Source organism: Coenobita brevimanus, chromosome 55 (assembly GCF_032717465.1).
Source record: "Coenobita brevimanus isolate Jiangsu-jjx chromosome 55, ASM3271746v2, whole genome shotgun sequence".
Taxonomy (NCBI): Eukaryota; Metazoa; Arthropoda; class Malacostraca; order Decapoda; family Coenobitidae; genus Coenobita; species Coenobita brevimanus.
In genome coordinates, this window is record NC_137008.1 from 41,526,380 (window position 1) to 41,787,044 (window position 260,665).

At 42.1% G+C, this 260,665-nt stretch overlaps 1 protein-coding gene, 2 non-coding genes and 1 pseudogene across 3 annotated transcripts; 3 read left to right on the forward strand and 1 right to left on the reverse strand.

The window, feature by feature from the left end:
• Window positions 1-43,212: 43,212 nt before the first annotated feature.
• Cen (cerebellar degeneration-related protein 2-like) lies at window positions 43,213-211,502 on the forward strand. The gene is made up of 8 exons (XM_080273633.1): window positions 43,213-43,411; window positions 151,110-151,222; window positions 181,050-181,198; window positions 188,952-189,138; window positions 196,885-197,025; window positions 200,312-200,434; window positions 207,558-207,704; window positions 209,874-211,502. The coding sequence occupies exons 1-8, from the start codon at window positions 43,213-43,215 to the stop codon at window positions 211,488-211,490; spliced, it is 2,676 nt and encodes an 891-aa protein (XP_080129759.1). The 3' UTR covers window positions 211,491-211,502.
• LOC145401504 (5S ribosomal RNA) lies at window positions 195,742-195,858 on the forward strand (annotated as a pseudogene).
• Window positions 202,126-202,244, forward strand: LOC145401542 (5S ribosomal RNA). Its single transcript, XR_013897632.1, has one exon. It is a non-coding gene; the product is annotated as a 5S ribosomal RNA (ribosomal RNA).
• On the reverse strand, window positions 203,312-203,430 carry LOC145401554 (5S ribosomal RNA). Its single transcript, XR_013897642.1, has one exon. It is a non-coding gene; the product is annotated as a 5S ribosomal RNA (ribosomal RNA).
• Window positions 211,503-260,665: the final 49,163 nt, after the last annotated feature.

Below are 260,665 nucleotides of genomic sequence, written 5' to 3' on the forward strand. Positions count from 1 at the left end.
ATTCATCATTAACCCATTTATTAGTAGAGGTCTCTTCCCAACCTTAATAAACCTGGTAGCCTGAGTAGAACGAAAAATACACCACCAAATCAAAGCGGTTACAGCGGAGGTTACACGTGTTACAATTTGAATCGCGAGAGGAAATGCAAGCCCTAATTTTTGACTAATTTCTTAAACGCGTGAAGAATACAGTCTGGCTCACTACATCGTTGTTGACTGCCCTCCTTGATGTGGGATGCAGGCTGATCAGTTCTAATAACAATAATAAACGTTTTACAAATGCCCATCTATACCTGCGGATTGCTTTCTTCTTTTAAGTCTATGCTGCATGTGGCTGCTATACTCCGTCCACTTTATCATAGCCTAAAACTACAGTCTGATGATCTTGGAAATGTATAGTTGGGAAAAATTCTGGTACCGTACTCAAACCTGGAATGTAACTAGATTAATCCTTCAGCCAGGAGACGCCAAATTTATTATATTCTTGCCACCACCCTGCGATCTTATTCAGGTTATGAAGAGGCGTGTGTTTCTGGAGGAGTAAGGGTGTACGAATTATGCTATACTATACTGCAGGTGCCCCACGTGGTGCTGGTGGTGGCCAGGTTCCACAACAGCAGCACTTGTGCGGCTTGTAGGGCTTTCTTGCCGCCTTAAGGAGTATGCAGGTCGTTCACTTACATAATGGATATACACCTCGCTCACTTGCCCTCTTAAGAAAAGCAACCTCTCTCATACTCTTAAGGAATACACAGTACGTCTCACTCACTCACTCACACTCTTACGGAATCAACATCTCGCTACTTACAATCTTGGGAAGCAACAGCTTGCTCGTTCACACTGTTAAACATTATACATCTCGCTCACTTACACATTTAGGAAATACACATCTTGCTTACTTTCATTCCCAACTCCTTGGCTGCGGTTCATTTACTTGGATGTTATGTTCTGACTAACAATAGAAAATTTTATCTAACCAGCAAAGGGTTCAAAATTAATGTAAAATAACCCTTTCTGTACAGCTGGTACACCTTTGAATTTTACCACGGCTAACACTACACAACTTTATTTAGTCAGGAGAAATCCTAGAGGTCAAAGGGTTAAAAATATGCAGATTGCTTACTTGCACTTTTGCTAGGTTCTACTGTATGTTAGCCTTCAGTGCCGGAGGTCTTTTTGAGTTTGGTGGATGAACTATGCATGAGATGCATATGTCAAGAGTTGCAGCCTTTGTTTTTCCGCTCTTCATTTTTTTATGTAGAACGTTAGGCGTGTGAGGTTGAGCTGAGAATTTTTTGTGTGCACTCGATTCATAGTTTCTATACTGTTGTGGTTTTCTTTTTCCTTTACTGAATTCCCCTCACCTCACGTATTAGTGAAAATTGAGTCTGAATGTCGATCATGTACAATCTTTTCTTTCTTTTTTTTTTTTTAATTCCACCTGCAATAGAACATCTGTCCGCAAAAGTGGAATGACAGCCTTCGGATTTTATGTCATAGATATAGTGTACTCTCTCATGGTCGGGAGAAGTATAGCATTTTGCTGCAACTAACACGATTTTGTTCATCTAAGAGGTTTCAGGAGACTCACAATGCTATTGTTGTCGCCATTATCCATTTTATGGAAGGGACAACGCAAGTATTCCAGGTACATCTAGAGAATTAAATTTATTTGGAGGTGAGTATAGGAGCCTAAGAGTATCAACACGAATTGAATAAAACGGAGAGAGTGCAGACAGTTGAGGATGATGGGAGGATGCGACGAGATAGAGCGAGAACAAGGTGCAGGTTTAGAGACAAGAAGTGCAAGGAATAGGGTGACTTGGATGGACGAGAGAAAGTGCAGATGACATGCAAGAGAGATGCTTGGAGGTGTATTTCTCCTGACCACCCCGAATTATTTATAGCGTTTGGCAGTAAATATACAGACGAAGATACAGAGAAAAACAGATCAACAGAGACAGAAAATAGTTAGATAGAGGGATCAATAAAGAATGTCAGATATTCATGCATGCAATCAGAATTTGCACAGACTGAGAGGTGAAATGAAAATTATTACAAGCAATAGCACTTTTACAAGAGAAGGAAGACCCATGATGAATTTTCTTAACAGATTTACTGCGGTGACGTTTAGTCCTGCCTGTTTTACATTTGCTACGTCCAAAAATTTATATTCAGCTAAACGGAGGATATTCGAATTTGAGAGATTAGATACAACCTTCAAAACCAGGGTGCCCTCCTAAGCCGACCACAATTATCACAGTGGCAATAATTGAATTAAAGTGCGCCGCGGGACTTAAAGGTCATGAAAAGTGAACTGATGCTCGAGCTGGCTTAAAATTCACGGTGATTCTGTGAAACGGTAGGAAACTGCAAGGTAATCGATGAAAATGACTGTGACCAATTCAGAATAGATCAGTGTGTACTGTTTCCGGGAACTCTTTCGAACTTTAGAGTCATTACAGCTGCGCTCCCACTCCCTCTCCCTCCCTCCCTCTCTCTCTCTCTCTCTCTCTCTCTCTCTCTCTCTCTCTCTCATTTGCGAACAGTTCATCCTTCAAAGGGAAACCCCAGAAGTTCTCTCTCTCTCTCTCTCTCTCTCTCTCTCTCTCTCTCTCTCTCTCTCTCTCTCTCTCTCTCTCTCTCTCTCTCTCTCTCTCTCTCTCTCTCTCTCTCTCTCTCTCTCTCTCTCTCTCTCTCTCTCTCTCTCTCTCTCTCTCTCTCTCTCTCTCTCTCTCTCTCTCTCTCTCTCTCTCTCTCTCATCCAATTATGCAAGCCTGATCTCTCCCTTCCCCTCTTTTTCCTCGACAACTTCTCTTTCCCCCTTCTCTTTCCCTCTCCCTCTCCCCCTCCCCCCTTCTCTCTCACTGTAACTACCTGTATACCCTTTCTTCCTCTCCTCCTCCTCCTCTCTTTCCCTCCCTCCCTTCCCCCTTTTCCCTCCCTCCCGTTCCCTCCCTTTCCTATCATCTCCTCCCTGTTTCTATCCTCCTTCCCCTCCCCTCTCTTTCCCTCCCTCATTTTTGTCTCTACTTTCCTCCCCTCCACCTGCCTCTTCCCTACCCAGCTCCCCTTCTCTCTCTCTCTCTCTCTCTCTCTCTCTCTCTCTCTCTCTCTCTCTCTCTCTCTCTCTCTCTCTCTCTCTCTCTCTCTCTCTCTCTCTCTCTCTCTCTCTCTCTCTCTCTCATGACTCACGTTTCACAAACTGATTCCGTATGAAAGCAGCAGGAACAACAACAATAAGAAAAATGCAACAGTAATTACAACAAATTATCTGCAATAATAATAATAATAATAATAATAATAATAATAATAATATTATTATTATTATTATTATTATTATTATTATTATTATTATTATTATTATGGGAACAAGGAGAAGATGATGATGATAATGAAGATGAAGAAAAACAATAATGATGATTATATTAATCATCTTGCCGCTAGCAGAGCTGTCTCGTTAGCACTCGCTTAATAATAGTAATAATAATGATAATAATAATAATAATAATAATAATAATAATAATAATAATAATAATGATAATAATAATAACAATCATAAATATGATAAAGATAATAATGATCTTAATGTAGTGGAAGGTCCATTCTTCACTCGATCCTTCAAAATTCTCAGACTGAGAAGGAAAATTACACTGATGGTGAAAAATATAATTATGCATTTTGTATAAGCTCAACAGAGCTAAGCGTTAGTTCATTTATAACAGCTCCAGCCCTCCGATTTTTTTTTCTTTAATTGAGCCACCGTGAAATGACTGTATGGGACGTGGGAAATATCTCTAGCGCCACATCCGACCCTTCCAATTCGAAATTCCATCCTCGTGTACAGAAAATCGCCTGGAGATACCAAAAATTAAATGTAATCTACGCCTCGAGATGGATGGGGTTTGTGTACGAGTCCTAGAAATACACAGCTATAGACCTGTCTAGGATAGTAGGTATGCTGTATTATTTCATGGAGTACACAGTGGTGAGTCAGAGAGTCTGCTCTCCCTCAGGCTGAAAGGAAGTCACGGGCAGGGTTTCACACTGTTGTTGGTAAGTCGAAGCATTTTCACCCAGTGGTAGTAATAGTAGTTGCCTTATGTTCCACTGAAATGTGAACTCAGTTGACTGCAAGCTAAGCTGTTCTTCTCCGGTAGTCCACCATGCACCTTCTGAGGGATAGGAAAGTACGAGTAATTGAGTGACATTTGTAAAACCGGTCAGCACACCTGTCCGGCTATACTGGTGCCATCACATAAAGGCACCCTTCTTTCGCACCCACTGCACGAGTAACAGTGTCATCTAAAACTGCTCCTCGTACAGTCTAATGAAGCCGTCATCTTCAACCTTAACACCGAAAAATATGCATTCGTTCCGTATATATCCCCGGCTGCGATATCCCTCCAGGCAGGGGTAAAATTATAGAGAGTAAGCAGAAAGTCTGACTCACAACAAAACATGTAAAAACTTTAGCGTATAAATGCAAGCCTGGCTGATTTTACCAAGTGTGACAAGCCATATGGTTACTTGTAACCCAGGACACCGTTTACCACGTTGAGTGGCCCTAAACAGCCCGCACAATGTCGCTCAGGGAAGAGTGGTAGGTCACTCTCCTCTTATATGTCTGGACAAAGTCGCCTACCGCAGGATCCTGTATTCCTGATGTGACAAAAATAATAATAGTAATAATAATAATAATAATAATAATAATAATAATAATAATAATAATAATAATAATAATAATAATAATAATAATAATAATAATAATAATAATACCGCTAATAATATTTCACTGGCAGGGTGGTACAACTCTTGACTCGGAGACGGAAAGCAATGGCATCTAAAATGTGGTCCCCAGAGATACAGGGTGCTCTCCTATACGACTTACATGATACTACAGCATGGTAGCCTAGTCTCAGGCCTCCTACGCCGCGTCTGTTTCTGAGGTAGAAAGTGGTAATACTTGTAGGTGATCCAAGTCTGGCCGAAACTTTTAGTCTTCCAGGTAACATAAATTCATAATGTGTGTATAATTTTTCACTGGGATTGGCTATAATCAGTAATATTTTGTACTTCAATATCTGACTATTAAAGATACCTGGAATGACTATGAATTACCTTAAGCGGTACTTTTATATAAAAAGGGAGTAATTATGATTAATTTACGTAACTGTTAACCCTTTGACGTAGAGAACAGCTCCCTCTTCCATTCCAACTAATGCTAGACGAAGACTATAATATTAAGTTAAGAGTGAACTAGAGCAGCGCGAAAGTTAGGAATTTTGCAGATATAAATAATAACTTCGGATCACGTAACGCAGCATCTACGATTACTACGAGAATACCTGTGCTTAATTTATGTGGCCTTTAATGTTTAAGATAACACATGTTATTAGAATTTATGAGTTGCCGAGAGTGGCGTTACATTATTTATTAACCCTTGCACCGCTACTTGAGCATTTAGGTACTTCATTCAGACCATAGTGCGTTTCTTCTAATCCGACAAAGATTCCTAACCCCCCCTTTCATCTCAGTTGAAGGCAAAGTGCAGTTTGAAGGTTTGATTTGTCTGATAACCAAGGAGACACATTCGTACCTCATAACCAAGGCTCATTGAATTGCAAGTGATCGCGGCTTAGTATGCAAGTTGTGCAAATTACTAAGTTCCCCCACATATAAGCACCACCTCTCCTCCTCTAAACCTCACCTACTCTTTCTTACTGAGACTCAGCTGTCTGAGGCAACTGACAGCAAACCCTTTTTTGTATCCTCCTACTTTTTCTAATCTCATTTCAAAGCCAAAGGTGGATATTGCGTATATGTACGCAACAACCTATTTTGATCTCGTGTTCCTGAACTTGATTCTTCTGAATTCTGTTCTCTCTGGCTTCGGCTCTCCTGTCATTCTCTGACTAAATATATCTGCGCTCTTTACTTATCTCCTAATTCTACTGATTATCAAAAATTCTTTGACTATCTTACTTCTACGATGGAACACATTCTATCCATTTCTCCTTTCTCTGAAATCTCCATTCTAGGATATTTCAATGTTCACCACCACCTTTGGCTCTCTTCTCCTGTCACTGATCCACCTGGTGAACAAGCCTCCATCTTTTCTATCCATAATGACCTAGAGCAGCTTGTACAGCACCTTACCCGTATCCCTGACCGCCCTGGAGAGAGCTCCAACATACTTGACCTCTTCCTTGCAACTAATCCTTCTCCTTACACTGTTAATCTTTTCTCTCCATTGGGCTCCTCCGATCATAACCTTGTTACTTTAACCTGTCCTATCGCTTTGGTACAGCCTGTGGAACCTCCAAAGAAACGTCGTCTGTGGCACTTTGGAGCTGTGGATTGGGAGGCCCTCAGGCAGTACTTCTTTGATTTTCCCTGGAACGATTATTGCTTCCGTGGCTGGGAGCCATCTGAGTGTGCCTTGCGCATTACGGAGGTTATTCTCTCGGGCATGGAGGCATACATTCCTCTCTCATATCCTCTGACTAATGCAAGAAAGCCTTGGTTTAATCACGCTTGTTCTAATGCTGTCCGCAACAAGGAGAGGACCTATAAAAGGTACCGGAGCCAACCCACCACCGAATCACATCTTTTTTATGTTTCTGCCTGGAATCATGCTAAGCCTGTTCTTCACTCCGCAAAAAATAATTTCATCCGTTCTAAATGCTCTCAACTCTCCAACTCGAATTCTTCTCGCGCCTTCTGGCACCTTGCCAAAAACCTTTCTAACAACTTTACCTCATCATCCTTCCCTCCCCTTTTCTACTCTGATGGCTCTGTAGCTATTTCTTCTACTGATAAAGCAGATCTGTTTGCTCAGACTTTCTCCTCCAGTTCCACCTTAGACAATTCCGGTGCTGTTCCTCCCTCACTTCCCCCCTCTGACTTCCTCATGGCTGACATTAAAATTTCTTTAGCTGATGTATTTTCTGTCATCACTGGCCTCAGTACTAACAAGGCATATGGGCCTGATGGGGTCCTTCCTGTTGTCTTCAAGAACTGTACTTCTGTGCTTACACCCTGCCTAGGTAAACTCTTTCGCCTTTGTCTTTCTACTTGTACCTTTCCTTTTTGCTGGAAGTTTGCTTTCATTCAGCCGGTCCCAAAGAAGGGTGACCGTTCCCAACTCTCTAACCATCGTCCAGTTGCTTTAACATCCTGTGTTTCAAAAGTTTTTGAGTCCATTCTTAACAGAAAAATTTTAAAGCATCTTTCCTGTTACAATCTTCTTTCTGATCGTCAGTATGGGTCCCGTCAGGGATGCTCCACTGGCGATCATCTCACCTACCTTTCAGATTCCTGCTCATCCTCCTTTCGGGACTTTGAAGAAAGCTTTGCCATTGCACTTGACATCTCAAAGGCTTTCGATCGAGTCTGGCATAATCTTTAATTTCCAAACTGCCCTCTTACGGTTTCTATCCTTCTATCTGTGCCTTCATTTATAGCTTCCTTTCCGGTCGTTCTATAGCTGCTGTTGTAGATGGCAATCGTGCTTCTCCTAGATCTATTAACAGTGGTGTTCCTCAGGGCTCTGTCCTAACACCAACTCACTTCCGTTTATTCATCAATGATCTTCTAATCTGTACATCTAACCCTATCCGCTCGTACGCTAATGATTCCACCTTTCACCTTTCCATTCGGTTCCTGCAACGCCCATCTCAGCAGTTACTTCAACAAACAAGGGATGAGGCTATGGCACACCTAATGTCTGACTTGGCTCGTATCTCTGACTGGGGTAAAAATAATCGTGTTTTTAATGCATCAAAGACTCAGTTTTTACACCTATCAACCTGTCAAAATCTTCCACAGGAATACCCACTAATGTTTAATAATATCCAGCTCAATCCTGCATCACCCTTGAACATGCTTGGAGTTTCATTCATACGGGACTTATCTTGGGAAGATCATATTGCATCTCTTGTAAAATCTGCTTCCAAGAGATTGGGTGTGCTAAGCCGACTCCGTGCCTTCTTTACTCCTGCACAGTTGTTGGCTTTATACAGGTGTTTTATTCGCCCCTGTTTAGAGTTCAACTCTCATGTGTGGGGAGGCTCCCCACATACAGCTCTTCTCAATAGGGTGGAGTCAAAGGCTAATCGTCTCATCAACTCTCCTCCTCACACTGGCTCCTTTCAACCTTTGTCTCTTCGCAGCGCTGGTGCCTCTTTATCTCTTTCCTATCGCTACTTCAATGGTCACTGCTCCTCTGAACTGTCTGCTTGCATCCCTCCACCTCTACGACGGGCGTGTAGCACCCGTCTATCAACAAACTCTAATCCCATTGCTGTCCAACACTCTAATGCAAGAGTTAACCGTTACTCTCAGTCCTTCATTTATGTAACAGGTCAACTCTGGAACTGTCTCCCTCTGTCTGTATTTCCTACTTCCTATGATCTCCCGTCTTTCAAACGCAGTGTGTCCAGGCATCTCGAAATGAATGGATCTTGAATTTGGCTCTCTTTTTTTTTTTTTTTTTTTTTTTTTTTTTTGAAAGAACGTTAATGCGGGCCCAGCCTTTGGTTCCATCTTCCTCGCATAAAAAAGTATATATATATATATATATATATATATATATATATATATATATATATATATATATATATATATATATATCAGATTGTCTCAATTGATCTTGGAACGGCTATGGACATAAGTAAAGGCATTTTATTCAGGCTAGCACAAGACGATTTTGTTTGGCTGTGAGAAATCCTAGCAAAAAATGGTTAAATAGATTGTTTACTCTTTACAATAACTCATGTAGTCTCTCTCTCTCTCTCTCTCTCTCTCTCTCTCTCATTCACTCACTCACCTTCTTTTCCTACTTTTCATCTTAGCACAGTTTTTCTTCAGTAAGCGGATCCCTTAGAAGTGAAGGTTAGGTAATTGTACCCCTTCCTCTCTCTCTCTCTCTCTCTCTCTCTCTCTCTCTCTGAGTCTTTACCTAATTGAAGTCGTCTCTCTCTCTCTCTCTCTGACTACCTAATTGAAATGGTCTCTCTCTCTCTCTCTCTCTCTCTCTCTCTCTCTCTCTCTCTGCCTAATTGAAGTGGTCTCTCTCTCTCTCTCTCTCTCTCTCTCTCTCTCTCTCTCTCTCTCTCTCTCTCTCTCTCTCTCTCTCTGTGTGCTCGCGCATCCGTGCATGCACGCGTTTGTGCGTTTGTGTGTGCCCGTTAGCATGTGAATATATGTATGTATGTATGTATATATGTGTGTACGTGCGTGTGTGCGTATAGAGAGAGAGAGAGAGAGAGCCTCTGTGGTACAGTGGTAGAGTGTGCGTTTCGTACACGGGTGAACCAGGGTTCGCGCCCCGCCAGGGTAATAAACTTTGGGAGTGTTCACCCGGCCACGTACTGCATTGGCGGACACAAGGGGTGCTGTGGTTGAACCAGTGTCGCTTACTATAAAGTATGCTTGCACCCAATCGGCTTGCGCGGGCTGATTACAGTTGGTTCACAGACTACACACACATCCAAAGCCACTCCAACACTACAATTACACTTACAAGCACTTCTCACCCTACATACAATCTCTACCAGACAGCCTAAGCCACTTGGTAGAGATACATTGGCTGTATCGTCCCGATTTCAGGCGGGATAGGCCGGTCTTGCAGTGGATACTCAAACGGCTGATGATGATATATATATATATATATATATATATATATATATATATATATATATATATTCATCGTCAGCCTGTGACATTCCACTGCAGGACGTAGGCCTCTCCTAAATGTTAACATAAAAACATACTGTAAGAGGAGAGGATAACTTCAGTAGGCCGGTTGGCCCATGCTAGGCAGCTCCTACAAGAGCAGGAGCTGCCTAGAATGAGAGGACATCCAATATACCCCTCCATGCTGGCTTATGACTTACGTGGGGGAGTCATAGTATGACTGATGCTAACAGGCCCTAAGTATAGTTGCACTCATCTAATTTAGTCCTGCAAGGTCGAAGCAATATTCAAGCCTGGCCGCCAGTGTAAGGTAGCATTCCACAAACAGACTTGTCTCCACCCCTGAAGGGCCACCACCCCATTTTCCAGCTGGGGCATTACTCAAGGGAGTCTCAGCAGAGGCTGGGGATGAGGTAGCCTGGCCAACCTCATCCGCCTCTCTCGGGAGGTCACCACCACCTTTTCCGGCTGGGATTCTGGCTCAAGAGGGTCTCGAGGGAGATGGGAGATGAGGTGGCTTTGACATCCTCCTCCTTTTGCCCCCTCCCTGTCCCTGCTCCCGAAGACACATCACCGCTTTCAGCTGGGGCTCTGACTCAAGAGTAGTCTCACTACTATATTAGTCTCACCAATCTAAAACCAAGGTTTGGGTGGAGTCCAGCCGGGGATTTCCCGGCGTACAGCGCTGCCTTGTTTCCTATACTCTGATTGGCTAGTGGCTGACCTGACACCGTTAGAGTTCGTCCTCTCACATCTCGCCACCTGGCCTGACATGACTTCACCCACTTCTGTGTGTGTGTGTGTGTGTAAAGACAAACTAATTTAAGTCATAAATATAGTTTAAGTTATATATATAACAGAAAGTGAACAGTGGAAGCACGTGACAGAAGCTTAAATCTCCCTCTAATGGGTCAATTCCCAGTATGGGCCTGGATGTTGCCGCTCGTGAGTGTTTTAACTTATTTATTTCTATTAAGAAAATAGCGTATGTTCTACTGATTCCTTCAAATTATATTATAAACGTAATTGTTACATTACTTACCCAGCTTAGAACTACCGTGAAAGTCGGTAAAAGTAACCACATTTTTTTCAGCAACACTGTAAAATATGTATGCCACGTTTCTTTATTGATGTACAAGAGCCATATGCATTACAAGTTTACCTTCCTTTGATATGCTAGAATACTTACGTTTATATTGTACTAGTATGTGTGTACCTATCTGTGATGCCTATTACATATATAACAGAATCTACTCATCGTTCGTTTAGGAAGTATGGCATGGCTGCACCCAGCGCCAGACCCCACCCAAACCTTGGTTTTAGATTGGTGAGACTATACTGTTCTCTGTTTTATTGATCTGTGCACCTGAGATGTCTGGGGCGAATAGGTGTGTTTGATTCGCGGCTGCTGAATGGCCGCTGATGATGTAAATCTGCAGCTCTTCTTATTTTAAAACATATATTTGTATTTGTAAATTGCTTGCAGTATAAGCAGCCACTTTAAATTTGGAATAAATTCCGAAGATAAAGAGGTCAAAATTATCTTGAAAGTTTTCTATTATCAGAGAAAATTAAAGCTGATAAAAGTTTTATAGAACGATAAGTGGCCTTTTAAGTAAATTATTTACACACGGTGTACACTTACATCCGCATGTTGCATTAAAATACATGCCTGCATTCACTTCAGTTACATCATCGGCGGCCAATCAGCAGCAGCGAATTAAACACACCCTGCTCACCACATACATTTGAGGTGCATAGGTCAATCAAATAAGGTATAATAGGCCCCTTTAGTGTGGCTGTACCAGTCTAGTCCGAAGTAGTACTCACGCCTGCTCACCACTGTGTGTGTGTGTGTGTGTGTGTGTGTGTGTCAGGGTTGGAGCAATTACACTTCAAAAACGTAATTACAGTTACAAATATTTTCACTTTTTTTAAATTACATTTATAATTACAATTACATTTGGGAATAGCAATTACATTATAAATACAATTACTTCAAAACAAAATTAGTTATAATTACAACTATAGTTACAAATTCCAGAATCCGACAAAAATTGTTTTGGTTAAGAAAAGCACTAATTTTGCATTGTATGGTTGTCCTTTATTTACAGTGACACTATCTAATTTGAAAATATATATATATATATATATATATATATATATATATATATATATATATATATATTTCATTTGTGTTGAATTTGCAGATAGTAACTAAAAAGCTATTTTTTTTTATAGTTGTTTTATTTAAACAATTCACTATTGCACTAAAAAAACATTAAATTGAAAGAAGTAACACTAAGTTGAGCTCTGTTTGCAGTGAAATAATTTCCGGCAATGCTGAAAACTCGCTCTGATGGAGCACATGTTAGCAATACACCCAATTACCTCTCTTGCAAGGTTCTTCAGTGGATGCAAAACTTGTGACACTTCTTTCCAGTATAACACTGGATCACTGGAAAATGGCAGAGTTCCTTCCTCTACATATTGCTTCAACAAAAGACTATGACACTGTGCTTCCCTCGGATCCCCGTTGATTTCGGAGCTTTTATGAACATTTTGCTATGGATCTTTTTTATTCTGGTAATCCTTCTGCTAGATCTTTCCCGTTACTTTCTTTATCCATTGTTGACCCCTCGTGAACCACCTCCAATTCTTCAAGTATTTCCTTGACATAAGCCAGCAATTGGTCCTTCTGCTCTTGTAATGAAAGCCAGTCCAGTTTGAACCTAGGATCCAAAAAAGCCGCCACTTGAACATCTCTCATATTCATGTACTGTATGGATCCAATCTTTTCTTCACAGAGTCCAATAGCATTTTTGCCAGTTGTTCACAGTTGTAACTGGGTATTATGAGTTAGATTCTCCAGTGAGTGTTTAAGTCCCTGAGTCACTGGTCCAACAGCAGTTATAGTCACCTTGTTCTGTCCCCCCACAACTTCCAAGGCCTCGTGAAAATGGTCGAGGACAATCACAAGCTCCTTTATGGCAGAAATCTCCACTGGCATGGTTTTCTTACTCCTCTGCTCTCTCTGGGACAGAAGATCAATTGCATTATATCACCACTACAGGGTTCTTGAGTACAGGTTTCACCATTTTCAACTGTGAAATCCATTTTGTCATATTTTGTGTCTGGAGAACAGTCCCTTTAGATCGAAGGTAGGAAGCAGCTACTGTTGATTTCCTAATGGAGTTGATCAAGGATAGAGTTTTCTGAATTGTTGATGAGAGTGGTGATTTTTTTACATTTGGGTGAGTAAACCCATATCTCACACACAGTTGCTGAGTATGTGCAAAACATCCCATTCTTTGAGGAAGGAAAGTCAGAGCATCTAAGCAATTATCCTCATCAACGATATTGGGGGTCACATGAATTTCCAGCCGTCTCTTCTTCCTGATCTGTGTAGAAACTTGGCAAGGAAATGTCAAATTCTTTCACCATTGATGATACATTATCATCTACAACTTTCTTTCCTTTCCTTTGAATACTGAACTGACTGACAATTTCCTCATAGGCAAATGCAATGTTAAATTCTATATGTAGGCCTTCAAAAATTATTACAGCCAAGGACACAAGATTCCTGGGTCTCGGGGTTTCCGATCAAAGGGGGACAAGGAGTTGGGTCAGGTCCCATGAGAGAAAAGAAGTTCAGGACAAAGGCAGGAGAACTGTCAAAACGCGGCTTAGGTGGGCTAATCCCGGGGCATCTTAATCCCATCATGACAGCTTGGTTACCAGTACTGCACCACTGTCCACCCCTTTCACAATTACAATTAGATTACAGTTAACTTATCGCTTAATTAATTTACAAATGCAGTTAATTACTTCAATTTTATTTTCAAATACAATTATAATTACAATTACATTATTTCTGTAATTAATTACATTCCAATTAAATTGCAGTTACAGTTACTCCAACCCTGGTGTGTGTGTGTGTGTGTGTGTGTGTGTGTGTGTGTGTGTGTGTGTGTGTGTGTTCCTTTATTCTTAATCCTCTGGAATTAAAAAAATATTACTGCTATTAATAGAGCCTCAACACCTGTTAAAATTGTCTCTGTCCACTTTCTGTTCATGTAGGCTAACTCTTTAATTTTCTCTATAACTGTAACTCTCTCTCTCTCTCTCTCTCTCTCTCTCTCTCTCTCTCTCTCTCTCTCTCTCTCATTCGGTATCCTAAATTTTCTTTGAGTATAGTACCATTCATATTACAATTCCGCCTCCGAGACGAGGACGACTTCGTATTAAATTCTTGCTATTTTCGGGCGATTTTATGCTGTTTACAAAAGAATTTCGGAGGTAAAAGAATTAACTACAGCCTTCATTAACTCGATCAGTGAGAGAAGTCTTTCTTGAGTTGAATCCGGAAGCAGCATGGATAGGCATATAGCTGACTGAATGAATGGTCGAAAGTAGGATATCTGGTTAAGACAGATGGAGGCATCCAAGTGAAATGATGTACAGATGAGTTGATTACACGAGGAAGAAATTTATGTGTAGTTAAATGAACAAACACTGGGAGGATCTGTGTCCGTCCTTATTAGGTCCACTGCAGGACTTTGAGCCTTTGTTCCGTTGCGAGAGACGATAACTAGATTTTAACCCTTCCCGTCCTAGTGAAACTCAAATGGGGCAGTGATGAGTGTGGGAGGAGCGATGCATATAAAAGTCGAAGGGTTGCAGTGGTTATGGTTATGTGTCACTCTGTAAATGTCATCAGCAGAACTGACAAGGTGTGAAGAAGGTGGAAATACATGACAGGACATACCACCAGCATCCACTCTAAAATGTTCATCACCGTTGGGGTTTCATGACTTATACACGGGACTGCTAATATAGTACAAGGAAAAAAAAAAAAAAGATGAGATGGAACACACGTAAATGAACAGGTAGATAAATTGATGGCCATGATGGGTGTACAGATGAAATAAATATTAAAAACAAACTGAAAGCAAGATGGACAAAACGGACAGAACAATTTTCGTGCCCTGCGGTGTGTGGAGCAGGGAGGGAGACAAGGAGGAAGGGTGGAAGGAAATTATGACAAGGACAAGGTAGCCACTGAGGGGAGGGAGGGAGAGGAAGGGGATGGAGAATAAGTAAGGACAGATGAGAAGGGAGGGAGGGACTAATGAAGAAGCTAAGGAAAATAAGTGGAACCGAAGAATAGAGGAGAATGAGACGGGAGAGAGGTGGAAAGCTAAGGAGGGAAGGATATGGAAAGAAGAGGCAAGAGGGACAAAGAGAAGGATAATCTTTGGAGATGGAATGATACTTAGAAGAGGAGGAGGAATGGAGGAGTTGATGGGACACGTTCCCAGAGGGGATGGAGGGGGAAGGGGGAGAGAAAAGAGGGACAGCTGTATACGTCATCACAGGCCAGCCACTCAGCCAGCTGAAACGTCAGTGTGCGTCTGGTCGTGGAAGGGGGAGGAGTGTTCTGCTGCTGCTGATTCTGTAAAAATCCACCTTTTTTCATTCATTGTGTTTAGTTTGCTCATGAAATATTGTAAAGAAATACGTATTTATCTGAAGATACGAAAAACTTTCAAGAAAAACGAGTGTTGAATATCGCTGTTTATTGTAATATTTTATAAACATTCCAGCTTGCACAGTGTTATGGACTGAGAGATTCGTCTCGAAGGGTATAATTTCGTCTTTGTTTTGATATGTGAAGGAAATTATGGTTTGAGGTGATAAAGAAAGGTAACTGTGGTTGTGGTGGTGAGTACGGTGGTGTGATATGGTAGTGATGGTGATCGCGATCTCTATGGTGACTGTGATAATTTGTGATTGTGATATTAGGGAATGGTTATATAATAATGCGATATGTTTGGTGGTAGAGGATGAGGAAAATTGTGTTGGTGGTAGTGGTGCAACGGATCCACAATCAATACTTCAGTTGCTTCTCTCTCGGCTCGTTTTCCTTTACTCTCTCTCTCTCTCTCTCTCTCTCTCTCTCTCTCTCTCTCTCTCACACACACACACACACACACACACACACACACACACACACACACACACACACACACACACACACAGTTTCCATAATGCAGACTATAGCAAGATCGTTACGAATATTTTAACACTTGCAACAAGGGTATAATCAGTTTAAATGCGCCAAATTTACCCCTCCTTCCCAATATATTTTTACGCCTCTACATATAGGCTGTACGTATTTCTCATGTTCTTGTTGCTTTAAGGATTCGTATCCATGGTAAAATATTGCGGACTCAAAATTATTGATCAAGAAGTTCTGATAAATAGTGGGAAATTATGGTTTAATGGTACTATATTGTGCTCATTGTTCTTACCATTATATGGAGGGGTCATGGCGCTAAGGGAAATTCTTGTATTGATCTCGGCATAAATCGCAAGGCCGCTCAGTACGAAAACCTCCTTTCAAGCTATATGCAATCGTCATGTGGTAGCAAGACTAAGATGGAATAGGCGACATGGAGGTGCTTTTAATGAGGGGTGCAAGCTTGTAACCCTATTGCTGTGAGGGATCTCTGCTAATCCAAATAAAAGTTCCTGGTGGTTGTACAGTCAAGGAGTTAACGCTGCCATAATGGGCCGACTTGGCAACTATGTGTGACGTCACAGTAAATACAGTGAGTCAAGAGTGCGGTCTCACATGTGCGCCGTCTCCCACACTCGACACTTTCCTGACGGTAGTATTGTAGGTGGCAGAGAATCCTTCGTAGCACCCATTCCTTTGCTATTTGTTTTGCCTACATCATGTCACCACTATTTCGTGTGGCATGTAGGCTATGTCACTTTGGTGCAGATGAAGAGCACGTTAGTGAAATACAAGAGAATAATATGATACCCTACACTGGGTAAAATAATCGCTGAGGAAGAGGTTTTACCCAAGCTCACAAAAACCAGCGAGAATTCGACCCAGTCGCATTTTCTCGTCCGCTGTGTCCCTATTGCTATCTACGTCTTGTTGATACGGAATTAGTCTGTGTATTAGAGATGAAAATCGTAACGTGCCGTATGCAGGAACAAACTGGTGGGGGAGAGGTGGTGGGAAACCTTCCTAACGCTTCGGTTTTTATGGCAAATTTGTCTGTTTTATTGATATTTCGAGACGTTTATAGAGCTTTGGGTAATAGAACTTCACAGTACTGAAGGGATTGGTGGATGATTAACAAACCTCTTCAGTGCGTACAGCCTCTCCAAAGGTAAAAGGTAGCAAGAATCATAATTATGTAAAATACGTCCTCCCAAGGCATTTCTGACAGGTTATCATCTTTATCATCATCTATACTATGACGACTGTATGTTAATTTTGTCAAGGCTTGATGATTTTGAACAGCCTGTGGTGGACGTCTCATGGTAAATGGGTTCAAGTCACCATTAACCCCTTCACATTCACCACACGAACATTCATACCACCCTCTCTGTAATCACTAGATGTTTCTTTATATTGTTCTTTCTGACAATTTTATTCATTATTTGGAAGCCGTCCAAAAATATGAAAAAAATCATTAATCTCTTCAGCCCGAGTACGTAATTTGTATTTTATTATGGCTATCTCCATTCGATGTTATTCACAGTTTCACACTAGGAGGGACCTGTCGGGGTGAATGGTTAGAAACAATGCCCACTGTCACTTAATCCAGGCGACGTCCTTGTTAGTTTTTTTCTTGCTGCTATCAGGCGAGCCTACTTACCGGCGCATAAAAATTCCGAATCGGAGCGAGATTACCGAACCGGAGCGAGATTTCCGAATCGGAGCGAGATTTCCGAATCGGAGCGAGATTTCCGAATCGGAGCTAGATGTTGAAACGGGTGGGGCTGTAACTACATGTATTTAGGTCTATCTATCTATCTATCTATAGCCCGACGCCCTAATCCCGCAAAGGGTGGCCGCAGACAAAACGCCTCCAAGTGGCTGTGTCACCCACCATTTGACTACCCTCCCCCCAACTCCCCCCTCCCTCATATACCTCTCAAATCCATCCCTCCACCTCATCCTCGGTCTGCCCCTCCCTCTCCCTCCCTCCACCTCACCTACATATACCCTCTTAGTCTTTCATTCTCCATTCTCTCCACATGTCCAAACCACCTCAGTGTATTTCTCCTAATCTTCTCAACCACATCCACATCCACCCCACAACGTTCCTTCACTTCTTCATTCGTCAACCTGTCCCTCCATGTCACTCCACATGCTCCTCTCAAGTAACTCATTTCCACTGCTCTCACTCGACTTGTTCCCCTCTGGAAGGTCCTATGTGTTATTTAACTTATGTGTGTACTCGTTTGCAGTGGGATTCATTTCCCGTTATTTATTTGTCATGCGTTGTATTCATTCAACAAATAAAATACTTTTCTCAATTGCATATGAAATATATATACTGCACAAACGGTACGTTGTTCATTCTATAATTTGTTTCTTTAAGTCGTCGTCGTGCGCTCTGTACTGTACGTTTTCTTTTAGCCTGATGGGGTTTCTTCCCAGCCGACGGGGTTTTGGGTACGGTGAGAAGTCCATCGCTGGATGTCACTTACAAGGCTTTTTATGGGCCTTGGTCACTTGGCTCCAATTCGTTCGGCCAGTGCTGCGTATAAATTTTTTAAACAACTTCTGGCGATCTTCTGTTGTCTTGGTGGCATAGACAGTCGTCTTAAAACGATAACGTTCATATCCTGGAGTCAGTCTATTCATCTACTCTCACCATGGCTCTCTGAAGGTCTTTATACTGTGATTTGATAAGCTTGATCAATATATATATATATATATATATATATATATATATATATATATATATATATATAAAATGTGTGTGTGTGTGTGTGTGTGTGTGTGTGTGTGTGTGTGTGTTTTATATTTATCTTCAAATCTCATTGATCAGTGGTCACTGATGAAAAACTCCAAATTTCAAACTTACGTATATCCCAGACTCCGTGACAAAGTGAAAGACCAACCATGCGACGAAATGAGTAAAATCCAACCAGAATATTTCATAACAAAAAACAGACAACAAATGGCACTAGTAACTCCGATTCGGATATCTCAAGTTCCGATTCGAAATTCTCGCTCTGATTTGAAATTCTTATGTACCCTTTACTTACCTAGGTCTCGTACTGAAAGGGTTTATTAATCTATCCCCTCCGATTCGAAAACCCATGCTAAGCTGAATAAAGTCGTCAGGGAATGGCAAGATTAAATTGCAAAAAACATTCCCGGGCTCAAATAGCGAACATATTCACCACGATGACGTATTATTATACTTTTTCTTGCTTCCTTCTGGCATTTACTTAAACTTGGGAAGGATCTACCTAACAATGAAAATGTTGATGGAGGCATATCTAACCTCCAGTTCGAAGTCGCTCGTATTCTAAATAAATCGTGTTGACAGGAGCAACAACCTACCAGTAATTGGAGCGAAGGGGTTATTCATTTTCTTACGACTCAGACTGCTGTATTTTCTCTGACATTTTCCTGCAGCTTTAGGAAGAATCTCCCTTATTGAAGTTGTATTATCCTTCCCTGTGAACCATACCATTACCACTCTCCTTCAACTGTTTACCAAACGTGTCTTCCTCTTGCTTTGCTGATGTCTCTTCATTTATTTATTTTCCATCTTTCTTTCTTCCTTTACTAAACCTCCGTCTCTTATCCCTTCCCGAACCTTCCATCTCTATCTATTCCTTTTGCTGTTATCCTCATCTTTTCTCCTGTTTTTGTTAGACGTCTAACTCCATCTTTTCATTTCATTCACATCTTGTACCGGTAATGCTTGTCTGCTAACCATCCATCCTTCTCGTTGTTGTGAGCCTTCCCTCCTTCGCCAACCATCTTTCCTTCTCTTTCACAAATAGAGATCACCTTTGTCTCGCCCACCCTCTCCCTTAAATTTACTAATCGCTCCTACTTTGTTTTCCGTTGCTTAGTCCGATGAATACGGCGACGACTCTCTCAATTTCGTTTTGTTGCTTCTAGACGATTTATATTTAATCGCGGATAGATCTCTAGTACTGAAGCGAATAATGGGGGCTGAGTCTAACTCCCTCAGTTGGCAAAGCCACTCTTATGCTGAATAAAATTGTTCGATGGTTGAAAGAATAAATTTTAAATGACCGCCGCATTCATAGAGTTAACGCATCTGTGATCTTTGTTTTCTAACCATCCCTCCCTTCCTTTTCATTCCCCTCCCTTCTCACTAATCTCCCGCTTTCCCTTCCTCTCTTCCTCCCTCTTCCTAACTCCACCTTTCTTCCCGCATGTGTTTCCTAACCTCCCACCGTACTTCCCCCTTTCCTTTCCACAACTTCCCATCATTCTTTTCTTCCGCTTCCAAACCTCTCACCTTCCCTTCCTTCCTCCTCCCTAACCTCCCACTTTCCTCCTCCTTTCTTCTAACCCTCCACATTTCCATCCATTCTTTCCCTTCGAAACCATCCACCTTTCCTTTCTTTCTTCCTAACCTCACGTTTTTCTTCTTCCTAACCTCACACCTTTCCTTCCTTTCTCTTCCTAATATTCTGTCTTCACATTTCATAGTATTGTTTTATTTTAATCTTCACGGCAATCCTCTAATAATGAAACCACACACACACACACACACACACACACACACACACACACACACACACACACACACACACACACACACACACACACACACACGAATCAAGGTAAAACAAGTGTAGCTTCCTGCTGCAGTGTTTTTGTGGGTAATCTTCGCCGTTTCTTCCTGGATCTACTGTACTGTAGAGCTAATTCCTAGATTATAGACTACTGCTGTGATTGCTGGCTTATTTGTCATTTTATATCCTCTTACAGTGCTGCAATTAGTTTATATTTGTTGAATATTGCTACCATTTGTAAAATTTTCATGGGTGTATTAATGTACTAGTTTGTCCGTTCTGGAACATACTGAAAAAGCAACAGTGTTTGGTTTTAGTAAACTGCTCAGGTCAGGCTAGAACTGTGAGCAGTAGGGTGGGCTTCATTAACAGCTGCGAGTACATGTCAGAGTGGGACGAGGTGAACTACCAGAGGAATCTGACAACGCAGGAAGTTGCGTTGCTGAGGACACTACGGGTGTCTCAGGAAGCAGTTTTTTGTAATGAGGACCGTCAAGCATTTCCAGGTAGTTCAGTGTAAATTTATAGACTAGCGTGCCTTAAAGCAGGGATCTGTAACCGATGTGCTGCGAATAATCCCTCCACAAGCAGAAAAAAAAATCCTGGTTTTTATATCCACATTTTTTTTTTTCTTAGTCCAATACCTACCACACACATTCTGCATATACCGGTAACCCAGCCAGGAGACAGAGGAAATCAGTTCCTTCCTAAATAATTATTTCGTCTCAGTATTTACCAAGGAAAAACTGTACCTTATCCCTCAGGCAACAGTTATTCACGATGGTAATGAGGGTAATATTCTTATAAAAATATTAATAAGTTCTCTTGTAGGAGCTGTCTTGCATGAACGATGATTCTGCACGGCACCATATTACTTATCGAGAGAGAGAGAGAGAGAGAGCATAAGAACAAGATAACTGCAGTAGGCCGGTTGGCCCATGCTAGGCAGCTCCAAGAAGAGTAACTGAACTAAAAGAATAAGGAGCAGCAAAGAAGGCTGATCTCCCCCGCCCCCCAAACCCTTCATCTGAAGCCGGCAGGGAAAGTCAGAAAGAACACCACGCAGCATAGAAAAACTGGCGTGGACATTTTATAGGAGAGTGTGAAATGAGAATAGAGACTTATCATAGTGGAACCTGAAGAGGAAAAAGAATGAATTAGTATTGGTTATAAGATTTTATTTTTGTTTTCTATACCCAACCACGAATAGGATGGATGGACAGTGTGAAGAGAGCGCTGGATGCGAGAGGGATGTCTGTTGAGCAAGGAAGAGTGGCTGTGCGTGACAGAAATAAATGGAGAGAAATTGTGAATAAATAAGTGATGATGCAGCCCTGAGGGGATATTCTCCCGCAATTGGTCTGATCAGTTAGTCAGGTCAGGTGCGGGTAAGGGGATGGGTATGTTTTGATGTGGCAGGGGTAAACCAGTTCTGCTGTCGGGCCCTGCTGCGGATGTCACTGATTGCATTGCGCAGTTGACCCTTGTGCGGTGTGGTGCGGTGAGGATCTGTCCGTTCTCCCCTTTGGGGCTAAGATGTGAATGAATGTGTTTAAATGGATGAGTAAATGGAGAGTGTGTCGTCCTGTCTCGGCTACCTCCCTTTCCTTGGGGGAAGCAGCCTAGGTATATAGATAGATAGACAGATACCCAACCCCTTATTTGTCATATGCTTATCTAGCCTATATATGCTTGAAACTCTCAGTGGATGAGGCAGCAACTACTTTACCAGGTAGCTTATTCCATTCGTCTACTACTTTATTACCAAACCAATTTCTACCTATTTCCTTACTGAAACGGAATTTTTCTAGTTTGGAATCATTACTTGTAGTTCTATCCTGTATGCTTACTTTAAGTACCTTGCTAATATCTCTTATTTATTTATTTCATCCACTTAAACACCTTAGTTGTCTCCCCTTACTCTACGCCTCTAGTGAGTGCAGACTTAGTCTTTTTAGTCTGTTTTCATATGACAGGTTCCGAACATCATGTACGGTATCATTTTTGTCATTTTTCTCTGTTCATTTTCTAACTAGTTAATATCCATTCTATAATAAGGACACCAAAATTGCCTTACTAATGCTAAAGTTGTAGTATTACTTTTGACGACCTATTGCTCACGCTTCTCGAAATAAATCCTAGGACCCTATTTGCTTTATTTCTTGCATTAATACCATTAGCTTGCCAGTATTCATGATTTTAAGCTTGATTTTTTTCTTTTCTTAAAGAGTATTGTACGGTCTTAGGCTATATTTCTTTTTAACTGTACAGGCTACGGTATGCTTGTGCCCTGGTTATGTAAATGTAAATATTACTTCATTTGCATCCGTATTAGAACTGTAATATTTCATGACATCGTATATCGAAACCTGGCGCAGTGAGGGTACAGACGTAGGTGATGCAGGCCAGCAGGTGTTCACTCAAGGCCAGGGGAGCTTTTACTGTTTCTTGAATAGCTGTACCGGTAGTTACTTAAAAACCGATTAGAGATATAAATAGGGCAGATAAAGTCTTTATAAAAGGGTGCACACGGCAAGCAGATATTTTGTGAGCAGCATAAGCCAGTTTTCTGGTAGTCCTGTACCGGATGTGATTTTCAGTCTTCATGACTTGTTGACTGATGATGGTGATGCTTGCATTCATGGCGGTAGGCTAGGCAGGGACGGATGTTCGTATGTTATTCCAGTGCATGTACTTTACAGTTAGTGCATTTCTATCACTTTTCTCCATGACGCCTCATATTTAAAAGACTCATCAATGGGCAGAGGACAGCTAGAAGCGCATACAATTATGATGTGAACTTTTGAATCAATGCAGTAATCACGGTGTAAACACAAATGATAATGCCGTTAGGCCTTATTTGTTCAGGTGACTAACAATACGGTAGTCGACATTGCTTTTATGTACAACATATACTACAATCCTTCAGATTCACCTGAGGCGGGATTACTTCTGTTCCATACGTCATACGCTTCGTGTATTTCATAGCCACTAAATAAAAACTTAATCAAAGCAGCCCTTTTTAACCTCAGCAAATCGTTCACAACCTAAAGAAACTGAGTTAAATACTACATCTACGCACGACGTATTTTAATCCTTTCACTCCGATGACATACAGTATATGTATCTTGAATTTATTCTTGCGATGTTTATTCGATTTTGCTCGTCCTAAGAGAGTAACCTGGTTGTGAAATAGCTATGAAGGCTGTATTTAATCTCGCTCTTTGGAAATGTCAGTCCTAAGGTGAAGAAAATCGAATGAAGATTACAATAATTGAATAAAATGAACACCATCGATTGAAGAGGTTCAGTATATTTCGAAGTGACGAGGTTAGATACAACCTTCATCAGCCCTTTACCAGGATATTCAAGCTTGATAAAATCGTCCGGATACAGCAAGAATAAAGGGGGAAATTGAGTCCTGCCTGTATATCCTAGGCACACAATCGCTCCAGTGTGAATATATGACGATTATTTGTTGTCATCTTGAGAATTATCACTCAGGCTCCTAGGACGCAACCTTAGCTAAGTAAAATCGTCTGGTATTAGCTGGAATAGAATACTAGAGCTGTCCCAACCATGAAAGAGTTGAAATAAAATTACAAATGTCAGTAGCAGGGCATACATCACCGGTGTACCGTATATATGATAGTGAATATATATCTTTATCATAAGAACATAAGAAGAGAGGATAACTGCAGTAGGCCGGTTGGCCCATGCTAGGCAGCTCCTAGAAGAGTAACTGAACTACTAGAATGAGATAAGGATAGCAAAGAAGAAGGCTCTCCCCCGCCCTCCAAACCCTCCAGCCGAAGCCGGCAGGAAAAAGTCAGAAAGAACACCACGCCGTATAGAAAAACTGGCGTGGACATTTTACAGGAAAGTGTGAAAGGAGAATAGAGACTATCATAGTGTAACCTGAAAAGAAAATTTATTTTTTAATTAGTATTGGTTATAATATTTTCTTTATTCTATATCCACCCCTTATTTGTCATATGCTTATCTAGCCTATGCTTGAAACTCTCAATGGAAGAGGCAGCAACTACTTTACTAGGTAGCTTATTCCATTCGTCTACTACTCTATTACCAAACCAATTTCTACCGATTTCCTTACTGAAACGGAATTTTTCTAGTTTGAAACCATTATTTCTAGTTCTATCCTGTATGCTCACTTTAAGTACCTTGCTAATATCTCCCTTATTTATACCATTCATCCACTTAAAAACCTCAATTAAGTCTCCCTTACTCTACGCCTCTCTAGCGAATGCAGACTTAGTCTTTTCAGTCTGTCTTCATATGACAGGTTCCGGACGTCATGTATCATTTTAGTCATTCTTCTCTGTACATTTTCTAACGAATTAATATCCATTCTATAGTAAGGACACCAAAATTGTACTGCGTAGTCTAAATGTGGCCTTACTAATGCTAGATAAAGTTTCAGTATTACTTTAGATGATCTATTGCTCACGCTTCTCGAAATAAATCCTAGGACCCTATTTGCTTTATTTCTCGCATTAATGCACTGTTGCCTAGGTTTAAGGTCGTTACTAATCATAACTCCTAGATCTCTCTCGCATTCCGATTTGCTAATTTCTTTGTTATCTAAGCTGTATTTAGTATCTCCAATGGTCTTGCCTACGTTAAGTACTTTACATTTTTCAACGTTAAATTCCATTTGCCAAGTTTTAGACCATTTGGACAATGTATCGAGGTCTTTTTGTAAGTAATGGCAATCGTCAGTCGAGTTAATGATACGCCCTATTTTTGTATCGTCGGCAAATTTGCTGATTCTGCTATTGACTCCTAAGTCTAGATCATTTATATATATGATAAATAATAAGGGACCGAGTACTGAACCCTGTGGTACACCGCTAGTTACTAATCCCCAGTCCGACTTAGTTCCATTTAGTAATACTCTGCTTTCGTCCTTTCAGCCAGGATTCTATCCATTTTAAGATATCGCCGTCTATACCGTGTGCTCGAACCTTTCTAACTAACCTTTCGTGTGGGACTCTATCAAAAGCTTTACTAAAGTCCAGATAAATAACATCGTAAGCTTTATCGCTATCTACTGCCTCATAGACCTCCGAGTAGAATGACAACAAATTTGTGAGGCAGGATCGTCCTTGCCTGAATCCGTGCTGACTTTCGTTTATAAGATTAAATCTTTCTAAGTGTTCTCTAATCTTATTTGCCAAAATTGACTCTAACATTTTTCCTACTATTGACGTTAGACTTATCGGACGATAATTCGACGCAGCTGATTTATCACCCTTTTAAAGATGGGCACTACGTTTGCGGTTTTCCACGCCTCTGGAACTTCTCCTGAACTTAAAGAGTCATTAAATAACGTTAAAAGTGGCTGACATAATTCTTCTTTGGTTTCTTTTATAATTTTTGCATATATATCGTCCGGACCTGGCGATTTTTGAGGTTTTAACTTGTTAATTTCTTTCAATACGTCCTCCTTACTAATGGTTATTTTACTAAGAATATTTTCCGTATTCTCATGGTAAATATTTGCTGCTTGTGGGACCAGGCTTAGATTTTCCTTGGTGAATACTGATATGAAATAATTATTTAGGATGGAGCACATTTCTTTATCTTCACTGGTAATGTCACCTGATTCTGTTCTGAGTGGTCCTATCCTATCTTTTTTTTTCGTTCGGTACATTTGATAAAAACCCTTGGGGTTTACTTTTGATTCACTTGCAACCTTAATTTCATAACTTCTCTTTGCTTTTCTTATCTCCCTCTTTACTTCTCTATTTACAATTGTGTACCGGTTACGTAAGTGTTCCTCTCCACGTTTTATTTTTCTATATATTCCTTTCCTTTGGCCTATGAGAGATTTTAATCTGTTGTTTAACCATCTTGGTTCTGAATTGTTAGTTCTAAACGGTTTTGAAGGAATATATCTATCTTGGCCTCCGTATATTATATTTATTAACTCGTTATACTTCTCACTGGTCGAACGTCTGTTTGGTACTGGAGCTGAGTTAATTTCCGTCACCTGGACTACATTCCTATCTACCACCTCCCCCTCACAGACACCTGACGGACGTCCCCACGTGCTTCCTGCGCCTGACCTATGACCTGGGGATCCCCACTAACCTGACATTCCCTCAAATAGCTAATCTCCCTGTGGAATACCGTTCGAAAATAAGCTCTTAAGCCATCGAAATCTCCTAGACGAAAATTAGGAACGGTGGAGGTATTTTCAGTGGAACAGACATCCCAAATAAATTTGAACTTAATTTCTTCATGATCGCTATTACCAAGTCGTCCACCAACCTCTATATCGCTAATGATATTTTCTTTATTAGCTAAAACCAAATCTAGTATATTATTACCTCTGGTGGGCTCTCTGATATACTGATAAAGGAAATTATCCTGTACTACCTCTAGAAATTCCTCTGACTCTGCATCTCCTGTCTGATTTCTCCAATCTATCCTTGGCAGATTAAGGTCCCCAACAATTATTACTAAGCTGGACTGTGATGCTTTCCTAATTTCCTCCCAGAGGTATTTACTATCAGCTCTACTTAATTTTGGAGATCTGTAAATTGCTCCTAAGACTAATTTCTCCCTATTGTTACTAATTTCAACCCAGACACTTTCTGTGTCCCTATTTACTTTAATGTCTGCTTTATTGTAACAGTTTAATGAATCCTTTACATAAATAGCTACCCCTCCCCCCTTTCTTCCCTGACGGTTTGACACAAAAATATTATAGCCTTTTATCTGATATTCTGCTAAAAATTCTCGAGTGTCTGTATTCATCCAAGTTTCACTAATAACGGCAATGTCTATTTTCTCTGTACAAATTAAAGCCCTCAGTTCATCCATTTTATTACGTAAACTCCGGCTGTTTGTGTAGTACACTTTCAGATTATTACGAGTAGTTATGCCTTTACCTTGGCATTTACTGTTATTTATTTTATTACTAACTGGGAAACTCTTTACTTTACTAATATAACAATTTTTTGTACTATCGCTTATCGCCCTTCTATCATCGCTTGTTCTATCATCTATCATCGCCTGCTCAATTTGAGGTGCCTGAGTGGATGTATCTACACTATTGGTTGAACTTTTGTTCTTAATTTTGCAAGTATCGATGCATCTATCCAAACATGGTAATAATGATTTCTGACTGTAGTTGCTGCATCTTCCTGTACACCTACTTCTCAATCTCGAAAAATCCCTCCAACTCCCTATCTATCATTCCAGCTAAAACAGTAACTCCTTGCCTGCTAAGATGAGTCCCATCCCAACTATACAAGGCACTTCGTCCATAAACCGGTCCCAGTTGTCTATGAAAGATATTGCATTATCTTTGCAATACCTTTCAAGGCGGCAATTAAACCCTATTGCCCTGCTCAACCATTCCCTTCCAACCCGCCACCTTGGTAAAACACCAAGCACTACAGGGGGTTCCTCCTCTCCCTAACCTTTTCTAACATCAACTTGTACCTTTTCCACAGTACCTCACTCTTACGGCTACTAATATCATTGCCTCCTACACTGAGGCACACAGTGGGTTTGTCACCACTTTCCTTTACGATATTTGAAATTTTATCTACCACATTAGCCACCCTGGCCCCTGGAAGACACACATGTTTAGCGAGTGGAGTATACATGGCCCTGTTCAGATATCTCACCTGGGAGTCTCCAACAACAACAACATTTTTCTTACCTTTCTTGTTCTGTTTATACTTACCTGTACTGGAAGTTCTCTCACCGTCCTTCTCTACTTCCCTCTCTGCCTTCCCTTCACATTCGTCCCGTAGTGTGTCGAATGTATTAGTTGTCTTAATTTCCGTTTGCTTTTTAAGAGTGAACTTCGTTGCACCCTTGTTAACAAGTGTCCAACCTTCAGCCTTTTTCTCTTTCTCCTCCAACATCTTCTCCAACAATTCCCTCATTTGTGCCTTCTCCTGCCTGAGAATTTGTACCTCCCGCTTCAGTTCGAGAAGTTCCTCCTTTAATTCAAGGTAGTCCTTTTCAGTACCTGCAGTGGGGACACAGCTCTCTGCCGAGGAAGCCATTACGCACTAGTTCACACAAGGTAGCACACACTATCACGGGTCACTACGGGTCACCACAACACACACACTCACGGATCACTAGCACAGCCCTATCGCTGATCACTACAACACACTAACACAACCACTATCACAGATCACTAAAGCACACTAGCACAACACTACCACAGGTCTCTAGCACGTCTGAGCTGACTGGCCTCACGAGAGCGACTCGTATACCGTATATATTTAGCCCCTTCACTACGAGGACGTCAGTTTGGATTTGTCTTTGACTACGAGACGATTTTCTTGAGTTTAGGCGAGAAATTGTGGTGAAGAGATTAGTATCCCCTTCAGGACGAGAGGCCATTCCTGAGCTGAGTAAAAGTGTCTGGTGATAGCATCAAACAGAAAGCGTAATAATAGTGAACAGATTATGGCGTCATAGAATGTGGCATCAGTATGGCTATGACGAGCTGAATGGTGGGGAGAGTAGCTATCATTGTGACGATAGGCGAACCCACCAGAGCAAATGGCATTTAGGAATTATAATTATTATAATTTTTATTTTTATTATTATTATTACTACTACTACTGTTGTTATTTTTCTAAAATTAATGCCGCCCTTGTGGCCAGTTAACCGTCCACAATGTGAACATGCACCGTATTCTGTTCAGCAATCGCCGGATGATTTTATTCATTTTAGAGCGAGAAATGGATGCCGCGGAGAGTTTAAACACTTGCCTCTGAAATTTTCCTGCTTTTTCCCCACTTTCGCCACTTTCTGTTCTGTCTGCTACTTTATACTACGAAAGACCGGTATTTGAAATAATACCGACTCTGGCTCTTGCGCGCTAGAGAGAGAGAGAGAGAGAGAGAGAGAGAGAGAATGTTCTTGTTTCTACATTCTAACTGGAGCTGCCAATTTATTCATTTACCCTGTCTCGTCTTCTTGTATCTGTTTCGTTTTTGCTTATACCTTTCCTAGGACTAGGAGGCCTATATAGTACTGAAGGATGATCAGTAACGTTAACCCATTCATGGTTGCTAATGTTTTAATATTCCACTGCACCTAACGCCACACGAGTTCATTCTCCTGAGTGTAAGTTACAGGAGCTTGATTTAATACTGTAACCACTGACCCTGTTTTGGTAAGGACAAGTCTAGCACTGTATTTTGTTCAGCCGAGAGTGAGTCAGAGGATCCTGAGTTAACCCTATCTTTATTAACCCAGTTCATCAGTAACAGTGTCATTAGCTTAGTCGCAGGGTACATTAACGTGCAATTAGTGAACTGCTGGTGTTTACAGCATAGAGAACCCTGAAAAAAGAGTGATAAAAAAGTAAACTTGCCATCATTTGGAGTTAGGCTGAGGTCATTGAAGTCTAGTAGTTTCTCCTCTCTCTCTCTCTCTCTCTCTCTCTCTCTCTCTCTCTCTCTCTCTCTCTCTCTCTCTCACACACACACACACACACACACACACACACACACACACACACACACACACACACACACACACACACACACACACACACACACACACACACACACACGTTAAAGGTCATGACCTTTTCTTGTGACCCCGACTGAGAGCGATGGGCGTGACAAGGTTGAGAGGCCTTAGGGACATTTTCATTTTTACCTCTCCTCTTCCCACATAACTTACTGCTGCGTAAAAGCGTTAAGATTAGTATCGCTCAGATTTTTAGTCGAACATGTACAAAATTCTTATACAATAATTTGATATTTCATGAGTTTCGAAGGCCGTATCACACTGTTTCGGTCATTGCCCCCTGTCTCGTTATTTATTGTTGTGAAGTGTAGCTATCAGTATTTATGTCCGAGGTTGTGCTTCAGTAGAGTTGTTGGCGTTTTAATGATGTCAGTATTTCGGCCGTACTAGCGACGTCACATATTTAGCAGTGATTTCCGTAGATATTAGTGATGTGTGTATTAAGCCATGACCAAGGGGAGAACGCTACTGCTTGAAGGTACTGTGTATTAGGTGCCGCACGCCAGTTTATCATAATCATTACCTTTGTCTAACTTAAGATGGGGTATGGAATAATAATAATAATAAATTATTATTATTATTATTATTATTATTATTATTATTATTTTCATCATCACCATCATCATCGCAGCACCACCTTCATCACAGTAACGTTCCTGCTATAACATTTATCCATCTATGAGGAAGAAGCACAGTTAGTTATAACAGACAACGGATCTCACTACTCATTTGGAACGTAGACAACAGTGCCAGGATACACAGTGATTCGTTGCAAGTAACTCTGTGCCCTGTGGGCTACAGGCAAAACAGAGAGGAATGCAGGCAGGTCGAGTCAGGTTAGAGATGGCAGGCTGGCAGAAAGTCAGCCAGTCAGATTAAAGGATGAAGTACTGTATAGGGGGGTTAGGAGGAGGCACAGACGGTGACACAAAAGAAACAATTTCTTTAGAGCCCTTCAGTGCGATGACGTTCATTCATTATATTATTTTTACCTCCTGGTTATTTTACTTTCCGTTGGAAGAACTTTCATAATGTAGTTTAATGGAGGTTGCTTCTGCTCCCTTCACTGTGACATATATCAGATGAAAATCGTTTGGACATTATGACTAATACCGTACATACTGTACATACACTTTGTCAGTCTTCGATAAAGCCATAATGTACAGTATGTCGGACATCTCCATTCAGCTAATTTTAAACCAGACTGCTAGGCTTGTTGAAAGGTCATGCAGTCACTCAGCTAAAATATATAACTGCCCAACACCGTGCGTGGGATAGCCTCAAAGGTGCACAAAGCTTTCTCAGGGTACCGGTACCAGTGTTTACACTCATCACTACCAGAGTTTCTTCGATGTACCAAAGCATCCGGCAATTGTAAGATCAAACTAAGAGAGTCAGTACGGATTGTATTAACCCTATCACTATTAAGGCTGTGTATAGTCGCCTAGCGTAAGCAACAGTAGTAAAAAAGTACGATGGGGTTAAGCCTAAGCTTTTTGCAAGGCGAATGGCGATACATTCAGACACTCTGAAGTCAGTCCATGATTAAGCATTCGACTACATTGAGTATATTGCAGCGCTAGTAAAGTAGAAGTGATATCTAGTAAAGCTAATATTGTGCTACATAGGCTACGGGTATTGTGAAAGACCTAGAAATATACTTTAATGATTTCTAGGCTGGCCATGATACTAGGGTAATGTCCTTCGTACCTCACCCAATTCGTATCGTATTTAGAACTGAAAGCGACTTGGATAGTGATTAGACGGTTGGACGTCGTAGTCTGAGGGAAGGTTGGGACTACTGAATAATTGTCAGGTGTATTCGATAGGCAATAATCCTAGTCCTTCCTCCATTACATTTCGTATCACGTATATCTTTATTTCCCAGATCACTATTTCTGTCTACTGGAACGGGTATTCATTCCCACCTAGCTTACCTATTCCCCAACTCAGCCTTTACCTCTTCCCTTTACAGTCTGGATCTATGCTCAGACATGGACACCCCGGCTGACGATATGCCTTTCCTTAGTAACTAATTACCACGACACTTTATGATCTGTATTTTCATAAACTTTGGAGGCTAGAAGCCCCTCTTCCTTAGTGGTTTATTTTGTATGGTCTCATCCGTGTTATTTGTGTGTTCGATATCGCCATGTATTGCTTGAATAACATACAAATGAACATTAATGTCTTGTATACTGAAATAAACGGGCGAGGAAAAGGTGCTATGGAATCTCGTTAACCAACCAGAATACGTCCTTATGACTCTACAATACCAGTACTGTAGCCTATGAGGGCCGTGATTAACAAGCTACATTGCACGGAGCCACCAAACACACGATAACCTACTCGTATGTGACTGTAACACTAAACTAGGAAAAAACATATACACAATCGTAGCCTAGGCCGGAAGAAAGTAATAGAAATCACTTAGTCACCTACAGTTTTGGCAAAGATAGACCTCGGTGTACTGTAAATCGGTGCTCACCACAGAAAACAGAAGATAGCAGACTGAAAAGCGAAAATTATTGTAGCTGGTTCGCCATTACCCCAATTAGGTTCGTGACATCTCTATTCTTTTCATGCTAATGGTATGGTTCATTCATCTGAGTGAACCAGAACCTGAAACTGGTACCATCAACCGTTTCATGTTCGGGTCATTTCAAGTATTATTTTCCAGAGAGTGAGCTATATGAGTCACTGTTAATGATTAAATACTTGTGGCGAGTATGTCATTACTAAATTAAGTCTGAAAAGATAAAACTGCAGAATATACAAATGCCATTGCATGATAACCTGTGTGATCTGTGACGAAACTAGTACCATAACATACTTGCCGAAGATCTACCTATACATGGCAGCTATTGAAAGAAAAATTGCTTTAGGCTGGCTGCACAAGTATCAAATTACCTACGTATATAAAACGTAGACAGTCGAACAACAGAGATATTGGTCGATCAATACTTTCATGATAATAAGTATCCTAGCTAATGTACTGGATGAACAATACCGGTAACTACGACTGAGAACGTAGGTCTGTTTAGGGTGACAGACCACACAGTATTTTGGTTACGTATTTTCCATCCCATACACATAATGTAAATGCTCATGTTTAGTAGGCTAATATCGACAATCCATGCAGTTCACTTAACAATGACGATAAAGCTAGTGATTACACAACGAAAAAAAAAAATCTTGTTCAGCCATGTCCGTTTCGTAAGGAATTTCTTTTTCAATTGCCATCATTGGATGTAACTGTTACCCAGGGGGAAAACAAGTTCCTAAGAATTCCCATTAAAAATGCCTAGATCCTAAGATTAAGAATAAAACTGAAACATCTTAAGGGAAATCACAAAAAAGTGGTAATACTGGCATGTGGAAAAAGTCCCATGATGGGGAATGACATGTGACGCTCCAAGGACGCCGGGTCTCTGATGTTAATTTATTGTGCTGTAACATAATTCCTGGATTTGTCTCCAACATAACGACATTTTGTTCGTCCCATTACAATAGAGATAAACCAAAAGTATTGGTAAGTATCGGTAACTCGCGCTGGTTGGCTACATAGCCTATAGCTAGGTTAATATACGTGGTCGAATATGCGTCTTTATTTGTATAATGTTTATTACAGGTCTACGTAATTTATGTTTACTTATTACCGTATGTACAGTAGTTCTGGTTCCAGTCCTCAGTGGCTGTTGCTTTAGGCAGCTCTTTGTGTAGGTAAATTTAAACAAGACAAAAATAAACCCGAAGAGTAACTCAGATATAGGGAACTCTTCCATGCGATTAGAGCCTAAACCATACTAACGTAAACCGACGTACCATACCGTACGAGTCTGTAATTTACAGCTGGTACTACAGCTCTGCGTAGCAGATCGTGTACATTAGGCCTGTGTTCAGCAGTCTTAAGTTTATACAGTAATTGTATTAGTTTGATGTAGGTTGAATCTATAAAAATGTCCATAGAAGCAAGTGTTACCATACGTATTATTCTGTTGTAACTTATTAAGGAACGTTGATTCATATTCGTTGGGTGGACGACTATGTATGTGTATATGTGTAGATAACTTCTTTGTTTTGTTTTGTTTTGTTTTTTTGTAATTTCTGAATTCCTACGGAAAAATTCATAAAGTCACACAAGATACCTCAGTAAGTAAAAATCTGAATCTCATGTCAAACGTTGACAGCTGTTAAAGAAGTCAACCTCACATTTACTTGCATTATAACAATTACTGCCGCCAAACAGTTTATAAACATTAAAGATAATTAGAGTACAAATACTTAAATGGGATACCGGAACTACATAGCCTCTGACAAAAACTGCAAATACTCGGTACCACTCTGCATCACGCTTGGATAATTTGCAGTATCGACTGTTATCTGTAATGAGACCATTATTATCATACCGTATATATACTGTTCTTTTGACTATAATTAGAAACAGCTGATAAGCCAAGTTTTGTTTTGATAGGTGCCCTGAACGCAGAAGACCAAGTCATCTGTAATCTCCTTTGGTCCCTCGCTTCTTCCTTATCATCCTCCCCTCATGTCCCTCCTTTTCGTCCAATTCTCTCTCTCTCTCTCTCTCTCTCTCTCTCTCTCTCTCTCTCTCTCTCTCTCTCTCTCTCTCTCTCTCTTTGACCATAAACTCCTGTTTCTCCTGCCATTCTTACCAACCTTCACTCCTCTTTCGTTCCCACCATTCTAAAAACCATCCAACTAACCTAGCATACTATCTCCCATCCCCAGTTCTGCCGTTCTACTTTCTCCTTACCCCATGTCTCCATCGCTCTACTCAATCTCTTCCTCTCCCTTCTCCATCTTTCTCGATCATATTCCCAATCTCCATCAGTTCTCCCTTCCTCATACTCATCATCTAGCAAGTTTCCTCTGCTTGGTCTCCCCCACCCTGCCGCCCCCCTCCTTCATTCGTTCCAATTATGTGTCCATCCTGTGCAGGTCGTTTATTCGTGTCTTTTACCTTATTTTCCACCTGCATTCCTCACCTCCTTTTTTATTTATTTACATCTTTCTTTCTCTGTTTCTCTCTCGTTGTTCCTTAACCCCTCTTACCTTACCACTCCTCTTGCCTTACCTCTTTCACCTCTTTCCTTGCCACTTCCTACCCCTTCATTCCCCGTTTCCTCTTATTTCTTACATCTTCTCTTTCTTTACCTTTCTCTCCATCGTCTGATCTTTCTCTTCCTCTTTTCCTTTACTTTTTGCCACACTGGTTTTAAGCCAGCATTTCCCCCCCTCCCCCCCGTCCTTTGAAGGCCGCACAACCTCAGTAGAATTTACTGACCTTGCGGTATTTGTTTACGTCTCTCTCTCTCTCTCTCTCTCTCTCTCTCTCTCTCTCTCTCTCTCTCAAGACCCCTGATACTAGAGAGATAAGTCAGGTCAAGGCGACTCTCATCTGAGGGAGCGAGATAACGAAATGTAGGTAGAGACTGTAAACGAAGAAGCGACAGACAGTAGCAAACAACAAAGGAGTGTGAGCGACTGTAAATGAAAAAACGATGTACAACTAAAAGGAAAGTGTAAATGAAGCAGCAACTGATAGCGTAATATACCGCAGCAAGACATTTTCCGTAAGTGAAGAAGCTGTGGATAGCTACATAAAGCAAGAAATTGTAAATGAAGTGATAAACAGCGTAATAAAACAAGAAACTAAATGAAGTGATAGCCAGTGAATCACGACGGCAGAGAATGTACATGATGGAATTATAGTAAGGGAGACAGGGATACCATAATAAACGAAGGAACGATGGATAATCAATAATGTCCATCGTTCACTATCTATCCTTCCTTCCGGTTTCGAGAAGCATAGGAGTACGAAATGAAGCAGAAAGACATAGTTAGAGGGAGGCAAACAGTGACTATGTGAATGAGGGAGGTAGAGAATGAGGAGTAAGGCGGTAATAAGTTGAAATCTAAGGCATATAAAAGAGAAAAACGAATGCAAGTTAAGACTAAGAATGAGCAGGGATTATTGTAGAGATGGTAAATCACAGAAAATAAGTGGAATGTAGCAGGGTGATTGAGGGGAAAAATACTGAATAAACGAAAGATAGACAAGGGAGAGAGGAGGGATGAGTTACAAAGACTGGAAAGTGTGATATAGACAGAAAAAAAAAAAAAAAGGCCGAGAGCAAGTGACTGTGAGAAAGTAGAGAGATAGAGTCGGAATGAAGGAGGGTGGGAAATTTGTGTGTGTGACAAGGAGAGGTTGAAGGGAAAGGTAGGACTACATGGAAACGAGAGAGAGAGAGAGAGAGAGAGAGAGAGAGAGAGAGAGAATTGGAACGTATGAGGAAGGATGAAGGGTGAAAACGAAGGAAGATGGGAAGGACAGGGAATGTTTGATAAGGAAGAGAAGAAAGGCGAGGGGAGGAGGAGGATGCCTAAGAGAACGAAGAAGGGCGAAAGAGGCAAGGGAGAACATAGAGTGTGATATGAAGTTTGGGATAGAGGGGGAGGAGTGCAGGGGAAGAGAGGATGAAATTAAGGGAAGAAGAAAGAATGAGAGAAGGAAGGGGACAACAGATGCGAGAGAGAACGTGGAAGGAGGGAGACACTGCGGAACAAGTAGCTAGGGAGGGAGACGGTGCAGAAGTGGGGAGGGAGGGAGTGCTAGTGCAGGAGGGAGGGAAGCAGTGTGAGGGGAGGGAGAGAGTCTGGGAGCGGAACTGCAGATGGTTGTCGTTGCGGTGGTGGTGGTAGCGATGATTATTATGGTGACGGTGGTGATGGCGATGATGATCATGGTGACGGTTGTAGTGGAGGCGGTAGGTTAGATGCACATGTGGTACCATAGTCAGCTATACATGTTGTTGCAGAAAGCCTACCATATTTATTAAGCTGTAGTGGTGATTGGTACCGGTAACTGCGATATTGGCAATGTGCAATGACGATGAAGGTTTGATTAATCTTGCTCAGGAACACGTGGGTCTGGCAGACCCAGTCGATCGTGTCCGTGCTCTACTTCAGTAACTTCTAGATGCCTGGGATCCCTATCCTTCTCAATGGCTTCTTCACTTTTTGAATCATGCAAGGTGTTGGGGGGTTACTTTCGGCTCTTTGTTTTTGCTTTATATCACTCAGAAGTTGCATTCGGGTCTGTGAGACCCACGTGTACCTGAGGAGGTACATCATATTTGTTCTCCTCGTTTGCAGGTTGTTTCTATGCTATGTGGGATTCACTCTTCCCATCATGAAGAACCTCCATTCCTCGAGTTGTGACAGAAGTGCTAAGCTCATAGTGTTCTTTGCTTTCCTGTGTGGCTACTGTCCTAAAAAAAGAAGTGTATTATTTGTCAATTTTTTTTCATAATTTTTTATAAATATATAGAGTTAAGTGAATCAAAACTTAATTTCATACAGTAATTTTTTAGTTGATAAAACCTTAAAAATTGTAAGATATTCAGGAATTCACTAAATGAAACAAGTGTGCAAATACAGTATTTAATATGCCTGGGTCTGACATACCCAGGTGTTCCTGAGGTGTACACAGCCCAACAGGAGTTTCTGAGCTGGGTTAAGTACAGTGGCTGTGATATATATATATATATATTTTTTTTTGGGGGGGAGGGGGTTACTTCGGTACAGGTTGCTTTGTTGACGATGCTCCTCGAAAATACTAACGATGGTGGTTGTGATACCGATGATGTTAGAGGTACTGGTGTGTTTTTTTCAGTGACGTTGGTACTTTCTGCGATATTTGTTGTAGCCCTGATAGGTTGATTGTAATAACAGTAGTGGTGGTAGATTTGTCCGGATAGTTCTTGCATAATTTTCGTAGTAGCTAGTTGTCGCACTGTAGTATTGGTCACTGGATTATGACACCGGTATTGATATTTATACTGAACGTTATCGTGGCAGTGGTAGTAAGAGTTTGTTATTAGTATTGTGGGAATGGTACAGTAAGTTTATTGTGTGTGTGTGTGTGTGTGTGTGTGTGTGTGTGTGTGTGTGTGTGTGTGTGTGTGTGTGTGTGTGTGTGTGTGTGTGTGTGACAGTAATGATAGATACAATTAGCAGTAGTTGTTGTTGCGGCCGACTTAGCTGACATAGTTTAGTGGTCTTTTATATACTAAGGTGCAAGTGGTAGTACCGGTAAGCCTATTAGTGACAACAATTGAGGCACAGTAGTAGTAGTGATGTAGTAATGGTGGTGGTGGTGATGGTGGTGGCGGCGGCGTTGGCGATGGTGGCGATTTTGTTGATGCAGTAGTGGTGGTCGTAATGACGACACTGCTATTCCATACTGGTGTTTGTTAATGTTCCAGCATGCTGGTAGCTGTGGCAATGATGCTGGCGTTGGTAGTCAACACAGGGATGGGCCTGTTGATAATGCTGTCGAGTCATGTTGATTTTTGGTGTTAACAGTGTTTTATGTTGGCAGGTCATGTTTTTCTCTTAATGATTGTCATGATATTGGCAGTTCTTAATGTTAGTGGTTGTGGAACAGTTGGTATGTGTTTTTATTGGGAACAGTTGTGACACTGTGTTAGCAGGCCATGATGGTGGTAGTTATGTTGTTTGTAGTGATGGGAAGAATATTAGTGAATGGTGGCCGTTCCTGATGTCGACAAGTGGTGGAAGCAGGAATGTTGAGTATTGTGATGTTTGTTGCTCATGATGTTGGTACAGTACCGTTGTTGTGGTAGTGATGATTGTCCAGTTCCTGGTGTTAATAGGTATCTCAGTGTTGGTAGTTGTGGTAGTGGTGATAATGAATATGATAGTGTAATACCCAATGCTGATAGTGGTGGATGTAGTTGGCTTACGTTAGTTGTGCTTTGTGCTTTGTGTTGGTATGTCTCGGTATAGGAAATCTGAGATGGTGATGTTGGAAGTGATACCGGTGGTTGTGGTGGAGGTAATGTTGGTACGTCTGGCAGTGACCGGCGAGTGGTGGAGGTGGTTACGATAAGCAAAGGGTCTTCGTTAGGCGGTTGACCTTCCTGTTTAGATACAAGTACATATTTACTCTTCAGGAAGCCACTAAAGCAACAAAATTAACCCCTCTAGCATAACTAGCTGTTTGTAAGCTGAATGAAATAGTCTGAAGATATTCATAATAGAAATGATGGTCCTCTTAGTGAAAAGGTTAATGGTCGCCCCAAAACGGCTGCGTTACAAGATTATTAATTTTCTAACTTAAGAAATAATCGTCCTCTTAGTGAAGGGGTTAACAGTCTCCCAAAAACAGCGTACTTGCAAGATTATTAACTTTCTAGCTTAAAAGATCATGAATCATTCGTGTTTTGTCGTTTAGTTTTTCTTATACCTTGGTAGTGTTTTTGTCGGATACTCGTCTTTTGTCAGCTACGGTAGCCTTGGGTGGTGCAGGTAAGGGTGGGTGGGAGGGGAAGTACCTTACCGTATGGGAGGGAGGGGTGTGTGGTTCATAGGGGGTAGCAGTGAGAGTCGTTGCTAAGGGGTAAGTGGGTGGGTGGTTGTTAGGGGGATGGTGGTGGTGAGTGTGGTTGCTAGGGGCGTAGGTGGAGGAGTATGGTTTCTAGAGCATAAGTGGGTGGTTGGTAGAGGAATGGAGATAACTGTGGTTGCAAAGGAAGTATAGCCTAGGTGGTACGGGAGGAAGGCTGGTTGCAAGAGGAGTGGTTAGTTGGCAAAGGGGGGAGTGGGTGGATGGAATGTAGCCTAGTAGAGGGGGTGGGTGAGTGGCGAGAGTGAGTGGTGAAAGTGGATGTGGTTGATAGGGGAGGGAGTGGGTGTGAAGGTGAATGTGGACAGTAGGCTTAGAGGAGAAAGGCTGGTTGGAGTTGTGGTTGGTAGAGAAATGAATAGAAATAGAGAGAGGGAGAGAGAGAGGCTGCAATAAATGGAAAAAATAAGATAACAAAGAAAAGAGACAGGGGGATAGGCTATGCCCGAGAAGAGAGTGCAAGGGAGGGAGGGAGAAGGGAGAAGAAAGGCGTTTCATTGAATGTAGAGAGTAAAAACATGTGGGCGGGAGGCGAGAGAAATAGGAGAATGGTGAGAAGATGGAATGAATGAGAAGAGAAGGAAAATGGTGAAGTGAGACAAAAATATAGAAAAAGAGACGAAGTGGGACAGGAGTACATAGGAGTACAGGTACAGATAACAGGAGACCTGTTGCCCCATGACGAGGTTGTCTGTTGAAAAAAAAAAAAAAAAAAGGACCTTCTGCTATGATATAACCAACATGAAAGACAAAAAGGATAAACAAGAGGAAGGAAAAGGATGAACAAGGAGAGAGAGAAAACAAGGGAGAAAGAAGGTGTAATGAATGAGAAGAACGAGAAGAGAGTGAAAGGGAGATATAAAGTGTGCCCAGCTGACTGCACCCTTGTTAAACCTGTTCCCCACATTGAGGCGGGGAGGAGGAGGAGGAAGAGGAGGAGAACAAAGGCGAGCAAACCGCAATAGATCTACTGGTCCTTTTGAAACTATTTGTTAAAAGAAAGACTATGCCTATATCTAATTTTATGAGCTGAAGATAAGGACCGCTAATCAAGAAGGCCTCATCCGCCCACCAAACCCTCAAGCTGATACCGGGAGGTAAAAATAAGAAAGACCACCATGCGGCATACCGTAGAAAAACTGCCATGGAAGTTTCTTAGGAAAGAATAAAAGGGGAAATATATATATATATATATATATATATATATATATATATATATATATATCCATGACCTGCAAGAGAGGAAGTCAGTCAGTCAGATTAATTTTTCATCTGTGAATGTGTTTAACTGAAGATTCGAGACCAGATTCGTATCCAGTCGACTTAAACGTTCTCACTGTATTAGAGTCTGCCACATTTCTAGGATGAGGGTGAGGAGGAGTCTACTATCACTATACCGTACTGTATTCTGTGTGTCTGTCTGTGCCTTGTATCTACAGTATACGGCTAACCTACCCTCTTACTATCATTTTATCCTACAATTATTCTTACCGTCTGTGTCTTGTATCTGTCCTCTCTTTCTAACCTTCCTATGATCTTACCCAGGGAAAGAAAACAGGTACCGTAGAAGAGATGGAGGAGAGTGAGGTAGAGAAACTGGAGTAAGGATAAGAGAATAAGTGGAGAAGAAGGCAGGAAAAGACAAGAGGAACGGCAAAAAAGAGATGGGAGACAGTCAAGGAAGAATGAAAAGGGAAAGAAGAAGACAGGGAAAGAAATGAGAGAGTAAATGTATAGGAGTGGAGAAGAAAGATGAGGCCGAGAAGTTTGAATGAGAAGAGAATACATAGGAAAGGAAGGAGGGGAATAGCAGAGGTACAGTAAAGAAGAAACGAGAAGTACAGAAAGAGAAGTGAGAAGAGAATGAGTATATGACGAGAAAGAAGGGAAAGAGAAGGCTACTGGAGTAGAAAGAGTGGGAGAAAAGAGGGAAAGTGAAGAAATACCAGTAGCTTACTGGAGTGGGAAGAGGATGAAGAGTAGCCTATTGGAGAGGGAGGAGGGAGGTGGAGAGAAAAGGAGGAAGAGAGAAGAAGTCCTTGTTGTTTTTGTTGCTGGAACCTTGCTTTTTGCATCTGCACCTGACCCATTCACCCAGTGGACGCATTTTATATTTTGCTCTTTCTGTGGATGCATGATTTTCTGGGCGGCCCCACTGTCGGTTATACAAGCGTCCCTCACCTCCATTCCTGTCCCCCAAAAGGAGGATGATGGGGTTGAGGAGAAGACATTTCTGCCTGAAGTCAACTGGGTTCACGTTTCAGATGAGCCCCGAGCCTCAGCAACATTTTTTTTTTTTTTTTTTTTTTTTTTTTTTTTTTTTGAGGGGGGCACTAGACGCTCTAGTCTAAATATCAGGAAAGGCCTTTCATTGTGAAATGGTCTGCAGCCTTACCCGGTATTTATGAACTCCTTCACAATGAAGAAGCATTCCTACGCCGAATCATATAGGGTAACAAGAATAAAATATGAAAGACGTCCTTATGGTGGTGTGGATAGAGGACACAGTTTAAACTATCTCGTAATTATAATATCAGTAAGACAGGCTACTAATACTACAACGGAGAAACACTGTCGTCAATGTATCGATCTCAGCACGGGTGTATAATATTTCATTGAGACATCAAAACCAGTCCATTAGATAACCCATTGTGGTTGTGCTGAATAAATCGGTGTCATGTATACTGTTCTTGTGATGAAAAATAAATAAAATGGTACTATTTTGAGCAGAAGTTCACTGACAGTTTCATTCCAGCACTGTGTCCTGACTTCCATATTTCACAATCCTCCCTGAAAATCAGACAGTATCGTTCCTTCACCTTATTCCTTTGTTGCCTGCCTCATATCCCTTTTACATACAGTATATTTCACGTAACACATCCATCGCCACAGCAAACATGGAATGTCGGGGAACTTCTGATCGCGATAGTACAAGTAACCTATCTTCAAATTTATCGGTTAATTTATCTTCGGTTTCATTACTTTTCTAATTTCACTTTTACAGGGAAACATGTGAACTAAATTAGCCTACCTGCTGAGTGACTGATAATGAGAGGGAGGTGTGTCCATCCATCTATTCACCAGACCCAGAACAGTTTCTATCTAGTGTGCCATCCAACCCGTACTAAGCGAGAATTATATAGACCGTCTATCTAGTGAAAAAGGAAACCAAGACAGGTAACCGTGGCTCGTGAAAAGGGTCTCTCCATCCAGCCATCCATCCATTCATTTCTTCGGATTATGCGACCCAGAATATCCTAACAAGCCTAGCCTATCCATCTAGTTTTCCGTATTAAAGAACAGTGAATTGTGTGATGAAATGAAATAACAGAAACAAAATTAACAATACCAAGACAATATTCAGTCTTTCTAATTTACGTAGAAAAAGTAGGCTAGAAGAGAAGTGCGGTAGCTAACTATCCAGAGTCAGAAATAATTATGTGTAATTTTAAGTCTAGACGCTACTCACTGCCTACATGTCTATCTTGACCTCTTCAGAAAGCAGAAGAAAATCTTTTATCTTGACAAAAGAGGATCAGCTGAACTCTTCTTCGAACATTCAGTCACCAGAACTTTAAATATCCGTAAAAATAAAATTAAAAAATATTACCAACCGACTATAACAGAATGAACTAAGCCTTCTGTCCCAACGTTCATCCGTAAGTTTGACCTGAACGAGATAAAAAAAAAAAAATGGCCCTTTAGTCATCTTGCTCTTTATCGACAAATACTCCTGTCACAGTTTATCAAGACACCTGCACCTGACGAAAATATAATGAGCCAAGTCCTCTAGCCATCTGCCCATCTGTATAACAAAAGACAGCAAGACCTGAACGATACAGCATGAACCACCAAGCCCTCTAGCCAAACTCAAGATCTACATTCATCCTTCCACGCACTGAAACCCTCCAGCGCCATGATGAACGGGGTGGACAGTGGCTGTGGGGGGCCTTGCAGGGGGGGCAGCGCTGGGTCCCATGCCTCCCAACTAGCCAAAATGAGGGTCGCCGCCCCCCACTTGGCGTCCCCCGGGCCCTCCCCCTCCACCCCCATCACTCCCGTCGCAGCAACACCCTCCTACCTCATCGGACTGGGCGAGGAGAACGTAATGGAAGGTGAGTATATGAGAGTAGAGTAAGGTAGACAGTAGAACGGAATATAGAGATGAAAACTGTAGTGTAATACTGGATAATAATATAGTGACATAAGAAAGCATATGCACCGTTTGTTAGGGTGTGGGAGAACTGCTAGGCCTCAAGAAACACCGTGGAGAGAGAGAGAGAGAGAGAGAGAGAGAGAGAGCAGTAGACTTGATAAACAAATGATAATTTCGTAGAAATAGGTCTTTGGTACGAAAGTTTACGCAAGGGCAGAATCAGAGGGAGAAAAATGTTGACTACCGGTAACTAAATTGGATATTCAAAATGGTTAAAGATTAATATAACTGTGTGGCAGAGCTGGACAGTAAAGTGGAAAAAACTTTCATATGTGAGAAGACATGGTAAACTAAAAATACTGTAGAATGAAATACTAATGTCTGAAAGAATTATGTGGTATGATCTAGAGTGGGGTGTGCGGCAGGTAGTATACTGGAAAACTTACTTGGTGTGAAAACGCTGAATGATATAGAGGAAGAATTTGAGTATGAGTCAGACGGCGAATAAGTTACCGGTATTTAAAAAAAGTTGAAAATGAACAGGAAAAACTGATAGGCTAATGGCAGATGAAGAATAATTTTGAAGTCAGTTAGAAGGTTGTTTCGCAGAACCAGGAAAAACTTAGGTAGGGTTAGAAGTAATTAGGAAGTTTTTAGAGAATTTAAAACAAAAAAAGTGCATTAGAATTTTACGCGCTATAAGGCCTGAGGTTGAACGATACTATGATCAGGCTGTTGCTGGTGATGATTTTTAGATAAACTGGTAAATTAAGCTAAATATTAGATAATGGAACATGAATCGCTCTGACGAATAAAATAGGCTTACTGGTAGACGAAATGAAAGAAGTCACTGGGAGGAGTAAACTAGGAGATGGATTAATAATGAAATGTTGGTAGTTGGTTCACGTGGTCATGAACTTAAATATACATGCAGGCTATCCAGACATTAGTGCTCCTGGGAAGAAAGATAGGCAGGCCAATAAGATAACCTGATAGAAAGGTATGTCAGTCGATAGAATAAGTAGGTAGGCTGGCAAGTACTGCAACCTGGATAAGCTAGTTAAGTTACATACTACAGATGGTTAGTTAAACTATGTACCGTAACATAAACAGAAAAGTAAGTAGGTAAGCCAGGTAGATAAAAAGATACGGTATGTAAGCTAGGTAGATTAAGATAGGTAAATAAACTATATAGATAAAAGATAGGAGATAAACAAGGTATAAATATAAACTAAGTAGATAAGCTAAGTACGATAGATAAACAGACAGTTAGGTAAACTAGACAAAAAGATAAGTAGAAAGGAAAACTGTAACTAGTTAACCTGAATAAACTACGATGATGTACCCAAATGCGTTCTTTTTAGTGATGATGGTTAATTGTGATAATTCTGAACCATTTCTGCTAGGATTTCTTTCTGCGGAAATTGCCGGATTTTATCCTAAATTAAGCGAGTGCCAAGTGTGCTATAAACAGAGAATACTGTGTAAAGGTTTGCTTTATAAAGAAATGAAATTCATTAGATTAGACGTTGTTGTCTTTGAAGTGAGAGTGACACAGCATAAAGACACAAAGGTGAGTGAGTCGCGGTACAGGTTGTGAATTGTGTCTTTGTTGTTCAGGCTCCTTATTTGGTTATGTGAGATTTTTGTTTCGTAGTTTAAACTATCGTATAGTGATTATGGACTTGTTACTATGCTTATAATATCTGAGCAAGTCTGTGGCTTGTATATTGCCCTCATCCAACATAATTAGTGTAATATGTACACATGCATTCATTATATACAGTGCCAGTATCAAAGAAATCATATTAACTAACAGTTTCAGTCCAGCTATAGAAAATTTTCAGCTCGGAGTAGCATAGGCTATGATTGTAACGCAAACACGGAAGTCTGTGTTAAGCAAAGGAAAGGGAACGTATTACCTGTTCACTCCAGTGTGAGACCTTGGACTGCATTCTTATTGGAAAAGAAGACTTTGTATCAACTCCTATAGTAGGACTCGCGTAAATTTGCGCCTGTGGTGTGGCCCCGCACCTGTGTACAATGGTGCCACGTTTCCCCACCTTGCGATGTGAAACGGAAGCTATTTATGTACAAGGCATCACAAATACGATAAATTCAGATGAATAAAACTTACACTTGTGTATTTTGATGGATGAATCAACATTAATCTTATTATGCTTAAAATATTTTTACAGTAACACAGAAACATGGCATACATATTGTACAGTGTGCTAACAGAAATTGTAGTCACTTTTAATGATTTTTAGCGTAGTTTTAGGGTGGGTAATAATATCACAGTTATGTTTATAAGATAATGAGCCTGAAAAAAGAAGAAATATGCCAATATCCAAAGTAAAAGAAATAATTCAAATAATTCTTGTGAGTGGTAACACTGAAACACCCAGTCTGGCCTAAGGTATAGTACGTACCCCTCCATAGACCCAAGCATAGCTTGTACAGGTGTTGCTAGGGAAAAATGCTCACATTTACTGGCTTTTACCGTAATTTTAAGGGCGAGGAATAATCACATTTATAATCATAAGCTAATATGTAGGACAAAATAGTAGGCATATGCCAATACCGAAGTAAAAAAAAAAAAAACATTATTCACTCGCGAGCGGCAACACTTCCACACCCAGTCGGTGGCCTTGACCTCAAGGGTGGTGTGGAAATGATGTCAAATTTACAATATATACAATATTATGTAAAAGAAAATATCCAAAATGTCTCTTGCAATAACAGAGAGAGAGAGAGAGAGAGAGAGGCAGGCAGGAGAGGGGCAAGGTTGAATGCATTGTCGGCATGACGGGGGGTGGTTGTGGTGGAGGCATTATCGGGCTGAGAGAGAGATGGAGGAAGGGGAAAGAGAATGAATGACTGAAAATCAATCATGGCACTGCAACAACAGGTCATCTGTCGCCGTATACAAAAAATGATAAATATCACTAAATATAACAAAACCAAATTAACAAATGAAAGCACAATTATAAATAACTTATAAAAGAATCAAAAGTACTCAGGGTGGCTCATCTCCCGCCAAGAGAGAGAGAGAGAGAGAGAGAGAGAGAGAGATAACGGTATAGAAAACTTGGCAACACTGTACACAGGTGCGGGCCACACCACAGGCGCAAATTTACGCGAGTTCTACTATAGTGAATTATGTTAAGAACTTTGAAGAGGGTATATTGCAGTAGACCAGTTGGCCCATGCTAGGCAGCTCCTAAATATGTAACTAAACTACCGTACCACAATAAGACAAGGATAACAAAGAAGAAGACTCTCTACTATACTTGTCGTATTCTAGTAGCTTAATTACTCTTTTAAGAGCTGCCTAGCATGGGTCAACTGGCCTACTGCAGTATCCTATCTTCTTATGTTCGTAACATACCGTAACTCACTGAAGAAAGAGTGATACGAAGTCTGCCAACGAGAATACAGTCCAAGGTCTCATTACACCTCCGCATTCTTTTGCATGGTACGAATATTATTTTATTATCGACATAGTTTGCACTAGTAACAAGCAAGAGACAAAATAGATAATTAAAGAAAAGGTGTTGCTAAAGCTTCTAAGTTAACGAGAACAGAAATCCTTGGGCTGAAATGTGTGACCTGAGGCTGGATTACAGATTCGTAGCTGACGGAGCTGAAAATTTTTGTCAGATGCAGTCATGCTGTTGTGTGTGTCATTGTTTCACTGACTGCACCCGTCGTCAAAGTTCACTTCTTACCAAATGAGGTTGGTGTTACTAGATTGGTTACAAGTAATGCATCAGCATGGGTATATGAAAAGATCACCGTTATTGGTAACCGAACTTTAGCTGTTCTTGGGGTGTAGCCTAGATCGTATGTGAGCAGGCTGGAGAAAGGGGCATGGGTGGAGCCTAATGAGACTATTCTGACACCAGATGTGTAGTTAGGGTACATATAGTTGCTGTTTTTTTTTCTTCGTAGCTGTTGGAATTAATAATAGCCCTGCTGTTATAAATAAACTACCTCCCGTAGAAGTAAGAAGGAATGTTGTGTCCCTTGCATTATTTTACAGATATTTTTAAGGCAAATGCCCAGACGAAATTGAGTCCATTGTGCCACCTCTCCATGCTTTCCCTCGTGGTACACGGGCATCTGGTAGCGCTCATGACTGGAGTGTCACACATCCATATTGCAGAACTGCCTATCAGAATTCTTTTATTCCCCGAAGTGCATCTATCTGGAACTCGCTTCCCTGGAGTTGTTTCCTCCCAAACTTCAACCTACAGCTGTTCAAGTCCAGCTGTTACATTTATTCCATGAATGGAGGACGCAAGTAATCTGGTGTATGGATTATTTTTTTTATTCATTTGTTTTTCCTTCCTCTGTTCTGTTATTTAAAAAAAAAAAATTGTTTCTATGTAATAAGATAGTAGCCAATTGTTGCATGCGTCTGAGATTATTACAATGGCGAGATAAATAGTAGCGTCAACTTAGACTCCAGTGATGACTTGATGCATTTTATCTCCCTGTTAAATGCCATTCGATATTGTTCAGCCTATGGGAAACCCCCTCGTAGAGATTTGCTCCTGTGTCCAGAAATAAGATGAGGTCAGGCCGAATATTTTACTGATTTAGGCTGGTTGTAGATCCTATGCATATAGATGGGATTTATTGACAGAATTATGTATGGGTTTCCTTGCCTTCATATGGGTTTCCTATGGTTTCTTATAGGACCAAATACTGACTGATGTTAATACACATACCGCAGCCTAAGGCAGCTTGCAGAAGGATAAGGAATAAGGACTACTGTAGTACAATAACTGATATGCGAGAGCTACGGGATTGCAATAAAGGTAGGCCTTGTGTTCAGTCTGGTTTTCTCTCTCTCTCTCTCTCTCTCTCTCTCTCTCTTTCATTCTTTTAGAAAGGTTGTTAGCTATACTGGTTGAGTTGCTGATTTTATTGTGGTTTATTATTTAGGTTACATATCCGCTACTGTTCTTGGGTCAGTATTCTAGGCAGCATAGCAGGCTGTATAGCACATTTTCAGCGTTTTTTGTTTTGCTTATTGCACATTGACGATCAGTATTATAGTATTTATATCAACTTGGACTGGTGTGGATCAGTAGCATAGATGAGCTTGCCAACGGGTAATGTGTGTGTGTGTGTGTGTGTGTGTGTGTGTGTGTGTGTGTGTGTGTGTGTGTGTGTGTGTGTCTGTGTCTGTGTGTGTGTGTGTGTGTGTGTGTGATGTTATTTATTTCCAGATAATGAGGTGGACGGTTCCATCACTGGTGTATACTCCACATTTAGCCTAACCTCTTCAGTCCGATGACGTCATTTTAACTTCAGTCTTGCTGTCTTCAGTTTTATTTAGCCTAGCTCTGGAGAGGCTTTTCGAACTAGAGAAGCAAGAGATAAAACCAAAGTTGAAGAAAATTGTCCGGAGATATCAAGATAAATAAATCATGTCGCTGGATTGAAGGGACTGTGTACATAGTCAAGGCCGGTAATTGCTACTTCTGTAGCCTATGTAGTTACGATACCGTACTGAGTGCATATATATATATATATATATATATATATATATATATATATATATATATATATATATATATATATATATATATATATTCCCTTTATATATTCCTTGACGGGTGTCTAAGCAATGCAGCCATGAATTGTTTTGAGACCTTGATGGCTTTGTCAATAGTGTTGTTCAGTGTGTCCAATTCTGTTTCAGGTGTTGTTGGTGTGAGGGTGTGGTGTTTACTATTGTTTCTTTCATGTGCTGTGTATATTTTGGTTAGGAACTATTTACGTGGCCACAAATGTTACCCTTAGTGATAGGCAGAGGTAACGCAGATATGTTTAAAATTTGAGATACAGTGAATAGTGTAGATTGGTGGGGAGACGAACCATATATATTATGTGTTGTAGTTACAGACTAGGTTGGTAGGAAAACGTAAGTAGATCTGTTGGTAAGCTGAACTGCTTCTAAGCTCATACCAGTTGTTCTTGGTGATATTCTTGCCTTCTTTCCTGTTTTCCTTGCCTTATGACTGAAAACTCAGGTTCCCATAACTCACTGGTAAATAAAATCGCCTGGTGTGAGCTGCAATAGCTAGTAGCCTATTAGTAGAAATATCCTAACCAAGAGAGGGTTAACTGTGACAGTATTAACACTCAGGCTACTATTCTTACTCCCAGATGAAGAAAATCGTCTGGTATTAGCTAAAATGAAATACTTTCGAAGACGTGACGAAATTAACAGTTCCCTGTAGCCTATGGTACTTTTTTTTTTCCATCATTTTGTCCAGCTTTTTGCTTTCATACTCTCAGGCTACCTGTCCTCTGTCCAGTGCCCACAGACTACCCTATTGCCTCAACCCTTTCAGTCCTTTGACGTATTTTTCATAGAATACTTGCTTGTACCAAACTATTTTTTTCAGCCTAGGAGAGATTCCCTGAGCTAATGAGGTTACTTAGCCTATAACCTTCATTACGCCCCTTCAGTTTGAGAGGTGTTTCTCAAGTTGAATAGAATTGCTCAGAGGCAGCTACGATGAACTGAAATAATTTGGTATGGCTTCATGCTGAACGGGTTAAACGACATGATGCCCAGAGTAGTAGAGCTTGTATTGAATGTTAGCCTACTAGTATATAGAGAACATAGCCTACGTCTGGCTAAACATTGAAACTGGTTGATACGAAGAGAAACTGGAAAATAAAACGGTCGAGGGAAGCTGAGTGGTACCAGAAGATAACCTAACCTAAAGCAGAATGTTGGGGAGAATGGATAAGTGGTGGTTCAGAGCCAAGCAGATTGGTAGGCATGCTCTGTCCACTCTAACTTGGCCATATATAGCCACCTCTCCATGATGAATGCTGAGTTATATATGATAATGTTTGTAGTCACGAAAAAGTGCTTTAGAAAGGGGGTAGATCCGACTTTTGTTCTGTTACTGAACTACGGTACGTGGAATATGATGAAAAAGGGTGAATATCTCCACCAATTTAAGGTGGACAAACTATACTACGTAGCCTGCGAATACTCTGAGATAGACTGGATGATAGAAAGATCTGTATTGATGCACAGGTTCAGTAGACCGAGAGACAACAACGGCTACCGGTAAATTAATGAAGGTTACATCTGAAAGACATGATAACTATAGTACCGTAGTATCTTGTAAGGTGTACCGGTCTAGCATCTCAGTATTATATAGTATTGCTGAAACGAGAGAGAGAGAGAGAGAGAGAGAGAGAGAGAGAGAGAGAGAGAGAGAGAGAGAGAGAGAGAGAGAGAGAGAGAGAGAGAGAGAGAGAGAGAGAGAGAGAGAGAGAGAGAGAGAGAGAGAGAGAGAGAGAGAGAGAGAGTCATTCTTTTGTACAAGGACGAATTGTTGTGTTTTTACATAAATGTGAGTGAGATTACGTGACTAAGCGTTTTGTTGCAGTACAGTAGACGTATGTGAGAGTTGGTGAAGGTTGTACTAAGAGCTGTGTGTGTGTGTGTGTGTGTGTGTGTGTGTGAGAGAGAGAGAGAGAGAGAGAGAGAGAGAGAGAGAGAGAGAGAGAGAGAGAGAGAGAGAGAGAGACAGACAGACAGACAGAGGGAGGGAGAGAGACCGACAGAGACGAGAGAGAAGGAGGGGGGGGGGGTGGAGGTGAAAGTGATACGGCCAAGGTGTTGCTAGTCTAGTCAGTTCCTCATAGCGTGTCTTGTGTCGCAGCTATTCTAGGCACTGAGTTAAGACAGCATAAAGCAGGTAGACTAAACAGGTAGCCAGGGAGATAGGGTAGGCAGACGGGTACCTGTGTCGTGCCCAGGGTAGGAAGGTGGATAATTGTAAGCAGGGGTACTGAGGACCTCGTCACACTGGGATCGGAGCTGGAAAATGGCTATTCTGATGCATAATTCTACGATCGTGTGGGTTGGGGTAAAAGTTTGAAGCACAACTTCCCATTTCATAAGGTCATGTTCTAGATATCCTCTTACTGTCGCCTGCATTACCGATGACTCGTACTGAAAAACTGAATGTTTTGTCTGAAACGTGGCACAGTTAAACGGAGTGTTATTCCAACTTTTACCCCGACCCACGTGATCACAAATTGCGTTATATTACGTCTGATTTGACAGTATTTAAGGAGGCAGGCTTGTAGATTTCATATAAAGCTGGCAGGCATGTGGGTGAGTTGTGGTGGAATGTAAGTAACTGGAAGGCACGTAAGTAGAAACGTAGGTAGGTTAGTAAGCAGAAAGGCAGGTAAATTAATAAGAGGGTTTGTCGGTAAACAAGTGGGAGGAAGATAAGAATGAATGCACAGTCCAGGACAAAAGTTGACCTAGCGGTATTATATTGCACTACATTTACTTAACACTTGAGCATTTTAGTCACTTATCTCCCACACGAACCATACCATAGAAGAGAGAATCATCAGTGGGCAGAGAAGCATGCCAAGCCTGTCTCATCGGAGGAATATTAGCAAGCAGGGTAAATTGAGAAGTAAAAGTGGTGAAATATTAGGAGAAATTTTGTGTCCCTCATTGTACCGGCATCGCATTTTGTGTAGGAAGCTAAGTATTATATAGGCAGGAAGACTAAGAAGGTAAGCAGGTTGATTTCCTGAGTGGCCAAATAGACTGACTGATAAGTAAGCACACAGGCAGGCAGGTGAATTTGTTGACCATGTCATGATTGGAATAACTCTGGAAGTCTGTGGCAGCTAACGCCAAATGACTATATTTAGCTGAGATTTATATAAGTCTGATACTGTTACTACTGGTACCATTATTTCTCTCATGGTCGGGATAACTCTCTTTTTCTATCCCAGCTAACGTTAGACGAGTTTACTCAGCCGAAAGTGATTTATAGGGGCCTGGGAGTGTTAATCTAGGTGCGAGAGCCGAAATGGGATAATGTAAAAACAGAGTGGCTAAGGAGGAAGCAGTACAGTTGCGGTCAGCAGTTCCTTTACACCGTCTGAAAGCTGCGTCAGAACCTGCCTAGATCTTGCTGCTTATCCGATCAGCAGTAAACATTTGGTCTGGAATCTAGCATCATTACTTAGGGCCGATAATACCTTCACCCCTGTGACGTATTATTAACATTATTTTTAAATATTCTTGTTATCTCCAAACAGTTTTATTTAGCGTAGGAGAGACTTTTCGAACCGTCTTAATTAAAGCCTTCACTTCAAGAAATCCTTCATAATCTGAGTAAGAATCGTCTTGTGGTATGAGGAAATCGAATGAGAAATACGTCACCGAACTGAGGGATTTAAAGACATCGTCTGCAAGGGTTGTACCTGCTGGTAGCGTATGTCAGTGGTTGGTACGCAAGCAGTTCGAGTAGCGTAGATCCAATGAATCAACCAGTATAAACTGATTCTTCTACAGGTATCGAATCTTGAGCCGTGACGAACATATAAAATTGGATCTGGGAGTATGTCCTTCCATATGCCTGTAAATGTTCGCGCTCTGTTGCTTCATTAGCTGCCGATGACTTTCAGTCGGCCTATTGAATTATGCTCGGTTGCAGAATTCGACATACATATAATTATTAACACTACAACATTTTACACGCGCCATTCTTTCCTCAGACCCCTTCTCCATTCGTACGCCGCCAGCATGGTAGGGGTTAATACTGACTACCAATGTCTTAGAGAAGATCCGGTCCTGTGATAGACCTAATATGGATTGTTACAGTTATGTCTGCGTTCGTTGAGTACCTTCCGAGAAAAACAAATAGGCCTACCTTGCGCAAGTAGGCAGAATAATATTCATAGGTAGACAGGTTGGTCAAAAGACAAGTATTACACTGGTAGGTAAGTAGAAAGATAAGTTGGTAGACGGTCTAAGTATGTACTGGCAAACAGAGAGATAAATAAGTTTATCGAGTGATAATGTGCAAGGAGCTACCAGTATACTGTAGGCAGCCTAAGCAGCTTGAAAGATAGGCTCATAAGTAGCTTAGGCACCTCGTAACGGTACATAGACAGGTAGACACATCTGTAGGTAGCTGGCTGGACAGGTATATTAATAAGTTGCGAGAAAGGTAAGTGGATGGATAGGGAGGCAGTTAATTATCAAGTTGTATTGTTATATACGGTATGCGTGTGGATAGGTACGTTAAAAAATATATACCGGTAGGTATACTTAGGTAGAAACTTAAAATAGGTAAGATCAACAGCTAAATATACAGGGTTGTAGGTAAGTTAACATTAAAGGTAGGCCGGGTGCATGAGTAAGTAGTTGGAGAGAGACATAGGTGGTGAGAGGGAGATAGGTAGGTAGATAGTCTTCTCTTGTCTTGCGTCTGTATTGCTAAGGTTTCTAGCCGATATTTTCTCCAGCCGCTGTTCAAGGACTTTTCTCTCCCTCCCTCCATTTCTCCGTCATTACTCTTCCCCCCCCCCCCCTCACTTACTCAGGCTACTAAATCGCTCACTTGCTTGCTTATTTACTGACTTAGTCATTTGTTTCCTCTTCCCTTTTCCCTCTCTCTATCCTTACTTCTGCTCTCAGTCTTCATTCCGTCTGTTCTTACACCCTCCTTATTTCCTTCTTCCTTCTTTCTTCCTTCCCTCCCTCCCTCTCTGGTCCGTCTCGTCATACATTCTCCCAATTTTACCTTCTCCCACTAATCTTACAGACACCTTCTTTCTCATTTATACCTCAACCAACTTCTTCCCTCCCTTCACATGTCCTTTCTTTGTCCACGTCCCTCCCTTCTACCTCGCACATTCCTCTCTCCTCCCCTTCCCCCTCACACATTCTTCCTCCACACATTCCTCCCTTGTCCTCTTCCCTGCCCACACATTCCTCCCTCCTCCCCCACACGTTTTCACTCCTCCACGTTTATTTTTCCACCTTCTCACCCTCACGTTCCTCCCATATTTCATTCTTGCTTCCCCCCCCCCTCCCATCTTCATTTTTTCCTTCTTCCTTTTCTTCATTATCTCCCTTCTCTTTCTTTTTTCATCAGTATCTCCATTCCTCTTCGTCATCATTTTCGTTACTTCTTTCCTTCTCTCCCGTCCTTTGTTACATTCTTTCATCTCCACTTTCTGCTGTACTTTTTTTTCCCTTTCACATTTCCTCATCTTTCTTTTTCGTTTCCTTCTATTTCCACTCTTATTCTTCTTTCTTTACTCTCTTCTCTTTCTTCCCTCCTCCGTTTTCTCTCAAATCTTTCCAAGTGTCTAACTCCCTGTTTTATTATTCTTCCTAAATTTTCCCTCCCTCCTCCTCTCCATTTCTCCCATTTTCCCAGTTTCCCTTTTTTCTTCCCTACTTTTTCCCCCCATTTTCCGTCCTTTCACTCCTCCCTCTTTCATCTTTCCACCTCCCTAAATTACTCGTACTCCCTATATAACAACCTTCCCACGTTTATCACACTTCCTTGCCCTACAGTCTACAGTCTCTCTCCTGTTATGGGCACTCCGGCCGTTGTATTAATTTATTGAGGTTCTTAGGCTGGTATTTATAACAGATCCTAACCAGCTTTCTAGATAAACAAGTCTCCATAAAAGTGGACCTTTATCATGAATCGTTCTGTTCCGATTATGAAATACTTGGTTGCTGTATAAGTGATGACATATTTCTATGCAATTCGTTTTATGAATAACTTTGGTTTAGGTGAGTTTAAAAATATTACCCATCGTCCCTTCCATGGGATGATTTTTTTTTTTTTTTCACTTTAATCTGGCTACTCCAGACGCTTTTGTTAACCTTGGATAAACCGTCTGTACTCACAGGGTGGCAAATAGTGTCCAGTAACCCCTTCACAACACGATTTCTGCCCCTTAAGCTGAATGAAATCGACCGTGAATAGAAAAAATAACCTAAAGATAAATAAATAAGGAAATAAATTGATAAGTAACCGGATTCAAGGAGTTAACCGGTTCTTACGAGAAGCTACCGGTAGTCTCCATTGCAGAGAGTTACTGAAAGGAACAATTTATTTGCATTTTTCACTGTAACGTTCACTCTCGTCTTATTGTGCAGAGTCTGGTAGAACAAGCAGTCGCATAATGTACAAATAATATGAACACCAGTGCTACTCCATACCTCTCTTCATAGATACAGTAACCCCTTCAGTCCGATAACGTTGATTTTTGTATATTCTTACTATCTCCAGACGCTTTTCCTTAGCATAGGAAACTTTCTATCTGTAGGGATTAGATATAGCCTTCACTGACTCCTTCAGTACGAGTAGTTTATCCCAAGTACAATAAGATCGTCTGGAGATGGCAATAATAAAATGAAAAAACGTCATCGAGCTGAAACAGTTGAAAGTCATCGAGCGGAAGGAGTTGAGAGAGAGAGAGAGAGAGAGAGAGACGCCCATATTTCTAAACCTTTGCTTCCCTCTTAGATGCATGGTACTGAAAAAAAAAAAAAAAAAATCCTTCTCTTTTTGAGCTGCTCGAACGGCAAGGTCTGCCTTCGAGCAGCTGAAATTATTGAACTGTTCGGAATCATTTGAGCTGACCCGTCTCTTCAAAAATCCCTTAGCAGTTTTTGTGCGTTATTTTGTTGTTTATTGTCTTAAATATATTTGAAATGTCGATGAAAGGTACTGTACAATTTTATTAATACGATCTACAACAATATAATGATTTTTAAGTGCTATTTGTATCTAAATGTGTTACCCATGTCGGCTGTCAGTGTCTAGCCTGACATAAACAGAGCAGACGACGTAGCTACTACCTCCGATATTCATGCAATTTAATATGACCTGACATTGACAAATCTTATACATTATGACCAGGGTCACACGAGGATTTTTTTTCAAAAAACACACTGCTTGTTAATTTGCTCAGAAAAGGAAAAATCTGCCATCAAGGTCACACGAGTGGCCCGGCTCATGTCTTCCAGCTGGAGAAACACAAGTGAGTGCCGGCATGCGAGTACGTGAGACGGACGTTACGGTAACAAGTGATTGTTGTACCTACGAATAACATCATTAAAGATAATATTACTCGGATATAATTTATTAAAATATTGTCTTGAGGAATGAATACCGGTGTGGTGTTGGCCAGAATGGCATTTATGGCAGAATACAAACCAACAGTATGGATGTAGTGACGACCTCCCACATATCAAATGTGTTGTGCTTTCATTTATCCAGCACTAGATATGCGTGTTTTAGTTTTTTGATGTATTAGTTTATAAATCTAACGGTCCACCATAACGTAGGCTATCAGCAGGATGGATCGTTTTAGTTTAGCAGGGCTACCATCCTGAACATTTTCCCTTCCCTTCCAAGGGAATCTGATCTAATACCGATGAAAAAGAACACTCCTTCGACGGGAAGGGGAAGTTTAGGAATGGAATTAATTTTAAGAATACGGTCGAGAGTTTCTTGCGTGACTCTGAACACAGATTTACCAGCCCGTTCCGTGAGGCCAAGCAGTTCTGTGCATATACTGTACACCTTCAAAAATCACCAGCAGTACAGGAAATACCGTAAATACGTATTCGTACCTTGGGATTCAATATAACGAAACCCGATTGTTGTCATGCGTTTGACAGTTCCCACAATTCCCCCTTGGTTAGCTGTTTCCCTCCCTCCCACAGAGACACCCCCTTCCCTCCGACACACACAGCCTCTCTCTCCACGCACATCCTCTCCCAACGCGCTCACCCTCCCTCTACACGCATACCCTCATCCCACACGCCCTTCCCTATATACATCCTCTCCCACACACACCCTCCTCTCCGCACACACTCCAGCCCACACATCCCCCCCAAAACTCCCCTTCCCACACACCCTCTGCCCCTCCCACACATACCCTCTCTACCCGTTGCCTTCTACTGTACCTCCCCTTTAAATCAACACTTTTTCCTATCTCCTACCCACACCCTCTTCCCAATCCCTTTCTGTTTCTCTTTTGTTTTCTCTGGACCCTACATTTAGTCTCTCTCTCTCTCTCTCTCTCTCTCTCTCTCTCTCTCTCTCTCTCTCTCTCTCTCTCAGTACATTATCTCCTCCCTTCCTGCCTCCCTCCCTTCCTTCCTGTCCTTTATTTCCTTCATAATCATTACGGTACCTCTCTTGCTCTTCTCTCACATTATTAATTTTCTCTCACTTTATTAATTCCTTCTTACTTTACTTCTTCCCTTCTTTCTTCCTCTCTTCCTTCCTTCTTTTCTCCTCAGTTACTAATTCTCTCCCATTTTCATTCCTCATTTGCTTAATTTCCTCCCACTCCATCCTGTCTTTCTAACCTTTTCTTCATTTCCTCTCCTGTCACTCTCTCTCTCTCTCTCTCTCTCTCTCTTTATTTTCGGTCGCAAGATCCGGAAAAAGAGAACAACGCGAGCTCTTCCTGTTGTTGGAGAAAACTTTGAAATGCTGTGACACCTGCTTTCCACTCAGTTCAGTAATGTTACAGCGCTTCTTTTTAACTTCCCATAGTCCCTCCCTTACCCTCAGCCACAGGTCTGCCTCATTTCACCCTTTTCTTTACTCTCCCCCCCCCAACCCCACCCCACCCACCTTTTTTTTTTTTTTTATCTCTTCCTCCCAGCGCTTTCATTCTTGGAGATTTTATAATAAACCTTCACTGCACGGAGATCACTACACCTACAACACTCATTTTCACAGGGTATATTTTTCCTGCTCCAGCACCACCGCCTACCGAGTTTTCAGCATATCCCGCCTCTTTCTTTGCTCGCCATGCCATATCCCTATTCCCTCTTTGATGGTTTCACGGCGTAACACTGGCCACGCCATCAACGAAGGCTGTTGTTTTTTTCTCTTGTCTTATATCCTTTCTCCTCTCCCTTCCTACATACCTCTGTTTTCCTTCCCTCCTTCCTTCCTCGTTTTCACTCTATCTTAACTACTTACATCCCTCATTCACTTGTATCTTATCCTATTTCTTTTCTTCCCAATTTCTTCCTTATCTAAATTTGCTTCCTTCTTCCCCTTCCTCTTCCCCTCTACTTCCCTTCCTCCGTCCCTCCTGTCTCCCTTCCTCTATTCAGTAATTATCATTCTCCTCCCTCTGCTTCTTTTCCTACTTCCTTCTCTTCCTGTGTTTTCATACTTGGCTCTCTTCATTGTCTTTGTTTCTTTCTCGAATGAGTTTCTTACCCTTTTCATTTTCTTTCCCTCCTTGCACTCTTCCCTCCCTCCTTTCTTGCCGCCTTTCAATTATTCCTCCCTCTTTCCTTCAATTTCCTTCACTCCTTCCTATTTCTCCATCCCGCCTTCCTCTCCCCCAGCTTCCTCCCCTACTCTCCACTTCTCTCGTGTCCTTCCCACCCTCTGTTTCCTCTCCTTCTTCCCACTCCTTTTTCCTCTCCTTCCCTCCCCACATTTCTTTTCTTTCTCTTTCCGTATCGTCTTTTTCTCCCTGTCACTTTTCCCTCCTTTCTTCCATCGCTTCCTTCATTTCCTCTCCTCACTCCTTCTCTCCCTCCATTTCCTCTTCATCTTTTCCTTCATTGATTTTCCTCTCTCTCTCTCTCTCTCTCTCTCTCTCTCTAACACACACACACACACACACACACACACACACACACACACACACACACACACACACACACACACACACACACACACACACACACACACACACACACACACACACACACACACACACACACACACACACACACACACACACACACACACACACACACACACACACACACGGTACAGGGGTGAAAGCAATGAAGGTGGGCAAGTCAGGGGTCATTATAGCCGTGCCTTCATTTGCCTCAGTCGGGTCTCCTCTTACCTAGGCCACGCTCTATTGTAGCTGCGTTTTTCACTTTTTTTTTTATATGGGTTATTTCGTCAATCCACCTCTTTTTCTTGGGTCACCATCCACCTACTCTGTTTTGGTTTAATTCTGTGCTTAGCTTTTTTTTTTTATGACTTTTCTATTTATATGACATATTCTAATTGTATCATGCATTTGCACGGTAGGCTACTGCACGACTCGACATTATAGGTAACTACCAGTGTTTAATCTGTATACGTTAGCCACAGCATATTCTGAATATCATGTTAAACCATTATTGTCTTTGCTTGCTTCGGTGTAGTTTTCGGTTTGTTTTTATACTGCGCTCTTGTGATACATCATGTCATTCATACGGTAGCGTAAGCAACCGTACCGTTGTACAGGGAGGCCAGGACTCTTTTGAAGTTTCTCTCTTGCCTAGTACTGCTATATATATCTAGTCTATAGTGTTGTTACTGTGTTATTGTTGCGCATCATTAAAGTAATAATCCTTTCACACCCTTAGGGCCTCGAACCAGTGAAGCAAGGTTACAGCCCCTCCAACCCACTTCAGCATTACTGGTTGGTTTAGTGGCATCTCAGTGGGTTTTAACAAGGCCGTGTAAATGAACCACTGACCGCAGCTGTACCTGTCGATGGTCTCAAAATAAATGAACCCCTTCACTCCGGTTATTTTTTATTTTATTTTTTTAATTATTTATTTATTTATTTATTTGTTTTGTGTTCCGCATCTTCAGACATTTGTATTTACATCAGGAGAGGTTTTCTGAATTAAAGGGATTTGATGGAGTCTTCATTAACCCTTTTACTAATAGGGCACTGTCCCAGTTTGATTGCAATCGCCTGAAAATTGAGAAAAATAAAATAAATAAATAAAATAAAAACGCTATCGGCCTGAAAGTGTTGTATTTCCCATTTTCCTTGGCAAAGTTCCACTTCTTCATTCACCAGCCTGTCTCAGAATACTTCGATTTTCTTTTCCCTTTCCATACACAGGGAAAAGTCCTGTAGTGTTGCCAGCTGTTCGTACCCTGACACGCAAGAGGGCTGGTAACACTGCTCTTGTCACGTGGAGAGTATGGCTGTGGCAAGCGCTGTGTTTGTTCCTGTTCGTTGTTGTTGTTACTCAGAAATGTTTACCGGTACCTCTTGGCTGTAAAACAGTCTCTCTCTCTATTTTTTTTTTTTTTTTAATCTAGCATCAGACGATTTTATTTAGCTCAGTCCAGCGATCGCAGCAAAAAGGTAAAAAAAAAAAAAAATCTATTAAGGTTTTGACCAGGAACTAAGAGGTTTGTATTGTATTCCAGCTAACGCAGACGACTTTGTTCACCTCGGTTAAACCTGACCATTCAAAGGGTTAATACTATGATGTGAATACCGCGATTTTTTTTTTTTTTTTTTTTGGGGGGGGGAAGGGTCATTCGGCTATTTCTGGTTTATTATCTAACCAAGTTTTGTGCTAATAAAACTGAAGATTTTTTTCATTGCTTAAACTGTTGTCCCTTAAGTGTAAGTATATATTGCTTTGCATGTTTGTGTATTTTGAGTGGAGGACATTTCCCTCCCTCCCGTCCTGTTTGTTTCTTTCTTCCCTTCCTCTTTATTCCCTCTATTGGCACTCACTCTTTCCCTACATCATTCATTTTCCTTTCCTCTCTCCTTATTTCCTTCTTGCTTACTCCCTTCCTTCATACATACTCACTTCTTCCCTCCTATTTACTGGTACTGTACGTGAGTGCGGGTGTGTGTTGAGAGTAACTGGGTGTTGTGAGTGAAAGGGTAATGAGCGATTTATAAATGAGCTGAGAATTACCTGAGTGAATGTATTGTGTGAGTGAGTGTCTTAAATATGTGTACGTGTCTTATGGGCTCTTTGATGACTAATAGAGGACTGAGTTTGTTCTGTGTTAACCCTTATAACCCAAGGGCATCTTTTTCATTGTGTTTTCCTTGGGTGAATGAGCTGGCAGTCTAGTGATTAAACAGTGCCTCCGTCGGAGTATGGATTCAGTCCCCCAAGAGGTGACGGGAGGTTTTTCGATCGTGTATTGCCACCAAGGACAGGTAATCTCCTTTTAAATGTACGGTACTTTACTACGGCAGCCTAGCCTCGGGCCCAGCACCTCGATGGAGTGAAGTAGGACTGGCCGTTAGCGGTACCTTTATTAGGTTGCATGGCTGAGTAGGATCAAGATTCACGTAACAAAATTATAGTCCTTTCCCCCCTGGAACTCCGATTTGAGTTTTGCAAGAAGAATAAGAGACATGGAAAGTTTCTACACTCTTCTTTCACTGTCCTTCCTGAAGAAACAGTGAAGATAATACGCGTTCACACACGTGTGGAACATGTCCAAGCGTGCAAGGCTGTGTTTTGGCATTTTTCGCCTACATTCGGTTCTTTCTTGGAAAATGACCAGTAGCCACTACTGCAAGGCAAGCTATGCGCAGTTTCAAAGATATACAACTTGCCATGACTGGCCTAATAAAAAAAAAAAAAAATGCTCTGTTCGTGGCTGGCTGAAGTGATTTTTGCATTTTTCGGCGACATTTATTTTTTTTTTTTTTGGCAAAAAGTCTGGTACCACTACAGGCAAATTTCATGATAGTTTCAAAATGCTGTAACATGCCACGATTGGTTCAACTGCTGAGAAAACAAAGTTGATGCTCCTCATGCAGGGAAATGTTGCAAGCCATAGTCCTGTGGATCATGAAGTTTACACACCACATCTTGGCTGAAGTATTGTCTTGTTCACATTGTTCGCCCGAACTAAAAATAGCTCAGAATAATATTTCCCTTAAATAAGTGCTGTTTTTCAAGAAAGAAAAAGAAACGTGGATAAACTCTACACTCATTGGCTTTCATTAGGGAAAAATACAGTTACACCAAGCAGTTGATTGTAGGGTTATTTATGAATCCGAACCTTATCTGTTACTCTGTTCACTACAATGACATATTTTCTCATGTTACTTATGATGCTACCTGTTGGGAATCTTTAGAAGTGAACAGGTTCATGGAAGTTTGTTTGGCTTCTTCAATCCGAAGTTTTTCTCAAAAGCTGAACACAATTGCCTTGGAAGCGTCAAATTAATAATACTTTTCAGGATTGGACGGATGAACATCTTTACTATGAGGTAGCCTTAGCAATACCGTGTAGCTGTAGTAAGAAGTGAATAAAACAGACCCCATCGTTTTGAAGGCGTTAATGGACACTGCCAGAACCCATATACATATATGGGTCCTGGGACACTGCATCTAGCCCCATTACTACGCGAAACCTCTCCAGCTAAATACGGTATAATAACTAAACTATAACCACTATAAGCTAAATACACACTAAGAAATATGTCATCGCAGAGAAGAGGTTAAGGCTGCGAAAGAAATGGGGTAGTCGAATGGTAGTTTGTGTAGAGCTACGGATACCTTGTCTTCGTTATGCTTGTTTTGCAGTTTTTTTCCTCTAATTATTTTTCTTGTGAATAACTGAACAGTAAATTACAGAAATGCCTATTCCAGTGACATTCTTAATGATGAAGCAGATTTGCCAGTTTTCTCACAATGGATGGTGTATGGAGAAAGTTGTGATACTGTGAATAGAATCAGTCTTATAATGAAGACTGCGTTTAGCCTGTATATATATATATATATATATATATATATATATATATATATATATATATATATATATATATATATATATATATATATATATATATATATATATATATACACACATACATATACACATATATATATATATATATATATATATATATATATATATATATATAAATACACACACACACACACACACACACACACACACACACACACACACGAGTGTATACGTCCGTGCGCGGGCGCCCTTCCTGTTTTTCTAATCGACCTTGTTCTCGTGGGAGAGTTTGTGTGATTGCAGGTGGCGTGCTCTAGGATGTGGTTGTGCCCTGGATTCGTGTTTTTAATCATTATAGTGCCAAAGCTGTACATATTACTGCTTGTTTATACTTTTAGTGTCACTTATACGAGTGCCAAACTCCAAACACTTCACAGCCAGAGTAGAGTGATTTAAAATAATAATAAGCCAAACAATTTTGATAGCAGTTCACGTATATGCAGACTTATCATGAAAATTAACAGAGACCCTTTATGAATACTTAACCTGTTGTTGTCAGGCTTTGTTAGTTGCTCTTTGAGGTATGAATGCCGATGCTTGCTGATGTTTGAGTAATTGTTGATGTTGTGAAAGTGAGTTGTTTGTACGAGTGCTGTGTGTGTGTGTGTGTGTGTGTGTGTCTCCACGTGGTGTCCGACTCAGCTAACCTTTGTGAAGGTGGTAGTTGTGGTTGCTGTAAGGAAGTGTTGAAGCCATGATGGTGGTTGTGCGCAGTGAAATAAAATCTGGTCCTTGTGGTGGCGGTGGTGTTGAGGGAGGTTGTGGTGGTGGTTGTAGTGGTTGTCAGACTTGGTAATAAGGGTAGGGCTTATGACGATAGTTGTAATGGTGGTAATGAGTGTGGATTTAACGGTAATGATGATGGGGGCGGTGGTGGTGGCGGTAATGGTGAGGTTGACACTGACAATGGTGGTGTTAGTTGTTGTGAGAGCGAATGTAGGGGGAGTGGCAGTAGTAATGGTGTGGATGGTGATGATAGCAGTGGTGAGAGCGGTGGTGGTAGTAGCTATAGTGATGGTAGAGGTGATGGGGTGATGTAACTTAGGTGGTAATAACAACAATCGTGGTAGCTAGTGGTGTTGGTGACGTTTCGGATAGTATGAGATAACGCTGGTATAGTTTTGGTTGTCCTGAGAATGTTGCATATGGTGGCAGCTTAGGGAGAGAACAGGGTGGTTGTAGTGATGGGTAATGTGAAAAATGTTTGTTGCGGGGTAGAAAGTGAAGAAAACTACTGGCCTAATTGTGGTTGTCGTGAGAATGTTGGTTAGGGTGGCTGGTTTAGAGAGTGAGAAGAATGGTTGTAGTTATGGTTACCTTTAAAGTGGTGGTGGTGGTGGATTTTTGAAGATGTAGGTAGACTGGTGGTGGTAGCGTACACTGATTAGAATAAAATGTGGGGAGAGTGATGGTGATGTGTTGATACAGTGCGGGTGATTAATTTTGTGTAGTGATGATGATGGTGGTAGTCGCAATGATGGTATCGAGTGTGGTGATTGTTTTGTGGTGGTTGTAGTGGTAGTGATGGCAATGGTGATGAGGTGGTGTGATGATGCTGATTGTGGAAATGACGATGGTGCTGATAGCAGTAATAATGTTGTAATGTTGTTGGCTGATGATGATGGTGTAGGTGGTGATGGTGATGGTGGGGCAGTGGGTTGACAGTGATGTGATGGATACTTGAGAACCCCAGGTCATAGATGAGGAGCAGGACATGTAGCCTATGGGAATGTGCGCCAGGTAACTGAGGAAGCTCAGGTCATAGGTGAGGGACAGGATATAGGTGGGAGTGTAGTTCAGGTTACGGAGATTAATTCAGGTCCGGTACCAAGCAACCGTTCGGCCAATGAGAAATATGAGCTAGTAAATATAATACACAGAGGCCAAGATAGATATATCCCTTCAAAACCGTTTGAACGAATAATTAGAACCAAGATGGTTAAACAACAAATTAAAATCTCTCATAGGCCAAAGGAAAGGAATGTATAGAAAAATAACAAGTAGAGAGGAACACTTACGTAACTGGTACGCGATTTTGAACAAAGCAATAGAGAGGGAGATACGGAAAGCAAAGCGAGGTTATGAAATTAAGGTTGCTAGTGAATCGAAAGAAAATCCCAAATGCTTTTATCAAATGTACCGTACGAAAAACAAAGATACAATAGGATCCCTCAGAAAAGAATCCGGTAAAAATACCAGTGAAGATAATGAAATGTGCTCCATCCCAAATAATTATTTCGTTTCAGTATTTATCAAGGAAAATCTAGATCTGGTTCCGCAAGCAGCAAATACTTACGATGATAATACTGGAAAGAGTAAAATAACCATTACTAAGGAGGACGTTAGGCAGCTCCTGTAACATAATGTGACCACTCTGTTTACTTTAGCGAGGCACAAAAGTAGTCTCTGCCTTGAATACTGAGCTGTAACAATAGAGTATAACGGTAGTCATGAAAAGGTGCTATGGAAAGGATGTAGATCCGTAGTGATGGTTTATTTTGCCACCCGGCTACGTGAAATAAGCTGCAAAAGTACGAAAATCTCTTGACTTGTTAGGTGAACGAACTATATATCATGAGAATGAGACAAAGATAGCAATGATGTCTAGGAGGAGGATGTGAAAGAAACTGTGGTGGTGGTGCCGGTGGAGACAGTGAAAGATTCCGGTGGTGGAGGTGGTGGTGGTGGCCCCTTTAAGCTGGGAGGATCAATATGTCGGGCCAGGCCACGTGTTTGCTCATCACACAAACGTTCTTTATTTCAAACGTTAATTGCTGCCTGATACACAAGCAAACGTTTTCATTTCCAGTCTGAAAACATAAAGTCTACACTGCGGATAAAACATCATTTTTTTTTTTTTTTTGGTACTCATTCTTTTCTTTGTGTTTAAGGTAGTTCAGGTGTGTTTTATACAGCATTCTCATGTTTTAAGTCCAGATCTACTACACGTTTCTTTATGTATCGGTGTTATTTACCTCTCGTTCTCACATTCCGATCTGCCGACTTCCTTTCGTCCTTATTATTTAATCTGTTCTCATTATTATAGGCCCTACCGTAAGTCTTCTTTGTATCCTATTAAGATACAAGAAAAGTAACCTAGTAAAACCCATACTAGACCGTTGCTGTGTAAGGATATATTAGACAATGAGAATAAGACGAAGATAACATGAAGTTTTTTCCCCTCTTTATTCTTCTCGCCCAGCAAACACTAACAAAAACTCGCAGGGATGAATTGTGAAGGAAAACCATGCAGTTCAGAAAAACTTACTTGAAAATGCTATGGGAAAGGACGAAAGGAATAACATATAATTACTGTAGTGGAACTTGAAAAAAATAATAATTCTCTCCCTAGTGAAATACTGTAGTTACTGGGACAAGTATTACACCCAGTCATTTCCAGACATATACCTACCTACTTTGTCGTTAGAATTCTCTGTATACTGAGCATGAACTTCATCACAAGGTAATTTATTCAAATAATCCACAGTAGCATTTGCAAAACGGTTGCAATGGCCATACTAAACGGAATTTTCGTTTCATTAACTTGAACACTCCATTAAATTACCAGTACTTCTTTCTCCAAGCCAGTCTAGTAACTGCAAATTTAATTTCTTCATCTCTTCATGCAGAAGGTTCCTAATGCATATTTCTACGGCTTCCATTGCGACCATAACACCGACACCAACACTATGAGGCATTCTAAACGTGGTCTTTCTAAAGCAAGATAGAACTGTCTCCGGACGTTCATCAGCTTGCACTTCTAGAAATAAAGCCTCATGCTTCATTTGCTTTACTTTGCCTTGTGATACATTCACGTCAGGGCCTTAGGCCTTTGCTATCCAGTATTTCTAGATCCCTCTCAATGTGTGATTTAATAATTTACGTATTATAAGATTTGTATTTAATGTCATAGATCGATTTAAGTCACATTCTGTTGTAAATTTCCGGAATCGAAATTTATTGGCCAGTTTCCACAGTATATCAAAGTCTGTATGTAAACTGTAGAAATTTTTATGTTCAATTCTCGTTTCCTTTTTCTTACAGGTAAGGATGGCTGTCGTATGTGTGACTTGTGGAGGGCGCGGTATGCTACGTCAGGTAAGTTGGTGGTGATGGTGGTTGTAAGTCAGTTGATACTGTTTCATATCGGGAATGAATGTTTTACGGCACTAATACTACTGATATACAGTGGTTTAAGTAAACTGGGAAGTGGTCTGGTGAGAATAATGGAACTATGGTAACCAGTCTGGTGGGTGAAGATCTAGAACCTGCTGTAAGAATAAAGCAAGATTAGGAAATGCTTTCGTCTATTGTATCTTCATCTAATTGCTATTTTAGTCAACTCATACTCTGTTTCAAAAAAGAATAAGACAAAGAAAGTTATCTAATGCTTTTTCCTCCTCGTCTTAATCCTGGTCACGGAGCGCTCTCTCTCTCTCTCTCTCTCTCTCTCTCTCTCTCTCTCTCTCTCTCTCTCTCTCACACACACACACACACACACACACACACACACACACACACACACACACACACACACACACACACACACACACACACACACACACACACGAGACTCCCTCCACTGAGTTAACCTGACCCACCCTCCTCCTTAATCCCTCGTTTCCTTTGTCGTGCCCCACCTGCGATTTGGAGACGTTTTGTAAGCTCCCTTGAAGCATTCTTTTTTTTAACCCCTTGAGACCGATGACGCATTTTTTACTTTAATCTTACCATCTCCAGACCATTTTTTCTACGGTGGGGGCAATTTCTCTTTCAAGTGGGAGAGATGTAGTCCTAATAAAGCCATTCAGTATGTGCAAATTCCCCCTAAGGTGAAACAAATATGTCAGGAGATAACACGATTAGTTATAAGAATGCGTCGTCTTATTCAGGGCATATAAGAAGAATATAAGAAAAGGGAAATATCTGCAGAAGGAAGGCAGTTCCTGTTTAGCGTGTGTGGACTAAATCATCAGATGTGGATGACAGAGAAGCCTACCTACCCCAACCTACCAAACCCTCCAGCCGAAATTGGGCAGGAAAAAGTGAGAAGTTACAGTACACCATAAGGTATTAAACAGGAGGAGGGGGAAGAACTATAGTAACCATTTTATATAAGTTGCCTTGTTCATATAGCAGCTAGAAAGATGGAGGAATGGTACCTGGTGTAATGGGTATATGGTATGATGGGTGTATGGTAGCTGGTATGACGAGAGTATGATAACTGATGTGATAGGTGTATGGTATTTGATGTGATGGGCGTATGGTAGTTGATGTGATGGGTCTATGGTGCCATGTATGATGTGTGTGTGGTACCTGGTATGATGGGTGTATGGTAACTGAATTAGTGCCTGTGGTGAGGTAACTGGTCTGGTGGAATATGAAGCTCTAGATCCTGCGCCCTTCGGATTAAATTTAAGCATTAGTAAGGCTAGACGTAGCCGTGCCTTGTCGTCTGCCCTAGTTAACCCCCTCCCCGCCCCACCTTGTCACCCCACCTCGTCCCACTTCGCCGCCCACCTCGCACTGTCGGGGGACGGTCGATATCTTTACCCCAGAGATTACCAGGCCTTATACCAGGATTTTTGTTTCTGTTTTTGTTTATTATGGATAATATCTACGTCGTTTCATTGCCGACAGCTCTGCAGGGAGTAAAGGTAACAATGAATGTCCCTATTTCAAATTGTATCGTAATTGGATCAGGGATATGGATTGCAAATTTGGCTGATACGTGTCCTAATCTTGAGGAAGACTGTCTACGGAATGTTTCCTTTCTTGCATCGCTTAGTCGATAGGCATTAGTCTATACCATCTGCCCTCTTCCGATCATAGAGACCTTTCCAAAGCTAAGCAAATTGTTGTCGGAAGTATGACGGCAGGTTCTGCATAGGTGTGACAGTGCTCGTCACTCATATGGAAATACCTGTACCCCCAGTACTGCATACTGTATATCTAAACTTCTGGGTTAGATCTTTGGAGTAGTTCCCGCTTTAAATGTACTAGGAACAGTTTTCTATGTTGCGTCATTCCAGTTCGTATGAACGATTTTTATCATCACTGCCCAATACTGCAATATTCCGTTGATTTAACAGCCCTGTTGAACTTATTTAAATCATATTAACCGTTTGACTTACACACTGACGTGGTCTGGCCATGTGGAGAGGATGGAGAGTGAGAGACTAACAAGGAGTGTGTGAGGTGGAGGGAGGGAGAGGGAGGGGGAGGCCAAGGATGAGATGGAGGGATGGAATGGAGAGGTATATGAGAGAGAGGGGTGTGAGCTGTGAGCAGGGCAGTGAAATGGCGGGGGACAGAACGACATGGAGGCGATTTGTTTGTGGCCACCCCTTACGGGATTAAGGCGTCTGGCAATAGATCGATAGATAGATAGGTAGACTTACATGGATTACCTATAGCTATATAATATCATCAGCCGTAATTAAGAATTAAATACCAGAATGCAAAAGTAATATTAAAAGGACATTCTTTCCAGTCACTGCTGAAGTTGGTCTGTGCTTTAAGGTAAAGATAAACTCTGATCTGACGTTATCTCAGCAAATCACTGTTTAGCTAGATAGTGTAATTTAATACCGTTACACGACTTGACTATGTCTGACAGGTGTTACGTGATGCACATGTGTAAAAACATATGTGGAGATTACTAGGCTTGTGAAATGAAGCCGAGATTCCGGGGACTTGAGTAATGTATGGCTGAGTATCTGTCCTATTTCACTAAGCATTCTGTTGATAGTTCTTTCGTATCTTTTCTTTCCTTTCTTTTTCTGGAACCTACCTTACCCCATCCTCAGCTGTGAAAAAAAGAAAAAGGAAAAAGTGTGGATGATAATGGGAGTGATGGCATATTTGTACACAGGACCACTCCACGTGTGTTTGGTCATGGGTTGGTAAGTTCTAGCCACACCTTTCCCAAATATAGAAACAGTTGCCAGTATTTTCACAACCCCCGGCCACTGTGGTTGTCAAAGGGGAAGACAACCCCGGGCTTTACTCCTCTTTCCTCAGGCCATACTTACTGGACGTGCCTTAGGCTGTCTCCCTGAGGGCCTGAGTCCGTATTTATCAAGGATCTAGACACTTTCATTCTCCTGGGACTCACTCTTACTAGAGTCAGAGTGTGTGGTGTTAGCTTAAATAGGATGTTAGCGTTATTCCGAATATGAATGGGCAAACCTTGCCCATATTAACACTCAGGCCCCAAGGACTAACTCTTACTTGGATCAGATAATCTAATGTTAGCCCGAATACGATTAGAATACTAGATTTATCCTGAATATGAAAAAATTAGTTTTGCAGGTTAAACAAGTCTGCATAGCAAGTTATTTTATCAGAACTCATTCTAATTTCGTATTTGTTGACTTCAATAATCACTAGTTTGGCTGTGAAAGGTATGACATGGGTATATGTGAAGATAGTTTAAGAAACCAATGTTATACATAGCCGAAGCCCAAGAAGGTTTGTAAATATGGAACTTGGCTTAACAGAGGTTTCAGGAGAGAAAGCGACAAAGACAGAGTTGCACTGTACGAGGCACTTCGGCGTGAAAATTAACGATAAAAATCCGGTTTCCAGACGCTAGTGGTTTCCGCTGGCTGACTGCCGCGTGGTTTTCGCAGTTCTGTCTGTAGCTGTGACTTGCCTGCAGGGTTAAAAAAAAAAAAAAATCAAATCCTCATTTCTGCTTGTGCGCTCCAGCATCTTGATAATCATGGCAAGTACATCATGCTTTATATTATGGTTATTATATTTGCTTCTTTGACTCTCCCATTACACAGGACGAAGACTTTCTCTTAATATTTGTGTATTGAGCGGCCCATCAGATTTACTCAACTATATGTGAAGTGTTTTTTTTTTCTTTTATCCAGAATATACTATATATGGTTGTGTAATCCACATTATAATAGAGTACTGTAGGCTGTCATGCTAAGCTGAACTGGTCAGCCACGACAGTGGAAGAAATGGTATTGAATAACGAATGATGTGCGAGAATCATATTACACGCGGCTCTTGTGCATAGGGGCATGATTATTGTTGTGGGACCCGGGGGAGAAACTTGTCAGGATCCTGTCATCTTCACTGCATTAACTGATTAAAAGTTTGCAGGATATATTATACCTAATTACCTACAATTTTTAATGGTTTCATGCATGACTACTATATTTGCAACAAGAACAATACTAAATGTTTCGAAACTTGTTAAAAGGTTAATTGAGTGATAGATTGAATATTCAGCGTTGTATACAAAACTCTTGTACAGTAACCGACACAAGGCCAACGACATAAGTTTATGGGTTAAAGTTGCATGATTCGTGTATATACACTATAGTCTGTTTGATTGACCTGTGCAGCTGAGATAATGGGGCAAGTAGGGTGTGCTTGTTTCGCGGCTGCTGATTGGCCGCCGATGATGTCATTGAAGTAAATGCATTCATGTATTGTATAGTGCAACATGCGAACGTAGGTGTATACCGTGAGTGGATATTACAGTGCAACATGTGGACGTAGGTGTACACCGCGGGTAGGTGTACTGCAACATGTGGACGTGGGTGTACGCCATGGGTGGGTAATTTGCTTCAAACATCACTCATCGTTTTATAAAACTTTATAATCAGGTTTAATTTTCTTTGATAACAATAAACTTTTAAAGCTAATTTTGACCTCCTCACTTTCAGAAACTATTCCATATTTAATCTGGCTGCTTGTATTGAAGGAAGTTTAAAGACATAAGTTTATACAGTATGTGTTAGAATAAGAAGAGGTGTAGATTCAAATCATCGGCGGCCAATCAGCAGCCGCGACTCAGACACACCCTACTCGCCCCATACATCTCAGATGCACAGGTCAGTCAAACAGGGTATAACCTGTTGAAACTTCCTAATTCTTAAAATGGATCATTGTACTGTATTTTTACATGTGAAAGCTGGTAGTGATGTATAAGTCCTTTCATACATCGGGCTGAGAGAGAGGGAAAGAGAGAGCGAGAGAGAGAGAGAATGAAATGGGGAAGCCCATGAAAATCGAAACTACTTTTTTATGGTTCCCAGTAATGGCAGAGTATCGATTTAACGAAGACCGAACCCTCCCTTGGGCCTGACAGTCGCTTCGGAAGGATGGTACGCAGAGAAATGTGTACTGAAATATGTCTGTCTATCTATCTATTGCCGGACGCCTCAATCCCGTACGGGGTGGCCACAAACAAATCTCCTCCACGTCGCCCTGTCCCCCGCCATTTCACTGCCCTGCTCCCAATTCACACCCCCCTCTCCCATAAACCTCTCCACCCCATCCCTCCATCTCATCCTCGGCCTCCCCCTCCCTCTCCCCCTCCTCCACCTCACTCACATACACTCTCCTCGTCAGTCTCTCACCCTCCATCATCTCCACATGGCCAAACCATCTCAGTGTGTTCCTCCTAATGCTTCCTATCACATCCACGTCCACACCACAACGCTCCTTTATATCCTCATTTGTCAGCCTCTCTCTCCATGTGACTCCACAGGCTCTTAAATAACTCATTTCCACAGCTCTCATTCTTCACTTGTGTCCTTCCAACATCGTCCAAGCTTCACTTCCATACGTTAGAGTTGGTATCACAATACCATCATGTAGTAACTTTTTCACTTTCATGCTCGCTTCCCTGTTTCTCATCACTGCTTTCAAGGAACCAGCAACCTTTCTTCCTTGTTGTACTCTTTCAAGCACTTCACCCTCCAAACTTCCATCCTTACTCATCACACTACCCAAGTACTTAAACGTACTCACATTTTCCATTTCCTTTTCATCCAACCTCACTGTACTCGTACATTCACTGACTTCACCTCTCTCAAAGACCATCACTTTACTCTTCCCTGCATTCATCTTTAGATTCCGTTTCCTACACACTCTACCAAACTCATCCACCAAGCCTTGCAGCTCCCCTTCGTCTTCACTCAACAACGTAGTATCATCTGCAAACAACGGTACAGGGAGTTTCCAAACACTACCCTCTCTCACCAGGGCCACTCCAACATCCACTGCCCTACCTTGTACTTCTTTTATTACCCCATCATGTACAGATTGAACAACCATGAAGACATGACACATCCCTGTTTCAACCCAACCTTCAAAGAGAAAAATTCACTCAGTTCACCATCCACACGCACTGCAGCCTTAGCACCCTCATACATACGCTTCACAGCATTCAACAACTTCCCATCTACTCCATATATTCTTAGTACTTTCCACAATCCTTGTCTATCCACCCTGTCATATGCTTTCTCCAAATTCATGAAGGCTGCATACAACTTCTTTCCCTTCTCTAGAAATTTTTCCACTAAAGATCTAAGAATGAATATCTGATCTACACAACCTCTCCCTGTTCTTCTCCAACTAATTCCTCTGTTCTTTCCCTAACTCTCAATAAGTGTCCTACCATACACTTTTGTACAAGGGAATAATTATACCTGACTTCCAATCCTCCGGGACTCTACCTTCCTCCCAGGCCAATCTGCACATCTTCCACATCCATTCTCCTACTATCTATCTCCCATGCTTCAGCATTTCACCGCACACTTCATCAATTCCTGGGGCTTTCCCCAGTTTGACTTTCGTCATTGCTTCCACAACTTCTATCCTACTGATTTCTTCCTGTCTTCTCACCTCCCTCCTTCTCCCAGCCATTCCCCAGCCACTTATACTCGCATTCCTTCCATCCTCTATGTTAAACAATTCCTTTAAGTGTTCTCTCCATCTGCTCACTTTTTCTCCCTTCTCCACTAGTAATCTACCATTTTTATCTTTCACTCCTCTGCTAGCTTCACTGCCACCCTGTCTTACTCTCCTCACCTGTTTCCAGAACATTTTTCTTACAGTCCCTCAACTTTACACTCAAATTCCTTCCAAATTCCTCATCCACTCTCCTCTTACTCTCTCTTACTAATCTTTTCACCTCTCTCTTCTTGTCTACATATAACTCTCTCTTCTGCCTCTCAACTTCTTCCACGCCCCTGTTTCTCATCCATTGATTGTATGCTTTCTTCTTTTGTTCCACAGCCTGTCTCACCTCGTCATTCCACCACGCTGTTCCTTGCATCCCCCTTCGTCTTCTCTTCACCCCACACACCACATCACATGCTGCACATATTTCTTCTGTGAATATCCTGCACACACCTTCCACATCCCCCATCTGCTCCAATTCATATTTACCCAATCGTTCCACTACTTCTCTCTTATATTCTGCCATTTTCTCATCCTCTTGCAGCCTTTCCACTTTCCTTGTAACTACTCCTTCTTCCCGTCCTTCCCTTTCTATTTCTGCATCTTGCTTGAATCTTGATACTGGCCACCACCAAGTAGTGGTCAGAAAGTCCACTCCATTACACATCTTCGCATCCTTTCATCCACACACACATAATCAGTCATTGCCTTCCTTTCATTCAGTTCACCACCCACTCTTCTCATCACTTGCCATGTATACCTGTGGATCATTTTGTGCCTGAAGAGGGTATTGGCTATCACCAACTCCCTCCCGGCACAAGTGTCCACTAACGCACTGCCATTCTCATCTATCTCAGCGGGCACACCCCACTCACCAACTATTCCATCCACCTTCACATTCCCTACTTAACCATTCATATCACCGATCAAAAACACACTGTCATTTCTTCCAAACTTTTCCATGCACACTTCCACATTTGTCCAGAACTCTTCTCTCACTCTGCTTGCACGATCTTGCATTGGCGCATACATGCATACAATCGCCCACATTTTTATTCCAACTTTCAATCTTACCCACACAATCCTTGACCCAACTTATCCATACTCTCTTATGTTCTTCTTCCATCTTTTACTCACAACAATACACACTCCTTCTTTTGCCCTCTCATTCTCACCTACTCCTGCACATATACCCTATCCATACTCCCATCCTCTCTCTCTCCTCTCCATTTAGTTTCAGTTACTCCACACATCCACTTTCGCACCCTCAAGCACCTAGACAATCTCTCTCTCTTTCACCTCATCATTCGCACCCCTTACATTCCGTGTTGCAATCCGTACCATGTCCATTGTCCGGTCCTTGGTCGTCATCTTTTGGTCAGTCCTTGTCCGAGGCTTCTTGTTCGTTTTTTTTTAGTTAGCTGTTTTCCGGGGAGGGGCACTAACCTTTCGCCAACCCTTTTAGTCGCCTCGAACGACAAGCAGGGATACTGGGGGAGTGTTCTTGAAAACCCTCCTGTGTACTGCGGAAAATGCGGTAGCCTTCTGAGCGAGCTTTCGTAACAAAAGACTTTTAAGTACCTTATCTCGAATCATTGGAAAATAAACTTGGGAGTCGGGTAGATCCTCAGTGTTTGTCTTTTTACTGTAAGCATGAAAATGACGTCGTACAGTAACTGCTAGACGGTAAATGTGTTGGATATGTCGTGTGGTGTGTATATATATATATATATATATATATATATATATATATATATATATATAAGGAACATTGTGCTCAATTTTCCTAACGCAAGACCATATCCGGTACTAATTTATTCTTTTTCCTTTTCAGATTTCACTTCGATAGTTATTTTTCTCCCTCCCCACTTTCCCATAAAATATCCACTTAAATTTTCTATTTTGCGTGTGTGTGTGGTTTTTTTTCCTGCCTGTTCGGCTTGAGGGTTTGATGGGTGGGGAAACCTTCTTTGCTATCCTTGTCTTATTCTAGTGGTTTAGTCACACTCTTATAGGAGCTGCCTAGCATCGGCCAACTGACCTACTGCAGTTATCCTTTCTTCTTTTGGTGTAATGTCCTTATATGCTGCTTAAGTGAGCCAGTGCAAGAAATTGCTAAAAAAAAAAAAAAAAGATAAGTCATCTGAAAAAAGGATTTTTTTTTTCTTGTGAACTAAGTATAAAAACATCCGTTGTATGTTTAGGAAGGGAAAAGGGTGTGTAGATCAGATTTTTGTTCTAAGATGTTTAGTGGAGAAGTATCTAGAGAAGGGAAAGAAAGTGTATGCTGCCTTCATGGACTTGGAGAAAGCTTATGACAGAATAGATAGGTAAGGTATATGGAAGGTATTAAGAATATATGGAGTGGAGGGGAAATTGTTGAGTGCTGTGAAGAGTATGTACGAAGGAGCTAGGGCTACGGTGCGAGTGGATGGTGAGCTGAGTGAGTTCTTTGATCTCATTGTGGGACTGAAGCAGGGTTGTGTGATGTCTCCATGGCTGTTTAATATATGCATGGATGGAGTTGTAAAGGAGGTGCAAGGTAGGGCAGTGGATGTGGGGGTGGCTCTGATGAATGAGGGTGAGATTTGGAAGATTCCGGTGTTGCTGTTTGCTGATGGTACAGTATTGTTGAGTGAAGATGAATGGGAGTTGCAAGGTTTGGTGAATGAATTTGGGACAGTGTGTAGGAGGAGGAAGCTGAAAGTTAATGTAAACAAAAGTAAAGTTATGGTGTTTGAGAGGAATGAAGTCACGGAATGTACAGTGAGGTTGGATGGTGAGGATATGGAGAATGTGAGTGCATTTAAGTACCTGGGTAGTGTGATGACTAAGGATGGAACTTTGGGGGATGAAGTGGGTGAAAGGGTACAGCAGGGAAGGAAGGTTGTTGGTTCACTGAAAGCAGTGATGAGGAATAGGGAGGTGAGTATGGAAGTTTAGAAGTCACTGCATGATAGTATTGTGATCCCAACCCTGACGTATGGAAGCGATGCGTGGACCCTGCAAGAGGGGAACAAGTCAAGAGTGAGAGCAGTAGAAATGAGTTACTTGAAAGGAGCATGTGGAATGACATGGAGGGACAGGTTGACGAATGAAGAAGTGAAGGAACGTTGTGGGGTGGATGTGGATGTGGTTGAGAAGATTAGGAGAAATACACTGAGGTGGTTCGGACATGTGGAGAGAATGGAGAATGAAAGACTGACTACAAGGGTGTATGTAGGTGAGGTGCAGGGAGGAAGAGGGAGGGGTAGACCGAGGATGAGGTGGAGGGATGGAGTTGAGAGGTATATGAGGGAGGGAGGGGTGAGTTGGGGGGAGGGTAGTCAAATGGTGGGTGACAGAGCGACTTGGAGGCGTTTTGTCTGCGGCCACCCTTTGCGGGATTAGGGCGTCGGGCTATAGATAGATAGATAGATAGTATGTGCTGTTATGATAAACTTCACACGACAAACTGACAATCTGCCAGTCTCTTTGTGCCCAGGTTCAGAAATCATGACCATGAAAGAATCTGAAGTAGAATTTCGTGTGAGAACAATTTTGGAAAACCCCTTTATACGTTGGTTTATGCCCTAACTTTGGTTTATATAATTATCCTTTGTTATTACAGCATGTGTTTGCGTATTGTTGTAAATATTTGATCTTTATAATATATGCCCAGTAATCTAGCGATATTTGAGAGGCTTACTGTACTCGTTTTACTTTAACTTGGCTCTGATTTTCTTCCTTTTGCTCCTTTTTCACATAGCTGTGGCATAAAGACAACATTGGTTCTACATCCTTTCCACAACACTTCCCCGTGACTAGAATGATATTCTAGTATTAATCTGTTTTACGACCAAGCATTCCAAACGGAGAGATGGAAATTTCAGACCAAGTCAGAATAAAAAGGGTACAACAATCCACAAGTATTAGAGAACCTTACTGGCGGATATTTCTTGCAGCCAGTACAGCAGGTTTTAACAATACCACTTGCTTTTTTTTTTTTTTTTTTTTTTTTTTTTTTGTGAATGTGGTTGATCTTTATATGTTACTATCAGTGTTTCGTTTGATCCCAGTAGCTTTGCTTTTAGCACTGGCGAAAGCTAGGTCAAGAGAATGTTAATTTTCAGACACGTATTACTCATTGTACTGTAACTTGAATAAAAGCGTTTGACATTAGCTGGAATAAAATGTCAGTGTTGTCCCGGCCATGAGAAGATTAACGGTATGAGAATTAGCACTCTCAGGCTCCTATGACTCAATGTACAAAACCGCCTAGCTTTAGGTATCTGAGCTGTCGCGACCACGAGAGAATTAATAGATGCCATTGTTAACAAACTCCAGTGAATGGGTCTCAGCAGAATAAAATAGTTTGGCATTAGGTGGAATGGTCCCGACCATGAGAGTGCTAAGGTAATGCTCCTGAGAAGTGGCGCCAGTAAACGTCACTTAGTTTATTTATTCCTTTTTCTTATTCAGGTTTTGCATTAAAAAATGACTTGTTTAACGTCCGGCCACTTCATTTTTTCACGGTTTGGCGCTTTTTTTTTTTTTTTTTTTTATACCAGGATATGCGAGAGATATCCATGGTGTACATTCTTGGCCGTATGGTATGGTAGAGATGGATAATAGGCCATAGAAACCGTGTATGAAGCTAAGAAGAGACGACAACTTGAATATCTTGTTGGATCCTTTATTTGAAAGCATTTGTCTTATTTTGAAGCATTTTTTAAATTTTAAAACAAAAAATGAGGGTCGGGGTCATTTTCACGCTCGGGCGGGGACGCTAACCAAGTTTTGTGTGTGTGTGTGTGTGTGTGTGTGTGTGTGTGTGTGTGTGTGTGTGTGTGTGTGTGTGTGTGTGGCCTTAATATATAATAACAATACTCATAAATGGTAAAGTAGGGAATGTGAAAGTGGATGGAGTATTGGTGAGTAGGGTGTGCCTGCTGAGATAGATGAGAATGGCAGTCCTTTAGTGGACATTTGTGCCGGGATGGGGTTGGTGATAGCCAATACCCTCTTCAGGCACAAATTGATCCACAGGTATACATGGCCAGTGATGAGAAGGGTGGAGGGTGAACTAAATGAAAGGAAGGCAATGATTGATTGTGTGTGTGTGTGTGTGGATGAAAAGATGCGAAGATGTGTAATGGGTGCAAGAGCTTATAGAGGTTGGGGGATTGGACTTTCTGACCACCACTTAGTTGTGAATCAAGGTCCAAGTAAAATGGAAAAATAGAAGAAGGGAAGGACGGGAGGAAGGAGTATATGCAAGGAGAGTGGAAAGGTTACAAGAGGATGAGAAAAGGGCAGAATATAAGAGAGAAGTGGAGGAACGATTGGGTAAATATGAATTGGAGCAGATGGGGGACGTGGAAGGTATGTGCAATATATTCACAGAAGAAATATGTGCAGCATGTGATGTGGTGTGTGGGGTGAAGAGAAGGCGAAAGGGGGTGCAAGGAACAGCCTGGTGCAATGAAGAGGTGAAACAGGCTGTGGCACAAAAGAAAGAAGCATATAATGAATGGATGAGAAATAGGGGCGTGGAAGAAGTTGAGAGACGGAAGAAAGAGCTATGCCTATATGTAGAAAAGGAAGAGAGAGGTGAAAAGATTAGTAAGAGAGTAAGAAGAGAGTGGATGAGGAATTTGGAAGGAATCTGAGTGTCAAGTGGAGGGAATGTAAGAAAATATTCTGGAAAGAGGTAAAGAGAGTTAGACAGGGTGGCAATGAAGTTAGTAGGGGAGTGAAAGATAAAAATGGTAGACTACTAGTTGAGAATGGAAAAAAAGTGAGCAGATGGAGAGAGCACTTTACTGAATTGTTGAACATAGAGAATGAAAGTAATGCGAGTATAAGTGGCTGGGGAATGGCTGGGAGAAGGAGAGAGGTGAGACGACAGGAAGAAATCAGTGGGATGGAAGTTGTGGAAGCAGTGAAGAAAGTCAAAATGGGAAAGCCCCAAGAATTGATGGAGTGTGTGGTGAAATGCTGAAACATGGGGGAGAGATAGTAGTAAAATGGATGTGGAAGATGTGCAGATTGGCCTGGGAGGAACGAAGAGTCCCGGAGGATTGGAAGTCAGGTATAATTATTCCCTTGTACCATGGAAAAGGAGAAGAAGAAGTGTTTGGTAATCATAGTTGCATTTGTCTTCTTAGTGTAATAGGAAAAGTATACGGTAGGATACTTACTGACAGAATAAGGGAAATAACAGTGGAATTAGTTGGAGATGAACAGGGAGGCTTTAGGAAGGGAAGAGGTTGTGTAGATCAGATATTCATTTTAGATCTCTAGTGGAAAAGTTTCTAGAGAAAGGAAAGAAGTTGTATGCGGCCTTCATGGATTTGGAGAAAGCATATGACAGGGTGGATAGACAATGATTGAGGAAAGTATTAAGAATATATGGAGTAGATGGGAAGTTGTTGAATGCTGTGATGAGTATGTATGAGGGTGCTAAGGCTGCAGTGCGTGTGGATAATGAACTGAGCTCTTCTATTTGAAGGTTGGGTTGAAACAGGGATGTGTCATGTCTCCATGGTTGTTCAGTCTGTATATGGATAGGGTTATAAAAGAGATACAAGGTAGGGCAGTGGATGTTGGAGTAGCCCTAATGAGAGAGGGCAGTGTTTGGAAACTCCCTGTACTGTTGTTTGCAGATGATACTGTGTTGTTGAGTGAAGACGAAGGGGAGCTGCAAGGCTTGGTGGATGAGTTTGGGAGTATGTGTAAGAAACGGAATCTAAAGGTGAATGTAGCGAAGAGTAAAGCTATGGTCTTCGAGAGAGGTGAAGTCAGTGAATGTACAGTGAGGTTGGACGATGAGGAACTGGAAAATGTGAGTACGTTTAAGTAGTGTGATGAGTAAGGATGGAAGTTTGGAGGGTGAAGTGCTTGAAAGGGTACAACAAGGAAGAAAGGTTGCTGGTTCCTTGAAGGCAATGATAAGAAACAGGGAAGTGAGCATGGAAGTGAAAAAGTTACTACATGACAGTATTGTGATACCATTTCTAACGTATGGAAGTGAAGCTTGGACGTTGTTGGAGGGACACAAATCAAGAGTGAGAGCAGTGGAACTGAGTTACTTGAGAGGAGACTGTGGCGTCACATGGAGAGACAGACTGACAAATGAGGAAGTGAATGAGTGTTGTGGTGTGGATGTGGATGTGATGGGAACCGTTATGAGAAACACATTGGGGTAGTTTGGCCATGTGGAGAGGATAGAGTGAGAGACTGACGAGGAGAGTATATGTGAGTGAGGTGGACGGGGAGTGAGGGAGGGGAAGGCCAGGGATGAGATGGAGGGATGGAGTGGAGAGGTATATGAGAGAGGGGTGGGGTGAACTGGGAGCAGGGATGTGAAATAGCGGGGGACAGGGTGACGTGGAGGCGGTTTGTTTGTAGCCACCCCGTATAAGGGATTAAGGCGTCTGGCAATAGATAGATAGATGACCGTGACGAAATATCTAGTATTCAGTTCTTACCAGTGACATACGAGTTCATTTGGCCTGTAGTAAGTATAGGAGTCGAACAGTTTTTATACCGGTGATTTACATATAAAAACATAATGGGCTTACGTACTAACATGAAATACAGATAACTATCTTTAAATCGATGAGCTGCAGGTATTTAGTGTAGTTAACCTTAAATGTAGTAATGTTTTCTCTGGTGCACATCCATTTTCTATGCTGCATTTCTCTCTCTCTCTCTCTCTCTCTCTCTCTCTCTCTCTCTCTCTCAAAATGTTTTTCATCATAACAGGACGTCTTGAAATGGTGGCACAGATCTGAAGTAAGAGGAACAAGGAAACATGGAGTTGGGAAAAGACAGTTATGTGAAAGAGGTGCTTGTGTTTAGTAGGGGACGTGGAAATTGGTTAAGGATTAACCCTCAGATGGTAGGGATAATTCTAGTAATGTAAGCTAGCTAACCAGACGATTTTATTCAGCTGTGACTTCCAGTACTGTATGTCTGAATGTTATTACAGTCACTATTATAAACCTCTTGCGATCGGGACATAACGTATTCTACTGCAGCTGACTCCAGACGATTTTATCAAAGTGAGAGGAAGTTTACGAGTGTTTGTTAATACTTTCCCCGTTAGGCTAATTCCCTTATGATCGCATGAACATATATTTTATTTGGACTAATAAAGTACGATTCATTTAAAAGAATCAGAGTCTCTGTTAAGAAAAACCAGAAAAGCTTGAACACTAAGCAGAGAACATTCTCTTGAACCTAGAGATCTCCCTAGCAACTCCTTTTTTTTTTTTTTTTTTTTTTTTTTTTCAAAAGTCTTTTTGTAAGCCTACTGTAGGTGGTTGGTGGTGACGAGTCATCAGTTCACTTGATGCAGTCCTGCCTACTTCCTTCACCCCTGCTATTATTTTTGCTGGTCTACTCTTTTCTCTATTTCTGCATTCCTTCATGTCACTTATTACTCTTCATTCCATTTCGGGTGGCTTAACATTGAGTGACAACCTTAATGGCTTCCTGTGTTCAGCCATTTATAACGCTGGTTGTAATCATATAACCAAATAACGAGGTGATGTGAAGCCTACTATGGTGCCCCTGTCAACTTAGTGCAGAGCCGCAAATTCGGTGTCCATCCAGGAACCAAATCACACTCATCCACGCGCCTCTTTCTGGCGACCGCTGTCTACCACAAGGGGGCGTTGGTTCACTGCACGGGACGGCCCTGTAGGAGTGGTTGCTTGGTTGCTATTGACGAATCTTCAGCCAGACAGACCGTGGTTACTCACCAACAGCCTGTTTGCAAAAATAACGGAAAGCGAATAAATGACCTACCATGTAATGTGCAGCAATATCCTGGTAGAAAAAATATTAGGGAGCCGCCTAACGCCTGACGTTATGAGAAAGGAAGAGCAGACACGGCGAGATGTTGACAGAATATATATATATATATATATATATATATATATATATATATATATATATATATATATATAAACATATAGACAGATACACGGATATATATATATATATATATATATATATATATATATATATATATATATATATAAAACTGACATATAGACAGATACACGGAGAGAGAGAGAGAGAGAGAGAGAGAGAGAGAGAGAGAGAGAGAGAGAATGAATCATATTGCCTTAGTCATACTAAGATAACTATTGAGATAAGCTCGGTCCTTTGAAAAGCGAATCAGAATAACACATGAGGACTTTCTTTTTCAGCAAAGGTGGAGTTACTATGCACACACACACACACACACACACACACACACACACACACACACTTTTTTTTTTTTTTCAGAAGAATTACACCCACATATGGAAATATTTATTGGAAACTTACGACCGTTTCGGCCCAGCTTTGATTATCTTCAGGCAGGGGTGTTTCATTAAGGAAAACGCAGATGGATGAAATAAGGCATGTTTTTCTTGGTGCAATGAACCTGAATGGCGCAAAATGTGTGTGTGTGTGTGTGTGTGTGTGTGTGTGTGTGTGTGTGTGTGTGTGTGTGAGAGAGAGAGAGAGAGAGAGAGAGAGAGAGAGAGAGACCCCTCATTCTGAACACTAAATCACTTCTCTTTCGAGCAACTGTCAGTCAGTTTTCAGAGCCATTTCTTTCACTTCTAAACAATAAAATCGTCAGGAGATGGCAAGAATTAAAAAGAATTATATTGAAAGGGGTCAAAAGATATCCTCCTCGTTCTGAAGAGATTAAAAAATTTCTCTCCATCAGCAAGCACGCCACAAAATGAGAGCTGTTTCATCCACAAAAATACTTCCTTCTATAATTGGTATCAGAACTTTCACAATCAATAATGGAAGTCTGAGGAACGAGCTTATGAGAGTCGGGAATTTACAGTCGATAAACCTCGGCCGCTGGTTAAGAAAAAAAGTGTTCGTGTGTGTGTGTGTGTGTGTATGTGTGTGTGTAGAATGAAGTATATACCTATAACTTGCTTTACTTTCCCTAAACGAGGGACGGCAAATTTCAGCTCATGTACCATCGTCATGGGAGGCCAGACAGAGATGACTCGACACCGTTTGCCTGTATTAGACATACAAAATATTCTGGCTCATCACATCTGACAGTCAGTGTTGCCCTTCAGTGAGCTTCCGACAGTAACATGCAGGATTGAGTGGGAGAAGTGGAAGTTGACTATTGTAGTTTGTTTTTGTCTGTTGTGATTAAATTTAGAATTTTACGATAATATTTCAGATTTACACGTAAACTAAATATGTATGGCTTTACCATGGGAGCAGGCGGTGTGGGGGGGGGAGGATAGGGGTACAGAGAACCTCTTTTACATGCTTAAAAGGATGGCAGTCATTTAATAATTGTATTTTTATTCATACATTTAGATATTAATAATTGTTTCCTGGGTTGCTCTATTTACTGTTTAACACGTCTTCCTGGGTTGCTCCATTTACTGTTTAACACGTCTGTGTGTGTGTAATAGATAGCACAAATTCTGGTTTGCTCACGTTATTAACAGTTACCCATTAAAGTACATTTTTTTTTTTCCACAAAGAACCTAGAGAAAACGTTTTCCTCTTCAACGATTGTAGGGATATCTAATGTAACAATTCTCGGCACACACACATGTACGCCTACTGGTAGTGATTATGACGTAACACTGTGTTACTGTTTGGGGTAGAACATGGAAGAAGTTAAAAGATAAAGGGAGAAAAGAAATAATGGATATTCAGACTAATTTTACAAAATTATTGAAGCTACGAAGAACAAAATGTGCACTGCGGTATGAGTCTAAAGAAATTGGATTTGAGCTTTGGACAAATCGGAAAAAGTTAGAATGCCACATAGAAATAAGTAACAGGGAAGAGGATGCAGCTGAAGTGAAAATGAAAAGGCACTGTGAGGAAAATGAGACTGATTACGAAAGAGATATACAACTCTAAGACAAACAATATAGGGTAACTGAAAACCTGACAGGAAGGGGAAAACAGAACCAAATATAGTGAAAAAGAGCAACACTTGCTTAAAACTCGTAAAAGTCAAAAAGATCCATAGGCCGGGCTTTCGCAGTCCATATTCATACTGAAAATCAGAATAAAGCCAGCTTTTGTCTTTTTTACTCAAGGTTTCTGTCCACGCTGAGCTATTTAGAAATATTGGACTTCGAGAAAGCATGAATAATATTTATGTTATGAATAAGAGTGATAGACGTTAAAGAAATGTTTTAGTATGAGAAGAGCTTACCTTGCGAAATGTGTAAAAAAGAAAATGAAAATCAACTATATATCTTTCAGTGTGAGGCAAAGAAGATATATCGAGGGAATTAATACAAAAAAAAAAAAGAACCTAAATGAAAAATAAAAGAAAACGATATAGAAAGTGTAACAAATTGTAGGAAAAGATAGGACATCATACCGACTATGAGAAGGAACAAATGTATGAAAGGGGAAAAAAAAAAATAAATAAATAAAACAGAACTGGATAGTGCGCCAACAGCAACAATAACAGATGCTATATATTATAATAGCGATATGCTGATAGCGACGATATGATAAAGATATGGGTACAACGTGTAATCACTTGAATTGCCATTTTTACTGACTTATTATAATCTGGCTATATTTTATTATATAAGCTACTGCTTCAGGGGATATATTCATGAACAAAGAATATTTCAGTCATAACTAATTTTTTTTTTTTCTTCCAGGAAGGACTGGGAAAAGAGAAGTGCAGTTTTCACATGCCTACTATTCCTCATATAGAAACAAATGTTAGTTACAAGAGGAAAATTATCCAAGGTTATATTATTTTGTTTTCTGCAGGAAGAACAAGGATAGAGAACAGATATGTGCCTTGTCTCTAGAGGCAGCCAAATGGCAAAGGACAAGGCGACGTGGAGGCGATTTGTTTGTGGCCACCCTTCACGGGATTAAGGTGTGTGGGTCGTAAGGAGTGGTATTCTCGCTGACGTAGGAAGCTTTATAGGACCTCTGTCTTAGCGATTTATCTTGAATATTTTATCTTAGTACTTTCCTGTCTCTTATGCTATTTATATATTTATATACCGACCTAGCTAACATAATAACATGCATGAGAATATTAATGTGTGTTTTTTTTTATAAATATAATGAGAAGGAAAGAGTGCTCAGAAGCCTGCAAAAAAAAAAAAAAAAAGTCGCACGTCCGATATATATATATATATATATATATATATATATATATATATATATATATATATATATATATATATTTTGCTATTGCTTACGGATGTTACTGCCAGTTTCCTCGGTTTTAAACAGTTTCACTATGTACAGTACAGAGAACTTCGACTTTCAGTCTTGCAGTGTTCATATACCGTTTTTTTTTTTTTTTTTTTTTTTTTTTTTTTATAGGATGTTGTTACTGCCAATTTCCTTGTCTTGGTATAATTTCACGGTACTGTTCATGGAGATGGTACTTTCACTTTCAACTTTCTGAGCTGGCGGCAGGGAAAGGAAGTGAGAGGGAAACCAGATGCTAAGAGTGAAAGTGAGGAAGCGGAGAGCAGGGAAACAGGCCGAGCAAAAAAAAAAAATGGAGTTTCCGGAGGCTGAGAGAGAGAGAGAGAGAGAGAGTGTGTGTGTGTGTGTGTGTGTGTGTGTGTGTGTGTGTGTGTTTACTTACATTATTTTGTTGCTACTCATAGACAGTTTTATTGGCCTTCAAACTGAAGGGCTGGATATAGCCCAGTTAACATGCTTCCAGTCAGAGATCCCTCCCAAGCTGAATGCACTTGTCTGGAGATAGAAAGAATACCAGCTACACGACGTCCGCGAACTGGTGTTTTTATTCATGGGTGGTTTGCAGGTAGTTGTTACTGACAGGTGATGGTTGGGTGTGGTGAGTTGGGCTAGAGGTGGTGATGTGGTGAGTTGCTTTACTGTCAATGGTGATGTAGGTGATCCGAGTGTGCTTAATAGTACACTGATTATAGTCATTGGGGTAGTGACTGTCGTGGTGATGGTTGATTAGTAGTGACACCGATGGCGATGATATGTGTGATTGTTATCGTTTTTGTAGTAGTGAGGTTTGGAGCAGCCAAAAAATTCATTTACATAAAATCAAATACCATTTTTTACTTAATACATTTATATATTCATATCGCCTCTATCATAGTACTGTACTGTTGCCTTTTCCAAGAATTTAAGGATCAGTTTCATCTTGACTTTTACGTGACATGCACTTGAGTTTTTGGGGTGGTCTTGCAAAAACGGTAATATCCGTGCGAATTGCTTTGTTGCTTGAGTTACACGAATTAAAGAAATTTCTCATAGTTTTCGATCAGCACGCGAACAAGACTACACGAGATGTGTTTACAAACCCAAAGCCAAAATGCCTCTGGAGCCATCTTGACTTTGATTAAATTCCTTGGCTGTTACATGATTTCATCTTTTCCATGTGAACTCGCTCATTTTTCTTTTTTCTTTTCTTTTTTTTCTTTTTTTTTTTGATGAGGGGGACGATCAAGATTAGGCCAAGTGAAAGTCAAGAGATTTTAACTTTGATTCTATGAAAAACACAGTCTGGGCCAGTCGCCCCACTACTTTCTTGTTTCCTCTACGAGTCTATGCCCATCCTTCTTTATTCTTTGAATACTTCCCTGAAGAAGTTTCAACCCCAACCCCTTACTTCCCCCTCACCCCAGTTGTCTACCATTACCCCACTACCTTTACACTTACCCTCCCTTCTTCCGCCACCCCCGTCCCATCCCACCCCACCCATACCCTAGTTCCATCACCCCTACCCTCTTTCCAACCCTTCCTCACCCCACACCTTATTCTCCGTTCTCCATCACCACCCTTACCCCACCCTCTCCCCTACCCTCACCCCACCCTCTCTCCTACCCTCACCCTTCCTCGTCCCACACCCTCTTCTCCGTTCTCCATCACCACCCTTACCCCATCCTCTCCTCTACCCTCACCCTTCCTCACGTTCACCTTTATCTCCATTACATCCCTACCCCACCTCCACCCCTGTGATCTCTACACCACCACCTCCACCTCGATAGTCAACTCCATGCCACACTCAACCTTACCCTTCCTCACCTCCACTTTTTTTTTTTTTTGTCCAGTATTTTCTTTTTGCCATTTACATTCTCCATCCCTCCACATTTCTCTCCCACCTCCCTCCATCTAATCTTCTTTCCCTCCCACACTCCCACCTTCACCCTCACTCACCCCACCCGATTTCACCATCACGACTACACTGGTCAACCACCACCCTCACAACACCAGTTACAGTCGCCTCTTTCATTACTTTCCCAAGAACATTGTCACCAGTCCACCTTCACGTCCTGTCACCACCCCTCACCACCACATTACGACTCACCCACCACCACAGTCACCGCTGCTTTACTTCCACAGTTATGTCTACCAGTCACCATTACCGCCACCTTCACCATTCTCCCACCACCAATATCGCCACAACATTCTCCCGTAACTTATCTTGACTTTGGCTCTTTGCTTTTCCGGGAAGGACAGCCTTTTGCAGTCTTCCAGCCTTTGGTTCTGTATACTGTATATTTTTTTATTAGAAAATCACCACGACTTCCTTTTTACCTCTACAGTGGCCTCTCACCTACACCAACTCACTACGACCACTAAAACCTGCTCCTTCACCCGGGCATGGCTATTATCACCTCTTTTCCATCTTCACGTATACGATTCTTCCAGTATTCTTCCACAGCCATAGTCACCACTCTCCCACCTCCACAGTTACCATAACAGCCTCACCATTCTTCCACTTCCACAGTCACCACTCATTCCAAGTCACTCCTCTCAACCTCTACAGTTAGCACCCTCTTCCTCATAATTGCCACTCATCCCCAGCAATCATCACAATCTCTTACTCTCCACAGGTACTACCACCACTTTCCCACAATACATTCATAACTCATCATCACTATAGTCACCACCACAATCACCACCATCATTCTCTCACCCCAAAAGCGCCAGTCACCAACACCACGGTCCTCTTTCTTCCACTATCACAGCATTCACAGTCACCACCACAAACATCATATCCACATTGACCACTTTTCCACCATCACCAAAGTCATTAACACAACCATAGTCACAGTCAGCGCAGTCATCACTTCCATCACCACAGTCATCACTTCCATATTAGCCATGCCATGACCACGACAGTCATTACGCCTACCACCACAACCATCACCACCACATTAACCACACTTCCACCATCGCATTCACAGCTTATCACCACAGTCACTACAGCCACCACCACAAGAGGTCACTGCACCCTTGAGTCTCTCTGTTCACCCACAATTTTATTATGTGCTCAGTTGCCCGAGAGAAACCAGCTCAAACTGAAAATAGCAGCGTGTTATCACCGGGTTATGTTGCGGCGGCGGCGTGGCCTATGACCCTTCTCTCTCTCTCTCTCTCTCTCTCATACACGTATTGTGATTCTGGCGTACCGTACTCACTCTCTGTTCACCTCGCTTTTTCTTCCATTCTTTTTGTTTTCACAATTTCTTAATGGCGGCCAGTGACCCCCCCCCCTCTCTCTCTCTCTCAATTTCTGAATCATGTTTCTGACATTTTACGGTTCACACTTCATTTTTTTTTTTTCATCTTTTTTCCTTCTTTTATATAGTGTCATTCTTCCTGTGGTTAATTTACCTTGGTCAACGCCTTCATCTTTCTTTTATTTTACATATTATCTAACTTACTGGTGGCTTATGACCTCGCTTTCTCTTTTTTTATTTTTATCGTGACAGGCGTACTGAACCTAACTTTATTTCTGTCATTTTTTCTTTTATTCTCGTTGAAGAGTTTTCGGGTTCATGGTGATGATGATGATGATGATGACGATTATTATTATTATTATTATTATTATTATTATTATTATTATATTTTCTTGCCCTCTTCTGTTCATCTCTTTCCCTTTCTTTAATGTCTCTCTTTTTCTTTCCTTCCCTTACCTTCCTTGCTTTGTCTTTTCCTTTTCCCATTGATTTCCTCTCCTTTTTTTCTTTTCCATTCCTTTCCTTTCATGGGTTTCTTGGTGTCTGGCGTTCTTTGTCTAGTCTGCTCACCTGTACTCCAAAAGGAGGAAGGTGGACAGCAAAAGAGCAACATACTCCCTCAGTCCACCGGGTTCACGTTTCAGAGACACACGGGACCACAAGAACAACACGTCAACAACAACCTTAACCTTGCCTTATTCTTCAAACTCTTTTATTATTTTTTGATCATTGATAGCCTTTTTTACCTGCTTTCCTCCGTTCACCTCGCTTTTTTTTTTTTTTCCCCAAGGTTTCGTTCTTTTCGTGTTTATACGTGCTTTTCTGTATGTTCATTCATTTCATTTTTTTTTTTCATTTCTTTATTTTTCCAACTGTTTTCCTTCTTGTTAATCTGACATGCTTTCTCCGCTCATGAAGCTGTCTTTTGTTTTCTTTATCTGTTTATTCATATATTCATTTATTTGTGTACTGTACGCTTTCAGTGCCCTTTTCGCTGATGACTTACATTATTTTCCTTATTTGTTTCTTTTATTTCCTCTCTCTCTCTCTCTCTCTCTCTCTCTCTCTCTCTATCACCCACCCATTATCTCTCATTCTCACTTTTTTTTCTGATCGTCCGTGTCACAGAACGAGCTTACATTCTCCGTCGGCCCATCTCCCCACAGTAACCCAATAGAGTAGCCGAGTATACTGACCCCAGCATTACTTCTTTCGGTAAATAGGTTTTTGTGGTCATCGCCCCCGACTGTACAGCTGTTTGGGCCTGTTCTGAAATGTCTTGGTAACAGGCGCTCATTTCTACTTTCTAAGACTTATTTTCAGCCTTCTATACAGTATCATATTTTTGTTGCATATTTTTTTAATGTATTATATCCACCTTCAGACGAACGTATTAATGTTAGGAAGGATCTGTGACTGTGGTAGTGAAGGGGTGAATTAAAGCTAAAGCTAATCCTCTATTTCAAAATGCTTTTCCATAGTTGAATAATTGCCTCTGAAAGTAGCAGTTAGTAAAACAAAAATGCGTTATCGGACTGAAGAAGTTACCCCTTGAAATCGACATTAGTCCTTTTTATTATATATTGGTCACTCCCGACGATTTTATTCAGTTAGGCCCTTCAGTGTCTATTTAACAGTCTCTCTAACCCACTTTCGACGACTTATAGCAGCGTGTCTGTTTAATTTCTTTAGTAAGGTCCTCCCCCCCCCTTTTTTTTTTGCTACATTTAGACGATTTTATACAGCTTTAGGGAGAGCAGCGGGCTGTAAAGGGATTAATGAAGGTTATATTCAGCTCAGAATGCTTTTCCTGAGCTGTCAAATCGTCTTGAGACAGCAAGAATAAAATATGAAAAGACGTCAACGTTTTGAAGAGCTTAAATCCCAGGAGTGAATGAAGTTTGCTGGTCACACAATGCCACGGGGGGGGGGGGAAAGCGACTTTTCACTCTTGCCTTAAATGTCTAGATTGAATAGAGTAGCCTGTGGCCCTGTGCAGTAATGGTGTAACTCCCTGCAGTAGCAGTTTCACTTGTCTTACTTTCCACTTCCATCAGTTTTCATCTAACCCTTACTGTGTAAGAAAATATGGAAGTATAATGCTTCATATACAGATTCATTGTGATTATGCACCATTGTATCGTAATCGAGTAGTAACATTTCGTAACTGAAGTATAATATTCAGCTGTCGGATTTTCTGTGTGAGGTATGACTGAAATTACCTGCTTACTGTCCTCGTCAGCTGCAGCAGTATAAAACGAAAACGAATACATACAGTGGATGTGCTAATTTTAGAATATCGGATGAGGTTAGATGACGTTACCCTTGGGGAGTTTAATCTTTTTTTGTCAGGCGAGAGCATATCGACCAGATAGGCAAACATACAATAGGCCATATTTTCCTCGGCTAAGGAAGTTTTCTAGCATCTCTTCCTTGATATTTTTACATATTACATCTCATTATTCTATTGTTTGTTGCCTATATGTTTTTGTACAACCACGACTGGCGTAAATATCATGAGGCAGCGAACGTGCAAATGCATAAATAACTAATAAGGATGAACGTAAGCACATAAGAGAGGATAACTGCAGTAGGCCGGTTGGCCCATACTATAGAAGAGTAATTGAACTACTAGAATGAGATATGGATAGCAAAGAAGAAGGTTCTAGAGAGCTTCCTAATTCAACAAAATTATGGTTCAGTTTGATTCAGGCTGTGTATAAAAGGTAAAACTTTGATATAATACTATTTTTGTGGTAAATTCGTCATACTTTCCACTTTTGATCAGCCTTCATACTGAGTATATCACCGTATGTGGAGGCAATAAATAACTAGAACTATGTTTCACGACACACAGCCACCAAGACGGAAGTGCCAACGGAGGATGGACACACAAGCCAGACGTGTTGTTTTCCATATTTTACCTTCACCACTATTTGAAGGCCATATTTAAAATCCTATTTAACCCATTCACTTCGATGAAGTATAAAGGTTATTATTTCCAGACGACTGGAGTCAGCTGGGGAAAAAAGGAGAACCCTTTCCAGCTAAATGGGTTAGCTACAAACTTGATTTGCCCTTTAACTACTGGGGTGCGCTCCTAAGCTGAGTAGAATATTCTGGTTGCAGCAAGAAAGCATGTTAAAAAAAAAAAGTCCGAAAAAGTGATCAAATAGTTTATGCAAATGAGGATGTGCAGAGCGAACAGACAAGCACCCAGCTAACCAGTCTTACGGACATACGGGTTGCATATTACCTTACAGATGATAGTTAAGGTTACAACGCCTTATTTAGTCTTGTAGAAGTAATACATCTTTGTAAGTATAGTTGTGTGTGTGTGTGTGTGTGTGTGTGTGCGTGTGCGTGTGTGTGTGTGTGTGTGTGTGTGTGTGTGTGCGTGTGCGTGTGCGTGTGCGTGTGTGTGTGCGCGCGCGCGCTTATTACCAGTGTTGTGATGTTATCCCCTTCGATGCGGTGACGTCATTTTATACTACATTCTTGCTACAACCTGACATTTTACTGTGATTAGGAAAGTGCCGCAGTACAGGGAGGGAGAAGGATTATTGAAGGCTGTATTTCATCCATTCAGTTCGAAAAATCTGTCCTAAACTAAAAAACAAAAGATGCCACTACATTGAAGGGGTTAAATAAAAAACAAGTCGACAGTACTATCTACGAATATAACCCTATTTGCACTGTACTTAGACAATTTTCCGTAATGGACAGAGTTGTCTGATTATCAATTTACGTCGTTAAGTTCCCATGTGACACTAAATCACATGGAAGTTCATTAGTGTGTATCGGGTGCGCATTCTGGTCAACTATGCAGGCTCAGTTGCGCCTCTTTCTAGTATGTTTCTGCATAAGACACAATACTGTTTTCGTCTATGGCTTTTTTGTAGAGCAGGGGAACAGTAAAGAGACATAAACAACATACTCGTACATTACAGTATTACGGTATTATGCTCATAATAAATCGATGAGAAAAAGGAGCTTATAAGTCTTCTAAGGCGACAAGAATACGGCCCTTGACTACACAGTGCAGTGAATTGTTCTGATGGAAGAACTGTTTGAATAATGAAACTGTCAAATGTGAAGATACAAAGTTTTCTGCCGAACTTGGACTCTTAGAAGATCCAAGGTGGGTCGCAATTATAACGTCTTTACAGTAAGCTCAGTTTCAGCGTGTGGGTACATTTTTCTGCTAATCAGAATAAAAGAGCAGATGTGCATAAGCTATATAAACATACCCTTAAAATTTATAATCACATTGTCACTCAGACTCACTCTTTTCTCATTCTGCATTCACCTGAATAAATTCGTCTGACAAAAGCTGGAAAAGAATACTAGAGTTGTCCCGACTATGAACGGTTGATGTATTCAATATTAGGTCCCGATTTGAGAAGGCTTATAATGACAGTATTATGACTGAAGTTACTGCGCTCATTCATAGCTGAATAAAATCGATTAGTGTAGCAAGAAACGGGAGTTTCACGACCACGTGAGGGTTATGCTATGTTCAAAGTCAATCAACTACAAAATATGGAGTATTATGCACTGAATTGGATTTGGCGGGTAATGCTGCAACATTTGCATGTATGATTTGACAAATTTACCAACACCATTCAGTTAGGTGAGGACGATTAGTTTTTCACATAGTTGTAAAGGAATGGTTGATAACATATAAGCATGAAAATATTGTCGGCAGTACGGTACTACACAATTACACCATATACCAGTCATCATAGACTTTAACTTGTAAAGTGTAATAGGCTAAGCATTATGTTGTTCCTTAAGACAACGAGGATGCTGTATATTAAATTTCACGTGTAAGGTATATACAGTACAACTGTCGATGAACGCCGCCACGTCTTGTACCTTGTGATATGAGATATATACTAGTGCCTATAATGCCTACACATTATCACTCAGACTCACTCTTTTCTCATGCATTGTCCAAATTGTTTCGACCATGAAAAGATACATGGTATCAATATCAACACTGTCACCTACGACTCACTTCCAGTCGAATAATATAGCCTATCGTTAGGTCCCGCATGTAGCTTTTTGTATAAAGAATTCATCATTAGCACTGTGACACTTCATGTACAGTTGACACTAAAAATCCTGTTGCTTCTGCTTAGTGAAATAACAGAAGTCGACACTGATGACATTGTTCTGTGGCCTAACAAATTCATCAGTATCGGTTGCATGTGATGCACCACAATGAGCTTTATATCCTGGAGAGAGAAGGTGGAGAGAAGACAGGACTTTTAATGCCAGGTGTATGGTAACTGTTTCACGGAAGAGTTATTATTAACAGAGACCCCAAACCCCCTCAGCTGGATAAAGTCGTCTTGTGTAAGACAGAAAAACAATTTTAAGACACTTTCACTCTGAGTGGGTTGGAAATCTGGCCTTCTGAACCTCATATTATGACTGTCACGGACATTTAGTTTTGCTGTCTAAGCATTATGTAAGTTTGTCCCCAATACTGTTACAGTGGTTTTCAGATTTAAGCCATTTTATTAAATTACGTTCATTTGTTTGAAGTAATCATCTCCGTCGTAAAAGACTGAAAAGCTTTTTGTGTAGTGCAAAATGAGATATATCAGCAATAGACACAACCGATTAATAACAGGCATTGTAAATACAACCATGATGGGCGATTTCTTGCCCTATTTCCTGACATGTAAATACAGTGATAATAGTAAGTTACATTAGAATTCGTATATATATGAACATTACACGAGAAGGATTAATAAATACAGAACACCAATACAGATAGAACAGCAGTACTGGTAGGTACTTTTTACACATCTCTGTATCCAGATGATAAACAAATTCGCTACTTACAAATCTTGAAATAGAAGTTACATACAGATATCAATATGGCCTTACTTCAAATTCCGATCTAAGTGCTAACTACTAATGGCTTACGACTTCATTCTATTGAGAGTGATTGTTAGATGCCTGAGTGTTAAACTGCTGACGTAACCCTCAGAATGCGTACCGACTCATCATCAGTCAGTGCTTTTCATTTAACCATTGTAAGTATCAGTACTGTAATTATCAGTATCTTACTACAATGCTCATATCGCGTAGCTAGTCCGTAGCTAGTTTTACATGAATTTTTTGCTGACTGTGTGACTGGTGTGTGTGTGTGTGTGTGTGTGTGTATATATATATATATATATATATATATATATATATATATATATATATATATATATATATTATATGTTTATAGAATGTGTGTGTGTGTGTGTGTGTGTGTGTGTGTGTGTGTGTGTGTGTGTGTGTGTGTGTGTGTGTGTGACATCCATTCTCTCTTTCTCTCTCTCTCTCTCTCTCTCAGTATCATCTGCATACATTACTCTTGTTTATATTTCGCAGTACTTACAGGCTGACCGTTTTTCATACTCCCAGAACTACTTTTTCTGTCGTTTTCTCTTCCACCTTTTCACCCCTCATGGACCAGGTGGCATTACGCAAGCCTGTGAAGCTGTACCCTAGCCTTGTACCGAGCAACAACCTCTGACACAGTTCATGGGGGCGCAGAATACCATTAGGTCAATGTACTATCACGAGCAGAAGTTTGCCGACAGTCACGTGCCAGAATCGTGTCCTGTCTTCCACGTTTATTTCTTCTCAAACGTCAGAGTATCCTTCCATCTCATATTATATTGCTGTGTACTGTCACGAGAAAAAAAAAAAAATCATTGACAACCCTCTGCCAGTATTCTGTCCTGTCTTCCATAACTGTCATCCCTCCTACAACATCAAACAGATCCCTCCTTGGCATACTTCTATCACATAACGAGCATTTCACGTAACACCTTTCATCGCAACAGCCGGCAGGGAAGTGTCGAAGAACTCCTGATTGTGATAGCAACAGACCACTTGCATCGTAATGTATAATTGGCCTAGTTATATTATTATTGCGTCAAGAGAGCTAAAGGATATTAGGGCATCTCCAAATCGTATTATGAGTCACACTTTCTTAACCTAGTTTCAGATTAATTTTAGGAGAGACTGGAAGAACAGGAGGGGTTAAATACAATCTTTAGTAATCCTTTCAGTGCCGAGACTCTTCTAAACTTAGTAAAATGTTTGTATGAGGTCATGCCTGTATTGCATTATGAGTCATGTTGAGCTAATCTACTTATGCGTTCAGTTTAAAAGGAATTTTTTAAATGAAAGGATTAGCTACAGCCTTCATTAATTCTCCCAGTACTAAGGAGCTCATCTAAGCCTATTTCAGTGTCTTGCTAAATATTTGCTTTAAGGCATCGCTGTGTCTTATTATGATTCACAGAGTTAATCTACGCATATATTCAGTTTAAAAGTGAGTGTTAAAACAGGAGGTGTTAGATACAGCCTTCAATAATCCCTCGAGTACCAGGGAACTTCTGAGACGAGTTAACTGTCTGGCAAATGTCTGTATTGGGGCACTGCATAGGAGAGAATTTTTCGAAAAGGTGTTAGATGCAAGTTTCATTAATCCCTGCAGTACCAAGGAACTACCGTAAGCATAGTAAAAGTTTGTTCTAGGTTCAGTAAAATGTGTGGCATAATCTCTGCATTGGGGCATCTCTGGATCGTGTTATGAGTCACACTGCGTTAACCTACTTTTATATTATGCGTCGCTCCTGTCTTAAAAGGTCATAAAATCTATATAAAGGTTAGTACGTGGTGGCTGCTGCGTTTGTGCATTGATGACTCTGCAACTTACAGCGTGAGAACTTTTGTGTGCATGAGTTGTAATTATCGTGTCAGAAATTTTGAGTAAGAATTTTATTTAACTGTAAAGGGTTTTTGAGAGTGAGGATCTTATTTTTAGCAGGGCAGATTTTGAGTTAGAATTCTGGTTTGTGAAAATTTCTACATGTGGGGATCTAAGGTTTTATGCAAGAGATCTTCAGAGAGTTTTAACCAGAAATTGAAAAACTTTTGAGTTTATGAGTTTAGAGTAAGTGAGCATCGCCCTTTGAATAAGAGAGTTATAGTTTGGCAGTTTTAACTTTTACGTAGTCGGGACATCTCCAGTAGACTCTTCTCTTCCTGCCAACGCCAGAAGATTTCCTTCAACTGGAAATGAGTATCGAAGCCTGTGAGGTAAAACTGTTACCCTCCTAAGGTCAAGACAACACCAGTAAGCCAGTAATCTATTGCAGCTGAAGCAAGACGATTTTCTTTATAGTTTAGAGCGAAACAGAGAAGACTGCATGGGTGTCGGTGTCACTATGAGTGTGAGAAGCTTGTTTTGATGATGCTGATAGCCTACTGTTGTTGGCCAAGCAGGTGTGAGGTTGCAGAACACACTAGCTTGCCTGCTTTTTTTTTTTCCCCTCTTCTTATGTAACCCAAACGAAGTGTACTGCTTGGCACATAGGCTACTGTGGCATTTACTAAGAGGGGGAGAAAGCGTTGACCCCTCTTTTATGTTATAGTGACGGTACAGTTGACCCCTCTTTTATGTTATAGTGACGGTACAGTCTAGGAGTTTAGTATATTTCCTTTTCTCTGTGTCCTGTATCACACGCCAGCCTTGGATGGGATGAAGAGATCATCATCATCATGGTGATGATGGTGGTGGTGGTGGTGGTGGTGGTGGTGGTGGTGGTGGTAGTTATTATTATTATTATTTTGATTTGTCCTCCCATATCGGAGCATTGAGCTTGGTAACTTTGATATGTCTGTTTCTTGCTGTCTATCTGTCTATCCTTCCATACATTGTGTGTTTGTTTATCATCGATTTATCTAGCAGTTTATCTAAGTTTTCACCAATATCTACCTTAACTGTCTATCTGTTCGCCTGTCCATCAATATATCTCTCCATGCCTCACTACGTGGCTATCCGGCTGTCTGGCCACAATCATAGCCGGAGGAGATCCCGTCGCAGTTCAGTGGGACAGTTATCAGTGCGGGATGAGTGGTTTTCAGTTCCCCCGTCAATCAGTGCTTAAGCCTGACTCTCTTGTTAAGCCTTTCCGTGTTGTTAGATCAGTTCGTCAGTCGTTAAGCCTGTCAGCGTCTGTTGTAAAGTCAGTTTGGTGTTGAGCCTGTATCAGTCGTTACGCCTGTCCCTCATTAAACCTATCTGCCATCATTAACTGTCCCTTGTTAAGCCTCTCCTTATTGTTAATTCTCTCTCTCTCTCTCTCTCTCTCTCTCTCTCTCTCTCTCTCTCGTTAAGCCTGTCTGTTGTTAATTTTGGCCGTTTCGTTAAGCCTTTTTCTCTGTCGTTATCCTCTCTTAACCTGAGGACGTCTTTTATTTTATTCATGCTATCTTCAGACGATTTTATTCAGCTTAGAAGAAATATTTTGACCAGGCGAGTTTTTTTTATACCTTCCACTAACCATTTCACTATTACGGTGATTTAAACTTTTTCAAATAGTCTGGCAGCAGGAAGAAGTAAATATGTGACATCCTCGGGCTGTAGGGATTGAGATTATCTTGGTAAGCTTGTTCGCGTCGTTAAGCCTGTCTCTGTCGTCAACCCTTCGGTGCAGTGCTATTTTGAAGTGTATTCATGCTTCTGGCAGGTAACTGTACCATATTTAGGAGAGCCCCTCGTAGGCAAAAGTTACTGAAGGCAAAATCTAACCCTTACAGTTCGAAATAGGATATCTTAAGACAAATATAAGCGTCTGGAGATAACACTGAAATATAAATCACATCATCGAATTGAAGGCTTTAATCTCTCTCTCTCTCTCTCTCTCTCTCTCTCTCTCTCTCTCTCTCTCTCTCTCTCTCTCTCTCTCTCTCTCATCGTTTCAGTACGATGACTTCGTTAAAACTTATTCTTGCTATATGCAGACGATTAGATTAAACTTGGAGGGGGGAGGACTATTCAAATTAACTTATACTGCATTAGGAAGCCCAAAATTGAATGAATTCGTCTAGTAAGAGAGAGAGAGAGAGATTGTTGTTGTTGCGGTGGGAGTGGTGGTAAGTTGAAGGCAATGGTAGTTGTGATGGCAGTTATAGTAGTATACTGGGCATATGGTGAAGCTGATAGTGGGGTGATGTCCGTGCTGTAGACGGTGATGATGGTGGTGGTGGCGTGACAGGTTTATAGTCATGGTGATGATATTGGTAGCGATGATGGAAAATGGGGTATAGGTGGTGATATTTCTGGTGAAAATGGTGGTAGAAGAGGTGGTGTGCTCGTGCCAGGAGTGGTGACATAAGTTGTTATGCCAATAGTTGTGGTGATGGTGATTAGTTGTGCAGGTGGTAGTGACGGTAGATGCAGCAGTGATGAAAGTTATGGATGTGGTGATGTTGATGGTAGTTTTGGTGGTATGTGTGGGGATAAAGGTGGTAGTGTCGGTGGTGTGAAAGTAATAGGAGGGTTGACAGTAATGGTGATGGTGATGGTAGTGGCGATGGTGGCAGTTGTGTGCTGTGGTTTTAATTGCCGGAAGGGGCGGTCAGCGGGAGGATTACCTGTCCACCTATCCACCTTCCCATCTGTCACTGGAGTATCCTATTTTCATGTCTGCTTTCTCTACCTTCTTATGTGTCTACCTCTCTACCTGTCTAACTTTGCCTCATCTATATCTCTGACTTATCTACCTGTCTACTTCTATCTTACCTACTTATTTATCTCTACCATTTTATCTAACCTGCCTTTCTCTTTTCCTCTTATACCTCTGCCTTTTTATTTACCTTTTCACATCTTTACCTTTGCATCTGTCTACCTCTTTACCTCCTCTGCCTCCACTTTTTACATACCTGTCTGCTTCTCTACCTTCATTTCAACTTGTGTATCTCTTTACGTCACCTATCTACCATATATTTTACTAGTTCAGTTCTGTCCTTTCTCTGTCTACACAAGTAGACGAGGGTGTACTTCACGTACTTGTGTACCGTAGCTACTTGTCTACATCAACTTTGTCTGCCTATCCTTATCTATTTTTGTACCTTCTCACCTACATGTATGCTTCATTATCTGTTTCTTCTAAATCTACCTTCGTATCATGTCATCTACCCAATTACTTTCATAACATTTCTGCCATTGAGTTGTCATATTATAGTCTTCGTATTTTTCATTCAGTCTACCTTATATACCTATAGGTATATAGCGGCCTTTCGTATCTGTCTGTTTATCTTTCTACGTGCTTATTTGTTAAGTTACCTAAATATCGTACGTTTTCATCTACCTCTCTGCATTTCTGCCTTTCCATTTACCTGTCTACGTACCCATTAGTCTTTTTTCCATCATTATTTCTTCTTAGACTTACCAGCCAATCTTCTCTGCTACACTTCTACCTACCAGTCAACCCATCTACAGCAGCCAACGTAGGCACACTATCCATCAACGTGTTTATGATCTCCTGTACATTCCTAGCTACCAGTCTACGTATCTTCCGGTACGTACTTTATCTTCTCAGTTCTGTCTTTACTTATCAACAAGAGCACAAGAGTGGACTGCTGATGATAAGGTGACGAGACTGGTTTCGAACAGCAACAGCGTGAGGACTAGTTCTTGCTAATCTTCTAAATGACTCACTGCCTCGGAAAAAACGTCCCGCTCATACAGACAGTACTTTTCCTGAATGAGATAGCCCTAGCGTGACTCATTATACTGGGTTAGGTGTCAGTGACCAAGCAGTGACATGTTAGAGTGGGTGCCACCATCTGCAGGTGCAGTGGACTGCTAGGCTTCAGGAAATGGACTGTTGTCTAAGCCTGGAGCCAGGTACTGTGCATTAAATAATTAAAATACACCCACTTACCGACTCACCTATTCTCTGATCCTCCTATTTAATTCTGCCTTATAGTTATTCGTAGTTTTTTCTTTTCTAATGAGGCCCATCCTTTACCAATCCACCAACCCATCCATGTACTCATTTCTTGTCTATTTTTTTACCCATTCATCTAGTCATGTACTCGCCTTGCTGCCATATAATGACCTGCCTACGGTATCTATTTACCCACCTATATACAATTTCATTCACCGATCTCTACTCACTCAGCAAAAATTATCCTTCCCATTTAATTAATAACCTGTTGTGTTTTTCATTTTGTTCTACGACTGATATCTTCAGACGGACAAACTTTTAGACTATTGTTCCTACCACCTAGCTACCAACTTCCTAGTCTAATCACTGAGTGTCTACCTTCCTCCTACCCACCCACCCACCTGCCTGCCTAGTGCCTACCTACTGACCTACCTACGTACCTACATCACGAACTTACCCTACGACACGCTCTGTTAAGGAGAGGAATGGGGCAAGGGCGGGGGGGGGGGGAGGACGGAGAGGAGAAGGGAGGGGCGAAAAGAGGGAGGAAAAATGGAGAACAGTAGAAAAGGGAAGTGGGAGGCAGTGAAGGGAGCAGGAGGAGGAGTGAAAAAAAAAAGAGCGAAGGTGATGAGGACGAAAAGCGGGAAGAGTATTAAAGTAAAAAGAGAGGAAGAGGATTATTATTAGTCTGTCCCCCTTTTTGATTCTCTCTCTCTCTCTCTCTCTCTCTCTCTCTCTCTCTCTCTCTCTCTCTCTCTCTCTCTCTCTCTCCAGTTTTGAGCTTACTCCTCTTATTTCACCATTCTCTCTCACTCCCCCCACACCACTACCAGGCACGGTGACCTTGTACAAAGGAAGGGCACGTAATACTCTCCCCTCCCCTTCCCCCTCCTCGTTTCCTTCCCTCACCCTCTTTTTCTCCCCTTTCCTCTTTTCTTTCATTCCCCTGTGCCCTTCAGCCTTCATACTTCATGCCTCTACCTCCCACCCCTTTCCCTTTGTCTTCGTCCCCCTTCCCCTCCCCCGTTTTTCCTTCCCATCCCTTGTCTTTCCTTCCCTCTTTACCTTATTCCTTTTCCTCTCCACCCTTTCCTCTTACCATTATACCTTCTTCTAATTCCCCTCCTAACTCCATTTCTCCCCTTCCCCTTGATCTGTCACTTATCCCCTCCTCTTTGCACCAATTTTGTCCCCTTTACCTTCTCCCCTTCCCTGTTCACCTTTTTCCTTTACCTTTTTAACTGCCATACCCTCTGTTTCTACTCTCCATCTCCCATTATTTTCCTGTTTTTCTATCAACCCTCACCCATCCCCATTCTTCTCTCCGAACCTGCCCTCTACATCCCTTCTCGCTTTACCCCCTCCCCATAGTTCCCTCTACCCTCATCCATCCTCGTCCTACCCATCCTCCCTTATCGACTTCCTTTTCTGTTTACCTCTTTCACTTCCCCTCTCTTTATCTTAATCCCTCCCCCTTCTACCCTCCATACCTCCCTCCTGGAACCCCCTTTCCTCCCCTTCTCATTTCGGTGCCAGGCCCAGACGTCCTCAATTTAAAGTTGGGCAGTTCCACATTGCTTACTCACGTCTCCAATGTCCCCCACTTCCCTTCGCCGCTTTCATCCGTTTCGTGACACTTTCTTCCGTGATTACCCCTTCCATATCCTACATTCTGCCTCTTTCTTCTTTGCCCTCCTTTCTCCCTCTACCTCTTCCTTCTTTGCTTTCCTTTCCTCTTCGTCCTTACCTTCTTCTCTTCCTCGTCTTTATTCTCCTCTTATCTTTACCCTGTTCATCTCCTCTCAGCTAAATCGTCGTTTCATCTTTCTTACTCTATCTCTTTTTTGTACCTTTTCCTCTTGCTATCTTGTGTTCCGTTTTTCCACCCACAACTTAGCTGAACTCCTTACTTCACTCACCTAATCAGTTCCGCAGTTGACCATTCTGTTATGTCAGTGTTTCTGTCCTCGTCTTTCGTTTAGATTCCCTATATCATCTATGTCCGCTCTGTCTTAGACACCTCTGTACCTCTCCTTGCCTCGTCTTGTTATTTTGTGTTTTTTAACTAGGTTCTCCCATGTCTCATTCCACTTTTTTTTTTTTTTTTAATTCTCAGACTTCTTAACTTTTATGTGTTTCCCTTATTGTTTGCCTTCAGTCTTGATCTTCATAATGAATTGTCCCTCTTGTTTGTCGCCCTTTCCCACATATCTCTGACTCCCTTGTATATCTCTGAATCCACTGTTGTCTCTGTTTCTTCATATTATTCTGTCTTCCTCTCTCATTTCACTATGTCTCCTTTTTCCTCCTTCCTCCCTACCATCTATCATTTTCTCCATATTTATTTCCCCTAAGTTTCCTTCTTCGTTTCTTTCCTTCCTTATCTTTTTTTTCTTGCATTCCTCCCTTTATCTCTCCTTACCCCACCACTTTTTTTTTTTTTACATTCTTTTTGTTCCCCTATCCTCCTTTTCCTATTCTCTCTACGAGTTTCTCTCTCATTCTGTTGTTATTATTATTATTATTATTATTATTATTATTATTATTATTAACATGGTGTCATGGTTCATGCAAAAGCTTACAGATACTATACAGTAAAGTTATGTTACGAAACCTCGATGCACCAAAACACTGAGACAGAAGGAGAAAAAGATGAAGAAAATTAAAAAGTAAAATTTGAGTTGAGAAGGTAAACACAAAGAGACACGGCGGAACAGTACAGAACAATGCAGTAGCAACATACAGTAGTTCCACGGTCACTGGAGGTAGTCAGCTGTCACACCACAAGGCAACATGTTGGATTCTATGCATTTTATTGTACCACTTCCACGAGAGAGAGAGAGAGAGAGAGAGAGAGAGAGTGTGTGTTCTTGTGATTGAATGTGACAGGAAACTGACAAATGAAAAAGAAGTCGTTGAAGGCTGCACGTGAAAAAGATGAAACATGAAATAAAAAGGACAATAAAGCGGAAGGAAAACAAAGGAGAAATAACGCTCAGAGCAGAGGGAGGGGAAAAGCCATTACCGTCGTCCAGAGCAAAAAGTCTTTCTCATAATTTAAAAAAGAAAAAAAAATGAAAAACGCGGAAACCTTGGCTGGGTAAAACGTTGCGGCATCCAATCATAGTGTTTGTTTACATTCTGCAGGCGGGTAATTGGACGACGCGCCGCTAATGGTACGTGATTAGGGATGAATGATAGTGGCCTTCGATTCTGGGGTAAAACTATTAGATAATGCGGAATTCGTTTGGTGGGTCTGACCTCCATCCACTCCTCTCCTTTTCTCTTTTCCCTTCTCTTGCTATCTCTAGTTGTTTTCTTTTGCATTTTCTCCTCGGCGCTCTTCTATCTTTCCTCGTCGGTTCTCTTCTGTCTTTTCTCCTCTGTTCTCTTTTCTCTGTCTTTGTTCTTGTCTTTTCTGTTCTGTTCTCTTTTCTCTCTCCTTTCTCTACCCTTTTCTGTATCTCTTCTCTCCCTTCCCCTCCCGTTCCGTCCCGTCCAGTCTCCTCTCTCTCTCTCTCTCTCTCTCTCTCTCTCTCTCTCTCTCTCTCTCTCTCTCTCTCTCTCTCTCTCTCTCTCTTTCGGTTGGTGTGATGGTGTTGCGGATACGTTTGTCTTGTTCCTTGTCTCAAGTGTTTTTTTTTTTTTTTTTAAGCTGATGTGAGACTCATTTTCATATTAAGCCTCATTCTCCTCCTCTTCCTCCTCTCCCTTTACCTCCTTCACCGTTTCCTCCTCCTCCTCTTCCTCCTCCCCCTTCCTTCTCGACCTCTTCTTTCGGTTTCTCATCTCCCCTTCTTGTCTTTGTCCCCTCATTCTCTGTCTCTGCCCTTCCCTTCTCTTTCTCTCAACCCATCCAGTTTTAGTACTACCTCTTCCATATTTTAACTTCATATCTCTCCTATCTTGCTCCTGTAACTTTTCTCCTCACGTTGCCTGTCTTCTCTCCTTTTTTTTTTTTTTTTTTTTTTTTTTCAGTCTGTCATCCCCTCCCCTTAGTGTCCTTCTCTCCCTTTTTCCTGTCTATTTTCTCTGTTTTCTCCCTGTTCTCTCCTTTCCTTCCCTCCCAGTTCCTCCTATCCCTCACTCCCCTCCTTTTCTCTTTGTGTCTCCCAACTCCTTGTCTCTCTTCCGCCCTCTCTTCCTTCGCTGCTTCCCTCCCTCTGCTTCCCTTGCATAATGGTGTGAACTGGGAGGGCCAGGTCGCCTATTTATCCTAATGGCAGGTCAGGGATGGTGACCTCTCCGTGATGTCATCCACTTTTGTATTATTATTTTTTATGATCTCCCTCTGTTCATACAATTATCCACGATCGTATTAGTCTACCTTCTCTTCTTCATTCGCCAACTCCTATGACTCATTTTCTTTTTTCTTTCGTGTTTTTGTTGATCTTTTTTTCATGTCGCTTTCATTTTATATTCGTCAGCCCTTGCTTCTTCCTCCACTTCTACCACCTTTTATTCATTCGTGTCGCTTTCGTCTCTCTCTCTCTCTCTCTCTCTCTCTCTCGTTTTCTATGCCAACTCTTTCATCTCTTTCACGGCTTCGTCTGCGCTTCCTCTCACCTCACGTTCCCCTCTTTTCCTCCTCCTCCTCCTCTTCCTCGTGCTCCTGCTCCTCCACTAACCCAGTTCCCTGCCCCTGGTGTCACTGTGGTTTACCTGTGTTACTGCTGACCCTGTGCCTTTCTGTCCACCTGCTTACTCACCTACCTCCCTACCCTACTCGGGGTACCCCTAACCTGGTCTACTTTCCTGTTTACCTTACTCATTTATTTGCTCACCTGCTTCCTCACCTACCTACATACCTTACGTACATCTAACCTATCTCCCTACCTTACTCTGACTACCCCTAACCTAATCTACTTTCCTGTTTACCTTACTCATTTATTTGCTCACCTGCTTCCTCACCTACCTACATATCTTACGTACATCTAACCTTAATCCACTTTTCTGTTTACGTTACTCACTGATTACTCCAACCTGTTCACCTTACTCATCTCTTTTTGATTCACTTCTCTCTTATTTTTCCCATATACTTGGTAACTATATCTGCCTACTTAGCTCACACGGTCACTTACCACCCTCCTTACCTTGCTTACGCCTTTCTGATTCCATATTACTTTTCTCGTTTGTCTGCTTAAGTTACTCATCTTCCTACTTATTTTATTCCTCTTAACTATCTCCTTACTTTACGTCTTCCCTCACTTAGCAATTTTTCTGTTTACCTTATCCACCTACCTTCCTCGTCACTCAGCCACGTGCTTAGCCTACCTTGCCCATGTGTGTCCTTACCTAATGCACTTTCCTATAGAGTCATCTCATGTCTGACCACGTTACCTAGCCGACTTAACACTTCATTGACATGTCTCCCTATCTTATCCAACTTCCTGTTCACCTTACTCACCTGCCTGTTTACCTCAGCTACTTCCCTGCTTACCTCTCTCATCTGCTTCCCTTACTTGATTGGCGTGTCTTCTTGCCATGTCCTGTTTCTGTCTTACTTTGCTCCTTTGTTGGTTTGTTATACATGTGTTCGTTTTAATACTTAGTTTCCTGCTAACCTTAATCACTTACTTCCTTACTTGAGCCAGTTTCTTTTTTCCTCTATTGTTTTCATAACTTTGTCTCATAAAAAAAAAAAAAGTCGTCTAGTTTCTTGGAATATTCCTCCTACATCCAGGGTTTTACCTACCATAGAAGAGAAATTTCGCATTGGAGGGAGTTAGATATACCTTTCATTAACCCCATTGCTACTATGCTCTGTTCACTCTAGGCTTAAAGCATCTCACAATCATCAGTGCTGTGCTGTAACAAGGGACAGGACAATGAAGTAATATGGGAAGGATGTAAAGCTGTAGCATTTTTGTTTTTTTTTCTGCCACTGAGCAACGAGACATAAGCTGCAGCAGAACGGAAATCTCAGCCTAGTTAAAATGAATGACCTGTAGGTTGCTCGTTCAAGTCGAAGAAAGTCGTCTGACAGCAGCAGTAATAAAGGTGAATATTACGTCCTTGGGAATAAAAAATAAACCTACTTTCGAACGCACTTATCCTTTTCAATCGGTTGATGTGTTTGTCATTTAACTTAGACGATTTTATTCAGCTCTTGAAAGACTTCTAGTGATGAAATACTGTAGGTACTGAAGGCTACCTAACATTTCAGGTTCAAAATGTCTGTTCTTAGCTGCATAACATCGTCAGGAGATACCAAGAATAAAATATGAGAGAGAGAGAGAGAGAGAGAGAGAGAGAGAGAGAGAGTTTAAAGAAAATTACCTCCATTAACTCTTTCACACGCTGATGACACACTTGGGCTTTTAATTTGACTGTCGACAGAAGGTTTCATGCACCAGAAGGAACTCTCAAGGCATTTATGACGATTAATTCTCTCTCTCTCTCTCTCTCTCTCTCTCTCTCTCTCTTACACACACACACACACACACACACACACACACACACACACACACACACACACACACACACACACACACACACACACACACACACACACACACACATTCCTCCACACTCCTGCACGACTTTCCTCCCCAAGGTACCGTTTTCCCTCTACGTGACGTCATTTCCGGTTTACCTCTGACCCGCGACCTTGCCTAGGGAGAGAGAGAGAGAGAGAGAGAGAGAGAGAGAGAGAGAGAGAGGGAGGGAGAGAGAGAGTTTTAAGATGGCTTGTAATTGGGACAGCTTGAAAGACAAAGCTTACTCCTTGGTTATTTATTGAAGTTCAAGAACAGGGTAACTAAACAGATTTTTCCTCACATTGCAAACTCTGCCAGTCATCCCTCTTCGAAAAAAAAAAAAAAATAGAAACAACTCTTTGCAGGAGCAGAGTGTGTGTGAAGGATATTGTATGCGATCGATACAAAGTGATCTCTTGTAGTGAAGAGGGTACGGAATATCTACGGCACTTATATTAATACTTCCACATTTCTGTCAGTCTGACATTCTTGCTTCCCGTGCAAACAGTCTTGAATCACCCTCATATTATTAAATATCTATGATCAAGACGCCTCTAAATTCAAAACTTATTAACCACGAGAGGGGGAACATCCCTCCACCACCCTTCCACACTGCCAGATGGACCCACAACATTTCTAATATTTACTAACTTCTTCAGAGGGAAGAAATTACATGGTTTTTAAAGATGGTATTATCATTATTGTTTACTTTTTCAGGTGGTAGGAAGAGAATACATAAAAAACATAATAGGAACTTTATGAATTACAGTTACCGGTAGTTATTTCCCCCCCCCTTTTTTTTTTTTTTTTTTGAAAGGTGCGACCACATGAGTTACAAATAACTGTACGGTATACTCATATGCAGAGAAAGAAAATTAGTTTGCAGATTATGGTGAGGTGAAAATCGGAGGTTAATGAAACTTGGCGATAATGACTCAGTGGTGAATGGGTGTGAAAAAAAAGGTTAAGAAGCACTAGTCTAGATAATACCGGATGCTGATACATGCTTAATCTGATGCTTTCAGTGACTGGTACAGGAGGAATAGTTATGTCCTGTGCTGGATGCTGTTATCCCGTTTGTCAGCATGTGATCATCTTTCGTTGTAGAATGCCTATTTTGGAGCTCTATAAGTATCACATTTCCTGGAGGCCTTTGCCATTTGTCAGTCGCATTACTGGCGAAGAATCTTTTTGTGACATGAAAGTCAGCGCTTTGACTTTTAACTTATAAACTGTTCCCACGCACTGGGAAGTCGGTAAGTTGGTTAGTCGGTAAGTCGGACAGTAATTTGGACAGACTGGAAATTACTGCATCACTTTGATAGCGCTCGAGGATTTAACCCCTTCAGATTGATGACATGATTTGACATATATTTGGTGCTTCCTGGCGATTTTGCTACTTCTTCATGTGGTGAGAGGATAAATGAAGCTTACATATAACCCTTTCTGTTAGACAAGTCTCACCAAAGCTGAATAATATTGTCAGGACAGCCGAAGTAAATGAAAAGTGTCATGGGACTGAAAGGGTTTAACGTCCAATAAACTTTCCTTTTAAAGTCTTATTTTATTTATTTATTTATTTATTTATTGCGCAAGGAAATTATTTGCATGATGCTGCACTACCTCTGACCGAATATCATTGCCTAGGTGAGCAGCCCCAGACTAAGTTACGTATTCCAAATGTGGTCTCATAACACTTTGGTACAGAAAGTAAAGAGGAATTCCTGTTGATAAATGCACATATTTTAATCGCTTTTTTCATTACTGGAAAAACTTTGTCGATTAACAATTACTTATATATCTTTTTCTGTTTTTTCGGATTTTTCTGTTTTGTCATTGCGTGTTCAGATTTTTCACTGCAACTTCCGATTTGTAAGAGATTACATTTATTTACAATGGTATACACGCTGGCCCGACCAGCCAACAATTTCTTGTAAATTTTGTTGGAATTTAGCCCACCACTCAGTCAAAATTGCTTCATCTACCAGTATTATCATGTCAAATTTGATATGAAACTATTGTGCAATTCCTTCAGTCTGATGACGCCTTTTTTTTTTTTTTTTAAGTTTATTCTAGCTATTATCAGACGATTTTATCCAACTTAGAAAAGCCCCTCAGGAGTTCATGAAAGCTATACCTCTTACTCTCTCAGCTCGAAAAGTCGTCTGGCAACTCGAGAACTTGTGCAAGCTGAATAAAATCGCCTCAATGCAGCAAGAATAAAATAAAAAATGCGTCATTTAAGTAAACTGGTTAACCTTACGTCAATTTTAGAGACACTAAAGAGAGAGAGAGAGAGAGAGAGAGAGAGAGAGAGAGAGAGAGAGAGAGAGAATTATTGTATTGCTACCTTGGCCGTCTTTCATCCGTCCTTGTCATTTTTTCCTTTACTATTTTTTTTTTATTTTTGCTTCGTTTTATTCTTCTTTTTCTTTTTTCTTTTCTTTCTTTGCTCGGCTCTTCCCTCTCCTTCTCCCCCCTTTCTTTTTCCTACATTATCTTCCAACTCTCCGATCAGTTCCATGTTCCCCTTCTCTTCCTTATTTTTCTTTTCATTCATTGTGTCAGTTAAGACCTTACTCCCCCTTCTGTCTTCTTTCTTCCCCTCCTCCCTTGTCTTCCGTTTTTTATTTATTCATTTCTCTCTCTCTCTCTCTCTCTCTCTCTCTCCATCTGTGTCTGTCTGTCTGTCTCTAACTTCACTCCTCTGTAATTTCCTCTGATATACAACTACTTTTTAAACCTGCCTGATTGACCCTTTTACCCGGGCATGTAGTAGTGATTGTGGTAATTGTGGTAGTTTTGTTAATATGAGATGGTGGTTGTTGTGGTGCCTAATATTTATGACGGTTGTAGTATAGCATTTGTGGTGGTCATGGTTTGTGTGTCAATTTGGTAGTGTTAGACATGGTATTGTGGTAGCTGTGGGGCAGCAATGTACGAGTGTACTTGTACAGTAGGTTATGGAGGTTGTGGTATGTATGGTAGTTGTGGTATGTCTGTTTGTATGCGTGAATACATGGTAGTTGTGGGGTACAGTGCTCGCTTTGTAGTATTGATAGTTGTTGTTGCTTAACCATGGTTTGTCTGGTTGAGCAAACTCTTCGACCACAGGTAAGCTACTGCTTCTGTTGGGCCGTCCTACAACTAAGTGCAGTACATCTGGGGAACCGGCGTCCCAGTGTGGTTATAATTGTACTATCATACATATATGTGGTAATGGTGCTATGTACGAGTATGCTAACGGTGGTATGTTTGGTAGTTCTAGTATGTATATTTGTATGTATGAATGTGTGTATGTATGCAGGGTGATTGTGATTATAATGGTAGTTATTATATTAATGATGGTTGTGCTTGTTGTGGAGAATTTTTTAGTAGTCATGGTCATTTTGGTTTATGTATTTTTGGAAGCCGTGACATTGACGGTGGCTAAGACATTTCTAAATAACAAGATTTTATGTACTAAAGTAGCTCTAGTCTCTCTCTCACACACACACACACACACACACACACACACACACACACACACACACACACACACACACACACACACACACACACACACACACACACACACACACACACACACACACACACACACACACACACACACACACACACACGTTTTCATTTCTTCCCACACGCCACCTAACTGCTGCTTGCCAACAGTGCACTTCTTATAGCACTGTTGGTAATTTTGGTAATGTTGGCATTTATGTAGGTTGGACCTGAGGGGTGGCGGGGGTGGATGGGAGGGTAATATATTAAACGGGTTTATTTCCGCTTAAGGTCACGTCCTCGGCTCTTTCTAGTTTTTCTTTCTTCCTTCGTGCTCCCCCCCCCTCTCTCTGTCTGTCTGTCTGTCTGTCTGTCTGTCTCTCTCTCTCTCTCTCTCTCTCTCTCTCTCTCTCTCTCTCTCTCATTTCCCCCCCTCCCTTCTTCAGTCCTTCTCCTTCAGTAACCATGCATTTGTAAAACTTTTTTCCTTGCAGCATCCTCCACTCTCACCCCACACCCTTCCTCCCTTTTGTCTTCCTTCCTTCCTTCATTCTTTCCGTCCTTCCTTCTTTCCTTGCATCCATAACCGTTCTTCCTCTTTGCATCCTTAACCCTTTGATCTCTTGAACTTCCTTCATCAAAAGAAAATGTCCTTGTTTTGCCTGAATTATATTCCTGGGGGGTACCAGTTGCGGAGAAAAAATTAGCGTACATGAGATAGTTTTGAAGCCTTTGAATTCTGGGGTTTCGTTTCGTTGAATAAAGTCGTCTGTTGTTAGCTTGAATGAATGACCCTGACGCATCTAGGGAAGCGAGAGGATTAAGCTGTTGGCGTACATCCTACTTTCCTCACAATGTTTCTGTGTTGTTTTTCCAGCATTTTTTCCTTACATCCATGGTTTTGTTTATTTCACAGAGATTTGTGATTTTTGACTTCTGCATGATGTACCCCAAGATTACTTTATTCAGTTGCAGGTAGACGCGACTCTAATTCTTGTGGTCACAGAATACCGTAAATGCATTTAATATACTGAATTCAATACCAAGACAAAAAAAAAAAAAAGCCAATCTTACATGAAGTGGCTTTGTTCATGAATAGTCAGTAATTCAGATAATCGAATGAAGAGATTGTGTGTGTGTGTGTGTGTGTGTGTGTGTGTGTGTGTGTGTGTGTGTGTGTGTGTGTGTGTGTTACAGGGGGGGTTTGATTCCCAGTAATGGGCAGTCTAATTAATATCGAATTCTGAATCATTAATCTGTTTGGTGTATAAATATAGATAGATAGATAGATAGTTGGATAGATAATCATGAACTAATAAAACTCGTCTGCCTGTACCCATCCCACTCAGAAAAAAAAAAATCTATCTATCTATCTATTGCCAGACGCCTCAATCCCGTTTGGGGTGGCCACAAACAAATCGCCTCCAAGTCGCCCTGTCCCCCGCCATTTCACTCCCCTGCTCCCAACTCACACCCCCCTCTCTCATATACCTCTCCACCCCATCTCTCCACCTCATCCTCGGCCTCCCCCTCCCTCTTTCCCCCTCCACCTCACTCACATACACTCTCTTCGTCAGTCTTTGACCCTCCATCCTCTCCACATGGCCAAACCACCTCAGTGTGTTCCTCATAACGCTTCCTATCACATCCACATCAACACCACAACGCTCCTTTATAACCTCATTCGTCAGCCTGTCTCTCCATGTGACTCCACAGGCTCCTCTTAAATAACTCATTTCCACGGCTCTCACTCTTGACTTGTGTCCTTCCAACAACGTCCAAGCTTCACTTCCGTACGTTAGAGTTGGTATCACAATACTGTCATGTAGTAACTTTTTCACTTCCATGCTCACTTCCCTGTTTCTTATCACTGCATTCAAAGAACCAGCAACCTTTCTTCCCTGCTGTACCCTTTCAAGCACTTCACCCTCCAAACCTCCATCCTTACTCATCACACTACCCAAGTACTTAAACGTACTCACATTTTCCAATTCCTCACCATCCAACCTCACTGTACATTCACTGACTTCACCTCTCTCAAAGACCATCACTTTACTCTTCCCTACATTCACCTTTAGATTCCGTTTCTTACACACTCTCTCAAACTCATCCACCAAGCCTTGCAGCTCCCCTTCGTCTTCACTCAACAACACGGTATCATCTGCAAACAACAGTACAGGGAGTTTCCAAACACTATCCTCTCTCACCAGGGCCACTCCAACATCCACTACCCTACCTTGTACCTCTTTTATTACCCCATCCATGTACAGATTGAACAACCATGGAGACATGACACATCCCTGTTTCAACCCAACTTTCAAAGAGAAAAATTCACTTAGTTCACCATCCACACGCACTGCAGCCTTCGCACCATCGTACATACTCTTCACAGCATTCAACAACTTCCCATCTATTCCATATATTCTTAACACTCTCCACAATCCTAGTCTATCCACCCTGTCATATGCTTTCTCCAAATCCATGAACGCCGCATACAACTTCTTTCCCTTCTCTAGAAGCTTTTCCACTAAAGATCTGAGAATGAATATCTGATCTACACAACCTCTACCCTTCCTAAAGCCTCCCTGTTCTTCTCCAACTAATTTCTCTGTTCTTTCTCTAACTCTGTCAATAAGTATCCTACCATACACTTTTCCTATTATACTAAGAAGACAAATGCCCCTATGATTACCACACACTTCTTTTTCCCCTTTTCCTTTGTACAAGGGAATAATTATACCTGACTTCCAATCCTCCGGGACTCTACCTTCCTCCCAGGCCAATCTGCACATCTTCCACATCCATTCTACTACTATCTCTCCCCCATGCTTCAGCATTTCACCACACACTCCATCAATTCCTGGAGCTTTCCCTGATTTAACTTTCTTCATTGCTTCCACAACTTCTATCCTACTGATTTCTTCCTGTCTTCTCACCTCCCTCCTTCTTCCAGCCATTCCCCAGCCACTTATACTCGCATTACTTCCATCCTCCACGTTAAACAATTCCTTAAAGTGTTCTCTCCATCTGCTCACTTTTTCTCCCTTCTCCACTAGTAATCTACCATTTTTATCTTTCACTCCCCTGCTAACTTCACTTCCACCCTGTCTTACTCTTTTCACCTCTTTCCAGAACATTTTCTTACAGTCCCTCCACTTTACACTCAAATTCCTTCCAAATTCCTCATCCACTCTCTTCTTACTCTCTCTTACTAATCTTTTCACCTCTCTCTTTCTTTCTACATATAACTCTCTCTTCCGCCTCTCAACTTCTTCCACGCCCCTATTTCTCATCCATTCATTGTATGCTTTCTTCTTTTGTGCCACAGTCCGTTTCACCTCTTCAGTCCACCACGCTGTTCCTTGCACCCCCCTCCGTCTTCTCTTCCTTCTACACACCACATCACAAAATAATGATAATAATAATCGTAGAGTTAATAAAGATTATCTCTCTCCCCTTCCGTACTAGGATCTCATAAGCGGAAAAGAATCATGTTTTAGCAGTCAGTTTTAAAAAATTAAGAGGGTAGCAGTAGGATACACACACTGGTGGCCTCGTGACAGCCATAAGCTAGTGGTACACCTGCCAGGTTTTTGTTGAGGTAAGTCTCCGCTATAGGTCAACTTTTTTGACGTTTTTTTTTCCTTTCCTTTTTCATGTCCATAACAGATTACAGAAAAATTGCGCACTGGGAAGACCATTGCTACTTCTAAAGCGATTTACTAGTATTCCCAATATCTGTATGGAAATAGTACTAAGAATTTGGATTACACATATGGAGCGCCTGTAGTCAAGAAAAAAATTTCGCCTATTCCGCTGCGAGTTATTGACGGTTGTACGGTAGCTGTTTACCTAGTGGTTATGGTGGTAGTTATGGTAGTAGCGGTCTTAATGGGGGTTCTGGTAGGAGTGAGGGCCGTAGTTATAGTGTCAGTAGTAATAGTAGTAGGTATGGTAGTCACGGTTGTGAGTTATGATGGTTTGTTGTGATAGAAGTGGTGATCGAGAGTAGCAGTAATAATGATAGTGTAGGAATGATAAACACCCACGTCGTGAATCGGGTCCAAGACGGGCTGAATTTGCATTTTGACAACACACATTCTGTATTAACATTTCACGTCACTCTGATAACACGACTAGTAGTTGTAGTTGTTGTTGTTGTTGTTCTTGTTGTTAGTAGTGTCGATGATATTGTTTAGTTAGTTTACGTAGTAGTGGTAATGGCAGCGATTGTTAATTGTTACAAAAACCTAACCTTACTAGCTGTTGCTGTATTTTTGCAGTAGTAGTAGTAGTTGTTGTTGTTGTTGTTGTTGTTGTTGTTGTTGCCGTAGTGGTAATGGTGGTGGTGGTGGTGGTAATAGTAGTAGTAGTAGTAGTTTTTGTTGTTGTTGTTGTGGTGGTGGTGGTGGTGGGGTGGTGGTGGTAATAGTGGTAATAGTAGGAGTACTAGTAGTAGTGGTAGGCGTAGTAGTAGTCAATCAATCGGCTTTATTTCGTATCTCTTGATATATAAAAAATAATACATTTCATCATCATAAAAGTAGCAGCAGTAGCAGCTGCAGCACCTTATAAGCTGTAGTAGCAGTAATACATATATACACACAGTAATAGTAGTAGTAGTAGTTGCTGTTGTTATTGTTGTTGTTGTTTTTGTAGTGGTGGTGGTGGTGGTGGTAGTTGTAGTAGTAGTAGTAGTAGTAGTAGTTGTTGTTGTTGTTGTTGTAGTAGCTGTTGTTTTTGCTGTAGTGGTGGTGGTGGTGGTGATAGTTGTAGTAGCAGTAGCAGTAGTAGCAGTGGTAGTAGAAGTAGCCAGTGGTGGTTGTGTTAGCATTGGTTGTGGGAAACAGGCACACACGCGCTCTCAAGCAGCGAGCAACGACCTCTTAGTCTATCATGATGAAGAAATGTTGCAAAATGCTGAGGACGTGCACTGCTGGGTGGCGGGGAGGGAGGAAAATAGACTGGGGGGAGGGAGAGTAGTGAAGGGAGGAAGGGAAGCATAGGGGGTGCTGGGTGAATGGAAGGAAGAGGAAGGAGGTGAGGGACGGAGAAATATAGAGAGAGACAGACACAGACAGACAGACAGACAGACAGACAAACAGACAGAGACAGACTGACAAACAGACAGACAATGAAGTGAAAGGAATCAAGGAGAGAAATAGTATACTTTGAATGTGACATACATTTCCCCCCACCTCTCTCTCTCTCTCTCTCTCTCTCTCTCTCTCTCTCCATGACAGTCGATCCAGTACTTTCTAACGACGTCAACATGAGTATTTGGTTTCCAGATTTGAGGTAACGTGAGTGTGTGTGTGTGTGTGTGTGTGTGTGTGTAAGAGAGAGAGAGAGAGAGAGAGAGAGAGAGAGAGACGGGGGGGGGGGAGGGAGTATGGAAGAATGACCCAGTAAATAACTGATCTAAGTTAAATGTCTTATTGTTGTTCGTCTCTCTGTCCACCTCACCCCACACCCCCTCAACCCCGCATCCTCCACCCCACATCCCACTCCTCACCCCCCACACCTCACCCCCACACCCCACACCCTCCACCCCACACCCCACTCCTCACCCCTGCCCATCCTCCTTCCCCCATCCCTGCCACCCCCTCTGTCTCCCTCTAGCCCTCTCTTCGTCCCTCACTTGTACCCTGCCACTCGTTTTTCTCCCATTCTTTCCTGTTTTCTCTCAGTTTCTTTTAGACTCCATGCCTCTCTTGTTCTCCCTTTTCTCAATCAGTTCTCTCTCTCTCTCTCTCTCTCTCTCTCTCTCTCTCTCTCTCTCTCTCTCTCTCTCTCTCTCTCTCTCTCTCACACACACACACACACACACACACACACACACACACACACACACACACACACACACACACACACAAAACAGATAAATAGATAGATAGATGAGAGAGAGACACACACACACACACACACACACACACACACACACACACACACACACACACACACACACACACACACACACACACACACACAAGGTGAGAGAGAGAAAAAAATACACACACACACACACACACACACACACACACACACACACACACACACAGTAAAAGAGAGAGAAGGAGAGAGAGATTTTCCTTTATTTTTTTTCTTTCATCTAGGGAGTAACAGGGAATGGCCAAGAGAAAATTGCAGAGTCTGTAAAGGAAATAGAGAACTGAAGGAGATAAGTAAGATGGTGGAACTGATTCTGAGTTGACAGGGAGAGGTGGGAGACAGGGTGGAGGAGGCAGGTAAGATGGGAGGCAGGGTGGGTCAGAGGCAGTGTGAGGGCAGCAGGGTAGGTGGAAGGCAAGGTGGGTCGGAGGCAAGGTAAGGAAAGCAATGTGGATGGGAGGCATTGTGGGTGGAAGCCAGGATGTGGGGGACAGGGTGGATAGGAGGCTGGGGGAGGGAGAGGTACGTATGTTGGGTGGAAGGGGGGAGGATGGGAGGCAGGGTGGGGACGGGAGGATTGTGTGGGGAGAAGCAGCAGATTATTTCCGGGGTAGGGACACGGGCAGGCAGGAAGGTAGTAAGGCAGGCAAGAGGTACAAGCAGGTGGAAGGCAGGCTAGTAGGAGGCAGGGAGGGAGGGTGGTAGGAAGCCAGGTGGGTATGGAAGCAGGGTTATAGGATAAACTGATGTACAGAATGTTTGTTAAGCAGACAGGAGAATAGGGGAGAATACAGAATGATTTGTAGATTGGTAGGCAAAAGTGGAGAGTGGGATAATGGCAAGATTGTAATGAGGTAAAGAAGGGTTAATAGAGAATGGCTGGTACGTTGGTAAGTAAGAGGGAAGAGAGGGATAAAGGCAGGAATGGAAAGAGGTAAGCAGGATGGTACGGAGAGAAGCAGGAAGACAGGCAAGAATGTAGGGAGGTAGGCATGAGAGTAGAGAGGTTGACAAAAAGGTAGAGACGTAGGCAGAAGGGCAGTGAGGTAGGTAAGGGGGGCCTGGAGGCAAGTAGGCAGGCAGTTAGGTAGAGAGGGTGCGTGGCAGTGAGGCAGACAGTACAACCCCGGATCAGTGAACTCCTACTGCCGGCTGTCTGAACTCACACTGCATGCTCAATAACTCGCCGCTGGGCAGGATGGGCAAGGGCAGGCAAAGCAGAATATATAGGAAGGAATACACAAGGTAATTACCTACGGTAGCTGAGGAAGGATAGGTAGGCCATGTAGGAACGGGATGGGGTAGGATGTGAAGAAAAGGCAAAAAAGGGTATGAAAGGGTTAGGAAGGGTAGGACTGGTGGACAACGGTTAGACAGGGAATTTCCAGTAAAAAATACAGTATATACAATCAAAAGGTGAATGTCTGCAAGAAGTTATTCTTTCAAGTGGAAATTGAACAAAAGAGACAAAATCGAGCCGTTCATTTCGAGATGCCTGAACACATTGTGTTCTAAAGACTGGAGGTCATAAGAAGTGAAAATGATTGTGATGACCGTAGCTGCAAATGTGACCGGTTGCATACCGTACACGAAGGACTGAGGATACAAGTTAATTATTCCTTCTCAGAAATGGACACACACACACACACACACACACACACACACACACACACACACACACACACACACACACACACACACACACACACACACACACACACACAAAGGCCAATAAGACCCTTTTTCAGAGTTAGGCATTGCGCAGATTATTGGAAAGCACGGAGTTGTTTAGTACACCCAGCCTCAGAGAAGCTGATTTAAGAAGAGAAGTAATTGGGATCTTTTTGTGATAGATCGAGAGATGAAGAAAGGAACACCAAGGATATTGAGAGTGAAGAAGGACTGAGTTGTGTATGATTGAAGAAAGAGTGAGAGTCTTGTGGGAAATTGTGTCGAATTGAAAGATGGAGGAACAGTTTCTGAGATATTAAAAACAGTAAGATTATTTTACCCCAGTCATATAATATCAGCCAGTCAAATGACTGGTGTGTCAGAGCCTTCTCTCGTGACCATTAAGGTGCCAGTTGTGATGGACGCTGTGAGAAGCGAGCGGAAAAATAGGCAAGGAAAAGAAAGAATTAGGCAGGGATGGAGGTTAGGTAGGGTATGGTAAAGTAGGCAAGGTTTAAAGGGGGTAGGCAAAGGTAAGAATTGCTTAGTGTTAGTAGGGTAGGCAAGGGGAGGAAGGATATGTAAGGGTAAAAATTATACGATTAAGCAAGGTAGGAGAGGGTAAGTAGGATAGGCAGGGGCAGATAGGAAACGGCAAGTAGGGTAGGCAAGTGAAGGCAACGGAGACAAGGAATAATTGGTAGAGCTGAGTAGTCAGTAGGCAAGGTAGACTAGTTAGTAGGTAAGGGAGATTAGTTAATAGGTAGAGGAGTCTGAGAGGATAGGCTGCTTTGTAGTATGGCAGGCTGGTTAACAGGTAGGGTAGGCTGGTTAGTAGGTGGGCCAGGTTGGCTTGTAGGCAGGTTGGTTGGTATGTAAGGTAGGTAGGTTATAGGCAGGGCAGGCTGGTTAGTAGGTAGGAGAGACTAGTTAGTAGGTAGGTTAGACTGGTTAGTTGGTAGGCAAGACAAGCTGGTTAGTAGGTGGGAAAGGCTAGTTAGTAGGTATTATAGGCTGGTTAGTAGGTAGGAGAGGCTAGTTAGTGAGTATTATAGGCTGGTTAGTTGGTAGACAGGGAAGTCTGGTCAGTAGGTAGGGGAGGTTAGTTAGCAGGTAAGATAGGCTGGTTAGTAGGTAGGAAAGGCTAGTTAGTAGGTAAGATAGGCTGGTTAGCTGGTAGGCAGGGCGGGCTGGTTAGAAGGTAGGAAAGACCAGTAAGTGGGTAGGGTAGGCTGTTTAGTAGCTATACGGGAGACTGATGAGTAGGTAGGGTAGACTGGCTAGTAGGTAGGATAGGCTGGTCAGTAGGTAAGGTAGGCTGGGTAGTAGATGGGATACACTGGCTAGCAGGTACAGCAGACTAGTCAGAAGATAGGGTAGGGTGGTTTGTAGGAAGGGTAAAGTAGTTAATAGAGAATATAGGGTAGTTAGTATGTAATGCAACATGAGTCATTCTAGTACAAAACAGTATTCCTAAAATAATAACTGCAGCATCCAAGTAAATTACCACCACCACCACCACCACCACCAACAACAACAACAAACACAGGCAAGAACAGTAACTCTGAAAGGGCTTAATTTTTTGCTCTTCAGTTCTGGAGAAAGTAAGAGAATGGGAGAGAAAGGAAAAAGACTGCTTATGAGAGAGAGAGAGAGAGAGAGAGAATTTCCTCACCCGTTTGTCTATGTTCCATGTTTGGTTGCATGGTACCCCCACCCCTCTCTCTCTTTCTCTTTCTCCCTTCCCTGCCTGCTTGTCTTCCTGCCTACCTACCTGCCTACCTGGTTGCCACCTTACTTCCTTCTCGTCTGTCTCCTCTTCCTGTCATTTCCTGGCCGCCCCCTTCTTTTTCCGTCCTTCTCAACCTTCCTAATTACTCATAAATCACCAGGGCCCGACGAGGTTTATCATAAGGATCTGCATTAGGCCACGGAAAATCCGTGCCAACCAACTACCACGCCCGATGAACGTAGCATCAAAGGCTGGAAGAATTTTGTTGTTTGTTACAGCAAAGAAAACCATCTTGGACCTATTTAAACTAACAAACTAAACCTAACATGAATCCATGCTTGGTCGATACAGCGTTATTTGCTAACATTTTCGTCTGAAGTATATAAGACATTAGACAGCGATAAAACTTACGAAACTGTTTTTCACCACTTCAGCACAAGTTTTGATTGGATTCCTCAAGTGTGGTTAATTAAGATAGCATATGGTATACGTAGGGATAATTTTAAATGGGCTGAATCCTGGCTTAAGGGAGGGAAGCAGCGGATTATTATAAATGATACTGTGACGGACAGGGAATTAGTAACTAGTGGAATGTTTCAGGATTTTTTTTTTCTGTCATTATATATTTCTCGTAATCTGTTGATCACTTTGACAGGCGTTTCTCTGAATGAGTCATCAGCCAACTGCACTTATCCTCTAAGATTAAGTCTCTCTCTAGTTGTCTGCCTCACTCCATTGCTGTTGTCTCCATTTGTTTACCTCTTCCTGTCTTGCTTATTTGCATTCTTACTCGCTTCCTTCCTTCCTTCCTTCCTTCCTTCTTTCTTAACCTACCTCCACTGCCGTCATCTTTTCTTTTCTGCCTGTCTGCCAGAGCTAGTGATCTCTCTAAAAGTCGTAATATTCGTGATTAATAGTTTCCTTGCATGATCACGATCCCTCTGATTACCCCCCCCCTCTCTCTCTCTCTCTCTCTCTCTCTCTCTCTCTATATATATATATATATATATATATATATATATATATATATATATATATATATATATCTGTCTATCTATATATACTGTATATATTAATTTCTAGATGTCATCTTCGCTGGATACAATGACGAACCTAGTAATCGGTGTACACTCTGAGACAAAAGTTTCCATGCTCTTCCATTCCCTCTACTTCGCTAGAGGATGATAATGACTGTCACTTTCTTAAGTTATCATATCAGAGAGAATCATCTATCGACGGAGAATATACCAGGCCTCTCTCAGCCTAGGAATATTAGACAGCAGAGGAAATCGAAAAGTAGAAGAGGTAAAATATTAGGCAAGCTTTTGCCTCCGACTGTACACATGCTGTTTCTTCACCTGCCTTTACTCTTAACAAAATAAAATATGGCTTTATAATCTTTTCATTGCCACTAAAGTGCCGAAAATAGTATAAATAACACTAAAAAATCGTCCTAATAACAATTTCATTCACTGTGTTCCCTCCCCTTCCTTCCCCTTCATTCATTCACATGAACCCACCTCCCCTCATCCCCCCTTCCCCTTACTCCTCCCTCCATCCCATCACCTCAAGATACCAGCACCACCACCACCAGCACCTTGCACGAACTCTCAGTCACCCGCGAGACGTCGTGGGGTGTGGACGTACACACACCCATTCACCCGTAAATGTTCAACCCTCTTGTTGCTTTAGTATTCATTCATTTATACCTGACTGCTTCTTGCATTAAATCCAAACGAAATAGTAAGACGTCTGAGGAACGGTGATGGAAGTGGAATGAAAAAATATTAGTGTATAAACTGCATTTTGTGGTGTCTCATTCATAATAGCTCTGTGATATTAATTCTGCAAGACAATTTAGCTGTTGAAAATTACTTATCTGATGACTAGCCTATACGGTTTCTTAAATTTCCCTTACCCTTTGACTGGTACTGATTGAACTCCACCTCAGCAGAATTAGACTCATTCAACGTTTGCCAAAATTAATTGCCTGTATGTGCCTCAGCCAGTGAAAGGGTTAACGTATACAAGACTGTCAATGACTGTCTATACGTGATTGTGTGTAATAGTGTGCGAACTTGTGCTTGTCATGTAGGTTTAGATACGATATGTGTGACGTATTGGTGCGCTTTCTGTTATACACGATCCTTGAATTTATCTGTTTCAGTTTATGCGTAAATCTGTAACTTCAAGTTTTTAAAGGCATGTTCACAAAGATGAATTCACGACTGTAACTTATCACACATTTTAATTTTTTTTTTGGTGCAATTTTGTGTTCTTAATATTAAAGTAGGTTAATATTTTTTTCTGCTTGTAACTGAGAGTAGTTTATGTGTAAGAGGTACAGTATGTGCTTATTTTGTGAACATGCGCATAGTTATATATTTGTATATTGTAAGTGTACCTGGTATGTGTATCTGTACTGAGATAATGCGTAACAGTACTCGTATGTGAGTCACTGAAAGTATTTGCTTTGTCATTGTGTGCGTATAATGTATTTTATGCACACTGTATATGCAAGTGTATAGTGTGTATGAGAAAGTATGTATATATATATATATTTGTACATGTGCATGTTTTTGTGTAAACATATAATTCCGTGATAGTATATGTATAATTTCCAAGCCGATATGTACTTGTGAACAAGTGCCTTTGCATGCATGTGTGTGTGTGTGTGTGTGTGTGTGTGTGTGTGTGTGTGTGTGTGTGTGTGTGTGTGTGTGCGTGTGTGTATTTTATGTTTGTGTGCATATGAGTACGTGTATGCGTATGTGTGTCTACACGTGTCTAATGTCAATTGTGCGTGTAGCCTAAATGTGTTTGTATGTGTGTGTGTATGCATGTATGACTGTGTGATCCCTGGTGGGAGGGATCACAGAGGTCAGAGTGTGTGAATGTGTTCTTGGGCGAGGTCAACCACGCCAACATTGTTATCAGATGTGTGTACCGTTATGAAAAGTGATACTCGTACCAGCGACTTACCACATACCATTATACCACATCCTCCACACCACAGTCTTGTCACTACACTAATGCCACTTCAACAACGCCATCACACCACCGCGTACCATACTACCATACCACCATATACCATTATATCACACTGACGTATCACACTACGCCACCACATACCAATATACCACATTACTTCCACCGTCACCGCACGACCTCCGTCATACTACTACTGCATACCTTTTTATCATCATTATTGTCACTACCCACATCCGCCACACTACTGCCACTACCACATCTGCCACATCACTGCCACTATCACCCCTGACAGTGCGTTCACCACCACCACACCACATCACTGCTCTTGAATCATAACTTACCTCTATCATCACTTCATCCACCACATATCATGCAATCATCACCACCGCTAATGACACTACCACATTCACCACCAGCATCATCAGCTAACTAGTAGCCTACCACTACCACCATAATTTTGCCACCACACCTTTACAACCACTGTTTCACTGGTTTCAGTCCCACTAACCATAACCTTATCACCACCATATCACCACCACCACGCAAGCCACCAACATCTTGTCACTCATCATCATCTTGACACTGAGATTATCACTGCCACCATCACGACCATACCACTTCTACCATCAACACCCATAACTACCACCTAACCACTGCCACCGTCATCATAACTATCACCACCATTCATAACTACCAAGACTTCATCTCAACCATCAGCATCCATAGCTACCACCATCATGACCTTACGGCTGCCACTGTCACCACAGCTCCCGTCACCACCCACAACTACCATCATCCCACGTCTACCAGTAGTATCCAAAACCACCATCACCATCATCTTACCACTGCCACCATCACCACAACTACCACTACCACTCACAACTACCACCACAATTCACGACTACCACCACCATCCACAACTACCATAACGATTCACAGCTACCACCGTCCACGACTACAATCTCCAAGGTTAAGTGGCTGTTGTCATAGAATCCCCTTTTACCTCGCCTTATCTACCATTCAACCATTTTACGTAAATACCAGCCCACTTATTCATCTACCTTCTTTACTGACCTGCTCCTGAAGCGGTTTTCATATACACATCATAGTTGCCCTTGTCTGCAGTACCTGTGTATTCACATTTTCCAACCTATCTACTTATCCCTCAGTCCGTATACTTGTCTACCTACTTACCATACCTGTATTACCAGTTACTTTTATTAGCCTGTACCCGTCCAGCTACCTTCACTCAAGGAATAAATAAAAAATAAAGTCTATGATACTCGCCTATATTTACCTATCATCTGTCTTTTCATCCAACTACTTACAACTACTGATATTGTACCGGGTATTTGCATATTGTAAGTAGTATATTTAAATCTCCGTCATCTTACCTTTGTACTTTCTTAATAACACTTATCTACTGAAGCATCAATAGATAGGCCTACTCTTCATGTTAACTGCCCTAAGATGTTAAACCTACAGCCTTAGATCCCAAATATTCCCTCGTACTAAATTTACTCTTTCTGTTTCGAAGTAAATGACTGAGTGGTCAAGTGGTACAGTGTTGGATTAGCTTTCGAAATGGCGTATGGTCGATCATATACCAAGGCCAAGAACAGTTTGAGATCTGAATTTCGTTAAAAGACTCATCAGATCCTCCACAATACCCATCTACAATGTCATAAGAACAGCCATTCTAATACTATCCCACTAATTCTTAATGAGACAATGCAGGCATGTATTAATTATGGACGGTGGGTATTAACGTCGAAGTGGTGAAATGTGGAAGTGTTTGACGTCATCTGCTGCTTGTATGGGTTGCTGGGCCTCGGGAACAGGCTGTAGTCTAAGCCTATCGTTAGATACATCGATTCTGGCTACTACAGGGAATAGTCGTTGATATTAATTCAGTACTCACCGTGTTTACTGTTACCCCACCGACAGTTCATAAGCACCCCCACTAATGCCGTAACACCAGATCTGAATGTGATATCCCCAGAGAATCACAATAGATGTGTTTGATATTAATGCCCATATGCAAGATGATGTGTGAGGGCAGCAAGTGATCAGCCCTTTGTTAATGTGTTGTTGTTAGACTGGACTCGGGAAACGAACTTCCTGGCCATGTCCAGAGAGGTAGATGTAAAGGGACAGACGCCATGAGGCGTTTAGCCGCGGTGCTCATTTCCGTAACTTAGGCATTAGAGCCTGTGTTGGGTAGTTACTTGGTGACTTACTCATTCAGCCACTTTCGTACCTACCTGTCTACGTGCTTACCAGAATACCAACCCATCTACCTACCATCCAATACATACCAGTTCGCTTACCATCCTGTGTATCCGTTGACTTATATACCCATCCGCCTGTACACCTCCCCATTTATTCATGTACCTATCTCTGTTCCTACCTGTCCGTCCATACACCAGCTTCCCTGAATGCCAACCAACCAACCAACCTGCAGTATCATTCTACCTCCCTGCTTGACAACACATCTCAACCCATCACCTTCCTGTTCATCTATGCCAGTTATTCCCTCCTGTCCATTTAGCTGCTTGCCATGCTGTCTTTACAACTATCTCGTTTCTCACCTTCGTTCTGTAGCTTTATATTAATAAGCTAGCCTACTTTTTCCCTTCCTTTTTCTGTTTTTATTGCCTCCTCATTTCCTGCCTCCATTCCTTCCTTTACTCCTATTTCTTCATGCATTAGCTGTCATGCTTTTGTTCATTCATTCATTTGTCTTCCACCATTCATTCTTTCATTCTTTTATTCATTCATTTTTACCTTTACGTTATCCTACAATTCTTCCTTCATTAACTCTCTATTTTTTTCTTTCATTCTAACGTACAGTATAGTTTTTCTTTCCCTCCATTATTTTTCATTCTTCCTTCCTTCATTTCTCCCTTTAGTTCTATAGTTTTTCATTTATTTTTTTCATTCATATCCTCCCTTTATTTCTGCTTTCCTTTCTTCCTTCTTTCATTCATTCAGCCATCCTTCATTCATTCATTCACTCACTCATCATCCATTCTTTCATTCATACTTACGTATTTTTTTGTTTATTAATTTCCGATATTTTCTTCGTTTTTTCCCATATTGATTCATACCTCCATTTTCACATTTATTGCATTCATTCATTCCTCACTCCATTAATTTTGTTCAATCGTCCATTCATTCTTCTCTTTTATTTAGTCATTTCCTGTCTCTGGGTTCGTTCTTTCAGCTTTCTAGAAAATGTCTTAAAATATCTGTTCTAAATTAACTTCACTCAGTACTTCACTCACTAGTTTATGCTTTATCATCTTTCGTTCTTTCCACAGCGTTTCATTCTTCTTCCTTGCTCCATTTTCTATTTTCATTTTTCCTCCGTTACGTTTATTTATTATGTATCTGCCTTCATTTACTAATATGTTTCTGTATCTTCCCCTCCTCCTTTATCTTCAATAATTTTTTAAACTTTCATGGTCGGAGCAGCTCTAATATTTCATTCTATTCTGTTCTGGGTAACATGAGAGAATTTTATCAGCTATGAGTCATACGAGCATGAGAATATTAATGCGGTCCCCACTGGCTCTCTCATGCTCTTTCCCATGTCAGATGTTTTCCATTTTTCTTTTCATTTACATTATTTTTGTTACAGACTCAACAGAGAGAGAGAGAGAGAGAGAGAGAGAGAGAGAGAGAGAGAGAGAGAGAGAGAAACTAGACTAAAAGATTGATCAAGCGAACGTGTCCGTCTGTACGTGAGAAAGAGACTGAGAGATAATGAGAGGGAGGGAGGAAGAGAAAGGGGGATGAATGTCGTCATGGCAAATGTCTAAAATCTCCTTCAATTTCGTGTGTCAGTGGAGTCAAGATAATAGAAGGAAAAGCAACACACAAGAAGAGGGTTGAATATCCATAAAGTGTGAAAAATAAAGGTTGGAAGAAGAAATAGAGCATATTAAATTAGCTGATGATTAAATATGGACTACAGCAGTGCTTAAAAATATCAGTGACTCATAGTCATCCATGTGATATACAGAGCTAAAAACATATATCTCAGACTGAGGAGAAGGGTAGAGTCGATGAACTCTTGCTTATAAAACGAACTAACACAATGGTAAAAATATATCATAGAAAATCTTTTCCATTCCTTGACAGAGAAAGGAGAGGATGTATATCTATATTTCTCAACAACAAACATTTTATTGACAGACGCAAAACGGTCCAAGAGTATCAAATTATAGCCAACCGTGTTTGAGGTTATCACATTTTGCAAGGCCCTTGTCGTGTCCAAACGGCAGATTGTCGAATTTGCGGAACACCATCAGTTAGAAGGAAAAAAAAAAAAAACTGTATACAGCTGACAACACACACTGTGAAATCCGGGTCTGGAAATAAAAAAGAAGCAAAATTTTCCGGCAGCCCATCGCTCACAAGTGATCTGTCGGAATGGGGAGGAGGTGCGGCGGGAAGGAAGTTGCCGGACACCTCAAGCACTAAACACCCACAAGCACAGGACGCAGCTGAAATGCCGTCGCAACATCTTCTAGAACTTCATCATCAGTGTCCTAACACTACGCTATACTGGAATGCTTTTGTCTGCCTTTGTCAGGAATCAGAATATAGTTAGGAACCTTGAAAGTCAAGACCCCCGAAGGGAAACAACACCATCTTTTCCAAACAGAACAGCATCGGCAACTATTTCCACACCTCGTAAGCTGTCTACACATTCTCATTCCTTATTTCGACACTAACGTCAGGAACCTAAACCACTTCGTCAGCTGTTTCAGCATCTTCATCAGTCATCTTCAGTTCCTTCCACATTCGGAGCAAGAACCGAAATCACTCCATCAGTACTTTCCACATCCTGGCCAGCCATCACCGCTTTCTTCGTCAGCAGATCCAGCACCCACGCCAGGAACCAACACTTCTTCGCCTACCATCTTCACACTTTCGTCAGCAATATCCGCATCCTTCATCCTCCATCTCCACGTCCTTCTTCAGCCACAGCCACTCCTTAGGCATCCATCTTCAGCACCTTCGCCAGGCATCGCCACCTCCTTCGTCAGTTTTCTCCATCTTCGTCAGCAGTTTCCACACCTTCGAAAGCCACTACCACCACCTGCCTTTTTGAGCCCCAGCCGCACTCGCAGCCATGGAGTACCGGCTGACGACACTGGGGTCTGGCCGGTGGTGGCAGCCTGGGTTGAGTGCCGCCTCTCACCACCGGAGTGCCAGCGCGGCGGCCAGCAGCACTGACTCGGGGCAAAACTCGCTTGAATACTGGGACTACACCGTGGAGCTGGAGATGCTGAAGGGACCTGAAGGTGAGCTGAGGGGTGGAGAGAGGAGGAAAAGAGGGAATAAACTCGAAGGGAAAATGGAAGGAAGGTAGGAAGTGAAGGAATACGGGAAGGTAGAACAGAGGGTGAGCTGAGAAGGGTAGATAGAAGAAAAAGAACAAAAGAAAAGAGAGAATAGGTGAGGAATGTGAAAGAGAAAGGAATAGAATGGCATGAAGGCGGAAGAAGGGAGTGTGGATCAGGGAGAGGAAGAGACCGTCTAACTAGAGATGCAGAGGAGCAGAGACAGAAAAGAAAGCAATGAGAGGGAAAGGAGGGAGAGAGAAAAAAAAGAAGCGAAGAGAAAAGAGTAAGGAGGAGAAAAAAGAAGAGGATGGGAGATACTGAATGGCCCTGAAGGTTAGCTAAGGAGAACGATAGGGAAAGAGAAGTCAGAAGAGAAAGAAATGTAGAAAAGAAAAGAAAAGAAAAAGCAGAGTAGAACGAGGAGGGAAAGAGAGAAAAAGGGAAGGGGTGAGACGATAGGAAAGTGAGAGGAAGGACGGAATGGAAGTTGGGAAAGATACAAATAAGATCAAGATTACCGAACTGCTGATGAACAGAGGAGGAAGCAGGGGAAGATAAGGGAAGAAAGGAAAAAATATATGAGAAAGGAATAATGTCGAACTGGAGATACTCAGTGGCCCAGAAGATGTCAGAGGAGAAAAGAGGAAATGGGAATGGAGGGAAAGAGCGAAAACAGATCGTGGGAAGACGATAAGGAGGGACCAAAAAAAAAAAAAAAAAAGTTTAAGGGCTCTTAAAGTGAGAGACTAGTGAACAGGAGTAAGGGGAGGGAAAGGGAGAAAATGGTCAAAATAGAGAAATGAGGGAAAGGGGAAAGGAAGGAGAAAATGAGGAGAGGGGAACGAAAGATAAGAAATATAAATGCTGGAGGAGTAAGGAACAAGAGTAGAGACCGTCGACCCCGGAGATCCTCAGGGGTTCTGAGGATGAGATGGGGAGAGGATACAGGAGGAGTAATGGCGAAGGAAAGAGAGGGGAGAACAGGAAAGGGATGGGGGAGGGGGGGACGATCTTAGACAAGAGAGAGGAGTAGGGGGATCACTGAACTGGAAATAGAGGCCTCGGAGAGTGAGAAGAGGAGTAGACATGGAGTATTGAATAAATGGAGGTGAAAGTGGAGTAATAAAACGATAGGAAAGGAGAGTAGGGGAGTCAGGAGTAGAGGGATACCGAGGGGAGAAAAGAGGAATAAATAAATGTAAGGAAAGGAGAAACGAGAAGCTACATGGAATTTTTAAAGGGTGGTAAAAATGTGAGTAGCGAGAGCCAGAGCGAAGAATATAAGGAAAGAGGAAAAGACGGAAGATGAAAGTGACGGAAAGGAAACATGTAAAATAGAAAAAATATAGGCAGCATAAATCGACGTTTTAAATACGATGACGTCTTTATTAGTTATTGCACGCTAGGCTTAATTACGGACAGTTTTATTCAGTTTAACGAAAAGACCTCTCGTATTAAAAAGGCCGATTAAGTCTTTTCCTGATCTTGCCTGTAAAAAAGAAAAATCGCTTCGTAGCAGAATAAAACTGTCTGGAGATAGCAAGAATAACGTAAGAAAGACACCATCGTAGTGAAGAAGTTACAAAGAACGGAAAGTATGAACACCACGGATTTCAAAAAAACAAAATAACCTGAGAATGGCTTGGAAAGGAAAGTGCTCCCAAGGTTTTGTTGTTTGTTAGTCTCTAAGTTTTTGTCTTTTTTTCTCACACTTTTTTCCCATCCAACACCGTCCACCTCATGGAAGACAGCCAGTGTGCTCATGGCTGCCTTTCTTTAGTTTCTCCCTTTGTCATTTTCCCCTCCTACTGCCTTTTGGTCTCTTCTGTCCACTTATCTATTATCTACCTTCTGTTATTCACCTGTCGATTTCTGGTCTTTCTTCAGTTTTTCTTCTTTCATCTCTTTCATCTGCTGTTCTCTGGCCCTCCTCCATCCCTTTGACTGCTATCTACCCTTCTCTTATTCACCTTTTTGTTATACCCACCTTCCTTCTGTTTCTCCTTCCGTCATTCGCATCAGCTGTTCTTTGGTACTCCACTATCCACCTTTATCTACCCGTCTGTTATTCACCCGTCTATTATCCGCCATTCGTGAGTTTCTTCCCCGCCTTTCTCACCTCCTGCTGTACTTTGGCCCCCACTCTCCACCCGTCTATTATCTGCCCGTCTGTTATTCACTCGTCCATTACCCACCTTGTCAGCCGCCTGTATGTGCGAGGGAAGTCCATTTCGTGGTGGTGGTTTCGAATGTGTGGGGTTGTAAAGTGTGTGTTGGGGACTTTTAGGGTACGAAGACCCACGCGAAGCTGTTGAATAGCGGGCCTGGTTCCACTTAGCACATGTTAAGACTAAAGGAATGGTTAATCCCACTAGTTTGTGGTATGGGAGGGATCCAAAAACATCAGTAGGAAAGTGCAGTAGTAGGGTAGCCACCAAGAAAACATCCAGTGAAATAAGCCACACTACCTTTCAATTACCATACAAATCTTCGAAATTCTCGCCCCCTCCTCACAGACCAAACCTTCCCTCGGCCTCTCCCCTCATACAAACACTCAAATGCAAACGCTTGTCCGGTGCAGTTCCGTACACACTTAATCAAGTTAATACCCACTTTTCGATCATTCCTCAATTTTCACCTCAACGTCTGTACCTCGCTTTAAATTTCCATACACTTATTATATTTCATATACCTTCTTCTTGGCCTGCAGTGCCTCCTCCTACCTTCAAACATGCTCACCCTTTTCACCACTGTCTTGATATATATCCAACTTCCCACTCCAACCATACCAGCTCAGCGTACTTCCTTATACCCTTTGTTCATCAAACCTCCATATCCACGTCTTTTATTATGTGACCACACCTCAGCACATTGTCTTCTGCCCTCTTATCTCTAGACTCCCATATCCTCATCCTTCAAGAATACCTACACTTCTGTATATATGCATCAAACATCCATTAGGTATTTGATTAAAAGCAGGTGTGCGATTATATGCCTGATATTTCTAGGGAGGAAATGGTGATAAAGGAAGTCCAACAACACTTCCTCATAAGGCTGAAGGGAGGGGGTGGAGAAAAACAGTAAGTACAGGGAAGTACGGTGTTAAAGAGGAAGTTGAGCATAAATGTAAAGAGAGAGAGAGAGAACATAACGAGAAAAATTTAATATAGGCTTAAAAAACAGTAGTGAAAGGCAAAGCCTTATAAAAACAAGCTAGAGATAAATAGCAAGAAGTGAAAGGTACAAGGAGAGAGGGAAAAAAAAGACAGACAGACAGATAGGGAGAAACTACCCACCCACCCACAACGACCTACCCCCACCCACAGCACACTCTCTCCTGCACATCTCGAGCACCTTAAGTGGCCTGAATGAGTTGAATGCTGAGTGAGAGTGACGAGCTGATGAGGCAGAGCGGTATTAGAGCATTTAGGCTGGCATGAGGCAGGCTGAGGTGCTGGTAGGAAGGAAGGCGTTTGTGTTGAGGCACCCACGCGTTTATGACTAGAAAGTCAAAATAGCGCGGAAGGTATTTTGCTTGACAGGTTGGTTGCTATATTTTCTGGCTTGTGGATAGCTATATGGTCTTTTATATATATATATAGTTAGATTCATTCTTATGCAAGTAAGGAGAGGTGTGGTTAAGGGGCTGATGGTGATCGCGTGCCCAGAGAAGAGGTCTGCTGTCTGAACTTACCCAAGATGTATCCCGAGTTTGGGCACAAAACGTGTGAAGCATATAAACTTTGCCAATCGGGTTTTATCTTCCATACAACTCACTGACATGCACCCCGCTGTCACCAACCCTGAATGACACCACCCTGCCATGTATCCATTACTGATGATGGGTGTTAGTGCAGTAATGGCAACGTGAAAATCTGCGGTACGTAGGAAGATTGCGGGGACTCAGGGTACAGACTCCCATAAAAAATAAAAAAAAATAAAAAAAGAATGTTAAAGTGAGTTGGCAGCTGTACCATTTGACATAGAGACAGATATATTTTTAGGCAGGTCAGCTTTTGGAAAGCAAGTAGTTTCAAAGCATATGGATGAGTTAGGCAGAGAATAGTTGGGAAGCAGGGTGGCGAGATAAAGCCATGTTGTAGGAGAGAGAAGTCGGTAAAAAGGTAGAGAAGACTGTGAATAGAGAAACAGAGAGATGGATAACTGAAGGTGTGCAAAGGTTAAGCAGCGACGTACCGTAGATTGTCAGCTGGCAGTAACGTTGAAATCATTAGGGTATATTCGTCCACCTAAACTTTGCAGAGATTTTCGTTCTTTTGCAGTTCATTTCCCGAAGCTCAGTTGTAAAATAAGACAATAATACTGCTCTCTATCCTTTCCATGGCGTTTCTTCTTGACTGGCACCTAGTCTAGTGCTGGTTCTCTTTTACGAACTGCATTCACGATGAACAGGTGGCAATTTTAGACCATGTTAGCGTGGTCAGAATTAATAGGGAAGCAGATAGGTAGAAAATACGAAAGCAGATAGAAAGGAAACAGGTTAGATAGGGAGATGTGAAAAATGATTGGTAAGGAAGTGTGCATGTGGGTAGGGGGTATGGAACTACAGGAGTACTATAAAAGCAGTTGGGTGGATGATATAGAAGGTAGAAAGACAAGGAAACAGATCAGGTATGGAGTTATGAAAGCAGGTAGGGAGATAGGAAAGCAAGTGAGAATGCAGAGAAGTAGAGGTAGGAATGTATGAAATATGGATAGGAAGGCAGTGAAAGGAAGCAGATGGGAATGTAAAGAAGTAGGGAGGGAAGGGGGTATACCGAAGGGTGTGAAAGCAGGTAGACAGACAAACAAGTAGGCGAAGATGCATCGGTGTGAAGAGATCAGTAAACAGAAACTCAGCTAACCAGGCTTTCAGTAAACCGCCCAGTCTAGCCACTCCACAAGCTCTTCGGATATGCCATTTAGAAATCTAGTAAATTAGCTATCCAGTTATTCAGTTTGTAAATCGGGCTGTAATTTAGTCACCCTTATAGGCATTTATACAGTCAATCATCCAGTCATTCAACCAGCGAGGCAACCGTCCAGTCAATGAGTTAGCGAGTTGGTCATCCACTTATTTTGCTAGTGATCAGCCATCCCATGAGTCAGTCACCATAATAGACATTCATACAATCAGCCATCCAACCATAGAGTTAGCCATCCAGTTACTTAACCAGTCATTGTAATATTCATTCATATAGTCAGCCATGCGGCCACTTAGTCAACCATTTAATTATTTTTCTACCAGTCAGTCACCCTAATAACCATTCATTGTCAGCCATGCAGCCACTGAGTCTTCCACCCAATTTTCAGCCAATCTGTCAGCCTACCTGTAATATCCGTCCATCCACTGATCCAGCAAGTCCTAAGCTCTTATTCCCGTAGGAGCCAAGCCATTTCTCACGATTAACAGGTATTCATGGCGATGAATTATTGTCACAAAGCATGTTTGTTTTGTCATTTTTTTCACGTTACTCTTGATTTTAGTTTTGGTTTCGAACTGATTGATAACGCATCAGTTAAGATAAAAGCATAAGCAAACGCAGCGTAGGCTCAAGAAAGTTTATGAATGCGGTCCTTGGAGGCAGTGTGGGCGAACAGGCAGATGCAGTGGAGTGTTGCCGGCGACCATGTTTTGTGCTCTGGTGATCAGGAGAACGACAGGGGCAGGGGGCAGGGGGTGAGAGATAATGGGATGGAAGGGGAGAGAGGGAGAGTGGAGGCTGGAAGAGAGAGCGAGGAAGAGTGGAGGGGGGGAAAGGTTATGAAAGAGGGAGGGAGGATGAGAATAGAGTAGGTGGGGGGGGGGAAGTGAGGGTTGGAGTAGGGGTGTGGGGGTGGGTATGAGAGATAATTGAGAGAGAGGTGGGAGGAGGGGGAAGAGTGGAGGGAGGAGGTGTGAGAGGAAGTGAAAAGTTATGATAAGAGGAAGGAAGATGAGAGGAGGGAGAGAAAGGGGATGGAGAGGGTTGGAGTAGGGAGTGGGGGTGGACAGATAATGAGGTATAAGAGGTGAGGCGAAGAAAAGATGAGGGAATATAGGAGGAAGGAAGAAGTGGTGAAAGAGGGAGGGAATGTGAGTAGTGGATGGCAGAAGGAGGAAAGAGATATGTGAGGAGAGATATGAAAAGGAAGAGGAGGGAGAAAGAAAATGGGCTACAGGTGGCTATGAGTAAGACGAAGGAAATAGTGATGAAAGAGGGAGAGAAGGTGGGCGTGGGGTGGCAGGCGGAGGGAGGAGGCATGAAAGGAGAGGTTTGGGAAGAAAGAGGGTGAGTAAGCATTGAGTCGATGGGAGAGGACAGGAGGAGGTATGGATGGTAGGAGGGGGCGGTTTTGAGAGGAAGGGAGAGGAGGGCTGAGGATGTGGGAGGGAATCTGAGATAAGAATGGGGGGTAATAGAATGAGGGGGGGTTATGATGAGGGGTGAATGGAAAGGAGGGAAAAGGATGGAAGAAGAATAGTATGCTGAGAAAGAAAGAATGAAAGAAATGGACGGTAAAGAAAGGAGGGGGGAGAGGGGCAACAAGAGGAAGAAGGGATTGATGAAAATGTATGAGAGGGAAACAAGGAAAAGATAAAAGGAGAGGGAAATGAAGAATATAGGAAGGAAGAGATGATGAGAGACGTAGAGTAAGTGGGGGTTGTAAAGATTATATGAAGAGGGGGAGAGAGAAAGGCGAAAGCAAAGAGGAAGGGATAGAATGTCAGAGAAAAGTGTAATTTGAGGGAAGCGAAAGGGAATGATGATAATGGTGGAATTATGCAAGATCATGACGGTAAAGCTGTATACAGTTAGCGTTAGCATTATGCGTCAATTTAACACTCCTTAACCTGCCCTGACCTGACCCCCGTTGCAAAAAATAAGCCTTCTGCTCAACCTCGCCTTGTCTATAAATCTCAGACCTTAACCCTTTTTGTACGATGACGTCTTTTATTTTGTTCTTGTTATGTTCTGTCGATCATATTTCAGCTTCGGAAACTTTTTTGAATGGAGAGTGTTGTGCGCAGTTCTTATTAGCTCCTTCACTGTTAAGCAGCTCAGCTAAGCTTAAGTATATTGTCTAGGGATGGCATTAATAAACCTAGAGCTTCACCCGCTGCAAATAATAAGTCTTAATGTAACTCACTTTAAACTGACCTTCTCTGACCTGACCTCAGCTAACAGTGCCTGATATTGCTATGTGACCTAGGATGTTGCAGTGTCACTTGGTTGTTATCAGTATAACTGTGGGAGGAGGGCAATGCTACCACCAGCCCTCTCATTGTTTCCTCTTGCTGCCATTGTTGTCACTATCACCACCTTTATATTCGTTTGATATCACCTCACCCAGCGTCGTCACGACTTCTACCATTGTCACTGTTACCCACTTTTCATTGTTATCTCCATTGTTGTCACTGCCACTGTCTTCGGTGTCACTGCTAACTTTAGTATCCCTGCCACCACACTCTGTCACTGTGTCCTTTCGCTAGTATACGTGCCAGCAACCAAAAATCTAACTACTGCAACTGCTGCAACCTCGGCCACCAACATCGCTTGTCATATTAGCAAATATTCTGTGTGTTACCACCATTACTGCATACTTACCAACACCATTACTCAGCTACCACAACTACCACCATCTCATCCTTGTTCTGTCACTATTTCTTCACCACCACCACAACCACCACCATCCCTTACTTCTGCCACAACTGTTACACGCCATTACACATCTATTGCAACTACCACTATCCCCTTTTCGTTCAACCAGTTGGTACGCAGCTACTACCATCCCGCCTAAGTTTTATTACTATTTCTTCACATCCACTACCATCCCACCCCCGTTCTACCACTATTCCTGCCCAACTATCACCATTCGTCCTGCTTTCTGCTACTATTATTACACAGCTACCACCATTCCACTGGCCGTCAACAACTGTTTCTGCCTAACTACCACAACTACCACCATTCCCCCGGCGCAGCGTTCTGATACTATTCCTACCCAACTACCGCAACTACTACCATCCCTCCAATTTTTTACACTATTACAACTCAGCTACCACCATTCCACTTAAATTCAACCAGTGTTTCTGCCTAACTACCGAACTACCATATCATCTCACCGGCGACCTTCCACTATTCCTACATAATTATATTAGCTACCAACATCCTACCGGTGTTGTATTACTATTCCTACCTAACTACCATTACTGTACCACACCTACCACGATACCTACCTCATTACCACATCTACCACAATTCCAGTGGCATTCTACCACTATTCCTCCACAACTTCCACCATCCCGTCACCTTGCCTAATATTGAAAAGCCTCAACCTTGCAATTATAGCAGCTACCATGACCTCTGCCACTTCCTTCCTTCCTTCCTTCCTTTTTTCCCTGTCATTAATTCAGTCATTCATCTTGTCAGTCAGTCATTTATTGGTGAATGTATTTAGTTAACTATTTTTATTTACTGTCATTTACATTTATCTATTTAGTATTTGCTATTTTTACCGTATTAATTATTATATCTTCCTTTAGTCCATCCTTCTTACTCTCCTTCCTTCCTTCCTTCCTTCCTTCCTTCATGCATGCATTCATTTACACATTTTTGTCAGTATTCGTTACCCTTGGCTCCCTCCCCCCACTCTTTCCTTTCGCTCTTTTTTTCATTGTCATTTTTTCTTCACAATTGATATATTTATTTACTGGGAAGAAAGCGGAAGGAAGAACAAGAAAGAGAAAGGGAAGAAGGTGGGAGGAAGAGGAAGACAGAGAGAGAAGGCCGAGTGAAAGTAGACAGGAAGGAAGAGAATGGAAAAAGAGAAAGTAAAACGAGAGAGAGAGAGAGAGAGAGAGAGAGAGAATGAGCGAGAGAGAGAGAGAGACGGATGACCATGAACGCAACTGTTACCAATTTCTCCATTTCTCCTCTCCGAAGGTGGTAGTTGTGGTTGATGGTGGTAGCTGTGGTTGATTATGGTGGTTGTGGGTCAGTAATGGTAGTTTTGATAAATAGCGGTAGGGGCTTATTGATGGTAGTTGTGGTACGTACATGGCGGTAGTTTTGGTAGATGGTAGTAGTTGTGGTTAACGATGGTAGCTGTGGTTGAAAATGCTGATTGTGGGGTTAGTAATGGTAGTTGTGGTAGGTTGTGGTTGGAGTTAGGTCAGTGATGGCAAAACTTACGGGTGATGGTGATAATTGCGGTTGATAAGGGTTGCCGTGGTGAATGGTGGTTGTGAGGTCAGTATTGGTGGTCATGGTAATGGTGGGGTGGGGCAGTGATGGTAGTTGTGGTCGACAGTGGTGGCTGTGGTTGACGGTTGTAGTTATGGTAGATAATGGTAGTAGTGGTCAATGGCAGCAATAGTTGTGGATGGTGGTAATATGGCGGTGATGGTAGTTGTAGATGATGGTAGCCGTGGAGGATGAAGGTAGTGTAGTTGATGTTAGTAGTTGTGGTAGACGTGATGGTTTTAGCGTATGGCAACCCCCCCCCCCACTCTCTCTCTCTCTCTCTCTCTCTCTCTCTCTCTCTCTCCCAATTTTTTCGACATGCACTATTACCACATTTCTCAACTTTATTTTTCCTCCGTTCAGTTTCAGAATTTCCCTTTTCGCAACTCTCTCTCTCTCTCTCTCTCTCTCTCTCTCTCTCTCTCTCTCTCTCCCACCACCTTTTCTTCCATTTCCCTGACGACTTGCTAGCGTGTGGATAATCAGCAAAGAACTGTAATTTTCCTTCCTTCTTTTCTTCTTTCCACCCTATCCATTTTTCCTCCCCATCTAATCCAGTTTCTCCCCCACGGTCTCCAGCTGCCCATCAGTTTGCCTGCCCCTCTACTTTTCTGCTTGCCTCACTACTTTCTTGCCTGCATACAGTATCTATTTACCCATCACCTGCCCATCCATTTCCCGCCTCTACTTTCCAGCCTAGGTACCTTCAGCGCCTGCTCATTTAATTGCCTGCTTCTGTACTTTCATATATTCCCATCCATTTACCTGTCTGTCCATCCGTACAGTCTCTAGGTTCCTGCATGTTTTACCTCCCTTTACTGTCTTACCCATCTACTTATCTGCTCATTCATTTGCCTGTCTTTCCACTTTCCTATCAACAGAATCCATGCATTTTCCTACCGTACAGTTCTCCTTCATACCCATCTATAGTTAATTTATTTTACTACCTGCCTGCCCAGTCTCCATTTACGTACGTCACAACTTTCTGGCATTCCTACCCTGATTCTTCTCTTCCAACTGTGCATATATATTTTATGCCTGTCAGTCCTTAAGTATATCTTAATGTACCTTTCCAAATTTTATTAACATTCTCATCTACTTAACGTCTTTCCTAATTATCTATCTATCTATCTATCTGTCTATCTATCTATCTATCTATCTATCTATCTATCGAGAGAGACAAACAGACAGATAGACAGACAGACAGACAGACACAGAGACAGAGAGAGAGGGGGGGGGAAGGAGAGAGAGAGAAGAGACGAGGGGAGGAAGGGAGGAAAAAAGAGTGAATGAAGGAGAAAGAAAGGAAAGACGAGGAGAGTGAGGGAGGAAAAAAGCGGGGGTGCGGGAGGGAGTAAAGAGGGATGAAAGGCGAGAGGCAGGGGTGAGAGTTCAATCGACTGCTCTTTTGGGGTGAGTCACGACGCGGGGATACGTGAGTCCTGATTGTGGTGGGGGTGGTAATGGTGCCAGTGGTAGATAGTCCTGCTGGTAATGGTGGTAGAGGTAGACAGTCGTGGTGATGATGGTGGTAGAGGTAGACAGTCGTGGTGGTGATGGTGGTAGAGGTAGACAGTCGTGGTGATGATGGTGGTAGAGGTAGACAGTCGTGGTGATGATGGTGGTAGAGGTAGACAGTCGTGGTGATGATGGTGGTAGAGGTAGATAGTCGTGGTGATGATGGTGGTAGAGGTAGACAGTCGTGGTGGTGATGGTGGTAGAGGTAGACAGTCGTGGTGATGATGGTGGTAGAGGTAGACAGTCGTGGTGATGGTGGTGGTAGGGGTAGATATTCGTGGTGATGATGATGGTAGAGGTAGGTAGTCGTGGTGGTAATAGTGGTTGTGGTAGGTAGTCGTGGTGGTGCTGGTGCTGGTGCTGGTAAATAATAATGGTGATGATAGTTGGAGTGGTGGTGGTAGTGTCGTGGCGGTGGTGATGGCGGTGGAGTTTGTGGTGGTAGTAGACAGTGATGGTGTTACTAGAAAAGTAGTGATGGTTGCAGAAAGTGGCTGTGGTGGTAGTAAATATTTGTGATGGTTGTAGACTGTGTTGGTACTGGTGATAGTCAAAGATTGTGTGTGTGTGTGTGTGTGTGTGTGTGTGTGTGTGTGTGTGTGTGTGTGTGTGTGTGTGTGTGTGTGTGTGTGTGTTAATAAAGATGTGTTGGCAGATAGTAGTTGTGATGGTGAGAGGTAGCTAGTGGTTGTGCTGGTAAGATACATAGTAATGGTCGTGGGGCAGTAGATGTGGTGGTGGGAATGGAATTTTTCTTTTGGTGGTGGTTGTGGTGATAACAGACAGTGGCTGTAGTACCGTATTGAAAAATTAGTGTGGTGGTGGGCGTGACAGTTAGGGTAGATAGAAGTAGTTTTGGCTAGTGGTTTGACTGATTGTAGTCAGAGTGGCACTGATAAAGGTGAATGGTGTATGATAAGAGGTAGCAGGTTTGTTTTATAAATGGATGGATGGGTAGAGGCGGTGATTGGTGGATGATAGCTAGTGATTACGTGTGTACTATGGGTCACAAAAGTATCGGTGCACAGGGGGTTCGATGCCTACCGAAAACATTCGAACAACAGCTGATGTTTATCAATGTCTCATTGTGTACAGTATGAAAAATGGTTACCTCTCCCGGACAAAGTCCGGCGAGGTATTGATTTTGGTCGAGTTTCTTTGTTTCTTTGTTTGTTAGCAACATTACGGGAAAACGGCTGAATGAAATTACATGAAACTTTCAGGATGTATGGGCACTGGTCCCCAAAGAACGTTAATTTAATTTTGGAGGTAATCGAGTGACCCTGAAAAGTCAAAATCAAGGTCACGGATTTTCAGAGGGCAATAACTTGAAACTGGTTGAAGGTAGAGGTATTTACCATTATCAGCATACAGGAACTCCCATCTGGTCTTTCATTTGGCACCAAGACCTTTGACCTTGAGTGACCTTGAAAGGTCAAATTCAAGGTCACGAATATTCAGGTGGCTATAACTCGAAACTGATTGCAGATAGAAACTATTATCAGCATATACGAAGTTCCATTTGGGCTTTTAATTGGTACAATGGCCTATGACCTGAAGTGACCTTGAAAGATCAAACTCAAGGTCACGGTTATTCAGGGGGCTACAACTCAAAACTGGTTGAAGATAGAGATTTACCGTTATCAAGATATGGGAAGTCCCAAATGGAGTTTAATCGGTACCATGACCTTTGATCTTAAGTGACCTTGAAAGGTCAAACTCAAGGTTACGGATATTCGGGGCTTATAACTCGAAAGTGGGTGAAAATAGAGATATTTACTGTAATCAAGTTATAGAAAATCTCATTACGGGAAAACGGCTGAATGAAATTACATGAAACTTTCAGGATGTATGGGCACTGTTCCCCAAAAAACGTTAATTTAATTTTGGAGGTAATCGAGTGACCCTGAAAAGGCAAAATCAAGGTTACGGATTTTCAGAGGGCAATAACCTGGGTCTGGTTAGTACTTGGATGGGTGACCGCCTGGGAACACCAGATGCTGTTGGCATCCTTACGTGTCAAGTGGGGTTGGTGGAGGATTAGTGCCCCTCCCTGTACGAGTAAAACAGTTAACTCTAAGCCATTGGCCACCCCGTCTGGGATACATGGCGTCTGGCAATGAATGATGATGAATAACTTGAAACTGGTTGAAGGTAGAGGTATTTACCATTATCAGCATACAGGAACTCCCATCTGGCCTTTCATTTGGCACCGTTATCATTGACCTTGAGTGACCTTGAAAGGTCAAATTCAAGATCACGGATTTTCAGAGGGCTATAACTTGAAAACGGTTGAAAATAGAATAACTACTTTCGGGCGAGGTTTGTTGTGCCTGGCATCACTTGTTTATATAAACATAACACATGTTGTACAGTATGTTTGCAAGAGGATATTGCTGGTTGGCGATATACGACATATCACGACATCAACGCTACTAACATGTGGTAGGTCGGACACTAATTTTTCAGTGATCTTCGTTCTGTGGTCCCAAATGTTTCTCGCATATTGTGCACCGATACTTTTGTGACCCATAGTTCTTGATATGGGTAGTTATGGCGGGAAGTTGAACAGGCCTGGTTGTAGAAGATTGCTGTAGAAAATCAAGCAAGATGTTAGGGACAGGTTTTGTCAATGGGGATACTAATAATTGTGGTCGATAAGTGTTGGAGACAGTGTGGGAGAAAAACAGTAGCTAAATGAGGTAATGCTGTCAGTGTTGGTAAGAAACAGTGTTAGTTTTTGGTGATTATATTAACACTTAGGCTTCTAAGTCGCCTGCTCAACTTGATAAAATCGTTTAGCACTAGCTGGAAAACTAAAGCTGTTGTAACCGTGAAAGTTTAATGGTGACAAGCTTGTCTGACATACAGTTAGGTAAATAAAATCGTTTGGCGTCAACCTACTTGGAATAAAACACCATACTGTTTTTACTCTAACCTGGCCCAGATTTTCGTCCCTTTGCAACTTATTTCTCGTAGGTCAGCGGCAGAAAAAGGCATTGCTACAGCTCTACATCCTTCCCATCAACACTTTTTCACACTAGTATACTATGTTCTAGTGTTACTGTAAGTGCGGGGCCACACGTGTACTCGACCATGTGTTGACAAAACAGCTGGCAACATGTTTGGATACATTTACGCTGCAGTATTTGGACATATGTATGCAAACACGTTACAGCACATTTTCAAACCTGCTGGCAGCAGAGGTGATGGGATAAGTGTGTCCATACGAGGCAGCTGAGACTTCATCATGATGTTGCCAACATGGTCCGGACATTGCTGTTTCCAGCATGTTTGCATCTTGGTCGTTATTGTGTTGTTTACTTGTTGCCAGCACTTGTTCCAGCACACGTGTGGACGCCACCTTATGTTACAATTCAGATCTCAAGATGGAGAGATGGTAATTTTAGGCCAAGTTAGTGTAAAAACAGTACAGTGTCGATCTGTTCTTGAGTGTTAATGACAGCTCGGACTTATCATTATTTTTAATGCAGAAAACAGGAACTAGTGGATAAAAACCTGCAGAGTCCGTATCTTCCAAAAACGCTAAATAAAAGAGCCAAAATCATTATCCACTCATTTAAAGGTGACTAGACCCATTGCTCTTGAAAGCCTGGAGGTCGTTGGCAGGGGTAAAGATCGACTGATAAAGACTGATGTTTAGCTGACTAGCTGTGTATAGTTGCCGACAGGACTGAGTCATTTCATTATGATACAACGCAACAGCAAAAATCAGTGATGCGATCTTCGAGCTCAACAACCTTTGCAGAATAGGATTCTCATAAATGTGCGACTGAAAAGTGTAGCGATATTACTGTCCACGACTGTATATGGAAAACTGGGAATATTATACTCTTTTTAATCTAACTTGGCCTAAAATTGTCATCTCTCCATCGTTAGTGCTAAGCTGTAACAAGAGATTTACGTTAGAATATGATACTAATCACAAAGGGGTGCTTTGGAAAGAATATAGAGCCACAGGCATGCCATTTTCTGTCTCATAGCTACGTGAAATAAGTTGCAAAATGTCGAAAATCTGGTCTAAATTAAGGTGAAAGAAGTAGCATTAACCTCTTCAGCCTGGAACGTAACTGGTTACCATATTTTACCTTTGTTACTGTTGGAAGATGTTATTCAGCTTAGGGGATATTTCGTAATGGACGGGTTAATGAAGGCAATACGGTATGTACTTTTTAGGACTCGAAAGTATATCGCATAGAGATCGCAAGAAGGGTACAAAAAGGACGTCATTCATAGTGAAGAAGTTTTTGCACTAAGTATAAAACTTATGGTGTGTGGGGGTATCATAATATCCAGCTGGCACCGTTGGTAATGTTGGCAGAGAAATAGTGGTGGCATGTGGTGATTTTGTTAGTGCTAGATGAGGAACAGACAGTGACAGAGAATGTTGGTAAAGAAATAGTTGTAGCATGTAGTGACTTAAATAATGGTGGCAGAGAAGTAGCGGTAGCGTGTACTGGCAATATTGTTGATAAACACCAGTATCATGTTGCGATACTAGTAAAGCTGGCAGTGTTTTCCATAGTGACTGGCAGCGATGGTAAGAGTGGTTGCAATTCCCAGTGGATGTACGTGTGTGATATGTAATGTAATGGTGGAGGGTAATTGTTGTAAGCGATGGTGGTGGGTGGTGGTGGTACCGTGTGACACAGAGCTGAGTCACACCTCGGACCAGCTCTCTACTGTACTGACACCACTGCCATTCACCCCTGCCACCATCTTCCAACACTGCATTTCTCCCTTTCTACATCTTCCAGTGCTACTATTCACTCCTCCGACCATCAAACACCATTACTTTTCTCTCTTTCCACCATCTTGCTCCACTAATATTCTTTCCTTCCACTCTCTCTCATCCCTCCTCTTCATTCCTTCCACCATCCTCCACCACCGCCATTCATTCCTGCCACCATCTTCCAGCATTACACTTCTCCTTTCCACCATCTTCCAACACTACTTTTCTCTGGTTCCACTATCTTCCAACATCATCTTCCAGTACTACTCCTCGCTCTTTTTACTATCTTTCACCATTGCTATTCACTCCGTCCATCATCCTCCACCACTGCCATTCACTCCTTCCGCCATCGTCCACTACTGCTATTCATTCCGTCCACCATCTTCCACCACTGATATTCTCTCTCCACCATCATCCACCACTGCCATTCACTCTTTCTACCATCTTCCACAGTTACAAGCTTCCATCACATCTCCCATGACTAACTACCACCATTGCTGTTCTACCACCATTTACCACAACTACTATTCTTACCACCTCTACTACCTTTAGCAGCACTGTTACTCCTACCTCTCTCTACCACCCGTACCACTTCTTCCACCAACATCAACCACTGCTACTCCTACCACCATCTACCACCACTGCTACTCCTACCATTATCTGCCACCATTGTTATTCCTACTACCTTCTACTACCAATGCTACACTTATCATTCTCGCTATTCCTGTTGCATTTACCACCACCATCCCTCTTACATTATTACTGCTAGTCACTGTCATTACTTTTACCACCATTTACATCACCACCACCACTCCCACCACCATCTCTGCTACCATTGCTACTACTGCTGTTACTGTAGCTAGCCTCCTTTTAACTCTCTACTATTACAATTACTACCACTATCACAGTTACCACCACTGTCAACACTGTCTCTGTCACCACTACCACTGTCACAAAGCTAACCACTGTTGCCATCACTACCGCCAGTGTACTGTGTGTGTGTGTGTGTGTGTGTGTGTGTGTGTGTGTGTGTGTGTGTGTGTGTGTGTGTTAATGACTTCACATTTTTGAGGTTTGGAGTGTGGGGAAGTAGGAAGGTAGGTAGGTAGGTGACAGAGACGTACGTAGGTGAATGGACAAGCAGAAGTACTGTTCATTTGGAAGTACCGTAGGTAAGTAAGTTGGTAGGTAGGTAGGTAGAAGGTGCTGAGACAGTTACTACAGTTCATTTACTTTAACCGGGCTCAGATTTTCGTCCTTTTGCGGCTATTTTTCGTAGTCCAATGACATAAAATAACAGTACTAAGGCTCTGCATCTTTTCCATAGAACTTCCTCTTGACTAGCACCATATTGTAGTGTTAATCCACTGTTATAGCTCAGCAGTCAAGATACAATGATGGCAGTTTTTGACAAGGTAAAGAGAGTATAATAGGGATATTGGTGTATTTTGAGCGTAAGTAGGTTGATAGAGAGGTATATGAATGTAAATAAATAGGCACAAGTTAGCAAGAACGCGTAGGAAAGGAGTGGAAGGTTGTAAACAGAGATGTGGAAGTGTGGAAAGCGTATTATAGGTAAGTAGAAGGAGCAAAGGTGTGAAAGGATAGAAATTTAAATGTTCAATTACGCTGCCAGGAAAGGATGTGCAAATGCATGGTGGTAGGTAGCCTGTTGGTAGATAGGGAGACTGGTAGGCATGCAGGAAGGTAGTAGGTTGAGATAAGTAAGTAGATAGGTGAATCGATTGGTCGCAAAGGTGATTATGGCAGTAACAGAACAATATTGGAAGAGATTGTGGTCGATTGCTGTAAGTTTCAGAAGATCGTATTATGATAATAGTGTGATAGTTGTGTTAGTACATGGAGATATAATACTGGTAGAAATGGAGGCATTTGGAGGATTATAGGAGCCATTATTGTTGGCAGTGGTGGTGGTAGTGGTAATGGTGCTGTTTTTGATGGCAGTGCTAACGGTGGTGGTGGTGGTAACTGTGATATTAGTGCAGTGGGTTTGGTACTACTAGAATGGGTGGCAGTGGTAGTATTGGTTGTGTTGGAGTTTAGAATATTGTAGCAGCAATGGTGGTAATGATAGTGGTAGTGACGATGGTAGTGGTGGTTGTGGTGGTGGTGGTGGTGGTGGGAGTGGTGGTAGTTTTTAGCGACTCGGTTGATCAAGCGTGAATCAGTTCTTTATTCTTCTTGTCCCTCCCTCCCCTCATCCTCCTCTCCTTAACGTCTTACTATCCCTTCTCCTACGCTTATCTTCCATCTCCTCATCTTACTCTCCTTCCTCATTCGCTTTTCTTCTTACTTGTCTCCTCTTTACCATCCTTAACTCACACTGACATCATGATTATAGTCTTAACTGTAAGAAAACCTCGAGAGGACCATTAGGACTGATGCTGTTTGCTCTCCTTCGTACTCATTTGAAGGCTACACCATTCACCTCTCCTTTCTTTTTTTACTATTTCTATCCATTTTTCTCATGTCCACTGTTTCCATCCTTTATACATTCTTCCATCCTTTCGTTTTCCCTTCATCATATTCCTTTTCTTCCTTCCTTCCTTCGTTTGCTTGTTCTTTCCTTGCTTCCTTCCTCTCCTTTTCCTTCTTTTCTTGCATTTCACACTCTCCTTCCTTAGGTATTTTCATTTATTTGTACATCCTTTTAATTAGCCTTCCTTTAACACTTCTAGCTTTTGGCCCTTTCCTTAAATTTTCCCATTATCTCCTCCTCCTCCTCCTCCTTCTCCTCCTCCTCCTCCTCCTCCTTTACCATACAAAAACAGCTTTCCCCCCTCTCCCCATACACAACATTAACTTCGTCTCCCCCACCCTTCCCGTTCCCTCCCTCTCCCTCCATTCTTCTTCCTAATCTTTTACGGTCGTTCCTTTTCTTCCTCGCGATTTTCTCTCCCTACCGATTTTCTTCCGATTATCCCCGGTTTCTCACACTCTCTCACTTCCCTGTACTCTTTCTTTTTTTTTTTCCTCCTCCTCTCCTACTTCTGTCTTTCTTACCCTCAATTTCCTCCTCCTCCTCCTCCTAATGGTGATGCTGGGAAGGAGTGCATTTAGCCCAGTAATTAAAGCCAGACCACCTCTTTAGCCCATGAGGTCTCTGGGTATATTTAGTATAACGTAACTCCTCCTCTTCTTTCTCTTCCTCCTCCTCCTTCACCTCCACCCCCACCACCTGCTTCCCTTCCTCCTCCTCCGCCTCCTTCACCCCACCCTCACCACCTCCTCCCCATCCTCCTCTTTCTCTTCCTTCTACTTTCCGCCTCCTACTCTGACCTTGAAACATCAGTCGGTCATCGCCTGAACACTGGCTTCCGGATCTATGCGGGGAGGAGGAGTAGGAGACGAGGAGCAATAAAGATTAAAGCATAGTTCGTATAAGAAATGAGGAGGAATCAGAGATGGAAATAAAAATAGATAAAATGGGGATAAATAAAGAAGAACGACAGAGAAAACGAAGAGGATCATTATTAGGAGGAGGAAGATAAAGAAGAGAGGCTGAGATGGTGTTTGTAATGTGAAGAGAGGAAATTAGATAGAAGAAATAGAGGAAGAAGAACAGGAGGAGGAAGAAAGAAGAGGAGGAGAGAGAGGAAAAGAATGGGAGGGAGAAAATACGTGTAAAACTCCAGCTCATTATTTCTTCACCGAGCTTCCCATCACCAGAAGACAGATAGACAGACAAGTAGTTACATGGGAGAAGGGCTTACTCAGCTGTGTACGTAGGAGAGAGAGAGAGAGAGAGAGACGGACAGAGACAGACGGTGGGGGGAGGTTACTCATGGTGTGTGTGTGTGTGTGTGTGTGTGTGTGTGTGGCATACCATCACGTCCTCACACACACACACACACACACACACACACACACACACACACACACACACACACACACACACACACACACACACACACACACACACACACACACACACACACACACACACACACACACATGCTCTGTGCTGTCATCCACCAGTCTCATCCATCTGTCTACTCGCAATCTACCTGTGTCTATCCATCGTCCGACACGTTTTTTTTTTTTTTCAACATGTTTCCGTATTTACAAGATCATCACTGTATCCGGCTGCCTACATTTGTAAATTTATCTGTCTATCCATCAGCCTCATTTCTCTCTCTCTCTCTCTCTCTCTCTCTCTCTCTCTCTCTCTCTCTCTCTCTCTCTCTCTCTCCCTATTAATTCGTTATATTAATCCTCCTCTTCCTGTACACATCCGTCGTCTGATTCCCACAAAATTTTGCTTTTTGTTTTTTTTATATACAAGCACAACAATAATATATCCCTCAGCCTACATCTGTCCATATAGCAGTCCATCAGTTTACTTTTCTGTTTTTATGTACAGTATAGATATCGGTCTGTCAGTTAATTCTCACTTCGTATTTATCTTGTCTGTTTACTAAAAGATATGTCTTCCTCTTATATACCCATTCTGTCGCCGCCTCTTTTCTGTCATCATATTTGTCTCATCTCCTACCCGAGGCAGCATCCACGAATGAGTTCAGTAACCCGACCATTTTTGCCCTTTTTCAATACTAACCCTTCCTCCCAGCACACACACACACACACACACACACACACACACACACACACACACACACACACACACACACACACACACACACACACACACACACACACACACACACACACACACACACACACACACACACACACACACACACACACACACACACACACACACACACACACACACACACACATGTATTATTAGCTGGGGCTCTCTGGGAGAGAAGCGTCTGTGCCTCGTGGCCATGTGCTGCTAGTTATTTCTGTGTCACGTACTCAAACGTGCCATATAGTAAGGCTGTACTAGGAATGTAATTTTCTGCAGGTTATCTTGCAGTCCTCCTCCTCCTCCTCCTTCTCCTTCTCCTTCTCCTTCTCCTTCTCCTTCTCCTTCTCCTCCTCCTCCTCCTCCTCCTCCTCCTCCTTATCGTCGCTTTCAACTCATAACTCCTTGTTCAGTGTTATAATTGTGAATGGGAAAAATAATGATTCCGTATAGTACTGATTAGCATTATCACCCTTTCTGTGTGAGTCGTATTATTAAAACAGAACGCGAAGGTTTGGACATGCTCCAGTTTTTAACAAGAATTTCTTATACCTGTGGTGATGACAGAACATGTCTGACCATTCTGTGTCGTTGCTGACTGCGCTTCGTAGTACGTGTGAGGTGTAAGCTGCTCATATCTTACAATGACAAGTGTGCCACAGATGACGCCAAAATGGGAGTAGGGAGCAGGTTTACTCTTTTTATAAACTCCTACTAAGACGGCTGCATATCATATCGTCCAGGAACGTCTGATTTATTCTATTTTATTTATAATTTTTCTCGAATTAAATGTGCGATTGAAGAATCACATTTGCCATTTCCGTGATAACCCACTTGATGGTGACAACATAAAAAATATATTTAAAAAGGTGTCGGAACCAGAAATCATGAGGTATTTAAGAGGTGTTCTATTCTGGCACATCCGGGGAGAAACTGATTACGGTGATACGAACTTTCCACAGCCAATCAACCGTTTGCCCCTCACTCCAATAGAAAGATTTATGTAAAGTAAATATACTTAAATACGTAAACATAAATATTAGTATAGGTAAGAGTAATAATAGTATTAAGTGGTAATAATAATGACAATAATAATAATAATAATAATAATAATAACAGCGAAAAAACAACCACTGATCGCGAACACTGAATATTTTTTATGGCAATGTCTTTTGTATGTACAGATGGATACACACACACACACACACACACACACACACACACACACACACACACACACACACACACACACACACACACACACACACACACGTGTGTAGAGAGAGAGGGGAAAAAAAATAATAATTTAATTATAATCATCCCACGCACCCAGTTGCTTCATGTCATAATTTTTCCCACACCATAATAATTCCATATACGAGTATTATCTGTTTAACTGCCCGTCCCAGAACTGCCCCATATGTGTATAATTGCCTCCCTGACTACAGTGGTAATACCGCCATTAATTACCCCACGTCCCACAGTTATGTCCATGTCATCTGTTAGTGTACTACGCATCTGTTTACATTGTTTGAATTATTGGTCTGTCTACAGAATACTGCTTAACTGTTCCAAGTATATGTATAGTTTTCCCACAGGTACAATTATCCCATATTTTTAGTTCCACGTATAATTAACCCAGACATATAGCTACTCCACATACACGAGTAAGTTTCCTTCGCGAACTGAATATCTTCTGGTTATATTAATGTCCTGCAGATATCATTACCCCACATGCGTTGTACTTTTTTCGTACTTACCTATTATCATTATGGTGTCGTGCATATTACTGTCCCCTATATATATTTACCCATTTACATACCCTTCTCACATACGGTTCTTCCTACCCACATATAAATTGTTCCACATATGTTGCATTCTTCCGCACGCATATATTCCACATACAACTGTACCACATATGCAATTGTCTAACATATATAACTATAGTGTACATGTTTAATTCTCCCCATCCCCCCATACACATTATGTATATATATGTAGATAGATAGATATACATATATGTATATACTGTGCATATATATATATATATATATATATATATATATATATATACTCGCGTTTGTCTAATTCGTAAGCACCCGACAGGTAAGTGTCGGGCGTAACACTGTCCACATAATATTATCTATAATTTCCAGAGTATGTAATTACCTCATAATTATGTGAAAAATAATTGCCTCCACACAAATTCACATTAGGTATTTAATTTTCCCACATATAATTCTCGCCTAACTATTTAATATAGAACTGTTCCACATGGTGTACAAAATTGCCCTCCCTCCCACATACACACACACAGTATGTACCCAACTAGCCACCGTGCACATACAATTACCCATACTGTATCTGTAATTAATCCATACATATACTTACACACAAAATTACCCCACACAGTTATACATCATACTGTACGCAGTCACTGCACAAATCACCCACATACAAAATTACACCCAGAATGCTAGTAACCCGATTACCCACACATACAATTGCCTACCTGCCGTACTCACCCACATGTGCTAATTGCCCCTCGTCCTTGTCCCCAGACCTGCAGCTGGCGGCGGAGCTGGGCAAGACACTGTTGGAAAGGAACCGGGAGCTGGAGGGCAGCTTGAGGCAGCAGCAGGCCATCAGCGAGGACCGCCTGCAGGAGATTGAGGTGAGTCAGACAGAGGAGGAGGGAGACAGGGATTAGAGCCAGACAGATTAGAGCCAGACAGAGGTTAGAACGAGACAGATTAGAGCAAGCCATAGATTAGAAGAAGGCAGATTAAAGCGAGACATAATTTTATTAAAGTGAGACAGATATTAGGGCGTGACAAAGACTATAAGTAAACAGATCAGAGCAAGACAAACTTGGGTGAGCCTGGTGTAACTGTAATGTTAAATACTTGTAAGAGACGAGACAAATTAATGCAAGATAGTCATTAGAGTGAGACAGAGATTAAGGCAAGGCATACAGTGGATTGAGGTGAAGAAGGCGAGGGCGTAATGTTAGGCACCCATAAGAATTTAGAGCGAAACGAAGACTGAGGTAAGCCAGCTGGGGACGTAATGTGAGACACCTGTAAGAGACCAGAGCGAGACAGGAGGAGGTAAGCCAGCTGGGGACGTTATGTGAGGCAGCAGCAAGGGACTAGAGCGAGATAGAGATTAAAGCGAAACAGAGATGGCGGTGAGTCAGTTGGGGGTGTAATGTGAGACACCAGTGTGCGACTATGTTCCATTTTAACCCTTTAGCGCGTCGGAAACCTTATAGTAACTACTCTGTTGTTGCCAGACGATTTTGTTCACTTTGGGGGAAATTTCTCATAGTGCACGGGACAATATAGTCTTCAGTAACTTTTGCAGCACGTTTCTCATGCAACCACCAAACTCAGGCATGACCTTTCTTTGAATAAGGGTTAACTTAGCTTAAAGCTGCCATCTTCCCATGTTGAATGCTGAGCTGTAACAGCAGCTTTACGCCAGAATAATAGTGCCAGTCATGAAATTTATGGGAAGGATGAAGAGCCGTAGTATTGTTACTGTGCCATTCAGATGCGGGAAACAAACTGGTAAATTACGATAATTTCCGTGAGTCAGTATGAGCAAACTGTAATAAGAGACAGAGACTCAGGTGAGACAGTTATAGGTACCATGAAGAAGACACAGAAATGTAACGGTGAACTGAGTTAATGTAGAACGAGCAGACAGTCAGACAGACATGGTAGACAGACACATAGAAATATGTAAGTCCGGCAGACAAAAATATTTAAACAGCCCATACATCTCAGGCAACATTGGAAAAGGTTGAACAGAGGCAGTGGTGAGGCAGAGGCAGTGGTGAGGCAGAGGCAGTGGTGAGGCTGAGGCAGCGGTGAGGCAACGGCGGTGGCAAGGCTGAGAAGTGGTGAGGCAGACAGAGGCAGTGGCTAGGCATTGTTGAGGTAGAGGCTGTGTTGAGGCCGAGGCAGTAGTGAGGCAGAGGGAGAGGTAAGGTAGAGGCAGTGGTGAGGCGGAGAAAAAGGGCAGTGGTGTGACAGGGACAGTGATTAGGGAGAGGCAGAGGGAATGGTAAGGCAGAAGCAGGGGCAGTGGTAAGGAAGAGGCGGTGGGAGTGGTAAGGCAGGGGCAGTGACAGTGGTAAGGCAGGGGCAGTGACAGTGGTAAGGCAGGGGCAGTGGTGAGTCTGGGGCAGTAATGAAGCAGAGGCAATGGTGAGGCAGCCTGAGATACATGACCGTTGTTTACATTTAGTCCCACCGTCATACGATACCAAGGCGCAGTTAGAGAGAGAGAGAGAGAGAGAGAGAGAGAGAGAGAGAGACTTGACTTAAATCAGCATTGTCAAGTGTTCTAAGTATGGTGTGTGTGTGTGTGTGTGTGTGTGTGTGTGTGTGTGTGTGTGTGTGTGTGTGTACAGGAAAACTACAAAATAGAAGAAAAACTGCGAGTATGATTGATGGTGACGCGATGGTTGAAGGAAGGACTGCCTGAAGGAACGCTGTGGGAGTTTGAAGAGAGACTGACTGCTTAGCGGAAAGATGAAGTGGCCAAAGAGAACATGGTGTGCTTGAATGAAGGAAGGAATGATAATATGAACGGAAGAAGTAGAGCGGGGAGTAAAGAAATAGCATGTAAAGTAAGGCAGTATCGCAGAGAGTGAAGGAAAGAGCTACAGCTTTAAAGTAAGGACGTAATGTTTAAGGAAATAGTGAGGTAGTGCATGAGCGAAAAAGGACACTTAAGAGAAATGAAGGACTGGGAGGACGGATTGAGTACTTGGGCGTAAAATTTGAAGGAGCGACTGGGTGTCTGGAGGAAACGCGTACCGGTAAGTGCCTGGAGGAAGAAGGATGGGGTGTACCGAGGAAGAATGGAGCACCGTTGGTGAAAACTCAGGTTCCTATGATTCAGTTTCACCAGAATAAAATCATCTGGTGTAAGCTGGAACAGACCTGAAGTTGTCGGGACCATGAGAGGTTAATGGTACGGTATCAGTGTCTGTGATTTATTCTTGGCTTTAAAATATATTCTAGCGTTAGGTAGAGTATATGAAAAAAGAAGACGCGGCCATGACAGGTTAAGAAGTAAATTCCTTGGAAGAAAAACAGATGCCTCGAGGATGCATGAAGGGAGGGAACTGAGTTTGAAGGAAAAAACAGTAAAGTACTTGAAGGAAGAAGAAAAAAAAAAGAGGGGGGAGGGCAGTGTTGAAGAATGAACGAATGTTTGGGGGGGGAAAATGAGCAGCTGAAGGAACAAAAATGTTTGGAGGAAGAAAAAGTGCTTTGAGGAAGGTAAAGGAAGCAAGGAGAGGGAAGGACGGAAGGTTAGTGATAATGGGGAGAGAGTGGGAGTGAACCAGGAAGGAAAATCGGAGGGAACTTGGCCTGTTTCTGTCGTTCCTCTCTCACTAGAAGCTTGGAGATGACAAGACGAGAGAGAGAGACAGAGAGGGACGCAGAACCCAAAAGCATTCATATAGCGCATAACTCCGTCAGCGCCAATAAAATTTATGAGCAGCCGCTGTAATTCCTCTCTCCTGCCACACAGATACTTTTACGGTCTCACATAGTTCATTCGGCGGCCTTACTCTGCCAGATTACAGAATATCAGAGAGCGCATCCCTCCCCGACGCCAATAAAAGTTATGATTTAAACCTGCGTCCGGATCCGGATCCACCTCAAAATTTAATAAACTTCCATGACCAACATCTCACATATCGACCAGATTTCAGTGAAGTCTGATAGCAACTTTTTTTTTTTTTTAAGAGGAGAGAGAGATTTTCTACATACAGACAAACAGACACGGGTGAATACGTCATAAACTTCATCGAACGTCATTGGCGGAGGTAAAAAGAACATGGAGGAAGGCAAGATGAAAGAAACAAAAAATGAAGGGACTAGGTTAATTAATTAATTAATTAATGCATTAAGAAAGACATCCCTACGTCAAGTGGGGTTGGTGGAGGATTAGTGCCCCTCCCTGTAAAACAATTAACTCTAAGCCCTTGGCCACCCCGTCTGGGATACATGGCGTCTGGCAATGAATGAATGAATGAATTAAGAAAGGAAGGAAGGAAATAGAAAATAAGAGAAGTGAGATAATACAGATGATGTACCCCATTTGCCACTGGTGTGTCACTGGGGAATGTTGGTAACAGTGGTTGTTGTGGTGGCACCAACAGAAGTCTGATGGTTATATAAGACCCTGCAACACTTACGGATATGGGTGGTGGTAGTAGTAGTAGTAGTAGTAGTAGTAGTAGTAGCAGCAACAACAGCAGTAGTAGTAGCAGTAGTGGTGGTGGTGGTAGTAGTAGTAGTAGTAGTAAATTTATGCAGTTATATAATAATGGTATTTTCATTAGTAATCAAAGAAAGAGTAATAGCAGTAACTACACCGGTATTACGACTTTTGTGGCATTATTGATGGTAATAACTACTTTATGAGGTAATACCTTGTGCAATAAATGTAATGGTAATGATAGTTGGAGTGACAGTAAAAATGGTAAGAAGCATGGTGGTAGTGGCAGGAGTAATGCTGGTAGTGGAAGGAGTAATGCTGGTGGTGGTAAGATTAGTGCTGGTAGTGGTAGGAGTAGTGATAGGAATATTTTCGTTAGTGGCAGGTGTAATGTTGATGTGTTAAGAATATGCTGATGGTAACTGGAACCATTTTGACAGTGGTAGGAGTAATGTTGGTAGTGGTAGGAGTAATGGTGGTAGTGCTAGGAGTAATAGTGGTAGTGCTAGGAACAGTGTTGATAGTGGTAAGAGTAATACTGATACTGGTAAAAGTAATATTGATAGTGGTAAGAGTAATGTTGGTAGTGGTAGGAGTAATGTTGGTAATGGTAGGAGTAATTCTGGTAGTGGTGGTAGTCTTTGTTGGTAATGATAGTAGTGGCGATAGTGGTAAGCGTAATGCTGGTAGTAGCGTTATACACGGCTGGTCAAGGTAAAAAAAGAAAAAAAAATGACTTAGCATTGTTTTATGAGGTCGTTCGTGTAGGAATGTTTACCACCGAGACGGATTCACGCGGCTTCTCTCTCGTGATTGGCTGACCGTTGTGTTTACGTTATACAGAGTCACCTTAGTTTTCTCCCACTCTCTAATTGCTGACATCTTAATTATTAAGATGCTACTTTAATCAGATACTTATACTAGTAGTAATTAAGTGTAGGAATTATTAGTACTTTACCGCACGGGCGCAAGTATTCCAAATTTCATATTCCAGTGGGTCTTTCACAGGATGATTAGGATAGGCTAGGTTACAAGTTTTGGTCCGACAGGAATAGGGGACTTCCAGCATTAGACTTAATGACAATGCAAGATGGTTAAAATCATAGAGGGTGTGGGAGGCGAAGCCCGCATTTAGGTTTAATTAGGTTAGGTTGAGATCGTTAGTAATGAAGCTGCCGCGAGCGCCCAGGCAGCTTCCAGTACCCTAATATATATATATATATATATATATATATATATATATATATATATATATATATGTATGTAATTATATAATTATATATATATATATATATATATATATATATATATATATATATATATATATATATATGGAGCCTCTGTAGTGCAGTGGTAAAGTGTGCGTTTTCGTACACTGAAGAACGAGGGTTCGCGCCCCGCCAGGGTAATAAACTTTGGGAGCGTTCTTCAGGCCATGTACTGCATTGGCGGACATAAGGGGTGGTGTGGTTGAACCAGTGTCGCATACTAAGTGTGCTTGCACCCAGTCGGCTTGCGCGGGCCGATTACACTTGGTTCACAGACTACAAATACATCCAAAGCCACTCCAACACTACAATTACACTTACAAGCACTTCTCACCCAACATACAATCTCCCTACTTCTCAAATGCCATGCGTGCAACTAGGTATATATACATTTTGATAGCTTTTTCCAAGCATTAATGCAATTTTCGAAACAGTTTCTTCAGATTCATAATAATTAATTTCTGTCATCCTGTCGCTTTGGTTCCTTTTTCTGTATTTTCGTTGTTTTTGTCTCCTTTCCTCCGACCTACCAGACAGCCTAAGCCACTTCGTAGAGATACATTGGCTGTATCGTCCCCGCTTCGGTCGGGATAGGCCGGTCCTGGAGTGGACACACAAACGGCTGATGATATATATATATATATATATATATATAAAGTTTTGTGGCCTAAAATCAGTTATCTGTTGCCCACTATACTAAAATTACTTTCCTTAAGGACATTAGTCTAAGACGACAGGTATAACTGCCGAGCCGTGTGGTAAAGTTTTTCTCACAAAATTTTTATGGTACCATCTTAGCTCAACTTAGACATGATAAAAAAAAGACTTACTTCTATACATATATTATCCACTCATGGGCGTATTTTCTCTCAGGGTGTATTCCAGGTAATGCTAGATGAAGTAATTCAAATCGGTATAGGAGCCTGAGTGTTAACAACGTCACAGTTAACTCTTTCATGGTCGCGACAGCACTATTTTACTCCAGCTAACGCCAGAGAATTGCAGTAGATAACAGTGAGTCATAGGAGTCAATGGTAAATACCGTATAGACGATATCAGTCATTTGTCAATTTTTTAGACATAATAAATGGAGTCCAAATTAAATATGAGATTAAATTAGTGTCTGGACTCCTGGCATTTTTGCTCTGCGTATAAAATGATACTGCGCGATTTCACTTTGTATTTGATATCAGTTTTTTACCTTTTTTTTTTTTTTAGGCTGTGAGATTGCGTTTCTTTTTCTTTTCCATTATCGTACCTCAGTCCATTATTCTCCGTACTTTCTCTTTCTTTTATACCCGTGTGAAAATAGTTCCTTTCTCTCCCGCTCTTTCTTTTTGTCTTGAGGTAGTGTATGCCGGGCTCTGATTAGAATTACAAGGAATTTCACTCGTATAATTAAGGTCGTCTCCTCTCTCTCTCTCTCTCTCTCTCTCTCTCTCTCTCTCTCTCTCTCTCTCTCTCTCTCTCGACTTTTTCTCCATAGTCTTAGAACTGGCTAGAGCGGAAGTGCTAATGAAGGGAGGAGGGAAGGGGGGTAAGGGAGGAGGAGGAGGGATTGAAGGTAATGAAGGGAAGAGGAGGAGGAGGAGGGAATGGAGGTAATGAAAGGAAGAGGAGGAGGAGGAGGAGGAATTTGAGATAAGGAGAGAGGAGGAGGAATTTGAGATAAGGAGAGAGGAGGAGGAAGAAGTGGAGGTACGGAGGGAGGACGAGGGTAAGAAGTACTGATGAGGAGGAAGGACTGAAGATAAAAATGGAGGAAAGACAGAAGATAAGGAACAGAGGGAGGGAGGACAGCGGGAAGGAGGAGAGGAAGTGAAGGTAAGGAGGAAGAGGAGAGAGCAATATGGGATGGGGAAGGAAAGACAAAGTGAAGGAGAGAAGAAAGGAAAAATATGAAGGATTGGGGGAAAGGAAGGGGGGAGGGAAAGAGAGTAGGAAGCAAATAAGAAAGAAAAAAATACAAAGGAAAGAATAAAACAAAGAAAATATAAAAGAATGGAAGATGAGAACGAGGGAAGAAGGAAGCAAATGAAGAGAAGAGGAGTAAACCGGGAGGAAGGAGGTTTATAAGAAGAAACAAAGAGAAGTAATTAGGGAGGTTGGTAGGGAGGGATGGCTGCAAATATGAAGGAAGATAGAGATGTAGCGAAGGAAGGAAGCTGGGAAGAAAGTATATAAGGAGAGATGAGAAGTAGTGAGGAAATGAGGGAAAGATATATGAGAAAGGGGAGTACTGAGGAAGGAAGGGATGTACTTTATGTAAGAACTGATAAAGAGACGCACAGAAAGAGGGGTATAAAGATGTATATAAGAAAAGGGAAATACTAAGGAGGAGATGAAGGGGGAGAGAGAGAGAAGTACGGAGAGGGGGAGAGATAAAGGGAGGCGGGAGAGACTGATGGAGGGAAACAGCCGTTGCTTCACCTGGTAACTACATCACGTAATTAGGTTAGTCTTAATTAGTGAACACACACACACACACACACACACACACACACACACACACACACACACACACACACACACACACACACACACACACACACACACACACACACACACACACACACACACACACACACACACACACACACACACACACACACACACACACACACACACACACACACACACACACACACACACACACACACACACACACACACACACACACACACACACACACACACACACACACACACACACACACACACACACACACACACACACACACACACACACACACACACACACACACACACACACACACACACACACACACACACACACACACACACACACACACACACACACACACACACACACACACACACACACACACACACACACACACACACACACACACACACACACACACACACACACACACACACACACACACACACACACACACACACACACACACACACACACACACACACATCCACACATAAACACACACACACACACACACACACACACACACACACACACACACACACACACACACACACACACATACTTACTAACGGTGCATAAAAGTTCACATTCAGACAAAGGTTCACACCTAAATAATGCACATACGGACGCACTTTTTCACACACACGCGCCTGAACAAAAAACAAAAAAACACACAAAAAAAATACGCATATACAGTATTACACTCACAAGGTTACACACACACACACACACGCACACGAACACACACTATACGCACTAACGGTACAACAAACATTCACACTTAACGCTCGAACATATGGGTGCACTTTTCACACACACACACACACACACACACACACACACACACACACACACACACACACACACACACACACACACACACATCCAACAGTCTACCTCTCCCTCCCTCCAACTCTACTTCCGATTCTGCCTCTACCTCTACCTCAGTCCCAGTCTCTGTTCTTACTTCCACCTATACCTTTGTCTTTACCTGTACAGTACCTCCAGTTCCACCTCTCCCTGTAACTCCACCTCAACCCCTGCCTCTGTCTCTACCTCCGCCTCTTACACCTCTACCTCTTCCTCGGCCTCTCCCTCCACCTCTACCTCTTCCTCTGCTGCTACCTCCACCCCCCCTACTTCATCCTCCTTTGCTCCTCCTCAGCCTTTTCCTCCGCCTCTACCTCTTGCTTTACCTACACATCTACCTCCACCTCTACCCCCACTTTTACCCCTTTCTCCGCCTCTACCTCCCCCTCTTCCTCTTCCTCCACCTCTTCCTCTTCCTCCACTTCTACCTTTTCCTCTTCTTCCACCTCTACCTCTACCCCTTCCTCCGCCTCTACCTCCCCCTCTACCTCTTCCTCCACCTCTACCTCTTCCTCCACCTCTACCTCTTCCTCCACATCTACCTACACCTCTACCACTTCCTCCGCATCTACCTCCACCTCTACATCTACCGCTACCTCTGCACCCCACTTCTCCTTCACATCTCACTACAAAAGACACTGAGTAGGCTAAAGGGTTCCTGTTTATTATAAGTAATTTTGGTCTGAACGCTACCTACGATATACATAACACTCGAGTCATTACTTAAGAGGACCTTTACAATGCCCATACAGTTATACGAGTACATGCTTAAACACCGAGATTTCGCATTGACACACACACACACACACACACACACACACACACACACACACACACACACACACACACACACACACACACACACACACACACACACACACACACACACACACACACACTATTTAGTACAGCGCACACATTCTGTTTGAAACACATATTCGCACATACACGTCACCTTTACTTGTATTCCTACCCTTTCCTCCACCTCTTTACCTCCAACTCTACCTCGACCTCAGCCTCTACCTCCATCCCAACCTCTGCCTCTGTCTTTACCCCTACCTCTGTCTCTACCTCCACCCCTACATCTACATCCACCCCTGCATCTGTCTCTGTCCTCACCCCTACCTCTACCTCCACTGCCACGCTTATCTCTGCATCTACCTCCACCTCCAACCCTACCTCAACCTCAACCTCCACCCCCTAGTCCTGCCTCTACCTTCATTTCCAGCCCTACCTCCACCTCCTAGTCCTACCTCTACCTTCACTTCCAGCCCTACCTCCACCTCCACTCCCAGCCCTACCTCCACCTCCACTCCCAGCCCTACCTCCACCTCCACTCCCAGCCCTACCTCCACCTCCACTCCCAGCCCTACCTCCCCCTCCACTCCCAGCCCTACCTCTACCTCTACTCGCACCCCTACCTCTACCCCCACGTCCTCCCCTACCCCTACTTCCAAATCTACCCTTACCTCTACCTCTTACCTCTGCTTCTACCCTTACCTCTACCTCCACCCTTACCTCTGCTTCCACCCTTACCTCTGCCTCCACCCTACCTCCACCGCAACTCCTACTTCTGCCTCCACCCCTACTTCTGCATCCATCCCTTCCTCTGCCACCACCTCCAGCCCTACCTCTGCCTTCACCCTTACGTCAGCCTCCATCCCTACCTCTGCTTGTACCTCTACCATTACCTCTACCTCCACCGTTACGACTTCCTCCACCCTTACCTCTTCCTCCACCCTTACTTCTACCTCCACTCTTACCTTTACCTACACCCTTACCTCCACCTCTACCTGTACTTCCACCCCTTACCTCTACCTCCACCCCTTACCTCTGCCTCCACCCTTCTTACAGTACACCTCTACCCCCACCCTTCCTACACCTCTACCCCTACTTCTGCCTCCATCCCTACCTCTGCCTCCACCTCCATCCCTACCTTTGCCTCTACCTCCACCCTTACCTTAACCTCCACCCATACCTCCACTTCCATCCCCACCTCCATCTCCACCCTTCCTCCACCTCCATCTCCACCCTTCCTCCACCTCTATTCCTATCTCTACCTCCACCCCTACTTCTGCCTGCACCCCTGCTTCTACCTCCACCTCCATCCCTAGCTCTGCCTCTACCTTCACCCTTACATCTACCTCCATCCCTGCCTCTGCCTCTACCTTCATCCTTACGTCTTCCTTCATCCCTACCTCTGCATCTTTCCCCACTCCTGCCTCTACCTCCTGCTTTTCTATCCTTGACTTTATCTGGTAGAACGGTTTTGTTAGTTTTAACCTTCTCTTTACCAAACAGACACGAAAGGACCGACATACCTGTTGCTGTTTGCATTCCTTTGTACCTCTACCTTCATCTCCACCCCTACCTCCACCTCCACCCCTACCTCCACCTTCGTCCCTACCTCTATTTCCACCTCCACTTCCACCCTTACCTCCACCTTCGTCCCTACCTCTATTTCCATCTCCACCCCCATCCTTATCTCCACCTCCATCCCTACCTCTACGTCCACCTCCACCCCTATTTCTACCTCCACCTCCACCCCTATTTCTGCCTCCACCTCCACCCCTATTTCTACCTCCACCTCCACCCCTATTTCTACCTCCACCTCCACCCCTATTTCTACCTCCACCTCCACATCCACCTCTACCTCTACACCCCACTTCACGCTTACTTCTCACACAACAAAGACATAAACAAGGACAAGAGGTGGTTGTTTTCTTCCTGTTGCTTATTATGTACATACTTTGGTCTGAATGTTAGGTGTACAGATACATCGATCACCACTTAAGCTTTATCATGGTCATACTGGCACATATGTACACATAATAGTTTATTTACAATCGCACTTATTCACCACAATGTACAGGGTATTCACACACACACACACACACACACACACACACACACACACACACACACACACACACACACACACACATTCTTCTCTACACGTAGTCTTATTAACATATACACAAACCTGTCTACTGACATACTGTACACAACCAAGTTTCGCGGTTTTGTATCTTAGAATCCCTCACGCCGACCCCCTTATGCTGCCTATATACTAGTATTAGGCGCATTTCTGTGTGCTGATGGCCAAATGAGTTTCAGCGCTCAAAGCCATTGTGGCAAACATTTATTTAACCCCTTCAGCCCAACGACATGTTTTAATCTTGAAATATACGAACAGCATTATTTACCCTAATTTAAGGGAAATTTCGAACTGGAGGGGATAGTTTATAATCTTCATTAACCCCTTCAGAGCCTGTACCCTTCCTGATAATCGGTAATCGTCTGATGGTACGTTGATTAGATGAAAGTTACGTCATGATGCTGAAGGGTTTGTCCTCTCTCACTTAGGGCAGAGCTTTATTCAGATATGTTATTTTGGCTGCTGCAAGATTATTTTACTCAGCTAACCTGGGGGAACCCCTCCTTTTTTTTATCAGAAATGTGTCTGTGAGTTAATCATGGCATGAGACAGTAAGATTCGTTTTTTTAAGAAACCTAACGATATCCTGACAGTAAGGGCCAGTGTTGTTATGGGGAAGGTTATGTCATTGGCTGGCATGGGACAGGATATGTGAGATTGAAGAAAGCTGGGAGAGGTATGGTGATGATGATTACGGTCTAAATGATTTTAAGTTTCTTATGTCAGTAACAGAATTTGCAGTGATGGTGGTGGCAGCTGCCTGAATGCTCTTAAATAACATCTTATTTGGTGTCGTTGTCAGGATGGTCATTGTAATAGTTATATAAACTGTTGGACCATTTGTCCGACATGTAGTCACCACATACGTCATGCAAACATTTACATCAGTCTGGAACTAGGTCAGCTGCATGCCGGAATTCCCCAAATTAATTGGACATTTTAAAAACTCTTGTTTCTGTTGATGGGATTTTTTTTTTTTTTTACTCAGATTCATAATTAAGGTTTTGCGGGTTTATGAAAGCATGACCACTCTGTCAGCCACACCTCATGTCTTTGCACAAACAATCTTAACCCTTTCATGGTCGGAACAACTCTAGTATTTTATTCCAGGTAAGGCCACACGACTTAATTCAACAGAATTAATAATAGGATCCTGAATATTAACAAGTGCAGACGGAATCTGAATATCCATACCAGGACTAACTTTACTTTGAGAGAAATGAAATTATAGTGGTTGTAAACCCCACAACTTTCATACTGGACATGCGTACTCTGGCGGCCTATAGGCAAGTTTCTTTGTGATGTAATGTCACGGTAGACCTTTCATTTTTGCATTAATGTGCCCTTCTCGTAATAGTAGTTGCCTGAATATGAAAAAATTCAGTGTTTTGAGTTCATTGGTGACAGCCATGACATTCTCCAACTTGCGTAACTCAGCGTGTGACCTTTACGTTGTTTTACCCTATCTCTTATCGAGTATTGTTAAGATGTCCTGAAGCTTGGTATATTAGGTGCTAGTTCTGTGAAATCGATTAAGGCTGTGTATATTTATTGTATTACAAGTATACCTGCAGTTCGTTTACATCTGGGGACACTTGTTTTTTATGAGGAAGTGTAGGTTATGATGAAGATTTTTTTTTATTTTATTTTTTTTTATTTTATTTTTTTTGTAATGCAATGAAGAAGGAATCAAAGGTCAGGAGCCTGCGAATTGTTCCCTCCAAGAAAAAGCAAAAACAGAGTATCAGAACCAGTTTCAAAATTCGTTCATTTCGAGTTTCCAGGACATATTGTATTTGAAAGACTGGAGATCATAGGTAAAAGGAAATACAGACAGAGGGAGACAGCTCCAGAGTTGACCCGTTGCATACATGAAGGACTGGAAGTAACAGTTAACTCATGCCTTAGAGAGTTGGACAGAAAAGGGAGAGGACCTTTCATATCCGGATTTATTTCATTAGAGGACATGTTGGCCTAAACCCAATCAGTCTGTTGACGTATTCTTTCAGTTTACTCTTGCCATTACCAGACGATTTCTATCACCTAAGGAGGAACATAAGGAATTGGAGGTGTTATATATTCTTCATTTGCCTCTTTAATACAAAATGTCATTCCGAAGTTGATAAGACCATCATGAATTAGAAAGAATAGCCTAGTATGTCGTCGCTGTGATGGACTTAAGAGAAATTACCGAATGTTCTCACTAGATACTGAGTTTTTGCCAAAATCTTTAAATGTCAGAAATCCACACAGACATAGATGAACTGGGCCCTGTCGAGTATAATGTATCTACCATTCTTCTAGAGGAAAAGATAAAATACACAGAACATTCTCTCTCTCTCTCTCTCTCTCTCTCTCTCTCTCTCTCTCTCTCTCTCTCTCTCTCTCTCTCTCTCTCTCTCTCTCTCTCTCTCTCTCTCTCTCTCTCTCTCCCTAGGGGTTTATTTTGTTTTCAGCCTTAAAATACCTTTCTGCTTTCATGAACTTAAACCTTGCAATCAATCCTTTTATGTTCTCTCGTCCTCTTCACCTCACACACACACACGCACACACACACACACACACACACACACACACACACACACACACACACACAGTCTCTCTCTCTCTCTCTCTCTCTCTCTCTCTCTCTCTCTCTCTCTCTCCGTGTTATCTTTTCAATACGCTGTATCATTAATGATGACTTCTAGTTTGGGAACACCTTTTTTTTTTTTTTTTAAATAGAAAAACAACTTTTAAATAAAAATCATCTATTGACAGCAAGAACAGATGGTAAAGGACGTTACGGTAGTGGCAAAGTCTTTCAATGCACTGACATGTACAGTATAAAATTATATTTTATTGATCCTGTCACAGCTTTTTGAATGGAACCAATTGAATATAGTGATCGTCAACCTTAGGACTGCCAAGGGATACTCCCAAGCTATATAAAATCCTCTGCACTTACCAAGAATAAAAAAACGGGGCAAACGGGGTTAAAGATCAAGCGTCCAATAATAAAAGACTACCTCCCCCCCCCCCATCGTCTTTCTCTTCACTTTTCACATCTTCCGCTACGTATACTATGCTCACTTCAACCCACAGCAAACATATATCTCTGCATTTGCCCCCTGATTCATGTTCTTATTATAATCTCTTTATATCTCTTGTAACCTCCCCGTACCTCAGATCTTTTCCCTTCCTCGCCCTCATTAATTTCTCACATGCCCCTAACCTTTCCATTATATCTCTACCCCGGTTTATGCTTCTGCTTCATAACCTCTTCATACCTCTGAATCTTCTCTCTCTCTCACCTCCATTAACTTCTCCATACGTCCATAAATTCTTCATTGTAAACATCACCCTCTTTAATCCTTTCAGTATGATTAAAGGTGTATATACGGTCTCTCTCTCTCTCTCTCTCTCTCTCTCTCTCTCTCTCTCTCTATATATATATATATATATATATATATATATATATATATATATATATATATATATTTGTATATATTAGGAGCCTCTGTGGTACAGTGGTAAAGTGTGCATTTTCGTACACTGAAGAACGAGGGTTGGGCCCTGACAGGGTGATACACTTTGGGAGCATTCTTCTTGCCACATACTGCATTGGCAGACACAAGGGGTGCTGTGGTTGAACCAGTGTCACATACTATAAAGTATGCTTGCACCCAGTCAGCTTGCACAGGCCGATTACACTTGGTTCACAGACTACACACACATCCAAAGCCACTCCAACATTACACAAGCACTTCTCACCCTACATACACTCTCTACCAGACAGCCTAAACCACTTGGTAGAGATACATTGGCTGTATCATCCCCACTTCAGTCAGGATGGGCCGGTCCTGCAGTGGACACTCAAATGGCTGATGAGATGAGATGAGAGAGATATATATATACAGTAGGCTCACACAGTACACGAGAGATTGGGAGGTCCACGACCTCACGCGCTGTGAATTCGCGCACCGAGAATACATAATCTTAAGGGAAAAATTACTTATGGGCGGTACCCCCTCATACCTGGACATTTTTTGGCCCTTAGAGACATAATAAAGGTCAAATTTTTCAGACATTGTACTACAGATATAGCTACAGTAACAAAAATATGGGTAGTCACCTTAACAACAGTAGACAACAGGCCTGATGGACATAAATAACAGGGGTTCCGAGGCACGGCAACAATTACAGCGCCACACACCCCGCCGCACCTCTCGCCGCACCAACACTTCACTCCACAGACTCCTCTTGAGCACCTTCTCCAGGAGCCTCAAAGTCACTCACTTCGGCCATAAACCCCTCGAAGTCCAATGCTGACACTTCTGACATTGCATCCTCTTCATCCTGAACAGGAACAGGAGCAGTCGATATAGCTGGTTCCTCAATTTCACTAACTTGAGCCTGCTGTGTGTAACTTGTTATGAGCATCTGTCTTCTTCTGTTTATTTCTTGCCTGTACCTGTCTGTGTAGAAACGGAAGAATTTGTCGATACCAACCAGAACTGCCTCCGTTCTTAGGTTGCTCACTTCCTGTTCCTTCACGTCTTCCTTGAGCTTATCCACGGCAGCAAGGATCTTGCTAATTCTTGACATACACAGCTCTGTATTCCCCTCCATCACACTAGGCTGTTCAACTTGACTCTGCCTGGCGTCGGGCTCTGCGTCAGCCTCGTCTGTCCGTTGCAACACTTCCTCGGGAGGCTGTTCCTCATTAGCAGCGTGAGCTTCTCGTATGTCCACCAATGTAACGTCCTTGAAACGTGGTACAGCTTGTTCTGCTGTCATTTTGCTGCCTTAGCCTTGGCCAGTGGTTGAATGGCCGTCTCCCGGGTCGTGCATAAGTGAGGCACGAGCATTTGCCACGCATGGTTCACCATTGCAGGTGTAATCTGGTGCCAGGCTTGTAGGAGAAATTCAACTGCGTCCTTCACTGTAAAAGGATGCCAAAATGCCTCAACAGTCATGGCACCTTTGGTGGGTTGGGATATAGCTGCTGGTGGAGATGGAACAGGAGCAGATGCCTCATCGAGGTCTTCATCGTGATCTTGTAGGGCATGAAGCTCCTCTTGTGTGTCGGTCTTCCTTCATAGGTAGTCGTACACTTGCTTATGGCAGAAGTGCTTCACAGTGGCGATCAGTTCTTGATCCACTGGCTGCACTAGTGATGTCGTCCAGGGTGGCAGAAACACAACACGACAATCCTTGTGCAGATCTTCTAGGTATGGAGAGTGACTTGGTGCATTATCCAGCACAAGGAGCATCTTAAATGGAATGCCCAGTTCCCGACACTTGGCCCTGGCACCGGAGACGTGGAGCCTCATTAACCAGTCTGCCATAATGTTCCCGGTCATCCAACCAATTGCAGACTTGTACCAGTACACGCCACTTGCGACCATGTTCGTGAGGTTTTTGTAGCACCTTGGGTGTGAAGCTGTGTGTGCAACAACTGGCCTCATCTTGTGGCTCCCAGACAAGTTTACAGCAAACATTACTGTCATCTAACACTTCTGGAGCCTGCGACCAGGGGCTTGTTTCTGTCTTTTAGCGATGTAAGTTGATTTGGGCATGGCCTTGTAGCATAACGATGTTTTGTCAACGTTGTAGATCTGGTCCTTGGCGTACTGTCCCTCTTCAAGAAGTGCTTTAAATATCGCAGGATAGTCTTTCGCGGCCAGCTCGTCGGCAGAGGCACGTTCACCAGACACTTTGACGTGACGGAGTTCCTTGCACTTAAGAAAACGGTCCAGCCATCCAACCAATGCCTTGAAAGGTTTGTCCACATTTAACTTGCAAAATGCTGCCTTGTAAAAGAGCTGGGCTTGGTTCCGAAAAAATCTGCCATTCAGTGGAACACCTGCCTCCTCCTTCCTCATTATCAAGGTGGCAAGATACCGTTCCATTAGTATCATTGCACGATTTCCCACCCATGAATGGCTGTCTAGGTCAGAGGCACCATACGTCTTCACTACAGCCCTTATGGCATCACGGTTCCTCCACACTGTTGTCACTGTTGATTCAGCCAGTCCCAGGGCTTTCCCAATGGCGGTGTTTCCTTGTCCCTCCTCCTTCATCTTGATAATCTCTAACTTGGTGGCATGTGCCAGAAGTTTCATAACTCTTGGGGTTGGAGCCATGATGCAGCAAAATACAGGCCAGGATGGAGCAGCAAAAAAAACGCCACATGTTGTACATGACAGGTTAGCTGTAGAGAGCAAATCTGCACTGTGCACGAGCCAGAACTATTATGGCACGCCCGCTGCCTTGTACCTCAAGCTGTGCAGTTGAATGCCTGGGAATTTCTGCGCATCAACATGACGACACGTGACGCGTTGTGTGAGGGGTGGTTGCATACTAATAGAAAATGGTGTTTTTGAGCCACTCTTTGCCTCTACCTCGCATTCTGTTAGGTAAACTCGCGCATTCAAGGTTTTTGGTTATGATTTTTGGTCATTCGCACACAATGCGAATCGCGCACTGTGATGACGAGCACTGTGGAAGCCTACTGTGTTTATATACATATACATATATATATATATATATATATATATATATACAGTAAAAGTCCAATATTTCGGCATCCAATTCCCCGGCAAATCTGACATTTCGGCAGTTTTGAGAAATAGTCCCATTTACGAAAATCTCCGATCGTTCGGCAGATTCTCCGATTTTTTTCGTCAGTCTTGAAATTCTCCATGAGGCTCGCCAGCTAGCTACCCGGCTTTACCCGCCTTAGTGAGTGAGATAGTGAAAGTGATGGAACGAGTCTACCACTGCCATGAAGCTCAGAGGCTAGCTCTTTCTCCTATAGCATAAAGAGAGGACAAACATGTAGTGAGTCTAGCATGGGAAAGAGAATCTGTTTCGCCATTCTTCCGCCATTCTTCCGAGTTGTTGCTGTGCTGCTGCCAACTTCTCTTGATTCTTCTGTGTGCTTTGTGAACTTCGTACCGAAATACCTCTGAAATTACTATTCAAGTGTGTTGTAAGCACCGTAACATCAGACAGGAGCTTTGTAACACCTGAGTGGACCAGCCGTGTGTTGTGAACAGTATAAACATCTTCTGCGTGCTTTGAAAATGGCCTCCACATGTGGAAAGTTAACTGGTGTTAGCAAGAAGCGTACACATAAGATGTTGACCATTGCTCGGAAAATTGAGCTGTTGAAAAAATTAGAGGCTGGCATGAGTAGGAAACAGATTATGGATGAGTTTAACGTAAGCTCCTCTGCTCCCTCCTCTCCATCACCAACAGCAGTCTCTGAACCTCAAGCTCTACTGCCGCAGCAACAGGGAGAAGAGTCCTTAGAGCGTGTTGCGGGACCCTCTACTGCTGGGGACTTCTTCCAGCAGTAGCAGACTCCAATCAACCCCTTCTATTGTACATATGTAAATAAGGAACCTACTATAAGTTTAGGTAAGTGCATGTGAACTTGTAGGCCTACTGTACCATTACATTTATATACAGTATGTTCACTAATTTCTTTATTTTTCATATTCATGTATAGTACTGTATTCATTACAGTATTGTACAGTATCAAACAGTATACAGTACTCTCTCCAAACACATTTGTAATGATGTGAGTAGTGATGATAGTGTTCACCGAAACATATAAGGTACTGAGTGGGTAGGGTTTTTGATAATTCGGCAATTTTGATATTTCGGCACTTGCCTGGTCCCATAGATGCCGAAAAATCGGACTTCTACTGTATATATATTGTATATATATACAGTATATATATATATATATATGTGTATATATATATATATATATATATATATATATATATATATATATTATATATATATATATATATATATATATATATATATATATATATTATATATATATAATATATATATATATATATATATATATATATATATAATAGATAGATAGATAGACAGATATTCTAATGATTTAATTCATCTTACATTTCCCTCCTTCCCTAACTTCTCCATCCCTTTCCATTGTCTCCATCCCTCCCTAACCTCTCTGTCCTCCTCTAACTTCTTCATCTCTCTCTACCACTCCATCCCACTCTAACCACTTCCTCCCTCTCTAACCACTCCCTTCCCCCTAACCTCTCCATCCCTTCTCATTGTCTTCATTCGTCTAACCTTTCCATCACTCTCTAATCATTCCATCCCTCTCTAACTTTTATCTTTCCTTTACTTCCTTTCTGTCAATTCTTCTTTAAGTTATCCATGCTTCCTTAACACTTCCAACCATCCTTAACATTTCCTTCCTTCCTAACCTCTCCACTCTTCCCTGTAGTACCACTCTATGATCCTTCCATCCCTAGCTTCCATATACCTCTTTAACCTCTATATCATCCCTTAACATTACATACTTTCCCAATCTCTTCATCCCTATCCAACCTTTCCACTCATCATTACCCCCTATAACACCTCTCCATGATCTCTTCATTCCTAGTAATGGACCCAGAGAGACTGTCTGAATTCCCCCTCTCCCTCTCTTTTATCTGTGGCCACAGCAGCCAACACTGGTAGATAACTGGGTCTGGTTAGCGAAGACGTGGGATCGAAACCAGCATGCGGTGGAGGCTTTCTATTTATTTCATATATAATGCCATAATTCGTCACGTGGGATCAGTTTCTTATTTTCCCCCCTGGGGGTAGGGGGGTTTCAAGAATACTCCCCCAGTATCCCTGCTTGTCGTACGAGGCGACTAAAAGGGTTGGTGGTGGGTTAGTGCCCCACCCCGTAAAAGGAACCAACTAAAAAACGAATAAAGTGCCTCGGACCCGGACGGACCATACGTTGACGACTAAGGAACGGACAGAGGACATTCTTAGGGTGGGAACATGGAATGTGAGAGGAGTGAATGATGAAGTGAAAGAGAGAGAGATTGTTCAGGTGCTTGAGGATGGAAAAGTGGATATATGTGGATTGACTGAAACTAAATGAAAGGTGAAAGGGTGAGAATGGGAATATGGTGTAGGTATACTGTATGTGCGGGAGTCAGTGAGAATGAGACGGCAAGAGAGGGAGTATGTCTGATGATAAGCAAGAAGTGGAGGGAGAATATAAGAGAGTATGGAACAGTGGGTGCAAGGATTGTATGGGTGAGGATGAAAGTAGGTATACAAGCATGGGCGATTGTATGTGTGTATGCTCCAACAGAGGATCGAGTGGCAAGAGTGAAAGATGAGTTTTGGGCGAGAGTTGAAGCATGTATGGAGAAGTTTGAGAGGAGCGAGAGAGTGCTGTTGATTGGAGACATGAATGGCAAAGTTGGGAATGTACGAGTGGATGGAGTGGTTGGTCAGTGGGGTGTGCCAGCTGAAGTAGATGGGAATGGTAGTGCTTTGGTGGACATCTGTGCTTGTAAGGGGTTGGCAATAGCCAACACCTACTTTCGTCATAAGATGATCCACCGGTATACATGGAGAGTAATGAAAAGGATGGATGGAGAACTTGTTGAATGAAAGGCAATGATAGACTACGTGTGTGTGGATGAGCGAATGAGAAGACAAGTGTTGGATGCAAGAGTGTGGAGAGGGTGGGGGAATGGAGTCTCAGACCATCACTTAGTGATGGCCAAGGTAAAGATGCAAAGAAAGTGGTTGAGGAGGCGAAGGGGAAGACAGGAGGAAGCAGCTCCTGTGAGAAGAGTGGAGAAATTGCAAGATAGTGAGAAAATGACAGAGTATAAGAGCATAGTGGAAGAAAGATTGGGAACGTATGAGCTAGAGCAGATGGAAGGGGTGGAAGACGTATGTAAGATATTCACGGAAGAGATAGGCACAGCGTGTGAGGCGGTTTGTGGAGTGAGGAGGAGATGCAAGGGTGTGCAAGGGACAGCATGGTGGAATGATGAGGTGAAACGAGCTGTGGAACAAAAGAAGAAGGCATATGGTGAATGGTTGGCGAGTAGAGGTAGGGGAGAAGATGAGAGAGAGAAGAGAGAGGTATATGTGAGCAGGAGAAGGGAGGTTAAGAGACTGGTGAAGGAGAGTAAGAAGAAAGTGGATGAAGAGTTTGGGAGGAATCTGAGTGTGAAATGGAGGGAGAGTAAGAAATTGTTTTGGAAGGAGGTAAAGAAAGTAAGGCAGTGTGAAAGGGGAAGTAATAGGGGAGTGAAAGATAGGAATAATAGATTGTTGGTGGAGAAGAGAGAGAAATTGAGGAGATTGAAGGAGCACTTTGAGGATTTGTTGAATGTAGAGAGTGAGAGCAGTGTGAGTATAAGTGGTTGGGGAATGGCTGGGAGAAGAAGAGATGAGAGGAGGGAGGGAGAGATCAGTAGGGCGGAAGTAGTAGAAGCAGTGAAGAAGATTAAGCTGGGAAAGGCCCCAGGAATTGATGGAGTGTGTGGTGAAATGCTTAGGTATGGGGGTGAGATTGTTGTGGAGTGGATATGGAAGTTGTGTAGATTGGCTTGGGAAGAGGGAAGGGTTCCAGAGGACTGGAAATCAGGTATAATTGTTCCTCTGTACAAAGGAAAAGGGGAGAGAGAAGTATGTGGTAACCATAGGGGTATTTGCCTTCTTAGTGTGACTGGTAAAATATATGGTAGAATACTCATTGATAGGGTTAGGCATATGACAGAGGAGCTAGTTGGAGAAGAACAAGAGGGATTTAGGAAAGGAAAAGGGTGTTTAGATCAGATATTTGTTCTAAGATGATTAGTGGAGAAGTATCTAGAGAAGGGAAGGAAAGTGTATGCTGCCTTCATGGACTTGGAGAAAGCTTATGACAGAATAGATAGGCAAGGTATGTGGAAGGTATTAAGAATATATGGAGTGGAGGGGACATTGTTGAGTGCTGTGAAGAGTATGTACGAGGGAGCTAGGGCTACGGTGCGAGTGGATGGTGAGCTGAGTGAGTTCTTTGATCTCAATGTGGGACTGAAACAGGGGTGTGTGATGTCTCCATGGCTGTTTAATATATATATGGATGGGGTTCTAAAGGAGGTGCAAGGTAGGGCAGTGGATGTGGGGCTGGCCCTAATGAATGAGGGTGAGATTTGGAAGCTTCCTGTGTTGCTGTTTGCTGATGATACAGTATTGTTGAGTGAAGATGAATGGGAGTTACAAGGTTTGGTGAATGAATTTGGGACAGTGTGTAGGAGGAGGAATCTGAAAGTTAATGTAAACAAAAGTAAAGTTATGGTGTTTGAGAGAAATGAAGTCACAGAGTGTGCAGTGAGGTTGGATGGTGAGGATATGGAGAATGTGAGTGCATTCAAGTACTTGGGCAGTGTGATGAGTAAGGATGGAACTTTGGGGGATGAAGTACGTGAAAGGATACAGCAGGGAAGGAAGGTTGTTGGTACACTGAAAGCAGTGATGAGAAATAGGGAGGTGAGTATGGAAGTTAAGAAGTCACTGCATGATGGTATTGTGATCCCTACCCTGACGTATGGAAGCGAGGCGTGGACCTTGCAAGAGGGGAACAAGTCAAGAGTGAGAGCAGTGGAAATGAGTTACTTGAGAGGAGCATGTGGAGTGACGTGGAGGGACAGGTTGACGAATGAAGAAGTGAAGGAACGTTGTGGGGTAGATGTGGATGTGGTTGAGAAGATTAGGAGAAATACACTGAGGTGGTTTGGACATGTGGAGAGAATGGAGAATGAAAGACTGACTAAGAGGGTGTATGTAGGCGTGGTGGAGGGAGGGAGAGAGAGGGGTAGACCGAGGATGAGGTGGAGGGATGGAGTTGAGAGGTATATGAGGGAGGGGGGGGTGAGTTGGGGGGAGGGTAGTCAAATGGTGGGTGACAGAGTGACTTGGAGGCGTTTTGTCTGCGGCCACCCTTTGCGGGATTAGGGCGTCGGGCTATAGATAGATAGATAGATAGATTTTTCCCTGCAACATGTTTGTCCCCTTTTAATAATACTGAAGATGACAAAACAAAATAAGTTTCAAAGCAAGCCTGAGGACCGCAAATCACCCATGGGGATGAGGGTGGGTTCGTGGAATGTGGGATGCTTGAGGGGAAGAGCGGGGGAAGTTGTTGAGGCATTCAGTAGGAGGTGGGTGGATGTGGCATGTTTGCAGGAAGTCTGGTACAGGGGTGGATCAGCCAGAAAGATTGTTGGGAAGGACTGTTGCTATAAGTTGTTTTGGCAAGGGGGGACAGACGGATATGGAGGTGTTGGTGTGATGGTTGCGGAGAAATGGGTGGAATATGTTATGAATGTTTTGAGAGTAAACGATAGGATATTGGTAGTGAAAATTCTGTTGGGCAGAAAGATAGCTGCGATTATATCGACATATGCTCAACAGGCAGGATTGGATGAAGTAGAGAAAGATAGATTTTGGGATGATTTAATACGTGTAGTGGGTGGTATGCGGGATGATGAGATAGTGATTTTGGGAGGGGACTTAAATGGTCATGTAGGTGAAGCAGCACAAGGTTATGAAGGAGTGCATGGAGGATGTGCGTATGGTCTAAGGAATGCAGAAGGGGAAAGGATACTCAAGTTTGGGGAGGCAACGGACATGGTTGTGTGCAACACATATTTTAGGAAAAGAGACAGTAGGTTAATTATGTATGAGTCTGGGGGAAATAGCAGTTAGATAGATTATTTTCTGGTTAGGAGGGCCGATAGGAGGTTAGTGAGGGATGTTAAAGTTATAGGAAGTGAGGAGTGTGTGCAGCAGCACAAACTATTGATTTGTGATATGGTGCTTAAAGAACAAGTGATGAAAAAGAGGACTTATGTACCTAGGAGAAAAATATGGAAGCTGAAAAACCAAGTACAGTAGTAAGGGATGCCTTCTATAGCGGGTTGAGGAGAGTGGTGGTTGAACAGGGAGCTGTAGACAGAGGCATTAATGAACAGTACAGAGCCCTCAAGAACAATTTCTTGAGAGTTACTGATGTAACATGCAGTTGGACAAGAGGACCACCAAGACATAAAGTAACTTGGTGGTGGGATGAGGGTGTAGAAGCTGCAGTTAAGGAGGCTTTTCCGGGAATGGAAGAAGGGTGGTAGCAAAGAGGAATATTTGGCTGCCAAGCGTAGGGCTAGAAGAGAGGTATACAGGGCAAAGTCTGAGTCACAGAGACTATTACTTGATAACCTAAATCATGGGGAAAGGAAAAATATGATATTTAGGGTGGCAGGTCAAGTGAAGAGGGATAATCGGGATATTATAGGTGAGCAGTGTGTGAAGAATGATGAAGGAAGGGTAGTGGTGAACAGTGAGGATATTAAAGATGCATGGAGAGAGCATTATAACCGGTTGTTGAATGAGGAGTTTGACTGGGACAGAGAAGGTTTGGAACCAGCAGATCCAGTGTCTGGCCCTTGGCCTTTGATTGATACTGCTACTGTGAGTGAGGCAATAGGCAGGATGAGGGTAGGGAAGGCAGCAGGTGTGTCTGGGTTGACTGCCGAAATGTTGAAGGCCTCAGGCGATATAGGGGTGAGTTTAGTCACTGACCTGATAAATAGGATTATTTATGAGTGTGTTGTCCCAGATGATTGGCTGAAGAGTGTAATTGTAAATGTGTTTAAAGGGAAGGGTGATGCCCTGGAAAGAGGAAATTATAGAGGTATAAAGCTTTTAGATCAGATAATGAAGGTAATGGAGAGAGTTTTAGAAGGTATGATTAGAGAAAGAGTGAATATTGATGAGATGCAGTTTGGGTTTATGCCAGGTAGGGGGACCACTGATGCTATATTCATTGTTTGACAGCTTCAGGAAAAATGTATTGGTAGGAGAAGGGATCTTTATTTTGTTTCTGTTGATTTGGAAAAGGCCTTTGACAGAGTCCCTAGAGAGGTGGTGAAGTGGGCAATGAGAAAGCTTGGCTTGGAGGAGTGGCTGGTTAGGGTGGTTATGGCTATGTATGTGGGTGCTCACACCCAGGTAAGAGTGAATGGAGATTTGAGTGATGAGTTTTCCGTGAATGTTGGTGTGCATCAGGGGTGTCTTGAGTCCCATGTTGTTTATCATGGTACTTGAAGCCCTTTCGCGTGACTTTAGAAATGGACTCCCGTGGGGGTTGTTGTATGCTGATGATTTGGTGTTGATTGCAGAGAACAAAATGGAGGCGGAGAAAAGGTTTAGGAAGTGGAGAGATGGTATGGGGCACAAGGGTTTAAGGGTAAATGCAGATGAAACAAAAGTGATGATATCTAGAGTTGGTGGCGGTACTGTCAAAGACGAGGGAGAGTGGCCATGTGCAGTTTGCCACAAGGGCGTGGGAAGTAATTCCATCTTGTGCGGTGTGTGTGTGATAAATGGGTGCATAAGAGATGTAGTGGTATTAGAGGTAGACTGCGAGATAATGCTGATTTTATGTGTACAGCGTGTCGGGGTGAGCAGGTGGAGATTGTCAGACGTGAAAGGATTGAACTTGCTGGTGAATCTCTTGAGTGTGTGGAAGAGTTTTGTTATTTGGGAGACATGTTGTGTGCTGGAGGTGGGGCTGGAGCTAGCTATGTGGCTAGGGTGAGAAGTGGTTGGAAGAAGTTCAGGGAGCTCTTGCCTCTCCTGACATTGAGAGGACTCTCCCTGCGTGCTAAGGGGTCTTTGTATGCAGCATGTGTTAGGAGTGTAATGCTGTATGGTAGTGAGACCTGGGCAGTGAAGGAGGAAGATATTTGCCGGCTCAGACGTACAAAAATGACAATGATTAGGTGGATGTGCAGTGCATCCCTGCGTCCAAGGCCTGGGGGGGCTGGGTTTACGATGGAAGAGTTAAGAGGTAGGATGGGACTGGAGTGTATTGGTGTTGTGATGAGGAGGGGTAGATTGAGATGGTTTGGACATGTGGAGAGGATGAGGGATGATAACTGGGTGAGGAAGGTGAGAAGTGTTAATATTGGGGGTGGGGTTATGAGGGGTAAACCGAGAAAGACATGAGACGAGGTCATTAAGTGTGACCTCAGGGTTAAGGGACTGAACAGGGAGGCTGCAATGGATCGTGCAGTGTGGAGAGCCGCCATTAGGTGACCAAGGCCGACACATGCAAGCATGTTGGAGCCTTTAAAAACAAAACGAAACGAAACGATTTATCCGAAAGTAGTGAATGAAACACGGAAATAGCCTAATTAGTTGAAACTTCCCAGTAGTAAGAATTTGGTCTTCTGCAGTTTATGATTGATTATGTATCTATGGATGACAGAATGAGAAGGTATATAATGGACTTAAGACCATACAGAGGTTGGGGGAGTGGACTTTCTGACCACCAATTGGTGGTGGTGAAAGTCAAGGTTCAAGTGTAATGGAGGAATAGGAGGAGGGAAGGACTGGAGGAAGAATACAAGGAGGGTAGAAAGGTTGCAAGAGGATGGAAAAAAGGCAGAATATAAGAAGGAAGTGGAGGAGCAATTGCGTAAATATGATTTGGAGCAGATAGGGGAGGTGGAAGGTGTGTGCAAGACATTCACAGAAGAAATCTGTGCAGCATGTGAGGTGGTGTGTGGGGTGAAGAGAAGATGAAAGGGGGTGCAAGGAACAGCATGGTGGAATGAAGAGGTGAGGCAAGCTGTGGTGCAAAAGAAGAAAGCACATAGTGAGTAAATGGGAAGCAGAGGCATGGAGGAAGTTGAAAGATGGAAGAGAGAGTAATATGTGGAGAGGAAGAGAGAGATGAAAAGATTAGTAACAGGGTAAAAAGAGTCAGTGAGAAATTTGGAAGGAATCTGAATGTAAAGTCGAGGGAATGTAACAAAATGTTCTGGAAGGAGGTAAAGAGAGTTAGACAGGGAAATAAAGACATTAGTCTGGGAGTGAAAGATAAAATTGGTAGATTGATAGTGGAGGAGGGAGAAAAAGTGAGCAGATGGAGAGAACACTTTAAGGACCTGTTATAGATAGAGAATGAAAGTAATGCGAGTATAAGTGGCTGGGGAATGGCTGGGAGGAGGAGGAGGGAGGTGTGAAGGGAGGAAGGGATCAGGAGGATGGAAGTAGTGGAAGCAATGAAAAAAGTCAAAATGGGGAAAGTCCCAGGAATTGATGGAGTGTGTGGTGAAATGATGAAGCAAGGGTGAAGAGACAGTTGTAGAATGGATACAGAGGATGTGCAGATTGGTCAGGGAGCAAGGTAGAGTCCTGGAGGACTGGATATCAGGTATAATTATTCCCCTGTACAAAGGAAAAGGGAAAAAGAAATGTGTGGTAATCATACAGGCATTTGTCTTTTTAGTGTAATAGGATATGTTTATGGTAGGATACTTACTGACAGAGTTAGGAAAATAACAGAGGAATTAGTTGGAGAAGAACAAGGAGGTTTTAGGAAGGGAAGAGGTTGTGTAGATCAGATATTCATCCTGAAGTCTTTAGTGGAAAAGTTTCTAGAGAAGGGAAAGAAGTTGTATGCAGCCTTCATGGATTTGGAGAAAGCATATGACAGAGTGGATAGACAAGGTATGTCGAAAATATTAACAGTATAAGTGAATGCCATGAAGGGTGTGTATGAGGGTGCTGCGGTTGCAGTGCATGTGGGTTGTGAAGTGAGTGAAATTTTCTATCTGAATGTTGGATTTCAGCAGGGATGTGTCATGTCTCCGTGGTTGTTCAGTCTGTATATGGATGGGTTTATCAAAGGGATACAAAGTAGAGCAGTGGATGTTGGAGCAGCCTGAATGAGAGTGGGCAGCATTTGGAAACTTCTTGTACTGTTGTTTGCAGATGATACTGTATTGTTAAGTGAAGATGAAGGGGAATGGCAAGGCATGGTGAATGAGTCTGCGAGAGTGTGTAAGAAATGGAATCTAATGGTGAATGTAGGGAGAAGTAAAGCTATGATCTTTGACAGAATTGAAATCACTGAATGTGCAGTGAGGTTGGATGATGAGGAAATGGAAAATGTGAGCACATTTAAGTACTTGGGTAGTGCGATGAGTAAAGATGGAAGTTTGGAGGACGAAGTGCTTAAAAGGGTACAGCAAGGAAGAATGGTTGCTGGTTCATTGGAAGTGGTGATAAGAAATAGGGAAGTGAGCATTGAAGTAAAAAAGTTGCTGCATGATTGTATTGTGATACCAACTCTTAACGTATAGAAGAGAAGCTTGGACCTTGTTGGAAGGACACAAGTCGAGAGTGGGAGCAGTGGAAATGGCTTATTTGAGAGGAGTGTGTGGAGTTACATGGAGACTGACAAATGAGGAAGTGAAGGAGTGGTGTGGCATGGATGTGTATGTTACTGAAAGTGTAAGGAGCAATATACTGAGGTGGTTTGGCCTTGTGGAGAAGATGGAGAGTGAGAGACTAATGAGGAGAGTGAGAGTGAGGTGGAGAGTGGGAGAGGGAGGGAGAGGCTAAGGATGAGATGGAGGATGGGGTGGAGTCTAAAGGTATAGGAGAGATGGGATGAGAGCTAGGAAGAGAGCAGTGAAATGGTGGGGGACAGGGTGACATGGAGCTGATTTGTTTGTGGCCACCCTTTATGAGATTAGGGCATCTGGCAATAGATAGATAGATAGACAGTTTATGGCAGTAAAATGAACTGTGTCAATTTATATGTAATTTTTTCTGTTATGCTACTGTAAATTTTATATGCATTATTGTTATCAGTTATTAAAAATGTATATATAATGTATATATAGCCTATATATATATATATATATATATATATATATATATATATATATATATATATATATATATATATATTATGAAATAGTATTGGCTTTAGTCCAGATATACCTATATATTAACATAGCACGTGTAACTATTGCAACAGATTGAGAGAGAGAGAGAGAGAGAAGAAGAGGAACAATGAGAGGTGAAGGGAGGAAGAGAGCTAATAGAGAAGAAAACAGAAAGAGAAAGAGGGACTGGTAGGTGAGAGGAACGGAGAGGAGAGTTGTGGATGAAAAGGAGAAAGAATTATGACAAAGAGAAAGGAAAAATATTGGATGGGTGGAGATCAGCAACCTCTGTGGTTCTTTGATGTGGAGGTGGATTATTATGCAGAGTTTTTATTATCTGAAAACGTGGTGGCGGATAATGATGCGGAGCTTTTGTTGTCTGAAGACACAGACGCGGATAGTAAAGCAGACATTATTTTCACTGCGGAGGCTCGGCGGAGGCAGATATCCGATACATCACTAATATATATAGATAGATAGATATAGATATAGATAGATATAATATAGACCCTGCTCATTTTACAGATGCTGAATCTGCCCCCATATCACTAACTTCTCCCTCACTATTATTCTCAGGCCAGTCTTTCCTCTTGTCTGTTTTCACCTAGTTGCACAATTAGGGACCTGGATGTAAATTTTGGTGGTAGGTGGTGGCAACCATCATACACTCACTTGATGTAGTGCTGCCTACTTCTTCCTTAGCCTTTATCATTCTTTTTCTGTGCCTGCCCTCTTCTCTTCCTATATCTCCCATCTTTCCTGCCACTTCTTGTTGCTCTTCTTTCCATTACAGGTGGTTTTACATTGAGTGACAAGTCAAATGGTTTCCTCTAAGCCAAGAAACCATTTACAACGCTGGGTGGTAACCATATAACCAAACCATACGTGCTCCCTACATATCAGCAAGTGAGTTGGTGGAGGGTTAGTGCCCCTCCCCGTAAAACCGATAACTCAAAGTCAAATGGCCACCCCTTATGGGATTATGGCATCTGGCAATAGATAAATAGATAGATAGATGTAAATTTTGATGGTTTTGTATCATATTCAATGGGATTATTGAGCTTTAGTAATGACTATCTGCCTTAGTGATGCTAGTTTATTGGATAGACACTAATCCTGTGCCCTCTTCTTTTCCTGCAGTACCTCAGCAAGCAAACAGCAGCTTTGCGCGAAGTGAATGACTCACGACTACGCATCTACGAGCAGCTTGAGGTCTCCATACAAGATCTGGAGAAGAATAACCAGAGATTATCAGCCGAGAGTGTGTCAGATAAGAGGAAAATCAAGAGGTGAGAGAGAGAGAGAGAGAGAGAGAGAGAGAGAGAGAGAGAGAGAGAGAGAACACTTCATAATGTGAATGGTAATCTTACATGTCTGTCCTATCAGTTACAGCTAGCTACCTATTAAAGGCTGTGTTATTAAAACTGAAAATGCAATGGTGTTTGAAAGACCCCAATTCCTGGCAGTCATTTATAGAACAGTTATTGTGAGCATTAGATGTGGCAGCCTTCATTCATCAGTGAGGTACTGTGGTGCAGAAGCCAAACTCACACTACTTTCAGCATATGTTTTGCAAGTGACTGTGAGAACTTGGGGCTAGCCTACATCTTTGCTGCCTTCTTTAATAGTATGGCACTAGTATCACCTTATAACAGATCTAACAGGCACACTCCATGACTCCATGACGAAGCAAAAGAGACAGAACTGAAGAAGATAGGAGTAAGAAATAAATAAACACTCCTTACAGAGAAATAGTGACAAAGATTATAGCAACAAGACTAAATGATTTAGGGATGGAAGATGTGATATAATGTGATGTAACAGATATTTGGAGACAGAATGAATTCTTAAAAAATTACAGAATGAACATCCAAAAAAGGGAAGGAATAAACGATGGTAGAAAAAGTTATTGCAAACCCCAGAGCTAATTTTTCAATTGTAATGAGATAAGTTTATGGCACTGTTCACAAGGAAGAGCTTTTAAGTCACTTTTGACACTTCACAGACCATTAGAAATAGTGGTGAGAGGAATCATCTCAGACTCAGAGATAACAGGATAATACTGTACATTGCTTCTTTTTCCAGTTATAATGCTTCATGAGGAATGATGGCCCTCTTCTAAGCTTGTTGATGTCTCATGTCCTCCCTTAAGCGAGCACTGGAAGGCATGAACCCTGAACTTGTGCCTGGAATATGAAGTCGCCAGTTTTGTCAGTGGCTGTTAATGTGCACATGGCCTAAATTGGTACAACGTGGGGAGGAAGAGGTTCCTAACTCCTAGCTCCCCTTGGGAAGGAGAGTCTTGTCAATCACTTGCTATAAATAAAAGAAGGGATTATGGCCATCCATCCTCCATGTGAATTGAGCGAGAGAGAAAGAGAAATGCACCTTAAAGACTACTGTAGAGTCATTTAGTGTGTTTTAGAGAGCTGACCAAACAAGGACAAGTAATTTTTCTCTGTGGTGTAGGAAGAAGGGTATGAGAGGTACCAAGTGGAAGGAGGGGAGGAGATAGTGTGTACTAATTTAGGAGGTGGTTACACATGTCCCAATTCTAGCAGTGTTTGCATTTCTGTGCACAACCCCTTTAAAGCCCCCAAACTGGAGTAATTAAATGAATGAGCAGTGTTACCAATAAGGGAACTCAAAATAGGAAAGGGAAGGAATGGAGCAGCTGATTACATTTCCGCTACCAGCATGGCAGCAAATCATCCGAGGGATTGGCAGTTGATGTTAAAAGATGCTGCAGTACCTCTTTAGACTTCAGAAGTGTTTTAAAGGCTGTGGAGAAGGCCTCAGCAAAGCATTGTCAGACAGTCAAATGAGGATCCCCACTGTATTTAATCATAAATTTACATCCAAGCTGAGGTGATAGGTGGTGGTGACCATCATCCTCTCACTTGATATAGTGCTGCTTACTTCTTCCCTCATCATTATCATTCTGTTTCTCTGTCTCCTGTCATCTATTCCTGCTTCTCCCTTTCATTCCTGTAGTTTTGTATGGTTTTTCTTTCCCTTTCACATACACTGAGTGACAAGCCTATTGGTTTCCTGTAACTCAGAAAACCATTGAGAGTGCTGGGTGGTAACCATATAACCAGGTAATGGGATGATGAGGAGACTACTTTGGTTCCCCTGTTAATTGGGTGGAAGGACACAAATGTAGCATCGATGCTGGAACCAAACTTCCAGATTTTTCCCAGCACTTCACTGTAGTGAGACACTGTAGTGAGACACTGTAGCACCAGTCGAGCAGGGCAGTACTCCCGAGGTGGATGGAAAGCTGATGACAGGGAGTGCTGGAGCTCCCGTTTCATCAGCCCTCAGGACTAGTTCCTGACCATCCACCTTTGCTGAACTTTTTCAGTGTCTCAGTTACACAGAGAGTAGGCCAGCATGCTCTCCAGTACAAATTTCTCTAACTATCTTCACCAAACTACATGCACAGTACACACTACACTTCCTATTCAAAATTTACCCAAAATGGCGTCGTTTTACCAAGCCTCGGAGTCCCCAGGGGGGGGGACCATAAATGCCCCCACCATCTGCCCCTCTCCCGGTGACGACTCAAGATGCCTGGAACCACTGTCTGACTCTCTTCTTCTTCATTTCTGCAACATTCGCGGCCTTTCCTCTAACTTTCGCTCTGTTGAGCACCACCTCTCCTCCTCTAAACCTCACCTTCTTTTTCTAACGGAGACTCAGCTGTCAGAGGCAACTGACAGCAAACCCTTTTCTGTATCCTCCTACTTTCTCTATACTCATTTCAAAGCCAAAGGTGGCTGTTGTGTATATAAGCACTTAGCGACATATCTTGCTCTCGTGTTCCTGAACTTGATTCTTCTGAATTCTCCACACTCTGGCTTCGGCTTTCCTGTCATTCTCTGACTAAATATATCTGTGCTGTTTACTTATCCCCTAATTCTACTGACTATCAAAAATTCTTCGACTATCTTACTTCTACGATGGAACACATTCTATCCATTTCTCCTTTCTCTGAAATCTCCATTCTTGGAGATTTCAATGTTCACCACCACCTTTGGCTCTCCTCTCCTTTCACGGATCCACCTGGTGAACAAGCCTATATCTTTTCTATCCTTAATGACCTAGAGCAGCTTGTACAGCACCCTACCCGTATCCCTGACCGCCTTGGAGAGAGCTCCAACATACTTGACCTCTTCCTCACAACTAATCCTTCTGCTTACTCTGTTAATCTTTTCTCTCCGTTGGGCTCCTCCGATCTGGCAACCTTATTACCTTAACCTGTCCTATCACTCCGATGCAGCCTGTGGACCCTCCAGAGAAACGTCGTCTGTGGCATTTTGGAGCCACAGACTGGGAGGCCCTCAGGCAGTACTTCTTTGATTTTCCCTGGAATGATTATTGCTTCCATGGCCGTGAGCCATCTGGGTGTGCCTTGCGCATTACGGAGGTTATTCTCTCGGGCATGGAAGCATACATTCCTTTCTCATATCCTTTGACTAATGCAAGAAAGCCTTGGTTTAATCACGCTTGTTCTAATGCTGTCCGCAACAAGGAGAGGGCCTACAAAAGGTACCGGAGCCAACCCACCCCTGAATCACATCATCTTTACATTTCTGCCCGGAATCGTGCTAAGTCTGTTCTTCGCTCTACTAAAAATAATTTCATCCATACTAAATGCTCTCAACTCTCCAACTTGAATTCTTCCCGCTCCTTCTGGCATCTTGCCAAAAATCTTTCTAACAACTTTACCTCATCATCCTTCCCTCCTCTTTTCTACTCTGATGGTTCTGTAGCTATTTCTTCTACTGATAAAGCAGATCTCTTACACAGACTTTCTCCTCCAATTCTACCTTAGACGATTCGGTGCTGTTCCTCCATCACTTCCACCCTCTGACTTCCTCATGGCTGACATTAAAATTTCTTCAGTTGATGTATTTTCTGCCATCACTGGCCTCAGTACTAACAAGGCATATGGGCCTGATGGGGTCCCTCCTGTTGTTCTCAAGAACTGTGCTTCTGTGCTTACACCCTGCCTAGGCAAACTCTTTCGTCTTTGTCTGTCAACTTGTACCTTTCCTTCTTGCTGGAAGTTTGCTCTCATTCAGCCAGTCCCAAAGAAGGGTGACCACTCCCAACCCTCCAACTATCGTCCAATTGCTTTAACGTCCTGTATTTCAAAAGTTTTCGAGTCAATTCTTAATAGAAAAATTTTAAGGCATCTTTCCTATCACAACCTTCTTTCCGATCGTCAGTATGGGTTCCGTCAGGGACGCTCCACTGGCGATCTTCTCACTACCTTTCAGACTCCTGGTCATCCTCCTTTCGGGACTTTGGCGAAAGCTTTGCCATTGCACTTGACATCTCAAAGGCTTTCGATCGAGTCTGGCATAAATCTTTAATTTCCAAACTGCCCTCCTACGGTTTCTATCCTTCTATCTGTGCCTTCATCGCTAGCTTCCTTTCTGGTCGTTCTATAGCCGCTGTTATAGACGGCCATCGTTCTTCTCCTAGATCTATCAACAGTGGTGTTCCTCAGGGCTCTGTCCTATCACCAACTCTCTTCCTTTTATTCATCAATGATCTTCTAAGCTGTATATCTAACCCTATCCACTCATACGCTGATGACTCCACCCTTCACCTTTCCATTCGGTTCCCGCAACGCCCATCTCAACAGTTACTTCAACAAACAAGGGATGAGGCTATGGCACACCTAATGTCTGACTTGGCTCGTATCTCTGACTGGGGTAAAAATAATATGGTTGTCTTTAATGCATCTAAGACTCAGTTCTTACACCTTTCAACCCGACAAAATCTTCCACAGGTATACCCACTAATGTTTAATAATATTCAGCTTAATCCTACATCATCCTTGAACATGCTTGGGGTTTCATTTACTCGGGACTTATCTTGGAAAGATCATATTACATCTCTTGTAAAATCTGCTTCCAAGAGATTGGGTGTGCTAAGCCGACTCCGCCCTTTCTTTACCCCTGCGCAATTGTTGACTCTATACAGGGGTTTTATCTGCCCCTGTGTGGAGTACAACTCTCATGTGTGGGGAGGCTCCCCTCATACAGCTCTTCTCAATAGGGTGGAGTCAAAGGCTTTTCGTTTCATTAACTCTCCTCCTCTTACTGACTCCCTTCAACCTCTGTCTCTTCGCCGCACTGTTGCATCTTTATCTCTTTTCTATCGCTACTTTAATGGTCACTGCTCCTCTGAACTGTCTGCTTGCATTCCTCCACCTCTACGACGGGCGCGTAGCACCCGTCTGGCAGCAGACTCTCATCCTTTTTCTGTCCAACTCTCTAATGCAAGAATTAACCGTTACTCCCAGTCTTTCATTTATGCAACAGGTCAACTCTGGAACTGTCTCCCTCTGTCTGTATTTCCTGCTGCCTATGATCTCCAGTCTTTCAAACGCAGTGTGTCCAGGCATCTCAAAATGATCGGATCTTGAATTTGGCTCTACAGTATATTGTATTTTGTTTTTCTCTTGGAGGGAACTGTTACTGCGGGCTCATGGCCTTTGGTTCCTTCTTCCTCGCATAAAAAAAAAAAAAAAAAAAAAAAAAAAGGGAGTATCATTTCACTAAATAGGATGGCCCTGCGGGGGTAGTTGCTTGTCTGTGGTTGATAGGTCTGCTCAGTCAGACAGACTGGGGTTGATCAACAGCTTCCAGAGTTGATGATCACTCCAACCAGATCCATCACAACACTTTTCACCAGCAACAGACATGAGCAGACATGAGTGCAGGTACACTCTTAACCTCACATTTAACAGTGTACTGTATTTGTCTGCCACCTCCACAAAGATCCTTGAAGTGACGTATGACAGTGAACCACATACAAGACATCAAGAGGTGTGCACCCTCAGATTCAGTGCACTCAGAGCTCTGACAGGGACAGACTTTGGGCAGTAAAAAGAAACACTCTCCCTCTTCTACAAATAATATAACTGATCAGTGATGACCTATGCCTCCTTTTCATAAGCCTCCTTCCTATCTAAAACCAACTACAACCCCTTCAAAACTGTCACCTTGTAGACCATACAGAATACTTCGTAATGCTCAATGCATCATCTCTGGCTGCACCAAAACCACTCCCACTGCTCACTTACGCTTTGAATATAAAATCCTCCCTCTTAAAGAATATTTTCATATGAGAGGCACACAGATCTGCACAGCTACCTGTGCTAAAACACAACACCCTTTCCAACAACATGGCTAGGCACACAAAACATTCACCACACAAACATTACCAAACCCTCCTCATCAATATCCCATCTCCAGACTTTCCAACATTATCAATGAAGAAACCTAGATACTCATTTCAGGGGCAGGGCTAAACAACATACCAGTATTGATCAGAACACTGTACAGGCGGGTCCTGAACTTATGAGCTAATTGACAGCAAGGATTTTGCTCATTAGCCGGATTCTCATTTAATGAAGTGAAGAACTTACGGGAAAAATATGGGTAGGGAGCAAGGCCTCCAAGCAACCTCCCCCAAAACCACCAAAAGTGACTTTCTGATAATTTTAAGCTGGAATAAGTGGTTAATACAGGAGGGTAATACACCTGAAATATAAAAACAGCATTAATATAAGCAGAATAACATAAATTATAGGTAAAATAGGGATGGGATGAACAACCAGCCAAGTAACCTCCACGACCACCAACACCTGTGACAGACAGTTTTCAGCAGGAATAAAGGGTTAATACACATGAAATACAAATACCTTCATCTCGATTCTCATAAGTTGTAATTTGGGGGGATTTTACCTGCTCGTTAAACAGGCGGTGGTGCAAATTTCAAAACCTCGTGTTAGTGAATTCTCATTAAGTGATTGCTTGTTAACCGGGACTTGCATGTACTACAGACTGCCCCCCCCCTCCTACCTCATCTCCATATCCACCCATAAGAGGTACAGTTTTCTTTAATAGACCTAATCAGGTTAACCTGGGTAAGATTAGATCACGACATTCCCAGCCCCTCCTCAGTTGCCATCTTTAGATTTGAAGGGGTGGAATCACAAATTATATATGCCCTGCTTGATTAGACTGTATGCATAACATAACACACAAAATGAAGCACTGCATAGCACTTGCCACACTGAGTTGAAGACTTTATATCAACTGTAAAAGGAAGCTATGGGATGATCCCATAGGGGCAGTTGCTTACTTGCAGCCAACTGAACAATAACAGTTTCAGAATTCCTGCTGTGGGGGGCATCAGCATGAAATATAAGCATCACATAGATTGTGGAATGTGCTTACCATCAAAAGATGATGCACTCAAAATCATTCATAATGCCACACATTCTTACATTTCACCACTTGGATGCATAATACAGCACTGTCCATAATGAATCCCACAGATACTAAGTCTTTCTTGTACAGGCCTGGTGTGTTGGTATTAGCTGATATGTTTTTATGGTACATCAGTGTATCTTGTGGAAGATATATATAGTAAGTATAGTTCAACAGTTTTGGGATCCCTAAAGTGTACCCCATCTCCATCTGAGATACATCAGGTATTCTTTTGATCATTAGTCTGCTACTCTACATTTGGCACTGCCTCCTCTTGTATACTGAGGTTATCATATAGCAACCCAATATAAACCTCTACCTATATGTCCATAAAATTTATCAGTCCCCTGTACAGGCTTAAGTCTAATACTATACCACAATGATAAATGGCTGAGACAGGATGTGAAGACACATGGTAATCCATTAATTGTATCAAAGTAAGACAAAAGTCTGTTCATCCCAAATATGAATGACTAGCCTGTATGAGAACTATAACACAAACTGTATATGCTCAAAGGTAAAGCAGAAACAACCATTCAGGCTGTGTTTTATTTGTAGAGGTGTTTAAATGAAAAGGTTAATGAACTGATTTCAGAACATCATAGTCTGTGATGAGGCTGCAGGAAAAAGTATAATTCTTTGGAATAACTGCTGAATTCATAAACTAAAGATATAAGTCATGCTTTGTTTTATCTCAACATTCCTCAGCACATTTAAATACCTTCCTTCTTCCTCCACCTTGCAGCCTCACCAGTACACTCGAATCTTTGGAGACACGATGTGAAGAACTCCAGCGGCAACTTCAGCAGCAGCAACAACAACAACAGCAACAACAGCAGCAGCAACAGCAGAGGGGCCGAAGCAAGAGAAAGAGCTTGATCTTAGAAGACCAGCAGACGCGGCGCTCACAGTCATGTGAAGCACCAGCACAGGTGAAGAACATAGCACTCAGAAAGAAAGACAGGGAAGTTATGAATAATGGTGAAAGGGGAAACAGGCAGATAGCCATAGTGAGATCCGAGGTTGACAGACAAGATGAATAGCTTCAACATACTAGCCTAAAACTAATCAGACTTGTAGTCAAATGGTTTTAAATGCGCAAACTCATACAGTAGAAGAGGAAAACAAGATGAAGGGTGTTAGGTAGAGAAGAATGTGGTAGGATAGCATACTATATACAGGTATAGTTTAAAAGTTAGATGGTCAGAAGTGTAGATATGGGGATAGGAAAGAAGGGTGGTAAGCACACAAATAGGTAAAGTAGGTATGTAGTCAGGAGTATGACCAGCAGGATGGGCAGGAGGTGGACAGACATGGAGAAAAGGAAACATATTTAATAGTTAAGATTTTTTTTTTTTTTTTTTCCAATTTTGGGCATAGGCTTCACAGCCTACTCCTAAGGCCCAGTAGTCTTCCTACATACGATACACCTCTACATGTCACCACTTCAGCGCCAACAGCCACCATCCATATTGAGTACATACTAGGGCTGTTTCATACAGGACTGGTGTATTGGTATTAGCGGGTCTTCTGGTAGACCAGTAAATTCTGATTTTATGAAATTCAAATCCTTAAACTGTTCCCTGCCCCAGTGGGGATATAAATTTGGGTCCAGTAGGACTACAGGCCACCTCTCTACCAATTGAGCCACCGCCTCCCCATGGTGGGGATACATTTACAAGTGCAGAATTTAGGTAGGATGACTGTGTGGACCAAACTGGTACAATAATACTTATGTAGAAGAATAGTTTTGAGGGAAGAGGATGATGTAGCAGAAGAAAAGTATCTGTAAAATAATGCAAGGGAGGCAACATTCCTTCTTACTTGTAGAGAAGGTAGTTTATTTGTAATAGTAGGGTTATTAATAATTCCAGCAGCTTTGTTCTGAATTTTGTCTAGTTGTTTTAGTGCAACCTCTCCACATCCATTCCACAAGGGTGAGCAATATTAAAGCTGAGAACTTGCATGACTCTTACGAATTATAGCTAAATGCTCGTCAGTGAAGAAGTTATGGATTCTGTACAGTAATCTAAGTTTCTTTAAGGTGGTTTTAGCAAGTGATCTGGCATGAGAGGCCCAGCTGAGGGCATTGTTAAGTGAAACACCAAGAATTTCAGTTCCTATGATGGGAGTATTAGTAGCACTGAGGGTAATTTATGAATGTGGCGATATCTGTCTATAAGTAAATTGTATATGCTGTGTTTTGTTTTACTAGCATTAAATGAGACAAGGTTATTTTGTCTCCATTCTGTGATCTTAGATAAGTCTTGATTTTTGGAGATTGCTGCACAGAGTTGAGAGTTAGAGATATTAAACTTTGTGAATGGGTGTTTGAATGTGAATGAACTGTGAAATGTTGAGTCATCTGCTTATGAGTGGATGGGATTGTGGGTGACAGATCATTAATATGAACTAGGAATAGGGTTGGTGCCAGATCGGATCTTTGTGGCACACTGGCTTAATTGAGTGGAAATTGGAATATACATCATCTACTTTTACTCTTATTTCCCTGTCGCTGAGATATGAGGAAAACAGAGGAACAAAAGATGTTAGGCGATAGCAAGGGAGTTTGGATAGCAGGGAATGGTGCCACACTCTGTCGAAGGCTTTAGAAATATCAAGGGCTACTGTACGAGAGTCTCCATGTTGATCAGTTGATTGATGGATGGTATGAGTCAGGAGATTGAGTATATTAATGGTGGGTCTTTTGTGGTGAAAACCATATTGTATATCAGTAACTAAGTTTTTGGATTCAAGTGTTTAACTGTGCTTATTAATTACAGTTTCAAAAACTTTTCCAAGAGAAGACATGATAGCTATTGGTCAGAGGGGCCACACGGACTTCCTTTCTTTGGAATTGGGAGGATATTGACTTCTTTCCATGAATTAGTGAATGAAGAAGTACATATGCATAGACTGAATAATTTAGCTAGAACAGCAGCAAGTTCTGGGGAGCACCACAGTATATCCATTTACATAACTCTCCAAATGAGTATAGGTACTGTACCATAACAGAAACCACTTAACTATCTGACCATCCATCCTACACAAAGGAATTCATTTCCGCTTGCTCCAAAACGTGTCAGTACACACTTAATGTGAGACAGTCTGACATCAAAGGCAATGGCTATTGCAAAATCCTCTATGTCCCCATCCCATGTTGATAAGTCTGCTCTCATGGGGACACATGAAACTGCATGCTTGTCACATTTTGTAGTAAATATTGTTTTCATAAAATATCCAGATGTGAAATATTAATTGGTGGTAGGTAGCAGCAGCCATCATCCACTCACTTGATTTAATGATGCCCACTACTTCCTTCACCTTTATCATTCTTTTTCTGTCTGCCCTCCTTTCTTCCTATTTCCCCAATCTTTCCTCTCACTTTTTATTACTGTTCTTTCCTTTTCAGGTGGCTTTACATTGAGTGACAAGCCAAATGGCTTCCTGCAAGCCAGGAAACCAGTTATAAGGCTGGGTGGTAATCATATAACCAACCCATACATATTACCTACTTATTAACAAGTGGATTGGCAGAGGGTTAGTGCCCTCCCCGTAAAACAGCTAACTCAAAGTCAAACGGCTACCTCATGAGGGATTGTGGCATCTGGCTATAGGTAGATAGATAGATATAAATATCAATTTTTGTGGGTCATCATCAACTGTATTGACCATTTAGGATATAATCAGAACCCTCCTGCACGATATCAGATTAACCCGCCCCGTCCTGACCTATTTTCCACCACTGCCCCCCCCCAATCCCGACCAGTTTTGGAAAAAAAATTTTTTGGCTCAAACCTCAGCTTTTGGTGAGAAACATCATACATTCATAGAAAAATCGCTCACCTGAGGTTTAACCCGCGCCGTCCCGGCGACGTGAATTAATGCAGCAACATTGGAAGGTCCCTAATTTGCACAATTTTCAATTTTCGCGAGCGAGGAGGAGATGCAAGGGTGTGCAAAGGACAGCATGGAGGAATGATGAGGTGAAACGAGCTGTGGAACAAAAGAAGAAGGCATATAGTGAATGGTTAGCAAGGAGAGGTAGGGGAGAAGATGAGAGAGAGAAGAGAGAGGTATATGTGAGCAGGAGAAGGGAGGTTAAGAGACTGGTGAAGGAGAGTAAAAAGAAAGTGGATGAGGAGTTTGGGAGGAATCCGAGTGTGAAATGGAGGGAGAGTAAGAAATTGTTTTGGAAGGAGGTAAAGAAAGTAAGGCAGTATGAAAGGGGAAATAGTAGGGGAGTGAAAGATAGGAATAATAGATTGTTGGTGGAGAAGAGAGAGAAACTGAGGAGATGGAAGGAGCACTTTGAGGATTTGTTGAATGTGGAAAGTGAGAGCAGTGCGAGTATAAGTGGTTGGGGAATGGCTGGGAGAAGAAGAGATGAGAGGAGGGAGGAAGAGATCAGTAGGGCGGAAGTAGTGGAAGCGATGAAGAATATTAAGTTGGGAAAGGCTCCAGGAATTGATGGAGTGTGTGGTGAAATGCTTAGGTATGGGAGTGAGATAGTTGTGGAGTGGATATGGAAGTTGTGTAGATTGGCTTGGGAAGAGGGAAGGGTTCCAGAGGACTGGAAATCAGGTAAAATTGTTCCTTTATACAAAGGAAAAGGAGAGAGAGAAGTATGTGGTAACCATAGGGGTATTTGCCTACTTAGTGTGACTGGTAAAATATATGGTAGAATACTCATTGATAGGGTTAGGCATATGACAGAGGAGCTAGTTGGAGAAGAACAAGGGGGATTTAGGAAAGGAAAAGGGTGTGTAGATCAGATATTTGTTCTAAGATGTTTAGTGGAGAAGTATCTAGAGAAGGGAAGGAAAGTGTATGCTGCCTTCATGGACTTGGAGAAAGCTTATGACAGAATAGATAGGCAAGGTATGTGGAAGGTATTAAGAATATATGGAGTGGAGGGGAAATTGTTGAGTGCTGTGAAGAGTATGTACGAGGGAGCTAGGGTTACGGTGTGAGTGGATGGTGAGCTGAGTGAGTTCTTTGATCTCAATGTGGGACTGAAACAGGGTTGTGTGATGTCTCCATGGCTGTTTAATATATACATGGATGGGGTTGTAAAGGAGGTGCAGGGTAGGACAGTGGATGTAGGGGTGGCTCTAATGAATGAGGGTGAGATTTGGAAGCTTCCGGTGTTGCTGTTTGCTGATGATACAGTACTGTTGAGTGAAGATGAATGGGAGTTGCAAGGTTTGGTGAATGAATTTGGGACAGTGTGTAGGAGGAGGAATCTGAAAGTTAATGTAAACAAAAGTAAAGTTATGGTGTTTGAGAGGAAAGAAGTCACAGAGTGTGCAGTGAGGTTGGATGGTGAGGATATGGAGAATGTGAGTGCATTCAAGTACTTGGGTAGTGTGATGAGTAAGGATGGAACTTTGGGGGATGAAGTGCGTGAAAGGGTACAGCAGGGAAGGAAGGCTGTTGGTACACTGAAAGCAGTGATGAGAAATAGGGAGGTGAGTATGGAAGTTAAGAAGTCACTGCATGATAGTATTGTGATCCCTACCCTGACATATGGAAGCGAGGCATGGACCTTGCAAGAGGGGAACAAGTCAAGAGTGAGAGCAGTGGAAATGAGTTACTTGAGAGGAGCATGTGGAGTGACGTGGAGGGACAGGTTGACGAATGAAGAAGTGAAGGAACGTTGTGGGGTGGATGTGGATGTGGTTGAGAAGATTAGGAGAAATACACTGAGGTGGTTTGGACATGTGAAGAGAATGGAGAATGAAAGACTGACTAAGAGGGTGTATGTAGGTGAGGTGGAGGGAGGAAGAGGGAGAGGTAGACCGAGGATGAGGTGGAGGGATGGAGTTGAGAGGTATAGGAGGGAGGGGGGGGTGAGTTGGGGGGAGGGTAGTCAAATGGTGGGTGACAGAGCGACTTGGAGGCGTTTTATCTGCGGCCACCCTTTGCGGGATTAGAGCGTTGAGCTATAGATAGATAGATAGATTTCGCGAGTGATTTTTGGCACGTATACACGAGACACCTTCCTCTATTCTTCTACAAGATGCCAAACAGGAACAGTGCCTTACACCGCATAACCTCCCCCCCCCCCCGCACGCCATTGTCTCGGTAATTCACCTGTTACCAGTGACCTGGCCAATAAAGACATTCAGGGCCAGAGTGATTCCCCAATCGATGACAATGTGGAGGACAAAGTTTACATAGCATTAGAGGAAGAAACAGTCAGAAATGATGATCAGGTAATGTGGGAAAAAAAAAGGTCATGAATGGTCTCGGCAATTCACCTGTTACCAGTGACCTGGCGAATAAAGACATTCAGGGCCAGAGTGACTCCCCAATCGATGACAATGTGGAGGACAAAGTTTACATAGCATTAGAGGAAGAAACAGTCAGAAATGATGATCAGGTAATGTGGGAAAAAAAAGGTCATGAATGGTGATGAGTTAGTGAGTGAAACAATGCTTATAATGCCTATATTACTGTTTGAAAACCAATGTACTCATGTACTACATATAAATTCGTACCAGTTAAATAAATAAATACTGTTTATGAGTGGATAAAATAGTTACCCTCCCATAGAACTCGTTTTCTTTGGTGCCAGCCTGTTAGAAAACCCAGTCAGGTAAGGAAGTACTCGTACCTAAATCGGGTATTTTAAACCTCAGGTGAGCGATTTCTCTATGAATTTTCAATGTTTCTCACCAAAAGCGGATGTTTGAGCCAAAAAAAAAAAGGTCCAAAAACACAGTGATCATTAGGCTTCAAAAACAGTGCATGAACAAGAATGTACTGGTAATAAGTGGCCAGTAAGTGCAAATTTAACTTGATAGATGATAAAGTGACTTTAGTTTTAGGAAAAGGGTATCTGAGGCTGATTAGCTAGAGTAAGGGGACTGAGCAGTGCCTTTAACCCCATGAGGGCTGAGACTAGGCCTCAAAACTCTCAAAATCATTTATCCAAGATTTGTCAGAGACTTGGTGAGTATATTGAATGCTGGTATGCAAAAATGGACTACTGGTCAGCAGTTTTTTATGTAAATGGGACAGGTATAGGTTTATATTGCCATGTAAATTGTGTTCCATGCAATCAAAGAGTAAACAAGAAGCAGTGCCAAGGCACGGCAAACCCATCCCCGGCAGTCATTTTCTTGCTGACATATAAACACAACAAGATACCTAGCCAAAGATGTCACATAACAGATTTGGAGTAAATCGGGTGAAAATTTACGATTTTATGCCCATTTGAAGTTTTAGACCCAACCCACCTGATAATGACCCCCCTACCACTAAATGGGGCATGACCCCCCTGATGTAATGAGGCTTGTTGTAGGATGCAGATTTGAAAGATGCACCTTTAGGTTATGGCTTCATGTCAATATGATAAATTTGAAAGGAGTTATGTTGAAATAGATATTTTTTTATTTTTTATTTTATTTATTTATTTTTTTTACATTTTGGGGGCCTACAGCAAGGGCCTTGGCCCAATTTGGCCCAAAATTTAATCGGGTGATCAGAAGGTCATAGCCCATCATCCCTGTAATTTTAGTCAAAATTGCACCAGTAGTTTTTGCGTTGAGTACACCGCTTCCCGTCCGATCAGCGAAGTTAAGCAACGTTGGGTCTGGTTAGTACTTGGATGGGTGACTGCCTGGGAACACCAGATGCTGTTGGCATAACGTTCTCCCTACGTGTCAAGTGGGGTTGGTGGAGGATTAGTGCCCCTCCCTGTAAAACAATTAACTCTAAGCCCTTGGCCACCCCGTTTGGGATACATGGCGTCTGGCAATGAATGAATGAATGAATGTTAACAGACAGACAGACAAACCGAGTGAAAACGGTACCAGTCCCCGAGCTCCTCTGGGGAAGGGATGGGTAATAAACATAGGGTCTACTGCATATTTCATTTACTTGTACCTAAATTAATCTTCAGTATATTGTATATCTTTTTCATTACATCACTGTTTAAGCCAAATCTTATTTATATTCAAAGTGGCCTTGTCAGCACAGTATTACAGTACAGTACAGTATTACTTTTGCTGTATCTTCTTAATATATCATTACACTGCAGACAGCATAATACATTTATAATTGCTTTTAAAATACCACATTCTCCTTCCATCTTCCTCCTCTTCTCATGTTGTTTCTCTCACCTCCCTACATCCCTTCCTCCCATTGCACATAATTTAATATATTTCATCCCCCCCCCCAATCCTCCCATCCCCATGACCTTAAGGAAGAGGATAGGGAAGAAGAGGAGGAAGAGGAAAAGGAAGACCATGGACAGAAGGTAACCACTGGAGAAGAGAAGAGCAGTTTTTATATCCTCCTGTATCCTGAACAGCATATCATTAGTGTACTGTGCTAATTGTTGGACATATACTGCATGCATTACCTTTTGCAATTTGGATAATTTTATTGTTAGTCTTGTAAAGTGCAGGTATAACATAATTCTATATTATATGAAACTTCATGATACTGTCATGAATGTAATGGGCAAAACTAAGCAGCTGCAATAATTATTTTACATTCTAACTTATAACCTGTAAATATACTGTGTACAGTAGTACAGTACTTATAACTTTCATGTTTTTAGTTTCCAGATTCATGAAGAACTGTACTGCAAAATGCCTTACTTCCCAAATGGTAAGGTTTTGTCAAAACATTCTGATAAAATTATTACATTAATCCTCATCTAACAGAGTTGTGATGAGGAGGAGGAAGAGGCAGTGAAGTTACGCCTGGAAGAGGCAGAAGAGAGGGTACGGGACATCAGAAGAGAGCTGGAGGTTGAAGTGCGCAAAAGGGAGGAACTTGAGATCCAGCTTAACTGTCTGACTCAGGTAGGAAGAAAAGAGAAAGAAAGGGAAATACTGAAATACAGAAAAGAATACAGTACAGTAGTACTAATACATGGGAATCCCCCCCCCCCCCGACTTGAGAGATGTCCTGCGTGAGAGCAGCATATACATACCTCTTAGATATGCTGTGGTTGTCATTGTGAGAAACTGAGGATTTAATCACAAAATGAGGGACTGATGGTTCTGGGTGTTGTTGAATCCTGGGAACAAGCACTTCTTTTGTTAGTTAATGATCCTTATAAATTTCATTAACCCCTAAAGTACTCAGCTTGATGATCGACATTGTTTCACAATTTTTTAAATGGATGAGGAACGTCAATTGTGCAACTTCCACAAAAACTGGCAGTAGCTTGCTCCACCCCGGCTTTAATGTAGATGGCTTCTGACCAATCAGAATTAAGTGTTGGACATGCAGGAGGGAGGATCCAGGTCTGTACCCGGGCAATGGGGGAGGTACCCCCCACCTCCCTCTCACCGAGTCCCTGTACCCCACTATTTTGTTACTACCCTACCTCCCTCCATTCTTACCACCACCACCACCACCCCTCCCACACCCTCCTCATGCTTCCTCCACCCCTCCGATGTGGATCCCCCCCCCCTGTCCCCCTCCCAGTCATCTGGAGGGAGGGTATTTCCCCCTTACCCTCCCTCCACATGCCTGTACTCCACTGGGGCCCTTCCTTTGTGTCTGGTGGTGGTGTCCTCCCATCCCTCCATCCCTGTACATCCCCTCCTGGCCTTACCATCCCCCATTCTCTAGCATGAAATATCTTTACCCCTCCCCCCCTGGTGTATTTTTCTTTCACCCGGGCCGCAACGTAACGACAATATTATCAACTTTCACGTGCCATAGCTCGGTAACTATTGGGTCTAGGAGGGTGGGGTTTGCATTTTCAGGTGTGTAAATTCAAGCTCTACAAATCGGGCATAAAACTTTTAACCTTTGAGAAAGTCAAAAAATAGGCCTGTTTTTGCATCCTGGGGGTTAGTCAAGGCTGGAGAAGTGCGTACCAGGGGGGTTAAATAAAATGTTGCTGCATCTGATGTCATAGATGATTAGACAGTATTGTAACTGAAATGTCTATCTATCTATCTCTTGCCAGATGCCATAATCCCCTAAGGGGTGGCCATTTGACTTAGTTATTTGTTTTATGGGGAGGGGCACTAACCCCCCACCAACCCACTTGTTGACACATAGGGAGCGCGTATGGTTTGGTTATATGGTTACCACCCAGCGATGTAAATGGTTTCTTGGCTTACAGGAAGCTATTTGGCTTGTCACTCAATGTAAAGCTACCTATAAAGGAAAGAAAAGCAATAAGAAATGACAGGAAAGATGGGAGAAAGGGTAAGAGAGGAGGGCAGGCACAGAAAAAGAATGATAAGGGCTGAGGAAGTACAGTAGTAGGCAGCACTACATCAAGTGAGTGGATGATGGTAACTGAAATGTACGATATATAATCTATATACAGCGAGATAAATAATAAATGCAATGTTCGGAAGTTAATATTCCATGAACTAAATTCACGACCTAGCATCTGCTGATGTGAAACTTTCCAATAAGAAAATGAATCTCCAAAAATATTAATACTGAAATTGGCATAAGTTTTTATACACAACTAATTTAATTTGGCTCTCTCTTGTATTTTGTTTTTCTCTTGGAAGGAACAGTTTTGTGGGCTTGTTGCCTTTGGTTCCTTCTTCCTCTCATAAAAACAAACAAACATGAGTTTACATTTATGTTGCTAATTTCATGAAGTAATAAATCATGAAAATATGATTATAACTCCAACGAGGTCAGAGGAAAAGCCACAAGTCAATTAGAGTCTCTCATGGAGAAGTCATTAGAGCATAAACATCCTAAGACAGTAAATTTACACTGCTATTATATTGACCACTGTGCCTAGAAGAAACAGTTCCAGTGCTTTGTCTGACATTCTCCAGGGTTTGACTCAACAAATAACCACTCCTGAGTCAAAGAGCTAAGTCATTTTTATAATTATTGGCCATTAGATTTGAATAAATCAGAACCAGGAATGGACAAGAGAGGTGAGCTGGCCGTTCGTGGTCAAACCCTCAAAAAATTATAACATATTTAAATCCCCACAAAAAATTACTACAGTACAACTGAACATAGTGTTATGTCCACATCCCACACTGCCACAGGCTCCAACAGCAGTACAGTAGTTCAGTATTGGAAGGACGTCACCCAGTGAATTGTTCTTCTTAGGGTCAGCTTTTCGGTGTACTATAGCAGATCCATACACAAGATCAACTCGGGAATAATAACACAGACGTCTCACATTCGTTGTCTCTATTTTACCAAGTAATTACACTGTCTGCTTCACAACTCCAGAGCTATGCTAACTTGACGAGGCCACAAGTCAAACTAAAACTGAAACTCCTCTATTCTCTCCCCCATCCTTTTATAACCCTCCTTGCTTCTCCAACATTCTAGAACGTGCTGGTACCTCCTCCTAGCAACAACAGTTACCAAATTGGAGACATCCAAAATATTCCTTGTTCCTTACATTACATAGCACTCTAAATTCTTTAGCATACAAACTGAAAATAAATTACATAATTTAACAATCACCTAAATAAAGCATTATAGAGAAAATAAAAACAGAATAAGAATGAGTGCATAACTTTACAAAGTACCTCTACTCACAGCAGCAGGCTAACAGGCAACTCTAACTCATAATGGAAAAATGCGAGAATGATCGTGAATTCTCCAGCACCACCTAACTAGCAATCCAGCTTTTTAACAATGGTAAAAACAACATTATGAAACATCAACAAATTAAGAAGAAACATGAGGGAAGCAGAAGTGAAGATACAGTTGTTTGTATGACCCTGGACCTTGGTGTAATGAGAGGGGCTGAATAAGAAACAATCTGTAGAAGGAAAAAGAGAGGGCAAAAACTGGGAAAGCTTGGATGATGAAAAAGTTTAATGGAGACATAGTACAGGTAAGCATATGAGACAGTAAGATACAATAGGTGAGTTCATTACATGGTACACTGATTATCCCAAATGCAGAGGAAGACAAAGAGATGAATATAGTTGGCAAAAAAAAAATTTAAAGAAGGATGGTACATACCACCATGTACATACTGGGGTGATGTGTTCAATAGGGATAAAATAATTGAATGCTAATTCGTAGCCAAGGATACGATAAAAGTAGAAGAGTGCCATGAAATATATTTGCAGTGATGAATGTGATGACAAAGCATATTAATTACAATTGTTACACTGTCACAATTAGGAGAATGCTGTGCTCCAGGAACAGCTCTCAGTACTACGTGAGAGGGATGAAGGGGGAGGGAGGAGTTTGGAGGATGAACTAGCTTCCCTTGAGGACTCATCATCATCTCGCCTGTGTCGCAAGGTGAGCATATCCCTGTACAGTACTCTCATTAATTGTCAGGATTATTATATTTATATAATGTACTGTCACTTCTCTGGATTCTTGAGTTCTTGAGATGATTACAAGCTGTGTCGGTCTTATGTGTATGATGATATATTTGTAATTTTTTTCTATCTCAGAGCTGTTATACATTTAATGGAAATCATTTTTCCCTTCCCAAGTAATGTATCAGTTGCTAAAGGTAAGTACTCTAGCTGACACTGAAAACATACAGTTAAAGTATGAAATTATAGAGGCATAAAGAGCCACATAATGAAAATAATGGAGAGAGTCCTGAAAGGTATGATAAGGGGAAGTGAATGGTGATGAAATGCAGTTTGGGTGGACAATGAGACAATGTAGGACTGAGGAATGGTTGACTAGAATGGCTGTGGTAGTGTATGACAGTGCTACCACTCAAGTGAGAGTGATTGGAGGCATGAGAGATGAGTTTTCAATAAATGTTTGTGTATATCAGGAGTCAGCTTTAAGCCCCTTATTATTTATTATGGTGCTTGGAGCTCTCTCACGTGACTTCAGAACTGGACTCTGATGTACGTGTATGCTGATGATTTGGTTGCTTAGAATGAGAGGGTAGTGGAATAAGGACTTGGAAGAGGGGAGATGGAAAGGGGTATAAGGGTTTGAGAGTAAATGCAGATAACACAAAAGTGACGATCTGTAGAGCAGGTGGTGGTGCTGTTAAAGCAGAAGTGTTGCCATATGCAGTTTGCTTCAAGGGTGTGGGAATAAACTCCATTTTGTGAATCATTTATGAAAGTGGGTGCATCAGATATGTAGTGGTATTAGAGGATGACTGCCATATAATGCTGATTTTGTGTGTGCACTGTGTATACAGAAGCAGAGAGATGGGAAATTATACATCTTGCTGGAGAGTCTCTTCAGTGTGTGGAGGAGTTTTGTTATTTGGAGGACATGTGTGCTGCAGGTGGGGCTGGAGCTACCTCTGTGGCTGGGGTAAGGAGTGGTTGCCTCACCTGACTCTGAGATGGTTGTCCCTCCAAGCTAAGGGGTTCTCCTCTGCAGAATAATGCTGTACAGTAGTGTGACTTTGGCAATGAAGGAAGGGAATGTTTGTAGACTGAAGCATGCATTGATGATGATGATGATTAGATGAGTGTGTAGTGAATCCTTAAATGACAGGTCTTGGGGGGGGGGGCTAGGATTGCAAATGAAGAGTTCAGAGGAGGGATAGGACTTGATTGTATTGAAATGGTTTGGGTATGTGGAAAGGGTGGAGATGACAACTGGGTGCAGAGGGTGAGAGTAGAACTGGACGAGGCAGAACAAAAAAGACTTGAGACAAGATCATAAAGTGTGACCTTGGGGATTAGAGAGGCTGCCAGAGAACAAGCAGTGTGGAGAGCTGCCATTAGATGATCAAGATGGCCCATGCTTGCATGTTAGTCTTTATAAATAAATGAATGGGTGAAGTTCATGTTCATTATTACAATTTTCAGTCATTATGAAACTCAGACTGTGTAAGAAATACTGACATTGTATTTGCAATACTTATAAATATCTATGTGGAATAAGCAACATACAAAGAGAGGCATACTGTGTACTGGTACTGAACTGCACAGGCATATATATATATATATATATATATATATATATATATATATATACAGTATATACTGTATATATATATATATAATGGCCATACCACGTTGAGTACACCGCTTCCCGTCCGATCAGCGAAGTTAAGCAACGTTGGGTCTGGTTAGTACTTGGATGGGTGACCGCCTGGGAACACCAGATGCTGTTGGCATAACGTTCTCCCTACGTGTCAAGTGGGGTTGGTGGAGGATTAGTGCCCCTCCCTGTAAAACAGTTAACTCTAAGCCCTTGGCCACCCCGATTAGGATACAGGGCGTCTGGCAATGAATGAATGAATGAATAAATACAGTATATATATATATATATATATATATATATATATATATATATATATATATACATATCCATCCATCCATCATCCAATCCTACATTGCCCCATGAGGAGCGTAGGAGCCCGGGGCTAGGCAGTTGGTCCCGACATTTAAGATGAGAGTGACCAGCCTCACTCATCCCTGGGTGGCATTATGTGAGCAAAAATCTCCAACCACTCCTTGGACATAAACCTTCACCGGCTCAATTCGATTGGAGCGCAATAATTACCCGCTAAACCACCAGGTGCCAAAATTTAGTTATATGGTTACCACCCAGGATAGTAAATGGTTTCCTAGTGTGCAGGAAATCATTTGGGTTGTCACTCAGTGCAGAGTCACCCACATGCAGAAGGAAGAGGAAAGAATAAAGGAAAGAAAGACAGAAGAGGGAGTGTAAAGTTACCCATGGGCAGAAGGACAAGGAGAGAAAGAAGGAAAGGAAGACTGAAGAGGATGGAAGGAAAGAAGGATGGAGGAGAGAAAAGAGCAGACACCTGAGAGCAACACTACATCGAGTGAGTGGATGTTGAGCGCCCCCACCTGCCATAATATATATATATATAGTGTATATATATATATATATATATATATATATATATATATATATATATATATATATATATACTGTATAGAGAGAGAGAGAGAGAGAGAGAGAGAGTGAAATTTCAAATTTCGATGGACATATGTACCTAAAAATCACCGCGAAATTCAAATCATCGAAATTTAAACTGAACTTTTATGGGAAAACTTAGTTTGGGTCCGAGGCCTCCAAACCTTCATTCATTCATCCATTCATTGCCAGACGCCATGTATCCCAAACGGGGTGGCCAAGGCTTAGAGTTAATTGTTTTACAGGGAGGGGCACTAATCCTCCACCAACCCCACTTGACACGTAGGGAGAACGTTATGCCAACAGCATCTGGTGTTCCCAGGCGGTCACCCATCCAAGTACTAACCAGACCCAACGTTGCTTAACTTCGCTGATCGGACGGGAAGCGGTGTACTCAACGTGGTATGGCCGTTCCTAACTACCTAAAATCATGATTTTTTGCCCACACCCCCAGTAAACTTTATGAACTATAATTGTGGTTAAGTAACTGTAGTTCTGCATTGTATTGCCATACTGTCAGCAAGTGTATACTTGGTGTTGTTCTGCCCTTTCCTGTATTGCCATTTCTCCTTTGGCTGCAAAGATTTAGAGTGCCCGGCTGCTCTCGTACATTACCATAGCTACCCAAAGAACCACTCTTGCTTACCATTTTGAAACAGGTAAGTTGCGATGAAAGTACAAAGAAAATACAAACAACTAAATTGCAGTGAAATGCATGTACACATATGGTAAGGCTCATACTTTTTCTTATAATTTTCCTTCACTTCTAGCATTTTGGTTTGCATCAAAAATATTATCTTTGCTTGTTTTGGTTGGAGTCTGGCCCTGAGAGCACATGTTACATACGATATTAGGTTAGGTTCGTACTTTTTCTTATAATTTTCCTTCACTTCCAGCATTTTTGTTCGCATCAAGAATATTATCTTTGCTTGTTTTGGTTGGAGTCTGGCCCTGAGAGCATCGAAATCCGCACATTTGCATTGAAAAGTAAGGTAGGAAGACCACTCCAAAATGCATCGAAATTTGATTCATCGAATTCTAAACTGTTGAAATTTGAGATTTTACTGTATATATATATATATATATATATATATATATATATATATATATTTATATATATATATATATATATATATATATATATATATATATATATATATATATATATATCTATATATATATATATATATATATATATATATATATATATATATATGTATGTATATATATATATATATATATATATGTATATATATATATATATATATATATATATGTATATATATATATATATATATATATATATATATATATATATGTATATATATATATATATATATTTATATCTATCTATCTATCTATCTATATATATATATATATATATATAAAATACATACCATCTAGGATTCTCTCCATTACCTTCATTATTTGGTCCAAAAGTTTTATGCCTTCATAATTTCTTCCTCCCAGGGAATCACCCATTATACACAGTTACAGTTACACTTCTCAGCCAGTCACTGGGACAACACACTTATATATAATTAAAATTATCAAATCATTAAGTAATCCCAACCATTTATCTCCTGAGGCCTTCAGCATTTCAGCAGTCAGCCCAGACACACCCACTGCCTTCCCCAACTGCATCCTGTCTGCTGCCCTGCTAACAGCAGCAGCACCAGTCAAAGGCCAAGGGCTAATACTGGATTCCCTTACTAAAAACCTTTCCTGTTCCTGACAAATTTAGCAACTGGTTTCAGTGGTCTTTCCAGGTGTCTTTAATATCCTCACTATCCGCCACTACCTTTCCTTCGTCATTCATAACACACTACCCATTTATGATATCATGTTTTCCCTCTTCATCTGAGTTGCTACCTTTAAATACCATATTCTTCCTTTAAGTGCTATTTAGGTTTTCCAGTAAAAGTCTCTGAGACCTGTGTTACCTTATGTCTTGGAGGGCTCCTTGTCCATCCACACATTGAATCAGTAACTCTCACGAGACTGTTCTTGGGAGCTTTGTGCTGTTCATTTACACTTCTGTCAACAACTCCCCGTTCAGCCACTGCTTTACACAACTCGCTATAGAAGGCATCCCTTACTGCCTGGTTTTTCAACTCCCATTTTACCCTCCGGCTGCGTAGGTCATTTTCTTCACCACATGCTCTTGGTCATGGTCATTATTTTGATGATGATGATGATGATGATGATGATGATGATGATGATGATGATGATGATGATGAGGAGGAGGAGGAGGAGGAGGAACTGTTCATGTGAAGATAAAGTATGATTAGTAATATTTTTCCCTTCACTGGTAATTGAGATGGCATCTGCAAGTAGGCCATTGTATGGTACATCTTTCAGTTCTTGTGGATTATCTTTCTTAGCTAAATCTACATTATCATAAGGATTTGATGAGTATACAGAAGTACACACTCAATTATCCACTGTAAATCATCCAAGCCCTACGCCGGTTAAAGTGAAATGCCGGATATTGCATATCTGACATAACATTCAGCTTTGAGTTGGATATTGTGATTCTGTCCATCTCAACCCTCTATCCTAAAAACTTTACCATGAGTAAAAGATGAAAACTAATCATATAAAAACAAGACAGTAATGTTAGTGTACAGTAATACAGTACAGGCATACCCTGATATCAGCGCATCAGTAACTGACAGCTCGCTATACCGAACAACAGAAATTGGGGAACATTCCCACAATCTGTATGGCTGTCGATTCGCTAGTCTGAACACGCCACCGCTTTCTAGTTTTGAAACGAGTGTCTGAACAGAATGTGGTGGTGCATGCAGCTCTCCCTCCCCTCTTTCCATCCCCTCTCTTCTTTCCCTGTCCCCAACCCCCCTGTCCGTCCTCCATCCTCCACCCTGCTCGGCACTGCCAGGTGTGTTTCCCTCTCCATCCCCCCGCCCTTCCCCACCCCCAGTTGTCTCCCTCCATGTCCCCCCACTCTCCCCCACCTCAGCTTGTCCCCTGAGTGTGTGTGTGAGAGAGAGAGAGAGAGAGAGAGAGAGAGAGAGAGAGACAGGGGTGGGAGGTAGTAGGGCAGTTTGGCTGTCTTGTCTCCCTTCCAGCCCCTTTGCCCTCCCCCATGCCTACTTGTCTCCCTCCCCATCCCCCTACCCTCCCCCACCCCTGCTTGTCTCCCTCCCTGTCCCCCCACCCTCTCCCATCCCTGCTGTCTCTCTCCCCATCCCCCACCCCTCCCTGACCCCTGCCTGCCTGGCCTGCTCGTCCACTTTCCCACTGTCACTGCGCCTGTTGACCTGAATGCAGTACCTTCGTGCATGTGATGTTTGATGTCTCATTTTTTAGCAGTAGTATTGTTAATGAGGATAGTAACCTTACCTGTGGTGTTTCTGTGTCAGTCTTTGTTTATTAAGCAAGGTATGTGAGAGTTTGGGTTTGGGCCTGGAATGCATCTCTGGCTTTTCTTCTATGTATTACGGGGAAAATTGCTTCAGTATCCAACATACTTACTGAACAAACACACCCACCAGTATGCAACACTGCCAGATATTGGGGTTTGGGTATACTGTACATTGTGTACTATTGTAAAGTTCTAACCAAGTGTTAGAACTGATGGGGATAAACAGCACAGGGGTTTGCACTCATAAACAGTACAGGACAGTACACCACACAGTACAGCACAGGGGTAGTTAACAATCACAATAGAGTACCAGGACATGAGCACTGACAGGCCATTAGCTTTGCAATATAATACAATACAGTAGCTTGAACACAGAATGTGACAGAGTTAGTCAAAACTCCTGGGTTTGGCGACCATATGGTCAAAAGAGCAGGAGCGCACAGGCACGTCTTGACTCCGTGATATCCATGGGCTTGAATGAGAGTGTGGCAGCATTCTTGTCGCACCAGATAAGCCATTCCAACAGTATGGCAGATTCTGACTGGCTGACACATAGCAGGTGTTTTCATTGGCTCCGGAGTTTAAGGATTTCCCCTGGCGCTGGTTGGCTACCGCTTACAAGCTGGTTGTAACCCCTTAACACCAGACATTGCATTGGATCACTGGTTATGTCCCATTTCAGCGCCAGATGTTGTATAAAAATAACCATAAATTGCTTTCATAAAGCCAAGATATTGTGTTCTGGGATATTGTGACAACGGATTATTGAGAGTTTACTGTTCACTGGCCAAGTGGTTAGCACTGCTAGCTATGATGCTGTTGGCCTGACAGCACCAGTCAACTCAGCTGCCAATCCATCCTTTTTGGATCAGTAGGCATAACTAGTACATAGGGACACAATTAGGGGATGTAACTATAGTAACCTGGATATATGCATTGGCCTTGCATCTCAGGAAAGTGGGTGAATAAATAACCCACCACAGACTCGAAGCTCCAAATTGTAGAAATGAGCACCATGGCTAAGCACCTCATGGCATCAACTCCAACTTTTAGCATTCAGTGAGTATGTTTGTATGTGCTGTGATAATAGGGAATATACTATAAACTCTGCTGGAAAATGTCTGGAGATGTGTAAAGTTTGCTTCATTTCAACAGTGTCTGGGTGAAGTGGAGACAGCCAGCAACCCAACACTTTATGACCTGACAGACAGCATTGAGGACACAGATGCCTCCATAGAGAGTGTGCATGGAGAGTGCGCTCTCATTCGGCTCAAGAATGGAGGCTATGCGTGGGGCAGCCAGGTAAGACAAACAAAGCCACTTAAACAGTTGACACAAGAAAAACTGAAACATTTAAAAAGGTAAACAAGTGAAGTACTGGTATTTACTCAAGGAAAACATACTGTACTGGTAAAAGAGTAAATACTTGGTGTGTATGTAGTAGTAGGGTGATGTGAATATATAAACTTATCAAAATTTTAGACATGCTAGTTTTGCTAAACCTTGATAAAATTTAAGTTACTTCACTGTTTGTAAAAGTGGAAAAAGCCTGAGAGAGGAACTGTGTGGTACTGTATTTATGGACTTGGAATGAGTTGAGGGCAGGTTTAACAGGAAAAGACTATAGGAGGTTTCATTTAAGTATGGTGTGGAAGGAAACTGGTGAATGCTGCAGTGCATTTGTGGTGCTAGTGGATTATGTGTAAGGATATATGTCTGTCTGATTGGTTCAGTAAATGCTTGTGACATCCTACTGCTTATTTAATGAGACAGATCAAAACAAGTGTTATGGAAATGGGAGATGAGGGAATGTTGCTCACTGGAGTAGCTTTTTTTTCTCTTTGACACAAGATTTTTGTACTCAAACAACCATGATATGACCAATAGATCAGTGGTTGCAAAGTCTGAATCAGGACAAGTAGACTGACAGACAGATAGACACACCGACAGATGCAACCCAAAGCCTTACCAACCTGCTCTTTGTGCAGGAAAAATACAGCAGTGCGAATTATGTGTTCTTAAAAAAAGATTGTAAAATTGACACAAAATTTATAAATATATAAACTATAACCACTAATTAGTAGTATTATGGTCTCAGTAATGGCCACGTGTAACCCTAAGGTCTTCATATTTTCTATTTACACCCACAGGAAGTGATTCTGACGAGACTTGTGGCAAGGGTGGTGGACTGTTTTCTCATCCTTCTCTCTCTCTTTCTCTCCTTATGCTCTTTGCTTCCTCTCAAAACTTGCCTTGGCTATGGGAGAGAGGGACTGAGGAAGGGGAGAAATGGAGGGAAGGGAAGAGCATTCTCTGCTCCTCATTCCTCCACTCATCAGCTTTCTCATTCCACTTCTTCCTTCAAGCATGCAGGAAATAAGAAAACTCATATCACTTACCTGAAATTCTAATTCAATTTGTGCCACATCAGTAAGTTTATACTGCCTAAGAGATATGTTAACACTATATATGAAAAAAATGAGAGGAAGGTTATGCTGACAGATGACAAGTGACCACAAGTAAATATTAGCTTTTCATAACTGCATACTATGATTATAGCAGTAGTAATAGCAGATAAACTATAGATTTGACAGATCATACTGACAAGTGTGTTGTATAATATAAACAGTAATCAAACCAGTTTATACAGATGTTGGAAGAGTTGCATTTTTCCAGTAATCAACCTGCAGGTTTATCTGTCATCATTGCCTCTCTCATAGTTTGGAAGCTATTTCCCTGTAGGTGCTTGAAGGAAGAGTGGAGTACTGTATTTTTATATTAAGCCTGCTTGTCTCTCTTGCATTTCAGTGCACTGTTTAATATATATTGTTTTTCATTCATTTATGTACAGTATTATCCAGAAAATTTATGTAAGCTGAGAACAACTTGGTATAAAATAGTAATATACCTTGCATGTGTGCTGAACTGTAGTTGCAGGAGAGCAGAATAATGATGCTGCAGTAAAAATCAGAGTACTGTAGTTATTTGATAGTCACAGCATGTTCATAAGCATAAAGAGTTCTGTACAGTAGCAGTATTCCACTCATATACAGTTAAGTGCTGAGTTTAGAAAATATTGCTCCCTTCATTCTAAGTAATAATTTTTCTGAGTAATAATATAATGCAGGTACAATACTTTGACTCATCATTATCACATTCATTTTCCAGGCACTATAAATGTAGCTTGTATTTGCTGAGTGAGTGAAATCTGTAAAATCAATGCTAGGAAAACATTAAATTTTATCAGTAATGCTGTACTTTGTAATTTATGATATTAATTTAGAACAAATTGTTATACCTGCCTTGTTAAATATGCAAAAATGCTTCTGTTTTATAAGTATTTTCAGTGTTCATATAATTTTCATGGCAAGTACTGTATTTATTTATTTATTTATTTTTTTATGTGTGGATCTGTTCCTCCTCTGCATCACTTTCTGATTTTAATTCTTATCTTTCCTTTTTCCTCTCAAGGAATCTTTGGCATCAATTGGCCAAGTGGTTGGTGGAGGAGGGGGGTCAGGAGGCACATCTCCTGGTTGTGGTGGAACAGAGGCCAGTGGTGATGGACCCCACAACTCTCTGCTGTCAGAACTAGATACATCATATCGTATCCTGATAGAGAAATATGAGGCTTTGTTGGAAGCACGTGAGCAACAGCAGGAAAAACTAGCTGCACATGACAGTTTGATTCACCCAGGTATTGATGAACTTTCTGGCCCCATGAGTCTGGTTATGACAGACAATCTTCATGACCGAACAATTACGGATGATGGGACTTCTGGTAAATGCCAACGCTGTAAAACTTGCACATGTGATATAAAGGCCTCTGACCTCAGGCCAAAGAGTAACTTACTAGAGGAATTTTCTGAGGTAGAGACATCATCATCTGGGTTTTCAGATGGAGAGAGCCGTTTAAGCAATAAGTCGACTCAAACTTGTGGTGATGAAACATGTGATGCAGCTGAAATGCTTTTGACCCCTACACCCAAATGCTTAGATCTCAGTTCTCCAGTTAATCCATGTGATAGAAGATTCCAGGCAGCCCCAGAATACAAGAAGCTGTTCCAGGAAATCTTCACAGTATTAAAGAAAACAGTTGATGAGAAGGATAGCAAAGACAACCAGAATCAACAACAGTTGCCACAGCAGCAGCAACATATTCTACAGCAACAGTCTTCCAAAACTAGCAAAATTCCACAAGGACAAGAAGACATTACTCCAAGCTCAACAGCATCAACTACTAATAATTACAGCACCCCACTGCAAAAGGATATTATCAGTGAAGAATCAGGAAATGCAGGAGATACTGAGAACCCCTCAGCGCAGGGAGAAATAGCAGATCAGCTGGTGGAGGACACCCAAGATTCAGCACAGAGAGAGACCGTAACTATAACTGAGGAATTTTGTCATGCTCAGTCCATGATGCTGAAGAGAGAAGAAAATAATGCTGATGCTGATGCACAAGAGAAGAACAGAAAGAAAACTGAGGAAAATGCAGGAGATGAGAAGGGAGAGAGGCAACCAGAGTCCTACCCAACCAAGCCATTACGCCCTGATTCACTTGATTTAATTTCTAATCATAGTGGCTCACGTCCATCTAGCAGACAGAGAAGGAAACGCAACAAACAGGCACAGAGGTTAAAGCAGGCACAGGCACCACAATTGCTTGACAGCCAGAATTTCTCCCTCCATACACAAGTACAACAGAAACATCACAACAGGAGAGACATTCGAGAATACCACCAACACCACCATCACCAGCCACCACCTCAGCTTAAACAAGATGATTTTCCAAACTTAGACAATCAAAATGATGGAGAGGGTGGAAATATTAGCAGAGCTCGCATATTCTACAACTCTCGTGGTCGATGTGAACACCACAGATCACGTAAAAACAGAGACCGGAGGCAACAGCAGCCACAACAGTCAGACACGGAAAACAATGGCACAGCTACCACAAGTGCTTCCACTTCTGCAAAGATTACTTATCCATCAGTGGAAGTAGCCAAACTTAGGAAACTGGAGATGACATATGCTGAAGCACTGAAAAACTCAATGAGCAGGTCTCATTACAACAAGCGGTATTGAATGGAGGAGTAGACTCACTTACAAGATATTGAGACACGTTACTACAAAGTGGATGAAAAGCCGTACCAGTACTGGAGATTTTAGAACTGGAAGGAGAATGATTATTCAGTACTAGGGATAAAATTGTTCAATGCTGACAGAAAGGAAAAGCTCAAGTATTATTGGTCATTTATAAAAGTCAGAGAGAAAAAAAAAATCTGAAGCACTGAGAAACACTAAGAAGCCTAAAAAACAAAAGAGGTGATAAGTCACAGTACGGTACATGTAACTAAATAAGAGTGAAAAAGTAAATACAGTAGTCTAATGCACGGTATCTAAATGAGTTAAAAATGAATCACTGCTCTGAAAACAGCACAGCAGTGTGAGAATATACCATCCATCTGTATTGACATTAGATAAAAATACATTATTATGTTACTAAAAATCATTTTATATAACAAATGTAGAATTATTTATAAATTTAGTATATTATTCAATTGTCCATGAGATATACAACACTCTTAGGAAAACAGGTACAGTATACTGAAAATCAATTGAAAACTGAAATGAAGATTTATTGCAGTACTATTTAATATTTATTTTCTGTACATATAAGATGTACAGTTTGTACTGTACAGTGTTAAGGTGTAGGATGAATTGAAAAATGCTGAATGAGACAGATACTATTGTTGCATTAACAGAACAGTGCAGTCAAAGCAGATTCTTATGCTACAATCAGTACTAATTTAAGTACTGATAAAATGAGTACCGATAGCTACCTACTGGTCCCTTAATACTTTCCAGCATCAGTGTAGTAATGGCAAAGTAACAATATAAATACCTGCAGTAAATCCTTTGATACAGCGATGCCTTTTTCATTTTATTCAGGCTACCACTGGATTATTTTTTACAAATTAAATGAGCCATAGTCATGAAGGGGTGAATTAAGGCAATATTTAACCCCTCCAGTTTGAAAAAAATCTCTCCTCAGCAATGTAAAATAATCTGGATATAGCAAGAATAATGCCGTAAAAAACTACATCACTGGATTGAAGGGGTTAAGGCATGGTTCAATCACAGCATGATTATGGAGTAATACCCAGGGGGCAAGTAGGGTTTAACAGTCATGGATTGTTATAAACGATTGTGGCAAATCATTATAATCCTTGGAGTGCACAACCTTGGAAACCAACTATAGCACTGTAAGTTGGAAGCCTGAGATGGCATCCAAAATGGCTGCCATATCCATAAATGTTCATAGGTTGGTCATAATTTGGAGTAATTTCAAGCGTGATACAGGTTTTCTAGAGTTTTTAGGGACAAGGAATTCATTTTTGATAATTTCAAAGTAATTTGACATACCTTTACCTGTAAAATCAACTACTGAAAGTATGAAATGCAAGATAATATCCAAGATGGCTGCCATATATATAGATGTCCATAAGCTGGTCATACTGTACACTAATTTCAATGTAATAAAAGTTTTCTAGGGTTTTTAGAAACAAGGATTTCACTTATGATACTGTTTAAGTAATTTGACAAGCCTTTACCTGTCATTGCCCTCCATCCTTATTTAATGAGGATGTCACAGTACATGTTTGTGGAACAAAATCAAATCTTGTGAAAGCTATAAAGGAGGATACCTGGTACTGGCATGTGCAGTTGTGAAAAGTTACCACCGTTCATTAAAGCATGTGCATTAGTGATTTGATGTCATGCACTAGGTTCATCATTTGTCATTTGTGAAAGATGAGAAGTTCTCTGCCATTGCTCATAGATACAAACAAGTACAGTATAATCTCAAATTTTGGTGAAAGTCGGTTCTCTGACCCCTGCGCGAAATTAAAAACGTCAAAATTTAAACTGAACTTCTCATGGAGAAAATTAGCACTGTTCAGTGGTTGGCCTACCTTGACTTTTAGACCCTCCCTTTTTCACATACAAACGCAAGTTAATGCATAGCATTAATTAAATATAGCCTAAATAAGTATTCTACACTACTTTACTCACCAAATAGGAGGTTCTGAGTGGCTTGGGTAGATGCTGGATGGAATGTGGGATTAGGTGGGTTAGTTGGATGTACTGTACTTGGCCTCTCCAACGAAGCCACATCCAGTCCAATACCCACAAAATTTAAGTCCTCGTCCTGTAGCACATCCACATCAGCGGTTTCAGCATCTTCTTCCACATTTTCCTCAATCATGATGTTTTCAAAAACATTGGTGAGAGGCTGTTCTGGGCAGAAATAGCTGATAATCTTGGTCTGTTTTTGCCTGAGAATGGTATTATTGTACAGCTGCATGAAGTTTGCTTCATTTCCTCTAATAAATTTGGCAGAGGGCTGTCTGGAATAGCTCTGACGTAGGGCTCAAAACCATTCTTCAGCTCAGTCACGGTTGACAGGACTTGAGACAGGTAACCGGTGGTGAGTTTTGGTGCTGGGTTCTCCGCTGCCAAGTGAAAATCAGCTTGCATCGGACTTTTTCCCGCCTCACAGCGCGTCGAAATCGGTGATTTTCGAGTCAAAATTGGCAATGGGGTAGGGCTAAATATCCCATCAAAATCTGAATTGTCGAAATGGAAACCATCGAAATTCAAGATTATACTGTAATTCTCATTGGAGTCCCAGCTAATGCAGTGGCTGTTCACCTGTGTTTTGATTGCTACTGAAGTCCAAGTATGAACCCCTCCTCTCATGAGATAGGGGGGTGTCAGCTAGGAGCAGGGCAGTGAAATGGTGGGGGACTGGGCAATGTGGAGGCAATTTGTTTGTGGCCAACCCTTATGGGATTAAGGCATCTGGCAAAAGATAGATAAATTGATTGAATTTAAAAAATATTTTGTAGTTCTGGACATAAATAATAATTTCTTTTAATTCTGAAGACAAATAATATGACAAGTGTCATTAAAACATGAATGAATATAATTACATACAACTTATTTGACAAGCTATCATCATGTAGTAAAATAGAATCGGCAGCCATCTTAGAAGCCATCTCAGATTCCCAGCTTACAGTAGTCGGTTTCCAAGGTTGTGCACTAGAATATTGTTCCTGATGGTACAAGGATTAAAATGATATGCTACAACATTTTATAACAACCCTGGTCTCGTTGACCAGAAAAAATGGCTTTTGCCAAATGGGTATAATGTCAAAATTAGTCAAGCAGAAACACTAAATATTTTTTTTTTTATGTGGCATAAGAATTTTACTTTTTTTTTCTACATCAATTTGGACTTGATTTTCTTACAAAACATTGTTTAAAAAGTATCTCATTAACAAGGTGAATACTGAAAATAAATACATGTAAAAAACAGCTTCAGTTATATACAGCTGAAGAAGTAATATGATATGTAAAATTGTTTTCCTGTTGTATATACCGTAATAACATATCAGCTTGACTGTTCTGAGAAATCAAGTATGAACCAACTGCAGCAGATGCTTAGCAGCTGGCAACTGAAATGTATGATGATACAGTATTTTTGTTTTGTGATACATATCTGCCCTTAAATATAATGCAGTACAGTATGTAGCCTCATCAAGTACTCATTTTATTTGTCAAAATATACCTTTTGGGAAGGTAGGCTTTACATGAATCACAGCAAGTGACTCATAAATTTAGAAAAATTCTGTTGCTTATGTTGGCATCATTTAATAAACATTTTCACTCATAAAAAGTATGCTGAAAGCTAGCCTACAGGTATGACAACAACAAGCAAGCCGTATTTTGGGTTTCTACTGTTAAATTTTTTTCTTTTTGTTGGAGGTTGATGCTTTGTTTCATCTTCATTGTTTCTGTTATTAGTTGTGCCAAGTTATTAGACAGCCATGTTACTAAGACTCCATGGTGTTATTTGCAAACCTTAAGGTCTTATACTTTCTTCACAGCAATCTGCCATTGCCACATTCAGATACTGTATTTAGTTTTTATATCATAAACAATACACTGTATAAATGTGCTCTTTGCAGATTCTCTTTGCCCAGTAATATTCAGTAATATTCATGTGCCAAACAACAGGCAGGATTTAAGTATAAAATAACAGCTGCTTTTATAAAATGCAAATTTTGATAGTCCATATATGCTGTCATTTCTCAGGATCCACAATTCAAATTTGAAAGATCTATCATATATACCTTTTTTTTTTTTTTTTTTTTCTGGTTCTTATGTGTCACAGATTTAATCATTCATATCACATAATGACTAGAAATCTCATTCTCATTTCTTGCTGTTTCCATTATCCTTAAAGGCCACTATATGCTACATGTCTTTAGTCTAGATTTGATTTATCATGCTGCATTGTCAGTCTCTGGTCACATCCAGAGCCACATGTGGACAGAGTTTTGTCACTGACCTCAAAATTTATAATGATGTGTCTGGTTCAATATGAAGCATGGTAAATATAAACATGTCTTCTCATAATGTTGTTGCTAGTACTGGAAATTATTGGAGGCTTAATTATTATTATTATTATTTTTTTTAAATACAGTGCAAATCAAATAGCACTGTGATCTGGCCAAACTGTATCTTCATGTGGTCCTGGTCACCTGCATGAAACCTGTATGGTGTTACTTTAGTGTTTATTTCATTCTGAGTGCAATATACTGTTTTAGCAAAGATTCTTCCTGTCAGAACTTCTGCACAGTTCAACACAGTACTGTACTATATTTCTGTGTCTTCTTTGCAAAGTATCTTGCCATAGCACTTAATTTTGATGTTCCCATTGTGCAGATATGATGCTGCAAAAATGTATGAATTACTGTTACATACTGCAATTTTCCTTCCATTACTTGCAGTCCAAGTTTTCAATATTCATGCATCTTGATTGTGTTTAATATTTGGATGAATTTGCTGTGTAGGAAGTGTTGTGTCAAGTACAGTATAACATGAACGGGGAAGCCATTAGAAAATACGCAGAATTACTACTTACTGTTAAAAAGCAGCAGTTAAATGTTATGTAAATAAGTATAATTGGTAAATGCTGACTGATGAAGAATAAGAAGTAGATAATCTGTTTTCATGTTTATTGGCATTTAAAGATTTTATACAATATTTAAATACTGTATTTACAGTGGTATATGTAGATATTATGTATTTGTAATGCATGACTGTGCAGAGATGATGATGAGCCACATACTGTATACAGTTATTATAACTGAAACATATACAGTACAGTAGTCAGTGCATTTCCTGATTTTCAATATTTAATTATCATTATTTCATTTACTGTATTGTCAGTTTTTCAGATAATGAAATTTAGGAAAGTCCTCATTAATTTCACATTTCATCATTGGCATCATATTTATTTGTGCATTTTATTGTTAGGATTGCATTTTAGGGTAATGTCTATTCGCATATACAGTACAGTACTTCCAAGCCTATATAGTCCGGACCTGTTGTGTAGCCTAGTATACAGGGTGAATCAGAGGCAAGGATTCCTAGACTGTTTCTTTTTCTTTCATGTCTATATTATTTTGTTATCTCCTTTATTTACCCTCTTTGCATCCAACTCCTGCATTACCTCTACACCATGTTGCCCTTCCCAAAATGATCTGCATTCCAGTCAGCATTTCCCATCCTGGTTTTGTACCGTCATCTCTCCATGTATTCATCATTTCTGTTTGTAATTCTTATCCTTTCAACATTCTTCCCTTAATCTTCCAATCCTTTTCACCCTCTAGAACCCAACCTCTGCCTCTCATGTATACTGCTAGTGTTGTCCTGTGTAGCTTGCTGAGGGTATTCAAGAGCAAACTTGAGATTCAAAGTAATAACATGCCCATCTCAAGTCAGTTAGACACAATTTTCAAGCCAATCTTGACATGGGGATGATATTCCTCACTAGATCAGTCAAGCTATAGCTTAATTTGGCTAGCTAGTTGAGACGATGCTGGCCTGAGGTGATGCATATACACAATACAATAAAGGACATTGATGGAAGCATGAGCTTTTATTTATTGGCAATCCTCTAGTAGCATAGTCATCAATACTGTTATCAACCAAGTTTCTCACTCTTCCAGTAGAGTGGCAATTAAGTAGGACCCTTTTAAATAAGAAAATGGTAGCCCACCATAAATACAAACACAGAAGTTATCACTAGGGTGCCCAGTGAAGTAGGTACTACATCCATTCATAAATCATTATATCCTCCAAATTCTGATAACCGATCCACCATTATAACAGATTAGCCAGCTTGTCTGATCGGGGATGTTGATGGTTTCTTGGTGTGCAGAATATTGTGTTGTTCTTCAGTATCAGCTGATAAGTTGGGCTGAAAGCAGAACATCATTGGTGAAACTGAAAAACCTCAGTGGGGCCTCCTGCTGGTAATGAGATCTCATGTTGTCTTGTGAAGCCAATGACCTCCTCTTTGATGATGCCAGCCCTGTCATTCAATAGTTTGTCTCAGATGAAGCTCTAATTTTGGTAAACTGATAATCAAACTCTTGAATTTGACCAGTTGAAGGGTGGGTGCTGCCATCTGTCTGCAGAAGTACCTCAGTTGGGACAATGGTGAACTGGTTATTGAGGATGATGAACACCACTTCCTCCTGTATACGTTCTTCCTGAATTTTTATGGCTTGTCTGACATAGATTGATTATGCAATGTTTTGCTTGAAAGGCATTGCAGGAAAGAATTGTTTTTACCCACTGACCCTGAATATAACATGTTTTTATATCTGGTAAGAATTGGGATTGGCCAAAAGGTGTCATATACTCGTACATCTTTTGTTAACCTATGGTATATCTGTATCCTGATATCTTTACAGGTGGTCGTCCAGGAACACTGTGATTAGGCTGAGGTTGGGTAAGTCTAGAAAAAAGTCTCTTCCTCACTGAACCTCTTATTTCAAGTAGCTGGAAGAGGGAAAAATGGCTGATGTTGAACAAGTGTACAAAACGTATCTTCTTTGCTGAAACTCTTATTCCAAGGTAACAGCATAAAGGAATAATGGGAACATCACTGGGCACTGGTAGACAACCCCTGCTTGAAGAAAGTCTGCAATACGGTCCTCTGGTTCATTACTATCCATCTCCTCTCCAGTCCTCAGTGTTCAGTAGAAAAGTGGCTTGTCCTAGCCAAAGCATAGTACAGTAAGGAAGCTTTGTGTAATCCATTACTGAATTGAAGAATCATTTACAGTCTGATGTTTACACTGTGCTTGTCATTTCTCTGATGAATATACTGTATAACACTTAAATGGGTTCCCTTTTTTTAATTGGTCTGAACCTGTCATGAAATGTAGAAGAGGAGGAGGAGGAGGAGGAGGAGGAGGAGGAGGAGGAGGATGAGGATGAGGATGAGGATGAGGATGACGATGACGATGATGATGATGGTGCAAAAGTACACTCTCTAGAAGGATTTTTGCACTTCTGCATTGGCAGAAATTTCTGAACAGTGATGGAAGCAGAGGATGTCATTCAAGATTTTTTTGCAAAATGCAAAGATTGAAAAGCTTTGAGCTTTTATACCAAAGTTGGAGTAAATTTTAGGAGACCATTTGCTATGCTGGGTGGTAACCATATGACTGGTGTTTTTGGCAGGGTTAAGTGTCCCCCAGATTTCCCTATCCAAAATCATTTAATCATTGCAGTTGTTTCAGAGAGCCTCGTAGGGCCCAATACCTACCCAGGGCCCCAACCAAATGGGCAGATTCGCATGGCCATGTGAAATGTGAGGGGTGTGAATGAGGAGAGCAAGAAGGTGGAAGTGATGAATGTGTTCAAGAGAGTGTGATATGCTGTGATGGCATTGTGTGAAACGAAGATGAAAGGTTGTGAAGTGGAGGAGTGGGAGGGTGTGAAATGTGTAAGATCGGGAATGAATGGGTGAGGAAGATGCAAGGAAGGAGTTGCTTTGTTCATGAATGAAGTGTGGCAGAGTGGAATGAGGGACTAATAATGTGTCAGCTTGAGGTGTATATATGTCAAGTTCAAGTCTGAGAAGGTGAAAGTGGTGGTAATTGTACCGTATGAACCGAGTAAGTACAGGAGTGAGAGAGAGAAAGACAGGTTTTGGGATGAGCTGGATGAAGTAGTGGGAGAAATGGCCAGGAGCTGTAAAGTGATTGGAATGGGGGATGTGAACAGTAGAGTAGGTACTGGTCTTGAGGATGACATAATGGGTTGTAATGGAGTACCAGGAGAAATTGATAATGAGAAGCGACTAAAGGATATGTGTCAGGAGAGAAGGTTGTGCATTTGTAACTCGTACTTCAAACACAAAGGTGCACAGAAATATACATGGTACAGAGAGAACAGGGATCGTGTTGAAAGATGTCTGATTGATTACATGCTTGCAGAGAGGTCGATGATGGGAATGGTTGCTGATACGAGGGCTGTGAGAGGATGATGTGGAGGTCTGTCAGATCAAATGATTGTGGTATGCAAGATCAAGCTGAGAGGAGTGAGGTGGATCAGGAGACAGAGGAGCAGTCAGGGAGAAAGACTGAAAGTTGAGAAGCTGAGGATTGAAGAAATGGCAGATGATTACAGGATCAAAGTAAAGGAAGAGTTAGAATCAGTGAATTGGAATGAAATGGATCTGGACAGCTTGTGGAATGCATATAGGGATTGCATAGTTAAGAATGCTCAAGCGGTGTGTGGTGTGGCAACAGTAATAATGAAGAAGAAGGGTATGGCATGGTGGGATGATGAGGTTAAGACAGCAGTGGAGGAAAAGAGGAAGAAATGGCTAAAGTGGTTACAGAACAGGGGTTCAGTTGAAATAAGGACTGAATATATTGAGAGCAAGAAGCACATAAAGAGACTAGTGAAGAGGAAAAAGAAGGAGATAAATGATTATCTAAGAAGAAAAATGAATGAAAACTACTCTGAAAATAGGAAGTTACTCTGGAAAGAGGTGTGGAAATGTAGAAGTGAAAGCAGAAGGAAATGTTATGGTGTGAAGGATGTAGGTGGTAGATTATTAACCCATGGGGATGAAGTAATGATCAGATGGAAAGAATATTTTGAAAGTCTGGTGAATGGAATTAGAGAGAGCAGAGAAGCTGTAAACAAGATTGGTTTTAGGGGTGTGCAGAGAAGGAATGCAGTGCCAGGAGATGTGACACTCGCACAGGTGAGAAGAGTTGTGAAGCGGCTGAAAAATGGGAAAGCAGCTGGGGTTGATGAGGTGTAAACAGAATTGATTAAGTGTATGGAAAGAGTGGAATGAAGTGCTTCTTGGAGATATGTAAGAAGGCATGGATGAGTGAAACTGAACCAGCAGAGTGGAAAAAGGCTGTGATTGTACCCCTGTACAAAACTAAAGGTGAGCGAAGTGAGTGCAAGAATTATCGTGTCACAAGTTTACTGAGTGTGGTAGGGAAGGTATATGGAAGAATTATAATAGAAAAAGTAAAAGAGATATCAGAAGTCCTAGTGAGTGATGAACAGGGTGGTTTTACGAGTGGCAGAAGATGTGTGGATCAAATATTTGAAGTAAGACAGATAGCAAAGAAGGCTTGTGAGAAAGACCTTATGATGTTTATGGCATTCATGGGTCTGGAAAAAGCATACAACAAAGTGGACAAAGAAGGATTGTGGAAAGTTTTGCACATGTACGGTGTAGAATATGGTAAGCTGCTAGATGCCATCAAGAGTTTTTATGATTGTAGTGAATCATGTGTAAGGGTTAATATGCATGTATGTGAATGGTTCACAATCAGTGTGGGTGTGCAACAAGGTTATGTGATGTTCCCATGGTTGTTCAATATATATATGGATGGGGTGATGAGAGAAGTAAAAACACAAGTAATGGAGAGAGGGATGGCGACGGTAATGAATGGTGACGGATGGAATATCTCAAATTTGTTGTATGCTGATGATGGAGTACTGCTTGCAAGTACCAGACAGGAACTTGGTAGGCTAGTGTACAGTTTTGCTGATGTCTGCAAGCGTTGTGCCTTGAGAGTAAATGTAGGAAAAAGTAGTGATGGTTACTGAGAAAGAAGGTGACTCCCAGTGTGATATTACAGTGAATGGAGAAAGACTGCAATTGGTGAGAGTTCAAATACTTGGGTACAGTGATAGAAGAGAAAGGAAAATGTGCAAAAGAAGTTGAAAGTAGAGTGACACAAGGAAGAAAAGTAGCTGGTGCAATGAAGGCCTTGATAAGATACAGACGCTTGAGTGTTGCAGCTGCACGAGGCTTACATGAAGGAGTGTTAGTGCCAACTTTAACACATGCATGTAAGACTATGGTATGGCATGAAAATGAAAAGTCAAGAGTAAGAGCAGTGGAGATGGGATTGCTGTGGAATGTATGTGGAGTACAGAGGGTGGATAGGATATGAAATAATGTGATTTGTGAAAGATATGGAGTGAGGAGGGAAGTGGACACCAGAATCGAAGAGAGTGTACTGAGATGGTATGGTCATGTGGGTAGAATGGATAACAATAGAGGGGTGAAAAAGGTATATCTGAGCGAATTTGAAGGAGGGAGGAGGCGAGGTAGGCCATGGAGAAGGTGGAGAGATACGGTGGATGAGTGTGCGAGGATGAGAGGTTTTGAAGTCAATGAGGCTAGGCACTGACAAGAGATCGAGCTGGCTGGATGAATGTTGTGAGGAGAAGTGCATGATTAGGGATTTGGCATCCATTTTAACGTGGCATTGTCTGGATTGAATCTATCAAATACGTTTATGTGAAGTTACAAAACGTGGTGAATGTTTTTGGCGTATCTGACAGAGCCAGGATTCCGGGGGCTTGAATGATGAGTGAATGGAAGCATGGCCCATTGGATTGGGCAAATTTTGCTCTCTGGACATTGCTACTCCTCACCCTGCCCTAGGGTGGGAAAGGAGGTCCGGATGATGATGATGATGATGATGATGATGTTGATGATGATGATGATGCGTTTTTTTTCTCTCTCTCTCTCTCTCCCTCTCTACAATGTTTTATTTGGATGATTGTTAAATTATATAATTTACTCTTAGCTTGTATGCTAAAGCATAATGTAAGAAACTTTGGATGTCCCTGTTATTGGCATAGATTTGTCATTGAGCTCTATAATATGAAGAGGCTATCTCCACAGCAAGCGTGTAACTTTGGCCACCACATCGAAACACCTGCACTCACCGCCTCCACCATGGCAATGCAATTGGATCACTGTTCTTAGCTTGCTGTTTCTATTTCTAAGCAGTGGGCCATGTCACTGTATTTTCCGAATTCATCAGCTAATTTCAAAAGGTATGGGCGTGGTGTAGTGCATAAATAACATCAGAGCCGCTCCGGGCCCCTGGTGGCAGTTACACAAAATATGCAGTGCTGCCCATGAGAAAGCCTCTTCATGCTATAGAGCTCAGTGAGATTTGTCCTGAATCGGTGGTCATTCAACGATTCGCACTTTTAATTTGAAACTACAGTATTATAATTTTTATCATCATATAGGATTAATAATTTTTATCATCATATGGGATCATACACACCAAATTATCTGAAGGCGGGTTGGAAAAGTGTGTTTAATTCAACCATTAATACACTCAGAATTCAGAGCAAAAACATCCTTAAGTTTTTTCTTTAGGCAAGAAAGAAGGAACCAAAGGCCTGGAGCCTGCAAACCATTCCTAGCAAGAAAAAAACAAAAACAATTCAAAAGAGAGTGAAATTCAAGATCCATTCATTTCAAGATGCCTGGACACACTGCTTTTGAAAGGCTGGAGATCATAGGAGATAGGAAATACAGACAGAGGAAGATAATTCCAGAGTTGACCTGTTGCATAAATGAAGGACTGGGAGTAATGGTTAAGTCTCGCATTAGAGAGTTGGACAGAAAAGGGATGAGAGTTTGTTGCTAGACAGGTGCTATGCACCTGTCGTAGAGGTGGAGGGATGCAAGCAGACAGTTCAGAGGAGCAGTGACCATTGAAGTAGTGACAGAAAAGAGATAAAGATGCAACAGTGCGGTGATGAGACAGATGTTGAAGGGAGCCAGTACGAAGAGGAGAATTAATGAGACAAAAAGCCTTTGACTCCACCCTATCGAGAAGAGCTGTATGTGGGGAGCCTCCCCACACATGAGAGTTGTACTCTACACAGAATTTCCCCTTTAGATCACCAACATGCCTTGACAGACTCCTATTTCCATAAATATTGATTTAAGTGCAAATAAATATTGATATACTATGTGTTCTAGGGTCGACTTCTTGTCCTTACAACACTAGCTAATGAGCTGGGGTTCTCTTTTGAGACCGGATCTAGAATACATAACAAGAGGAACAGGGCATAAAAACTCAGGTTAACCAACGTTACATGTATATTACTTTAATTACACAAAGAACTGATACAATATTAATATTATACAGGTCAGGTTAAGGGGACACAATTGGACTAGCTGACTCTAGCCCAGGCTGCTGTAGTCTTGGGCTGCTTACAAGTGTCACCCAGGCGTGGGAGGTAGCTTGTCAGGTGTACCCTCCCGCAGGAGGCACGGGACTACTGCCGAGGGCTGGGTTGTCTGGAGTGGGCTGCTGGTCAGCGTGGAGGGTGGCCCTTCCCTAGTGGGGCCTCGGTGGGGGACACGGCCCTCTGGACTGGGATCCAAACAGGGCAAGCAGGCGTGCTTGCCTCTGCCTGCTCCTGAAGGAGGATTGCCTGCTGGTGAGGCTGGGGAGGTCATGTCCCAGAATCTTGGGGGTGCCCCTGGGCATCTGGGGGCTGCGGTCTCGCCTGGGTCGAGTCGCCATCAGGAACTGCCTGTGGCATCTCTTCCCTGTAGAGTCCGACAGTGGGGGGCGCTGCCCGGATGTTGGCTGCAGGGGACTGACTCCCAGACTCGTGATGGGCCTTCGCCAGTGCCCCTCCAGTTGCAGCCCCGCGGGGGAACTGCACCTGTGGGGAGAGAGAGAAAGGTATCCCGCTCGGCCTCTGAGTGGATGGTGAAGCAAGCAAGGGACTTCCTCCATATGGGTAGTCACAAGGGCAGTGGATGAGGGGCGTACGGTGGCCGTCCCCTCCTTCCTGATGTGAACGGTGACTGTCGTTGTGGCTCCACTGGCCCTTGGGACAGCAGGAAAAGTGCGTACAGTGGCTGTCCCTTCCTTCCTGGTGCAGATGGTGGCTGCCAACGCGGTCCTGCTCCCTGTGGAAGTGATAGACGAAGGGTGTATGGTGGCCGTCCCTTCCTTCCCAGTGTGGACGGTGGCCATCACTGCAAAGCTGCTCCCAGGAGCGGCTGCAGGTGAAGGGCATACGGTGGCCATCCCTTCCTTCCCGGTGCGGATGGTGGCCATCACCGCAGTCCTGCAGGGGGTAGCAGCAGAAAAGCGTATGGTTGCCGTCTCTTCCTTCCTGGTGTGGATGGTGGCTGTCTCTTCCTTCCTGGTGTGGATGATGGCTGTCACTGTGGTGCTGCCTGGGGCTGTACTATAGTCCTTCCAAAATACCGAGATCGTTTAGGTGTTGTCCCTCAAGGGAATTCCCTTATGTGTGACATTGCCACAGTTTCTACAGGGCCAGTTATCGGATTAGAGACAAACTTGGGACAACCCTCACTCCCAGCTTGCCACCTCTTTCTCTCTCTCTCTCTGCATATAAAATCAAACATTTTATGGAGGTTTATTTCTATAAAAAGTCTATACAGTTTTATGAATTATTAGAATTTGAGGAAAAACCTCCTGACTCCGTCTCTCTATCTCTCTCTCTCTTTCTGCATATACAATCTACATTTTATGGAGATTTATTTGTATAAAAAGTATATATGGTTTTATGAATTATTAGAATTTGAGGAAAAGCCTCCTAACTCTGTCTGTCAGCCTCTCTCTCTCTCTCTCTCTCTCTGCATATAAAATCTACATTTTATGGAAATTTATTTCTATAAAAAGTCTATCTGGTTTTATGAATTATTATAATTTGAAGAAAAGCCTCCTGACTGCATCTTTGATAGCGGTCAGAGAGGGAGTGACCTGCGGACTGACACCTCACTGACTCATCTACAAGTGTGACAGTGTTGGAAAGCAACGTTGCCAGGTGTTGAGATATTTATAAAAAGTCATTGTCATTATTAAAAACAATAGGCATTTTCTTGTAATATATAGCCTTATTAGAGAATTATATATATATATATATATATATATATATATTGTGAAAAAATTTCATTTAGAAGTAGTAAATAGCTGACATGAGACAGAGGTGTGTGTATTGGTACAGATTCGGCAACGTCGCGCGATGGGGAACTCCAGTGAGGGACAACGCCCAAATGATCTTGATATTTTGGAAGGACCATAGGACAAGTCCACTCCCACGCCGATCTTGGCGAGGGCTGGCCCGATTGCAAGGTAGTCTGCAGGGCGGGGTTCCTGCTTGTGGCCGTGTTGGGGGGAAAAGGGGCGCAAGGTTGCGGGGGACATAGGCCCGTTTCGTCTGGGCCTTCCGCGCGCCCTATGCGCCTCCCCATGGTCTCCACGGGGTATTGTGTTGGGTCGTGGCCTCGTGGGTCTTCCATGGCGGGGAGTGCTGTGACACCCCTACCGGGGTTTCCCATGGGGGTGGACACTTCCAATATATTTGCACTTTCATTCAACATTTATGCAAAACAGAAGTGTCAAGGTGAGTTGGCGAGCTTAAGGCGAAAACACTCGCCAACTGTAGCACATATTCGTGTTTTTTTTTGTTTTTTTTAACATATACTGTAATTCAATTATGCACAAAATTTTGACTGGATTTCACATAATTAGGTGTGTTCGTTCGTTTGAAGATTTCTTCCACCTATAGTGGAGACCGGGCCATTTGGGTATGAACCAATGGGAAATAAAAATTACAATGTTTTGCAACTAAAATTGCAAATTTGGTTAATAACCACCGATTCGGTAATTCGCCGCGAAGGTGTTTGGAGGCGAAAGTTTCAATCAATCATCAACCACAAATGTTAGTACAGTCAACCCTCGGCTATCACGGGTTTTGCTATCGCGTTTCATGGCTATCACGGACAGGTAAAATGCAACACGATTACCTTTATCGCGACCTCAAATACTGCTATCGCGGACGATGGTCGGCCAGAAACATTCAAATCGCGCGGGCTTCGCCCATGCGTATACTCGCGCCGTGATTGGCGCGACGTCACAGGCTACCCGAGCGCTGATTGGCCCAAGACATGGTTACAGCTACCCATCCTTCCCGCCAAGGCTCAAAGAGAGTCCACGATACCAGTCGACAGCAGCTATAGCCGTGAAGACCTATTGTTCAACCACAATGGCCACCAATACCCCATCCAACCCTCCTACCATTGGTGCACGTAATGCGGCTAACCCAGGACGGCAAGTGAAGAAAAGGAAGAACCTGCCTTATGCTCAGAAACTGGAAATTGTGCGGCTGATCGACGGTGGTGAGAGCAAGTGCAGCGTGGGGAAGAAATTTGGTATCAACGAGTCCACGGTCCGAGGAATCTACCAGAAACGAGAGCATATAAGGAAGCACATGGAATTGGCATCGTCAGAGGGAGCCAGCAACGCCTTGCGGAGTCGTAATCAGGTGCTCCTTAAGACAGAACATTTGCTGGCCAGGTATCTTGATTGGCAGGCATGGAGGAACCAGGCAGTGGAGACGCGTGAGGTCATGGACACAGCCAGGGAGATATATGTTGGGGTTGCAAGGAAGCTGGCTATTGCACAACCACCATTGTTTGTGGCCTCCAAGGGATGGGTGGATAAATTTATGAAACGGCAACAGATCAAGAACAAGAAAATCAGTGGTGAGGCAGCAAGTGCGGACATGGCAGCGGCTAAGGAGTATCCCGACTTTTTAAAGCACGTGATTGAGGAGGGCCAATATACACCTGACCAAATATTCAACATGGATGAGACGAACTTCTTTTGGAAAACTATGCCCAGGCGGACATTCATCACAGCCAACTCTGCCCACGTACGAGGAAGGAAGGCGATGAAGGCACGGTTCACCCTCTTGTTTGCAATGAATGCGTCAGGAACATGCCGCCTTAAACCAACAGTTATTCATTGTGCTAAACGTCCATGGGCCTACAAGCGACAGGATATGAGCAACCTGAATGTGCACTGGATGTCTTCAAAGAAGGGGTACATGTCGGCAAAGCTGTCGCAAGATTGGATGAAGGAGGCGTTCATTCCCCAGGTCAAGAAGCATTGCGCCCAAAACAACATCAGCTTCAACATTCTGTTGCTGCTGGATAATGCCCCAGGACATTCACCTCTACTGAGGGATGCAGACCCTAACGTCAAAGTTGAATTCTTGCCACCCAACACGACATCATTGATACAGCCCTTGGACCAGGAGGTAATATCTGTGGTCGTCTGCCTACTCGCGACGGCAATTCAGGATAATGAGGGAAGCAACCAAGGACGCCCAGCTCATCCAGCACCTAGTGGACAGTGATGGTGATGATGATGATGATGATGACGAAGTGCAAGGTGATAGTGAACATGACAGAAAAGTGTTTCTTTACTGGAAAAAGTACAATATTAAGAAAGCTGTGGACTTAATGGTGCAATGCTGGGATGATGTGACACAGAAAACAATTCATCACGCTTGGCGAAATATTTTGGAGGGGCTACCTGAGGACCGACGTGGGAATGTGGCAGGTGAGCCACAGTCTGTGCAGGCGGAGATTCAGGCAGCAGGGGAAGAGGCACGGCAAATTCCTGGGACTGGCTTTGCTGACACAACGGAGGACGATATTCGCGACATGATTCAGCCACCCCCTGTTACTGCAGCCAACATCCTAGAGGAGGAGAATGTGGCAGAGGAGGACAGGAGTGACAGTGGTGAGGAGAACATCGGTGGTGATGCTGGGAGTCGTGGGGGACTCAGCATAGCCAACATAAAGGAAATCATCGACTTGGGTGTAAGGCTACGTCATCTCATCGAGCAAGATGTTAGCGCCAACAGTGAGGCAAATTCTTCGGCGATTATGAAGGCACTGGAAGGTTACCACCAACAATACCATGCCCATATGAACAACCTACAACAACGCTAGATAACAGACTTCCTACGCCGTCGCAACGAGGCTCAGCCCAACCCACAGCCAGGACCATCCCGTGAGCCTCAGGTGGATTCTGATAATGGAGCTGACGACTTTGAAGGTTTTGAGGGTCCCTTCCAGACTCTTGATGAAGCTGATCAATTCCTAGACGAGATAGAACGTCGGAGGGGTGGCCAGTAATACTCCACCCCAGCCTCGGAACCCCTTCAACCCACCCAAGCCCCTCATCCTCTCCAAAAACGTTAAGTAAAATGGCTTATTACAGTTAATTCTGTTTTATTTATAACCTTTATGTACTGTACTGTTGTTAATTTGCAGAATTGGTTTGTAATCACAGGTATTTTAGTGAAGGAGATGTGAAAATAGGGTAAGGTTGGGGTAAAGTTGGAGGTCGGGGAACCAATTAGAATTTTTCCCATTAGTTCTTAAGTATGGCTATCGCGATTTTGGCTATGGCGGGTCGCCTAGGGTTGGGTGTACAGTTGCGTTTACACATGGCCGCGTTAAGAATGTGAAAATTAGTTCATGGTTAAGAATTATAGATGCCTGGATTACCTGTCATAATTATATATCCCTTATCGTCCCAGTAACCTAACCTAATCTAACACCTAAACCCAATCTTGAGGTCTGGCAACGGGTAAATCACGCCGAAATCTTCGGTGCCGAAATCTTCAATAACAAAGAAAGTAGCGACCGGTGTGAGTAAGGAAGCTTTACAAGGTTTTGATGAATATGCAGAGCAGCAGAACTTTCGATCTAGTTCGTTGAACTGTGGATCATCATTGTGTTCCGTACAGTGTACTCATTAGAAAAGGTTGTAATCTTATATAAAACTAGGCTGATCACTTCCATAAAGTTAAGGAAGGCTACCCGTTCACTTGATTACAACGTGGGTGCTTGGCAACCGTAATCTACGGTACAAATCTCTGACGCAGTGTTCCTTGTGATGGGTGGCCTCTATAGAAACACCTCCAGGTGTATCTGTGTGTACTCAGCAACGACCCGTCTTGCTATGACACACCACTCTTTACGTACCATACCCTCGCACCTTATCATCCACCTAGTACTCGCACACCTCCAAACTGCAACATTAATAGGCTACTATATGTGACACAGTTTCACAGGTTACTCACAGAAGATTCCTAGCCTTTAATTCTGCTTCTGCATATCTTTCATTATAAATTTTTGTAGGTTACAGATGATTCCTAGAAGTGGCAAAGCCTGTAACTCTGGCTGCGCATCATAACTCCCACAGACGTGTGGTTGTTATGGTTGAGACAATATTCTCGTATTAAAGCTTTATAACAGACTTTTATTCTTGGTTAATCCATATTTTATCCACTTTGGTTCATTTTGGGTTTAATTCAGGAAGTAGTTTTGGAGAGCTTTTATTCTCAGATATGGTATTGAAAAATATGTAATGTTAGCTGGTTAAGTTTTAACCTTTGCAACTCATGTATGGTAACAAACTAGCTATGCAGAAATAACTGATACAAAGGTTAGGACCAGCAAAAGTTGCTTTCACCATTATTTTAGGTGGTCCATCCATCCATTGCCAGACGCCATGTATCCCAAACGGGGTGGTCAAGCTCTTAGAGTTAATTGTTTTACAGGGAGGGGCACTAATCCTCCACCAACCCCACTTGACACGTAGGGATGCCAACAGCATCTGGTGTTCCCAGGCGGTCACCCATCCAAGTACTAACCAGACCCAACGTTGCTTAATTTGTGGAAATACATTAGTTTTAAAAAATTAGGTTAAAAAGTTTAAGTTAGTAAACTGCAGGTGATGTGTATATATATATATATATATATATATATATATTTTACAGAAGATGAAAAAAGGAAGGAAATACAGATTTAAAAATTAATCCATCTGCCAGATTACAAATGTCCTCCAGTAATAGAAAAATCTATACCAGTTGGATGAACTGCTGTAGGTTGAAGTTGGTGTGGAAATTATTCTAGGGAAGCAAGTTCCTAAGAGATGCAGTTCGGTGAATAAAAAAATCATGATAAGCAGAAGTTCTACAATATGGCAGTGTGATAGTCCAGTTGTAAATGCTAGCGAACAGATGTTTGTTTAGCATGGGAAGGCATGGAGAGGTGGCACAATGAATGCAACTTGTTTGAGCATTTGCCAGAAAAATGTCAGTAAAATAATGCAAGGGAGGCAGCATTTCTTCTTATGGTACATATTTGCCAGGGAGGTATTCATTTTTTTTTTTTTTGTGAGGAAGAAGGAACCAAAGGTAACAAGCCCGCAGAACTGTTCCTTCCAAGAGAAAAACAAAATACAAGAGAGAGCCAAATTCAAGATCCATTCATTTCGAGATGCCTGGACACACTGCGTTTGAAAGACTGGAGATCATAGGAAGCAGGAAATACAGACAGAGGGAGACAGTTCCAGAGTTGACCTGTTGCACAAATGAAGGACTGGGAGTAACGGTTAACTCTTGCATTAGAGAGTTGGACAGAAAATGGGTGAGAGTTTGCTGCTAGACGGTTGCTACGCGCCCGTCATAGAGGTGGAGGAATACATGCAGACAGGTCAGAGGAACAGTGACCATTGAAGAAGCGATAGAGAAGAGATAAAGATGCAACAGTGCGGCGAAGAGACAGAGGTTGAAGGGAGTCCGTAAGAGGGGGAGAGTTAATGAGACGAAAAACCTTTGACTCCACCCTATTGAGAAGAGCTGTATGTGGGGAGCCTCCCCACACATGAGAGTTGTACTCCAAGCAGGGGCAGATAAAACCCTTGTATAGAGTCAACAATTGTGCAAGTGTAAAGAAGGAGCGGAGTCAGCTTAGCACATCCAATCTCTTGGAAGCAGATTTTACAGGAGATGTAATATGATCTTTCCAAGATAAGTCCCGAGTAAATGAAACCCCAAGCATGTCCAACGATGATGCAGGATTAAGCTGAATATTATTAACCATTAGTGGGTATACCTGTAGAAGATTTTGTTGGGTTGATAGGTGCAAAAACTGAGTCTTTGATGCATTAAAAACAACCAGATTATTTTAACCCCAGTCAGAGATACGAGCCAAGTCAGACATTAGGTGTGCCATAGCCTCATCCCTTGCCTGTTCAAGTAACTGCTGAGATGGACGTTGTGGGAATCGAATGGAAAGGTGAAGAGTGGAGTCATCAGCGTATGAGTGGATAGGGTTAGATGTACAGCTTAGAAGGTCATTAATGAATAAAAGGAAGAGAGTTGGTGACAGGACAGAGCCCTGAGGAACACCACTGTTAATAGATCTAGGAGAAGAATGATGGCCGTCTACAGCAGCGGCTATAGAATGACCAGAAAGGAAGCTAGAGATGAAGGCACAGATAGAAGGATAGAAACCATAAGAGGGCAGTTTGGAAATTAAAGATTTATGCCAGACTTGATCGAAAACATTTGAGATGTCAGTTGCAAGGTTGTTACCAGTAATATTTCTTACTGCTTTGTTCTGAAAATTGTCCTGTTGTTTTAGTGCAACCTGTCCACATCCAAACCACAAAAATGAGCAGTATTCCAGCTGAGAGCACACATGACTTGCAAATTATAGTCAACTACTCATCATTGAAGTAGAGTACAGTAGTTGTGGATTCCATACTATAATCCAATGGCTGCTAATTAAAAAAAAGAAAAAAAAAATCATCCTTAAAAAAACATAGAACTACCTTAAAAAAAAGGGGGGGGGGGGCCATGGTTAGGATTACAGCAGCCATAAGTATGCAGTCTTGTATACCCTTTACAGAATTATGGCTGTCATTCTTTATTGATTTAGTAGTTCTTGGGGTTCCCTTCGTCCGTTTCTTGTATGTACAGTTCATCTTTGCATTTTCACAGCAAAGACAAACTCTGTTGCTGGGCAAGCATGGCAGGAATTTACAAAATTCTCCACACCATCCATCAGCAGCAGAGCAACACTTGTGTCAGTCTTCTCCGAAAATTCTCCCCTCATCATTCATGCAGAGCATTCCTCTCTCAGGCTCAAGTAAGTAATTCATCTGGTTTTGCTTGTGCTTTCTTCATTACTCTAAGAATATAAAATAGCCCAGTCCAGTTGTGTATAATGCATGAGCTACACCCTTAACACCCATCATGTTGTAAGCTTTTCTCATAGTACAGTATAAATAAAAAAAAATTGTATAAATAATTAACTTCATCCTGGCCTCAAGCCCAAAGTCTCCCCTTTACTCTTCAGTCCACAGCACCACCCTCTATTACTACCCTTCAATTACCAGTATGCTACCAAACACCATTGTCCAATGCTAGAATGCCCATTCGATGCCTGCAGCCAGATAAAATGACAATGGTTCCTCCCCATGCAAGTCTCTTCTAGCAGAACAACATGAGGCAGGAAGGGAAGGAAGGACTGAGGGAGGTGTATGCAGTAGATCCTGACATCACTACCTACTAGGTGTCACAGTTAAAATGAGTCTCTTGCTCACTAGTGTTGTGGGGGGGTCACGTTATATTCATCGAAGCTGGATTTGGTGGAGTTTGTTGTCAGATTTTGCGTTGTCTTATGAATTCACATAATCACTTTTTCTAAGGTTCAGTTGATTTTGAGTTGAATTTTTGATGTTTCATATGAATATGATGCATTATACATGATTAGACTGTAATGCACAGGTGTAGTAATTAACTGTGGACGTTAATGCAACCAGATGATTTTGCCACATTGTGGAGCAAGCTCCCCCACCCCCCAAATTTCAGACATATTTTAGGCTATAGAATATGGGTATTGAGCATACCGGTAATCTAAACCCAGTACTGTAGCAAATAGCCTGCAGTAGTCGAACTTCTGATTGACAAGGATCTTATTAGCCTTCCTCTGGAACCCAGTTTATCTGGAAAACTGGTTAATATGGACTGGATTTCCCCTTAATTAATCTAGAATAAGTGGGTTTTACTGTACACCTGCATCTCATAAGCAATTTCAGCCAGTATGTGTTACAGCCTACTTGATTGTCTAATTACTACTGTGTCTCAGCAGTCATCGTGTCAGAGTGTGTTGGCTACTGTGTCATTGTGTCAGTTTAAGCCTTGTGTAACTGCGGGTTGAGGTGGCTTGGTGGTTATAGCATGTTTTTTCTAACTTGAGGAATTTCCTTAACCCCATCTTAGCTCAGTTGATGGCCTTGTTTAGTCAGACTGTAGAGTTGCTTTCACTAGCATCCAAGGAGACTCATTCCTGCATCATAACTAAAGCTCATTGCATTTTATGCAACCACAACTTCGTATTCATGTTATGTGAGCAACCTACTTCCATCAGATGAAAACAGATGGACTGCAGTGCACTCATCTCGTGATGCATGAGCCCTGAGTCTAGAGTTGGAGCCAATATCATGACAGACATTTAACCCCTCCATGGCCGCCTGTGTCAAATGACATTTAGCTGATTAATGGCCACAGGCGTCGTTTGAGTGCTGCCTATAAAAAAACTGTAAAAAATTTTTGGGAAGTGAACGAACATTCTGAATGTCTTCAGACTGGCCTACACTACACCCCCATACACCTCATCAAGAGGTTCAGTTCCTGCTGCTGTGATGTGTGGATTTTCTATTTTTTCGCTCCTGGCCATGCTTAAATAAGCACAACTTCACCCATTATCTCGACCCAGGCAGAAAATATCATCTTTGTCCTCTCTTGCAAAACACACAACCACCTGCTTATGATTATGAAGTAATATAGGCTTTAACAAAAAAGACATGAAAATAAAAGAAAAATTCATTTTTGTCTTGGTATCTTTACTTATTTGCTCAGGTTTGTTGTACTGTTTGGATCATTCGATATAGTGCGACTTGTAGAAAACTGTGAAAACTTTCGGGAAGTGAATGATTCTGGGACATGAGACTGACCTTCACTTCATGCTTTCACACCTCATTTGTCAGTTCACCACCTGCTGCCATGACAAGTGGATGTACAAATTTTTCGCTCGTGGTCATGCCTAAACACACGTAGTTACACCTGTTATCTTGACCCAGGCAGAAAATATCATACTTTCCCACACTCACGACAGACAGACAGCACATATATTGTGAAAATAACAAAGTAAAATGATAGGGAAAGGTGAACGTCTGTAAATGTATTGATTTGTGCTTTGTCTCTGTATTCGTAATAATTAGACATTCGTAGTTTTGAAACTGCATTACATTTCTATTTTTAGCCATGCATGTGGTATGGGAGCAGCTAGTTGCAACTCATCTTCCTGTTGCCAATCGGATTTGACCTTCCACTTTCATCTCCCATGGGAGAGTCTAGCCTCGGGGGACGGGCAATTTTCTCATTTAGGACTGAAAATTCAACCCTTTCACTCCCTTTTCCGAGCATGGGCACAATGATAATGTAAAAAATAACTCGAAACTACCATAAACATATTTTATATCAATAAGGTGAAAAAATATTCATAATTTTTTTTCGAGCCATTCCTAACATATTCGTTTCGTTTTTGTTTCGTTTTTAAAGGCTCCAACATGCTTGCATGTGTCGGCCTTGGTCACCTAATGGCGGCTCTCCACGCTGCATGATCCATTGCAGCCTCCCTGTTCAGTCCCTTAACCCTAAGGTTACACTTAATGACCTCGTCCCATGTCTTTCTCGGTCTACCCCTCAAAACCCCACCCCCAATATTAACACTTCTCACCTTCCTCACCCAATTATCATCCCCCATCCTCTCCACATGTCCAAACCACCTCAATCTACCTCTCCTCATCACAACACCAATACACTTCAGTCCCATCCTACCTCTCAACTCTTCCATTGTAAACCCAGCCCCTCCAGGCCTTGGACACAGGGACGCACTGCACATCCACCTAATCATTGTCATTTCTGTACGTCTGAGCCGGCGAATATCTTCCTCCTTCACTGCCCAGGTCTCACTGCCATACAGCATTACACTCCTAACACATGCTGCATACAAAGACCCCTTAGCACGTAGGGAGAGCCCTCTCAATGTCAGGAGAGGCAAGAGCTCCCTGAACTTCTTCCAACCACTTCTCACCCGAGCCACAGAGCTAGCTCCAGCCCCACCTCCAGCACACAACATGTCTCCCAAATAACAAAACTCTTCCACACACTCAAGAGATTCACTAGCAAGTTCAATCCTTTCACATCTGACAATCTCCACCTGCTCACCCCGGCACGCCGTACACATAAAATCAGCATTATCTCGCAGTCTACCTCTGATACCACTACATCTCTTATGCACCCATTTATCACACACACCGCACAAGATGGAATTACTTCCCATGCCCTTGTGGCAAACTGCACATGGCCACTCTCCCTCGTCTTTGACAGCACCGCCACCAACCCTAGATATCATCACTTTTGTTTTATCTGCATTTACTCTTAAACCCTTTTGCCCCATACCATCTCTCCACTTCCTAAACCTTTCCTCCGCCTCCCTTTCATTCTCTGCAATCAACACCAGATCATCAGCATACAACAACTCCCACGGGAGTCCGTTTCTAAAGTCACGTGAAAGGGCTTCAAGTACCATGATAAACGACATGGGACTCAAGACTGACCCCTGATGCACACCAACATTCACGGAAAACTCATCACTCAAATCTCCATTCACTCTCACCTGGGTGTGAGCACCCACATACATGGCCATAACCACCCTAACCAGCCACTCCTCCAAGCCAAGCTTTCTCATTGCCCACTTCACCACCTCTCTAGGGACACTGTCAAAGGCCTTTTCCAAATCAACAAAAACAAAATAAAGATCCCTTCTCCTACCAATAAATTTTCCTGAAGCTGTCGAACAATGGATATGGCATCAGTGGTCCCCCTACCTGGCATGAACCCGAGCTGCATCTCATCAACATTCACTCTTTCTCTAATCATACCTTCTAAAACTCTCTCCATTACCTTCATTATCTGATCTAAAAGCTTTATACCTCTATAATTTCCTCTTTCCAGGGCATCACCCTTCCCTTTATACACATTTACAATTACACTCTTCAGCCAATCATCTGGGACAACACCTATCTATCTATTGCCAGACGCCTCAATCCCGTTTGGGGTGGCCACAAACAAATCGCCTCCAAGTCGCCCTGTCTCCCGCCATTTCACTGCCCTGCTCCCAACTCACACCCCCCTCTCTCATATACCTCTCCACCCCATCCCTCCATCTCATCCTCGGTCTCCCCCTCCCTCTTCCACCCTCCACCTCACTCACATACACTCTCTTCTTCAGTCTTTCACCCTCCATCCTCTCCACATGGCCAAACCACCTCAGTGTGTTCCTCACAACGCTTCCTATCACATCCACATCCACACCACAACGCTCCTTTATATCCTCATTCGTCAGCCTCTCTCTCCATGTGACTCCACAGGCTCCTCTTAAATAACTAATTTCCACTGCTCTCACTCTTGACTTGTGTCTTTCCAACAATGTCCAAGCTTCACTTCCGTACGTTAGAGTTGGTATCACAATACTGTCATGTAGTAACTTTTTTACTTCCATGCTCACTTCCCTGTTTCTTATCACTGCTTTCAAGGAACCAGCAACCTTTCTTCCCTGCTGTACCCTTTCAAGCACTTCACCCTCCAAACCTCCATCCTTACTCATCACACTACCCAAATACTTAAACGTACTCACATTTTCCAATTCCTCACCATCCAACCTCGCTGTACATTCACTGACTTCACCTCTCTCAAAGACCATCACTTTACTCTTCCCTACATTCACCTTTAGGTTCCATTTCTTACACACTCTCTCAAACTCATCCACCAAGCCTTGCAGCTCCCCTTCGTCTTCACTCAACAACACAGTATCATCTGCAAACAACAGTACAGGGAGTTTCCAAACACTATCCTCTCTCACCAGGGCCACTCCAACATCCACTACCCTACCTTGTACCTCTTTTATTACCCCATCCATGTACAGATTGAACAACCATGGAGACATGACACATCCCTGTTTCAAACCAACTTTCAAAGAGAAAAATTCACTTAGTTCACCATCCACACGCACTGCAGCCTTCGCACCATCGTACATACTCTTCACAGCATTCAACAACTTCCCATCTACTCCATATATTCTTAACACTTTCCACAATCCTTGTCTATCCACCCTGTCATATGCTTTCTCCAAATCCATGAAAGCCGCATACAACTTCTTTCCCTTCTCTAGAAACTTTTCCACTAAAGATCTAAGAATGAATATCTGATCTACACAACCTCTTCCCTTCCTAAAGCCTCCCTGTTCTTCTCCAACTAATTTCTCTGTTCTTTCTCTTACTCTGTCTATAAGTATCCTACCATACACTTTTCCTATTATACTAAGAAGACAAATGCCCCTATGATTACCACACACTTCTTTTTTCCCCTTTCCTTTGTACAGGGGAATAATTATACCTGACTTCCAATCCTCCGGGACTCTACCTTCCTCCCAGGCCAATCTGCACATCTTCCACATCCATTCTACTACTATCTCTCCCCCATGCTTCAGCATTTCACCACACACTCCATCAATTCCTGGGGCTTTCCCCGATTTAACTTTCTTCATTGCTTCCACAACTTCTATCCTACTAATTTCTTCCTGTCTTCTCACCTCCCTCCTTCTCCCAGCCATTCCCCAGCCACTTATACTCGCATTACTTCCATCCTCTACGTTCAACAATTCCTTAAAGTGTTCTCTCCATCTGCTCACTTTTTCTCCCTTCTCCACTAGTAATCTACCATTTTTATCTTTCACTCCCCTGCTAACTTCACTTCCACCCTGTCTTACTCTTTTCACTTCTCTCCAGAACATCTTCTTATAGTCCCTCCACTTTACACTCAAATTCCTTCCAAATTCCTCATCCACTCTCTTCTTACTCTCTCTTACTAATCTTTTCACCTTTCTCTTCCTTTCCACATATAACTCTCTCTTCCGCCTCTCAACTTCTTCCACGCCCCTATTTCTCATCCATTCATTGTATGCTTTCTTCTTTTGTGCCACAGCCTGTTTCACCTCTTCAGTCCACCACGCTGTTCCTTGCACCCCCCTCCGTCTTCTCTTCCTTCCACACACTACATCACATGCTGCACATATTTCTTCTGTAAATATCTTACACACACCTTCCACGTCTCCCATCTGCTCCAGTTCATATTTGCCCAATCGTTCCTCCACTTCTCTCTTATACTCTGCCTTTTTCTCATCCTCTTGTAACCTTTCCACTCTCCTTGCAACTACTCCTTCCTCTCGTCTTTCCCTTCTTCTATTCCTCCACCTTACTTGCATCCTAATTCTGGCCACCACCAAGTAGTGGTCAGAAAGTCCACTCCCCCAACCTCTATACACTCTTGCATCCTTTACACATCTTCGCATCCTTTCATCCACACACACATAATCAATCATTGCCTTCCTTTCATTCAGTTCACCACCCACCCTTCTCATCACTCGCCATGTATACCTGTGGATCATTTTATGCCTGAAGAGGGTATTGGCTATCACCAACCCCCTCCCAGCACAAATGTCCACTAATGCACTCCCATTCTCAGCTATCTCAGCAGGCACACCCCACTCACCAACTATTCCATCCACCTTCACATTACCAACTTTACCATTCATATCACCAATCAAAAACACTCTCTCATTCCTTCCAAACTTTTCCATGCACACTTCCACATTTGTCCAGAACTCTTCTCTCACTCTTCTAGCACGATCTTGCGTTGGCGCATACACACACACAATCGCCCACATTTGTATTCCAACTTTCAACTTTACCCACACAATCCTTGACCCAACTGATCCATACTGTCTTATGCTCTTCTTCCATCTTTTACTCACAACTATTCACACTCCTTCCTTTGCCCTCTCATTCTCATCTACTCCTGCACATATACCCCATCCATACTCCCATTCTCTCACACTTTCTCCTCTCCATTTTGTTTCAGTTATTCCACATACATCCACTTTCGCATCCTCAGGCACCTGGACAATCTCTCTCTCTTTCACCTCATCATTCGCTCCTCTTACATTCCATGGAACAACACACTCATGGGACAACACACTCATAAATAATCCTATTTATCAGGTCAGTGACTAAACTCACCCCTATATCGCCCGAGGCCTTCAACATTTCGGCAGTCAACCCAGACACACCTGCTGCCTTCCCCACCCTCATCCTGCCTATTGCCTCACTCACAGTAGCAGTATCAATCAAAGGCCAAGGGCCAGACACTGGATCTGCTGGCTCCAAACCTTCCCTGTCCCAGTCAAACTCCTCATTCAACAACCGGTTATAATGCTCTCTCCATGCATCTTTAATATCCTCACTGTTCACCACTACCCTTTCTTCGTCATTCTTCACACACTGCTTACCTATGATATCCCGATTATCCCTCTTCACCTGACCTGCCACCTTAAATATATTTTTCCTTTCCCCATGATTTAGGTTATCAAGTAATTGTCTCTGTGACTCAGACTTTGCCCTGTATACCTCTCTTCTGGCCCTACGCTTGGCAGCCAAATATTCCTCTTTGCTACCACCCTTCTTCCATTCCCGGAAAAGCCTTCTTTTCTCCTTAATTGCAGCTTCTACACCCTCATCCCACCACCAAGTTACTTTATGTCTTGGTGATCCTCTTGTCTAGCCGCATGTTACATCAGTAACTCTCAAGAAATTGTTCTTGAGGGCTCTGTACTGTTCATTAATGCCTCTGTCTACAGCTCCCTGTTCAGCCACCACTCTCCTCAACTCGCTATAGAAGGCATCCCTTACTACTTGGTTTTTCAGCTTCCATATTTTCCTCCTAGGTACATAAGTCCTCTTTTTCATCACTTGTTCTTTAAGCACCGTATCACAAATCAACAGTTTGTGCTGCTGCACACACTCCTCACTTCCTATAACTTTAACATCCCTCACTAACCTCCTATCGGCCCTCCTAACCAGAAAATAATCTATCTGACTGCTATTTCCCCCAGACTCATACGTAATTAACCTACTGTCTCTTTTCCTAAAATATGTGTTGCACACAATCATATCCGTTGCCTCCCCAAACTCGAGTATCCTTTCCCCTTCTGCATTCCTTAAACCATATGCACATCCCCCATGCACTCCTTCATAACCTTGTGCTGCTTCACCTACATGACCATTTAAGTCCCCTCCCAAAATCACTATCTCATCATCCCGCATACCACCCACTACACGTATTAAATCATCCCAAAATCTGTCTTTCTCTGATTCATCCAATCCTGCCTGTGGAGCATATGCCGATATAATCGCAGCTACCTTTCTTCCCAACAGAATTTTCACTACCAATATCCTATCGCTTGCTCTCAAAACATTCATAACATATTCGACCCATTTCTCCGCAACCATCACACCAACACCTCCATATCCGTCTGGCCCCCCCTGCCAAAACAACTTATAGCAACAGTCCTTCCCAACAATCTTTCTGGCTGATCCACCCCTGTACCGGACTTCCTGCAAACACGCCACATCCACCCACCTCCTACTGAATGCCTCAACGACTTCCTCTGCTCTTCCCCTCAAACTTCCCACATTCCATGAACCCACCCTCATCCCCATGGGTGATTTACTGTCCTCAGGCTTGCTTTGAAACTTATTTTGTTTTGTCATCTTCAGTATTAATAAAGGGGGGACAGACACAGCACAGGCCCCACTCACTGCACAGTCCCAGGTCCAGGCAATGGATCTGGGACCCCTAGCCCACCAGCTTACCAGTGGCTGTGGTAGTGGCCTCGGGGCACCCCGCCAGGACAGCTGCAGGGACACCCTCCAAGCGCGTCTTGGCACTGCAACTATCCCGCCATTATACACCCACTGATAGGGCAGCCTCCTGGGTCGCTACTCCCAGGTTCGGGCCCCTCTCTATTGGGCGGAAGCGGCAGCCTGGGAACCGCAATGCCCTGTACCCTCTAGCACAGGCCTGAGCCCCATCTCGCCCTGGACCCACGATCTATGCTGGCAGAACCCACGCCACGCCTCCCCTCAGAAGTCCGCCACTAGGTAACGAGGGCAAAGTTTTCTGGCCGCATGCCCTTGCTGGCACCAACCCCTGTAACGTAGTGGGATACGTTGTGTGAAATGTAAAGTGCATGTGGTGTAGTGCATTGATAGTTAGAGGAAATGTTTGGGAGAGTATGCTGGTCTACTCTCCATGTTACTGTCACACTGAAAAGGTCAGCAAAGGGGGATGGTTAGATAGCCAGTGAAACAGGAGCTCCAGCTCTCCCTATCACCAGCATTCCCATTCCCCTCGGGAGTACTACCCTGTTTGGCCCGTGCTACGGCCTCCTCTTATGTACTGAAATCATTCGATATCATCATTTCTCATATATGCGCAACATTTCAGCACCATTCACATTGTTTTGCGGGGTAAAAAAAAATGATAACAACACCTGCGAAGTTGCACTGTGGCAGCACCTCTCAGTGGTGGATATCGGTTGCCGATATTTCTGCAACTTTTGCGCTCCATTGCAAGCCACAGAATGGGTCTAGGAAGCTGAGATTTGCACTGTTAGGTGCGTCTGAATTTTCTCGTCAATATGGCAAGAAAAAATAATAATTTTTGAAACTTCAGAAAATGGCCCTAGCAACGGCCTTGGGTGCACAGAAAATTCCGGACCCACAGCCACGAAAGGATTAAAGTGTCTCTTCATATAGGGTACAGACTTTGACACATACTGTAAGTAGTCACTACAATACTTCCCCTTTCACATCCATCACATCTTACAGATGCCTTGTTCCCATTTGTATTTTTCCAGCATGGGGAAAGATTTATTCAGGCTGTCTCTCCTTCTGAGGAGAAAGTCTGGTGCTGCAAGGGACCTTATATTGATTGGAACTGGAACACAGTCTGGTGGAAAGTGTGTTATGCCCTTTAATATAATCCTTTTAAATTATCGTCAAGTGGTAGGTGGGGGCACTCACCATCCACACTCTCAGTGTAGTGCTGCTCTCGGCTGACTGCTCTTTCCTCTCTTCTGTCCTTTTCTCCCTTCCTCTACCATTTTTCTTTCTTTCATTCTCTCCTCTTCCTTCTGTTTACGGGTGACTCTACATTGACTGACAAGCCAAATGGTTTCCTGTACACCAGGAAACCATTTGCTGTGCTGGGTGGTAACCATATAACCAAATTGTGGTACATGGTGATTTAATAGGTACAGTAATTAAGGCACTCCAGTTGGATTGAGCCTGGGAAGGTTTATATCCAAGGAGTGGTTGGGGTTTATTATTCACATAATGCCACTTAGGGGTGAGTGAGGCTGGTCACTATCATCTTATATGTCAGGATATAGAGGAGGATCAGGATATGGAGGAGGATCAGCCAGAATGATTGCTGGGAGGGATGCATGTTACAAGTTACTTTGACAGGGTAGGGCAGAGGGATGTGCTGGTGTGGGTGTGTTGGTTATGGAGAAATGGGTGGACTATATCATGAATTATAATGTGAGTGAAAGGATAATAGTAGTGAAAATTTTGTTCTGTGGGATTATATTTGCAATTATATCGGTGTATGCTCCACAGGCAGGCGTGGATGAGGTTTAAAGGATGACTTAATTTGTGTAGTAAGTGGTATTGGGGATGATGAGAATAGTTTTGGGAGGAGACTTAAATGGTCATGTAGGTGAAGCAGCTCAAGAATATGAAGGAATACATGAGGAATGTGCATATGGTACTGTACAAGAAATGAGGAAGGGGAGAGGATATTCAAGTTTGGGGAGGCATTGAACATGATTGTGTACAACACGCATTTTAGAAAAAGAGAGAGTAGGTTGATTACATACGAGTCTGGTTGAAATAGCAGCCAAATAGACAATTTCATGGTCAGGAGGGCTGATAGGAAGGTAGTGAGGGATGTTAAAGTTATAAGGAGCAAGGAGTGTGTGCTGCAACACAGGTTACAGTACTGATATGTGACATGGTGCTTAAGGAGGCAATTAAAAACAGGACCTATGCACCTAGGAAGCAAATATAGGAATTGAAAAACAAAGCTGTAAGGGATGCCTTTAATAATGAGATGAATAGAGTGGTGGCTGAACAGGGAGACATTGATAGAAATGTTAATGAACAGTACAGAGCACTTAAGAACAATCTCTTGAGAGGTCTTGAGTTAGTGTGTGAATGGAAAAGGAGCCCCCCCAAGACATTAAGTAACTTGGTGGCAGTATGAGGGTGTAGAAGCTGCAGTTAAGAAGAAAAGAAAACTTTTCTGGGAGTGGAGAGAGGGAGGTAGCAAAGAGGAATACTTGGCTGCAAGCATAGGACAAGGAGAGAGTTTTACAGGGCAAAATTTGAATCTCAGAGAGTTTTACTTGATAACCTAAGTAATGGGGAAAGGAAGAATATGATATTTAAGGTGGCAAATCAAATGAAGAGGGAGAATAGGGATATCATAGGTGGACAGTGTGTGAAGAATGATGAAGGAAAGGTAGTGGTGAACTGTGAGGATATTAACAATGCCTGGAGAGAGCACCACAACCAGTTGTTGAATGAGGAGTTTGACTGGGACAGGGAAGGTTTGGAGTAGATCCAGTATTTTGCCCTTGACCTTTGATTGCTGCTGCTACTGTGAGCAGGGCAATAGGCAGGATGCAGATGGGGAAGGCAGCAGGTGTGTCTGGGTTGACTGCTGAAATGTTGAAAGCCTCAGGAGATACAGGAGTGGGGTTAGTTACTGATTTGATAAATACCTGGTACGATTATATATGAGTTTGTTGTCCCAGATGATTGGCTGAAGAGTGTAATTGTAAGTGTGTAGAAGGGGAAGGGTAATGGCCTGGAAAGAGGAAGTTATAGAGGCACAAAGCTTTTGGACCAGGTAATGAAGGTAATGGAGAGATCTAGAAGGTATAATTAGAGAAAGAGTGAATATTGATGAGATGCCATTTGGGTTTATGCTAGGCAAAGGAACCACTGATGCCATATTCATTGTTTGAGAGCTTCGGGAAATATATATAGGAAAGAAATGGGCATTGTACTTTGTTTTTGTTGATATGGAGAAGGCCTTTGACAGAAACCCCAGAGAGGTGATGAAGTGGGCAATGAGAAAGCGTGAGATCAAGGAGTGGCTGGTTAGGGTGGTTATGGCCATATATGTAGGTGCTCACACCCTGGTAAGGGTGAATGGAGTTTTGAGTGAGGAGCTTTCTGTGAATGTTGGTGTGGATCAGGGGTCAGTCTTGAGCCCATTTTTGTTTATTATGGTACATGAAGCCCTCTCATGTGACTTCAGAAATGGACTTCCGTGGGAGATGCTGTATGCTAATGATTTGGTGTTGATTGCAGAGAATGAAAGGGAGGTAGAGGAGAGATTTAGGAAATAGAGAGGTGGTATTGGGCATAAGGGCTTAAGAGTAGATGCAGATAAGGCAAATGATAGTATCTAGGGCTGGAGGCAGCACTATCAAATAAGAGGGGGAGTGGCCGTGTGCAATTTGCCACAAGGGCGTGGAAGTAATTCCATCTTGTGCAGTGTTTGTGATAAGTGGGTGCATAAGAGATGTAGTGGTATTAGAGGTAGACTGAGAGGTAACGCTGATTTCATGTGTGCGGTGTGTCAGAGAGAGCATGTGGAGATTACCAGGTGTGAAAGGATTGAACTTTCTGGTGAGTCTCTTCAGTCTGTGGAAGAGTTTTGTTATTTAGGAGACATATTATGTGCCAGAGGTGGGGCTGGAGCTAGCGCTGTGGCCAGAGTGAGGAGTGGTTGGAAGAAGTTTAGGGAGCTGTTGCCTCTCTTGACATTGAGAGGGCCCTTCCTCCTTGCTATGGGATCTTTGTTTGCGATGTGTTAGGAGTGTAATGCTGTATGGTAGTGAGACCTGGACAGTAAAAGAAGAGGATATTCACAGGCTCAAACGTACAGAAATGTCAGTGATTATGTGGATGTGTAGTGCATCCCTGAGTGTGAGGCCTGGGTGGGCTAGGTTTACGATGGAAGAGTTGAGAGGTAGGATTGGACTGGAATGTATTGGTGTTGTGATGAGGAGTGGTAGATTGAGATGGTTTAGGCATGTGGATGGGATGGGGGGTGATAATTGGGTGCAGAAAGTGAGAAATGTTAATGCTGGGCATAGGGTGGCAGGAGGATGACTGTAAAAGACCTGGGATGAGGTCATTGAGTGTGATCTCAAGGATAAGGAACTAAATAAGGAAGCTGCCAGAGATCAAGCAGCATGGAGAACTGCCATTACGTGACCAAGGCTGACACATGCAAGCATGTTGGAGCCCTCAAAAACAAAATGAAACTAAACGAACATCCCTAGCCCTAGGCTTCTATACTCCTCATAGGACAACACAGGATTAGACGATGAATGAAAAAATGCATGATAAATTACTGTCAGCTCTGGTACTGCATTATAATGTGCGTAGAATAGAGGTTGGAGGTGTTTTTTTCTCTCATCTGTACATAACATTAAATGGGCTGGGATTCAGTAGAAGATATATTTGCGGTTTTGTGGACTTGTGGTAGTTTCTCAAGCTTGTCCTGCAAATGTCAAAAGTTTGCTGCATTTTGGTATGTTTTCATATTCCATGGCAAGTATGTAGTCGTTGTGACTATAAAACATATTAAAAATTTTGTCAGTGATACCATGCACCAAAGAAAATGCAGTAAGTACTTAATGCATTGATTTTATTTTTTTAGAGGTGTCAGAGAGTGCCAGACTGGACTGCCACCAGGACACTGTGCTCCAAGCCATCAACATATACAGGTGCTGCAACGTCTACTGATAAAGAGTAAGTTTTCAATGATACAGTTGTGTGATGATATGCTCTGATTATAGAGTGTTGATGTGCTGTAGAGGGACACTGTCATGCAGTGAGGAACTTTCAGAGTGTCATCTGCTACCTAGCTGGCATGCCTAACTCAGTCCTAGGACTGAAAAAATACCATAACTGTGGCAACTTATTGTATACATTACCTGCAGGGGTACCTGGTGTTACCGAGCCAAAAAAGCAAACGCTCTAATTCTGTTTGTTCTAGTTCAGTCTGTCTTTCTACTCCAGAAAAACCCATGTACCTCTTATGCTTTTGAAGAGGGATTATAAGAGGTCCAGGAACTTTCTGTTTCAGCTTTCGCGGACTAACGCACAGTATTTGTGCGCACCTGTTTACCATTACCGGTGACCTTATATGACCTTGGAGGTGAATCTCAAATAGTCTGTGTCCGAACTGGAGGTCATGTGAGTCTCCATGCCAAATACTGTATTAGGCTGCAGGGGTACCCGGCGTTGCCCGGGCCAAAAAGACGTACACTCTACCAGTGACTTCAGTGACCCAGATCTGAATTTGGACCCCCTTAAAACCATCCTTGGGTCACCCAGATTCAGAATACATATGGATCTGGAGGGTCTCTGTCCCATGGTTTGAGCATGGTTGAAGGACAAACAAACAACATGGCTCTTTTATATATATAGATGTCTGGGTAATCTTATGAGACTTGGCAAGACAATAGATCATTTAATTCACCAAAATACTCATATAATTCAGAATATAACATATAAATGAATACTGTTGACCAGCTATTTTGCATATATGTAAATTGGTCTTCCATCTGGCGGTCCCTCACACACAACCAATTCGTTATATTACTAGTGATCTCAGAAGAGTTTGCTTTCATATCTACATTTGTATCATTTGTCTGAGTTAGAGCAGTGTTTTATTGAAGCTTGCCATTGCCTCAGTGTTCTGAAAATTGATATTTACTAGATACCACCACTTGACATTTGTTTCCATACTTCATGGCCAACTAACCCAAAGACAGAACAAAACATATCTTACTTTTTGCCGGCTGTCGAGGCAGGTATATGTGCTTACAGTTCATTTTGTAGTCCATTGTAGCTAGTGATCAAGGCTTGATGATTGATTGAATATTTATTGTTGTAAAGGCACTGTATTTGAATGTCTGATATTTGTTTGATTCTTATGATGTAGCCCCCATGATTTATACAGTTAGGGAAAAAAACAAGAATATAAGTGAACTTAGAACGTGAGCTGCTTAATGAGCTTGGTTAAATTGTTTCCTTCACTCTGATGACGTTAATTTCATTTTATTCTTTATCCCAATGATAAAGTTCACTTATGGGGAGACTGAACTGTATGATGATAAAGCTGTCATTAACAGAATACAGTAACACCATGTGGTCATAGCAAGAAAACTGTAGGTACTGTATATGCAGTCAACCCCTGCAGTTTGAGTTCACATTTTTTCAGATTTTTCTGGGAAATTGTTTCAAGATATTTCCTGCTTTTCCCACAGAATCAGGTGTTTCTAGTGGTTCATAAGTGATTTTTTTGCATATTTTCAGTGAGAAATACTGTCCTGTACCTGTACAGTTAAATTGTACTATTATCAGTCATTTACAAACTCTTCACTAAAGTCCTTACGAACAGAATAACAACAATTTTGGAGGAAAACCAACCTCGTGAACAGGTAGGATTCCGAAGCGGGTATTCAACCATTGATCATTTGCATACAATGAACCAGCTTATTGAGAAAACTATAGAATATAATAAACTACTTTGCCAAGGTTTTGTTGATTACGAAAAGGTTTTCGACTCAGTGGAGCACATAGCAATTATAAATTCATTGCGAGAACAAGGAGTGAATGAGAACATTGTAAACCTGCTCGAAAACATATATCAAGAGGGAACTGCTACAGTTAAATTACATAAGGACTCAGAAAAAATTAAGATTGAGAAGGGCGTGCATCAGGGAGATACAGTTTCACCAAAATTATTTACAGCATGCGTTAATGAACAGTACAGAGCCCTCAAGAACAATTTCTTGAGAGTTATTGCTGTAACATGCGGTTGGACAAGAGGACCACCAAGACATAAAGTAACTTGGTGGTGGGATGAGGGTGTAGAAACTGCAGTTAAGGAGAAAAGAAGGCTTTTCCGAGAATGGAAGAAGGGTGGTAGCAAAGAGGAATATTTGGCTGCCAAGGGTAGGGCTAGAAGAGAGGTATACAGGGCAAAGTCTGAGTCAGAGAGACTATTACTTGATAACCTAAATCATGGGGAAAAGAAAAATATGATATTTAAGGTGGCAGGTCAAGTGAAGAGGGATAATCGGGATATTGTAGGTGAGCAGTGTGTGAAGAATGATGAAGGAAGGGTAGTGGTGAACAGTGAGGATATTAAAGATGCATGGAGAGAGCATTATAACCGGTTGTTGAATGAGAAGTTTGACTGGGACAGGGAAGGTTTGGAACCAGCAGATCCAGTGTCTGGCCCTTGGCCTTTGATTGATACTGCTACTGTGAGTGAGGCAATAGGCAGGATGAGGGTGGGGAAGGCAGCAGGTGTGTCTGGGTTGACTGCCGAAATGCTGAAGGCCTCAGGCGATATAGGGGTGAGTTTAGTCACTGACCTGATAAATAGGATTATTTATGAGTGTGTTGTCCCAGATGATTGGCTGAAGAGTGTAATTGTAAATGTGTATAAAGGGAAGAGTGATGCCCTGGAAAGAGGAAATTATAGAGGTATAAAGCTTTTAGATCAGATAATGAAGGTAGTGGAGAGAGTTTTAGAAGGTATGATTAGAGAAAGAGTGAATATTGATGAGATGCAGTTTGGGTTTATGCCAGGTAGGGGGACCACTGCTGCTATATTCATTGTTCAACAGCTTCAGGAAAATTTATTGGTAGGAGAAGGGATCTTTATTTTGTTTTTGTTGATTTGGAAAAGGCCTTTGACAGTGTCCCTAGAGAGGTGGTGAAGTGGGCAATGAGAAAGCTTGGCTTGGAGGAGTGGCTGGGTAGGGTGGTTATGGCCATATATGTGGGTGCTCACACTCAGGTAAGAGTGAATGGAGATTTAAGTGATGAATTTTCTGTGAATGTTGGTGTGCATCAGGGGTCAGTCTTGAGTCCCATGTTGTTTATCATGGTACTTGAAGCCCTTTCACGTGACTTTAGAAACGGACTCCCGTGGGAGTTGTTGTATGCTGATGATTTGGTGTTGATTGCAGAGAACAAAATGGAGGCGGAGAAAAGGTTTAGGAAGTGGAGAGATGGTGTGGGGCACAAGGGTTTAAGGGTAAATACAGATAAAACAAAAGTGATGATATCTAGGGTTGGTGGCGGTACTGTCAAAGACGAGGGAGAGTGGCCATGTGCAGTTTGCCATAAGGGCGTGGGAAGTAATTCCATCATGTGCGGTGTGTGTGATAAATGAGTGCATAAGAGATGTAGTGGTATTAGAGGTAGACTGCAAGATAGTGCTGATTTTATGTGTACGGCATGTCGGGGTGAGCAGGTGGAGAGTGTCAGACGTGAAAGGATTGAACTTGCTAGTGAATCTCTTGAGTGTGTGGAAGAGTTTGTTATTTGGGAGACATGTTGTGTGCTGGAGGTGGGGCTGGAGCTAGCTCTGTGGCTAGGGTGAGAAGTGGTTGGAAGAAGTTCAGGGAGCTCTTGCCTCTCCTGACATTGAGAGGACTCTCCCTACGTGCTGAAGGGTCTTTGTATGCAGCATGTGTTAGGAGTGTAATGCTGTATGGTAGTGAGACCTGGGCAGTGAAGGAGGAAGATATTTGCCGGCTCAGACGTACAGAAATGACAATGATTAGGTGGATGTGCAGTGCGTCCCTGCATCCAAGGCCTGGAGGGGCTGGGTTTACGATGGAAGAGTTAAGAGGTAGGATGGGACTGGAGTGTATTGGTGTTGTGATGAGGAGAGGTAGATTGAGATGGTTTGGACATGTGGAGAGGATGGGGGATGATAATTGGGTGAGGAAGGTGAGAAGTGTTAATATTGGGGGTGGGGTTATGAGGGGTAGACCGAGAAAGACATGGGACGAGGTCATTAAGTGTGACCTCAGGGTTAAGGGACTGAACAAGGAGGCTGCAATGGATCGTGCAGCGTGGAGAGCCGCCATTAGGTGACCAAGGCTGACACATGCAAGCATGTTGGAGCCTTTAAAAACGAAAACGAAATGCCTAGAAAGTATTTTCAGAATGCTAGACTGGGAAAACAAAGGAGTGAACATTGATGGAGAAAAGCTAAACCATTTAAGATTTGCAGATGACATTGTCCTAATCTCAGAAACAGCGGAGGCATTGCAAGAAATGTTAAATGACCTGACCATAGAAAGTCTGAAAGTAAGACTGAAGATGAACCGAAGTAAAACTAAAGTACTGTAATGTTTAATCCACAAACACGAAAGAGCGTTATCAGAATATGCGACGAAATTCTTGAAGAAGTTAAGGAGTACAACTACTTGGACAAATACTAAATTTAACGAAAGATCATGATAGCGAAATAAAAAGACGCATTACAGTTGGATGGAAAGCTTTCGGTAAACATAGAGACATTATGAAAAGTAGCTTGCCAGTTTGTATGAAACGAAAAGTATATAACGAATGTATAATTCCAGCTATGACGTATGGTTGTGAGACCTGGAAACTGACAAAATCAATGGAAAATAAATTAATCTGTTCTCAGGGAGCAATGCTAAGGTCAGTGTTGGGAATATCTTTAAGAGACAGGAAAAGATCAACTTGGGTGAGCGAGCAGACTAAAGTCAAAGATATTGTGGGGGTTATAAAGGAACAGAAATGGAGGTGGGCAAGAATAAGGGATAACTGATGGAGTAAGAGGCTGACGGACTGGACACCAAGAGAATGTAAGCGTAGCAGAAAAAGGCCAGACAGGAGGTGGAGAGATGAGATAGAGAAATTTGCAGGGAAAACGTGGCAAAGATTGGGTCAGTCATGGAATTCTTGGAAAAGGTTGGGGGAGGCCTTTGTTCAGCAATGGACTAGTTATGGCTGATGATGATGATGATGATGATATATATACAGTACATGTATATATGCATAAATATATATATATATATATACACAGTAAAATCTCAAATTTCGACAGTTTAGAATTCGATGATTCGAATTTAGATGCATTTTGGAGTGGTCTGCCTACCTCACTTTTCGATGCAAAATCGCTAATTTCGATGCTGTCATGGGCTTCATAAGCAGAAAAGTCAAAGATCATCATCTTCTTGAGGCCAATTACAAGGGTGTTGCAAGATATAACCATCCAAGAGGGTGAGGAGGAAGATGTTCACACTGCAGATGTCCAGATACTCAAGGATGATTTTCATTTTGAGGAATTTGTGTTGGATACCGCCACAGAGGAGGCTACTTCAACTAAGTGGTCCACCCCTGCCACACACCACCAACACCAGCCAGCCAAGCGATAATATTCCATAACCTAAGGTTAGTACTGTACTGTACAGTGTGCTGTAACTACTGTAATAAAAACTGTGACAGGATACTGACAAACTGTAACAAATTTTGCTTTATTTTACACTACAGTACAGTATGGCAATACAGTGCAGAACTACTGTTACTTAACGACATTTATAGTTCATAAAGTTTACAGGGAGTGTGGGCAAAAAATCATGATTTTATGTAGTGAAGTTGGGAGGCCCTGGACCCAAATTGATTTTTCCCATTAAAGTTTCAGTTTAAATTTCGATGTTTTGAATTTAGATGCGGTTTTTTGGTACATATGTCCATCGAAATTTGAGATTTTACTGTATATATATATATATATATATATACAGTGCTCGTCAGAAGTATTCAGCGTTGTCCGCCGGGCGCGCAATACTTATGGCCCAAAAAGAATCACCCATTTTTGGGGGTAAGAATTGAGCCACAAGTTTGAGCTCCGAGCATGACGTCACGGTAGCCTGAGGCCTTCTGACGCGCTGGTTGGTTCCCGCCTCAGTCGCCCACGGGCTGCCTGAGAGAGAGGAACTCCGCCGAGTGTCCCTCTCAAATTGCGCCATTTTTTACCGAGTGTCCCGCAGTGTTTTGGCCTTCAAAACTTTGTTATGGCACCTACCCGTGAACTATTGAGTGAAATCATATCCCAGATCATTGCTCTAAAGGAGGCAGGCCACCAGACAAAGGAAATTAGTGAATTGGTTGGTGTGGCACGATCGACAGTGCGTCGTTGGTGTGCGCGGTTTCGGGAGGAAAACAGTGGTGAAGTTCCCACAAAGAAACCGAGGTCTGGTAGGCCTAGGAAAACTTCCCCAAGGTCTGTTAATGTTTTAAAACGTGCAGTGGAGTTTAATCCTTGTGTGAGTGCAAGGAAAATTAAGGAGAGCAACCCGGAAGTGTTTGGTGAGGTGTCAGTGAGAATAGTGTCTCGTAGGGTGCATGAGCTTGGTTACACAAGTCACAGGCCTGTGAAAAAGCCTCTTCTCTCTAGCAGCCAGAGAATTCGTAGGCTTGCCTTTGCTAATAAATATCTAAATTGGGGTGAGGAGCAATGGTTGTCAGTGTTGTGGTCTGATGAGGCAACGTTTAGTGTTACCTGTAACAGAGGAGCATGCAAAGGTAGTGACCCACTTGACCCACGGTATGTAGAAAGCACAGTTAAACATCCTGATTCACTCATGGTATGGGGTTGTTTTTCAGGGAAGGGTTTGGGGAAGCTTGTTGTACTTCCCAAGAACCTCAGAGTGAATCAGGATGTTTACCTGGAGCTTCTGTGTGATCATTTACCAGACTCCTTCGAGCTAACAGGTGCACGAGTGTTTCAGCAGGACGGTGCACCTGCTCACAAGGCCAAATCAGTCACCAATTGGCTTCGTGACTGCGAGGTATCATTCATGACAGACTGGCCAGGAAATAGCCCAGACCTCAACCCGATTGAAAACCTCTGGTACCTCGTAAAGAAGAGTCTCCAAGGGAAGGACGTGAGCTCTCTGCCTAAGCTGGAAGCCGCCATTCGTGACTCCTGGGACAAAATACCCCTCCAGCACCTCAGGAGCCTCGCCCTTTCACTTCCAAGACGTCTCAGGTCCGTGAAGAAACATAAAGGCTACCCTACGAAGCACTAAAGGTAAATAAAATGCATTATTTATATGTTTTTTCAATGTTGAAAGGTTTGTTTCTCAGGAGGGACGCAGGGCGCCCCATACTTCTGACGAGCACTGTATACAGGTAAGCCCTTAATAGAGGCACACGCTGTAGTAAGGGCACAAGCACCATTTTTTAAAAAACGAGAAAAATGCATTTAAAGTTTTGAAACAGCAAGATCTTCCAAACCAACCATACGAATTCGATCTACTTTGCACCAATTGAAAGAAAAATTATCCCTCTAATATGTATCCCAAAATTATTTCATTATTATGCTTTATGCCTTTGCTGCAGCATAAAACATCAGTTAATGTGGCTCTGATACTTTTGCAAAATCATATCTCTTTTACTGCTGAAATCATTTTTTTTTTCCATCTCCTAACCATTGACATTACAACACATCAGAATAGATGTTATAATAATGCCATAATAGTAGCATAGACATGATAATCATTCGTATAATAATGGTAAATAATGATAATAAAAAAAAATCTTTCAATAATGCTCAGAATACAGTAATATCGCAATGTCATAATAATAAAAAGATTAGAATAGGCATAATAGGGTGGCAGGCATACATAAAAAAGGAAGAGAGAGAGAGAGAGAGAGAGAGAGAGAGAGTGTGAGTGAGTGAGAAAGATAGAGAGCGAGAGTGAGTGAGAGAGAGAGAGAGAGAGACAGACAGACAGACAGACAAAGGAAGGGTAGTGTAACATTAATGCAGTGCTCACCAACCCTGCCGACTATTCTCTGCTTCCTAGTCACTTTATTGAAACAACCATCAGCACATGGAGGTCCTATCTTTCATGCCTCCACCAGTTTCTTAGTCATACGGCTGGTGTAAGCCTTACCTTCATTACAAATTTTTTTCACCACATTGGCTTTCCACGTGTCTGGCTTTGGTTTTCATTTATGGCCACGGGAAGGTCCCAGCTCAATACACTCACTATTCTTACTAACACCAGACTCATTTTCACTAACAACAGCCTCCTGGTGCTCACTGTTATCACTCTTATCACCCATGGCTACCACAGTACAACAACACAATGGAAACACTCATGAAATCAACTAAAATAATGAAGCATTCAAAGTGTTCTGTTAAAAAAAGGCGTGGGGAAGAGACTGGTGTTTTGATTGCGTTTATACTGGATGGGGGCATCACTCACCCAATAACAATGCTAGCTCAGTCAAAGCGAATTTTCATTGGCTGCTGAGATCCACCAGCGTGGTGCGTGGGAGAGACGTGAGAGTGAGAAGGAAGCAAGGCTGCCCACACACACCAAAGTACTCCTAATTTAAAGGGAAAGTGGTGCTTGTGCCTTTACTCTGGCGCATTCTGGCAGAGCTGTATTAGGGTGTATACAGCTGAAAACTTGCGGGTGTTTCAGGGCTCACTAGACCGTAAGAAAAATAATCGGAAGGGCATATACGACCTACTGTTGGATAGAGGAAACCCTGAGATAAATTGCAGTACTGGCAACTCGGATTTGGGTGCGGTGGCGCTTGTGCCCTTACTATTGCGTTCGCCTCAATTCACGCGAGGGTTACGTTCCCAGACCCTTCGCGTATGTGGTAAATTCACGTATATGTTCTGCCCATGTGTGCACATAATTACGCATGTGTATTAAGTATATTACATCTGAATAATACTGTTTATGTACTACATACACCTTATAAACTATCATAAAGTATGAAAAACAACAATATGTAAGAAATTTAATACTGAAAGCTGACAAGCACAGGCATAGGTGGAGACACTTCAGCAGTCTGGTGCCCTAGCCCTCACTGCCTCCCGTATGCTGCATTCTGCCTGCGAACAGTTGACTCATTCACCCCAAACATATGGTTCCGAGACAGTTCACAGGCATAGGTGGAGACACTTTAGCACAGTCTGGTGCACTAGCCCTCACTGCCTCCCGTATGCTACATTCTGCTTTCTTTATTGTATGAACAGTTGACTCACCCCAAACATACGGTTCCGAGACAATTCACCGTCAAAACATGGACGATTCCCCATCATTCTATAAATACTGTATACTTATTATTGATTAATTAATACTTTAATAACTAATTTTCAGGGGGATTTTATAACTCATATACTGTAAGTAAAAAACTAGTGTATTGTACTTGCTAAATAAACTGGTATGTAAATAAATGACGGGGAATCGTCCTGATGGTGAGTTGTCGCCAACATTCCTTCCCTAAGTTTGTCCAACACTTTAACTTTCTCTGTCAGCGACATCACTTTACGAGTCCATTTTGGTGTGTTACCAAATGCATCACTAGCACTACACTTATGCCCCATGTCGGCAAACAAGGCAAGCAGTCACTGGAAGGCAGAAAAATAAGCCACAAATAACAATTCGCGAGTCACGCATGGTTCGACTGTCGGATTCAAACTGACTGTGTGGTGCGAGGTAGACCGACCTTACACACACACACACACACACACACACACACACACACACACACACACACACATACAGTACAATCCCAGTTAACCGGGAGGCTTGGGGAATTAACCTTCCTGGTTACAGATTTTTCCCGTATATCTGATATTCAAATCAATTCTATACAAAGGCTATAATTCTTACAGCAGTAAATACAATTCAGGTACTCAGCACTCACATCAAGGGCCACACTAAGAGATTCCACCTGAGAAATTGCCCCGTAAACACACACCATGGTCATAACGCACGTGCATGTAATACCTAGCAGTACTGCAAAATGCACAACTCTTAACTACCGAATTATTTGGTGTATGTACTGTAGTCATAGAAATGGAAAAATAAAGAAAACCTTGAACATTTATTGAACTGAAAATCTTGAACATTTATTAGTGAACTGATGCTATGTTAAGACTGCACTGTAGAATTCTCACGACACCTGTTTCCCCACGTGAGCTTTGTTTACGTTCCCTGCCCCAACTCACTACCACCATTCCACCCCTCACCCACCAGTCAGCTGTTTTGCACCATTCTGTTAACTACCGAAGTATTCGTTGTATGTTCTGTACTCATGAAAATGGAAAAATAAATAAATAAAATCTTGGACATTTATTGGTGAACTGATGTTAAGACTGCACTGTAGAATTATCACAACACCTGTGCCCCACATGAGCATTGTTTATAGTCATGGCCCCGACGGTTCTTCCTAACTTGACCTCCACCATTCCACCCCTCACAAGCCAATCAGCTGTTTTGCATTAAATAAATGATGTACAAAGTGCAAGCATATTATTTTTTTTCTTCCAGCAAAGTAAACATTCATTCCTATTAACATTTTGTTATTCAACTCTGCCAGTGCAAATAAGTTCTGACATGAATTAATGTGGTGCAAGTCGGTTAGGTTAGGAAGAAAAACGCACCGGCGTTTGGTTTTTTTTTTTTTTTTTTATTTTTTTTTTTTTTTTTTTAATGCGAGGAAGAAGGAATCAAAGGCCATGAGCCCGCAGTAACAGTTCCCCCCAAGAGAAAAACAAAATACAATAGAGAGCCAAATTCAAGATCCGATCATTTTGAGATGCCTGGACACACTGCGTTTGAAAGACTGGAGATCATAGGCAGCAGGAAATACAGATAGAGGGAGACAGTTCCAGAGCTGACCTGTTGCATAAATGAAAGACTGGGAGTAACGGTTAACTCTTGCATTAGAGAGTTGGACAGAAAAGGGATGAGAGTTTGCTGCCAGACGGGTGCCACGCGCACATTGTAGAGGTGGAGGAATGCAAGCAGACAGTTCAGAGGAGCAGTGACCATTAAAGTAGCGATAGAAAAGAGATAAAGATGCAACAGTGCAGCAAAGAGACAGAGGTTGAAGGGAGTCAGTAAGAGGAGGAGAGTTAATGAGACGAAAAGCCTTTGACTCCACCCTATTGAGAAGAGCTGTGTGTGGGGAGCCTCCCCACACATGAGAGTTGTACTCCACACAGGGGCGGATAAAACCCCTGTATAGAGACAACAATTGTGCAGGGGTAAAGAAAGAGTGGAGTCGGCTTAGCACACCCAATCTTTTGGAAGCAGATTTTACAAGAGAGGTGTCTGGTTTACGAATTCCATGCCTGTCTTTGAGACGATTTAACCGTCCAATACTGAAATCACACTCGACTTCTGTATTCATTTTACTGTGAAACTCTCTTGCTTTTTCTTGTATAAGAGGACCAGAATTAATGTGCTTCCTTAGATCTTGCTAAGCAAAACCACTCGTACCATGAAGAGTATGCCATTTTTTCAATGGACTCACTTTTTTCGCTTTTCATGAAAAATTCATTGAGCTTGGATGCTTGGGTCTTGATTTCATAAATCACTGAATTTCCTACATTATATTCAGTCATCAGTGTTTTGTAATGTTCGCCATCTTTAAGTTTATTGCATATGTCCAGCTTCTGTTTCAAGGTAAGCATGACACACTTACGTTTAGTTTGCTCTTTAGGCATTTTGGAGCGTAGAAATTACCGTCCATCAGAGCAACACAACAGCAAGAGAGCTTGTTTACTGTCTGGTGGTAAAAAGCAGACTGGTGATTTGTGGAGGGTGTGGAGGATGACTGGGAAAGAGGGGGAGAGGAGGGGTGGTTGAGGATTTACTAGGGATTTACATTAGCTGAAAATGCCTTCACCTCGCTTTGTCCAACTTCACCCACCCTCGCGTGACACGGTAAAATGGCAGTTTGGCGGTCCATTCAAATTGGCGCACAGTTATAACTTACTGACACATTCACCAGCCCTTGAATTTTCCCGTTTTTCTGAGTATTCCGTTTGTGTGGATACCAGATAGCAGGGATTGTACTGTATATGTATACATACGGGCAGCAGGTAGGCATTTTTATATATTATTTATTTCTCCAGTATATTAAAATTATTTATTTGAATACTATAATTTTGTTTTAGTTATTGTACGAAAAATTTGTGGATAACCGAAATCGCGTGAAAAAAGTTTGCGTGAATTAAGGGCTTACCAGTATATATATACAGTATATACATATATATATATATATATATATATACAGTGCTCATCAGAAGTATCAAGCGCCCTGTGTCCCTCCTATGAAACAAACCTTTCAACATTGAAAAAACATGTAAATAATGCATTTTATTTACCTTTAGTGCTTCGTAGGGTATCCTTTACGCTTCTTCACGGACCTGAGACGTCTTGGAAGTGAAAGGGCGAGGTTCCTGAGGTGCTGGAGGGGTATTTTGTCCCAGGAGTCACGAATGGCGGCTTCCAGCTTAGGCAGAGAAGTCACATCCTTCCCTTGGAGATTCTTCTTTACGAGGTACCAGAGGTTTTCTATCGGGTTGAGGTCTGGGCTATTGCCTGGCCAGTCTTTCATGAATGATACCTCGCAGTCACGAAGCCAATTGGTGACCGATTTGGCCTTATGAGCAGGTGCACCGTCCTGCTGAGACACTCGTGCACCTGTGAGCTCAAAAGACTCTGGTAAATGATCACGCAGAAGCTCCAGATAAACGTCCTGATTCACTCTGCAGTTCTTGGGAATCACAACAAGCTTCCCCAAACCTTTCCCAGAGAAACAACCCCATACCATGAGTGAACCAGGGTGTTTAACTGTGCTTTCCACGTAACGTGGGTCAAGCGGGTCACTACCTTTGCGCCGGCACACACGTGCTCCTTGGTTACAGATAACACTAAACGTTGCCTCATCAGACCACAACACTGACAACCATTGCTCCTCACCCCAGTTAAGGTATTTGTTAGCAAAGGCAAGCCTACGAAGTCGCTGGTAACGTGTGAGAAGAGGCTTTCTCACAGGCCTGTGACTTGTATAACCAAGTTCATGGACCCTTCGAGACACTGTGCGCACAGAAACCTCACCAAACACTTCCGGGTTGCTCTCCTTTATTTTCCTTGCACTCACCCGAGGATTAGACTCCACTGCACGTTTTAAAACATTAACAGACCTCGGGGAAGTTTTCCTGGGCCTACCAGACCGCGGTTTCTTTGTGGGAATGTCACCACTGTTTTCCACTCGAAAATGGGCGCACCACCGACGCACTGTCGATCGAGCCACACCAACCAATTCACTAATTTCCTTCGTTTGGTGGCCTGCCTCCTTTAGAGCAATGATCTGTGATATGATTTGAATCAAAAGTTCACGGGTAGGGGCCATAGCAAAGTGGCGAAAGCCAAAACACTGCGGGACACTCGGTAAAATATTGTGCAATAAGAGAGGGAGACGCGGCGGAGTTCCTCTCTCTCACGCAGCCCGTAGGCAACTAAGGAGGGAACCAACCAGCGCGTAATAAGGCCTCAGGCTACTGTGACGTCATGCTAGCACTGCAAACATCTGGCTCAATTTTTAGTACCAAAAATGGGTGATTCTTTTATGGCCATAAGTATTGCGCGCCCTGCCATAGGCACTCGATACTTCTTACGAGCACTGTATATATATATATATATATATATATATATATATATATATATACATTATGGCATCTGGCAATAGATAGATAGATATATACAGTATATATATATATACTGTATACAATTACCTCTCAACTACCACGCGTTTAAAAAACGCTTTTCCATTTTAACACAAGCAAATGTTTAAAGAGATATATTTAACTAACAAGGGCTTCTCGATTTAACGCGACTTTACACGTAAGTGATGGTTTCAGATTAGCCGCGCGCGCCTTGGACAGTCCCGAGCTGATTGACCGTGTGTGGCAGTTTATGCATAAATACAATTTTTTATTTGTCTGTTGCTTAAACTGGTTTTATTCGAACTATAATATTCGAAAATGAAGTTTGGCCCCATTCTGAGCAATTTGGCTCATTTTCGGACAAAATTTGGCCAGGAAAGTGATGGTAGATCTAAATTGTTACAACTTGATGCTGCTGAACAGAAAGAAGAAAACCACTCAGACCAAGATAGAGCAGTTCTTTATGAAGAAGACAGAAAACTTAAGGGAGTTATCTTCATCACCAGTAGCACGAGAGTCAGAGGAAGAGGAAGAGGAAGGACAGCAGAGCGAGGAGGGACAACAAATTTAGGGTGGGGAGCGGCGGGAGGTGGGGCAGCGGGGTAAGGAGGGACAGCAACAGACGACGAGTGATGCATAGATGAAGTGATGCTGTGTGTTCTTATTGTTTGTGACCTACTTACTGTAATGAAAATGTTGCTTTTACTGTAGTGTTTTTATGACCTACTAATGCATTAATAATGTTGAGGAACTTTCACAATGCCGTGAATGAAGCAGAATTGAAAGAGAATCCACATAAGAAACGAAAACTTATGTATTTGGGGAGAAGTAAACAACTCTTCGGCCCAACTAGGGCTCAAATGTTGTTTATTTCTCCCCAGATATATTGTTTTTGTTTTTTACGTGGATTTTCCTTCAAATTAATATTGTTGCTTTTAACTTTAGAGTAGCATAACTCCCCA

What these genes read in the sequence shown, in the direction of transcription:
- Cen (XM_080273633.1), top strand. Translation starts at nt 43,213, where the DNA reads ATGATGAACGGGGTGGACAGTGGCTGTGGGGGGCCTTGCAGGGGGGGC. An exon ending in CGAGGAGAACGTAATGGAAG is followed by an intron (nt 43,412 to 151,109) that starts GTGAGTATATGA and finishes CCTTGTCCCCAG; the next exon opens with ACCTGCAGCTGGCGGCGGAG. An exon ending in CATCTCGCCTGTGTCGCAAG is followed by an intron (nt 200,435 to 207,557) that starts GTGAGCATATCC and finishes TCATTTCAACAG; the next exon opens with TGTCTGGGTGAAGTGGAGAC.